The sequence below is a fragment of the Perognathus longimembris genome, chromosome 10 (assembly GCF_023159225.1).
Source record: "Perognathus longimembris pacificus isolate PPM17 chromosome 10, ASM2315922v1, whole genome shotgun sequence".
Classification (NCBI taxonomy): domain Eukaryota; kingdom Metazoa; phylum Chordata; class Mammalia; order Rodentia; family Heteromyidae; genus Perognathus; species Perognathus longimembris.
The window spans coordinates 48,953,242-49,213,207 of NC_063170.1; the positions used below are offsets into that span (position 1 = coordinate 48,953,242).

The 259,966-nt window shown below is 37.9% G+C and overlaps 1 protein-coding gene and 1 non-coding gene across 4 annotated transcripts; both read right to left on the reverse strand.

Annotated features, from left to right (window-relative positions):
• Nucleotides 1-44,148: 44,148 nt before the first annotated feature.
• Cfap20dc (CFAP20 domain containing) lies at nucleotides 44,149-241,640 on the reverse strand. 3 transcript variants are annotated; one of them, XM_048356059.1, is made up of 16 exons: nucleotides 241,321-241,640; nucleotides 238,816-238,905; nucleotides 235,759-235,852; nucleotides 227,739-227,811; nucleotides 168,537-168,651; nucleotides 161,332-161,488; nucleotides 143,414-143,578; nucleotides 127,285-127,421; nucleotides 126,278-126,422; nucleotides 124,652-124,768; nucleotides 123,046-123,168; nucleotides 119,499-119,833; nucleotides 91,441-91,644; nucleotides 80,733-80,794; nucleotides 57,938-58,032; nucleotides 44,149-44,759 (listed from the first exon to the last, which is right to left on the reverse strand). In XM_048356059.1, the coding sequence occupies exons 1-16, from the start codon at nucleotides 241,339-241,341 to the stop codon at nucleotides 44,647-44,649; spliced, it is 2,046 nt and encodes a 681-aa protein (XP_048212016.1). In that variant the 5' UTR covers nucleotides 241,342-241,640; the 3' UTR covers nucleotides 44,149-44,646. The 3 variants fall into 3 exon arrangements, with proteins under 3 accessions (XP_048212016.1, XP_048212015.1, XP_048212018.1); XM_048356058.1 differs by having other exon boundaries at nucleotides 123,046-123,189; XM_048356061.1 differs by lacking the exon at nucleotides 123,046-123,168.
• LOC125358930 lies at nucleotides 151,877-151,983 on the reverse strand. Its single transcript, XR_007212448.1, has one exon. It is a non-coding gene; the product is annotated as a U6 spliceosomal RNA (small nuclear RNA).
• Nucleotides 241,641-259,966: the final 18,326 nt, after the last annotated feature.

Below are 259,966 nucleotides of genomic sequence, written 5' to 3' on the forward strand. Positions count from 1 at the left end.
GACTTCAGCCAGCTGGCAAGTAACACCTTTGCCTTAAGGAGAGTGCAGTCTCTCGTTTAAGGGCATTCACCAGGAACTTGGGCCCACTGGACCAGCTCAAAATCCAAATAACCAGATATGGATGTAAATTAGAAAAAGAAATCCACACTTTTGCATATTCACTTGCCTAGACGCAAGTCTCAGCTTCTGCTGGCACACAGTGGAGGGGATTATATTGAAGGTGCACACGGTAGAGGGGATTATACTGAATGTGTACACAGTGGAGAGGATTATATTGAATGCGTGCATGAAGTGGCAGAGATCTTTGGAGGCCACCTCAGGGTTTGTTTGCCACATTCTCCCCATCGCATCGCCTGTCATGCCTCACAATAGCCATAGCTTTAGCTCTCCAGAAGAATCAGTCAGCGATGCCTATGTCCCCTCAGCATAGGACAATTTATTTTTCCCCTTGTTAAGGTCATTGACCTGCATTATTTTGATATTTATCTAATGCTGACGTTGGACTAGTGGGAGAGGCTACGTGGTGTTCTCGGTGCCAAATGGAGGTTTGTAGTTTTGAGTCAGGTCCTGACTTTCCTATGATGTCTGGAAATCTCAGGATAAAAAAGAGGTGACCCCAACCAAACACCCCAGAGCTGGGAGTGCAGGTCAGAACTGCGGGTTGGCTCTGCCCCCTGATTTCATCTGGGGTGGCCATAGGGATCAGAAGGGACAGGAGGATGATGAGATAGAAAAAGGCGGGCTTAGTATCATGGCTAGATCTCCTTTTTTTTTTTTTTGCCAGTCCTGGGCCTTGAACTCAGGGCCTGAGCACTGTCCCTGGCTTCTTTTTGCTCAAGGCTAGCACTCTGCCACTTGAGCCACAGCGCCACTTCTGGCTGTTTTCTATATATGTGGTGCTGGGGAATCGAACGCAGGGCTTCATGTATACAAGGCAAGAACTCTTGCCACTAGGCCTTATTTCCAGCCCTAGATCTCCTTTGGTGTGAACTCCAGTATCAGGGAGGGAGGGAAGTCTTCATACTATTTTCATAGAGATACCATGAAAAGCCTCATGGTGGTGCCAGGGAAATGATTCCATTTGCTTGTTGTCTTCCTCTCTCCATTTCCCTTCCCCTTCTTTCTCTCTCCCTTCCTTTCTCATTTTTCCCCCTTTCTTTCTTCTCTTCTCTTCTCTTCTCTTCTCTTCTCTTCTCTTCTCTTCTCTTCTCTTCTCTTCTCTTCTCTTCTCTTCTCTTCTCTTCTCTTCTCTTCTCTTCCTGCCTTAGCCTCCTAAAAGCAAAGGTTACAGGCATGCACTACCATGACTGGGTGTTGCTTGAGGTGTGTGTGTGTGTTTGTGTGTGTAGGGACACACGTACTTGCACCAATACTGGGACATGAACCTAGGGCCTTGCAATCTTGCTTGAGTTTTTTGCCATGCTTTCAGTTTGAGTTTTTGTTAGTTAATTGGAGATAAGAGTCTCTTAGACTTTTCTGCCCAGTCAAGCTTCGAACCCGGATCCTTAGATTTCAGCCTCCTGAGTAGCTAGAATTACAGGTATGAGCCCTGGGTGCTCAGCCTGCTTGAGTAAAAACTTCCAACGTAAGGAGGCCTTGTTCTAAAAAAAAAGATGAGTAGATGCCTGTTACCACTCTAACTGCATTAGTGGGGAATTTGCCTCTTTACCTTCAAAACATTTCTTTTAATTTTAAAATTTTATTGTAAAGGTGATGTACAGCGTGGGGTTACAGTTACATGATTCAGGCAATGAGTATATTTCCTTTTGAACAGTGTCACCCCTTCCCACATTCTCTCCCAGGTTTTCCCCTCCTGTTCCCCCCACTGCCCCACCTCAAGTTGTATAGTTCATTTCCAACATAGTGTCTAGTGACTATCATTGCTGAATTGGGTCACCCTTTGTCCCACTATTTCTGCGTTTCCCCTTTCCCTCCCCAAATCAGATAAACTTATATACAAGACAAAGGATACATAAATTTAGAAAATAGTGACAGAAGGGAATTAACCAAAGAAGAAAGGAAAGGGGGAAAAAAGGAACCACAAACAGTACCAAGAAGAAAAAAAGCTCTTGTTTCCATTTCTTGGAGTTCATTTTGATAAGCATAATTTTGATCATTTTATATGATCATATGCACACAGCTATTGAACCCTGTGATCCTCTCCTAGGAATATCCTTTCTTCTCACTGTGTGGATGTTTAGACTGTTGTTTAATTAATCATGTCCAAGTGTTGTTATTTGTCTTTTACTATCCATTTGGGTTTACTTGTAGATTTATAGGCATATTCTAATTATTACAAATGAGGGAAAACATGCAGCCTGTGTCTTTGGGTCTGGCTTACTTCATTTAATATAATTTTTCCAAGTCTTTCCATTTCCTTACGAATGGCTTGCCTCTCTATCAGTCAAGCTTTGGTGTCACTGTGACAAAAATACCTGAGAAAAGTGACTTAAAGGAAGGCAGACTTGATTTTGGCTCATGACTTTAGAGGGCCCAGTCTCTCATGGTGGGGCCACTATGGCAGAGCAGAGCAGTTCACAGCATGGCAGCTAGGAAGCAGAGCAAAGGCAATATAGAAAATACAGGCTAGAACAAGATAGAGGCCCCAAGGTCACATTCCTGTGATTTGTTTCCTAAGTAGGCCCCATCTCCTACCTTTCACTACCTCTCCATAATGCCACCACATTAGTAATTCATCAAGGAATTAATCTATATATTAGGTCAGAGACCTCATGATCTAATTGTCTCTGGAAACACTTGCACAGATATATCCAGAAGTGTGCTTTACTAATCTCCTAGGCCTTTCTTAATTCAGTCAATTTGACAAGACTACCCATTTACGTCCATTTTTTTTTTTTTAAAGCAAATGCGTATTGACTCCCTGGCTATGTGTCAAGCCCTGTGGATTGGGTAATAGGATAGAAACCAAGCTTGCTCTCAGAGCTTCCAGTCTGGCAGGAAGACAAGGAAGAAATGATAACAAATGAACTCCAAGGTGTGAAAAAGTGCTTGGAAGGAAACTGACACTGACAAAAGGGAAAATAATATAGGAAATGCTGCCTTACGTATCATAGTCAGGGAAGTCTTCCAGGGAAAGGACACTGAAGTTGAGAAAGATGAGAAGGCCTCAGCCGCTCTTTCTGGAGTGAGGGAGAGCATTTTAGGAGGATGGTCAAGTTTATGTCAAGTCTAAGACTGGAGAAGTGCTTGGTGGGGCTATAGCATTGTGCATAAGAAGGAAAAAGCATCAGGAGACACATGATATACATTTATTTGGGAGACAGAACTGCAGAGATTTGATGGGTTGGTTTTAGAAGATGAGGGTACAGCAGGCACTTGAAAATACTCTGATTATCATTTGGGAGCTAGGAAGAGCCACTGAGATTGCTTCTGAGAGTCCCCCCAAGTCCCCCAAATTTTCCTTGGGTACAAGCTAATAATAGCATGGGCGAATAGGCTCCTCCTCGTTTCCCCAAAGACATGATTTGTAGCATTTATTAGTTTCTGCACAGCTAATAATCTTGCCATGGCTAACTTGAAGCTGTCAATCAGTTCTCAAGAACCTTGAGTAGTTCATCAGATCTTGTGATCTGTAGGACCCAGCTCTGGAACAGAAACCACTGCAGAGTCTCAGCACATTCCTTTCTCAGGAACCATAGCCAGAAGGTGGCGTTGGCATCTGAAAGCTTCTCTACCTCCTACCTCCCCCCTGCCCCCTCCTCGGGTGACAGCCACAAAGGAAAACACAGCATCACACTGCTAACTGCTCTCAGGGAGCTTGTTTCAAAGGTTTTTAATGACAATTGTCTAATTATATCTTTGGAGCTCGTTCCAGAAAAAGCTGATAGACAAATTAGTGCAATTAATTGGTCTTTATAAACCATTTAGAAAAACTCAGCCTGTCATAAGGAGTCTTAATTGAGAGAGCGCATCTAGTGGAACCTGTTGTGAATGGATAGAGCAGGAAAGACTTGCATGCGGCCCAGGACTGTGGGTTAGGGTTGCCCAGGCCAGCTCTTGATTCGTGCTCCTGAGGGACCTTAGCCTCATTGTACTTCATTTCAGACTATTAACACCTCTCACAAAGCAGTTCCTCCTTGGACATTTCCATTCCCTTGAGGATACTATCCTTATCACAGTCTTTAACCTTAAAACCTTGTAGACAACTTTATCCCAGTCCCTTTCTTGTCTGCCACATACAAATCAGTAGATCGAGATATATTCCATATAATTTTTTTATACCTGGTATCTTTCTTTCTTTCTTTCTTTTTCTTTCTTTCTTTCTTTCTTTCTTTCTTTCTTTCTTTCTTTCTTTCTTTCTTCTTTCTTTCTTTCTTTCTTTCTTTCTTTCTTTCTCTCTCTCTTCTTTCTTTCTTTCTTTCTTTCCTTCCTTCCTTCCTTCTTTCTTTCCTTCTCCCTTCCCTTCTCCCTTCCCTTCCCTTCTCCCTTCCCTTCCCTTCCCTTCCCTTCCCTTCCCTTCCCTTCCCTTCCCTTCCCTTCCCTTCCCTTCCCTCCCTCCCTCCCTTTCTTCCTCCCTTCCTCCCTCCTCCCTCCCTCCCTCCCTCCCTCCCTCCCTCCCTCCCTCCCTCCTCCCTTCCTTCCTTCCTTCCTTCCTTCCTTCCTTCCTTCCTTCCTTCCTTCCTTCCTTCCTTCCTTCCGTCTCTCTCGTGTGTGTGTGTGTGTGTGTGTGTGTGTGTGTGTGTGTGTGTGTGTGTGTGTGTGTGTGGTGTACTGGGGCTTGAACTCAGGACCATGTATTCTTGTTTGGCTTTCTCTGTTTAAGGGTGATACTCTACAACCTGAGGCACACTTCTACTTCCAGCTTTTTGATCATTAACTGGAGATCAGAGTCTTGAGGATTTGTCTGTCTGGGCTGGTTTCAAACCATGATCCTCACATTTCAGCTTCCAGAGTAGCTAGGGTTACAGGTGTGAATCATCAATGCCAGGTCTGATCTCTGCGACTTTACATGCATGTTCATTGTCTCTTGCAGTACTTTGAATCTTTGGCATGTGTCACTTGGTCTATCACCCTTTCTGTCCACTCTCCGAGTCGAGAGAACAGTCCAGGCTCTTTCATGGACATTAGAGGAGCAACTCAAATCAATTATTCCCAGGGCACTGGTCCCTGGAACTTTTGCTCTGCCTAGGGAAGTATTGGGCTCCTGCAAGGCGCCATGTATGTTCTCTCTTACCTGCCTGCTTTCTGTTTTTTTCCTAGAAGACTTGTTCTTTCCTATTGGGTTAGTCAGGATCAGGTCTGTTGTGTGGTGTAATAAACTGACCCCCAGATTTCAGTCATGTAACACAATCATGACTGTGAGGTACAATGTGGACCAGGTGGTTCTTCTCCATTTGGCCATATCTCCTCCAAGGTCATTGCTGTAGAGGCAACGAGGAGGGAGCAGGGACCTCAACCCTAACTGACCCAGCCTTGAAGGGGTGCATCGGCCAGAACTGGTCATGTGGCTCCAAGCTCATCACAAGGGAGGCTGGGTAATACTGTATATAGAAATACATGGAATGCTTGGCATGTGAGCCCTACTGCCAGCACTATGTTGTTCTCTTCTTCTTACCCATTCTGTAGGTCTCTGTGAGAACACCACTTCCTAGGAGAAGCCCTCCCCACTGGGTTCACTTTCATCCTTTGTAGGCCCTATGCATACTGGGTCCTGCCAGCTGCTGACCCCCCTGCCTCAGTGCTGCCATTCCCTCAGGAGATTATGGCATCTTCATAGTCCAGGGCTTAGGAGGCTATTCCTCACTCTGGCAATCAGCAGTCTCTACAAATTTGAAGCCACTCCCATGCTTTTCCCCGTCCTCTCAGATGATCTGGAGTTTGATATTTTATGCATAATGTAATGGACAAGTTCTTGGATTTTGGTTATGGAACTCTGTATCTGATTGTCAAGTTGTCCCAGGATCCTAGGCAAATTGTTTCACTGCTTGGTGCTACAGTTCCCCTAGCTGGCAAATGAGTTCTATTGGGAGTATTTAATTGTAGGGATTTAATGACAAGTACAACTCACTTTTACTTTGATTATAGAATATGGTAAGAACCAATTTTTAAACTTTTTTTTTGTGCTGGCTGGTACAGAGGCTAAAATTCTGTGTCTCACGCTCTTGGTCCAGCTTTCTTATTCATAGCCGGTGCTCTACAGTTTGAGCCACGCCTCTAGTAAAGCATTTTGTTGCTTAATTTGAGATAGAATCTCACAGATATTTGTGCTCCAGCTGGCTTCAAGCCCTGATCCTCAGATCTCAGCTTCTTGAGCAGCTAGGATTTCAAGCATGAGCCATCATTCTCCAGCTTCTTTCTTACCTCTTTAACATATCTGTAATTGGGATGTATCTTACAACTACTGGTAGGAAAGCACTGTGCCATTTTTCAATTATTGGCTTTTTTGAGGGGATAGTACATCATATATAACGTGTTTTAGGTTGTATGACACATGAGTCATTAATAGCAGTTGTTTTTTCCTCTTAAAATGACTTCCTCTTGGGACTAGGAATGTGGCTTAGTGGTAGAGTGCTTGTCTACCATGCATGAAGGCCTGGGTTCAATTCCTCAGTACCACATACACAGAAAAAGCTGGAAGTGGCAAGAGGTAGCCTTGAGCAAAAAGAAGCCAGGGACAGTGCTCAGGTCCGGATTCTCAAGCCTCAGGACTTGCAAAAAAAAAAAAAAAAAAAGACTTCCTCTTCTTCTTTTTTTTTTTTTTTTGGCCAGTCCTGGGCCTTGGACTCAGGGCCTGAGCACTGTCCCTGGCTTCTTCCCGCTCAAGGCTAGCACTCTGCCACTTGAGCTGCAGCGCCCCTTCTGGCCGTTTTCTGTATATGTGGTGCTAGGGAATCGAACCTAGGGCCTCATGTATCCGAGGCAGGCACTCTTGCCACTAGGCTATATCCCCGGCCCCTTCCTCTTCTGATATATTTTCCTCTACAGTCTTTTCAAGTTTTGTGATTAAAATAAGTGCGAAAATTCAAGATCCTCCCATCAGCACCTTATGACAGGGACAGATACATGTGTATCTCCTTATTTATGAGGCCACTTGCCCCATTTCATGCCTATTGCCTCTATTACATTTCTCCCATTGTAAGCCCAACCCAGATTCTGCATTAGACATTTCAAAGAGTTAATTTCCCTAAAATTCATCACATTCAACTTGAAAGGGGCTGGAAATCTGCAGGCAGGCTTTGATGAGCTTTACACAAATCTCCACAGTCTTGGAAAAAGATACTCTTTGTAAGATGAGGACACTGAGCTATAAAGAAGTTTGATAACAGAAAGGCATGCCTTGGCTGGCTTTTTAGTCTTGATCCTCAGATCTCAGCATCCAGAGTAGCTAGGATTATAAGAGTGAGTCACTAGCACCCAGCAAAACTGGAATTAAAAAATAAAAAAAAAACAGAACCCTTTTCTCTTCTATGCTGGACCACAGTTATTTGAACATGACCTCAAAGATCAGGATTAAGGTGGCTCCTGAGTCCATTCGGTTGTACAATGTTCTACTCTGTGTTGGAGCAAAAGAAGTGAGAAACCACTGATGTCCTGATGAACTTCAGGAATTCCACGAATCTATTGGGTGAATTCTTAGACTATTATTTCAGAATTCCATTTTGTTGCAGTTTTCTACCTCACCGAGAGGACTTCCAAATCTTGAGTCAAGAGGATAGACTTTTTTAGGGTGCGGGGGAAATGGGTCTGTGACTCATCTTCCCTCCACATGGGGCTCTGGATATGTCCCTAGGATCAAACCTTTGTGAGATTCCCAAAATCAACAGAGAAGACAGCCCCTTGTAGGAAGAAGCTCAGAGTGGTCGGCCCATCCTTCTGGCTTCATTTCTTATCTTTATCTCTCACTCTTGGCCTCCATCTCTAATCTCATTTTGTCACATTGCATAGGGTCACTGTTTTAAAGACAATGGCTTGGTAGCTTAACTAAGCCCTTATACCTTGATGAGAAATAGTAATCAGAGAACATCAAGTGAGATTTTGTCTTTATCAGAAGGTATATATAACTTGCTCACATCCATCTGAGAATCTTTATCCCCCAGAGACCAGGAGAAATAGTTGAGATCTCAGGGTCTAACTGAATGCTAACAGTCTGTTTGGGCTTAGTATTAATTATTCCCTTTTATTTATCTTGAGCTTTCACTCATCTGCCAATATTTTGGTTTACATCCTCTAAAACTTTTTTTAGTTTTCATTGCTTTGGTGCTAGAAATTGAATGCAGGATTTTCTTGCCTATATATTATGTTTGTATCCAAACTAGTATACTTTGGAGTGGTATCAGTTAGACTGTATGGTCTTTTGCTCTATCATCCTATTAAGTATAATAAAATAATAATGGCAGTAATATTATATAGCCTGCACTGATCTGATTAGCAAGTTGAAGTTGACCTAGTGGATTCATTTGCATTACTCTTGAGACAGTATAACCTAAAAGTTAGGAGTATATGCTTTGGAGTCAGATACCTGAGCCAAATCCCAGACTAGTTTGATTATCTGTCCAGGTAAGTAATTTAACTTTCTTATCAGCTTTTAAGGTGGTAGGAATTAAACAAACTGCCTGATGTATGGTTAGTGATCAAAATACAGCAACTTATTGTATATTGTATAATGATTCCTGCTCCTGTATTACAGATAAGGAATAAAGAACTTCAGAGTTGCCCACAGTCATGTACTTCCACTCCTGGTACTTCTGCGGTATGAGGTTGCGTGGCATTCCTCCACCAGGATGATCATCAATGCATTCTGAGGCCTGAAATCTCTTGCAATGAAAGAGGTCAGTACTCACTAATGTAATGGGGGAATTCTTTCATGTGAACCAAATGTCACATGTTGAACTCAGTTTGTCTCTTTCTGCCGTTGGTCAGTGGTTAGAGTTTGTTTCCTATCTCTTGCCACACTAACCAAAGGTAACCAATGCTTAACCAAGACCAATCTAGTGTACCATGACTGAAAGTGAGTTCTCCACCCTCTCTCTTTGCTTTTCTCTGTCCACACCTGCAAACTGTAAACACTGAAAACAAACATTTGCAAGGAATCTTGTTCAAAGAGTTATAAGGAATACTTATAATCCTTGCCAAATATATATTTCTGACCTAATTTCCTTCTACTGAACACATGTTTTATTGCTAGGTGTACTTTCTTCACACAAAACCCACCTTTGTCAAGACCAGGGCTTATCCTGATTTTCACAAGGCCTTAACTTTCTGCCCTAGGTGCCAGTGCAGGGCTGGGACAGAACTAGGTAGCAGGATATGAGCTGTTTGGACAAGGGGAGGGTTTCATTATGATTTAGAAAGGCTAGACTCTTTTGGAGGGCTGAGAGGCTTTAAAGGCCAGGTGTTCTGGCTGAAAACATTGTGGGAAACTTCCAGACCTTTCATGTTGCCTAGTGAGGAGAGTGACAACGCTCTTGGGCTGTTCCTATCACCTCTCTTCCTCCCTTTGCTGCTGGCCATCTCAGAGGCCCCACACTGAGTTCAAGGTTTCTGACACAAACTCAGTTTATTGTGCATGTTGGCATCTGCCCACCAGGAAAACATAAAGAGCAGGCACCCAAAGTTTGTCATATTCAGATTTCAGATTCCCTGCGGATATTTTCTATAATGAATGCAGCCATTTGCTGCCAGGAGGAGGTTGGCAGGTGACGAGGGCTAGGAGGTATGATGCACACTATTCATGCACCTATTCTTTCCCTGATGGTATAATTAATGGGTCACTTGGTGACTCAGCTTTGCTGTTGTAGTTATCTATTGCTGTGCAGCAGTAGCTTCAGAAGACAATACATATTTATTAACTCTCTTTGTGTATGGCTAGGAACTTAGAGGCAACTTAGTTCTGTAATTCAGGCTCAGAGCCAAAGGGTCTCAAATGAACTTGTAAGTTAAATGTTAGTTGGGGTTCAATCTGAAGATGTTACTAGGGATCTCATGTAACCAGGAAGCCAATCTGGGCTTCCTGTTAATGGAAGGACTCAGTTCTGCATTGGGGTCGCTGTAGATGGCACCTTGGTGTCCCCATGACATGGCATGGCAACAGGCCCCCATAGAGAGAATGATCCAAAGAGAGCAATGTGCAAGCCACAATGTCTTTAAGCCATCAAGTTCATACTTCATCATTTCTGCAGTGTCTGGCAGTGTCACAGGTCAGTCCTCTTTAGAATATGAGAGACATATACTTGGGTGTGGACTTCAAGAGGCAAACGTCACTGGGGGCTGCCTTTGTGTCTCACTACCACACTTGCTGTGCATGTTTTAACAAAAGTTGTCTTGTCACTGGCTACCCCAGGAGTGAAAGACTTCACAGACTTTTTTTTACCAAGGATGGTCTCGGATTTGTAAAAGAATAAAAACATGTCTGCTGTCTTCAGTGTGGATTTTCCCAGGTTTCCCTGATGACTTATTTGTAGGTGATAGAGGCATGTTATGGGTCTCCAAGAAAAAATGAAAGATTATGACAATTCCTTACCAGTTTTGCACATAGAATCTTTTGTTTGCTCCTTTGGGTACATTAAGAGACCTTGAAAAACATTGAGCTAAATCACTCATCAGAGAAGAAAAATTAATTATTTTCACTTTGGAAGCAGATGTTTGGTGTCAGGAAGTGGATTGGCTCAGCCTTTTGTAATGAATTTACTGTAAGAATAGAAGTCATGTTGTAGAAGGAGTGCATGAAATCTCATTGTACGGATGGTTGGGTGTCTATCCTTTTGATTTTCCACTTGGAGAGAGTTCTTCCTCTTCTCTTTCTTCATCCTGGGGGTTGGGGTGCTGTTGATCAGGAGTGTTTCAGCTTTAAGGTGTGCTTTCTCAGGAAGTCTGGATCTCCCAAGGGGATCTGGAGCTAGAACATTCTAAGATGTACCTTCCACTTGTGTGACATGTTTAAAAAACCACCCCCGAACTTTCCCTGTTCCCCATGTGAACCTCATATAAAGCTTCTGGAGTGTTCTCCGCACACAGCATCTGGGCTTCTTCTGTAAGTTATCCAAGAGGGCAAGCAGAAGTCACTTGCATCATTTCTGCAATATTTATTGGTCCCACTGAACATCCCTAGTCATCCCACATCAGGGTGGTAGCGGCCATAAATTCCAGGATGTAAAAATGATTGGGAGAGCACTTGGAAATTGGTTTCCACAAGTGTTAGTGATACATATTCTCAAATGACTAAAGGCACAGCTATTTTCTAGAGACTGTATTGCTCTCTTTCTTAATATAAAAAAAAGCATAATGGAAAAAGCATTCCACAGTCCTGGTTTGTACATTCTTTCAGCAAATGTTTATTGTTTTAACTTTTTAATTTAAGTAGTTGTACAAAGGGGTTTCAATTCAACATGTCACTAACAACTGTTTATTGTGCACCTGTAAAGCCAAGTGGCTTTGGTCCTCTTCCTGTGGGGGCTCTGTAGGGAAAGTACTCCAGAAGCACAAGCAAGAAACAGATAAGGCACAAGTTCTTCCTGCCTTGATTTATAACTAGTCCTGAATATTTGTCATTTGTCCTAATAATTCTTTTAAGTAGAGGCCTTAAGTAATGGCGCCAGTCTAAACACCACTTGTGCCCTTTGTTTGTTTGTTGGATAATGACTTCATTTCATGTGTTCTGGTAAATGGATCGACTGCCCTCTTCCACCTCTCTCTCTGTGCTCATAATTCTTCCTGTTCCCATTTCAGTTGGAGACAGGTGCCCTCCAAACCACACTCCCCACATTTATCAAAGCTAAATGGCTTCCTGCCGCCAGCCCCCATATTTCTAAAAGCAAACTTCTCTTAGGTTACACAGAGAGCCTAACATGAGATGGAAACTTGATTAATATACAATTTATCTCTTCTCTAAGGTTATTTATGTCTCAGTCAGAATTCTCAGTTGCCAGCCAGAAACAGATACTGACCATCCTAAGCAGAAGAGAATTTATCTGTGGGACAGGAGAATTCTCAGAATTGGGAGATGGCTTAAAAATAGTTGATAACAGGGCTTTTGTGATAATGCACCTCACCTGTAATGCTTGAGCTCAACTTGAACCCTTAGCACCCACAGTCTTGGGAATAATATCTACCTGGCTTAGCTAAAGTCAATACTGACTTCACACTCCATGAGTGGGAGGAAGTCAGACCTGGCCTTTTTAGATTACCCTCACCAACCTCTATCCCAAGGAAAAAAAATATCTTTCATGTTTCTTAATTCCCTAAATTGCTCTTGAGTTGTCATTTGTCACCATGCCATTCGAACTGTACCTTTGCATTACTCAATAAGGACTCACTTGCATTTTGGTGCTCAAGATCTACCCAGCAAGACTTCAGTTTTCCATAAGTAAGCTTTGTAAACTGACCAATGCATACAAGAAGTGCTTCTTTTGGATAGGCTGTTCATTCACTAATTTTCTTCAAATGCCATTTATTACAGAAAATTAGATGAATTTAGCGCCAGCAGGAAAATATTGATTGCTGCTGTCTGAATTTTTAATATGAGCATTCAATTTGTAAATTTGTTAATTAGGGCAGCAATGTAGTCTGCCAGCCGGAGTGCTGAGGATTATTGTGACTTTCTCGCCAGCTGTTTTAGGTAATAATTCATTAAAATGAATTTCTTTTTGGGTCCAGTTTTGTGTCTTGTTCTAGCAAGCAGCCCCATTGCATGCTGGGGTGGTGCTTGCCTTTCATGCTTCAGTTCTTTTTTCTCCCCTGGTCCTGGGGCTTGAACTCTGGGCCTGGGCACTGTTCCTGAGCTTCTTTTGCTCAAGACCAGCTAGCATTCTACCACTTGAGTTACAGCACTACATCTAGATTTTTTGAGTAGTTGATTGGAGATAAGAGGCTCATGGACTTTCCTGCCCAGGCTGGCTTCAAACTGTGATCCTCAGATCTCAGCCTCCTGAGTAGCTAGATTACAGGCATGAACCACCACTGCCCAACTCAGTCCTTGATTTTTTTTTTGGCCAGTCCTGGGCTTTGGACTCAGGGCCTGAGCACTGTCCCTGGCTTCTTCCCGCTCAAGGCCAGCACTCTGCCACCTGAGCCACAGTGCCCCTTCTGGCCGTTTTCCATATATGTGGTGCTGGGGAATCGAACCCAGAGCTTCATGTGTAGGACGCAAGCACACTTGCCACTAGGCCATATTCCCAGCCCTCAGTCCTTGCTTTTTAAGCAATCTGCTTGACCTGTTTGATCTGTACATTGCTTCAGGGTCCTATAACTTCTTTCCAAAGAGCATGAAGTTCTAGTTGACTCTAGGGCTTCCAGTTGTCCAAACGTCTGTCCCCCAAAATATAGACTGTGCCTAGTATATAGCAGGAACACAAAAATGACTTGCTAAATATTCAAAAGAATGAGAAAATGAACAGACTGTCTTAAGTTTGTTTGACCTGATATAATAAAATACCATGGCTGTGTAGCTCTGAAACAACAGCAATTTATTGTTCACAGTTCTGGAGGCTAGATCACTGGTTCCTTTTTTCCCTCAGTACTTTTGTGGGAGGGGGTTGGGGGAAGAGGTGTTGAATTCAGGGACTTGGTACTTGCTTAGGCAGGCACTCTACCTTGAAGGCATGCTTCCAGTCCTTCTTTGTACTGGGTATTTTGGGGTAAGGTCATTCACTACTTCCCTGGGCCTAGAACTGGACCAGGATCTGCCTATTTCATTCTTCTGTCATAGCTGGATAATAGGTGTGGGCTACCATACCCAGCTCCTTCCATGAACATAGAGTCTGTCAGATTTCTTTTCCTGTATGAGCTGGCCTGGAATCCTGATCCTCCAGAACTGAGCCTTCCACATAGCTGGCTTGACAGGTGCTTGCCCACTGCAAACCAGTGTTTATGTCCAGGCTGGCCTGGAACCATAATGCTTCTGACCTCAACCTCCCAAGTAGCTAGGATTACAGGTGTGAGTCACTGGTTCCCAGTGACCACTGGATCTTAATAGAGGTGAGTTTTCCCCTCTCCCTCTTTCTTTTTCATTATTGGACTTGGCAATGCCTGGAGATCATTAGATTTTTTTTTTCCAGTCCTAGGATTTGAACTCAGGTCCTGAGTGCTGTCCCTGGCTTCTTTTTGCTCGTGGCTAGCACTCTACACTTGAGCCACAGCACCACTTCCAGCTTTTCCTGTTTATGTGGTGCTGAGGAACCGAACCCAGGTCTTCACACAAGCTAGGCAAGCACTTTACCACTAAGCCACATTCTCAGCCTCCTAGATTTTTTTTTATTATTACTATGGGATCTACTGTGTAGATGCCAGAGATGCAGTTATATACTCTGCAATGCACAGAACAGCCCTTATCCTCAATTAGGATTATTTCACCCCCAATGTTGATAGTGCCAAGCTGGAGAAACTGTAATCCAGTCCCTTAACTGAGAAGCAGAACAGGCCTGTTTTCTAATCACATACTCCTCTCTGTCTCTCTCTCTTCCTTTCCCACCCTCCTTTTCCCCAGTATCACTGTGTAAAGTGAGAGAATTATGATAGAGACTGAAGAGACAGCCTTTTATTTTACCGTAACTCTGCTAACATCTCAGTGCACACAGTGGGCCCCCCTCCCCCTCCCACCCAGGCCACTTGTACTGTGAGATTTAAAATCTGTGAGTTAAACATGTGCTTGGAGTTGCCTTGTAAAACATACTGAATATGATGTGACAAGGTCCTTTCCCAATGTCCTCTTCAGCACCAAATCTTTCAGTAGTAATTCAATTTCAGGAGCTTTCTTCTATTTAAAATAGGTGTGTGATAGCACCCTCGTCCTAAACTATGAAGTACAACCTTGGAGTTAACACTGTATCTTTTATTATCTGGCAATAGATCTTAATATAACATAAACATTAAAGAGCTTCTATGAAGACACTATTGTATTTGGGGTTTTGTTTGTCTTGGAAAATGTAAGATGTTGCATCAAAATGATAATAATCATTTTCACTGGATTTATTTTGGGGCAAATGGATTATTATAATTCTGTGGCAAATTACTTCCCAATAAAATGTTGAAATGCATTTTTTCTCAATGTGTTTGTTCTCTCTCTCCCTCTCTATCTCTCTCTCTCTCTCTCTCTCTCTCTCTCTCTCTCTATCTCTCTCTCTCTCCCAACGTTTGTCTTTTGAAGACAAGCAGATCCTAGACAAATGGGCCAACAGAGCCTGCTGTGTTTTCTTTACTACTTCTGTCTCTAAGAAACATATCCTGGGCTAATGATTAAGCTGTATTAGTATTGGTTGCTTTTCTATTTCTTAGTAGCAGAAAGTTTGTGGAAATATTATTCTGGGACTTCCAGGTTTCCAAAGTTGGCCGTTTCTGCCAAAATCTCAAGTTGAACCTGTTGGCTTGTAATGGCTTCAGTCACTAATGACAGTCCTTCTCATGGCTCTCTTATGAAAACAGTTGAGGATAAACATGATGAGCTGGTGGGCAAGCTTCAAAGGAGCATTGCCATCACCCAGTGCTGTCACCACAGCAGTCATGTCTAAGGGCTGAGTGGTTTCAAGATGTATCCAAGGAGACCCACAGCCTGCAGTTAATGCCTCTGCCCCACCAAAGGCTACTTGTGACCAGCCAGGGGCCAGAAAGTCAGCTTTCTGTGTTCAGAGCACTGGCTGTGGGGCATGTGCAATGAGGGGACCTGGGAAAGCAGAAACAGAGCAGGCTCTTGTCTACGGTCTCTGTCTGTGAGTTCACACTGCATTAACACAGAGGCTGGGTTGCACCTGCAAGATCTAAGATCTTACCTAGGTTACATTTTATTGACAGTTTTAAGCATGCTGTTGATTGCATAGCACAAGTGAACAGAAAGCCAAGGCTCTCCAGAGTCATTTCCTGGGGCACCTCTTACCAGATCAGGAAGCTTCCATCTGGGTATACAGGTGAGGTAGCTATGCCATGCTGCTGGGATTGATTGCCTTGACTATTAGCTATTTCCATCACAAGACTGTGGCATTTTCTAATCCAACAATTATAAAGGTTACATTATGTCTTCCCAGTAGACATACCCCAGAAATGAATTCCACATGTTTGCCATAGCAATCCAGAAGTCTAGGTATATCTTGCCCAAAGCATCCTATATGTAAGGATGGGACTCTCAGTTTTTTGTTTTCTGAGATGTCTGTCACTAGCATGTTCATAAGGGAATCTGATTGGGTACTTATCTTTTCTAAGACATTCCTGGGGGAGGGGACTCAGAGAGCAAGGCTGTGAAAGGAGGGAGAGAAAGAGAGAGGTGGGAGGAGATGGATATGTTTTCCCTCCTCCTCATTCTGGCCTCTCTAAGTGCCATGATTGACTAGTATGTCTTCCATAGACATAGCAGATGTTGGAGAGTAGGATGGCAAATTTGTGCCTCTAAGCATCTCTGACCCAATCTGAACAGCTCCTTTAGGCCTTGAGAAGACAGTGAGACTCAAGTTGAGAACCCCAGAACTCCAGGGCTCTTGTACATCACACTGGTTAACAGTACAGAGACTGCAGTGAACATACCATGTGTTCTTCTCACTAGCAGCCATGTTGCCCCATCTTCTTAGTTTTTTTTTAAATTGTTTTTTAGAAATTCTGAAGGGGAAAGGATTGCCAGTCCCTGGTGGCTCTTGTTCTGGTGTTAGGTGCTGAGCTGAATGCTTGCATTTAGTACTTGATCCAATCTTTGCAGCCTTATGGGGTTGAGCCTATTCTTGTTCCCATTTAACAGAAATGAAGGCCCAGAGAGGCGAGCTTACTGAGGCACATATGTTAACAGTGCAGAGGGGTTAGTGAAACTCACATGCACTCCTCCCCAGGGCATTTGTCATGCATGTGGCTTGATTGGAAAGGCTGCCTTCACCAAGTGGCTTCATTCAGGGGTTCAGTGATCATCTCTAGGCCACCTCCATTTTTGCAGTAAGCAGTATGATTTCCTCAGTGGTCACTTAATCACTTTCTGTACTGGGAATGGCAACTGCTATGTTACCATTATAAGCAAAGTTCTTCAGCAAATGGAAGGAAACACAGAGGAGAAAGGAAGGAGTTGAGAATAAGATTTTACTGTCCCCACACAGTTGCAGCGACACTCGTGGGTTTCTGGCAAACATCCATGTTTGCAGGGCAGCCACTAAACATAGCTACTCCTCCATGAGATCATGTAGTAATTAAAACAGCCTAGCAAAAGCAGAACATGGCCTGGCCTCTTGGCAGGACACTCATGATCCTGGCCCTAGTACCTTTCTTCCCTTCACCACCTTCCTCCTCAGACCTCTGTTTTCCCACCCAAAAGCTCACCCAAAGCAGGCTAGTTAAGTCTAGCTAGCTCCCATCCACCATGCAGCTAGCTAGCTCCCTTCACCACCTTCCTCCTCAGACCTCTGTTTTCCCACCCAAAAGCTCACCCAAAGCAGGCTAGTTAAGTCTAGCTAGCTCCCATCCACCATGCAGCTAGCCATTTGTGAATGTTGAAAATATTAATCTTTGGGTTGTATCTGGGATCTTCTGGCCTTTCCTTTTCAGGGTCTGCCTGTTCTATGGCCAAGCACATTAGGAAAAGAAAGCTGATTGTTTCATCACTACACATGATGAAGTGGTCGTCAGTTCATTTCTCCAGGGCAGATGTTCTGTTGTCAAGGAGACAGAGTGACCTTTGCTCACCCTGTGGATGTGACATATTGTTTCTTTTGGCTTCCCAGAGGGCTTATGGGAGTCGTGTCACAAGGTGCCAAGAGGCTGCAGTCTGCACAAATGGCTCTGGGCAAACTGTCAGCCATGATAAAGGCAGGTCATGCAGAGGCTGGGTATGTCAAGCTGGATAACCATCAGAGTACAAATCACCTCAGCAGGAAGACATAACGTCAGCCACCATAAAGCATCTGACCCGGAAACCACCAGCATGGCTCCAAAGAAGCCTTGCCTGAGGATGACAGTGAGGGAGGGGGAGGTAAAACCTCTATTATTTTCAAAACCTTTCCAGCCTCAGGGACCACACACTCACAAGGAAGCCATTTTCCAGCTCATCAGCTGGATGCTGACCTGTGAGTGACATTGAAACCAGGATTTTTAGACCCTAGGTCCGAAGTCCTGGAGTCCCAAATCTAGCTACTCACCCTCATATGCCAACTAGAGAGACATGGTGAAGGGCAGAGAAAAGAGATGTATTACATGGAAGCCATGGGAAGACAGAACTTCAGTACATCTTCCACTGTCTTTGGGGGCATAGACATTGTCTCCAGGTTAAATATGGAGAAATGGGACAGTGGGTGAGGAGGTTATTCATCGGTCTCACAGTCCCAAGCCACAGGTGTGGCCTGGCTGACCATTATTTCAGTTCCTGTTCCTGGAGGAATTCCAGAGAAATTATCACTTTATTACCAGCACAGAACAGGGACAAGATGGTCTCCTGAATTGTTGGCTGTTTTCTTTAAGATGGTAAGAAGGCACTGCCTGCTTAAGGGGCAGTTTGCTTTCTACATAAGATGCTTATCACTAAGTCTTCTCTTGCCACCTGGAGACCAAGATGGCAAAGAGACTGAAGCAGAGAATAGCTCAGATCAAAGGGCATACACATCAAGTTGGGAGACTTTTATTAACAAAAGGACCCAGCAAAAGCATTCAACTTGCCTGGACATGATCTCATTACACCCAACTAATCCTTCCTTTCCAGAGCATGGGGAAAGCCAGCTTCTAGATTCCCTGAGTTTACAAAGGTAAACCAGGAGTCTTATTTCCTCTGGGGCATGAGAGCTCCTACAACACAGGGTTCAGATTTAGCATTCTCAAAAGCTTGAACTCAGGGCCTGGGCATTGTGCCTGAGCTTCTTGTGCTCAAGGCTAGTGTTCTACTACTTGAGCCATGGCTCTACTTCTGGCTTTTTCTGTGATTAAGTGGAGATAAGAGTCTCACAGACTTTTCTGCTTGGGCTAGCTTTGAACCATGATCCTCAGATCTCAGCCACTACAGTCATGAGCCACTGGCACCCAGCAAAAGCTCGGATTTTTTAAACACTATTTTTCTGATTCCTTCTTTGATGCAAGATTATTCTGCTCTGTCTGTCTATCCTGAGAATTATGGAGACAAAAATTATGTTCCAACTGAGTTCTGGTGTATCTAGAACTAGTCTAGAAGCTACTAGTCTACTTGTTAACCTAGAACTTTAATGTGTACTTCCTTATAAGTGGGGGCTGACTGTATCTTGTGCAGCAGCTTTTGGCACCTGCAGTACACAGTATAGTACTGATGCTTTGTAACATTATTGAAATGAATAAGCATACTGTATACCGGCTCATGAGCTCAAATAGTGCCCTCTACAGATACGGAAGATCCTGTGCTCGGCCTGAAGTCTTCATCCAGAATCCTTCATGCTTCAGGAGTCCTTTGGCTCTGTCTGGTAAAATGATGGCTTGTCTGGCTAGCACAGGGCTTGGACAACCTATTTCCCCCCAACTCTCAAAATTACTTCATTATGTTCCTGCTTTGATAGCTGTGCCTCCCAAGAAGAGAGGGTTTCTTCTGCTTAGATTTCTTCTGCTGGAGACCCAGTTCCAGCTTTCCTGTGTTGTTTTTCTCTAGGTGCCAGTTTTTTTCTAGGTGGCAGTTATGATGACAGGTTATGGGGGAATGATGCAGGTCTCAGTAGAGACCCAGCACTATACAGGCCTTTCCTCTGGCCTTGAACATGCTAAGCAACCTCTGTCGTCAGTCTTTTGTAGCGATTTTTCTCTAGCTGGAAACTTCTCCCAAGAGCTTCTCCTTACTCAGCCTTGACTGGTCCAATGATTCCTTTTACTGGCCACACTGTTTAAGCAGAAGTGCTGTTCTAAGTTCTTCACTAATGTGGTTCCTGTTTTCTTCTCTTTAAGCACATTTTACCCTGGGTGGCTCCACTGGACTTAGTGCCATGGAGATAGAGGCTTTGACTATTATTGGCTCTTGAGACTGCAAGTACCACCCCCCCCCCCCAGAAAAAAGATCCCATAGAGAGCCACCCATGGTGCTGTATGCTTGTCTTCTCAGTACTTGGGAAGCATAGATAGGAGATCATGAGTTCAAGACCAGCCTGAACAACATAGTGAGCTCCTAGCTTAAAATCACCCTCCCTCAAAAAGAAAAAAAACGAAAGGAAAAGGCCAGATACAGAGCAGGCATTGAAGGCCTATTTGTTGAAACGAATAGAAGATTAATTCAGCTGTTCTCTAAGCCTCATTTTCTCCATCTAACATATAGGATTTCTCAGAGGGTGGTCGTGGAGATAGAGGGTTCTTGCATGGATGTCCTTGATCCAAGCTCTTGATAGATAGCGCTAGGCTCTGTGATGAAGGTTCACTTACTGAGGGCTCTTTTAGTGATGATGGGTGGCTAGGTTGAAGATGCCTTTGCAAACAAATTGCTTAAAGGCACATCTTTGCCATTTGCACATTACTGTTATTTTTAAAGCTGGTGCCTGGAGGTATTTGGAAACAATTTATTCGAAGGTATTCTTCTGGTGAGACATTACAGCTCTGACTATAATTTCTCTGTAAAAGTGTATTTCTCTTTAAGCAAAGGGTCATTAAGTTTAACAGTGTCAAAGTGCTCTCCATGTTAATGCAACTTAATTAGGGTGCAAGGTAATATTGAATAGCCCATTCACATTGAGAAATATATTTATGCTTCTCTTTCCTTAGCTTGTCTTGATTTATTCTGCAACACAAAGAAATGCAAATTACAAAGGAGTAAATACTTGCTCCCCAAACCAAAGAAATGGGGACCTGTGTGCCTGGCTGGCATGGAGCAGTACTCAGAGTGGTTAGGTTTTCTCCCCCTCCCTGTTCCCTTCTTTTAACACCAGTCCTCTGGCTTTATCACCTCTTGAGTCAGGAAGGGATTTCCAAGGTGGTGGGAGTGGGATTAACCCCATCTACTCTGGTACTGTGCCCAACACCATGACTGGTGGAGAGGAGGTACTCAGTAACTATGTATCTGTTCCAGCAACTTTTATTAACTTCCTCGTTGGGGCCAGGGATTGCTCAATTGTGTGGGTATGTGGTCTGGGTGTTGGTCTGAGAGTTGGCAGAATTCATCAGAATCAGTTTTTGTCCTCATGGAGTTACAGTTAAGGTGAGGAAATCCATATTAGCTAGTTAAAACATTACAGCAATGACAACGTATGGGTGTTTAATTTGGAGGTCTGATCTAAGTGGAGTTTAGGAAAGTTTCTCAGAAAGAAGTTATGCTTACAGTGCTATCTGAAGGCTAAGCTGAAGAGGGGAAGGAGCAAGCCAGAGCTGAGGACCTGAGGGACAGATGGGAAATCTAGAGCTCACTGGGGCTGGAAGTGGTCATGGTGTTCATGAGGGTCTGGAGGGATGGAAACTCTACCTAACACAGGACTTGAGTGGTGATCACACATGCTATCTAATCTGCTGAACTGATGGAGGTACTTCCCAAAGATCTTTTGTTCTGCTCTCTCAACAGTTTACTTTCAGAGAACCAGGACAGGAATCCACACAGGAGGCCACCAGGCAGTGGCCCTGTGGTTTCTGAGTTTCTTTTTTGTAAAGATTGTGGTAACAGTGGCCCCTCTCCTGTGTGCTATTTGGCAATGCCACCTTGACACAGCCCCCTTGAATGCAGGCTGGTCTGAGTTGTAGCCAGTACTGTACCATTCAGTGGAAGAGAAGTTCTGTCTCTTCTAATACCAGTTCATACAGTGGTGGCCAGACTTTCTTGGTGCATTCAGAAAGAGAATGTTCCAGTTTGGAACATTTGCTACCATAGCAGTAGAGTTCCAAGCCACTTAAGAGGCCACGCTCTAGTCAGTACTCTCCGCTAAAGCCCCAACCTCGTCTTCCCAGCTTGAGCATCAGACACACACAAGAAACTTGCAGATAATTCCAACTGACATTCAGTCACACCCATGTGACTGGAAGTCTCAGACATTGTGAAGATGAGTTAAACTACCCACAGAATCCACCACTTCTTCATGGTTGAGGCCTTTTTTTTTTTGCTGGTCTTAGGGCTTGAACTCTGGTCCTGGATGCTGTGGCTGAGCTTTCTGTGCACAAGGCTATTGCTTTACTACTTGAGCCACAGCTCCACTTCTGGCTTTTCATGGTTAATTGGAGATAAGAATCTCATAAGAGGGGCTGGGGATATGGCCTAGTGGCAAGAGTGCTTGCCTTGTGTACATGAGGCCCTGGGTTCAATTCCCCAGCACCACATATACAGAAAATGGCCAGAAGTGGCACTGTGGCTCAAGTGGCAGAGTGCTGGCCTTGAGCAAAAAAGAAGCCAGGGACAGTGCTCAGGCCCTGAGTCCAAGGCCCAGGACTGGCCAAAAAAAAAAAAAAAGAATCTCATAAGAGTTTTCTTGCCAGAGCTAGCTTCTAATTGTGATCCTCAGATTTCAGCCTTCTGAGTATCTAGTATTACAGGCATGAGCCACTAGTGCCGGGCATGGCTGTGATCTTACCTGTAAGCAGTTGTTCAAAGGGGTTTCAATCCAACATATCTTCTTGTGAGTATGTCTTCTTGGTCAATGTTACCCCTTCCATTGTTTTCCCCCCATCTCTCCCAACCTCATCCATCCCTTCAAGTTACCTCATTCCATTTTTACATACATGCATTGAATATTATGACTGCATTTGCCCACCCTTCCCCTCTTCATTTGTCAGTCCCCTTTCCCCTTGAACCCCCTGCTCTTCTGACAACATGTTTCAGCTTCCTGGTTAAGTTATCAGTTAGTTGTTGTGGTGTTATACCACTTGAGGTTGGGGTATTTATTATGCTAAGATAAATAACCAGAACACAAGTTAAAGGAGCCAGGAAGGCAATTTTGCCAAGGGCAGCACAGGGTGGGGGTAGGAGTCCCCTAGTCTATCAAAAGTCCTTGGACTCCTATGATCAGAGGGGAAGCAATTCCTTTATGATGGCGTAGAAGACTGGAGAAGACATCATCTTACTTCTAAAGCCCACTTCTCTCTTCTGAGGCAGGACTGAGGCAGCGAGGGCCTAGAGAAGCTGCTCTGTCATTGAGAGTTCCTTTCTACCTTTCCCAGGTGTGAGCGTCACGCTCTGGCTGTGATTTTCTGCTCCCTTCCTTATTTAATTGTTATTTTGGGATCAGTTGTTTTAGAAAGATTCCTCCAGCTGATACACACTGCTGGTATTTTGCCAAGAGAAGATAAACAGTCTCAGCTTGCTCGGCAATTGAATTCACTGTGCGCAAAGTGGAGCAGCAGCTGCGTCCTCGCAGAGCCGTCTGCCCTGGAAATCGCTGGGAACGGTCTGATCTAAATTCACCTTTCAAATCCTTACCTCGTTAATGTTGGAAATGTGCAGCTGTGATGTTTGCGACCACAGAATCAAGTTTCCATCACCTTAAAACAATTGAAATCCCTAAGACTTGGTGGGTGAGCCACCGGTCTTGATTGCCTCCATACCAGTAATTGTTCTCTTCAAGCAAAACCTGGTGCTAAGCAAATGCTCACTTTTGTGGTCTTTTAAAAAAATGTCATGAATTCAATTGAAAATTGAAATTTCTCAGCACAATAATAAATGCTTACCAAGTGTTGTTATTTTGCACATCAGGTGGTAAAACCATAACGGAATAAATTGCTTATAGTAAGATATTCTCCCTCTTTAATGTTGAAGCAGCAGATGGACTAATAAATATGCAACACTTCGTAACGACATTGGCAATTTCAGGGAGGTAAAGGTTCACACCAACCAAATGCACAATCATCCCGTATTCTCCTTTTTAATGGAAAAATTTAAGTCATGTGATGTGAGCAGTACTCTACTTCCGATGATTTTACTAGTTTAGCAACATTTACAATGAGAAAGAACCTATCAACTGGCATTCATATTTCCTCTTTGCAAGAACATTTTCTTCTTTTCTTGGCAACTTTTTTGACTTTGAACATGAGGGAGCTTGTTGGGGTCCATCTTCCCCCCTAGATGGAAGGGGCCTGAGGCACCTCCCCCAGCTGGGGAATGCGGCCTTTCCATCCTCCCTACATTGGAATCTGGAGAAACCGGTCCGATAAGAGACCCCCGACCTAGCTGGCAGCCAGCCCCGCCCTGGAGGTCGAGTGACATAGCCCCTTGGAGGTCAAGTGACATAGCCCCTTGGAGGTCAAGTGACATAGCCCCTTGGAGGTCAAGTGACCAGCCCCTTGGAGGTCACCTGACAGCTCGTGGCCTATGGGAATCCTGGCCAACCCCCTTTCCCCCGATCATCTACCATTGCCCCTCTCTCAATAAAGTTAGTTCGCTCTCAGAGGCTAACCCGTGGTCTATGTCCGTTGCTTCCAGAGTAGGATAGCGGTCACATTACCACGCGGGTCGCGCGCCCGCCAGGACGGAGACATCCCCACGTCTCACCCCGACAAAACCTGCAGGCCGAGGGTCGGGGGAGAAGGCGATGAGAGGATAATAAGAGAGAAAGAAGTGAGCACTTGAGCCGGAGCAAAGAGAGCAGTCCCCACAGAGTGGCGCCCCACGTGGTTTGCACGAATCCACGCAAGAAAGCCCGGCTCCCGACCGGCCCTGACGGAAACAGGTTGGAAATCCTGAGACGCGCGATCCTCCCACCCCAGGTAAGAGGATGGGACAAGTCCAGACTCGGCGAAACAATTCGCCCCCTAAGATCCTAAAGTTCACCCTCCAAAACGCAGGGATTAATATCTCAGAGCCCTGCGCCATACAAATTTGGGAGGAATTGACCCACAGGGTCCCGTGGCTAACTGGAGCCAACCCACTCTCATGGGAAATTTGGGACCGACTAGAGCGGGAATTACAAACGGCACGATGGGGAAAACTCCCACTTCGAGCCATTAAGACTCTCAAGGCTTGCCTCTCTTGGGACCCGGGCGGGGAACCCCTGGATTCAGGAGAAGGAAGCCGGAGTTAATTTTGATCTGGAGTGGGCCCCGATGCCTACTCCAAAAAGCCCTGGGACCAAATCTCGTTCGGCACCCAGGAATCCAAGGCAGACAGGAGATGAGCAGAGCAGCCGCAGGCTTGCTACCCCTCCCCCATGTGAGGCTCAGCTTGAATCTATACATATGCAGATTTCGGCAGCCCTGAGCCGCTTTTCTGCGGCGGCGGTGCCCCGCAGCAAAAAAAAAAAAAAAAAGACCGGCCTGGCCACTTTTAAATTCAGAGGCCTTGAAACTACAGATTTTCATGAATCCAGGAGGATGGTTCTTGAGAGAGGCAGGCCGAACGCGCCCTGGACAAAATATCTGCTTTACAGCCTGACTTTTAGATTCCCCACCAACCAAGGCAATAAACAGCCTAAAGCCCCTTGCTGGGCAGTCCCTATTGCCAGAGACAGTAATCATGATATTTGGAAAAAAGTTCCGATTCTTAATTAATACAGGAGCAGATCGGACCATATGCATTTAATTGGACAACATTATTATTGGATCAGTAGATGCCCAAACACTAGATTTTGGCCTATAGCAAGGCCCAAATACTCCTTCAAAGAGGGCTGCGTATAGCCAGTGACAAGGTTCAGAAAGTATACCCCTTCAAGATCTTGGGGGCAGAGCTTAAACTAGACTCTGTATGCCCACTCAAGCCCCAGTTATCCTTCCAGGCAACTTATACTCTGGTGGAGATGCAAAGACTGTTAGGTGAAATTAATTGGCTAAGATCCTGGCTTCAACTGCCTACAGAGGAGCTGTTACCGCTCCATGACTCTTTAAAGGGCAAAGCGCCCACTGATGTTATTACAATAACTCCATCACTCCAAACAGCCTTCCAGAAAATCCAATTGGCCTTAAATAAGGCACAGCTGGCACGCTACAAGCCTAAGTGCCCACTTTGCCTTTGGATCCTCCCTGGATCCGAACTCTCTTCAGCTGCAATTACCCAATCAGGCGAGCCCCTTCAGTGGGTGCACGCATCAGTGGGAGGAGCTCCCAGAGTTTATTCCCAGATGGACCAGCTAGCTGACTTGGTAATTAAGGGCAGGGATACTTCCCTGAGACATTATGGAAGAGATCCTGACGTGCTAACTATTCCCTACCGGTTGTCAGATTTTGAATGGGTCAGGAGAAATAATTCACGTGTGTCTAGTGCCCTGGAGGGCTTTATGGGTAAGATAGATTGCCACTATGGCACTTCAAGATGGGTGACCTCATTTTCCAGGCTACAATGGACACCCCCTGTGCTTTTCTCTACCAAGCCTCTTGTCAAGGCTGCCAATGTCTTTACAGATGGTGGGCGAGCCGGCTCTGCCGTAGTGGTGCGCTCCGCCTCGCCCCCTGCCGGTGGGAAAGATAACACCCATTACTTTGAAGCCGTCACTGGCTCTGCACAGTTTAAAGAGCTGTATGCAGTCGCCTTGGCACTGACCCATGTTAAACAGCCAATGAACTTGTTCTCTGATAGTCTATATGTGGTTAACTTGCTACCCAACCTGGTATGTTCACATATCAAGTTGGATGGAAACCCAATCACTCCTCTGATGATCCAAGTCAGGTCTCTGTTAAAAGAGCGGAGTGAGCCTATCTTTTTACAGCACCTTCGTGGACACCAAGGACTGCCTGGGGACCTGGCACAAGGTAATCGTAGGGCCGACCAGCTGGCCACGGATGGAACCATCATAGCTCTGGCCGTTGTACAACCTCAAAACCTCCAAATGGCCAAAGGGCTTCATGAGCGTACTCACTTAAATTGGAGAGGGTTACATCAGAGATTTCCTTCAATTCCTATAAAAGACTTAAAAAAGATTATAAGGACTTGCAAATCATGTATGCCTTTCGTGCAAGTCCCTCCTTTGCAATCTCCAGGTGTAAATTCAAGAGGTTTAAGACCCAATTTAATTTGGCAGACTGATGTGACCCATTACGCCCCCTTTGGAAGGCTAAAATATATATTTATGTCCATTGACACCTGCTCTGGTGCATGTTGGGCCTCTCTGCATACCGGTGAAAGAGCACGGCATGCTGAAAGCCACCTCTTACAATGTTTTGCTATCCTAGGACTGCCTTTACAGGTTAAAACAGATAATGGACCTTGTTTCACCAGTAAGCCTTTACAGGCATTTTTCCAAATGTGGAACATTAAACATACCACTGGAATACCTTATAACCCAAAGGGTCAAGCCATAATTGAGAGGCATAATAGGACCCTGAAGGATCAATTATTAAAACAAAAAGGGGGGGGAAGCCCCCAGGACCAGCTGAGGACAGCGATGTTTACATTGAATATTTTAAATTTCTCTAAGGACCAACCTCTGTCGGCTTTCCAGAGACACTGGTCAAGCCAAACACCCTACTTAAAAGTGGAGGCCCGGTGGAAGGATTCTCTGACAGGGGCGTGGCGTGGACCCGACCCAATTATCAGCGCAGGAAGGGGATTCGCCTGCGTCTTCCCTACTGGGGAACCGAATCCAATCTGGATACCAGCTAGAGATGTAAAATATTGTCCAACAGAATGACCACCCAAGGGCACCTACCCTTGAGGGATGTCTCCTCTTGTTTCCTTTCAGGAAAGCAAAGACCGAGGTGGAATTTTCTAAGGAGAAACGGGAAAGCCTGCCTGCACCAGCGATGGACCTGGACCCAGTGTCGGCCCTGTTTCTTCCCTGGACCCTGCCTGACGCCCTTTGGAGTACCGTTTGCTGTGGCAGCCTGACCCACAGCCTTGCACAAGGACCAAAGGGAAATTTTGCACGGTTGTCCCTCTCTTTCGCTCCCCCCTTTACTGCTTATCTCAGGGGTCCCCATTGGAGGGAAATAGGAGCTAAAGGACTTGGACACTTTAATGTTTTATTATAAATGTTTATAATAAGTAAGGTATTGGCACCTTGCTGCAATGTTTATTATGAAGTGTTTTACTAACCTCAGTTGTTAAGTTACCAGCATCCTGGCTGCCACATCACCAGGACCTGAACCTGCCCCTCTACCTCACCAGCGGGGGAAGGAAGAGCCACCTGTGCTACCTCGAGCGACACCAGACTGGACCAGAATTCCTGTTTTCCGTGGACTGAACCCGATAAGAGACACTCCATTGCCTTGTGCCTTGTTGTAATTACTCATGTGTTACAATTGCTCATATGTTACAGTTGCTCATGTTTGCATTTGCCTTGTATTACGATTGCTCATGCTTATGTCTGCTTTATGCTCCCATTTACCTTATATCTACATTGAGTCTCTTGTTGTAAGCGATGGGCCAGAGCTGTCTAGGTACCAAGTGGCCTTTAGCCTTTTAGCCATATAAGAACCCCAAGAGGCTCGTCACTCGAACCCTAGGCCCTGCTGCTCAGTAAGGTCCGCCGGCACCGGAAAAAATTATCAGGCTCTCTTTCGAGTGCCAATCCTACTCTCCCCAAGGCCTCTCATCGGGCCCGCCAGCCCGGCAGGAAGGTCAGCCTGAAGAGCTAGGGCGTTAGCCCAAGACGGGTAAGACTCCCCTTGGGGGGGGGCAACCTAAGACATGGCGCGCTCTCGAGTAGGGCGCCTCCTGCTGTTCGAAAAAAAAAAAAAAAAGAAAAAAAAATATAAAAGAGGCAGATGTTGGGGTCCATCTTCCCCCCTAGATGGAAGGGGCCTGAGGCACCTCCCCCAGCTGGGGAATGCGGCCTTTCCATCCTCCCTACATTGGAATCTGGAGAAACCGGTCCGATAAGAGACCCCCGACCTAGCTGGCAGCCAGCCCCGCCCTGGAGGTCGAGTGACATAGCCCCTTGGAGGTCAAGTGACATAGCCCCTTGGAGGTCAAGTGACATAGCCCCTTGGAGGTCAAGTGACCAGCCCCTTGGAGGTCACCTGACAGCTCGTGGCCTATGGGAATCCTGGCCAACCCCCTTTCCCCCGATCATCTACCATTGCCCCTCTCTCAATAAAGTTAGTTCGCTCTCAGAGGCTAACCCGTGGTCTATGTCCGTTGCTTCCAGAGTAGGATAGCGGTCACATTACCACGCGGGTCGCGCGCCCGCCAGGACGGAGACATCCCCACGTCTCACCCCGACAAAACCTGCAGGCCGAGGGTCGGGGGAGAAGGCGATGAGAGGATAATAAGAGAGAAAGAAGTGAGCACTTGAGCCGGAGCAAAGAGAGCAGTCCCCACAGGAGCTTTTAAAAATTTTTTTAAAATTTGAGGCAGAGCAAGTTTCCCTACATAGACCAGGTTGGCCTTGAACTTGCACTCTTCCTGCATCAGGCTGAGTGCTGGGGTTACAGGTGAAAACCACTATGCCTGGCAAATAGGGAGAATTCGTATATCTTTATTGGCAGCTAAGAGGCATTGCTAACACTTCATTGTGTGGTCCCATTTGCTTTTTTGTCTGAGGCAGTGGAGGTGGTGATGATTACAAGGGCAGGTCCTGGGCCTCATTTGGTGTGGTGGTCCTGAGTTTTGTACTTTCCAGGGGCAGTGTAAGTAAAGCCTTCCTCTTAGGGCTAGTTGTGAAGGTTAAGTGATCACAGTAATGCCTGCCTGGAATCGTTTTTTCTTTTTTCCTGTGCCAGTCCTGGGGCTTGAACTCAGGGCTGTCCCATAGCTTTTTTGCTTGAGGCTGGCACTTTATCACTTTATCCACTGCTCTACTTTTGGCTTTTTGATGGTTAAGTCCAGATAAGAGTCTCATGGATTTTCCTGCCGAGGCTGGCTTTGAACTGCAAGTAGCTAGGATTACAGGCATGAGCCCCTAGCCCCTGGCACATGTTCAGTTCTTGATATATTTACTTTTGTTATGATCAAGATAGTGAAGTAGGATAGAATTTAACAAAAAATATTTTGTGTTTGTTTTGTGTGGAAGGACAATACCATCAAAAACGTTAGTGCCGGTGCTGGTTGCTCATGCTTGTAATCATAGCTAGTCCAGGCTGGGACTAGTAGATCTGAGGATTCCAGTTGGAAGTCATCCAGGCAGAAAAGTCCCTGAAACTTGAATTTTCAATTAACCAATAAAAACCCAGAAGCAGAGCTATAGAGCAAGTGAGGCCTGAAGAAGAAAGCCAAGCAAAAGTGTGAGCCCTGAATTCAAGCCCCATTACTGGTACATGAGCATGTGAGTGCATGTGTGTGCATGCGTACACACACATACACTATGCTAGCAACTTTTAATAGAAGTCAGGCACACCTATTTTGGTGTGGCTGCTCTAACATGGATAACATGAATATAGGGTCAGCGCTTATCTGCTGATCTCTAGAAGTGCCATGCCGGGGGCCACTTCAGCCTAGCAGGCTGAGGTTTAGTCCTTATGAAAGGAGGGAGCTCCATGTTGCGGGAGGCCTGGGGGATTCTCAGGGTGGTTTCGTGGGGACAGGCAGGCTTTCCTCTCCCCTACCAGACCTGCATAGGGATAGGGCATCTCCATCACCACATGACCACACCTGTTGGTTCAGGAATACAGGAATCACCAAGGGAAGGAAAGGTTGCCAGGAAGCTGGTGGGGGCCGGGGGCTCAAGTGCCATAAGCAACACACTGAAGAGGTTAGCAGAGCCCATGAGCACTGCTAGAGGAGTCCCAGAAAGAGCTAGGCAGCTTAATCATTTACAAATAATTGTACAAAGGGGTTTTATTATGATGCTTTCATACATTCATATCATGTAGTCGGGCCATATTCACCCCTCCATCACTCTCTCAATCCCCCTCCCCCCTTTTGCAATGGAGTGATTTGGACTGTTTTTGTGTTAAGAGTTGTGGTTAGGGCTGGGAATATGGCCTAGTGGTAGAGTGCTTGCCTCGTATACATGAAGCCCTGGGTTCAATTCCTAAGCACCACATACATAGAAAAAGCCAGATGTGGTGCTGTGGCTCAAGTGGTAGAGTGCTAGCCTTGAGGGAAAAAAAAAAAGCCAAGGACAGTGCTCAGGCCCTGAGTTTAAGGCCCAAGACTGGCAAAAGAAAAAAAAAAGAGTTGTGGTTATTGTTGGGGTTTTCTCAGTCCCCTTCCCACTTCTGCTAGCAACAGATCATATCCTAGCTTCCCTTGTAGCTCAAAGTGAACATGTGAGTAGGCTTAAACAATCAGAGTTGCCCATCCTTTGGTTAACACAAATGGATAGCTTTATCATTCAAGCAAGGCTAGAAGGAGAAGCCACAGTAGAGAGATGATAGGAGCTTATTTGCTGGTCCTGGTGCTTGAACTCAGGGCCTGGGCACTGTCCCTTGTCTGGGTGCCTCTATGTGCTCAAGGCTAGCACTCTACCATTTGAGCCACAGTGCCACTTCCAGCTTTTTCTGAGTGGCTTATTGGAGATAAGAGTCTCACAGACTTTTCTGCCTGGGCTGGCTTTGAACTGTGATCCTCAGATCTCAGCCTCCTGAGTAGTTAGGATCACAGGCATGAGCCACTGGCACCCAACTCTTGTGACATTCCTATCTCCAAAGTGAAACTTAACGTGTTTCAACATTGTGAGGTTTGGTGAAGAATATATAGTTTTAAAGACAACACCTATTAGTTGAAGGGCATTCTCTTGTGTCTGGTTTCTAGAGTACTTGACATAAATAGATGTAGTATTTTATAATTTTTTTCTACTGAATGATCATATGATTTTACTTTTCCTTTTGGATAAGGTAGTATATTTCTGAAATAAAAGTGAGTTCATCATTGTGCTCATGCCTATTTACAAATCGTTCATTTGTTTTCCTATTTTGTTTGGCATTTCTGCATCTATGTTCATGAGAAAGCATAGCCTGTTGTTTTTAGAGCAGTACTCTGGTGAAGGCTTGCTATCAAGATAATGCTGGCCTCAGAGTATAAGTTTTGCAGTGTTATCTCTGTTTCATTTCCTAAAAGAACATGTATAGGATTGGCATTTACTGTTTTTTCTATTTAAAAGAATATTTAGAATAAATAAATGATGACCCACTTGAACCAGATTTTGCTATATTGCCTACATGGGCTTTGACTCACAGTCTTCCTGCCTTCGTTTCTTCAGGCTGGGACTAGTAGTGTATGCCACCATATCCAGCTAGCTTGGAGTTTTCTTCCTGAGGTTTTTAAATGGTCTGTTGTTTTAAAGTGTTGTTCTCAATTGCGATGGGGGTGTCTACGACTGGGAAAAGACTGTGAATGGAGTTGGTTTGGTGAATTCTGTTTACATTAAAAATTAGTTATTTTAGTCTCCACACATGACAAATGCAATGTAACTGGAGCTGTTCATAAATTAATTACCGGTATTTAAAGAAGGCCAATCATCAAACAATCATACTATGACAAGCAGTGTGATATAGCAATAAGATTTAAGTTCAGAGGTGAATGATGGCTATTTTCTCTCACACTGTTGGAGGTCCCTACCCGGGTGCAAGGGCATGTCTTACTCCCCTTGGAGATAATGTGAATCCCTTTCAGGTCATAAGGCCCCGCTCAAATGGCTCTTCTGCTTCTGGCCCAGAGCACAGGACTTAATTATCTAATATGACAAAAAAAGTAACCTGGTTTTATCCTGTTCTGTGAATGGAAGACCAGAGGCTCTCGAGGGGAAAAAGAATACTGATCTTAGGAAAGATGAGTTTCTATAACTTTGCTGTTTCAGATGTGGCTGTTCTTTGGCTAGCTATAGTCTTTATTGTGTAAGTAGTAGGTGATGGTAATGGATTCAAGGGGGCTCAAGTTGATCTTAATATCCCAGAAACCACCTCGGTTCTTTATATTAGTGGTGAAGAGCTGAGTCCTGCAAGGCAGTGATTCTTGATATTTTTCATTCCTCTGAACATGTGACTGTAACTCAAGATAAATGCTTCAGATCCTGTTAAACTCCCACACTATCTGTTGTGCTATGAATTGAAGGACTCATTTCAGAAGTAGAGGGCTGATTATAAACGATCCTTTAGTGCCAACCAAAAAGGTGGTAGCTGAAGATGCCAGGTTACTATAGAAACACCAGGGAAATGGGAAGAGCAGGAAAGATGGTGTGGAGCAGAAATAGATTTTTGGAATGATACCTGCCTGTCATGTCAAACATTTTCCTTTGATTAAATTCATAGGTAATAGGAAGAATACAAATATACAAAAAACCATCCACAAACTTGGAATGTATTTAGGAGAATGTAAAAGTAAGTTCTTCTTGAACTTAAAAATGTAGACTTAAGGGGCTGGGAATATGGCCTAGTGGTAAAGTGCTCGCCTCGTATACATGAAGCCCTGGGTTCGATTCCTTAGCACCACATATATAGAAAAAAGCTGGAAGTGGTGCTGTAGCTCAAGAGGTAGAGTGCTAGCCTTGAGCAGAATGAAGCCAGGGACAGTGCTCAGGCCCTGAGTTCACACCCCAGGACTGGCAACAAAAACAAACCAATCAAAAATGTAGACTTAAGTATAAAGTGCAGTACATACATAGAAAAGTAGTTTTTAAGTTTCTACCGTAGAGCTAGCACCAGAGAAGGAAGCAAGATGCCATAATGAGCATTTCTTCATTAACAAGCAATGTGCCTTTAGTCATCATCAGAACAATTGGCTGAGTGCCACCAAAAGTTAAGCCCTGGCGTTTGATATCATCCACGTTTGTTTAGTTACCTGCATTTCTACTCAGAAAATTCCTGAGCCTATTTGTGCCTCAGCTTAATTTATAAAGTAGATTAATGCTTATCTCAGTAACACTATGAAGACTTCATGAGAAAAGGTATGCACACAGTTCATTGCAATGATTGAGAGTGCAGTGAGAGCTCAATAAATGGTTGTATTGATCATAAGGATGGAGATGGTCTTTTACAACTTGGCTTTCTGGGGTAGACTAGAGCATTGATTAGAGTCATAGTCAAAAGCCTATCCAAATGACTCATTAGGTCGAATTAAAGTAGACAGTCTTTGAGATATAAACTGGTTGCATTTGTCAAATGCAAGTATTTGTCAAGTGCATTAAAAACTATTGAGCTCTGCACATAAGCCTGAAGCAGTGATTGTTATGATGATGCTTGTATTGTTTGTGGCTTGTGGCCATGTGGCAGGGTGACAAAAGAGCCCTGGATGGTCTCGGATTAATCAAGAGATGCTTCAAATGCCTTTTATCATTTGAGGTGGATGAAATAACTTTCTGGAAGCATTAGGAATAATTTATAGAACTCACTATTTTTGAGGCTGATAAGCACATTAAAAAAATATAGCTTGGTATTGGGAATGGAAATTAAGCCTGATAGTAGTGCTGGAATTAGTAGGAGAATAGACAGGAGAAACACTGCTTGTTACTTTAGTGTGCTTGTAACACCCAACCTTGCTGGCAGAAACAGCTCCCAGCAGGCTGTGAATTCCACCACCTCCCAGTTATCTAGTGGAAGGAAAATAGATCTCTCTATGAGCTATTGTAAATAGAAAACCCCAAACTTCCTAACAGGATTTGACTTAATGAAACTAAGTTAAGAGTGGTTTTGTGACTTGATAAATCCTAGCCTAGATAGAATACAGATAGATAGAATACAGTTACCATGTGCTGTCTTACCAGAGAGGGACTCTTGTCTCTGCTTTGTGTAACCTGTGGTTAACTGAAATTTGAAATTATTATGATGTGAGAGAGCACATTCATACGACTTCTATTACAATATACTGCTGAATGGTCCTATTTTTATTGTTTATGTGTGGCTAATTTATGAATTAAACTCCATCAGAATTTATAGATGTATAAGAAAAAGGTAGCATGTACAAGGTTTGGAACTATTCAGTTTTACGTATCTACTGGGGGTCTTGAGATCTACCTCCCAGGATAACGGGTGGCAATGTATTAATTCTAGTAGCTGAAGACAGTGGCTCCCATAATTTTGATTTGCTCAGTGAATTTTCCTTCTTCTATTAATTCAAAGTAGAAACCCAGATATGACAGGCAGAAGAATGAGTGATTTAACTTGAAATGTATACATCATGAACTAAAGAGTGCAAAGCCAAACAGTATTTTCTGTTCTAACAATCATCAACCACATAGGGCTAGCACAAGTCATCAGGATATTACTAGATTGCCCATAGATGCAATCCGTCCAGTGATGCTTAGTTTGCTGATCAAAATTGTTGACTGTCATGAATACCATGTCCTCTTGGAAATGTCCAAACTGCTTATGCTAGCAAAGTCAGGGAAAGGGAATACCAAAATCAAGAGACAAAGGATAAAAAGACAAACTAATGCAACAGCAATACTTACAAGGCTATGTGGTGTAAACCAACTGTATAACTCATGGGGGTGGGAAGGGAAACAGGAAAGGGGAGGAGGGGGAAAATGAGGGAGGAGGTAACAAGTTGGATAAGAAATGTACTCACTCACTGCTTTATGTATGAATTGCAACCTATCTTTTTTGGTTTTTTTTTGGCCAGTCCTGGGGCTTGGACTCAGAGCCTGAGCACTGTCCCTGGCTTCTTTTTGCTCAAGGCTAGCACGCTGCCACTTGAGTCACAGCGCCACTTCTGGCCATTTTGTATATCTGTGGTGCTGGGGAACTGAACCCAGGGCCTCATGTATACGGGGCAAGCACTCTTGCCACTAGGCCATATCCCCAGCCCCGCAAACTATCTTTATATCACTTTAACAAAAAATAAATGAAAGAAAAAAGAGAAGGAAAGAAGAGAAATGAGTAGGTGTGACTATTAGATCTCAGCCTTGGCTATACAACAGGATCATTTAGGGGAGCTTTTAAATATCATGCTGCTCAGTTCACAGCCTAGGCTTAAGGAAGGAGATAATCTGTATAGGTAAAACCTAAGAAATAACATTTTTGTAGAGTCCTGTTAGATGCAATGTGCAGTCACTATTGAGAACCTCTATATTAAACTGAAAATAACAACTGGCCAAATATGGGAAGAAATTCCCTAAATGATAAAAGAAATGCTATAGGATGGTAGAAAGTACCATTGACAATGTATTGAAGAAGATTATAGCAGAAAGCTCTGAACATATCCCTTTTCTTTTTATCTGGGCTTTGAAGCATGAGTGGATTTTGAAACTTGGCTAAAATGGAGCAAGTTTTAGGGCTAGAGGCTGGTTCAAGCACCAGTAAAAACAGCAAGAAATAAACAAATGAAAAAACAAACCTATTTAAAAATATTCTTGAGAGTATCTTATCTAACATAACTATTCTGACATAGATGCCTAGATGAATTTTATTTTCTTCTTTTTTGTTGCATTTTAGAATTATTTGGATACCAAAAGTTTAAGACAAGGACTGGTGTGTGTGTGTGTGTGTGTGTGTGTGTGTGTGTGTGTGTGTGTACATGTGCAGATATTCTGCTTACTAAAATTAGCCTGAAATTGGGCTGTGGATTATGGTTCAGTGATATAGCTACTACATAGCAAGTATAAGGCCCTGAGTTCAAATAAAATAGCAAATAAAAATGAAAAAACAAAACAAAACCAAACAACCCATTAGCCCATGATACATACAGTTACTGTCATCAATAAAAAAACTTAAAGTGGCACATATATACAATGGAATTCTATGTTTCCATCAGATTTGTAAGAATTTGTAAGAAAATGGAGAGACTTGGAAAAAACTATACTAAGTGAAGTATGCCAGACCCAAAGAAACATAGGTTGCAAGATTTCCCTCATTTGTAGTAACTGAATGTGCCTATAAATCTACAGGTGAACACAATGGATGGTAAAAGACAAAAAATCAAACTTGGATGTGATAAGGTAAGCAGGACTCTAAACATTCACACAGTGAGACCAAAGGAGGATATTCTTAGGAGGATAATAAAGGCTCAATAACTATGTACATATGGCCATATAAAATGATGTTTATCTAAATGAACTCCAAGGAATGGAAACAAGAGGGTTTATTTTTGTTATTTTGCTTTTTGTTTTAGTTGTTTTTTCTCCTTTGTCACTGTTTTTGATTTCTGCATTTTTTATCTTGTGAGTAAGTTAGACTGTTTTGGGGCGGGCAAGGGGAGCATAGAAATGGGACAAAGGGTGAATTAAATCAGCAGTGATACTTATCAGACACTATGTTGAAAATGAACTATACAACTCATAGGGAAGGGGGGTCAGAAGGGAAAAACTGGGAGAAAACAAGGTAAGAGGTGACACTATTCAAAAAGAAATGTACTCATAACCTGACTTATGTTACCCTCTGCACATTACTTTACAATAAAAATAAAGTAAAAATGTCCTTCCCTGCAAACAAACAAAAAGCCCAAAAAGAACTTAAGATGAAAAAGGAAGCCCTTTAAAAAGTCAACCCAGTATAATTGACTGAAGTGTGTAAGTTTCTGGGGTTTTTAATGTCTTGAAGCACTTTTGCAATGGTAGTGTGGTATGAATGTCCCCTAAATCTGAGTAGACTTGGCTTGTGATTACTGTGGGACCTTTAAGAGGTGGGGTTTTAGTGGGACCTCTTTAGGTCAAGTGGGGCCATTCCTTTCAACATAGTCATCAGGGTTGTGAAAGCCTGGATTTGGTCCTGTTTTCTGTCAGTTCTGGGTGTGGGATGTAATTACTTGCTTAGTGCTTTTGACATTGTGATCCTTGCTTTCAAGTGGTGTAGATAAGAGATAGGCCTCACCAGTGTAGACAATGGGTCATTTGGACTTTGAATCTCCAAAACTGTGTGCTAAATATATCCCTTCTTCATCATATAAGTGGCTTATATCAGATATTTTGTCCTTCAAGCCCCAGGACTGGCCAAAAACAAAAACAAAAACAAACCAATGTCGGAGCCTCCGAGGACCCCTTCTCCTCACTTCTCTGGAGGAGATGCTCAAATGTTGGGGTCTCTAGGACCCCTTCCCCCACTATCTCCCGGGGAAATGCCTGAACCTCGATTCTATGGAAGAAGCTCCGCCCTACCCCTCACACCGGCAGAAGGAGTGAGGCGTGTCCTTACCAGACAGCTCTAAGCTGAAGTGGGATGCCGAAATCCCTTCCTCGGCTCCCCATAATGTGTCAGGAGCCGCAGGACAAAGATAACGGGGAGACGGTTGGATGGTTGAATGAGTCTCCAAGGATTTAATTGGGAGGGGGGTTTATATAGCGGTAATGGAGGGAATGGGAAGGACTTGGGCCATTGGCTAAGCCGGGCTGCCCATCAGGTGATGTCATGAAACTTCCTTTGTGGGCTGGACAATCCCTATCATGGTGGCACGCACATGTCTGCCTCCTCCAGGGGCAGGGTCTTCTCTTCTGGTTGAGGCCGGAAGGTGGGAGGGACTCGCTGTTACACTGTCCCAGGGCTGGGGGAAGGGCAGCGCCTCGCTCTTGGCACCCTTCTCCCACCAAGGCCAAAACTGAGTCCCCAACAAACCAACAACAACAAAAAAACCCCTCCTAAACCCCTCCTGATGTAAAGTTGACTAATACAGAAGGAAAAGCAAATAGTGAACTTCTGATTGGTTTTCTTTTTAAGATAATCTTGCTTTAGGAAGATCTCAAGCAAAACTGGGCCAAGTTTAATCCTATCACATGATTCCCTTATAGATTGTTATAACTCCATCATTAGTAACAGTTATTTAGAATGACATATGATCAGAAGTTAACAAAGAATATTTTATCCTTCCAGACTCAGGTTAAATACAGATAACTTTCAACTATTAAGATCCTAAGGACACTCTTTTCCCAATGTCTAAGAGAAGTTTTCACTGTAGCAAATTAGAGATAATTTTTCCTGATCTACAGATTAAAATATCGACAATAATTATTACTATTAGGAGCAATTGTATGTTTAAATCTTGCCAAGTTCAGCATAAACACTGACAATGATAAGTTAGGCTGATAAAAACCAATCAATACTATATCCCACATTTCACTTCTGTAATGCTTCACTGAATTACAGGTGATTAACTACAGAAGAATATGTCAGCAGTAAAAATTAGTGTTATCTGTGGCTCATGTTTACTGGTAATTTAATTCTTATAAGTCAAATTATTTTGACTTAATGTGACTGTAAATTATATTATAGTCACACAAACCAGAACCAGAATATTCATTAAGATGTAAAGCTCCAATATTCATGATGAACCTTCACTTAGATTTATTCTTTGTAATGAGTTAACCGTACTACTTATACAAACTTAAAAGATTGTATCAAAAATATGAGAAAAAAATTTTCTATATGAGAAAATCAAAGCCCTAGTATTCAGGCTTCAACATGCCTTTTTTTTTTTTTGGAGAAAAGTGAGTCTGAAGAATAATCTTAGTACAACCTGATTAGAGATCTGCGAAATATATTGGCAAAGTAAGACTGTAAGGGAAAAAAAGGCAGAATACCCCAACTCCTACTCAATATACACGACTCATCCACCAGCAAACTACAGAGCAAGCTAATTGGAGGACATTTCTGTGAGTTCCTGGGGGGGAGGGGGAGGAGTCAGAACTCCGGGGCTCTAGACAAGGGAAGGCCTTGGGGACACTTCTTAGCACTTCGGTGGGTGGATAAGATTCTGAGATGCTTCACGGGAAAAGTGTTCTGTAGACAAATACATTTGAGAAGTGCTGCAGCTTGCAGTTTTCCCTTGGAAACTTCTTGGGTATGTTCATTTATTAAAGGCAACAAAGCTTTAAGAGGTACTGGTGGCTTATGCCTGCAACCCCAGATACTCAGGGCATGAGAACCAGAGGATCATAGTTCATAGGTCCAGGGCAGGGGAGTCCCTGAGACTCCATCTTCAAAATAATAAGCAAACACCAAGACTAGGGACATGGATCAAGCAGTGGAGTTTCAGAAAATAAAACAAAAAAGAAGAGCCACTGAAACCCTCACCGGCAAAGATGAATGACCATTCCACTTCTCCAGTACTTTCCAACTTGGACAAGACATAGCTTGTTCTCCACTCCCACCGCGTTTATGAATAGGCATTGGAAGTCTTGTTTCTTGGAACACATGATGGACAATGCTGAATCTGAGGTACAAAGGCTGACAATTTAGGAAAGAAAGAATTGGCACAGAGAGAAGAGAAGGAAATGCTCAAGGTCCTAGCAGCATGCTCTTTGAAGTGTCTGGAATGTCCATCTGAGTCTGTCATTGAAATTCTCACCTTAATTTCCCCACAGTGGGCAAAGAATTGGCCCAGACGTGAGGAATTAAGGATTCCATTTTGCTCTCTGCAACTGAGTGCCTTTGGAAAATTAGCTTCCCAATCTGAATCTCATTTTTCTCAATTGTAAAGTCCGAGGATTGAAAGAAATGGTCTTGATTGTCCTTTCTAGGTCCAATTAGATGATTCCATCTCAACTATTATACTGGGAGAAAAAGAGAAAATAGGATTTGCTTGACAAGAATTCTTTTTATTGCCTAGCTTTCCTGGAATGCAAAAATGAATGATGTATGAAATAGAAATCCTGTTATACAACCATACATGGTTTAGTAATTCTTAATTTTCATTATTTCCCCAGCTTTGATTACAGATTAAGAGTCATTGGCTGTGACACAGAATAAACGAAGTTTTGCTGCCATATTTTCTGCCATCCCAAAGCTTTAAAAATAGAACAGTCCCAGAAACTTGGAGCAACTAGATCATTAATTAAAACCACAGGGCAATTTAAAAATTAGTTCTTTTAATTAATTGTCCTTGGGACTTCACATTCTGTGACTATACACTGCTTTTAGTTATTAAACACAGTTTGTACTTAAAAAAAAAAAAAGATGTGGTTAAAACAGATGTTAAAAAAGATGTGGTTGAGCTGGGAATATGGCCTAGTGGTAAAGTACTCGCCTTGTATACATGAAGCCCTGGGTTCGATTCCTCAGCACCACATATAGAGAAAAAAGCCGGAAGTGGTGCTGTGGCTCAAGAGGTAGAGTGCTGCTAGCCTTGAGCAAAAAGAAGCCAGGGACAGTGTTCAGGCCTTGAGTCCACGCCCCAGGACTGGCAACAAAAACAAAACAAAACAAACAAGCAAAAAAGATGTGGTTAAATAAAGCCAGTCTAAAACTATGGAGAAATACAACAGAATGTAGTATTTTGCAAAAGTGTCTATGTATTTTGCATAAGTTAGCTTTTTCCTTTAATGGGACACAAAAATTAGTTGAGAGAGAAAACTTAGAATTCCCAAGGAAACAAAATCATTGATCTAATACCACATATTGCTGACCATTACTTTTCACAGTTCCTATTAATTGGGCTCTGTAAAAATAATAATTTATAGACTGATGATCGAAAGTCATTTGCAAGTGGCATCTTGAGTATACAAAATAAGAAACTGAGTCAGTTTGAAAACCGATCAGCTTGTCTTAAAATGTTTTTCCATATTGAGCCAATCTATTTTTCCATTTGTAGTGGTCAGTTCCAGATATAAATGCTATGCATTTGATTAGAAATAGAAATTAAGGTCTTGAAAATAGAAACTATTAATATAGATTATTTCCCATAGGTATACATAGTTTTAAGCAAAAATACTGTCTTCTCATGATGTCAGATCCAACCTATAATAAATAGGGTTCTCCACCTTGACTGCAATTCTCAACCTTGATTTGCCAGGGGAGGTTTAAAAAATTCTCGAAGTCCAGGGTGCACTTAAGACCTGTCAAAACCAGTTCTGTGGGGGCAGGATGGAGGTGTCATTTTCTTAGAGATCATAATATGTAGCCAAAGTTGAAAAACAACGACTACACATAGACTAGTCAATGACTTTCCAATTAGGCTAGCTGCACTGTTTTGGTTTAAAAGTGGCAGTGTAGCCAGGTGCCCGTGGCTTACACCTATAGTCCTAAATACTTGGAGGGCTGAGGGCTGAGCATCACAGTTCAAAGGCAGCCAGGGCAGGAAAGTCTGTGAGACTCTGGTCTCCAAATAATTACCACAAAACCTCAGTGGTAGAAGCATTAGTTTTGAGTACAAAAGCTCAGGGACAGCACCCAGGCTTTAAGTTCCAGCCGAAGAACTGGCATCAACCGCCCCTACCTCCTCAAGAGGTGGCAATATAAAGTACATCTATTCCTTTCTGTAGAAAACTGCTCAGCAGAAATAACTAGCATAGGTTTAGGCTAGTCACAGCAGAGGATCACAAGAGCCTAATAGCTATGCCCCTATGAATGCATAAGATGATGCTAAGTGAAATGAGCTCCATGTTATGGAAATGACTGTTATATCACTGTTGTAATTACTGTCAACATGCCATGTGAAACCATAGCTTCTATTGTTGATGATCCTCTTGTATCCCCTTCCTGGGGTTGTACTCGCACTATCACTGTATCTTATCTGAGTACACTGGATACTGTATATACTGGTATTAGAACTAGGGAAGTGAAAGGGATTATAAAAATTGACAGACAAAGGATAAAAAGACAAATGGCTCCCAAAGCAATACTTGCAAAGCCATTTGGTGTAAACCGACTGAACAACTCATGAGGGGAGAGGGGAAAGGGGGGAATGAGGGAGGAGGTAACAAAAAGTACAGGAAATGTACCCAAGGCCTAATGTATGAAACTGTAACCCCTCTGTACATCACCTTGACAATAAATAAGAAAAAATTGTTATTCTTACAGGAAAAAAAAAGAAATAAAGGTACCTGTTTCAAACTGCAAACAAAATGTAGAAAGTGGCTAACTTTTATGTAAAAAGTACCTCTGGAATGTCTACTCAGTTCACGAGGAACTTTTTGTCTCCCTTCTTTCCTTGCTCACAGAGAGGGTCCTGGTGGCTATTAGATCAAACTAGGCTAATTGCAACCCCAACTCCAGTACTTCTGAATTGAAATTGAGTTGGTATGACTCCTCCCTCCCCAGCCAAGAGTGTTCACCCAGTCAGGAGCTATGCAGCAGACGGAAGTCTGTTGAAAGGGCACCACATGTGTGTTAGGTGGGTGTGTTAATATTAACCTGAGTATTAATATTTCTAAGTGGTTGGATATATGGGCTGTGGAGTAGTTGAGTGTTCTGGCAGGAGGCCCAAGTAGCTGACAAAGTTATAAGGAACGAGAGAGAGAGGCAGAGAGAAGACAGCAAGATCACTCAGAGATGTGGAGCAGAAAACACTTCTAGCCTCCCAGGGTAGACAGTTTTTGCTTGTCTAGCATCTGGCTGAACATTGTCAGCAGCACCATTTTCTACTTCAGGGGCTCTCTCACCATTCTGTACAGTCCTGGGGATACAAGAGAAGTTGGCCTACTAAGTTCTTGCATTTGAGGCAGAAAAATGTGGCACAGGAATTGGTGACCATCGATCATCGTGAGAAACTATGAGCTGCTGCTCCAGGGATCCCTGGTGCTGCCCTGATTCCTGGGGCATCCGGGGCCTTGTTGTTCTGGCTCTTTCAATTCTGGGATGAAGGATGTCTGTGCTTACAACTCAAGAATCTAAATAGAATTTGTTATCATCACTGGGGTCCTAGCTCAAATCCATCTATAGGCCTGGTAGCAATCTGCACTGGGGTCCACTGTGTACCCTTAAGTTTTTTGCACAAAACAGCTCAAGGTATTTTTGATATTAATGAGTCTTAACTAACACAGATTTAGCTGGCTTCTCTATTTAAGGGGATGGTCCTGAGACTGTTTAAAGCAGAACAAGGCCTTCCTATCTGACTCTAGCCTTCAAGGTCATCATCAAGAAAACCCAACACTTAGCATTCTGCATGCATTGTGAAGCTTCCTTTGTGGATTTTCATTTTGTAAGTATGAAGATCTTGGAAAGAAATTCATAACCAAGGTATATTTTGAGAAGAATAGGATTAAAAGCTTATCAAATATAAACATGGCTCTACATAATGTATGATCCTTTGAACAGGAGCCCAAATCTACTCATGAAAGTAAAAGCTATTATTTCCTCTATCAGGCAACATTAAATGAAATTATAGTACTACCATCAAATTCAACTGTACACGAATAATTTTTCATTTCCTATGGTACTTTTCTTTATTAAAAATCTTTATTAAATAACAAAATATGCCTACTAATACAATAAGCACTTCCTCGAGCTCAATATTAATGACTTGGCACACAATTCAAGGCTGTCTCCACGAATGTAGGAAACACAGGACTTATGCCTTGTGATGCAGCCAACAGACTTGCACTGATATAACTGTAAAGACAAAAGAAAGCCTTCCAGGTTTATATAGGCCCAAGTCACAGGAGCGGTAAAGTATGCAGGGTGTTCAAATGGTGAGTTCTTGTCAAATCTGGATTCACAGAGCTGGATTATTAGAACTCCAAGATAATTGGTAAATGATTAAAAAGGAGAAAAAAGTTCAATGCAGAAGTAGCGCAAGTGATTAACAATGCTGTGATCTTTGCACACTCTGAACTAAAATGAAATGGAAACAATGGGGTCAGTGCCAATAAAATGCGATCCAAAAGTATGATGGGTTTGTTTTCTAAGTGTCTATCAGTAAGGAATAGTCTGGAAAAGACTGTGGGTAAATAGAAAGAGGCAGTTTAAAAGGTGATCTTTTGACTATCATACTTTATTTTTAATATAAATACGTCATAAAACTAATAGTACCAGACATCTTTTAAACAAGAATACATTTTTCTGTAGTATATCAAGCCATCATTTGATTAACACTGCAAAAAAATTTGAATGAGTAACTCTTAATTTGTTTATATAAAAAATTGAAATAAAACTTGTAAGATGAGAATAAACAAAATAAGAACCGATTCAATGTCCTAAAAGTCCTAAAATCTTGTCTCTGTGTTCCTTCACAATTTCAAAAATCATACACATCTACAGAAAGAATGCAGGTATTCTTAACATTGAACATTATTTACTAAACAACTTCACTTCTCTTCATGAATTTTGATTCCTTGGGCCAAAACCTAGCCAAAACACAAGCTGTGGTTCCTCTTCAACAAATTTCTAGCCGCTGTTCTGTACTGACCGAGTGGCTACTCTTGGCCCTGGAGGGCGAGATCATACCAACTCGTAGTATTTCCCAGTTTGGGGGTCAAAGTAACAGTTTAGACAAGGGTCGTACAACAGAGTCAACACTTCCTCGTCCTCTTCCACACTCAGATCTTCTTCACCTGTGGGGAGGGGGAACCACAGACACATTAGCTGCAGACCTGGCCTGGGTTCCTAAATGCCACATGAAGAAAGGCAACAGGAGGGATTGCTCTCTCCCCTGTGGGAGCTCTGAGCTGAGAAGGAGGAATGTTGTGGAGATGGTGACACACCATAAGGGCAGGGGAAGATCCAGAAGAAGTGACAGTGACCCAAAGGGCTAGCTTGCTTCACAATCAGGACAACAATGGGGACTTTTTTTTTTTTTTTTGCTTTCATAAAAGCGTATGAAAGAAGGCAGGCACAGGGCCAAAAGACTTAACAGTTATGTTCATTAGGATTAGGGAAATGAGAAGGATTCAAAATTAATTATCAGTTCTAAACGTGCACATGGTCCAGAGCTATAGGTAATTCAATAAAGCACAGATTCAATGACAAAATGGAAAACTAGTCTTCATTCCCGCATCCCCCAAAGGCTGCCAAACAAATACAAATAAAGATCATGTCATAGACAGATATATGATATGTAAAGGCGAGAACACATTTGGAAAACTGCATGTCATGCCATCTATAGTTTCAGTGGTAGGGATGGTCTGTGTTTGCTGGGAACATAAACATGGTCTGGTTTTTCTTGAGATGGTGATTTAGGCAGATTGGATGATGAGAATACTCACTACCTAAGTAATGAACAGTTTCAGTAAATGACATGAAATTCAAAGCAATGTTTGAGGATTGGCAATATAGCTCAGTGGGAAAACAATCTCTTAACAAGGCCTTAAGTCTCATCCCTAACTCTACAAAAAGAAACCTTTTTTTAAAAAACAACCAAAAAAACCCAACCAAGGTGCTTCCTGAGCTACCTGATGTTCCTAGGATTATGTACCTCGGTATTTGGAAGTGAATTCTTCAGAAAGTCTATGTAGTAGGAATTCAGGGGCTGAGATCCTGACCTCTAAGCCAGAGAGAAGAACAGTAGAGGAAAGGTAAAAGGGGCAATTAGCAAAACACTCCCTCCTAAAGGAAGTCTATATCTTGAGTCCAAGGACCAGTTCCCAAGGGCTTGGGTAGTAGGCATAAAACAAGGCACTTCAAGTAATGTAGGCTCAGCAAAACTGTTTATGAAAAGTGTGGATGAAAGTCTCTGTTCTAAGCAGGCAGGGCATAGGACTTTCATTCCAGTACTCAGGAAGCTGAAGCAGAATCCTAGGTTTGAGATTAGTTTGGATTATGACAAGACCGTGCTCAAAAACCAAAAACCCATGAATGATCTTAAACTTCCCTGCTCTGAGTAATGGAAGGTGACAGTGACTGGATTCCATTTTACCTGGTGCTTGGTCATCATTAGGACATTGACAGACTAGAAATAGGTTCAAGAATGTGACCAGATAGTGAGGATTTGAAACCAAACTATAGCCATCCTTCTTGCAATGATTGGAACATATTCAACGTGATCTTTCCAGGAGCCAGGCATTGAGCTAGGTGTTGGGGATATAGTGATTTTAAGACACAGATCTTGTACTCAAGGGGTGTGTACTGAAGTGGGGCAATGTGTAATCAGGGGAGTCACATTTCCTGGGAGGTGGAGTTTAAAACAGGTGCCTTGCTTGCTGTTATTTTACTGGCAGAACCTTGATGGCTCAGCACTGCTCACACACGAGCTCGCTGGGCACTGAGGGGCCTGCGGAAGAGGCAGGTGTTACTGTCCCTCTCTTACAGATGAGGGATCTAATCGCAAGATGAGACGGCTCATACAAAGTTGCCTGGTGAATTCAATGCAGTGTTAGGCGACAAACTCAGGTTTCAGTGTCTTTTGTAATGTTATATATAAAAAAATGAATTAAGAAGCATTAATCTGAGCTGGCTGGGGTGCTTTGGGTTCGTACATAATAAGCAAGCAGAAGACTATCTCAACATGAACAGTGAAACAAAACAGCTCAATAAGAAGCTGTCAAGCTAAGCTCTAGCTTAGGGACTGCCACTTTAACCAATCACATATATCTCTTGGCCTAGCTGTCAAACATGTCTCATAAAAGTTTCCTCTCGGTCCCCCTTTTAGTGGCGCCCCATCACGGTGGTCTGGCGATAAGTGATTCATGAGTTGTGTGCTCCAATAAGCTCTTTAAAATCTTAATGCACCTCAAATTATCTTTTGACACCATGCCTGATGGTTTTGTGAAGGGAGTGGTATAACACATTTAATTGGGAGCTATTACATTAAAAGATCTTAAACATAGCAAAGAGTAGAAAAAAGTGCCCTACATAGTCAAATATCAGATTTGGAAACAAAGGAAATTTAATTTTCCTTGTATCAGAAACGACTGGTCAGCATGACCTAGTCCACACGAATGAGCAGAGGCAAAGAGCTCATTAAGCCAAAATAAACTGGGCTAATATTTTTAACTCCATAGAAGAGAAAGCCTGGGAAAAGTGACAGCAGCCCTTCTTCCTTCAAGTACAATGGGTAACGTATGAGAAGTTAGGAAGAGTCTCCCAAGAAGTAGAACTGACCAGCAAACAGGATATATTCTGTACAGACTGTGAAGCCGGGACGGGGACAACCACTGACATAATTTTGTAGACAAACCTGCACAGGACAAGGAGCCAGATCCCAGTGATCTCTCCGTGCATTTGATGAGCTCCTGTGCCCTTAGCTATGATGGTTTATATCCTTGAAGTATGACAGGATCACGATGGATTAATCGCGTTGCTGACCCGAGCACCTGGCACAGTTTCTAATTAAGATCAGGAAGTCAGAGAAGAAAGTTTGTTTTTCCTTTCTTTCCTTTCATTGCTCTAGGAGTGGTCCCTGAGGCCCGCTTTCTATACTTCTTCCTCTAAGTGGAGAGGCTGGAAATTGCTTTCCAAATGTTCAGTCCATCTTAGAGATGACTGACCTCCTTTGGGGCCCCTTTGCACATCAAAGGAGACCGTGCATGTTCTTTACTTTCAAATATTAACTCCATCATCCTTTAATGTTTGACTGCTTCAGAGAATGGAAAGACTTCAGTTCATCAATAAATCTACTGTGTGCTCCCAATGTGACAGAGGTAGTCATGGCCATTTTGGATGAGAACTATCCATACACAAAAGAAAAGCAGCCACTAAAGATTAACAAGTGGTGAAATGGGGAGTCCACACTGCAGAGGTGCTGAGAGCAACTGCAGGCCCAGGCTCTGGCATGCCTGGGGACAAATGGGAGCTCCGTTGTGTGCCGCTTGTACGACTTCAGGTTAATTTGCCTCAGTGGACTTAGATTTCCTTATTTATGAACAATGCTTGCTTTATAGGGTTTTGTGGATATTTAAACTGAACCTTGAGATAGGCATAGCACAGAGGTGGGTCAATAAATGATAGTTCCTGTTACTATAAAAGCTAGTACTACAAATAAAATCATGGAGAATAAGCTGTAATGTAATAACTCAAAACAGCCAGAAGTACTGCCTACAAGTATGATTTGGGAAAGACTTTTTTCAGGCATGTGGCATGACAAATGTAGACAAAGTCCAGGGTGGGGTCCAAATCCCACGTTTGCCACATCGATGCTGTTGGACACTGTGGGAATTCACTGCTCGGAGCTTCTGTTTCCTGTATGTAAGTCAGGTGATTAATAGCAGCTGTCATAGATCTAAATGGGGTTAAGTAAGGTAATCTTCATCACACTGTTAGCACCCAGGAAAACAATTACAATAATCATCATGGAAAGTGTAGGCTATCCAAGATAGCTATAGAGTAGTATATTCATTTACAAATGATTCCCTTTTCCTGATTATTTGTTTGATTTATTTTGTTTTACTACCAAAAGAAAAAAAAAAGTAGAAGTGGATTTGAATGAACTCAAAAGCCCCCAGCTACTTTTATGTAGAATACTATGATGACTGTGTGTGTGTGTGTGTGTGTGTGTGTGTGTGTGTCTGTGCTAGTACTGGGCACTGCCCTTCAGTTTTTTTATTTTTTATTTAAGGGTGGCATTTTATCACTTGAGCCTTTTAGTGGTTAATTGGTGATAAAAGTCTCACAGACATTCTTACCTGGATGATATCCTCAAATCTCAGCCTCCTGAGTCTGGCAGTGGGTTTTTAAAAAAATGGTACTGGGGTTTGAACTTAAGAGTCTCACACTTGCTAAGCAAGTGCTCTATCACTTGACCTACTCCACCAGCCTATGAATTCCTCTTACAATACAGTCCTTAGACGGATGTGTGTGTGTGTGTATACATATACACCCACACATATATCCTTAGACCAATGTGATATATTCTTCAAGAAGTATGACTAATTTTTTACATCAGGTAGAATCATTGTTTAAATCGCTGGTAAATGATTGCAAGTCATTTTCTCTCAGGGATCTGCTATTGGATTTCCTGTCTTTATTCCATCAACATTTGGACAAACTAACCTCTAGCACATAAGAAATAGCACTATATACTTGTTTTGCATATTCAGTGCTTTTGCAAAAATACACATAAAATTTAAGCTGGTGCTAGTAAATGAGAAAACCTGCTGCATTTTCCAACCAGTCAGAAATCTTTCAAGATAAAAATAACCATTCTAATAGGCCCTGGGTCATTATCACCCAACTTTGCAAAGGGGTCAAGGTAAATCCAACTCATTAGTAGCGGTTCTGCTACACAATGCATACAAACTGGAACAGTGACTGCTGTATAAATGCATCTGTTCCAGTGCATATCACTACAGAGCCCGAACTTCATATACTGTAACCACAGGACTAAGATAGGTTCTCTGGGTGTTGGAACCAAAACTTTAAATGGATGGATTTAAAAACTACCAGCAATGACATTTGTACAAAAATTGGGTGAGATTGTATATAATTTTACATTGAGATAAGTACTTTAAACATACATAAAAGGTTTTGTTTTCATTGTAACTTAATTTTCAAAGGCTCCAACTTACATCATTTTGCCAGTGCAGTCCCTACATAATGAAATTATAATATCATTAAGCAATTACCACTATGATGTCAAGCATTGGATATGTTTTGAAAGGCAATTATCCTGCATGGGTATGGGGTAATTTTCAATTATATTCTTGGATAGTGCAGAATTTGTTTTTGCTCAAAATGCTAAATTGCTCTTTTTAAAGACTGGCTACAGAAGCTCTAAGAGGACAAATTAACAAATAAAATCATTTTCGGCTACCAGGCTAAGAGCATCTGTACGGGGGTCCAAATTGCATTTTTACTCTTCTCCACATCAAAAAGCCATTCCTGGTGAAATAAAATTACCTTTCAGATGCTAATCCATTTACAAACTTTCAGCCTCATCCCCTTTGAAATTGGTTAACAGCAATAAAGAAGAAAATCCAACAGAGCCAGACCAAATGGAGCAATACTGCCTGTTCCTCCCTTCATATCAGCTTGAGTAAATTACCTCTCTGGTTCACCTTTGAGAGCCAATTAATTGAAATGTTTAATTATCTGTATTTATTGCATTTTAACTGTGGATAATTAAAAAAAACCTGATATGTGCAAAGCTAAATCTTCAAGTTTGAAAAGAAGCCATGTAGCACCAGTTTATCAGAGTTTAAAAAAAAATCTCTGAATCAAGACAACTGTACTTGATTTTCAATTTTCTGATGCTGCCATCTAGGACTTTTTTTTCCTAAAGTTAATGCATTTTCTCTCTCATATAGATTTTGAGAACCGATTGACTGTATTTTTATATGCATACTAATCCACTATTGTTTAAACAATTCACTGGTGAGGGATCACTGTGCAGAGCCCTCAGCCTGAAGATCGATAAAGAGGACATATAAGATTCAGCTGAGGACTAGATGCTTGAAAATCAGGCCCCAGAATCCCTAATCAGAGGGCAAAATGAACTTGCACTTAAATCTGGAAGGTCCACCACGAAATGCTGAATTTTGGACCTCAGTAAATGCACGTCTTCAGATAGGAGAAAAATTACAAACCAGGGGAAAAAAAAACCCAAACTAGAACTGAAGAAAAGATACTTTCTTCTAGTGGAAAGCTATATTGTTTCTGGAAGGCAAATAACATGTCTGTGATTACAGTTTGGGGGCCATTGGGAAATAAGAACCTTGTGCAAAAACTAGAGGCTATATTTCATTTGGAAGATGTCATTTTAAGGGTCATGTCGAGGGTTTGGGTGGTTAATTAGGGGTTCTTGCAATTTCACTCCCTCCAGGTAGTCTATACTTTCAAACGTGCAGTGATTCCAATGTGGTACTGACAGTGTGTGGTTTGCAGCTCTGATCTCATTTTGTCACCTGTGAAGGAAGGTTCCTAGCCAAGCTACGGGGCTCAGAAGACTTACAGGGGCGAACAGTCCGATTTGGTGCAAGGTGCCAACATTGAGAAAATGAAAATGCATCTCAAGTCTATCAAGGAACGCTGGGCCCATGTTCTGGGCCAGGACCTTTTTTGGATTGTCTGTGGTTCCTGGAGGTGGGGGTAGGATGGGTTTAGAATGGGGAAGAGAGAGCCTCAGGCACAAGCAATGTGCTGGTTTGCATTTCTCTGGGAGAGGTCATTTCTAGTGTCCCTGAAATGAAGTCCTTTCTACTTAAGGGCAGCTTTGTTGATTTCCTCCTCTCCCATCACTTTCTCTGTAGAGAAGAGACCTATGGAGTCAGAATAGCTATAGTATCTCTTTCTCCTGAATGTAAAAAGAGAACAAAAGGTAACTAGATGCCTTCAGGGGAAGGAAGACGGAAGACTCACTGCATTCAACAATGGCCTAAAGATTATGAACCACTTTATAAACTAAGAGTCTAAGTGGGAATGCCAGGGGTCTACATAAAGTGCTTAGCAGAGTCCGTGTTAATCAGAAAGCTTATTAGAATCACAGTGAACATTGCAGTCACATGGTTCTTATTAATCTGAGTGGGAATTCTCTGATCATGTTGCAGTGTTGGATGAAGGGGTGTCAACTCTCTTTCAGGTAGCCCTATGGAAGGATCCTTCTTCACACTCTGTGGGTCTGTGACTCAAGCTGGTAATGTGGGGAAAATACATTACCTCATGCTCATGCTAGGCAGTGTTGGAAGAAACTGTCACGGGGTAAAGCACAGAAAACTCCATACAATGACAGGCATACAGCAGTGCCTCATCATTCATCATTGTTAGCTTTTATTATTAGTTTGACATCACAATATTGATCTTATAAGAATTGGTCATCTTCTTTGCATTTCTTTTTGCCAGTCCTGGGGCTTGAACTCAGGGCCTAAGTATTGTCACTGGCTTCTTTTTGCTCAAGGCTAGCACTCTACCTTTTGAGCCACAGTGCTACTTCTGGCTTTTTTTTTTTTTTTTTTTACATATGTAGTGCTGAGGAATCGAATCCAGGGCTTCCTGTCTATGAGGCAAGCACTCTGCCATTAGGCCATAGTCCCAGCCCTCTTTTTTTTTTTTGAGACAGTCTTGCTATATAACCTAGGCTGGGCTTGAACTTGCAATCTTTTTGCCTCTGATTTCTGAGTGCGGGCATTACAGGTGTATACCACCACACCTGGATTTGCTTTGCAACTTCAATAAATCTTTGAGGTACAAAGATGATCAAAACAATAGCTCAAATCATCCTCAAGTCTTCCATGGGCCCAAAACCCATTCAACTCTTCAAATATTAAGGGGTTTTGCTATGCTACCATGTTGGACTTTAGGACCAAAGATGCTTAATGAAGCAAGACTTTTGGACTTTTTTTTTTGTCAGTCTGTGGGGCTTGAACTCAGGGCCTGAGTGCTGTCCTTGAGCTTTTTTTTTGTTCAAGGATAGCACTCTACCAATTAAGCCACGGGTTCCCTTTCCTGATTTTTTAGTTGTTAGTTGGGAGGTAAAAGTCTCAAAGATTTTCCTGCCTGGGCTGGCTTTGAACCTTGATACACAGATCTCAGCCTCCTGAGTAGCTAGAATTACAGGTGTAAGCCACCAGTGCCTGGCTTATTTTTAGACAGTTTTAGGCAAATGCCAGGAAATTATGTAACTGTAAATAGAATGACCATGAAAAGACCCTTCTATTGGAGAGAACAACTGCCAGACACCCCTTTCTTGAGCTTGCTATGAGGACTCATGAGACTTCTGTAAATTCTTTATTAGTAATTTGACTATTACACCTAAAAAAAGAAGCAATCACTGCCTGCTTATATATTCTGTGAAACTGATTGCTGTTCATAAAGGAATATCCTGTGTGGCACTGTCATAAAGACTGTACTAGAATATTATTTTATGAGACTCGTGCTCCTCCAAAACTGCTTTGGATTGTCTTTCTTACTCAAAATCTATGTGAACCACAAGAGAGGTCTACAGGCTGAAGAGAGAGGTCATTATTATTCTATTTCGGAGCTGGTAGGTATGAATAATTTAAGGGTCATATCGGTAAAGGAACAAATGTCAAAAACAAATTGACAACTATTCTTTGAGCAAAGTATGGTTCATTTTCAAAAGGTCAGCTTGGTAGTTTCCTTGAGTAAGTTCTGAAATCTTCACTTCCCATTTTTACATTTCGCACAAGCTCCAGGAAAACACATTTTTAGTAAGTGTTAAGGGCACCCTTGGCTTGCAGTAATTGATATTCAGCAAGTGTATTACAGCCCAGGAGGAACTGTGAAGAGCTGGCAGTTTCTCCATCCAGTTGGGTAGCAGGGATCAGAGTGCGACAACGTTCCTGCCGGCTGCTCTGCTCACTTAAAAGTGGCATTTACACTTGAGACACTCTGCCTAAGCAGAAATTGGCTAGGACACAAACTCTGATTGTATAAAGTAGGGCTAGAACCTCTGGCTCAAGGGCCAGATGTAACTCATGCACTTTCTTTTGTATGGCCTGAGAAAGTTTTCTAGAATTTTGCATTGGTCAGGCCATCTTTCTCTGCTGTTAAAATGAAGTCCCACTTCCAGCTTGCACCAATGCATTTTTGGTCTCTATCTGTGATAGAGATAAGATGGTTCACTGAATGAATCTCTTCACCAATCTAAGTGAATTATGTGGAAGTTAATAATAGTACTCATTGCTTGTAGTCTGTGGTAAGAACTGACCTGCACATGTGGGCCCAGACAGAACACAGGGAGGGAGAATTAATGTTAGCTTTGTTTTATTTTGAGACAGGGTCTCAGTATGTAAGCCCGGAACTTACAATCTTCTTGTCTTATCCTCCTGAAGGCTGGAATTGTAGATGTGTGCCACCATGCCCAGTGTAGCTATTATCTTTATCCTAAAACTGAAAGTGGGTGATCTGCTTTCCCTTTGAATTAGCCCATACAAATCATGCTCACAAACCAGTGAAATGTCCCATTCTTATTTGAACACTGACTGGACATTTGACCTTGGGCAAGTCACCTAACTCTTTGAGCAAACTGAGGACACTAGTGTTTGCAACTGGTTCATCAGAAGCCCAAGGCAGAATCCTTAGATCTTAACTCCTCCTTTAGCCAGAGTAGCTCAGCTTTTATCTCTAGTATATTAAGATTTCATTTGAAAGATCCTAACATATGGTAAAATTATGCATATAAATGAAGTTTATGAACTGCTGCCTCACATCATCTTTAATTTTTTAATTGCTAGAAATGTATGAGCTTAAGCCCAATACCGTCATGTTTGGACTCTAGAAATATGCCAACTGTATCACCATGATGGGGGAAATCAAAGGTGAGATGTCTGTGATCTTCCCTACCATTTTTTTTTCCTATGGTTGGTGTAAGAGATAGCCAGTTAAATAACATTCCTTACCATCCTTCCTTTCCTTTCTCCCCTCTTATTTTCTCCTAATGAGAATTTAGAGATTCTAATACATGCCAGCAGCTGCATCAGGACAAGGGATCCAAGGGCAAGCAAACTGATCTGTTTCTGCTCTTAAACTAAGGGAGGAAGACAAGAAACCAGTAGAAACAAACAACCCCCGCCCCAAACCCAAGATCGACAACCTGTGAAGAGTCTTGAGGGAAATGCTAGAAGGTAAAATGAGAAGATAGAGTAGGTGTTCTGAGCAACTTAGGTGAGGCTCTGTGGGAAGCCTAGTGGAAGGAGACGGCTACATGCAAGGACTTGGGCTGGGTAGAACCATGGCCCAATGACTGGGCTTTGTTCAGCCACCCACCCTTTGGCTGTGGCTGCCATCTTGAAAACTATGGCTATCATTCCTAATAAGCAGCAATGTCCAGGGCTGAAATGGTAACAGCTGGTGTCTGTCTGTTGGTCTCTCCTTAAGAGCTAGGCATTTAGCACTTGAGGAAAATACCTACAGAAAAGTATGATTTTTCAATCACTAGTTTTATTTATTCTTTTTTGAGAAGGTAATCTATTAACTTGGTTCAAAACTCAGAATATAAAAATATAGTTGTTACGCTATGGGGCCAGGCTGCTTGAGTTCAAATCCTAGTTCTGCCTTTGTACTTGTGGGACTTAAAAACTCTGTGCCTCAGTTTCCTCAGCTGTAACACAGGTATACCTGAGAACACATACAGGGTTATTCTCATAGTGATGTGAGGAGGGATAAATGTAACAGTCTCTGGCATATAGTAAATGCTAAATGAATGGTGCAATGCAACAGAAACTTTAAGGAAGAGTTACAAACTTCCAAGAACTGCACCTCCTTTTCTTTTTTAATAAGAACTGGAAATATAAGCCATTATTTTGTTTTACAAATGCTTTATAGGGATGGATGGAAACCCTATCTCAGTATGTGAGAGCCTGAAAAGCCGAGCTGTGAGAAAGGATTGGGAGTTTTGGAAGGCTTTCTTGCAACATATTCTCAGAACACTGAGAGTTTCCTGGAAAGGGCAATCAGGAATTCAGATTTCTATCCCGGGTGTGGGGGTAGACTAAGGTTTACACAAGTTGTAAACTGTTTACATTTTAGCTCCCATTCCCAAGAAAAGGAGGAACTCTACCACTTGTATACAAAATATTGCCACATGTTGATATTTATACCTTACTTTCTGCTTGAATTTCCCTATACAAAACAAATAAAAACCTTGGTTAATGGAACCTTGGGATCTGAAGCTGGAGGTACCCCAAAGCCCCTGGTACCTCAAACCTCAGTTCCACCGGGCCCATTGGTCCAGTTTCCCTTACTACCTTGTTTCTGGTCCATGGGTTAAGGGGCACGTGGCTGGTTGCAACATCAGTGTATAGGCCAGTACTTAATGGTGCTAGGCTGGGTAAAAGTACACGAGTACTATGCATGGTTAACCAAATAGGAAATAGTTTTTGATAGTATGAAGTAACTACAAACCATCCAAGCACGTGAGAAGAGGGGAAGGGGCCAGATGAAAAAACTAAGGGTGATAGGCAGAAGGGGCTTCTGATCTGATTAACACTGGCCAGCACATTTCCAAGTACTCTGAATTTAATTTGTTCTCAGAGGAAGTTCTGTTTACCTTCAACATAATGGAGTTCCTGCTGCCAGAACTGAGCTGTGACATGGAGACTTTAAGATATTCTTCCAGCCACTTATTACTAATATATATCTTGAATGCCTTTGCTCAAGGACCACACTCTCAGTTCCTGTGGCCTACTTAGCACACTTAACATATTATTTGTTCCTTCACAGCAAGGTCTCCTCCTGACAGTCAAGATTCTATTTTTCTGTCATAAGTAATTACAAATGTATACCTCTACAAAGATTCCCAATTTGAGAAGCATAATCTATTTCACACAGTAAATCACAGAGACATCTCCATCCCTTAGGTGACCAAAATGTACAGCTTGGATGTATGAGCTCTCACTTGGAACTTCCATACCTGAAGAAAAATGGGGAGGCTCCACTTTCCTCCTTGGAACAATTCAGAAAAAACAAAACAAAAACCACCACCACCACCAAAAAAACCCTCCAAACCCAATAATCTGGCCCTTCTGTTGGACCAATTTATATTGGTTCTACTTTCATATTTTTTTAAAAAAGCTTTAGGTATGGTGCTTTTGTCTTCAAAATTCAACCTACAACATTGTCTCACTGAATTCTGCTGAGGTTATCTGTCATTCCAATTATGCACTTGACATCATCCCTGAGACTCCCCTCTCAGCCCCTCTGTTTTCACCAAAGATTCTTTAGTGTTCTTCCACCTTGTATCCTGACAGGAAGCAAGTCCCCTCCTTATAACCAGAAGCTAACTCCAACTTCATGGCTCTTGCCCACAAAGGGGGGTGCCAGGATCACTTTCCTTACTGCTTCCTTCTGGTGCTGACATTGCTAATACCTAGTGTAGCAAGGTGACAGCTTCACTTCAATGAAAAAGCTGTGTCTCTGCATTAAGGAAGCTGTGTACAGGCATGTGTCACTTAGCAATGAGGACATGTTCTGAGAACTGCAATGTTTGCCAGTTTTGTTGTGGTTTGGGTATCACAGTGGGGCTTGCTACTTATGGAAACTTAGAGGCTATACCTCAGTCTCCTGATGTGGCTGGCCTCTTACACAGAAAATGGGATGTACAAGTCGAGTCTGCTGTTGGTGTGGCACGGCATACTGTTTAACAGTAAACTTTTCTGTTTTGGAAGTAGGAGTACATTCTAAAATAATGACAAAAGTATAGCAGTGACAGTCATGTATTATCATCATGTGTTATGGGCTGTACATAATTACATGGTAATGTGCTTTCTTGTCACTGGCAGACAGCTCTGTTTATAACAGCATTACCACACACATAAGCAATGCAGGGCAGTGTGATACTACAATGGCTATGCCATCACTAGGAAATTCTCAGCTCCAATAAAAGCCCATGGGATAATTGTCATATACGGTGTTGACTGAAATATCATGTGGGGGTGCGGCTATATCTCAGTGATGTTGAAGGGTTGGCTGTGCTTTATAATCATTCCAACAAGTAGAATCTGGTAGGCACTATTCTAAGAGCTCATACAGTAAAGCATAATTAATACCTCGTTGAATCTTCATATGAAAGTAGCAGATGGGCACTATCTAGTGTTAGTATTATTTTACAAAGGCAGTTACTGAAAGTCCTAGAGGTTCACACTGAAGGTCACTGATACCAAAGCCAGGCATTTATGCCTTAGATAATATTTTGCCCTAGGATGAATCAACTGTAGAACAGTAGCAATTTCTCTGTATTCGATGTTGGGAAAAAAACACACCACTCTAAAAAAATGAGTCATAGGTTATCTCATTTTAGACATATAAACCTAAATGATGAACATTTAATGAAGACAGTGGTTTATTTTCTCTATTTAGAGCATTGTTTTTGTGTTTTTATGCATAGCATTTTTCATATTCCCACCTTGAGCACTCAGACTTCCAGAGGAATCCGGATGCTGCTCTGCTGACTGTTGGCCGGGAGGAACAATTGGTGGGCTCAACATGTTTAACCAGTCCCTAAAGAGAAAGTAAAACAAATGAACAGTATTGTAATTCCTTACATAGCTTTTGTTTTCCCTGCAATCTTACTTCTCTTCCTGAAGCTTCCACAGAGAAATATTTCTTTATCCACCTGGACACCCCTTCAAGAAGTCTAGATAGTAATACTCCATCTTGTAAATTGTTAATATGGAGATCAGTCACGTAACTAGCCAGTTGTTTGGTAAATATATTAAGTGATACTGTTTCTAAGTTTATTATTATTACCAGTAAATAGTAGCACCATTTTTTTCTTACCTAAAAAGTTATTTCAATAACTCATAAGAACTGTAGTAGAGTCAGTGTTCCTTATGTTCTTTGGGTAAGAAAGTCTGATAGTGTCCCATGTTACGTGCATGGATGTCAACGTTCCCCATGTAACTGCAATCAGGGGTCATTCTTGGAGTTGCCATGGGACTGCCACAGATGCTTGGGGTGGGATGAATCATATCCACTGTGGGCTGTAGAGCCACAGAAGGCAACAGAGGGGGAGAGGATTCTTGGGCCTCAAGAAACTTACTAATGAAAAGTTCTCCTTCAAGCCCATTCTGCATTCTCTGCTCAAATTTCTGCCTGCTCTGATATCTTTACTCTCCTTTCTTCTCTTCATTTCCATTCTCTTGTTCCCTTTCTGGGGATAAGGTTGGTGACTTCCAAAGTCATAAGTCACTGTGTGCTCTACTTCTGATCTGTAAACTTGCTCTCCTGAGCTTCTTAGGTGTAAGAGGGAGGGCAGAGTAATGTACAGAATTTTCCAGTATGAATTGTTTCTTCATGGATACTAGCACCTGTAATTGTTTACCTCTTTTTTCTTGACAAGACCATGTCCTAATGACTAAATAAGTTCTTCCTAAGTTTCTGTATTTCCTATTCTTTATCTACAATGAAATATATTCCTAATCAAGAGCCAAGCACACAAGCTCTCAAGACCAAGCCAGGCCCCAAGTTTCTAAAAGTAAGAATTTGGCTAAGTCACTTAATATTACTATCCTTCATCTACAAAAGGAAAGATAATAATACTTCACAGTCTGGTTGTCAGGATTAAGTGGATGTCAAACATTTGGCATGGAGCTGGATACACAGTTATCTTTCAATACATTTCAGCTATGGCACCATTATCAATGAAGATCATTGGTAATTACCTTGACCTTACCAACAATGACCAACTTTTGTGAGAATTATACCAGTAAAGCACCAAATGACTGACTACCAGTTCATACAGCTGAGCTTTTCCTTGCAAGCCACATTTGTCAGTATAAAAAGTACTTCACTGTAAAAATGACTCCATTCCTATTTATAATATTTTTGAGACTTCATTCACTGTTCACCACAGCCATCACTAGATTATGGCTGGTGAAGTGAGGGGTGAGCATGCTGTGTAATTGAATTTCATCATAATACATGAAGGGCAGCAGAAAGGACTTGTCACTGACTTACTTCCAAGCTAATAGGGCATTTTCTGATAAGTACCTTTTATTTCATCCATTTAATTAGAGCAGGCCAAAAAATTCCCACATTACAGAAAATTACGAGGTCATATACAAATTACCAGCCAGTGACCTCATCACTCAATAAAAGAGGAAAAAAAATGCTATCATCTGATGACAGCTCAGCTATAGCCCAGGAACTTTGCATCATGGCAGAAGATGTGCCTAACTCTCTTGGTTCACAGACTGAGGGAGTTACAGGTGGCTATGGTTGTGAACATGTCATGAAAAGCAAGATATTTACTTTTCAGGCCAATGATTTTGTTAGTGTTATTCCTTCTCAACAGTTACTACGGAGAGAACTGGTTTCTTTTTTTTTTTCTTGTGATCAAAAAATAATCTCAGATTTATAGAGAAGTGGCAAGATTTCAAAGACCTTCTGTATGTCCTTCATCAAGATTCCAATTTCACCATATTTGTTAGCAATCATCAAGTGTTGTTAACTATTGTTGACATTGTATAGTCTGAAAAGTAATCTAAATGTTTACATTTTAAGTGGTTTCTTCCCTTCTTGCTGATTTCTATTTAAAAATAGTTGAGTACATAAAACACTAATGATTTAAAAGTTAAAAATACACAGAAAGGTATATCCAGGTAAGAGTCATGTCATTTTATCTCTTTCTGTCTAAACCTCCAACCCCATCCTCTCTATCTGTTGTTCTACCATGTGGATTTATCATGATTTTCTTCTACTACTGCCCTATTTGGACATGTTTTCTAATACTTAGACTTATTTGGTTATTCTTCATGAGATAAATCTGAATTTTAATTACCTCTAATCATACTATTCTGGCTTCATGTAGTTCTTATATGAACCTATGGATCAATTGATTGAACTAGATCTTCTCAAACAAGATCTGAAAAGGAAAGGCAGTATTCCACTGAAGATGGAGCTAAGAGGAGTTAAACTTTGATGGTGACCACATTTCCTGTAATATGAAGGAAACTAGTTTAAAGAGAAAACAAACGACCTTGCAGTCTGGATTCTGGGGGAAGGCAATAGTACAGCCAGGGAATGAACTGGGCAACTGTGGAAATGTGAGATGAAATAAGGTAGGGGTTTGGTTTAGCACAAGAAGAATCTGAGTCCTTAGTAGCTGCTTCATTTGAACATGTGCCAGCACTATTTAGATATCTATTACTAAGTCCTAGCCTTAGTTCTCAAATGTGTTGATGTATTTCTGAAGCCATTGTCAGCATCCTAGTCCATTCCTCTAGCATCTACTCCTTACTCTTTTATTTATTTATTTATTTTTTGGCCAGTCCTGGGCCTTGGACTCAGGGCCTGAGCACTGTCCCTGGCTTTTTCCTGCTCAAGGCTAGCACTCTGCCACCTGAGCCATAGCGCCCCTTCTGGCCGTTTTCCATATATGTGGTGCTGGGGAATCGAACCGAGAGCTTCATGTGTAGGAGGCAAGCACTCTTGCCACTAGGCCATATTCCCAGCCCCCTTACTCTTTTCTAATCCAGAGTGAGCTTTAGGTAAAAATCTCAAGTGTTGGTTTAAAGCTTTACACGGCCAGGTCTTTAATATGATTCCAGCCCATTTTTCTACCTTCCTCTCACCGTTACCACATACTATCCTCAGGCTTCAAAGGGAAAGACACATCCTTAGTCTCTTTCCTTACAATGCTCTAGTTTACTTTAGCCTTCAGTTTTCATTTCATCTGTTATTTCCAAGATGTGTTGCTTAAGTTCTTAGGTCTATCAGTGGGATACCCTAGCAGGGAAAACCTGGCATACTAAAGATAAGATGATTTGAGAAAGATTAAGAAAGGACTCATTAGGAAGGTGAGGAAGGTATAGGAAAAGCACAAAGGATAATACAGACTACCAGAGTGGTTGCCTCTTCTAGGCTTTAAGGGATAAGGAAAGAGTGATGATCAGAATCCAAAAAGCAAAAGATGTGGAGGGTCTCTTTGAAAGAAGCTGAGATTTTGGGGCCAAGGTTTGCAGTGGGCCTGGGTTACAGTCTTAAACCTTGGGAACATGGGAAAAGTAACCCTAACTTCCTTCTTTGTTCTCTCATTTCCATTGGCTGAAGCCCATCAGAAGCAGAAAGCAATGGAGTTCATGATATGGTTATATTCCCACTACCTTCTGTGGGGGCAAAGAGCAGGATGCAGAAGGTGGGAGGATAGACCTGCAGAGCTGAAATAATATATCTGGATGAAAGCCCTTGTGATTTCTGGACAGTCATCTTGGTGTGTAATTATCCACTTAGCTGTGTGATTGAGTCATGTATACCCTTCTACCAAATCTAAGCCCAGAGAGCAGACAGTCTTGTCTGTCTTCTTTAAGTATTAGATTCTCAATTTTTGCTGAATGAATGAATAATTGCAGGAAAGCCAGAGCTACAAGAGAATGACATGTAAATGAGAGCCAGATTGGACACTTGATAACATTCTCTGAAGAAGACCCTATAAGAAGACAGTTAGGAGAACAAGCTTTGAGAGCAACAGGAGGAACAAGAAATCTGAAAAGGCAAATAGTTGAGGATGCCATGGGAATTATGCTTGCTAAAAATTTCTCCTCCTCCCCTACTAAAAGTGCTCCCAGTACATGTCTACATTATGGTGACACCTATAGTGGACTCACATTTCTTTTAAGGCAAAAGTTGGGAAAGATAGGCATAAACAAGTACAGAATTTTCATCTCACATGAATCCAGGTTTGGAGACATATAGGAAGCACTCATACAAATGGGAAATCATTCTCCTAGCCTCTATACAATTATTTCTCCTGCCCATATCTTTTGTCAGAAAATCTATAAAGCAAAGAGGTTCCAGCTCCCAGCAAATGCTCTATGCCCTAAGAAATCCACAAAAAAGCATTATCTTCTTTATACTCATTTAAATATGCTTTATGTGTTTTCTGCAGAACTGAATATCTTTCTGGCTTGACAGTATTTCCCCTTGGGTTAAGAAAATATTGATGACATAGTATCATAGGATCATTTTCTAGACATTGCCCCATTAGATATGGCAGATAATTCAACTCTGGGGACACAAATCCAGGCATCAGACATCCAATTCAACTATAACACATGAACACTAATATCTACTAGAGACAGCATGGAAGACAGTTTTCCTTCTGTATTCTGTTACCAGCTCTTTTACAACTTTAAATTTAATGTATGTTTCCCTGTACTGTTGCAGACTTAAAGCTGAATATTTTAGAATAAGACAAGACATAGTTCCTGCCCTTGAACAATTTCACCTTATTGGAATAGACAGTTGGATCAACACTCATAAGAGAGTAAAGATAAGTGTTAATTAGGAATTAGTCCAGGGAACACTGAGACATGGGAGACTAGTTCAAGGAAGGCTGACTAGCAAAAGTCAAGAAAGGGTTATTCCTAAAGGATGAGAATGTGGCAGCAAGACAAAGAAATGACACACATACTCCATAGTAGAAAGGTGTAAGGGAGCTTGGGTACTTAAGGCAGTGTGAAATGATGATGGGAACTGGTGCATATATGCATTTAAGGAGTCAGTTGTTGAAAAAAGCTAGGCAAGCAGATTGTGACTAGGAGGCTCTGGAGGCCCTGGAGATTTATTGAAAGGATTTAAGCCAGAAGAATCAGTTCTCAAGTGATTAAACTGTGAGTAAGACTTAGTTGGGGCACTATATACTCTGTAAGACTATTAAGTGGTAAAAGTCCTGATATCTATTGTTTTGAGCAAGTGGTTCCTCTGCTAGAAATTTATTATAAACACATACTTTTCCAACTCACAAAGATATGTGAGAGAGGATGTTTATTACAACACTATCTACAATAATAAAAGATTGGAAACCACCTAAATGTCCATTCACAGAAAGTAGACTGAATAAATTATATCTAAATGGTGACATAACATTCTAGAAGTTAATAAAAAGTGTGGTCTGTCTATATGTGCAAATTCAGAAAGATGCACAAGATCTATTCAGGAAAAATGTATAAGTGGTCTGTGAAACAGAATGAGTTTATCCTTTTTATGTTAAAATGTATATAAAACATATTTTCAAATTTTTAATACATGCACAGGAAACTTGTGAAGAATGTCCAAGAACTTTTTAGCTATTATCACATCTGCCAGTAGAAAAGTGGGGGTGGAGGGTACAAAGTATAAGATTTTGTTTTTACTTTGTAGTTTTTGACAGTGATTGAATATTTTGCTTTTGCACTACAGTTACTATTTGTTTTGGTGCTGGGGATGAAACTCAGGTCTTGCACATGGTAGGTAAGTGCCCTACCACTTGGGCTATACCCCGGCCCTAGGTACTTTATTTTCTAAAGGTAGAATCTCTTCCTTCAGAAGCTCGTAATAGAATAAGCTGTACAAGACTTCCAAAGCACATTTTAGAAATATCTAAAAATCAGTGTTTTAGGTGAAAAGTGATTACTGGCCATAGGTGCTAGACTGGTCCCTCAACCAATGGGGGTGGGGGAGAAAGGAAAATAGGTTGTCTTCTTCAATGTCAATGTACTATCTAAGCTGAGCCTAGTAGTCTTCTCCACTGGAGAGATGACCACCATGATGAAGGCTGATTATTTGGGGTCTTTACTAATTCCAGAAGTAATAGTCAAATTTTCATTTGCATGAATAACAGTTGCTTTATCTATATGTATGACTAAAGAAAAAAAGTGGGTTGATTAAAAAAAAACATACATCTTTAAGAAACTAGTTATTGAAAGAAAATGAACTTTCCAACGTTTGGTATGACAACTCAGTGACACAACTTGATAAGAATTGTTGCTGTGGGAAATTAGAAGACAACTTTCTCCTTTACCACAGAGAAGAAACTGGGCTAAACTTCTTTGTGTAAGAAGACATTTAATATCTTTCAGTGTGCTTTTCAAAAGACCTTCTGTGCTGCCCGCCCCCCCCCCCCCCTTCCTTAGTTGCTGGAGGACAAAAGGTCTCAGCCTCAGGGAAAACTAGGCAGTGACTCACTTCTCCTTTACCTTTCAAAAGAGGAATCATTTCAGGATAAAAATTCTCAAGGAAGTCAGTTTATCTCCTCAAAACAGAAAAACCTAATCAAGCATTGTCTGATTAATTAGAGACACTTGAAAAAAAATGCTATCAAGGCCTACAGCTGTAATCAACTTAATCAACATGCAAAGAGCCAATCTATGGTTTCCTTGATTAACAAAGCAGAATGTTAAACAGGGAAATTCGACATTGTAGAGCCATTCACTAAAGCTGCAAATTGAGAATTTTCCTTAAATATTTAAAGTCAGGTCAGGATGAAGTAAAAAAATCTTTTATATTGGATTTCTTATGATGGATACCATGGATGTGGACACTTCAATTCTTTCCTTTGATAATTAGAAAAGAGCAAGTTACATTTAAGTAGTAGAAATGAATAGCAACTTTGAAGGCTCCAAGAAGACACACACAAAGTCAACTCTTGCTGTACAATGTAACACAGTAAATTCACCACAAGGTACTAGTTATTATTATTTGAAACGATAGAAAATGATTCACTGTCAAGCTACTTTATATAGCACAATTTTATGAGTTCTAAGACAACTGCATGTTAAGTGCTTTGTAACTGAGTCATTAGCAAATCAAGAGTGGAAAACTTTGCAGTCTTTTCTAACTTTAACCAGAGAATAATTGCCTTAAAATCAGAATACAAAATAAAATTATCCAAACCTTTCTGTGAAATGATGACACTTAATGGGGCAGGAAGAGTAGGTGGGGTTTAGCTTAATGCTTTAATTTCGCTTTTTGGGCTTTTGTAAAGAATAACTACAGGGTATCATTTTCATCATTAAATGTGTCAGATTATTAGATACCATATTTGTGTGCTGATTTCCATTTTCTTTTCAAAGTATAGTTATGCTTTTATGTTCAGTAGTCAACTAAAACAATGATATGCTAAAAAGAAGCTTTTGTGAAGTGATTGACAATTTAATTTCCTCCCAGTACTGGCTGGTTGCACAAGAAAATAAAGAACTGGAGAAAGTTGACAGGATATACAGTTGACTAGATTTATTTCACAGCATTTGCAGGGTGTGTTGTTACATTCAGTTAATAAAAAATATTGTGATAGAACATTGATGTGGATGATAAACGGACTTTTAAAGACAGACATGGTGGTAGAATGCTGTTTTTAAAACATCTGGGAGGAAATAATCAGAAGTCTTGTTGTGTGGACCATTCTTGTGAGTAAAATGAGCTTTCCAGGGAGGACAGTAATTCTTTCTAGTCGCCAGGTTTATGTCATCATAATTATTCAGCATACTCCAGATGTTTTATTCAACGTAAACACAGTCCTCATTGTATAGAAAGCTTACATGCTGAGTTTTCTAAAAGGTACATGGACATGGAGATACTGCAGAATCTGAAAGAGCACACTGTATCAAAGTAAAAATGACCAGAAAAGTGACCATCACCAGGGTCACGAGAGAAGTTTCTCTCGTTCCATTTCCCCAGTCATTACTTTCTCTTTTCTACATTGGCCACCCAGATGGTGACAATCCAGATGAGTTTGTTGGTTGTTGATCATTAGGTGAACGGAATCAGCCAATTGGGATTCCTCAGCTGTCCATCTTCTTTCCTGTACCTTATATTTGCAAAATGGATCCCTGCTTTTGAGTGTTAAGTAGCATTCTGTTGTGTGACTATATCATCCCCCCTCACCCCAATATTGAAAGATAATGGGCAAATAATGGGTCATCTCAGTTTGCTGCTATCATGGATGTATTTATGTAGTAAGGAAAAACTTTCCTCTTTTTACTTGGGTTCAGTGGTTCAGGGTCTGCAAATCAACTGCCAGGAGACAGACTATCAGAAGACTATCTTTACAGCACATCTGGGAGTTGCTCAAGTTGGAGTTGTTCCTTTATCTCTGATAAAGGTTGATTTACTAACTTGAGAATGGCAGGGGTTTTCTGGGATTCCATGGGAAAGTTCAGAAGGTTTTGATGCTAATGGAATGTCTGTGTTCACACTGCTTGCCAGGTTCACAGGAAACTCTGTGATGAATGGCAGCTGTATTTGGAAAGGCTCTGTCAGGTAAGAGAGATTCAGATCAGATATCTGCATTTTCTATAGCACAAACACTTTTACGGTAATATAATCTTAATATACATTCTGAATGCTGGAGTTGTTTCTCAGTTTCTATGACTCTGGAAGTACATAGGTATGCTTTCTCCTAATCATATACCATATATCATACACAAGGGCAGAGTATATTCAGCTTGTATAGAAGCTGCCTAGACCTTTGTGGCCTCCTATCAGTTTATATTGCTGCAGTACCAGTGTGCTTCAGTCATTCCATATCCTCACCCAAACTGGTATTCTACATCTTAGTCATTGTGATGGGGGGGCGGGCAGTGGACTGTTCTTATCCTTTTTAAAATTTTTGTGCCAGACTTGGGGCTTGAACTCTGGGCCAGAGTGTTGTCCCTGAGCTTTTGTGCTCAAGGCTAGTGCACTACCACTTAAGACACAACTCCATTTCCAGCTTTTTTTGGTAGGTAATTGGAGGTAAGAGTCTCATGGATTTTCCTGTCCCAGCTGGCCTTGAACTGTACTCCTCAGATCTCAGCCTCCTAAGAGTGAGGATTACAGGCTTGAGCTACCAACATATATAAGGAAGTAAAAAAAAAAATCACACTATCTTATTTTAGTTTTATAAGGGAGAGTTTTTCTTTTTTTAAACAGGGCAGGAGTCTTTATGAGCCATGCGGCAACTACACTCCACTCTCTGAGGGAGGGTTTTCTTATGGCATTTCCATATATATATGCAGTGTATCCTGATCAAACTCACTCCTCTGTCTCCTTTTTACCTTCACCCTTTGCTCCCCTCCTCCCACTGGTAGCCCCATTCCTCAGCAGAGCCTGTTTTATTTTTTTGTCATTTACATATATTGCATTATTTGCACCAGGGATTTCACCATGGTAGTTCAGACAGGCATATATTATATTTTAATAAAATATTTCTCTACTGCTTTCTCTTAGTTTGCATTTCCCTGATGTTTAATGAGTCTACACATATTTTCATGTATCTTCCAGTCTTTTGGATGTCATTTTTTGTGAAATGACCTATTCAAGTATCTTGGCTATTTTTCCTTTCTTTTGGGTTGCTTCTTTTTTTCTTTCTTCCTGACTTGTGGTTCTTTATGTATACTGATGTGAGCCTTTCTTTCTATTTATGTTTCCTGAGTAGCTGAGATGACAAGAATATATAACTGTGTCCAGCTCTTTATTTTAAGTTGAGATGGGTTTTCTAGAACTTTTTGCCTGGGCAGGTCTTGAATTGCAACCCTCTGAATCTCAGCCTCCCAAGTATGGGAGGTATCAGCAACTGCACCTAATTTTACTACATCTGAATTTATATAGATATGTCAGAAAGTACACTCAGAGTTGATATAGCTGAATATATCAATATATTCCTTTTTGGCTAGTGAAATTTGAGGCCTAAGTCTTTTCCTACCCCTGATGATTATTTTTCACTGTTCTCGAATTTTGTTGTTCTATGTGCTAGTTATTAGTGGCTACTGAGCTTGACACGGTTGTAATTTAAAACACTATCGTATTTTAAGGACTTAGGATTGAAAAACAAGTGTAAAAGTATCTTGGGAATATCTTTTTAGTTATAGAGACTAAGATAACCATAGAAACTACATTAAGCTGAAAACAGGTAAAAATTAATTTTTATCATAATTTCCCTCATCTGACTAAAGCAGAACCTATGAGATGCTACTTCTACCCCCACTGGATATATCCAGTTAGAGGGGAAATGACCTTTATTTAGTACCTGGACATCTGAAGGAATTGCATAACATCTTTATCATAACCTTCTATCCTTTCCCATTGAAGCCCTATCTTGCCTTGCTTATTAAGCTGCTATGTAAACATTTACCCTAGCTGGTTGGAGAGTAACTCCTTACAGAATACACCTGTATACATAAACTATTCCTCCTGTTTATTTGTCTGTGTCCAATTAATTCACAGAGCCTGATCACCCCCAAATTGATAGAGAAAACTTAGGTGGTGGAAAACTTTTCCTCCCAATAATTACATGTTGAAATGATAATATCTTGTACATGCTGGGTTAGGTTAAATATGTTATTAAATTCTATTTTACTTGTCCTTTTACTTTTAAGTGAGGTTAGGGAATTAAAAATTATATATATGTGACTTCCATTCTATCCTGAATCAGAGAAGAACAGCTTTATGGGAGGCATTCTTCTGTAGATGTGATTCCTTTGTTTCTGGTGAGAAATTATGATACAGTATGCTGGAATTAAAAATCTATCTTTTAATTCCCTAGCTCACTCTTTTAAATTGGTGAACTATTTTGGAAGTTACTACTCTGGTCCAAATCTCCATGGGCATTGACTTCCAAAGTTTGTCCCCTATACTCATGCAATACTGAAGGCTGAGGCCCTTGGTGCCTGGTTTTGGAAGTAGTCCAATCTGCAAGGCTGCCTCTTTTTGCTTTGTCTCTTGGATCAAAGTTGCACAAGTTCTCATTGCCTTGGAAGCTCTCAGTGGCTTCAATCAAATAATTTTCTTTTTTTTTTTTGTCTGCCTTTTCTGGTTGTTCGGAGGGTAAGTTCAGTGTGGAAACAAACAAGTCTACCATTGCAAGGGGCAGAAATCACATTAATTGAAAAATCTATATACCCCCCATCATTGAATGTTACAGGATTCTGAGCACTGCTGATGTTGACAACAGGGTCAGGGCTGTACAGAAGCAGCAGTGCTGATCCCAATTCAATAAGGCAAAGTTTTACGGAAGAGGCAAGAAGACCATTAGATTAGAAGGTATAGCAAAATGCAAATTCCAAGCTTAGAGAGTATCCTGTAAGGCGGAGAATAGCTTCTTGGACAATCTTCCCCAATTAAATATGAATGGAAATTGTAGTTCAGAGAAGAAAAATAGGTTATAAGTCACATCTTGATTGACAGTACCACCTGGAGTAAGTTATGGAGAAGTATTTTATGTTTATATTGGCACTTAGTAGGCAAGGGGATTGTGACTCACCAGCAATGTCTGCTATGGACAAAGGTCAGGGGATGACTACAAAAAGATGTGAATCATGTCTCAGAAATAATGTTAGTGACTGAGTTACTGTCTACCATATGTAGGAGAACACTGGACTATTTTGTCATATTCTCCAGGATCTCTGATTCCTTTAAACTGTGCTTTCTTTGTGGGAAAACTTATTCTTAATATCCTTATCATTTTCTATTGCTTAATGAAAATGCATGTACAAAACTCATTACATGTATTATTTCCATCCCTGCAATAAATTTTATGTAGCAAAATGCAATTCCTACTGTTAGATAACTAAACTGAGGTTTGGAGAAGTTAAGTAATTTTCTAAGATTTTTATAAAACTCAGAACTGTGACTACAGAATCTGCTTTTTTTTTTTTTTTTCGGTTGTTCCTGGGCCTTGAACTTTGGCACTGAGCACTATCCTTAAGCTTCTTTTGCTGAAGGATAGCATTCTACCACTTGAGCTACAGCAACACTTCCAGCCTTTTAAAAATTTTTTTTTGTGATTAATTGGAGATAAGAGACTCACAGACTTTCCTGCCTGGGCTGCCTTTGAACCACAATCCTTAGATTTCAGCTTCCTGAGTAGTTAGGATTACAGGCATAATCCACCAAGAATCTGCTTTTGACCAATGAATTACATATTCCTAAAAACCATTTAAATTACTCAAGTGGTAAGCCATTTTGCGTCTAACTTATTGGCTAGAGCTAGTTGGGTTGTTTGGTTCCCTCTAAGAACTTTTGGTATGATCCAAATGTGTGCTTGGAATCTGGGGAACTGGGAGTGTTTGGCAAATAGTATTAATAACTGCTACAGATCATGACTATTCAAGCAAGCCAGAAATGTTCAAATAAGTTTTGCTATATGCATTTCAGAATTTCTAGCAAGAGTAATACTGACTACCTCCTTACATTAGCTTGCTTACTTACCCCAAGTTGCAAGCATTAATGTTAGAAGAGAAAAAATGTATAAAACATGCTGAATTTTCTATGTCTTCACTGTATTTGTAAAATACAACCTGAACTATAATCATGTCGAGGATTCAAAAGCCTTGGGTATGCCATAGTAGAACATTTGCACTTAGGTTAGCTACAAGTATTTAGAATGTAAGTAATTATGTAAGGCCATCATTGGGCACACTGAAAGAAATTAATATGAAATGACTCAAGTCTTTCTTAAGTTGTTTTTTGAATGTGAAGCTATTAGAATATAATAAACAACTTAAAGGAATCACAGAAATTTTATTCTAAAAATTCTTGGCAATGCAAATCCATTCTTGTCAAATGAACTAAAAGTATGATATTCATATCTCAAATTTATAGATGTAAGAATATAAATTTCTTCAAAATTTTGTTTTCTCAACTATTTGCAATACAAACCCAAACAAATAATTTATCTTCTTGTTATGATTCAGAGTACTTGATTAAAATGTGACCTACTTTTATCCACTATCTGTGGAAATATAGTAGGGTTAGTCATAAATACTCCATATTATCAACTACCAAATTAAAAAACACTGTCAATGAAAACAAATCAGTAGTATTTTTTAAGCATTTCATTGAAAACAGGTATTAGGAGATGATTTCTTGTTGAGACTGAGAATCCCAAAGAAAAACTACATGGAGCTTTAGCACACTTAAAACATAATTAACACTAGTGTTACCTATGCTACTTTAGGAAAGAAGTGATTTTAAAAGCCAGTCATGTTTCCTGTAAGGATAGAACTAAGGTATTTTTAATGGTGCCGTTTCCTAATTTAAAAGCAACATATCTTAATAGAGAGTAGCCTCAAATGTCTTTAAGGTCAAACCAGAAATATGTTGATAATTTGAAAAATGCAAGCCAAGTGCTTTATTATATTATGCTAGCAGAATGTTATTGTATTTTAAAAATATCATTAAATCAGCACAAACCTACACTTACCATTTCCTGCCCATTTTTCACACAGAGCTGCCTTCTGACTATGAGTAATCTGTTAATCTGCTCTTGGCCTCACAATCTGTCAAAGTGACAGATTCATTCCTTCCCTAATACATAAGATCTTCATTTACTGTTGCCTGGCTGTAACTTTCTTTTTTGCTAGCACTGAAATGTGGAAATTCACAAGCAAATTTAGAGAATGTCACATGAGTATTATTTCTCACTTCCTCCATTATTCTTGGAGGAGAAAGTAAAACTTTCCTGGACTCCCATTGTGAATGAATAGTATTTCCAGAAGCCAGTTTCTGGTTTCAGTAAAAGTGCTATTAAAGAGGTTGGAAAGTGCAGATCTCACCAACTCAAAACAGTGGCTGTCATGGGATTTTCTTTGAGTTCTAGTGGCTAGTGAATGGATTCTTACCTTTCACTCTCAATCCTTTGTGCAAAGAAAAAGATCATTTAGTAGTTTAAGGATGAATTGCTCTCATAAAAGATGAAAGCTTCATTAACATAAACACAATTGCTTAATTGAAAGTAATACTGTGATTTCATTTAAGCTGAGATTTTCATTTTTATCCTGAGGTTGAGTGACCTCAGGCCAAGCCAGACCTCAGGAGTTTTGGTTCACTGTCACTTGGGTAATACAAATGGTTCTGCTTAGAAATGATTAGATCAGTATAAAATGTTTTACTTTTCCTTTCTTCTTTTTTATTAAGTAAAACAAATGCAGGAACAAAAATCATGAGCATATATGAAATTATAGCTTTCTTATTATTGTATTCCACAAGAGATTAACAAAGTGTATCAACTAAAAAAAATCACCATATGGATTCATGTATTATGCAAATGTCCATATAATAATTCAAAGGTCACTATGGTTAATCTGCAAAATGAAAGCAAAGAAGTTGCTTATAGCAAAATATGAGAAATACTAATCAGTCTGTTTCAAAATGATTATGTATATAATATATATGGTATATTTACATCTTTATGGCATCTTTATACTGTCTATATGATACATAATTTTCCCCATTAGTACATCCAATATTTTTGTCCTGATCACCAGTTGCATCTGATTTAATGGATAGTGGGAGGTAAAGAGTCAATAGAACAATAAGGTTTGGGTTAATTCAATCAAATCAGCTAGAACTTGTTTGTCTTTTTGAGGTGGAGTCATTTTAAAGAAGCTGTACATTTGGCTTATACGGTATTCATGATACGGAGTGGGTTTTTATGTGGTAATGAACAGCATAATATGAAGCTATAAATGCTGGCAAACATAATATATTGCTAAAATGAAAAATCATGTTCTAACTTTAATCAATTTCAAAATATAATGTTTTTCATATTAACCTGAGAAACATAAAAGGAATCTAAGAAATAACCAATTGCTAACAAAAGTAGAGTTGGCACATGGGCACAGGTTGGCGAAGGCTGTGAATTTCCCTTTACTAAGCACAGTATTGTTTCCCTCCTGCTAAATCATCACTATTTGTCTACACTATTGCCTGAGTGACAGAGTGTAGACCTGGTTCTGCCAGAAGGCCACAGACTCACTGGTGGCACATCCAAGTCACTTAGTGGGGACTTCAGATATACTAAACATTGTTGAAGGTAGGAGCTGTAGCATATTTTAAATCCTTTTGTGCCCTTAAGGCTTTTTGTTTAAACATCAGGAAGCTCTTCTGCACTGGATCATGAAATGAATGGTCCAACAGTGAGTCTAGGGATGTGACTAGCTGTGGCTCTTTGACATTATTCATGGTTTTCCATTTTTTATGTCCATGTCATTCTCCAGGATCTTGTTCTATGTTCCCTTCCTCTCTGCCTGCCCATCCCTGGGCAGAATGCAGATGAATGTTTAAATCCAGAATTAACATTTCCACTTTCTACAGATTCTGATTACTCTAGAAGGGGAAGGTGAATCTTGTAATTAAAAGCTGAAATTACACAATGATAGAATGGTAAATGATTGCTTTGGTAATTAGCTCCTTTACAGCAGATTGTGAACCACAGGTGATCGAGTTTCACCATCTAGATGGGCAGCAATATCTGGGGAGGCTTGAATAATCTTAGGAACCCAAGCTGCTAGTTAGGCATGCCAAGCTTTCTTCTAGAATCTGTCATTTCAGATGTGGAAACTGGGGAGGTGGGGGTAGGAAGATGCAGTCTGTGGTTCTGCAACTCTCAAGGAGATGGGTTTCATGAATTTTCAATGTCAGAAAACAAGACAATAACTACAATATTGGTTATTGTTTTCCTAGTCTTAGTGTATATAGTGCAAACACTGTAAGACAGACCAGGTGAACGTCGAAGATCCAGTAGCCCATGAGAGACCAGGTCATAGTGATGGCAGGCATCTCAACTGAGGGCAATGGAGAGTGGTGTTGCCTGGAGCTCAGGCAGGCAGGCAGGGGAATGAACAGTGAAGCAAAGGTAAAGATATCTTGCAAGATGGACACCAAGTCTTCCACCATAATGGCTGGTTAGGGCCTGGGATAGGCTGAGGGGCAGGTATACAATCTGACTAAACTTGCTCAGGTATAAGAATGGATCAGAACCAAGACTGAAAGGGGGCTGGGCAGATCAGCAAGTGGCAAGGGCAGAGGAGGAAGGAGAAGTGATGGGATAGGGCACTGCCAGAGGCAACTCTGTCCATTTACATGGTTAGTTGGTGGGTCCCCTGTAGCCCAGGGATAACGGTTCCTTTGGTGCCTTCTGAAGTCATGTGAGGCGGGGGTCTTGGGTTAAGAGTGGTTAGAGGGGAAAAGCAGATGATTTGGGAAATTAAGTTTGCTATGTGGTGTAACTAAAGCTTCTTTGGGGCAGGGCTGGAGAAGTAGAAAAGGGTTCAGGTGTTTTGAAAATATTTTAATAATGAATCAGGTGGATTCAAGCCTTCTTTATGAGTAGGAAGGGCACAAAGTTACTTGAATTTAAGAGAGCAGCAGGTTAAGGCTCTTGCCTTTGTCTCTGTATATGTCATATATACACATAGTATGTATATACACATATCTATCTATCCATTGATCCATCAGTCTGTCTGTCCATCCATCCATCTGTCCATCCATCCGTCCATCCATCCATCCATCCACACAAACCTTTTCCTTCTTTTCTCACTTCCCTATCTATATTCTGTCAGCTGGTGAGAGTTGATGTGGCAACTCAAGTGGATGTCTTCAAGTGGTACGCTGACTTCATGAAATAGATATGAACAGACTAATACCGACAAGCAATTTCCAGTAAAAACACAGCGATTAAATTATGACAAACTATCTTTTTAAAGGTTTAAAATGATATATTTACCAGAGACTTACGATTATGGCTAACTTCCAATGGATATTTTAAAAACAATTCCTGGAAAAGGTTTTACTTATTAAAATAGGAATAGGTCCAGGTACCCTCAAGAAAGGAAAGAATTGCAGTGTACATGGGCTCCAGCTAGCAGCTCATCACACAGAGATGTAGCTCATGCAGAGAGATAGGACATTTGCTTTTGTGAGGCTAGTTCCAGTGATTTTTAACACACAGTTCTTGAGTGTTTGCTGCGTGTAGGGCACTCTTTGAGAGCTAGGATTACAGTGAAACAGAGATAAGGTTCCAGCTTATGCATTTTACATTCTAGCATCCAGGCAGAAGGGGTGTGCATAAAACAAAGAAAATATCAGACTGTGGAGTACAATGGTCAAAATCATCAAGACAGTGTAATGAAGGTGATTGTGGGCCATCTCTGACCAGATAGTGTATCTGAGTAGGTAAGAGGAAGCAGTTATGTAACTATCTATGGTAAGAACTCCAGGCAGATCTCCTGAGTTAGAACAAGCCTGAAGTGTTTGAGGAAAAGAGAAGATCATGCTATTTGATGGATAGATACATAGTGATTTGAAATAGTCTGAGAAGTGAGCTTAGGAATTAGATTTAAGCTTTGTTGTAATAACAGCCTCTTATTAAAACATAACTCTGGTTGTAAACAAGGCATTATCACTGTCTTCCTATTTTTCAGACAAAGAAAGGGCAATTCTTGACAAAATAGACTGAAATTTAACTGGTTACTATTGAAGATGAAAATTTTCGGTAGTGTCTATGTATACACACACTGTCCTTTACCCCCTCCCTCACCTCGATCTTCTCTCAACTTGAATGCTGATGGAAGCTGGGTATAGTGGTCCATGCCTGTAATCCTGGCTACTGAGGAGGTAGAGATTGGGAGAATCACAGTTTGAGGACAGATTGGGCAAAAAAGTTAGTGAGATCCATCTCAACAAATAAGCTGGAGTAGGAGGGGGTCATCCCTATGGTACTAGCTACAAGGAGCTATGATCTGTAGCTGGCCCTGAGGAAAAAGGCAAGACCCTATCTGAAAAATAACTAAAAGCACAATGGACTCAAGTGGTAGATCACCTGCCTAGCAAGCATGAGGTCCTGAGTTCAAACCCTGGAATGAAAAATCTGATGGAGTGCCTATTCTTGCCAGATAACAATATAGGAACATAGATTCAGCTTCCCATCTCTGTGACTAGTTGTTAAAATTAACAACTTCAACAGAGGAAAGGTTTGCTTCAGCTCACAGTTTCAGAGGTTTCAGTCCATGGTTGCTTGCCTCTTGCTTTGGGCCTGTGGTGACAAAGTGAGTTATGGTAGGAACTCCTGGGAGGCCTATTCAACTATGGCAGCCAGGAAACAATGAGAGGAGGAATCTGCAATCTCTGTATCCTCTTGATGAGCTAATTTCCTCCTACTAGGCCCACTTCATAAAGGTTTTATCCCTTCCCTGAAGCAGTACAGGGGCCAGGTCTTCAACACCTGGGCCTTTGGGCTCTGAATGTGGAGAATCAGGGCCCTCAAACAAACAGGTATGGATTTGTGGGACTGGGATTATAGAATGAGGTCCTACTCAGAAGACTGGCATCTGAGGATTGTCCATTGGGGCAAGAAAGTTAGGGAGCCTCTTATGTCCAATTAAACACTAAAAAAGGGTCAGGGACAGAACCCAGGTCCTGAGTTCAAGCCCCAAGCTCAGCATAAAAAATGAGGTCCTGATAAAAAGATATGATAAAAATAAAAATCAATACCTTTGGTTGTACAGGCAAGGCATCAAAATACATTGTAAATGATCAGTTAGCAAGAATCATACATACTACATTTAGAGGAATGAAATGTTGGCTTAGTTAAGGAAAAGTTCTAGTGTGCTTTTGTCTCAAGGAAGAAATCCAACTTGTTCAAAAATGACCCAAATTAGTCATTAGAATAGCAACATCAAATATGAAGGTTATACATTTCATTTGTCTCTACATCTTTTCTCTTTGGTGATAGAAGAAGCTTAAGCACCTGAAAAGAAGCCTATTGAGAGTCTTGATAACCGGAGAGAAAGGAAAATGAAGCCACTGTGACTGGTCTGAGTAGCATGCAGGTTACAAAGACAGCCAGCTTGCCTCAGTCAGGTTGGCTGAGCCAGTGGGAACTTGAGGTCACTGGTTATTAATCATTTGTCAGCGTCTGCAGGCTTTATCAGATAATTATAGTCATAAGTATGTTTATATCACCCAAACATGTGGCAATGATGCAGAGGATATAGGCCTTGACACAATCTGCCATGACATTTAAGGAAACTAGAGATAAGTGATAAATCATAAAGCAAACCCTTTGCAAAACCATGCCATTCACTACTGCTTGGAGATTCTAAAATTATTTGCTATAAAATTATTATTATGCTATTCCTTTTTTTGTTTCCATAGACATTTATTTGGAACTTTACAAAGTCTTTGACGATATTTATTCCTCACCTTAATTTTTCATTTGCAATGAAAAAAACTGGTTATCAGTGAAATCCATGTGAACAGACAACTAGGACATAATCACAACTTATTTTCTAAAACTTATTTCTGAGCAAAAATATTTTGTGCTGTTCTGAAGAATACCTAAACACATAAAAGATGTGCCAAAGGGACAGCTCTAACCCCACAAACTAATAGATGGCATTTTCAAATAAATGACTCAAGGCTGCAAATGGAATCCATTTTGCTCTGTTTGCAGCATGCAAGTTTACATGCTAGGAAACATTTCTCAACATGAATGAACTGTGAAATTGTTTCCTCCTACCCTCCACTCCTCTAAAGCGTATTAGATTAGGTTAGCCATTTCTGTACCATGTCCTCAAGGCTGTCAGTGCCCCAAGAGGTAGCACCAGTAGACTGGGAGGCAGCGGGCCCCAGCATCTGAGATGCTGCCTAAATAACAGTGTGCTAGCAACATATAATGAGAAACAACACCCCCTGCCCAACAATTGTGGGAAAATGGCTTTCTCGCAAGGCTAGATATGCCAGGGATTGTGATGAAGTGAACCATATATATTTCAATTCCTAGACTGTAATCTTTTCAGGAAAATGATTACCATTGCATCCCACCTTGCTCCACTGTCAAGCACTGCCCTGTGAGTATAAGTAAATGGCGTTATTGTGAAGAAAACAGTGTATGAATTCATGCAGTGTTTTATGTATTTTCAACTGAGAGCTAACTCTAAGCCTAGATTTATCTGCCCAGTACATTGTACAGTATCTTTATTTAATCCTGCATATACAAAATGATGAAGATAATGAAAATCTTTTCAGAGCAAAATGTAAATGAAAGACTTCAGGGACATTTTGTTCTTTTACAGTAATAAAATGAGTTGAAAATTGACTCTCTAAATATGTATATATGTGGCACATGAGTACATGTAATTTAAGAACCCTAGATTCTTCATTTTTTTTGGATCAGATGCAGGTATTTCACTGAAGTAAATGCAGTAATTCACTTGCCAGAGGACATGTCTTGCTGTCTTCTTAGTGGACATGTGCACCCATGCCTCCTCCATTACTGCTGTGTTGCCATTACTCATACTACAACTACCTGTTTTTCAGGTATTAAATTCTGGATAGGAAGACTTCCCAGAGCCTTTGTATATACAAGTTCCTATATAGGATTCACATTAGATCAATTTGTTTATCCAACAGGATGTATTTAGAGGCATGTCTTTTTCATATTAATTATCAGGGTCCTTTAACTTTAGTTTTTAATGTAAAATTATAGAGTTCTATAATGTGGGATATAAAGCATGGTGTATTATTTGCAAGAAATATATTAAATATAACTCTTAAGAAGAACCATAGTATTGAATTACACATATTATATGATTTAATTTATCCCATTTTATATAATGATAAATGATGATCTCAGAATTTTATCATCTCTGCATTTATGGCCCAACAATGCCTTTTTGTTAATTCTCCAAGCTGCTGAGAAATGGAGCCTGAAGCTAAGGCATATAGGTGGCAGTTTTCTGCAGTTATATAACACTTTTCTAGGAATCTGAGGATAACTCAATAGCAAATAAGGTTGATCACATTTTGTCTTGCATTACAGTTTGTCCTTTTAATTTCATTATATAAAAATACAAATCACTACAAATCACTTTCTTTTTTATTTAATTAATTTATTAATTGAACACAAACAAATAACTTTCTATTAAGAATATGAACATTTAATTGCTTTCATAAAATATATCTGTTCTATTATAAAATTTCTTACATTCTTTTTGATATCTTAGGGTATTAACTTGTAAAATATATATTGAAAGTCATATACTACCATATCTAAAATTCATTTATTTATTTGCCTATCTAATATTTATGAAGAATGTTTTTGGAACAGCCCAGTGAGATAAAAATATGTAGTATCACCTTCCGGTCATGGGATTGTTTTATCTAAGTGAAACCTATATGAATCTCCATAAAAGTAACAGAATCATAAAATTTGAGTTCACTTCATAGAGCATATCATTCGGGTTCTTTCTTTTACAAAACATGTTGATGTACACCTATTGAAATGCCATCTAGAAGTTGAGAGACTTGCTTCGATCATTACTATATTAGAACAGAATTCAGATGAGGATTAGGGCCACTATTTCCTTTTATTGAAGGCATAGTTTCATTTTCTAACACATTATCACTCTCATTTGGTGGGACTAAATATTCTGAATTTACTATAATTCAGAATTGACCAAAGTTGGGTTTCCAGTTACTTTGAAGGCTACTCAAATATAGAAAGAAATCTGTCAGACAAATCTAGATGAGCTGCAAGGTTCAAAGTGACAAGATATGGTTTTAAGAATGTTAAGATACCTTTCTATATATAAAAAGAAAGGGAAGGCTCATAGTTTCAGAGGGTTCATGGTGGTTTGGCCCCATGCACTTCATTCTAGTAACTAAAACTCAAGATAAATCAACTTTCCACTAAATTGTTAGTATGTAGCAGAGATTAAGTGACATTAAATGGACAAACTAGTTTATATAGCTATATAATAGAAAGCTTTAATAAACTATATATGTGAATATATTAAGACTTAAATTCAGATTTGCTTATTCCCAATCTACTTAAAATCACAAGTTTTTTTTTCCCTTGTAAATTGACAAATGATTCAGATGCCATTGATTTTTTAAAAATAATTTTGAGATTTCTGGAAGAGAATGGCCACTTGAATTTATATTAGTTGTCTTGATAAATTTAAAGGCATGTATAATATTTAGGACAAAAATGTTCATAATATCAGATACCTATTAAAATGAATTATTTGTACAAATGAAATAAATTAACAGTTCACCATGTACTGAACTGAGAACTTTTCATACAGTAGCCCATTTGAATGTCCTTAAAAATACCTGCTATGAAGTGATTATTTTGCCTGAATTTCTTCGTGTTAAATGTCTTGCTCAAAACACCCCAGCTGGGGACCAATACTGCACAGTTTGAATAAGAAAAATGGATGAATCTGCTGGTGGCTCATGCCTATAATACTAGCTAGAAGGCTGACATTTGGTGGATAGCATTTTGGGGTCATCCTGGGAGGGAAAATTTGCTAGACACCATCTTCAAAATAACCAGCAAGATGCTGGTCTAGACATAGGGCTCAAGTTGTAGAGTAGGGACATTTGAATGACTATGAGGCCCTGAGGTCATGAGTTCAAACCTTGGAATCAACAGGAAAGAAAGGAAGGAAGGATGGAGAAAGAGGGGGGTGGGTGGGAGGGAGGGAATGCATAGGGAGAGAGGGAAGGAAAGAAGGAAGAGAAAGAGAGAGAGATAAAGAAAGTAAGAAAGAAAGAAAAAAGGATAAATTAAGACTTCAAAAGCTCCTTGACACTTTTGGATATCAGTTTCATAAAACCAAGGACAAAACACAGCTTTCTAAACATGTTTTTAGAAATTTTAGATTATTAGTGACCCTTACCGAGGGTTAGAAGGAGAAGGTGGATTCATTTCTTTCTGATAGTGGCGACCCTGGTTGACAGGCTGTAAAAGACAAAACATGCAAAATATCAATTAGAACAACTCTTAATATGGATGTTCACGTGCATTTTCAGTTCTGTAATGCTTTTCTGAGACACAGGCCACAAAAAGGGTCTGGATTTATTTTACCGATCAGGTAAAGGCTCTTGGGAATCCAGTAAGTAGCAGAGTAGAATAAGGAACACAGGTTATTTAAATGGCCAACAATCACTGGGCTCAACTGCATTTATGATGGAATTAAAGGTCATGTGTTAGAATCCTCCATTTTGTAGAATTATTATTTTTTTTGCCAGTCCTGGGGCTTGGACTCTGGGCCTGAGCACTGTCCCTGGCTAGCACTCTGCCACTTGAGCCACAGTGCCACTTCTGGCCATTTTCTGTATATGTGGTGCTGGTGAGTTGAACCCAGGGCTTCATGTATATGAGGCAAGCACTCTTGCCACTAGGCCATATCCCCAGCCCCTTGTTGAATTCTTATGCCATAAAAAATGGTTGAAGTTGGGTGCTGGTAGCTCATGCTTGTAATCCTAATGACTCAGGAGGCTGAGATTTAAGGATAATGGTTCAAAGCCAGCCTGGGAAAGAAAGTCTATGAAATTCTTCAATTAACCACCAAAAAGCTAGGAGTGGAGCTGTGGCTCAAGTGGCAGACCAACATCCCTGAACAAAAAAGCTAGTTGACAGCAACCTAGTCGAGTTGAAGCCCCAGCACAGGCACAAAAACAAATAAGCCCCAATGATATTTCTAGACAGAACAAAATAAAACAAGATACCTTGTAGAACCAATACTGCCTTATGAGCACGAGTAATAATGCACAGGCTTAGAGACACTGAAAATATTTTTATGTTTCACTGCTAGTAAGTGTCCAAGATACTTTGAACTGCCATTAATGAAAATGAAATATGAAAATCCTAAGTCAAGGTGGTCATTTTTTCCCAAGTGAACAATAAAGATCTAAGCAGTGATTGGTAAGCTGAGAAAATAGATGCCAACACCTAACAAGAATGTGATATCTCAACTTTTCCTTCAATAAGAAAACTTTTATTTTTATAACAGCTAAAAAACTGCACCCTATATATTGTTAAACTCTGCCTGTAATGGAACTTGATTTTTTTTCTCCTTTGTTCTACAAATGGAGAAAATTCTGTTAATATAAATTCTCTTTTGAATATCAACACTAAGTATTTTCCTCATAGCAGTATAATTCTCTTTTTTTTTTTTTTTTTTTTTTGGCCACTCCTGGGCCTTGGACTCAGGGCCTGAGCATTGTCCCTGGCTTCTTTTTGCTCAAGGCTAGCACTCTGCCACTTGAGCCACAGCACCACTTCTGGCCATTTTCTGTATATGTGGTGCTGGGGAATCGAACCCAGGGCCTCATGTATATGAGGCAGGCACTCTTGCCACTAGGCCATATCCCAGCCCCGTATAATTCTCTTTTTAGCATTGTTTTTTTTTTTTTCTTTTCCAGTCCTGGGCCTTGGACCAGGGCCTGAGCACTGTCCCTGGCTTCTCTTTGCTCAAGGCTAGCACTCTGCCACTTGAGCCACAGCACCACTTCTGGCCGTTTTCTATATATGTGGTGCTGGGGAATTGAACCCAGGGCTTCATGTATACGAGTCAAGCACTCTTGCCACTAGGCCATATTCCCAGCCACCATTCTGGTTTTTATTACATGTTGGAACTTGGTACAATTTCAAAAACTTTGGTCCATTAAAAAAATTAACAAAATGTTACTTCCCTACTCAAAGGAGTTAAAAGACTTTGTCACTCATAATAACGTGGCCCACAGTTTTTACCCCAACCATAGAAAATGGTGTGGCAATGATACCTGTATAGAAAAATATCCATATGCCTTACTTCCCACATTTTCCTTATTTTAATAGGTCTTAAAGTATTAATGACACAGGTGATGGAATTCTTCAGAGTAACCTGTCTCCCTCTATGAATAATCTCTTAGAAGTGATCCTTTAATTTAAATCAAATATCCCGTCTGATAATCACAGTCAGTTAGGCTGACTACCTGTGATGCACCATGAATTTAAATGTATTCAGATACTTTGGTAATTGAACCAATATCAATGCATCACCATTTCAGTAATAAGAAACAACAGCTGGGGAACAGTGGAAGGAAAAACATGTCATAAGGCATATTTGATCTCACTAGAGAAATAAGACTTGCAGCAATTTGAAAGTGAAATTTACTTCTATGATTTAGGCTTTATTATTTCACAGAAAAAAAAAGAAATTAGCAAGCGGAGGGCCTTATAGGTTTTCTAGATCAACTCACACTGGTGAAGAAATATTCCCGGTAATAAAGTCATTGGTATTCATTCAGTATTTCAGCTATATGCAGGCCTCTAGTGAATGGACTTCTGCCTATTTATTTTCAGAGACATTTCCATAATTCTCTAAGAATCATAGTCCTGTTATTCAGCCAAAGGTCCATTTCTTAATTTTATTCTGCTAATTCTATTTGTACTTATTCCAAATTCCTATTCCAAATGACTTACTGTATCCCTTGGAAAATGGCTACAGTGTTGGACTCAGTTCTCACTTTAGACTCCACTGAGATGACCCTGTCCATCTTTGCTCATGTTTATATAAAACAGATTCAGCAATGCAATGAAGAAAAGCTCTACACGTCAGTGAAAATTCACATCCAGAGTGATTTTTTAAGTTACTACTTAAAAAAAAATTGTCAAGGTGATGTACAGAGGGATTACAGTTCCAGTAAGGTAGTGAGTACATTTCTTGTCAAACTTGTTACCTCCTCCCTCATTTTTTCCCACTTGCCCTCCTCCCCAAACTCCCCCCTCAGGCTGTATAGTTGGTTTACTGCATATTGTAAGTATTGCTGTTGCATTGGTTTGCCCTTTACCCTTTGTCTCACTACTTTGATGTTTTCCTTCCCTTCCCTTCCCTTCCCTTCCCTTCCCTTCCCTTCCCTTCATTCCCTGATTCAGACAAACATACACAATACCAAGGGTATCAAAATCAAATACAATGATAACAGGGGCTAAACCATAAGGAAGATAAACAAAAGAAGAAATAATTCCACATAGTGCTTAGAAAAAAACAACAATGATAAACTGCTTGTTTCTATAACTTGGAGTCCATTCACTTAGCTTCTTCTTTTTTTTTTTTTCTCAAATTTTTATTGTCAAACTGATGTACAGAGAGGTTACAGTATCATACGTTGGGCATTGGATACATTTCTTGTACTGTTTGTTACCTTGTCCCTCATGCCCCCCTCCCTCACTTAGCTTCTTCTTATATGTTCATATGTACATAGCTATTGAGCTACTGTGATAATCTGCTTATTATCCTAGACATGTACTAATTATTACCAACGAGGAAAACCATGGAGTTATGTTTCTTTGGGTCTGGCTCACGTCACTTAGTATGATGTTTTTCCAAGTCATTCCATTTCCTTACAAATGTGGCAATGTCATTATATTGTTGCTATAAATGTGATATACAGAGGGGTTACCATTTCATAAGTCAGGTAATGAGTACATTTCTTTTTGGGCAACATCACCCCTTCCTGTGCTTTCAGAGTGATTCGTATGTGCTACAAAACAAAAATATCTAATGGAAGGTTCTCAAAGTAATAAAACTGTTAACATAGAAGGTGGATGAATGATTGGTTCTATGAAGCCAGATGTCCTCACCAACACATGGATATTGATAGGGTTCAGGACATGGTACCCTAAAATGGCACTTCAACAGCATGGTCACTCCCACATTCCTTTGCTCTTTGCACTGCAGTTCCTAAGACCTTTGTATGAGAGGTGCCCTCTCCACACCCAGAAGAAAGGAACATTCTGCCTCTGAAAACTGTTTCAGAGAAGCAATTGAAACAAGGGCCCTGCTAAGTCCCCCCTCCCGCCCCAGGTTATTTCCATTAGCTCAAATCCCCTTTGTCTCATCATGGTTCTCCAGGACTTTCCACACCCAGCCAAACCTAGCATAAAAATACACGTTTAACTATACCTTTGAGTCGTCACTATTTACAAAGAAGGCTTATGCATCACAAAAAGCTTAAGATGAAATAAATTAGTATGCTTTTCTGTTATTACTGTCTTTTGTTATAGAGACCACAGCCATGAACCCAAAATGGGTAGGGAAAATATAACTTTTCTTCCCATACTCTGTTTCTGCATTTGCAGTAAATCTACTTTTAGGTAGGCAACATCCTTTGACAGCAGCAGTAAAAGAAAAATTAAAAAAAAAATGAGCTTCAGTCATATGTGGAGGATGCCACAAACAGATACAAAGAGATGGCTACCAATATCTACAAGTAACTATGACAAGAATAATTAACATCAGTAAATGATATTTCTTCAGCAGTTACTATACATGCTATATAAACTCCATAAACTCTATAAACTCCAACAGCACCATGTAACAGAATAGGACACTCAGAGTAGGCATTGTATCCCTTATGTAGTGGAGCCAGAATTGGAACACATTCAGTATTATTCCTCATCCTACTCTCTTAACTAGTACTTAATCCAAAGTGACAATTCATGCAGTGTTGAATACAAAGGCTCTGGATGATGACTGTGACAAAATCGATGGAGTTTATGGCAGGAATAAAAGGTGGCTCTGAAATAAATACATCTGAAATATATAAGACTACTCTCTACTATAAATTAAATCCATCTGATTTAATTCTGACTTGTCAGTATATGTTTAAAGTTAGTAAAGCTAAGATTTTCTGCACTGTTAAATTCAGGACAAATGGAAAATATAGTCGTACTCTGAATAGGTAAAGTTTATTTGGTGGGGTGATTTTCATAGTCATCAAACACGGAATAATTTGGACATTTCAGTATTCTCTTGACAGCACAGATAGTACACTGACCCTGAGTTCATTTTCTGTATATCTTTTCTATAGTTGTAAAAGTGTATTTTCTCATATGATTTAGCACAATCAACAACTTACTTTTTAGCTTGTTAAAAAATCTTCTACCCAAAGAGAGTTGAGAAGTTAATAAATCTGTAGATGAGAAGGAATTAAAACCTATCAATTCTAAAGCACCTGAATGGCCAGTAAATAATGTTTTGGAGCCGTAAGAATCATGCAAAAATGCCAATATGATCTTGAGTTAAAAAAAAATACAATGCCTAGAAATGTGGGACCTTCCTTTTGGTGGTGCTGTTGCTATGCAGTAGTGCTAGGAAAGCAGCACTCATAAAATTTTCCCACTGAATGTAAGACAGTGCTTTTCTATGACCACACTGCTAGAAATGTTGGAGTGAGGAGAGAACTGAAGGCTAAATAAAAGAACAAGAAATAAGATGATCCTGTTAAGTTAAAAGGTAAAGACAATATTTTAATGTTGTTATATAAAATCTATGAAAATGGCAATAATGTAGTAAGGTAAATCAAGACTATAAATAACTTGTCTGAGAATCTCACTATATGTTTGTAATTTTATTAAATGTATCTTGCATCAATTTTTCCTCCAAATGTTCTCTTTAACACGCCATGTTAGATGGATGTCTGAGATGAACATTTTAATTTTTTTTCTTTTTCCAAATTGGGAAGACTTATGTGTTTGGTGTTAAGACTATGGTTTGGGAATCCTTGACTTGAAGAAATAATAGCTTTGGGGTATTCATTCACATCTGCATGTTTGGCATGCTTTTCTTGAATCTAAGTTTTTGGAGGGTCAAGACAATGATGAAATAAAATAGTTGATCTGTAAGGCTCTGTGATGGCCAGTCTGGATGCCAATGTTTAAGCTCATATTGAAATAAGCACAAAAGCATCTCTGCCTACCCCTACAGTCCTCTACAGCTATAAAACGGGAAAAGTCCTAGAAATCGTTTCCAATCACTTAGTGGCTCTTTGGAGGAGAACAATTTGTAGTCAGCGTGTGCACTTACCCTGCAGCAGGGGCCTCAGGCTCTTGCACCCACGCACTCACTCAGGTCACACAGTGGCAACATGAAGAGGTCCTTTTATTAACCCCATTATTTGCAGGTGATGCCCGAAAATGGCAGAGGTGGGATTTGGGCCCAGGTGGAATTTATATTCTTTTGGTAATCACCTGAAGCTGTATCCACTACTAGCTGTTCCTTAAGATCACACACACACACAGACACACACAGACACACACAGACACACACATACACACACACACACACACCCCAATTGTATTGTCAATCAAAGTCACTTAAAAATTCATTATAACTAACTCCTAGCTTCCCTTACCAAGACTGTCTACAGTCCTGTTTTTGAATGTCTCATGAGGGCTACTCCTAACAGAAACCTTCGAAAACTGATTACTTGTAGCCTGGTTTCCACAGAAATTGTAAAGCATTGTTTTAATTGAATTTTGTTCTAAGTTAGAAACTTTGAAAAATTTGTCTTCCAAAGGCCAATGAATTTCTCAGTAGGCTTGATTTATTTAGCATGAGATGCCTACAAAAGGCAATTTGCTATGAGAAATATGGTTACACTTAATTATACTTTACGATGACTAATTTATTATATCTGGATACATTTTAAACAGTATATATTATTCTAAACTATATAGATGCTGAGGAGAGCAGCTAAGGCATCAGAGCTCACTGTAAACACAACAGATTTTGCTGAAGACTTTAGTTCACTTGGTGTCAGCTTACTAATTTTAGACTGTAATGCGTGTGAACTTACCAGGTAAAGCTATTACACTGAATGCTATCTGCTGACTAGATCTTCCCTCCCTCCCCTCTCCCTTCCTTCCCCTTTCCTCTTCCCTTCCCTCTCTCTCCTATTACTCATCAGGCCTTGGAGATTTTTCCTCCAGGTATACACTTAACATTCACTTATCAGATTTTGAATATAAAACATGTTCTACACTATTCAAGATTTTAAAGGAAAACAAGGGTCATGTTTATTCTGGAGTTTTGGAAAAAAATTGACATAATTTGTGTGTTGTTGATTTAATAGAGTCTGAGAGAAAATTGTGTACTTGACAGTGAGGACTGGAAAAGGGCCACAGAGGTGTTGGAGCTGTTTGAGGGGCAATCAGGGGCAAGGTATTGGGATATGCACAGACTGTATTTAAGAAATTACAACTAGGATGAAAGCATGGAATGAAAGGTAAGGATCAATGAGAGATGAAGTACAAATGAAGGCAGGTCTAAATTATGGAGATCATGGTGCCAAACTAAAGAGTCAATGGGAGCCACTGAAAGCCTTTATGGGGGGGGGAGATCAGATCACAAATCTGAATATTAGTTATCATATCAATGATAACTAAGCTTTATTTATTAATTGCTTATTAAGTTCCAGATACACGTGCAGTGGTTTGCAAGGTCATAGCTTAGATTGGAACTGTGACACTCTGGCTTCCGAGAAGAGGCTCCCAGCCACCAGGCTATGGTGCCTGGGGTGGGGGCATAGAGACAGGAGGGACTACTGAAAGAATTTAAATGAAAAAAAATAACCACCATGGCTATATTAAGAAGTGAAAAGAGAGGAGTCTCAGGATTTGGAGCCCAGTTGGACATGGGGGATCAAAGTGTGGAAGGAGAGATCCCTTCTAGCTTCTGGGTCAAGGGCCAGGGTGAGATACTTGTGCAATTCACTGAGATATAAGAAGAGTAGGTTATCATTGTGATAAGATTTTCAGTTCTTTAGTTTCTCCTATCACTTTCTTTGTACAGTTTCTGAACAGAGCTGGATGAACTCATAGAAACACCGTGGTGATGCCTGCAAATTGCTCTATTTAAACTCTATATGAGCTCAGGATACAGAGTTCATTAAGGAATGTGATTTCCTATTTGTTGATAGCTCCAGTATTAGAATAAATTGAAATGGATGCCATAACAAACATATCTTATGAATACCAAAAGTAGGATTTTTCAATATTTTCTGTCTCAAAAATAGACTTTTCAATTTCTCATTTAGTTGAATAGAAGGGTTATTAAGTTCATTACTAACAGTGTTATTTTTGCTACAGTGGAGTAGTTGTCATGCAGGAGACTTTAGTGCTTGCCAGAACAGGACAGTGATGAGAACATGGTATCCAGGGCAACCAAGAGTTCAGACTTCTCAGTCCATAAATAAACATTCCTCAGCTTGCCCTCTGTAATGCTGGTCTCTGAGCTGCTTCATGGTAGAACGTGCTCCACCAGGAGGCCACTATTCTCTTTCTTACTTGTGGGTTAAATGAGGGTGGAAGAACAGTGTATACAAAAGGCAATATTTCATTCAAAATCTGCTGGCAACAAAAATCTGCAAGTGACTTAAAATTACTTTGGCTAACAAGTATGCTCTGGAGCCAGGGTAACCCGAATATAGATATTTTTCTGGGTAGATGGAGACTCATGTGGCATTATGCATGTTTGATAACTGTATTTAATGGAAGCACAATTGAGGCAAGAAAAACCTGGGGGAAGAGCAGGTGGGAACAGAACACACTAATTAGAAACTGCTGTCATTTTTTCCTTTCACATCTTCATGGAGCCAATTAGAATTCTTCCTTCATGAGGACTTGTAAATTCTCTGCAGATCACAGAAATCACACCTTCCACTAGAAGTGTGTAGTATCTATTTGACAACGGAGTTATATATCAAGAAGTCACCATATCATGGAGGCTAGGAGCTCAGGCTTAGGAGAAGGGCTAAACTAATACTGACTTGCTTGGGAGTTTCAATATTCTCCTCTGGAAATGGAAACTGTTTTGGTGGCACTAGAAGGAATAGATTAAGGTTACATGTGTGATAGTAAGTATTGGAGACCACTAGGTATCTCCAAGACTTCCAAGATTTACAAAGATGTTGGAGCTCCAGAAAACGTTGACTTTAATTTGCAAAAGTAAATTGCAGAATTAATGATTACTTATTCTGTATGTAAAGCATAACATCCTCTGTGAACCGTACTTCAACTTAATGCTTATGATATAGTTATATATGAACATGGATCGATTAAATGATTTAAGAAAGTTATGTTTTCTTTAAATTCTTAAAGAGATATACTTATTGTTGAATGAAAAACATATTTTAATGTGCTTGATATAGTGAACATGAGATTATAGTTTGGATCTGGCAAGCCTCCCAAAGGATCATGTGTTGAAAGCTTGGTCCTCAGTTTGTGACCCTTTTGGGGGATTATAGAAACTTTAATAGTTGGGCCTCCTAATTAGGAAGTGGAAGTAAGTAAGGGGTATCCCCTTGAGGGAGGACATTTTGACCGACTGCCACCCTTTCCTCGGTCTCATTCTACCATAAATTCCCTGCTGTGATCTTCTGTCTCACCGCAGGCCTAAAGTGAAGGGTACAAGTGACCATGGACTGAAATAATGAACCAAAGTAAACCTTTCTCCTTTTTAGCTGTTTTTCTCAGTTATTTCATCACAGTAATAGAAAGCTGACAAACACTTGGCTTTTATGTAAACATTCTTTGGGTGTATAGATATTTTAAGATGGCTCTAAATGGTTAAGAACATGGTAGCTCTCATTACTATTATAGCATTTAAAAATGATGAACTGGATATTGATGTTTATGATTTATTTGTCCAAGTAAGCCTTAAGATCTTTGAGGAAAACATTGTAGAAAATGGATTGAATCAAAACGTTGTGCTGGGATCCACCTCTGAGCTGATGTAGAAATTTAGGCCCAGGATTCTAGTCTGTTCACTTAAAAAACAGGAAGACTAAGACCTGTTCCAACTCTCTGCTGGGCTATGGTGATGGCAATGGCCATACTTAATGTGCTTCAAACCATGTCAACATAAAGGAATGAAAACTTTGGTAACAAGCACAGTGCCTGCCAAGACTCCTCAGACATAGGGAGACATCAGCCAATAAATACCTAGTGACTTCTACAGAAGGTTCCCTTCCAGCTTCATATCAAAGCAATACTTATTGTGTATTTATAATCTCTTCCCTTTTGTCTATTTAATGGATGCTTATTTAACAAATCTCAGGTCTCCTCTGTTTGTCAGGGGTTGGGATAGGACTAGGAATACAATTAAACACTCAACATCTACAGTGAAACTATTCTTTCTTCTTTAAGTGTATGGTTTTATACATTGCTATGATTTCAGTGTATCCCTAAAGTAGTTTTGTTCAGAAGTTCAGCTGCCAATTGAATAGTGTTAAACGAGGTGATTAGGTTGCGGGACTGCCTTCATGAAGCATTTAATTCCATGACTGCGGAAGAGGGTTAGTTATTATGAGGATGGATTCCTGAAAAAAATAGATGAATTCAGCTTCCTTCTACTGGCACCTGAACTTGCTCTTCCTCATCCCCTTTCTCACTTTCTTCAATGGAGTTATGTAGAATGAAGGTCCTTGCCACATATAGGCCCTTCAACTTTGGACTTCAGATCTAGAACTGGAACTTTTCTTTTTCCTTATGTTTATATATAATCTAGTCTCATGTATTATGTTAGAGTTGCAAAGAAGAGAGTAAGATGGTCGACTCTACTATGCATACTTTCTGATAGTAAGTAAATACAATATAAGAAAAGACAATGGCAGCACCTAGTTTTTGCCCCCAGCTTTAAAACATTATTTTGGAAAGAGTTCTAAGTATTTCTTGCAGTGATTGTTCTCATTTTAACTCCACTTTTCCAAGTCAAAGCTAGACTTTGAAAACTTGCTCCTTTGAAAATACATGGACTGAATGCAAAGCACAGTACTCACAGGTGGTAGGCAGGAGTTCCAGGTGGTCGTGTCATCACTGCTGGTACTGATGCTGACATTACAATTGTCAACCTGGGATGCACTGAGACCATGGGGTGCCCCAGTGTCTTCCAGTTCTTCATTCTGTTGCCGCCGTAGGCTTGCCAGCATCTGCAACTCAGATTCACTCATCTGGCTGGGCTGATAGTTTCTCCAGTTGTACTCCTGAACAAGAGAGAGGAAAATGACAGAACAAAGGTGCACTTTGCTTAAAGGGTCTTTCTTAATTTTTTATAGGTTACCAACAAATGATTCTCCTTAACCTTAACCATTATAATGGTTCCCTCACTGACACAAGCCAGAATCCTTTACAGATCTTCAAGAAATGCCTACCCAAATCTGCCTCACCTTTTCCTCTTGCTCTTGATAGGCTAGCCACATTATGCTTTCACTTCCTCAAAAACACGGGAGTCGTGTCTGCCTTAGTTCCTGTGTACATGCTAGTACTCTCTAAATCTGCTAACTGGTAGGCATCCTTTAGGTCCCGGGTGATGTGTCCTCTCCTCAAGGAAGCCTCTTTTTGACAGTGACCAATGGGGTCAGCTCCTTTTTTTCAGGTGCTTTCATGAGTTTAAACAATTTCATTTTTAATATCTCTATATGTTTACCATCATAGGTCTAACTTTAAGATACAGGGTCTAGGGTTGTTTTAAATCTGTGAATTCCCACTCTGCAGGTATGGAAAGCTGACTCCCTATTACCTATCAGAACTTTGTAATAAAATTAAAGCCAGCAAATTTACCACGCAAATTTTTTTTTTTTTTTTTTTGGCCAGTCCTGGGGCTTGGACTCAGGGCCTGAGCACTGTCCCTGGCTTCTTCTTGCTCAAGGCTAGCACTCTGCCACTTGAGCCACAGCGCCACTTCTGGCCATTTTCTGTATATGTGGTGCTGGGGAATCGAACCCAGGGCCACATGTATAGGAGGCAAGCACTCTTGCCACTAGGCCATATCCCCAGCCTACCACGCAAATAAGTCTGAAACATTTTTTATAAACGTAACTTCTAAGATATATTATTTTCTTATTGTAAACATGAACTTAAAAAGGATATATTCTTTAAATATGTTAGCATTGTGTTGATCCTATGTCATACATTCTTGGAGAGAAGAAATCATGTTTGCTGTAACTAGAGGAACTTCTCCAGAAGGAATTTTCTTCCGTTTCCAATAAATTAGAACTCAGTAGATAGACTAAGAATATAATGAAAATGTGTATTTTTTCCCGTAAAAATGTTTATTTTTAGCATTTATTACAGCTGCACTTGAGTCAGTTTCTGGAGTTCACAGGTAGGCTGTGAACTCTGCACAGGTGAGCATCATGACTTCCTTAACTCCTCCTTTATTTCATGTCTGGTGCTTAGTAGGTGCTCAACATATATATATATGTATATATATATATTTATATTTATATAATTATTTTTTCTTTTCCTTTGTGCTGATCCTGGGGCTTAAACTCAGGGCCTGGGTGTTGTTCCTGAGTACTTCCACTCAGGGCTAGCACTCAAATACTTGAGTCACTGCTCTACTTCTGGGTTTTTAGTGAACTAGAGGTAAGTGTCTCATGGACTTTCCAGTCCAGGCTGGCTTTGAACCATGATCCTCAGATCTCTGCCTCCTTAGTAGTTAGGATTATAGATATGAACCACCAGCATCTGGCTCAACTAATATTTGTGTTGTTTTATTGTTTTTGTGGGGCTGAGGTTTGAATTCAGGACCTTGCACTTGATACACAGGTGTTCTACCTCAGAGCCTATACTTCAGTGCAACCATTATTTATGACTTACTAAAAACATAAAAATTCAAAGAAGATGTTTGTTTTGTTTTTTGTTTTTTGCCAGTCCTGGGGCTTGAACTAAGGGCCTGAGCACTGTCCCTGGCTTCCTTTTGCTCAAGGCTAGTACTCTACCACTTGAGCCACAGTGCCACTTCTGGCTTTTTCTATATATGTGGTGCTGAGGAATCAAACCCAGGGCTTCATGTATATGAGGTGAGCACTTTGCCACTAGGCCATTTTCCCAGCCCAATGTAGATTTTTAAAACAGAAAAAACATTTCCTATTAAAAAAAGCACAAAAGAGAATTAGTGATTTGAGCACTATTGAACACGAACAACAAATATATTCAAATTATGGTAATATTGATAATGTCTTCCATCATTAAAAGCTGTTGATTGAAATTTGGAGGCACATAGGAAACATGTAAGGTCTGAAAGTCAGAAAGGCCTCAGAGCTAGAATAAACATCTCCAATGTAGAATACAGTCAAGAATTCAATGTATAACCTGGTAAAATTAAGAAGAGTGAGGGAAAAGGTGAGTTGGGGAGGGATGGGTGAGAACATTGAAAAGAATGACATTGATCAAGATGCGTTGTACTCATAAACTGCTTTGTTAAATGGCAATTTCTTTGGATAAATACTTAAAGATAACATAAAAAAGGAATACTACTACAGATCTTTAGAGTCTAGTATAAATATCAGCTTAATGTATAGGGCAAGAATTGCGATGTGAAAGCTTGAAAACATTTTATTTCATTCCTCTTTGGATCAGATCAGATTTGAGAGGAAGTACTAGTTTGGATACTGCTAAAATGTCAGCACTGCATTTGAGCAGTGTGATTTACACCCAGCACTGGCATGTAACTTAAAACAGTTTTACAAATCTCTTGTACATTTGGAACTAATGGTATTAGAGCAAAAGAGATCTTCTCCAGGAGATAGTAGAATTGTTATTTATTCAAATCCTCTACACTTACTTTCTCGAAGAGCCCTTTGAGGTAGTTTCTGCTTTGTCTTGCCTCCCATCCTCCTCCACTCCCCCATAAGATGTCAAAAGAAAATGTAATTTTGAAAAGAGTTCTCGGAGGCCCTAAGACATTAAACATTTTTTAAATAAAGCATTACCATCACCATAATTTGAGGTTTTTAAAAGCTTATTATCTAATAATGTGATGGGGAGACTTTCTGGGAAAGTGCCAATGGAACTTCAATGAAATCCTTGTGTTTATGGCTCCAGAGCTTGGCACCTAAAGAGGCGAGACAACTTCAAGGAATCATGAGTGTTTAATACACTTTGAGGTAAGAAGAAGAACAAATTTATATTCTAAAGAAAAAACACTAGAAAAAGGAAATGAGAGATATGTTAAATTCACAAGAAGTGGTTGAGAGAATAAATACAGGGAAAGCTGTTCACCATCCTTGTTATTAGAGAAATACAACTAAACCCCAAGAGGTCGAAGGTGGCATTTGGTAGTAATTTTAAATTGTCAGCAGTGGTCTTAGTGGCCTTTGAAAGGACTCTCTTCACCAATGGCATTACTGAAGTAGGGGCTGAGAAGTAGCTGGCTGGCCTCTTACAATCATTTGACATGATGGAAATATGACAGATTGAGTCATTAATTTATTGCACAAATACTTACTCTATCCCATGTCAGGTCCTGTTCATGCTAAGTTTGCACAGAACTCTATATTTCCATGATTTCATCTCCTACAATAGTAAAATGTATTCTGACAACATTGTGGAAGGAACAGCCAAAATGCACAGAGAGAAGCACATGACTTTCTCCAGAGAAATTGGTGGCAGAGGCAGATAATTAACTTAGTTCTCCAAGTCATTTCTGATTTGCAATCTCTTAAGCCACTTTAAAAATCACCAGAAAGGCTAAATCATTTATTAGGGGTGTTTTTAAAAATAGAAGCTTGAAATAAAGTCTTCACATTAAAGTGGACTCCAGCAAAAGATGTTACCTGACTAAACTACACAACTGCTGAGAGACAATGATTCTAACATTAATGGAATCACAATGTTATATATATATCCAGGTTGCATCTCAAAATATCATGGTACAAAAGAAGGGAGATATTAATAATCAGATCTGTAGCTGGCTGCCGGTGGCTCATGCTTTTATTGCTAGCTACTCAGGAAGCTGAGATCTGAGGATCTAGGCTCAAAGCCAGCTTGAGTAGCAAAGTCTGTGAGACTTTAATCTCTAGTTAACCAGCAAAAAAAAAAATCACTCAAAAGTGATTTTGTGGAGGTGTGGTTCAAGATCTCCAGCCTTGAGGGAAAAAGCTAAGGGAGAATGTCTTGGTCCTAAGTTCAAGCCCTAGTACCAACAGTGGGAGGAAGGCTATATAATTTGGCTGTGCTCAGTATCCCAGGTAAGACCCTTACTTACTAAGCCAGTCCAGTCATTCATTTTCATCAACTTTTCCTTAAATATTATTAGGTGCCTGAGACAGTGAGGTTACAATGGCAGTCAAATGCAGCCCTTGTTCTGGTAGGCCTTACCATTAGAAGGGCAAATGACAGGCATGAAGAAATGATTATGCATAAGGTAGAAGCCTAATATTATTAATCCCACAAAATCTTGATAATGATAAAAAAGAAAACATATAACTTGAGCAAAAAATATAAACTACAACAAACAGAACTCATATTTTAAGCTGATGACCTTTGCATAATCACTGTTCCCGATTCTAGGATACAGAGCTTAAAGAATCAAATATCAACCTTTAGTGTTTTGTGAACCTTGAAAAGACCCAGTTCTCCTAAAATGAGATGAGCCCAGGTTAAGTTCACAGTGATTGTATGGAGAAAGATGAACCAGGCCATGAAATAAGGTCAGACCAAGAACCTCACTCTACTCTTTCAAGATGAGAGAGAAATAGACCTAGGAGAAAATTGTAACTTTTTCTTTTCTTGTCCTGGAGCTAATAAAATCATCCAGACTCCCAGAATCAGGCTTACACTTAGACAGTGCCTGATTACACAGCACAGAAGATATCACGTTGCAAAAATGTTTAGTGCAAGGTCTATCAACTTATCGCTGTCTCTGCATTCTTTTAAGTTATACTGATTAACTTAGCAAAAAGTGTTAGTTATTTTACAGAGGATAATGGCTGTTAGGACATAATACATATGACAGCAAAGAGAAAGGATATATACAAAGGGTCTGAAATTCTAGAAAAGAGAGAGGTCACTTTTTGTTAGATAAGGCTTTGTGAAGAAGATGGTATCAACACTGGGCATTTAAGAAGAGAAATAGTGTAGCATATTCCAGCCCACCGGACAAGAAAAGCAGAAGGTAAGCCAGAAGTAGGTAGCTTCTTGTTAATAAAAAAAAATTAAATTGGCAACAAAGTAATACTTCTATTCTTTCAAAAATAAAATCAGTATAACTGATCCAAATCAACAGGAATAAAAATACATGTAATACAATTTTAACAGAATGGCTTCCTCTTTTCTATCCAAGTCTTATCAAAAGTCTAAGATCTATTAAAAGATATATTCTTAATATATCACAAATAAAACTACCAACATGCCCAGTAAAGCAGATGAAAAAGTAGGGTTAATTCACATTGTGAAACATTATACAGCAATGAGTGACCTATTGAATCTCATCATCAAAATGCTAAGTTGGAGGAGCCACACATATAAGAGTATATAGTGGTAAAAATAATACCAGGGATGGAGTAGTTGTGGAGGAATAGTAAGTATCAGGAAGAGGTAGAAACAAGGCTTCTAGGTTGTAGGTATTCTTTCTTGATTTGAATGGCTGTTACATGGTTTTGTCCAGTTTATGTAAATATATCAAGCATATGCTTATGTGTACTTCTCCATGACCAATAAAAACAAAGACATCTAAGGTTGAAAAAAGATTTCTAGAAACTTGGTGCTGATGGCTCACACCTGTAATCAGTTACTTGGGAGGCTGAGATAGAGAGGATTACAGTTCAAGACCAACCTGGACAGAGAAGTTTGCAAGACTCCTTTTCATGTGGATGTGGCGGGGCAAGTCTGTTATCCTTGCAACATCAGGAAGTCTGACAGGTGGCTCTCACCTAGGCATATGTCCAGACATATATGTCCAGAAGTGAGACCTTACTTTAAAAATACCAAAAAACAGGGCTGGAAATAAGGCTCAGCATGAAGAGAGTCAGCCTATTTAGTGAGAGGCCTTGAGTTCAGACTCAAAGAAAATAACCTTTGGCAACTCTGTCTTGTAGTTCAATTTTTTTTTTTTTTGTAAATGTCGCTAGGAGAGTCAGAGTCAGGAAATTGTTGAAATAACAATTCAGCAATTTTATAGTTGTAATTAGAAAGTTTGGGAGGTTTTTTGGACCCTTAAAGAATACCAAGAAAAGTATAAAAGTCAAATTTTCAAAGCTAATTTTAAGTTTTAATTGACATTCTAATCTGAAGTTCAATCTCCTTTCTATTTCTATTTGCAGACAATGTTTAATCTCTACTTTGACATTTTAAATAATAGCTGTTAGTAAGTTAGCGTTCAGGTCATCTCACCAGCTGGCATTCCTAAAAATTTGTTTCTAATTTCTAATCTATGAACCTCCCATAAGAGTTTTCCCTGACTCATGGGGGACAAGGGTTCACTAATGGGAAGAATGATGAGAAGACAGGAGCTACAAACATGAACTATATGTAATACATAGTTGGCCACCCAGGACATTCACAATTTATGGTAGCTTTCAGCATTTGCTTCACCAGGCAAAGGGGTAAATTAAAATTTAAAGACAAAGCCACAGACCTACTTGAAAAATTTTGCTAAATGTAAGGGATACTATGTCAAGTCACATAAATCAGAAGCCAGACCATTTGAAGGAACTGTCTGGTCAGAGTGTAGATCATGTTTTATGTCAATGGGATTAATAAGGGACCTAGGCACAACCAGAGCCAATACTTTAAATATCGGTGACAAATCTTTCAGCATGTATGCTAGACACATTTGACAACCCTTGACTGAATCCATACTTCACTATACACATAAATCATTTAAAAGGTCTTAGGTAGAGAATTATTAGATAATTAAACTCAAATTTAATTTCTTGTAAGCGAATAGATAACTTTCAATCCCATACATGTGCCATTTTTTGGTGGAGGAGAAAGAGCATGAAAGGAATTTATTTTTCACTTTATATCTTCTCACATTATGTATTAGTATCAATTAGCTGTATAAGGATGTTTCATTGTGACATGCTCTTATCTACATATTAGACTAATCACTTCACTTTTCCTTATATCCCTTTCTCTCTTCCAAGTCATTCTCGATAAGCTCACTGTTCCATTTTCACAGGTGTACATGAAGTATTTTTGATCAGATTTGTCCTTTTCCAGTATCTCCATTTGCCCTCTCCCTTCTTTCACTAATACCCAAAGCCTGGACAGAACCAGATTTACATTCTAGCCATTATTTTATATTCAAATGAAAAGAATTTTACAAAGTTCTTTAGATCAATTTGTTGTATTTGCATAGAATGCCCTGCTAATGCATGGCTTCAATAGACATGTACTTCCATACATCTTACCTTGATAGCATGCTAATTTTTAGAAACAATTCATTGACATAAATAACAACTCTTCTTATTAAAATGCTTAATTTTCTAGCACCTATCTTTTGACAGAGAGGTGCTTCCTGAATTTAACAACCGGTGTATCTCAGAAGGAATCTAGTAAAGTAAGCTGACCAGGTCTCATATTATACCCAAGGGTATGCCACCTTCAAGGCAACAGTAGCTTAGGGGACAAGTGAAGTCTAGTAGCTATTCATAAATGATAATTTAAAATACTGTGTAAAGAACCTGGAGGAAAACAGTGACTGAGACTGTAGAAATGAAAACAGCAGGGGGAAGTAAATGGAAGTTTCTGGAATGGGAAAGTGATCATTTTAACTTGGTTTAATCTGTTTTAGAACAAGAAAAGTCTGTAATAACAATACAAATGTTATCATGTATGTACTTTTGTGCGCCAAAAATACTCAAAAGCTTCAAGTAACAGATCATTATTCTTTGTTATTGTTCCTTCATTGAAGGACGTGGTTCACTTTGCATGGTGATTAACTTTTCTAACCGAAACTCTTGTTTGAGCCTGCTTTGTCACTTAGATGTAAGCAAGATGAAGCCTTCTTTTCTTTATCAAATAGAATAGTGGAGCTTAACTGAAGATGTGAAGATGAGATGGAGATAATAAAGCACAGAATATCCTGTGGAGTGCCCAGCATATGGGAGGTGTTCCAAACCATTAAGAATTCTAAGTGAAAGTCTTCATACCTCAGAGTGTTTAGGAAACGCTGCTAACCTAGTGCTTCTTATGTAAATAGTAGGAAAATGGGAAGTATGAGTTGATGCCACTTAAAGTTAGGAAAACTAAGCCATCAGAGAAGAAAAATTTCTTCAACAGACATCTGAGGAATAGGATGTAAGCTTAGTATCATAGAATGTTGGAGAACTAACAGGAAAACATTACCGTGTGTTTGGCTAAACACTGCATCCATTGGTATCGGCTCACACTTCTGTTTGTCCCTTCATTTTGTCAAATTATCCTACCTACAATTTCTTCAACTTCTGAAAATTGCATACTGAGTTGCTCAGAAAGAGAGGCAGCGAAATGACCTAATGATTTCAGTTATTCTACAATTTAGGCTATAATTCCACTTTTTGTTATTTTAACATATTTATATAGAGCATTTTGCTTTTGTCTATAACTAAATGAGATACTGGATGCAAAGAAAAGTGAGGAAACAAAACCATCTGGGGAAAAAGCCAGGCACTGGTGGCTCATACTAGTGATCCTAGCTACTCAGGAGGCTGAGATCTAAGAATTGTGGTACAAAGCCAGCCTGAGCAAGAAAGTCTGAGATTTTTAGCTTCAGGAAACTCAAAAAAAGCTATGTGATGCTGTGGCTCAAGTGATAGAGTGCTAGCCTTGAGCACAAAGAAGCTCAGAGACAGCTCAGACTCAAGAGTTCAAGTCCTAGGACTGTAAAAAAGCAAAGCAAAGCAAAGTAAAGCAAAGCAAAGCAAAACTAAACAAACAAAAAACCAAACCCAGAAATAGAGCTATGGCTCAAGTGGTAGAGTGCTAGCCTTGAGAAAAGAGCCCAACGATAACACCCATGCCTTAAATTCAAGCCCCAGGATCCACACAAAAAAAGGAGGGGAGAGCAGAAGGAGAGGGGAGAGCAGAAGGAAAGGGAAGGGTGGGGGGTGGAGGTTAGGAGCAAGTTCTACCTGGGAAATTTCTATGCTCAATTCAACTACTTATGCTGAATGTTACCTCACCAAATTCTCTAATTTCACATTATTGCCAATAATACATGGAAATATAAACTGAGATAATGACCTTGTCTTTTCAGGGATAAGGTACTACTACAGTTTTGACAAAAAAAATTAATGGGTAGGAGTGTCCAATTTATCAAATGAAATATTTTTCCTGTGGTTAGCGTTAAGGGTTAGGAAATGCTACTAGTTTTGCCCAAATCCAGTTCCTTCTGTCAGTTATGGAGCCATGCATTTGCAATTTAGCTCCGAGAATGAGGCAGGCACATGGAGGGAGATCTTTAAGGGAATGATCAAATACTATTCCTGCTTCTGAATCTTTTTTTTTTTTTATTCTCTTCAGGGTATCCCTAAGAAAAAACAGATCTGTTACCCAGCAGAAGGGATTTATTAATCCATTCTACATTACCATATTGTTCAAATGCAGAGTGCACAAAGCATACTGCCATATAACAACCAATTACTGAATAGTATTTAATTTTTGAGATTTTTATGAATTTGAAAATATTTTATTTGTTTTAGAATAGTAGGTATTCTGGTGTATATTTCTAACTACCAGTTGTTAGGTAATTAGAACATATCCTTCCTTGGAGTATAATCCCTGGGATTATAGACTAGGTATGATTTCATTTAATAGTCAAAACAACCTGGCAGAATGAGTGTTATTTTCCCCAAGCTTATAGATGAGGTTGCTGAAGCAATGAGAAGTTAGTAGAAGTCTGGATGTAAGTAGGTCTGTCTGACTGCTGGCGCTCTGAGCCACCATGTCCATGGCTCCACTTCCCAGTTTGGAGGGATGAAATGTAGCTAGTCTTTATGGAAGGCTCTTTATCCGGTTGCCCTATGGCAGCCTGAGACCAGTGTGTGCTTGCAACAGAAGTACCAAAGGAGGAGCTGCCCTTAAGTAAGCCTGCTCATTTGAGCCAGGGCAATGAATGCATGTAATATGCAGGGTAATGGGAACTTGACACAGGTGTTTGGAAACAATGCAGTATTGTTGCAGTGGACACAAGAGAGGGGTCAGAAAGATAAGAATTCCTTAAACAATAGAGTGTTGTTGGAAAAACAGCTGCAAGTGGCATACTCAAGTGGCAAATTCAAAGAGAGACAGATGGCTTCTCTCTGTATAAAGTGTTATACACCTAGAACATTGAGAATTTTATATAAATAGAATAATTCTTTTAAAATTCTAGAGAAATTTACCAATTCATTTTCCTCTATATTAGTAGAGCACAAATTGAAAACTTTACTACTTAAAAAAATACCATGATTGATATCTTATTGACATCCCTAACTACAAACTGGACTCAATTACATCTGGTGGGCAGTGAAATAAATCCTTCAACTTTACCCAAAATATCTTGACACTTAAATTGAAATTTTTTCCATATTTTACTATGGTCTAAAATATCTTTAAAAGTATCTTTCTATAATTCAGTTTTGATATTAAAAAGTACAGATTAAAGTTGAAAATTAAACTGGGCGCCAGTGGCTCACACCTGTAATCCTAGCTACTGAGGAGGTTGGGATCTAAGGATCATGGTTTGAAGCCAGTCTGGTCAGTAAAGTCCAGAAGACCACCCCCCATGTCCAATAAACTACTCAGAAAAGGCTGGAAGTGGCACTGTGGCTCGAGTAGTAGAGCGCTAGACTTGAGCAGAAGAAGCTTAAGGACAATGCCCAGGCCCTGAGTTCAAGCTCCAGGAAAAACGTTATATGACTCATTATAATTCCTTTCCTATAAAAGTTATTTTTCTTTTCCTAAAGAGAATTTCCAAATTTTAATTAGTATCTTATTAGCCTATTTTGTCTGTCTCATGAAAAAAATCAACCATTCTTTAGAAAACTCAAACTTTTCTTTTTTTTTAGAACAGGCGAGGACTACACAGCTTCTATCTCTTTGTTTAGAGATGCAGTTAATGACATGTGTAGATTTAAAATGATTCATTCATAACTGTTTGAATGCAGTTATATGTGCAGAAAAGTTTAATTACTAGCTATCTACATGGTTGCAATATTACCCAGAAGACTGTACTTCTTTCTTAATTAAAAATATTTGAACTTAATAATAGAGAACTCTATTAAAACATGAATAAAACATTACAAGGAACTTTACCAAGCAGTTAGCAAATCAATTTCAATAAGTATTTCTTAAGACTTACTTGTTCCTTTCCATCACAGGGAATTAGACAGTTCTGTATCTCTTTTTGTAAAAGCTTTTGCATCTCCTTTGACAAAATGTTGCTTCACATTGACACTGTGAGAATGGTTTTCAATGGGAAATCTACTTACAATTCCTGATTGCAGTGTCTTGATAGCTAAGGTCCTCCTGCTGTCCTTCACAGCTCATGATGCAGATAGATTTGTTTGCCATATGCTCCCTAGTATTGTCACCCAGGATCCCCACCACAGACCCAGAGTAAGGTTCTTTTTTTTTTTTTTTTGCCAGTCCTGGGCCTTGGACTCAGGGCCTGAGCACTGTCCCTGGCTTCTCTTTGCTCAAGGCTAGCACTCTGCCACTTGAGCCACAGCGCCACTTCTGGCCATTTTCTGTATATGTGGTGCTGGGGAATTGAACCCAGGGCTTCATGTATATGAGGCAAGCTCTCTTGCCACTAGGCCATATCCCCAGCCCCCAGAGTAAGGTTCTGCCTGATGTTGGACAAGAATTTCTAGAACTGTAACTACTTCATTATCTGATCTGTTTTTACAAGTTCCAATCACAGAAGTTGTTCGCAAGTGCACCTGTTTTCTACTCCCCATAGACTATTAGTCCTACATTGGCCACTTTTCTTCATCTTCAGTCTGAATTATCAGTATAACATCTCATTCCATTCCTGCTCTGTTGCATCCATCTTGACACAGCCAGAGAAAATTTGCTAAGGGTAAATCAGACTACATATATTGCTGCCTAACTTAAAATCCTCTACACATTTGCCATTGCACTTGAAATACAGGCCACATTCCTTATCACAGCCCCCTGGGCCTTTCATGACCTCAGTCTTTTGCACCTCTTTTCTTTATCTCATCATTTATTCTCCCGTAGACCACATGGCTCAGCTACATAGGTCCTTTACTCTTCAAAGATGTCCATTTCAGGAGCACTGTCTCCAGCTGTTCCTGTTGCCTGAAAGCACTGCTCCCAGGTTATCCAAATCTCCGGCTTCTCTTCTCTTTAAACTTAACATCTGAGTTCAAATGTAAACTACACAGATGGTAACTGAAGTGTCCACTATTCTGCTCATTTCTGTCACTTGGTCACATCATTCTATTTCTTTCTTTCCATACTCTTATCACAGATTATTTTGTGTACTTGTTTATTGTGTGTTTCCTAATAGACACAGGCTCCTGAGCAGAGAGGCCTTATCTAACTTGGTCAGTGATATATCTTCAACACTTAGAAGAATGTCAGTCTTATAGGCACTCAATAGAAAAAGAGATGCTCTTATTATCCAGAAGGAAAGACACAGAGCTGTATCTCATCACCTAGAGATCATTTATTTTAGAAGCTCAGCTTAGATGGAAGAGCCCTCAACACCCAACACGTCAGTGTTTCAAATACTCAAACTAAAATGCTTGTCAGTAATGGAAATTCCAGGCTTGCATTCATATTAACATTAGCGGTACATCTAGTACCAAGATGCTTTTCTAACTTTTCTTTTGGCATTGGGGACATATTATGACTAAATTCATATGGTCTGTGATACAGTCCATTCAATAGGAAAGCATGATAGTTAAAATGAAAAATCTATGAAATAAGAGAAGAATTTCCACTAAACATAGCATCATGTTTTGAGGCAATAAAGCAAGAAAAAATAAGTCACCCAGAGTGGAAAAGAAGTAAAACTACCTCTGTTAGCAATGACATGATCATAAGTATAGGAAATCAAAAGAAATTCACAGGAAGTAATAATCAATACAACAATGTTTCAAGATATAAAACCAATATATAAACATCATTTATATTTCTATATACTAGCAAAGACCAAATCAAAATGGGACAAAGAAAACACTTCTATTCACAGTAGCATCAAAAAGAATACTAGGAATACTTAGGACTGGATTTAAGGAAAGCAGCACAAAATCTGTAGGCTGAAAATGATGAAGCATTGCTGAAATAACTTTAAAAAGACTTAACTATGGCTTAAAAAGGCTTAATAGTAGTACTAAAATGGTAATATTTCCCAAATATGATCTGCATATTTAATGTAATCCTATTTAAGTCAGCTTTCCATCACTATAATGATATATCTGAGGTAACTTTTACTTGGCCCACAGTTTTGGAGGTTTCAGTTAAAGATCAGGTAAACCCACTGATTTGGGCCAGTGGTGGATGGCAACTGCAAGTAGCACAGGGTGGAACAAAGATATTTACATCAAGGGCCAGGAAGTGAGAGAAGGAGAAAGAGGAAGGGCTGAGGCCACACAATCCTCTGAAAGGGCATTCCTTCAATGACGTAAGGACCTTCCAAAGGCTCTGTCTACCTCTTAGATGTCCTCAGCACATTCCAACAGCCCCACTTAGGCACCAAGACTTTAACACAGAATTTTTTTTGGTAGATATTTACCAAATACATGGCAAATCCCTGCCAAAACCCCAGATGCCTTTCCTTTTTCTTTTTTGTTTCTTCCAGACATTGACAGGCTAATCCTCAAATTTATATAAAGATGTAAAGGACTCAGTACATCAAAAACATTGAGGAAACACAGAACAAAGTTGTAGAATTTATACTTCTTGATTTCAAAGCTTATTACAGAGTTACAGATATCAAGATAGTATGTTCTGACAAGAGAGAAGGCAATTTTTTTTTAAACAACCTCTTACAGGTCTGATCAACTAATGGGGGAAAGAAGAGCTTGCCCTCTCCAACGGTTCAGTATCCATTAACAAAAAGATGTTGGCAGATACCTATCTCATAGTATACACAAAAAATTAATGCAGTATAGATCATAGAACCAAATATGTGAGTTACAACTATAAAAGTCTTAGAAAAAAACTCAGGAATAAATCTTTGTGTCATTGGATTGGGCAATAACTTGTCAGATACAATACAATGCACAACAAATGAAGAAAATATAATCTTGTCTTCATCTAACCAGAAAACTTTTGTGCTTCAAAGGACACCATAAACACAGCCTATTAAAAATAAAATATTTGGGGGGAGGGAGGGGGGCATGAGGGACAAGGTAACAAACAGTACAAGAAATGTATCCAATGCCTAACATATGAAACTGTAACCTCTCTGTACATCAGTTTGATAATAAAAATTTGAAAAAAAATGATAATAAAAAAATTTAAAACAATTAAAAAAAATAAAATATTTGGGGATTATATATCTGACAAGAAATTTTAACCTAAATTATAGTAAGAAATCTTACAAATAACTAATAAAAAGGCAATCTAGTAAAAAAAAAGACAAAGCATTTAATAGGCACCAATCCAAAAGAGAAATACAAATAGCTAACAAGCACATGAAGTGAGGCTCAACACCATTAGGTAGAGAAATGAAACTCAAAAATCACAGTGAGTTACTGTTTCATTACCCCTAGCCTAACTTAAGTGCAAAAGACAGAAACTGGGACCCTATACATTTCTGGTGGGAATGTGGAATGGTACAGCCCCACTGGAAGATAATTTCTCAAAAGTCAAAAGTAGAGTTTCACACAACCTAATTCTTCTAAGTATATATTCAAGAACATTGAAGACATGTTCACATGAATACTTGCTAATGGATGTTCATAACAATCTCAAAGTAGAAGCAATCCAAATATCCATCAAGTGATAAATCAACAAGAAATATGACATACCTAATACAATGGATTCAAGCATGTAAAGGAATCAAGTACTACAATATGCCTCGACTTCCAAAGCATTATGTTAAGTAAGTCAGATACATAGGCTAAATATTGTATGATTTCATTATATGAAACATCTAGAATAATTAGATTCAGAGACAAAAAGTAGACTGGTGATTGCTAGGAGTCTGGAGGAGAAGAGACTGTTATTTGGGTAGAATTTCTTTGGGGATGATAAAAATGACCTAAAAATTAGACAGTGATGATAGTTGCACAATTCTGTTAACATATTAAACACCTTTGTGCTGTATATAATAAAAATGATGTATTTTATATTATGTAAAAATAATGTCAAAAAATAGTTTAAAAACTCATCACTATGACTCTTTGGGATCTGGAGGAATCCTCTCGTGTAGTTAGTAGCTCACAGCATTCTTTGAAGAAGCTCATTTTCCCAGATTCTTAGCTGTAGACACTAAGTAAATGAAATGCTAATCATTAGAACCTGTTCACTATGAGCATGAACTTCCTTTGTAAAAAATGTCTCTCTGGAAGAACACTCCATTCTTGTGATTTCACTCTCAAGTGAGGCAAGATTGTTTCATGCATTCAGTAATTTTATATCCTAATAAATGAAGATGGTCAAATTTGCAAATGTGACTGCAGATCACGGCGAATATGTGGGTTGTTACAGATAAAATTTTATTAGTCTGAGTTTTGATACATAAGGCACACTTCTCTGCACAGAAGGGAAGCAGTGCATATTTGCCTTTATTCATCACCAAAGAAAAGGGTCTTGTCCATGGCACTCCTTGAAAGCTGTTGTTCTGACTCAGTCTTCTCAGCTATAAAATGGAATAGCAATTTATTACAGGGTTGCTGCAAGATATGTTGGACTTAAGCTTTGTAATATACAATGAACAAGTATAAAAAATGTCTTCTGAAATAATCCAAATGGTTTCTGGAAACTGTTAACCTAAGAGCCTCATAAATCAATAGAACAAAGTGGGAGAAACTTCCTAGTTTTCCTTCCAAACTGTAGTTTAGGTTTTTTTTTTTTTTTTTTTGTACTTTTGTTATGCAGCACTATGTTGTAGATGGTGTACTTTGCTAAGTGGCCAGGTACTTCCAGCTCATCTGTGTTCAGAAACTCCAAGCTTATTATTATTATTTTTGTGTGTGCTGTGGTTCTATTTTAACTAAAAAATAAGAAAATAGAAAACAAACAACTTTTTGGATATTAAGGATGACAGACTCTCAAATGGGTGATGGTAAGGAAATTTTTTTGAAAAACTGATCAAGTTGCTTCCTAAAAGACTCCCTTTAGTTCCATTCTTGGCACCTGGTATTGGCTTCAGTTAAGGGATGTAATATTGTAGACTAGTTTATAAGGGTAGCTCATTAGTATACTAGCTACTGAGTACAACCAAATGATACATAAAAAAATCCTAATAGCAAAAGTAATCCTGAGGTGCAATGCTAGAAGATATAGCATAGGGCATTGTACTGGCACAAAAACAGAGAATGGATAATAGTGAAAGACACTTGTTGGTGACTCAGTTTTGGCCTTAATGGGGGAAGGGCGACAAGAGCTCCCTAGAAGCTGCCCTTCCCCCAGCCCTGGGACAGTGTAAAAAGCTAGCCCCTCCCACCTTCCCGCCTCAACCGGAAGACCCCACTCCTGGGGGAGGCAAGCATGTGCGTGCCACCATGATAGGGGTTGTCCAGCCCACAAAGGAAGTTTCATGACATCACCTGATGGACACGGTCTTTAGCCTATGACTGGCCCTTTGGCCAGTCCCCGCCCCCCGCCTTTCCCGCCATTACCGCTATATAAACCCCCTCCCAATTAAATCCTGTGAGACCCCATTCAACCATCAAGGCGTCTCCCTGATGTCTTTCCCGCCGCTGCTCCTGACACGTGAGGGGACCTGGGGGAGGGGAGGCATCGGCAACCTTTCCTCAATTTAGTGTAATCCATGAGGGTAACGCCTTTGCCTTCTGCTGGCTGAAGACAAGGCCGAGTGCTCTTTCATAGTTTCTGGGCTTCAGGCATTTCCCCGGGAGATAGGGGAAAAGGGATCCTTCAGGTTCCAACAGACACTATGTATAATAGGAATTTTGTTGACAAAGGAATTTCACTGGAAGTTGTACCTACGAGGATGGAGATGGATGATAAAAGAAGGAGCATGTAGAGGAGGTCAATCTGACTAAAGTATAATATATGTGTATAGAATACAATGGTGATACCCTTTTGTACAATTAATATACATTAAAAATGATGAATGAAATGACAAGCAAGTAAAGCAGGTTCTGTTGGGGAATAGGAAGGAACAACAGAGAGGCTGAATAAGGATGAACATTGGTCAAAGTGCTTTATATGAATGTGTATAAAAAGAAGAATGAAAGCTATTAAATTGTTTTAAGAAGAGACAGGAAAAATAATAGCAAAGGAGAAGATGAGTTTATATACATATTATGTATGGAAATACTACAAAGAAAGCCTCTTTATGCAATTCTTACGCACAATAAAAAAAGGAACACAAATATCAGCTTTCTCTTTGGATAGTTCTTGAAGAGACCCCCCACTTCCATAACACATGTTTACACAACATTGGTGTTTGCCTATGGGTAGTGATTTTAGAGTCATACAATCCAGGTTTAAGTGGTGCCTTGTCAATTAAGTAGCAGTTATGATCCTTGAGCAAGCTGTGCAACCTATCGAGCAGCAGTTCCTGTATATAAAATAATGGGCATTAAAAGTGCCTATTACTTGAGTTTTTTGTGACAACTGAAGTTTTTCACAGAGTAGAATTTGGTACAGTGACTGGCAAATTTAAACATTCAAGAGATATTAACAATTACTATTTTATCAGTAAGAGTGTATGTGTCCATTATCTGTGTTAGGTAACAAGGGTCTAAGTTACTTTTTAAGTAACTTCTACATTTTTTTTGGTGCCAGGACTGGGGCGTGAATTCAGGCCGTGTGCTTTCACTTAGCTTTTTCACTCAAGACTGGTACTCTACCACTGGAGCAATAGCTCCACTTCTGGCTTTTGGTTGATGAACTGGAGATAAGTCCCAAGGATTTATCTGCTGGTGATCCTCAGATCACACTGTCTTCAAGTAGCTAGGATTATAGGCATGAGTCATCAATGCTCCACTAAGTAACATACATTTTATGTGATTGAATCAAAGCTTTACATTATAACACATATATAGACTATTTCAGCTACAACACATAGTCTTTTATGTCTAAAAAAAGCGGAATGTAAGTGTCATTTATTCTGCATTACCTCATTTGTTCTTTATTTTCCAAGAGAAGCTTATGGGGGAGCTGAATGAATAAAAGTACTAATGCAGGAAAAAAAAATTCAATCTGATGGACATGAATGCAGCCATCAAACTAGCCTAGGGACTTATTCGATGACACTGCTTTACTGTTAACCTTCATTCATATCATTTATTATTTGGGGAACTGCTGCACAGAGACTAGAAAAGTGAATAGAATAATGATGTTTTTATGGCTCCTAATGTAGATTGTTATTGAAAATCTGTCAATTTTACTGGCAAGCTTTTGGCTCAAAAATAAGATCTTCATTTATAATTTGCAAGCAGTGATAACTAAAATTATAGGAAGTAACTGGGAAATAAAAAATAACTATTATGATGAAAACTACATAATTATCTTTCTCATTAAAAACAGGAGGCATTCCATTATCCTTGGGATGTGAAATATACTCTTTAACAGCTGCTGTTACTGAACTAAAACACATCTGAATGGGAAGGAAAATACATTACCAATCATGTATATGATGAAAAATGAACAGATGCAAGGTACAGAAGATCAGATGGAAGTACTGCCTACATATGTGATGACAGAAAAGTCACTTTTAGACACTTCAGGGGCAGGTCTCAAATCCTCCCTCCCTCCCTCTAGATTAGGGATGTTTTCCTTTCTGAAGCTGCCACTTGATGGGCTGGTAGGAACCCTTGCTCTGATAAGGGGATCTGGAACTTTCTGGAAAGATCTGCTCCTTTTACTGGGTAGAAAGGCCTAGGGTAGGCAACAACTAATTTGTGATGATTTATCTGTGAGGATGCTTCCAGAGATGATTGACATGTAGGTCAAGGACTGAGTTGGAAGATCCCCGCCCCCGCAATGCCTGTCCAGTGAATTATCAAAAGCACTGCCCAGTTTGCAGGATAGCGGAACAAAAAGCAGAAGTGGGAGGCTGTTGGCCTTTTACTGTTGTTATAACCTTTGGACAGATCCTTAGTCCTTTCAATGTGGAATTTCTCTTTAGGCAGCTTCTAGTCCTTCAGGCTTGGAATGGGGATACATCATTGGTTCCTCTTGTTCTGAGGCTTTCAGATTTTTGGATGAGCTACTGTTTTCCCTAGCTCCACAACATTCAGTTGGCCACCGTGAGACTATCCAGCTTGTGATCATATAAGTCAATTTAATAAATCTCCTCTTATATATACATGTTATAGGTCTATTCCTCTACAACATCCTACTAACACCTCATTTGAAAAGTCATTTCTATTTACTTCACCAAGGAGTAATACTGGCTTTTGTAAAGATATTTCCTAGATACTGTCTATTTTGTCCACATTGCAATTTTCTCCAGCATGTTCTCTACTGTTGGCCGATTTTACTGAGTCATTGGGTCTGAAGAACCTTGGATGCTAACTATGATTACCCTGCATTAGGGAACAGATTGAAAAACAATTTAACCATAATGCATGGTGAATAGGACACTGAACAAACAAGTTCATTAAAAATTCATATGTTCAGTGAGACAAATGTATACATATATTTTACTTTAATATGTAAAGAAAAATATGAACAACTAAAAATAATGGTCTAATAAGTGATAGTAAAATAATCATTTGCTGAGATACCCTGCTATCTGGTCTGGATAAAGCATTTATACTTAAAAAAAAATCCCTAGTAAAAAGAGAACAGTTAAGAAAGAGTTACTCATATTCATTTCAAAAGACTTATAAACTAGGATCCATAGGAAACTATCTGAAGCAACTAAAAATCGCATACTTTGACTTCCTGATTGGCTAACTCTATGGAAAGAGAAAGAACTATAATTTATGGCACTTAGCTTATTTACATGAGGAGATGATATTCTAAATATTAGTAGTCTAGCCTTATTGTCAGCCAGTTTAAAAGCAATAGATAATGAATCACGTTTTATAAGTATTTTTCTTACATAAAAATCTTGATTTTAGAAATTTAGAAAGTATATTTAGAAAGAAATTATACAAATTCAGAAAGTATATTTTTCTATGAAATATGAACCTCCTCTTAAATACAATTGCATGGAAAGCTGAAAGGGAAAGATAGAAGAATCGTCTTTTTTGTAAGTATATAGTTCTGTGATTACCAATAGAAAATTTAAGTTAACAATTTTAAGACCTGAGAAACGAGGAATTACATAAAATTCTCCTTGCAAGTAAATAATGGAAAAAAGAAATGTGGTATTTATTCTAATGCCATAAAATAATACATTTTATGTCATAAATTTTTATGCTATACACTAATATATTGAAGGAATAACTGTGAGCATTGTGTGTACTTATGGTAATTGTTTTCAGTTTGACTTGCTTATTTAAAAATAAAAGAAATGAGTATTAAATGATAAACCTAGGTCAGTAGAAGTGGTAAAAGCAGAATATAGTTTTAAAACAATGTTTGATGCCTGACAAGGTATATTTTAGCATTCAATTTTAGTAAGCTTTTCCTCTAACCACCATTTAAAGCCACACAGAACTAAATCATTTATGACCAAAGTTTGGCATTTTAAAACAAGATTGTTGGGTGAATGGCTGGACTGTGAATCTCTTCCTGAATGTCTGCCCTTAGACACACTGAACAAAAACAGCATGCCTCAGGAGAAAAGCACGTGTAAAGGTGAGAGTCTGCTCTAGGTTGAGCATAGGATGAGGGAGAGATTTATCTGAGCTCTTACTTGGAGGTGGTCGTGTTATGTCTTTCTTCCTTTCTTGCTTTTAATGGGCAAGTCTTGCAAACACTAATCACTGCAGATGTGGAGGATACAATGGTATACTGGTACATAATCCTGCTATCTGGGGATTGCATGGAAGATGGGCAGTTCTCATGTAAGAACTCCATAATGACATGGGAAAATACCAAAATGACACAAAATAGATGGCATGGGCATGAGTTTGTGACTATTTTCTATGCATATCCTGATGATCTGTAGAGACAGGAGAAAGGGAAGAGGAGGCAAACTAGGAGATGAAGGCACTGTTATTAGGAGAAGGCACTGTTATTAGGAATGCTGAAGTGCTGGTGTTAAGGAAATGATGATGGCACAGCCAAACTGATCTGAGCTTTCAAATGGGTACATCAATGACAGCGAATGTCACACTAATAACTCTATAACTCTCTTATATGGGGTCTAGGGATCTAATGCTACTTAGTTATGATGATTAGGTATGAATATTTCTGTCACTGCAATACTTGGAACTTGGCTGTAAGCAAGGACAGGACAATCCTTTCTTTTGTAAGCTGCTTACTGAGGCAAGCTCATCCTTCACCACTTGGATGTTCACATAGTTATGGCAGAAAGACTGTCAGACACATAAAAATGCCCAATATAAATCACTAGGGAATAAGTACAAGTGATTCTTGCAATTTCTTTTCCACAAAGGTACTAAAAGAATCAAAGATTAATCTTCTTGAGATAAGGCAAACAGAAAGTGCAGCAAGCAACTGCTAAATTTTAACAGTAAGAAAGTATTGGTAGACTAGTAGAGATATTTTTACAATTTATTTTGATTATGGGACACAGCTATCTCTTCAGCTTGTTAAATTTTCTGTAATGTTATAAGCAACCAGCAGTGGGATTTCTGTGATCAAAAAACCCTCTACGCCTTCATTTTCATAATAAAAATTAGGCTAGGGATGTAGCAAAGCAGCAGAGTGCTTGTCTGGTATGCACAAAGCTCTAGGTTCTATCCCCAGCACTTCAAAAATATATTTAGTAGATGACACAGTGGGACTCTGGAGCAGTAAACATTTATTCAATACATATTTATTAGGCTCCTGCTACGTGCATGGCATATTGCAGGCATAACAGAAGTTACAAGGCAAGAAGGACATGCACAGTTCAAGGGTACTAAGTTACAGGTAGACAACAGCAAGAAGTCTGGTGTGCTGTTGCACTAAAGGGTAACTACAGATCATAATAATGTACTATGCATTTCAAAAAATGAAAAGAAAGCATTTAAAAAGGTTTTACTGTAAAGATAATAAGTTTGAACATATGCTTAGTCTGATAAACATTAAACAACATATACATGTATTGAAATAGCGCCTCATTAATATGTGTAATTTTAATGTTTTACTATACGATTAAAATTAATTTTAAAAAGCTAAATGGCAGAGGATATACTGACAAAGGTAATACTATCATAAATTAGAAAGGGGTAAAAGCTTTACAATTTTAAGGGTTTCAGATATCCTTTTGGAGAAACTAAGAGGAGTATGTGGAAAAACAGATGTCTGCGACATCATTTAGAATAGCCCATAAAAAACAATTTGTTTGAAGTCTATTTTTCTACCCATGGTACATTCTTTCCTCCAGTTATTTACTTGGGTGAAAATGTTTCTGTTCTCCAAGTATCTACATAGACATTCACCTCACATTTTTCTTACGCTATATCCTGTTTTAGAGATGAGCTGGGAGGAGGATGGATGTATTTAGATAGCTTGGTGAGTGAGCATTTTTCCATGACAATATGTTTCCATGATATTTTAAGTATATGGAAAGGACAAGTAACTGGGGAATCTACACAGGGTCCAAACATGTGTATCCTGGCTGCTCACAACCATGGACTGATTAATCTCCAATTCAGAAAGAGGACCTGTGATTACTAAGAAAGGTAAGAAAGTCCAAATTTAACTAATATTTTAATTTTAGTTGGGTTAGCTTTTATTTTAGACAGGAAATAGAAAACAAAAAGTTTTATGATATAACTAAGGGTCGAGCACTAGGAACACCTTACTCTTTTCTTCAGCAATGTCTTTGCCTCTTTTATAAGGCATAGATGTTGTCTATTGATTTCACACATGTCATTTATTTGGGGTTAACATGCTTTTGGATTAATTTCTTTCTAGACAAATTATCCACATTTGTTACATGCATGAAAAGTTAGTTTACTATGATCTGATTGAAAAATCACCACTTTTTCCCTTTTGCTTTATCATTAAGCTACTGAAAACAATCGAATGTCATTTGTCAGAGTGGCGAAGAAGTTGTCATGCCATTTTCACATTCCAATCATCTGCTCATCTGGTTCTCAGAAGAACAAATGCAAAATGCTTTTGATTTAATTTGATTTTTTTTAAACCCCAAATCTCTCGAACCATTTGTCTTCTGGGCGCAGAAACATTTGTTTGTTAAATATTCAATCATGCCCCAGTGCCAGGAACATCAATAGAGCTTGCCTGATTAACCGTAGCACAGCATATGTATGCTCAAGATGAGAATGATTTCCCCAAGGAGCATGCACTTCCTCTACTCAACTCTATTTCTTAGAAGGACATGCAGATGGGCATTTGGACAATCATTTCTGGATGTACAAAATGATTGCTCTTGCTGAGTTGTAATTTTGAAAAGATAATTTTAATGATTCTTGAGGACCACCTACTTAGAGCAGATGGGACCCAGGCTCTTTGTAACACCACTAATGCTGTACGAGTCAGGATAGAACACTTTGTTAATGTGGATGATATTTACTTATATTTCAAATATATTTTTAATTCAGTCCACCAGTCTTCTATGACATTCTTGAAAGTTCTGTAATAAAATACATCTATAATCTTCCAAACATAACTTTTGGTGGCAGTTCTGAATTTGTCTTTGAGCAGTTTTTACTTGTACCCAAAAACGGTTAATAGCACCTTTTAATTGGACACTAGCAAGCAACAGAGATAGAACAGATAAACCTACATTTGTTGATTAATGAGGACAGTTATTTGCATAAATTATGACTAAAAACAATCATAGCATAATAAAAAATTAATTTCTTCTTTGGTGCTAAAAGGACTGACCATTCAAATGTGTATTAATGTAACTTAGATGTCTTCATGACAACTATCCCCATGAAGTACTTCTGTTTTGGAGATATTATAGCAAACTGTGAAAGGAATACAGTTTTCTCTGGGTGACTGAAAATGATAGTACTATCTTATAATATGTTTTTGCCAGTTTGTAAATAAATGAAATAAGAGGGTGGCAGTTTTAAAGAAGTAACTAACCCGATGATGACTGATAGTAAAAGTGCACTTTGTAAACATCTTTATCTGTAACCAATGGTACACTACAGAGAAATGAGACAAAATAGAGATGTCTAATGTAGGATAGAAATATGATTATTTGGGGGAAAAGGATTAGAGTCTTTTAATTGCTCAAGATGAATTCCATTTCTCAATAAGTTAGGTTTTATGCTCTTATAACTGACAACATTTAAAGATTTCTTGCAAAAATTCTTGTCCACAACCAATATCAGCAAGATGTCATTTAGCAAAAAATGGTAAAATATTAGTTTCTAGGTAGACTAGGGTTTTATAATCTTCCTCACCTGCTTATAACAAGGCAAAGCCAAATCAGAGAAACTTGGGCCTTGTTTACACAAAAGAGCTTCATTATTATAGACGTACAGATGTGATGTATAGCCTAAATATTAAATTTGCCTAGAAGGCTATATTTCTAATCTCTAAAATATAGGAATAAAAATGCAAGGTAATGTTAAAAAATAGTTCTATCTTTGCCAACATATATGATGGCATTTAACTTTGTAAAGGCTACCCCAATATATAAGTAACCACATTTGGATTAAATATCCTTTCTATTCTCTGTACATACATGTGTGATACAGAAATTCAAAATAATTACTTGAGTATGGGAAGGTGAGCACATTATAGTTTAATCCAGAAATACAGTATTATCAGAAAAAGATGCAAAGTGAAATAAAATAAAATAAAAAATGAAATAAAATGAAAACTATTGAGTGCTAAAAATACCTTGAAAACACCAGTAAAGGACTAACACGGGCCTTTTAATCTGTTCTCGGTATGTTTGTCCTTGGTAAACCAGATGGCAGAAAGATATTCAAGCTTTCTGGCTAATCTGAATGTGATAGGTAGTCAGACCACATAATTTGTGTTCACATATGAATAATATTGTAACTGGATTATTATACAAGACAAGTTGCATGGCCTTGGGAACATTTTCTTTAGAATGTTATACAAGAGCTTTTGGGAAAAAATGATGACAGCACTGTATTTCTAGGAAAAATTAAATCACTAGATAATAAAAATACTAATAATAGCTATTGCAAATTTCAAATCAGATACATATGTTGGGAGCCATGTTAGAGATAATGCCAAAATACCAAACAAACAGTAATAGTAGCACACTTCTGTTTCTTTAAGATTCGGTGGCAGTATGAAAGGCACTAAGTTTTAATAGCTTTCCTAAGATAATCCATTTCGTATGGTAGTTTTGATTTTATAGCTTGTCATGATATATTTCTATAATGTGTTTTTCAAATGAGAAACACAACTTGAAAATTGTACCAACATGTATGTAGCACAGTATGGGAAATAAAATGTAAGCTAGCAGAAAGTGAGACAAGAGAAACCACAAATATTCATACTCTTGAGGCTCCTCAAATTATTTCTGATGGGAATCATTAGCAACTTAAATTACAAAGACAGTTTATCATTGAAAGCTTAATTAGCCTTTACTACTATGTATACTCCTATAATAATAACATAATTTCATTTTATTTAGTTTTAATGCTACTAAATTCATTTAATTTCTTTAAAAAATACTCAGTAGTCTAACACCAAAATCTTTTAATTACAAGTTATAAACTTTAAGCACAATAAGTAATCTAATTATACTTATTTGCCCACTATTATTTATAATATTACATGTTTTCCTTAACTCTAATTATGTTACTCTAATTATGTAACATTCTAAAATTAACTTCTTAACTTTAATTATGTTACTCTAATGATCTAATGGTAAGGATATTTCAATAAACTAAATAGATGTTTTTTCCTTTGGACTATATGCAAATATTACATAAATATGTATTTAATATTTCCTTGTTTTTACAGTCAATAAGCAGATGAAATTTTCCTACAGGAAAATAAATGAATTGACCCTCCCAAGATGCCCTTCACCCCCCACCGAAAAAAAGATGCAGAAAACCTATCAGGTAAAGAAGTGATATACTAAATTGAACTTGTTTAAATATAGTAAAGCATTTTTGTTCATTCTATTTTTGTATACTGGTTTGTATCTTGTTCTCCCCTAAAACTTAAAAATACAGCAAAATTTCTCATCTTATCTCCCTGGAGGCCACTCTGAACAGGCTTTCACTAAAGGTAGTATAAACAAGAGCTAATGTTACTGGTCACATCAATAGACAAGATACAGAGGTGAGGGGAGCAAGCTGCTACACAGTGAGAGTTTGGGTAATGCTTAGTAACACATTTGTTTTCAGTTTTCATGTAGTTGGTTTAAGTACATGGCTACATAATAAACACCGAAGGAGATCAGAGGTAGAATAGCTACCAACAAAAGAAAGCACATAAAATAATAACAAACTAAATAACTATTCAGATCTGGTATTGTTCCTTTTCTCAGGAAGCTCTACTGCTGCTTCTATTGCATATTCTTCACATATATGAGACAGTAAGTTCCCCACATGGTGTTATTTGAAGTGTAGTTCTCCATATTTCCCAGAGAACTATCATTTCCCATCTGCCAGGATTAGAGTTGGGTTAGGTAAAAAAGATGATGCTGTGTGCACATGGGAAGAGGATGCACTTGTCCTATCAATAAATTGGTTTGATATCAATTGGTTAGATCAGCCAACTTATACTGTAGAAGAATTGATGATTGGGATGAGGACAAGTAGATGCCTAAGATAACTGTTCAGTCTTATAGTCTTTCTGACTTATTTTTAAAGGTGAAATGGACAAATGTGTCCAACAACATTTATACACGTTTGTGCACTAATTTGTGTATAAAGGGGTGTGCAGTGGGTGGTATTTGGTATTACTTACTACTAGTTTCAGCACATTCAGAAGAAAGAATATGGTGAAAAAGAATACTATGCTGAAGAAACTCATTAAAAGTTACAAACCCCATACTTTCTGCCTAAACAATCCCAGCATGTGCTCAACGGGCTTTGAGGGTAGGAGCCATGTATTTAGTCCATATCCTACCATCCAAAGGGGATTCCTAAGAATTATTTCAAAAGCTTTGTAAGCATAAATAAAGATAGCTTCCCTCATGATTTATATAACTTCTCCATAAAATGATTTATACATTTTTATTAAATAATAACTTTGTATTTTGATTTTAAAATTTTTCAGTAAATTTGAGTGACATTAAGAATAAGACTAGAGAAATTTCATACATGAAGTCATTTCACATGGGGATAAGGTTGGCACAACGTATTAGGTTTTCGACAAAGTATTTTCAAACTATATTCAGTTTGATTTTCAACAAGTCTTTTAAGAAAACTTTCTATGAATTTACTAGTTTATAACATATTTATATTCTAAGTAATTCCAAACATAACACCTTGTATAAGGCAAGTCCTGGTACTAATTCCTGATTCATTATTTAAACTTTAATTGGCACAACTCTTGAAATTCTGGGACCATATGGAAAATAATGAATCCTAATAGGTCTAAGGTGAAAGATGGCAGGGAAATGAGGAAGCCAGAAAACTGTCAACTCAGAACGCTTAGCAAATGCAACACGATTTCCCCAGAGATCTAACTGGTCTTGCTAACATATACCTAAATTGTAAATTATTTTTCATCCTAGAAGATAAAGATTAAAATAAAAAAAACTAAAAACAACCCTAAAGCTGGTTTCCATAATTAAAAATGAAATTGCTGTTAATAATAAAAAGGCAGTAATAGAGTTGCCATAACAACCTGATGCAACTGTTAACTGACAGCAATCTGCTGTGTTTTTATAAATAGCACTTCTCCTCTTACATTTCAACTAGTTTTAGTGCTTATTGGAGCTAATGGAACAATTGTGACTTAAGACTGCTTTACTCATCAAGCAGAGTACCTCTTCGCTGCTGTCACCACCATAGAAATCATCCTCCAGTTGGGTGTCTGTCCTCATCATACTGTTATCCTCTTTTAGGTCCAAAATAAAGGGGCACTCCTCTGGAGACATATTCTGAGTCTTCCCATGAGGTGCTGATCGTGGCCTAGATGAAAATGTGAAAATGTCTTTAGGAACCATCTGGCTTTCATCTGCCTGTTGGTCAGGTTCGCTGTTCTTGATGGCTTCTGGCCACACGTGTGGAGTGATGCAGGAGTCATCATCCAGAAGCTGAGACTGACTGCTGAATGCTGAATGGGGAGTGTGATCCTCATTTTCAGGAAATACCCACTCATCTGGTATTTGGAGAAGATGACAAAAAATTAGAGTAGTGTTCCATAAAATTGTCATTTTAGGCAGATAGTTAGGTTCAAATTTCTTGTTGAAACCAATTTCTGAAATAAGACAGAAGCCAAGGAAGACAATTTATCCACCATCTTGTAGTCTGCTAAACACTTAACCCACAGTTCAGTGCCCATAGCTACAGGCAACTCATTTTCACATCCTCTCCATTTGAGTTGAAACACTAGCCAGGAAATTTCTCAGTCTGGATTAATTATCACCTGTCCTGCAGCAAGTTCTTTATTTTACAAACTCATTAATTTGACATTGCAGAGTGGGGGAGGAATATTCCAGAGCTTAAAATTTTGAATTACCAGTAAGTTCTTACTGCAGGAGGACATGGTCCAGTACTTAACAAGCTTCTTTAAACAAAATATCTGGTCATTGTTTGGATTACAAATGATGAAAGAGAAAAGCCACAGGAAGATGACAGTCTATTTCTCTCCATTTTCCTGGATGAAATAAGACAATTCACAGACTAAATTGAGTAGACATTTCACTAATATTAGCATTGTTAATCTAAGTGGTGGCTTCCGCTTGCTGAAATTTGCTTTTATGTTTAGTTTGTGGGAGAATGTTTTGACACAGAAAATCTTTTTCCATATTTTTAAAAACAAGTTGCCTACTGCTGAGAGAGGTATTTGATTGACTATTAAGAAATTTTAATCTTTTATATGATATTGAGATAGGTTTTATAACACCATGATCCAAATTTTGTTGGCAGCACAATCCTTATAATAAATAGCATTAAAAAGCATACTTATTTTCTTCTTTAGAATGACAGTGGGGAAAAAACTGAGCATTTTCTGAATTTATTCTATCTTTCTTGAAATGTACTTTTTCACTGCATTATTTCAGTGGTAAAAATCTTGATAGATGCCAGTGACTCTAGCTAAGGAGGCTTAGATTTGAGATTCTTGATTAGAAGCCAGAAGAGAAGGAAGAGCAGTCTAAACTATATCTCCAATTAACCAGCAAAATGCTGGACTAAAAGTGTGGCTCAAGTGGTAGAGCATGAGCTGTGAGTGAAAAGCTGAGCAAGAGAAAGAGACCCCAAGTTCAAACCCTGGTACTGGCACATACAGAAAAAATTTCTTGTAAGCAACTTGTCTATAGAACCATACTATGAACATGGTCCTTTAAACCTGACTGACTGTAGTTACAATAAAAGATACTTAACTGTTTTCTCTTAGCTGTTTTTATACAAGCTGAATCATAGTAGGCACACTTGTAAAGTTGTGTAGTTTAGAGATTTTCATCTCTGAAAGGCTGTCGTAAAAAAAGATACAAAAGCGATACTTGCAAAACTGTTTGGTGTAAATGAACTGAACAACTCATGGGGGGGAAAGGGAAAGGGGGAGGGGGGAGGGGAGAATGAGGGAGGAAGTAACAATCAGTACAAGAAACGTCCTAATGTATGAAAGTGCAACCTCTCTGTACACCTCAGTTTGACAATAAAAATTTAATTAAAAAAAAAAGATACAAAGACAGACCTAAGATTTCCCAACTCCAAAAACCCTATACTACAAAAGCAAAAATCAAAATAAAAGTTTTTTTTTTTGTGGGGGGGAGCATGCCAGTGCCGGGGCTTGGGCACTGTCCCTTGGTATATTATATTTTGTTCAAGGCTGACACTCTACCACTTGAGCCACAGCTCCACTTTCACTTCTGTTTCTTTGGTGGTTAACTGGCGATAAGAGTCTCATGGACTTTCTTGCCCTGGCTGGCTTCAAACCTTGATCCTACTGTGATCAAACAGTCATTAGCTAAAAAAGTAATATTAAAAAGTAATAATAAAAGTAATATTTTGGCACAACTACAAAATATCTCACAATTAATCAGTTTTGTGTTGAGACAAGATCGTACTGTATAGCTCAGAATGGCCTTGAACCTGCAATATACTCACTAAGTTTAGGTCCTCCTGTTACTTCTTTCTTACTGGTGTGTAGCACCATGCCTGGCCCTGGATTTATTTCTTAATTTAAGGATGTCATTACTAACCTTGACTAGCTTGTACACTGGGTGATAGACAGTTTTTAGAGGAAATTGATAAAGGCAGGACTCCCCTAATTTCAAAGAAAGAGTCTGTTGGTATTTGACCAGTAACAGGCTGAATCTATTTAATGTCATCACCTTCTCTGAGAGTATGTAATAAGTCCTGAGTCAGTGTAACTATGGGCAAGTAAAAGGAATAAGTTCACAGAGTGCTTCTGTTTTGGACAGAAAATCCTGTCTTGTGTTGTTAGGCACAGAGTAGGCACTTTGTAAACAGTACAGAAGTGCAAATGTTAAAAAAGGCCAATGTGTTGTGTTATGTGCATGGAAATGTGAAGGTAATTGGAGGAAAACATGCTGGGAATGCTTATTAGGCAATTAAGCAATATTTATGACCTTTCGCCAAATATTTCATTAACTGTCAAAAAGTCACAGCAAAACGGGTTTTTTTTTTTAAACACCAAAGTAACTCATTATCTCACTACTACCACAAGTTTTTTGGAATTTGTACTTTTACCTCAAGTATTTCCATATCAATTGTAATGAATAATTTGGTGTGTTTTCTTAGGAAAATATGTAAATTACTGTGTAATCACAATATTGCAGCAAACAAGATAAATGCAAGAATGATCACCTAAACATCTAATTAGTTTCTCTACACAGTTAGATTTATGCTAAGACACTAATTGCATCTAACATTTTAATGAAGGTTTCAACATTGCATAAATAAGACTGACAAACTACAAACAATTTTCATTTATTTTCCTTTTTTCTCTTGCTCAGAAACAATTTGCCATTGTAAAAGCAGCACACACCTGCTAGGCAAGATATGTTGATGGGCTCAGCGTTCTTGGCTCCAACCACCTCCATTTCTAAAAAGGATGGAGAAATGCAACAATAGATGATTTTTGGGGACTGTGACAGTATCATGGGAAGACTTCAAAGTTTTAAACTTTCATGGTGAATGGCACAACTCGGGCCTAATAACTTGAAAGAAAAAATGCTTTCATTCATACAAGTCTTAAATGAAATTGAGTTTCTTTTTTTTTTTTTAATAGGAGATTAACAAAAGATGACCCATTTCAGCCAATGGCTGCCTCAAGATTTTTCATACTGACTGGAATTAAACTATTTAGTGTGATTATACGGTATTAACAGTTAAAATGCCAACCTGAGAGATCAGCAGACTGGGGTCCTGGAATATTGAGTTCTTTTTTCTCTGCTTTTTCTTGGGTCACAGTGGTGAGGGTAGGTGCTGCTTCATCTCCATTCCTATTATCTCCCGAAGAACCACCTACATTCGAATAAGTTACTTCTTTTGATATTTATAAAAAGTAATTTTTGAAGAACAATAGAAATTTGATAAAGTTTTCATTTTTATTATGTGAACACAAATGAAAGTAACACATAATTCATTAATTGTTTTTAGTAGAAAATTTTAGGAGGTTCATCCTAAAATTCTTTGATATCTGCACAGGGACATTTTAGATTTAACTTCTACAATATGTAATAAAAAAGAATTACAAACCTCAAACTATATTTAAAGGGCCTTATTCTTTCTTGGATTCCATATATGATGGAGTAATTGACAAATTAAAGTTCTTACAAAATATGATTTTTAAAAAAGTTGTTATTGTAGAGGCGAGATACAGAAGGGTGACAGTTACATGAATCAGGTAATGAGTACAATTCTTTTTTGAACCATGTTTCCCCTTCCTTTGCTCTCTCCAGTTCAAAGTATGAGTTTCAAACCAAGCTCTTTTTTTAGTTCCTTAAGAAAATGAATTTAGGCATTCTTTGAGAATTAGATTTTCTATCTACACTTTTATAAAACTAGCATAAAATTGGGGCTGGGGATATAGCCTAGTGGCAAGAGTGCCTGCCTCGGATACACGAGGCCCTAGGTTCGATTCCCCAGCACCACATATACAGAAAACGGCCAGAAGCGGCGCTGTGGCTCAAGTGGCAGAGTGCTAGCCTTGAGCGGGAAGAAGCCAGGGACAGTGCTCAGGCCCTGAGTCCAAGGCCCAGGACTGGCCAAAAAAAAAAAAAAAAAACTAGCATAAAATTTAGAAGGCTGAATCTCAGCCAACCCAAGAATTCTACGTGTTTGAGAAATCATGCTAACAGATGTATATATGGTATCCTTTGGGCTGGTTTCAGGATCGATTAATTTATATATATATATATATAATTTATATATGTATACATATACATGTATATATACATATATACACACACACAAATCTACACAAACATACCTCAAATTCACTATTTAAAAGAATAGTCAACTCCATTAATGCTTAACTAGTCGCAGAGTTTAAATTTTAACACATATTGTTATCATATGGCAAAGAATCCAAAGGGAGAGACTGAAAATGTTAAGTGGTAATATGAAGGGAGCTTCATTTCAAAAGAAAGGACGTAAATGAAATCTGAAAAATTATAATAAAGTTCAATTTTAGTGATCTGCAGGCAAGAACTTCCTATATTATATTTGGGTCATTTTTTAAAGAAAACAATAAGCTTTATTCAGCCTTGGAGAGTAAAGCAGGGAGTCCTTTATTTCTGTGGTATCATCGATTTAATCAGAAAATCTCAGTTAGGGCTCTAGAGCAATTCTTTTGCAGAAAATTTGATTTTCATAATCCCTGTAGAACAGACATTTATATTTTAAATGAATCAGTTCATAATCCTTTGAAATTTACAGCCTGCCAAGAGATTCCATTGCCCCAAATAATACACAGATATAAGATAGTATTAAAATGGTGCCATACCACAGGGTGTCTCTGTCTGTTGTCTGCTGGTGCTTTTTAACCAGAATCTTCTTCGGTTATTAGGCTTATCAGTTGCTGGTTCTTGAGGGGGATGTGGATGCATAATAGGTAGATTGGCTGGTTCATTTTCATATCAAAGAACAAAAGCCAGAACAGAAACAACTATGTCACTTGAAATAATTCAGTAAATATAATTATCACTACAACGGGAATACTCATCTATCATTCTGACAAAATATGAGGTGATATCAAAACCATAACTTAATCCTTCACAGAAAAGAGGTAGTTATTTTAATTCCAGTTATAAGGATTTTGTTTTAGGCTTTCAAAGTTATTGATGAGTTTCATTTGTTTAATAAAATGTTTACAGAGAGCTAAGAAACTTGATGTTAATCATACAAACTGATATACTAAAAATGAAAAAAAAAATGAAAGTGACAATTTTTCCTTTAAAAGAGAAAAGTGTGACTAAATATATTTTCAGTAAGACCTTAGAGAATAGTTGTCCAAAGAAGTCTGGATAAATGTTCTTAAATATAACTTAATCTTAAGTAATCACAGCAGCTTTTAATATTCAATCATTCATTTCTTAGAGCAATATAATACACTTAACTGTTTTCTCTCTAAATCGTCACAATGACTCCTTGAGGCAACTATTAGTTAGTATTACTCTAAGAGACAACCTAAAATATGCTTTTCCTGAGCTCTGTGAATCAACTACAAGTTCCCCAACTTTGTACCTGTGCCCCAAAAGTTTAGATTCAGTGATAAGCATCTTGTGTGGCAGGCAGACTGCCTCAAAAATGGGCAATGCCTTCTTGGTATCTTAAAAAAAAAAAGACAGCCAAAAATTCAGATCACTACCAGGCAACCAGTACCAGAGAAATGCTATGCACATTTTAAAAGTGAAGAAACAAACTTTGAGTGTGGAAGAGATGTGATCAAGGCTGCACAGATAGTGAGAGAGTTGGGACTAGATAAGTATGCATTCATTTGCTTGTAAAAGTTTTACACTCTGTGGGGGGATACTGTCTTTAAAAATGATTAGTAATTTCTAAATCAAGTAAAATAAATTCAAATTTGCCATTTTTAACAAGTTGCTAGTTAGAGTAAGAAGGCTAGAATGATTTGCAGAGAATTGTAAGTTTTGGATTCCAGTCTTAAGCCTTTCTAATGATTACAAACTACAAATCATATTGACTCTTCATTAGACTGGAACTCTCATGGTATAAAACAGGACAAAGTTTTTTCTTACCCACAGGGCTGAAAGAGAAAATAAAGAGCACTTTACCAATTGAAAATGAAATTTAACAAATAAAACTTAAAATGCACATGAACTTTCCCCAAACATAGTGATGATGCTCAATTATTTTACTTCTGCATCATTATCACAATGTAGAAACATATAATAATATAGTAAACTGAAATAATCAAGTAAACAGAATGATAGATTCCAGAAGATAATGTACATATAAAAATTCTAGATGTATTTGTATTTCCACCATTATTAAATGGTAATTCCCCAGACTTAAGATGTATAAACAAGACATCTAACAAGATATCTAACAAGAACCATTTCTCACCATTTTCACAAACTCTCAGTCTTTCTGCAAGATTCTTTCTTACCATGAATAGGTATACTCTGCTTTATTTGGCGAATATTTTCTTTATCTCCTTGCTCCTCAGACATTTCTGCACTGGTCACAACACACTTCTCTACTGTAGGTTGCTGGCATGATTGGCTACTTTTGGATCCAACAGATCTTAATGTCTAGAGGGAAAAATAAATAAATATGACAACTAAAAAATAATTACATTTATTTCCTGCAGAACTTTTGTGGAGAAAAATGAACAAATAGTGAGAAAAAACCTCGAAGAAATAAGGTTAAAAAAATGATAGAAAGAGAAATTATTGTAGGATAATAGAAATACAAGGAGAAAAACAGAAGAAAATAGAAGACAAGTAAGTCTCCTAGACACATAAATGAAAATATGCTTACTTGCTACACACCATCTCAAGTAGGAGTTGAATTAAGAATCACTGTAGGGGCTGGGAATATGGCCTAGTGGCAAGAGTGTGTGCCTTGTATACATGAGGCCCTGGGTTCGATTCCTCAGCACCACATATACAGAAAATGGCCAGAAGTGGCGCTGTGGCTCAAGTGGCAGAGTGCTAGCCTTGAGCAAAAAAGAAGCCAGGGACAGTGCTCAGGCCCTGAGTTCACCGCCTAGGACTGGCCAAAAAAAAAAAAAAAGAATCACTGTATATATCAGAAATTCTCAAGGGACAAGAAAAAGATATGACATCCAAGAATCTGTTCATTTTATAGTGTCTGATACTTCTCTAATTCATTTTTTAGAGGGAAATGTAAAGCACATAAGCATAGAAAATGTGCTTATGTATATTTGTAAGTTTTTTGAATATATAATGTATAAATAATGCATATAATACAGTATATAATGAAAATAGGTGAAAATGTTAATATTGTTTATGTGACAAAAATAGTTTTGATGTCTTTTAAAATACAAACTTTCTGTTTCAAGTTGATTCTCTTCTCTTTTCTCCAGACCTTATGCCTCACCCCTGACCTTACAACTCATTCTTGGATAAACTCTTCAAACTTCCTTCTTACCTCACTGGATAGTCTCATGTGATTCCTTCTGCCAGACAGTGGGGGCGGCCCAAGAACTTTAGATCCAAAAGCAATGTGACACACATCTTGGTTTTTACTGTTCCGGATAGTACCTGCTCCTCTATTGATAAACTGGTCTGTTTAAAGGACAGTATTAGTTCATTAAAGAGTATAATGACAAATGCCATGTTACAACACTTGTGTAAGTAGTCTAAGTAGCCCATGATCCGAATCACCACCCACCTTTACCTTCAACACTTATTAAAAATGCATAATCTCATCAGATTAAGATATTTTTAACAAGGTTGGGGAGAGGGCCACAAAAGTTAAAAAAACACAAAGCCTCTATATAATATCCAGGGTACCAAAATCAGTTACAGTGACATTGGGGGTTAAACCATGGGAAAGAAAAAGAAAAAGGGCATAATTTCACATATTTATGTTGAAAATAACAACAGTGATAACTTGTTTTCATAACTTGGAGTTCATTTCAAAGGGAAAGGGAATAGGAATATCAAATTCAAGGGACAAAGGATTAAAAGGCAAACCAAGGCAACAGCAATACTTACAAAACTATACAGTGTAAACCAACTGCACAACTCCAGGAGGGGAGGGAAAAAAGGAGGGGGGATGAGGCAGGAGGTAAAAAGTTGGATAAGAAATGTATGCACTGCCCTATGCATGAAACTGTAACTCTGACAATAAAGAAATGAAAAAAAAAAACACCCACAACTCTATAGTTTTCTCAATATGGAGACCCATTACTACAAACATTTTCCTTCAAAACAAAGGAAAATAGAGAAGCTACTAAAAGTATATCTTATTTTCTCTTTAAGGAAATAAGTTAAAGAATAAAGTTAAATAAGTTAAAAAATAAGTCAACTTAACTAAATATTTAATTGGATACCTTCTCAGGCAGTTACTAGAGGCTGTCAGTAGCACAAAATGGGTAAGACTGATTGCCTTCAAATGATATGGAGGAGGTAATAAGACAGTTCACAGAGCAGCAGCAGAATAAATGGGCCTTGAGTAACTGTAAAACACTGAGTGAGAGATAAAGGAGCACTAAGCAGCATAAAGAGCCTGAGCAGAGAAAAGAGAAAGGAGAAGGGAGCTAGCTTTGCTTGGGGAGGAAAGAGAGGGGAGGTCAGCTGGAAAGAGAGGCTGGGATCACACTGATTGCCTATCCTAAATTTGCTGTGAAACGGGTGAGTCTTTGAAGGTTTTAGGGTGCAAAAGCAAGTACATCATCTCCAGGATAATGCAGGTGTGTGCATCACACCTTCTAAGCACACAGCTAAATCATTTCTCAGCTGCCTCCACAGGAATCTGGGCTACAGGGCTCAGGTCAGGTCAATGGAATATTAGAAGCTACTTCCTGGCTCCTAAGATCTTCTACATAACCCCCATGCTCTCTTTGCTCACCACTTGACAAGGTGCTGAGAGTCTTTGTAGTACCATTAGGTTTCCAGAGAAGCCCTTAGATGTAGGAAGCTGGGCATCTGATCACAAGGAAGGAACTCTGGATTGAACTAGATGAGAGGGGCTTTCTCACCATGATTAGCCTCTTATAGGTGGTAGACCAAGGTGATGGCCTTTTATACTGGCTGCTAACTGGAAACCAGTATATACCACATTTTGCATTTTAATATTCATTTGCATCATAATATTCACAGTTTGAATATTAAAATGTCTGAGGAAGTCCACATTGCCATCCAGTTCCTGGACTTATATGAGTGACTGGCCACATCTGTTCTTACCTACTACCATGAAACAATTTGTTTAGCTAGCTAGTTGAACTCATAGCCTCTACCACTGAACTGTAATAGATACTGTTGAAGTGGCTTTTTTTTGCTATAGTTTTGAAGTTGTTCAAACAGAAGTTTGAGTAGATATTGTGGTTACTGTAAGTTAAACTCAGCTAGCAGGTGACTCCCTAATGTATATCTCTAATTTTCTTCTTTTCTGAGCTTCACTGCTTATATCCACTACACTTTGTCAGCTCTTCTCTGCTATCTCAAAAACACTTCAAACTAGCAACCTAGCCTAATTAATAGCACCAGTTCATCCACTATGAGCAGTCAAAACTTAAGTGTCAAGTTTGACATTTCTATCCTCTGCCTATCTGGTCCATGCCCACTTCTATCTATCTTCCACCAGGGCCACTATCCAAGTGGCCATGATGCTTCTCCCAGATGATCATAAAAACTCAAGGATTAACCATGTCTGCTCTGGTGCTCTGTCCCATTCTTCCTCCAAAATGTAGGCTGAGAGGTCGTGTACAAACACAAGTATAGTTGTATCATTTTTCTTTCTTCACTTAAAGCTATTCAATGGCTTCTCTGCTGCTCAAAGGATTAAGAAGAAAGCCCTTCATACTGCCTATAAAATCTATTCTGACATATCCTCTTATCTCACTCTGCTCATTTTCTGTTATTTCAACAGACAAGCTTTGTCATCAGTGACTATACATGCTGTTCTCCAGGGTAAGGAGGCACAGTGTTTCCCTTCTGACATTTTAAACTGAGTTAACTTCACTTATTGGACAACTCTTTCCGGACCTTCTTCATTCAGGTTACCCCAGCCCAGATACTTCTATAAGCTTTCCTTCATATCACAGAACGTTTTGGGATTGCACTTGTACATATCTCTATTGCATCCTCTGATTAATGTGTACTTCTACTGGCCTGTTTCACCCTGAACTAACCAGTATCTAGCCCAAGGCTTGTTAGAGAGTGAGGACATAATAAAATTGTGCTGAACCAAATGACAGTCATTAAATGAGGGAGAATGCAAGTTGGATGAAATGATTCTAGTATTTCCAAATATTATTGGAATTGCATTTTAAGAAAAACCCACATGGGGGTTTTAAGTGTAAGTCAAGGAGGAAGACTGGAGAAGGCTGTAGGACTCCAGTATGTGAAAGTTCAGAGAAAAAGGTCAATGGCATACCTGAGTTGTGAGTCTCAGGGTAGTATTGCTATAGCACCACAATCTGATGACTGTTCAGGTCACATCTGCAACTTCCTAACTTTATCAAATAGACTTCACTATGTGTATTTCTGTAACCCCCCCTACCCTGCCCCTAGCCATTTATGAAATGTCCATTTGAATCAACAAAACAATATTAGTTTCTTAGTATTGATAATACAAAGACATTTTAGTTTATTTGGTAAATTCTATTACGGGCACCATTTGTATTTTTTATTATTTGGGGGAAAAAAACCTCTATAGGGCTGGTAGCATGGCTCAGCTGGTAGAGCACTAGCCAACGACTGGAAGCATCAAGTGCTGAGTTTGAGTCCCAGTCTCAGACACCACTGCTCCTACCCCCACACCCCCTCCAAAAAAAAAGAAGAAAAAAATATGAATTCTTTAAAAAAATTCCCTAGTGTGGACTTTCGCAGAAAGAAAAGATTACTAGGGGTACTAAAGGGCTATATGTGTCATGATGTGGTCTTACAGAAGAACTGTGGACTAGTATAGTCTTTAGAACCTGATACAGGTTAGCTACCTGTGTTCAAATATTTCAGAAGAGGATTTCTTGGATGGGTTTCCCTCTCCATATGCTTTATCTAAAAGAAAGCTTCTCCCAATTAAGTTCTTTGAGTAAAAGACTATTTATTTGGTAATGTATTTGGCTATCTGCTTAACACAGCTTAGCATATGGTAGGCGGCAATGGCTAAACTTCACCAAAATTATGGATAGAATGCAAGATTATTAAGGAAGTTTCGTCCTGTGCCAAGGAACCCAAGTGTTTCTCCTACTCCTTCTTGTAGTGTTTTCAGGGTATCTGTTTTTATTTTGAGGTGTTTGATCCATTTGGAGTTGATTTTGGTGCAGGGTGATATATAAGGATCTAGTTTTAGTTTGTTGCAGGTGTTGAACCAGTTTTGCCAGCACCATTTGTTAAAGAGGCTATCTGTCTTCTATCCTATTTTTTTAGGTCCTTTATCAAAGATTAAGTAGGCATAACTCTGCGGGTTCACTTCTGGGTCTTCAGTTCTGTTCCATTGGTCTTCAGGCCTGTTCCTGATCAATATCAAGCTGTTTTTTTAAATTACTATAGCTTTATAATACAGCTTGAAGTTGGATATTGTAATTCCTCAAGCACTGTTCTTTCTGCTTAGGATTGTTTTTGCTATTCTGGGTCTTTTATTGTTCCATATGAATTTCTGGATTGCTTGCTTTATTTCATTACAAAATGGTGTTGGGATATTAATGGGTATTGCATTGAATTTGTAGATAGCCTTTGGCAATATTGCCATTTTGACAATATTAATCCTCCCAATCCAGGAGCAAAACACCTGGGCTCCTTGCAACAGGACGAAACTTCCTTAATAAAGGCCCAGAAATGCTACAAATTAAAGAAAAGTTGGACAAATGGGACTGCAGAGATTCTGCAGGGCAAAGTACATAGCTCGCAAGATAAACAGAAAGCCCACAGATTGGGAAAAGATCATTACCAGCCATACAACGGACAAAGGCCTCATATCTAAAATATATGCAGAACTAAAAAAATTACATTCCTCCAAAACAAAACCACAAAGAACCAACAGCCCCCTCAACAAGTCAGCTAAAGACTTAAAAAGAGACTTCTCTGATGAGGAAATGAGAATGGCCAAGAGTCATATGAAAAAGTGCTCTACATCACTGGCCATAAAAGAAATGTAAATCAAAACAACATTGAGATTCCACCTTACCCCAGTAAGAATGTCATATATCAAGAAAACTAACAATAACAAATGTTGGAGGGGATATGGCCAAAAGGGAGCCCTACTTCATTGTTGGGGGGAAATGTATACTTGTTCAGGCACTCTGCAAAGTGCTATGGAGATTCCTCAGAAGGCTAAACATAGAGCTCCCCTATGACCCAGCAGCCCCACTTTTGGGCATCTACCCAAAAGACCACAAACAAGAACACACTAAAGCCACCAGCACAAAATGTTCATCGCAGCACAATTTGTCATAGCTAAAATATGGAACCAACCCAGATGCCTCTCAGTAGACGAATGGATCAGGAAAATGTGGTAATATACACAATGGAATTTTATGCCTCTATCAGAAAGAATGACATTGCCCCATTCATAAGGAAATGTTAGAACTTGGAAAAAAGTATACTAAGTGAAGTGAGCCAGACCCAAAGAAACATGGACTCTATGGTTTCCCTCATAGGGAATAATTAGTACAGGTTTAGGCTAGTCACAGTAGAGGATCACAAGAGCCTAATAGTTATGCCCCTATGAATGCATAAGTTGATGCTAAGTGAAATGAACTCCATGTTATGGAAACGACTGTTACATCACTATTGTAATCACTTTCAACATGCGATGTGAAACCGTAGCTTCTATTGTTGATGATCCTCTTGTGTCCCCTTCCTGTGGTTGTACCTGCACTATCACTGTATCTTATCTGAGTACACTGGAAACTGTATATACTGGTATTAGAACTAGGGAAGTGAAAGGGACTATCAAAATCGAGAGACCTTCCTGTGGTTGTATCTACAGTATCTCTGTATCTTATCTGAGTATATTGGAAACCGGGTATACTGGTATTAGAACCAGGAAATTGGAGGGGAATACCAAAATCGAGAGACACAGGGTAAAAAATGACAAACAACTACAAAAGCAATACTTACAAACTGTTTGGTGAAAATAAACTGAACAACTGAACAACTCATGGTGGGGAGGGGGAAGGGAAAGAGGGAGGGGAAAGGGGGGAATGAGGGACGAGGTAACCAACAGTACAAGAAATGTATCCAATGCCTAATGTATGCAACTGTAACCTCTCTGTAATTCAGTTTGATATATATATATATATATATATATATATATATATATATAAAGGATAAAAAGATAAATGACTCCAAAAGCAATACTTGCAAAACCATTTGGTGTAAACCAACTGAACAACTCATGGGGGGGAGGGAAAGGGGGAGGGGGAGGGGGGAATGAGGGAGGAGGTAACAAACAGTACAAGAAATGTACCCAAGGCCTAACGTATGAAAATGTAACCTCTCTGTACATCAATTTGACAATAAAATAAAAAAATTAAAAGCAATCTGAAACCTTAAAAAAAAAGAAGGAAAAACTAAAAGGAAGATTATAGCCTGGCACCAGAGGCTGATGCCTGTAATCCTAGCTGCTCAGGAAGCTGAGATTTGAGCATCATGGTTTGAAGCCAGCCAGGCTTCAGGAAAGTCTGTGGGAATTTTATCCGCAATTAACCATCTAAAAGCCAGAAGTAGCACTGTGGCTCAAGCAGTAGAGTGAGAACCTCGTGCAAAAATAGCTCGGGCATAGTGCCCAGGCCCTGAGTGCAAGTCCAAGAACGAACACACACACACACACACACACACACACACACACACACACACAGAGAGAGAGAGAGAGAGAGAGAGACTAAACCTGATGTTATTCCCTAAATCACTGAAAACTAAACATTTCTCTATCTTTTATAAGAGGATTTCTGTACATAAGATTTCTTTAAAGAATCATCCACCTCAGTGCATTTAAGTTTTAGTTTATTTTAAATCAATTTTTGTTATAGTTCCCCCTACCCCCCAAAAAACCCCAAAGTATACAAACTTGCTACTATTTAGGATCTCTTTAATTAATAGACTTCTTTAAGCTTGTTATTACATTTAACACATCAATTTCTAAAGCCTGGTTCACTTGAATAATTCTATTTATAATCATATTAATTATCACAATTATCTCCATAAAACATAATAAACTATGTATTAAGGTTTATTACAATAGGTTCCTAATTAAAATCCACAAGGAAAAGTAATAGATCTTTGGTTCCTAAAATAAAAAGTGGAAGAGACAGTTTCTATAATGAGAAAAATCTTAATAAAAGAAAACTACAAGCAGAAATGCGTGCCTTTGAAATTCTAAAAGGAGGTCTTTTGAGAATTGATATCAATATGCATAGAAAAGGTTAAACATCAAGATTAGATTAAAGTAATGCTGTAGGCATTTCATTTTCTTGAGTTTGTGGAAAATGAACTTGGTGTAGGTCAGCGATGTTACCATTAATTACTTTGCTATTTTACTGAGGGGTACATGCCTTTGTACTTGATTGTAAAACCTGAGGGTCTACTCTCTAATTGTCTTTTAGAAAAATAAACATTCATTTTTGTCTCAAGATACAATGTTCTAATTATTATAGCCATTTAAGTTTTCAGGGTTTTCAAAGCTTAATCAGAAAGACCTGCTGAATTTTCAACTCTAATCACTGAGGGGGTCATGCTCAAGACTTAGATCTATCATCTACGAGTCACATCAGAATTAAAGCTGACATCAAGGTCCAAGTTTTGAATTGGATTAATTTTTATTGTAGCACATTGCATTATAGAGAATGTATAAAAAACACAGAAAAGCATAGCAATATTATTCTAGATGAAGCACTTGATTCTAAGCCTCACCTTCCTCTGTAAGATTGAGATAATAATGAGTTTTAAGTCATAGCATATTTTTGCTAGATTACATGAAATAAACGCGTTACATGTGTAATGCTGTGCCTAGTAGGTAGTAAATGTTCAGTAAATAGGTCATTAACACCTTTCATCTTGAATAGTAATTAACAGCATACAAGGGCTATTCATAGTTGATTATTCCTTTCACCTTACATTCTTTCTGCAGTGTCTGGACATTTACCCTGGCAGGCACTTAACAAGGTAGGAAACAAGTAGATTGCTACCTTCTCCAAGGTCCTTATAATCTCATGGGGTGATGGATGACAAGTGCATAATTAAGAAGTAACCCTTAAAAAAAATCAAAACTGGGGTAAAAGCTATGAAGGAACACCCCAGAGGGTTATATGTGTATTTAACAGGTTGGTATCTAGTCTTTGGTGTCAGGAAAATTACATTCGACTTGAGACCTACAATATGATGGAGATGATCATACACATTGGGTGTCTATGCAACTTCTACACACACACACACACACACACACACACACACACACACACACATCCCAATATTTGTGATAGCATCCATTCCACGTCTGCAGAAGAATCTAAGTTCACCAGATTTGTTCACACTTAGAACTGGGGCTCAGAATCCACATGTCCCAGTATCTCATTGTGCTGCCTTCATTATCACAAGTGATTCTGCCTTCTGTGGGCTAGGAAGGCATTACAGAAGAGTCTTCCACATGAAATATTTATTTTAATGTAGTTTTATAAAGCCATTTAACTAACAACTTTTATTTTTCTATCTGCAAATGAGTATTAGTGATTGTAGACAGGCACAAAAATTTATTGAATACAATATTTCAGTACTAAGGACTAATGGGGCTCATACAAAATGCAGTATTTTGAAGTTTTTCTACAAAGGGAAGAAAAGCCAGGGGTTGGCAAAGCAGGGGAAATTGAGGTGATTTCATCCCTGGGCAAGTAACCCATACATAAGAAGGAATATGTGGAATGTGGGGATACAATGGCTAATTTGAGAGTGTATACCCAATGCAAGGAATTTTCATTAAAGTATTTTTATGACTGTTGGGGGACTGTCAGTCTGAAAATTCAGTAAGTATGACAGAAGGAAGAGCAGAGTGGTAAATGCAAAAGCTTTCAAGAAAGGTTTTGGGTGATTACAGTTGGTCTTCAACTGGGGCAAACAATTAAAACCATTATTTAGCCTCATCTCATAAGTAAAAATATATTCAAGATATTTTTGAAAGGCAAGAAAATAACAACTCATTCTCCACTAACCTGGAGTAGAGCCTTAGTGTGAAAAATGCCATTTGTATATAAAGTTAGAATATGTTGACAAGATAAAAAGTAAAATTGCACAGGATATTACCTTTCTTCACAAGCTATTAATTTATGAAAAATTTAAAATTAGCCTAGTTTTTTTGTTCCTTAAGAAGCAAAGAATTCTTTTTCTAAAGGAAAGTGTTTCATTATTTCAATAATTTCCATTCTGAAGAATGAGCACAGCTTGTTTATAGGCTTCAGTAGGTAATTTCCATCATTTGGGTTTGGAAATAGAGTTGTTTCCTGTAAAATGCCTAGACTTCTTGCATCAATGATGTTTCAAACTACCAGTGAGAGACTGCTTAAAGGGAGCCAATAGTTAAAATGCATCTCTGAAACTAGTCTTCCTGGTTATATATTAGTTCTACCACTCACTAAGTCTCCATTTTCTAGAACTCATTTCCTCATCTACAGCATGATAGTTGTGATGGTATCTCTCCACGAAAGGTGTAAGGTAGGGTTAAATGGAATAGCTATGTAATGGGTTGTTAAGTGCTCAGAACATAGGGAAAATTCAACATTATCTCTGATAATGACCGTGATGCTTCATTGCTAAATATAATATTCTTATCTGTCATATCATTTTGTTAGCAAATTTGTTCATTTATTTGATTATTTAAATCAGTAAAATGTTTAACTGTGCTCCTGGTAAGTTTTAAGTACTTAGCAAGGTGTTAGGAATGTAACTATAAATTGGATCACGGAAGTTTCAAGAAGTATATTCCAATGGGAGAGATAAAAACAAGAAAACAAACAAGAAAATGACTAATATTAAAATAGTGTACTGAAAGTGAAGACAGGGTGATGTGGTTGTTAGAGTCACTGATGTCACTGATGACTAAAGCCATATATATGAATATGGATCTTAAAAGTCACAGTTAAAGTATTTAAAAAATAATATTGATATAGTATAGAGAACATATATACACACATATATCCTTTTATATATTTCTTTACTCCATAAATGAAATACTTACTATTTCATTATATATAAACAGATTTTATTTTGCCAGTAATTCTAGATTTCCTTCCAAATGTGTGCATATAATATATATAATATATATATTTATAAACTTTTTTTCAACATACATTGTTCTCTTTATCTCTCATACATGTTTTGCTATTATTGAGACGAGGTCTCAATATGTAGCTCTGGCTGGCTTTAAACTTGTGATTTTTCTGATTCTGTTTTCTCAGTGCTCAGATAAAAGGTATGTACCACCAAGCCTGGCTGCGAGTAGATGTTTTAAATGAAAGTAGTGACATTAAGCGGAGAATTATATTTTAATTTTATAGCAAATCTTAGAACTTTAAAAAACACAGGAAATATAAAGAAACTAGAAATGCCCAGTAATTGTTTTAACACATCCTTGACATAGTGAATATAATTAGAAAATTAAAGTTTTCTAACATAGAAAGATATGACATAACAAAGTGAAAAATTTACTTCCTTGCCACTTCCCCCTTTGGTTCCTGTTTGCAAAGTTAATTAAAGTTTCTTGTGTTTCCTCAAAAATTCTTATTTACTAGTATCAATTGGATCATACTGATGCAGCATTCTAGGGCCAATTTTTCACTGGCTAACATGGTTCTAATCATCACAGGTAGAGCCAGTCATTCATGTACAGCTGTATGATACCTTTTTGCATGGTTATCAAATCAATTCCCTACTGTACACAAATACTTTGTCTTTATGTTGTTATTACAAGCAATGCTGTCATAAACATCTGAAGGAAAAATGTAAGGCTGTTATTAGTTCTGTAAGAGTAGTATGATTACCAAGCTGATTAAATGCTTTTTTCATAATTAACATTATGCTTTATATTACTAACAATTTTCAGTATTTGGTAGAAATTTCACAGAAAAAAACCAAAATTTACTCTGTAAGTGGTTTGTGTTATCTGTGTTATAATGGATTTCAGAGATATTGATCAATATCCATCCTAAATTCTTTCACGCTTAAAAGTTTTTCAATGAAGGAATGTGACTAGTTACATATTATTTTTATTGGAGATAGAGGAAGAGGATATATAATTCAAATGTATGAGGTGACTTGATGGTGAATTACTATGTAACATTGGAACTAAAATTGTGAAAACTCCTTGAAAAAACCAGCAACCCTAAAACAAGGGTTTAAAAAAGTCAAAAGAGGGGCTGGGGATATGGCCTAGTGGCAAGAGTGCCTGCCTCATATACATGAGGCCCTGGGTTCGATTCCCCAGCACCACATATACAGAAAATGGCCAGAAGTGGCGCTGTGGCTCAAGTGGCAGAGTGCTAGCCTTGAGCAAAAAGAGGCCAGGGACAGTGCTCAGGCCCTGAGTCCAAGCCCCAGGACTGGCAAAAAAACAAAAACAAAAACAAAAAAGTCAAAAGAAATTACACAATGTCTTAGTCTTCCTTCCCGTCATTCCTTCCTTTTTTTGGGGGGGGGGGGGGGCAGTCCTGGGGCTTGAAATCAGAGCCTGGACACTGTCTCTGAGCTTCTTTTGCTCAAGGCTAGCACTCTACCACTTGAGCCACAGCACCACTTCTAGCTTTTTCTGTTTATGTGGTACTGAGGAATCCAACCCAGGGTTTCATGCATGCTAGGCAAGCACCCTGCCACTAAGCCACATTCCCAGTTCTAGTTTTTTTTATTTTTATTTTTATTGTCAAACTGAGGTACAAAGACGTTCACTTTCATACATTAGGCATTGGATACATTTCTTGTACGCACTGTTTGTTACCTCCTCCCTCATTCCCCCCTCCCCCTACCCCTTCCCCCATGAGTTGTTCAGTTCATTTATACCAAACAGTTTCGCAAGTATTGCTTTTGTAGTCGTTTGTCTTTTTTTACCCTGTGTCTCTCGATTTTGGTATTCCCTTTCTATTTTTTCCAAAGTTTGAATCTAATTCCTTTTCCTTTTAGGTTCTCTTGTTTCATATTAGATTTTGTTCCTTGGCTTGAATCTTTCATGATATGGAATCCAAAGAAGAAATTCTAGTATGGGTTTAAATAGTGCCAAAGATTTTGCTGATTATTCCAAGATTTCAAGTAGATGTGTTATTTTACTCATTTGTAATTGTGCTGGAAGTTGGAGATGTCAACTCTTTTTATTTAGAAAATCAGTGATAATCTAGTAAGATAGTTGTTGTGAATGAAGGGCACTCAGGAAACCTGTCTTTTAATTTTTTTCTTTCTAATTTTTAAGTAAATTAAAACTTTGATTTATGCTTAGTGGACCACTGCATTTGGTCATTAGTGGCTCAATGCTCCACTTCAATAACTAGACCTGATCCTTTGGTTCAATTAAACTGGGGTTCTATTAGCGAAAATAATTCCTCAGCTGAGCAACAATCCTAACTATTGTGCATTGGGAAATGACAAAGCAAACAGCGGGAAATGTGGCTTTTTAAAACCATTGGCTTTTTGGAAATACAAGTATTTTATTAATGCCATTTATTAATGTCAATGCTCTTGATCAAGGTATATGACATTCCATGAAACATACTCCAAAAGAGTTTTAAGGCTTCCTTTCTTGGCCTTTGTGAAAGTGCTAGAAAACATCCGTAGGAAATGCTACTTCTTTCTCTCCAGGCCTCATTGGGATCTCTCAATATGTGCATTTATAATAAAATATCAAAATTTACATGAGCACTGCACAGTCAGTTATAAGAACACAGTTATTTTCTCATGCAATTCAAATTTCCTCATGGGGAGTCTACTCATTAGACACCCAAACAGATAGTTTAAATAATGAAATATCTCCTGACTTACCTATGATTAAAAACTACTGTTCTTGGGCATATTCAAATAAATACATATTACATATGAAACAATAATCATTATTACATTCATTATTAGTAAGCTAAGAAGAGCACAAATATCAAATCAGCAAGTGAAAAGTGTTTGTACAATGAGAACCATAATGTGCAGTGTATATTCATGTAATCTTAGCTGTCATAAGCATGCAGCTTGAGATGTACAATCATAAGCCCTGTCCTTACAAATGAATACAAATATAATTGGGAGTCACTATAAAGAAGAAGTATGCTACAGATGGCAGTTATTAATTTTCTATGTATATAACAAGTTAACTACTGGGAGCTGATTTATGTAATTTTCAAAACAGATACTAATATCTTGTAAGTTGGATTCTAATATAGCCTGTGAAAATGTTTGTTTGATTATAACACTGAATTAATGATAAAAATGAGTATTTATCTAAATTTCTCTTTTACCTGATACATTTCAAGCATCCTTGAACTTATAAACAAAACAAGGTATTTGAATATAAGCTTGCACTGGCATTTAAAGACATTAGTTCCTAATACATTAAGCAAGTGGAATAGAGAACAAAAGGAAATTTACAATCGTAGTTATCTGATGTGTTTTGCAGCTTAGTTTTGTCTGTTCTGAAAGCTATCACAGTACATGATATAGAAGTATTTGTTCTTGAATAGGCCAACTAATTTCAGCCTTAAGGAAGATCTTTAAGATTATTTCATCTTTACATATATATTTTCAAAGGCTCTTTTGTGAACACAGGTTGTATATGCCCTTTTTCCTGTAAATAGAGTATATAATAAATATACAAATTTTCACTTCACGGTCATCAATGCCTTCATTGTCATAAAAAAGTTCTACATAAAGTTGGTTAACTGTGACACAGGTGAAAGTATATGAGAACTGTTCATTACACATTCTCCTTTTCTGCAAGTTTGGAAATGGGAAAACAAGGATTAGAAGTATAGTGTCTATTTATATGTAGTCTTCCAGGATTACACTGAGAAAGTGACAACATAGACCCAATTCTCTAGGAATATACAATTTTGGATATCTATTACTGATGAGGACTGACATATAAAAAGTACCGTGAGGATAAATAAACATGGGATAAATACAGATAATCAGATGAGTTCATTTTTTAGCTCATACCATCAATGCCTATTTATTTTTTGTTTGTTTGTTAATTTCTACTTTGACCTTAGTCAAGCTCTGATCACTCATACACATCTGTTACCTAAGAATCCACTAGTCCTGCCTCGGTTTTGCCTGCAGTTTTTCTCAAGGTCACTACTTTCAAAGTCTTTGCTAGTCTTAGACCCTATGCCTAGATTGCTGCAAAGACATCTTAGTTATGCATCTTAATCTCCTATTTAACTTAGTTTCAAAATTCACCATGAATCCTGCTGTCAAATTCAACTTTTTAGAAGTTTACATCTTTCTGCTTGAAGAATGTGAGGCATATTCTAATAATGTTTTCCTAACAGCTTTTGTGTCCACTTGGTCCGTTCCTCCGGTTAATCTCATGGCCACCGACTCCTACATTTCACTGTTTCCTTACCTTGACTCAGCCTTCTGGGCACCTTCCATAAATCTTATACTTATTATAAATACTTGTTTACATAAATATTGACTTCCAAGGTCTATTTATTTTTCCACAATGCCCTATGACTTCCATTTTTTCCCTTCTCTGAATTACTTCTGTGTTTGTGTCATTCTGTACCATAAGACCTTTGTGGGACTGAGTAGTTCTCAATGTTGACTGTGAAGAATCACTATAGGAATTAAAAAACCAAAAATCAAACCAAAACCAACCAAATTAAATCAGAATCTCTGAGAACTGCAGATATCAGAAAAATATTTTTCTATTCAATAGTTTTTAAATGTCTCCAGTGATTCTAACACGACAAAGTGAAGTAATATCAGATTTCTTGATTTGTAATTACTGGTCAGTCATTTGGTCAACAGTTATTCTATTCCATAGACAGAACACTGGTACCTTTGGCATGTTTCTTTTTTTGGGGGGGGGGGTTGGTTCCCAGAGTATTTTTTTTCAAAACTTTTTAGACAATAAATGTACTTTTTTGTTGGCCATGGGGCTTGAACTCAGGGCCTGGGCAATATATATTCTCTGAGCTTCTTTTTTGCTCAGAGTTTTAGAGCTCTACCACTGTGAGCCACAGTGCTACTTCCAGTATTCTGATGGTTAAATGAAGATAAGAGTCTCATGGACTTTCCTGCCTGGGCTGGCTTCGAACCACAATCCTCAATCTCAACCTCCTGAGTGCCTAAGTTTACAGGTGTGAGTCACTGGAGCCTGGCTTAGACAATATATATATTTTTAATAATTACTTATTTATTGTCAAAGTGATGTACAGAGGGGTTACAGTTTCATACGTAAGGCCGTGGGTACATGTTTTGTACTATTTGTTACCTCCTCCCTCATTCCCCCACCCCTTTTCCCTCTCCCCCATGAGCTGTTCAGTTGGTTTACAACAAATGGTTTTTTTTTTTTTTGGCCAGTCCTGGGGCCTGGACTTGGACTGGGGCTTGGACTCAGAGCCTGAGCACTGTCCCTGGCTTCTTTTTGCTCAAGGCTAGCACTCTGCCACTTGAGCCACAGCGCCACTTCTGGCCATTTTCTGTATATGTGGTGCTGGGGAATCGAACCCAGGGCCTCATGTATATGAGGCAGGCACTCTTGCCACTAGGCCATGTCCCCAGCCCCTACAACAAATGGTTTTGCAAGTATTGCTTTTGGAGTCATTTGTCTTTTTATCTGTTGTCTCTTGATTTTGATATTTCCTTTCACTTCCCTAGTCCTAATATCAGTATGTACAGTATCCAGGGTACTCAGATGAGATACAGTGATAGCATGGGGACAACCACAGAAAGGGGATACAAGAGGATCATCAACAAAAGAAGCTATGGTTTCACATGGCATGTTGAAAGTGCTATAACACTCGTTTCCATAACACAGAGTTCATTTCACTTAGCATCATCATATGTGTTCATAAGGGTATAGCTATTGGGCTCTTGTGATCAATATTTTTAAATTAAGGAATGTACCATACACATTCAGATGCCCATTCTTTTTGGAAAAAGAAAAGTCAGATCTAGTGAAATCAGGCTTGCATTCTTGCAAGGCAACACTGGCTAAAACTGAACTGTAGTTACTACCCATTAGAGAATGAACTTCTGGTTGGCTGTAGTCCCTTGTACCCCCTACAGCTCCCTCTCAGGGGCAAAGTATTAATTACCATTTATTGAATCATTTTATTAGTTTAAAGTTTTGCTGCCAAGTACTTCTCTGAAAGCAAATCTCATCTCTCTCAACTTCTGCTCCAACAGGTGAGCTCACTTTTGAAGTATAAAGTGCCTTCTTTATGTCATGGTAAAGAACTCAGCCCAATGTATTCTAAATCCTCCTATCTTCAGTAGTGATATGAGACTGCAGCCTCTGGCCTGGTATACAGCAAGTTCTGTGCTAACAATACACAAGTGTGAAGTGCAGTGACATCTTTGGAGGAAGCACACTTCATTGGGAAGTGTAAACATATAATGCTTATCAATTTATTTGCTTCAGTGCATACCTGATTCTGCTGCTTTCAGAGGATGACCTCCAAATTTTATTTCTGTTTGGCGGAGTTTAGTCATGTTCAGCAGCTGTGTGACATGTGGAACATCTGTTGTGAGTTGGCAACTTCGTGGAATAATGTCTGTGGGTTCATCTGTTGGAAAGGGAACGCCATGTATAGCTGGAAATAAAGACAAACATTCATTCCCAAACTGTTAGCCATTTCTGCCAAATGAACATACCCTATAAATGAAACCAATCAAAGTAAAATATTTTAGAGTGTGACTCTAGATGACTTACTCAACCCTTCTGCCTTGATTTTCATACCTGTAAAGTGAGTATGGTAATTTTATTGCTTACTTCCAAGTGTCTATAGGAAGGATTAAATGAGATAAAGCATGGCATATGAAGCAAGTTCACAGAGCTGTGTAATAAATGAAAGAATTCATTGAAAATACTTTATATTCATTTTTCAATAACAGAAGTGTGACTTCAGAGAACTGGTTAGTTGTCTTCAATTCAGATTTCTGGGAAAATACCAGCTCATTTACAGGAGAGCAACAAGTACAATGACATTATTGATCAATCTAAGTTTTCACAACCATTATATGAATAATATAATATAGGGTCCTGCTACATACATCCCAGGATAGCGGAAAATCTTCTTCCTTCAGTCTTCTGAAGTACTGAGTACTGAGATTACAGGGTATGCACCTTCCACCTTGCTCACTTTTTTAACCTTTTACTTTGAGAAAATCTTAGTATTATGAAAAAGTTTACAAATTGTACAGTTTCCTTTTATACCCTTTATTTTTTAATGCTAGCATCTTACTTTGGAATATTTTCAAGAAATTGTTTATTATATTTAAAATACATTTAATTTTAATTTCACTCATAATTATGTGGATATTTTAATTAAATCTATTTTATTTTTAGCAATTCTTCTACTTCACTATTAGTGTGCTTTTATCTTGCTTATTTGTACGGACCTCTTTTATAGAAAATATGTTAAGTGTTATTTGTAGCAAGTGGGATTAGAACTTGGCATCAATATTACAGAAAGAAATATTACTACGATTATGCATCAAAAGCCTTAACATTTTTACAGCATTTTAGTAATTTCATATTGTGCAGAAATTTATGTTTGTAAATGTGTCTTACTGCTTGGATAAAAGTAGAAGTTAGATGAAAATAATAGATAAAAAACTATTAGTGGGGCTGAAGATATGGCCTAGTGGCAAGAGTGCCTGCCTCATATACATGAGGCCCTGGGTTCGATTCCCCAGCACCACATATACAGAAAATGACCAGAAGTGGCGCTGTGGCTCAGGTGGCAGAATGCTCGCCTTGCGCAAAAAGAAGCCAGGGACAGTGCTCAGGCCCAGAGTCCAAGCCCCAAGACTGGCCAAAAAACCAAAAACAACAACAACAAAAAAAACAAAAAAACTATTAGTGGTAGAAAGTGAATATGAAAGATGGACACAACAGCCAAGATTACAAAGGAAAGATACCAAAATGTAACTAGGTGGTTAGCTTAATCACAGTTTGTATAGTTCAATTTTAGAGTTAAAATGTCTACTTTTAGAATCTAGTGGAAAATTAATGAGTAAATGTATCAGCAATAAAAATTCAACCCATCACCCTTCAAAAGCCATCTTAGATTGGAATAAACTATCACCACTTTCCCCAAAATCATATATCAGAAGAGGCTTTTTTTGCATACTCCGAGACACTGAATGTTCCTAATTAGATTCTAATGTCCTGATCATGAAATGGGAAAAGAATCACTTAGCTATAAAATGAAATAGTCAACATCAATGTAATGGTTTCTTGCTTCTAATGCTTTCATCATTTAAGTTTTCACTAGGCTTACAAATTTTAGTTTTCAGGTGTTCTTTGTCTATCCATCCTTTGTCATTCACATTTTGAAAATCAACATGAAGCAACTGCATAAATGAACTCGCAAAGTAGAAAACATTTGGAAAAACAAAATGGATATATCATTTCAAATTGCATGGGCAAATTTTTTAATACTAGCCGGAACTGGATTAAACACCATTGCTAAGTCTTCATTTTTCTTCTATGTTCACTGCTCAGCTATATAGTCAAAAGTACTCTTGTCTATTTTATTTGGGCATCACCACTTTTTCCACAGACAGTAACATACCAAGCTGTTAATCAGATGCTAACTTGCACTGTTCTTTCAGATAAGTTCTATTTTGTGGCAGGGTCTACATATGGAAACAGACAGGTTACTGTCTGGATAATGACACAGTCTTATCTAAACCGTATTTGCTAATACATCTAAAAACATGCAATGTCTTTTGGAATGATCAGTTTAGAATGTCAAGATATTCATTAGAAAAGGCTATGAAAAAGTTCACTATTTGGTGTCATGTTGCATCCAAACCAAACCAGATGGTGAGGTTTTTTTTTTTAATGTCTTTGATACTATTATGAAATTATGTATTGTTAGAATGTTTGAGTGACTTTGCAACTCTATTTGCCTTTCTTTGTCCATTATCACAGGAACTGTTGTATGTGTGTTTATATCTCTGATGGGAATCTTGCTAGCTTTAAAAATTAAGCCATCCTGTGTTTAAAAAAACACATAGATTCCTCTTGTAAGTTACTGAAGCTGATCAGAAGCTTTGACAAAGTAGCAGGGTATAAAATTAACTCACAAAAACCAATAGCCTTTCTGTATGCCAACAAGAAGCGTGAGTCAGAAATCAGGAAAGTAACTCCATTTGTAATAGCCTCAAAAAAAAAACAACAAAAAAACAAAAAACCCCACAACTACTTTGGAATTAACCAAAGATGTGGAGAATTTCTATGATGAAAACTTTAAAACCTAGAAAAAGGAACTTAAAGCAGATTTAAGGAAATGAAAAAACCTTCCATGCTCCTGGGTTGGAAGGATTAAAACATGAAAATAGCAATACTGACCAAAGCTATCAACAAATTTAATGCAATACCTATCAAAATCCCGACAACATTCTTCAATGATATAGAAGAAGCAATCCAAAAATTCGTATCGAATAATAGAAGACCCCCAGTAGCAAAATCAACCGCTAACAGAAAGAACAGTGTTGGAGGAATAGCAATACCAAACTTCAAACTTGTACAAAGAAGTAGTAATAAAAAAAACTTGGTACTGGCACAAGAACAGGTCTGAGGACCAATGGAATAGAATAGAAGACCTAGAAATGAACCCACAGACTTGTAGCGATCTAATTTTTGATAAGGCAGCAAAAAACAGAGGATGGAAGAAAAACAGCCTCTTCAACAAATGGTGCTGGCAGAATTGGCTATAAATGTGCAGAAAACCTGAAGTTAGATCCTCAGATATCACCTGGTACCAGAATTAATTTCAAATGGATCAAAGAACTCAATTTAAGACCACATGCCCCAAAAGTATTACAAGAAAGGGATAAGGGCTTCACTAAGGCACAGGGTGAAACTTCCTAAGTAGATTTCCAGAATCACAACAAATCAAAGAAAGACTAGATAAATGGGATTGCATCAAACTGAAGAGTTTCTGCATGACAAAGGACATAGCTAAGAAGATAAGCAGAAAGCCCACAGAATGGGGGAAGATCTTCACTAGGTATGCATCAGACAAGGGCCTCATATCTTAAATATACTCAGAGCTAAAAAAATTGACCCCCCTCCCAATAAAACAAATTCTCAAAGAAACAACAACCCAATTAATAAATGGGCTAAAGACTTAAAGAGAGAATTCTTGGAAGAAGAATGAAGGAGCAGTAAGAATGGCCAAGAATTGAAGAAATACTCAACATCTCTGGCAGTAAAAGAAATGCAAATCAAGACGACATTGAGCTTCCATCTCACTCAGTTAGAATGGCCATTATCAAGAAAATTAACAATAACAGATGCTGATGGGGACATGGCCAAAAAGGAATGCTACTGCACTGTTGGTAGGAATGTAAATTCCTTCAACCACCCTGGAAAGCAGTATGGAGGTTCCTCAAAAGAATAAATATAGATCATCCCTCTGACCCAGGAATCCCATTCCTGGGCATTTATCCAACAGAAAACAAACCAGGCCACACTAAAGCTACCAGCAAAACCATGTTCATTGCAGCAATGTTTACCATAGTTAAGATATGGAATCAACTCAGATGCCCCTCAGTGGATGACTGGATCAAGAAAATATGGTATATATACATAATGGAATTCTATGCTTCCACCATAATGAATGGCACTGCCCCATTCATAAGGAAATAGACTTGGAAAAATATTAAGCAAAGTAAGCAAGACCCAAAGAAACATAGGTTGCATGTCTTCCCTCATTTGTGCCTATAAATCTACAAGCAAACCCAATGGATAGTTAAAGACAAACAATTACACTTGGTCATGATTAAACAGGACTCTAAACATTCACAGAGATCAAAACAGTATATTCTTAGAGGATCACAAGGGTTCAATAACTATAATCACATAAACTAATGCTTATTGAAATGAACTCCAAGAGGTGAAAATAAGAGTTTTTTTAATTTTACTTTTTGTGGTTCTTTTTTGTTGTTGTTTGTTTTTCTCCCTTTTATTGCTGTTTTTTATTTCTGTACCTATTGTCTTCCATATAAGTTTATCTGATGTGGGGTGGGAAAAGGGAAGCACAGAATAGGTGAGACAAATGGTAAAGTAATTCAGGAGTGATACTAGACATTATGTTGGAAATGAACTATATGATCTGAGGGAGAAGTGGGTCTGTAGGGAAAAAATTGGGACAGAGTGAGGGAGAGGGTCCTACTGTTCAAAAAGAAATGTACTCAATATCTGACTTATCTAACTAATCCCTCTATAAATCACTTTTACAATAAAAATTTTAAAAATTAAGTCATTTATTTGAATGCATATGGAAAGTACTTTATGCATTAGATCATTACCCCTACTTTATTTATAGACAATGCTTTAATTTATGGCATCTCTTCATAGAGTTTAAATAAAGAGTATTGTATGATAGTTTGGGGGTCCCAAACTTATCTACATTCATCTTACTTATCTGGTGCAGATCCTAGCACAGTGCCTATTTGGAATCAATATTTACCTTTTGTAAAAACAAGTCATTGCCAAAATAAAATCTGTTTATTTTCATTTGATCATTCATTTGCCATATCACTACCCATTATCTCTAGGCCTGACATGGATTAGTCTCTGTCCTTATAGGGTTTCCTGAAAGTACAGCAAATTAATAAGAAGCAAGTATTATAGAGCAGGCTGGCCCTGTTTATATTCCTTCTCATCATATAATAACCATGGACTTTGGCATGGAAATATGTTCACTGTGTCTTTCTCTTCTTAACTGTAGTATACAGATATGAAAATAAAACTTCCTTCGTAGCAATACTGTAATGATTAAGTGAGGTTTAAGTAATTATTACTATACATGAGGGAATAAGAATAGTTCCCAATACATAGAGTGGTATATATTTCCTATTAATAATATCAAATGTCTAATACTTTATCAATTTAACAGTGATGAAAACCCACTATATTTTCATTTGGGTTTTTGATGAAAAGTACTGTATTCCCAAACGATACATCTAAAGTTAGCTTGTTTTCAATGGATTATGCCCTTAGAGCCTCTTCCCACCCCCGTCCCCAGGCTCGAACTCAGAGCCTAGGCACTGTCCTTGAGCTTCTTTTGCTCAAGGCTAGCACTCTATTACTGAGTCACAGTGCCACTTCCAGCCTTTTCTATTTATGTGGTGCTGAGGAACTGAACCCAGGGCTTCATGTGTGCTAGGAAAGCATTCTATCTCTAAGCCACATTCCCAGCCCCTTTAGAGCTTAAGAAATACTTTTATTAGCATAAATTAATCATACCAAGTGGATTTATTGTGATAATTCACAACATGCATATAATGTATTTTAATGAGATTTACTACAGCTCTACTATTCTTCATTCAATCTTCTCCTTCCTTCATTTTAAGTTTTTGGTGAGTTTCATTAAGCCTTAAGCTATTTTCATAAATATATTGGATGTACTTCCATAAAATCCACACACATTCTCTCCTTCTTCCCTCTGCCCGCTAAATCCTGCCCTTCCATGGTCCCCCTCTTAGTCATGTCAGGTGTTTTTCTTTTAGGTCTGGATTAAGCATGAGTAAAACATGATATTTATCCTTTTGAGCTAGGCATATATTTCCCTTAACTTTATGATCTCCACTTCCATCATTTTCCTTGAAATAACATAATTTCATTCTTTATGAATTAGTACTACTTTGTCTCATTTTCTTTATCCAATCACTAGTTGTTGGGCACCTCGGCTGGTTTGACTATGTAAATAGAGGTATTGTAAATGTGTGAAGGTATCTTTCTTATATGCATATTTACATTCACTTGGATATATGCCAAGAGTGCTATAGCAAGTTCAGGTAGTAGTTGTATTTTTAGGTTTTTTTTTTTTTTGAGGAAATTCTGTTCTGATTTTCATAGAAGGTGTACTAATTTACAGTCCAACCCATCCTCTCCAGGATTTGCTACTGTTTTCTTGATGATAGCCACTCTGACTGGAGTGAGACAGAATCTCAGTACCATTTTGTTTTGGTTTTTTGCCAGTGCTGGGGCTTGAACTCAGGGCCTGAGCACTGTCCCTGTGGCTTCTTTTTGCTCAAGTCTAGCACTCTACCACTTGAGCCACAGCACCACTTCCGGCTCTCAGTATCATTTTGATTTGCATTTCCTTTATAGCTAAAGATGTTGAACATTTCTTTATATACTTATTACTCTTTTATACAACTGCCTTTCAAAACTGTTTAATCTACTTCCCCATTAATTAATTGAATTATTATTGAGTTATCTGTTCTTTTGGTGTTTATTTTGAGCTATTTATAGATCTTGGATATTAATCCTTTGTCAGATGATTCTCTCCATTCTGTCGGTTATCTCTTATTTCTGGAAATTGTTCATTTGATGTGCAGAAAATGTTTAGTTTGCTACAGTCCCCTTGTCAATCCTTGGTCTTATTTGCTGAGCTGAAGTTCTTGTTCAGCAAGTTACCTTTATCTTCCAGTGTTTTCCCTATGCTCTCATGTATGAGTTTCAATGTCACAGAGCTCTTTAGAGCTTTCTGAAGTCATTTATTGAGGAGAAATTTACATTAGCACTAAAACTAACCATTTTAAAGCAAAATACCCAGTGGCATTGAGAGCATTCACAATATTATGCACTTGCCACCCTATCTTCTTTCAAAACATTCCAGAGCATGCCCCCATATGCATTAAGAAGTTCCCCTGTCCCCCTCCCCCGTTTTCTTAGTCTGGTAATCCAAATCCAGGTTCTGTCTCTATGGACTTGTCTATGCTGGACATTTCATATAAATGAAACCATACACTATATGACCCTTCGTATGTGTCTGTTTAGTGTTAACACTGTAGGGTTCATCCACACTAAAACATGAATCTATACTTTATTCTATGTCTGAATGCTATTCTATTGTTAGACATATGACACTATTCTGTTTATTTATTCATTTGTTAATAAATAGTTGGGGCTGTTTCCATATTTTGGCTACTGGGGATGGTCCTGCTAGAATCATATATACACGTATTTATTTGATTACCTGTTTTTCCATCCTTTGGGGGTATTTAAGAGTGGAATTACAGCATTATATGGTAATTCTGTTTCCTTTTTTGAAATTGATAGAAAAGTTTATTAGGAAAAGAACATATTTTTAATAGACTAAGAACAGGTCATCTCTAGGGTAAGAATGCAATTATTTTTACACCAAGTACAAGTATTTGGAGCATTAAATATGTCCCCAGTGCCCTGTTTCTTGGTTAGGGAAGTTAACTAAATTACTTTGGACCTCTAGAGCATCATTTAGTGTCCTGAGTAAATTAAAGATCTATTGTTCCAGGAAATATATGTTGATCCATCTTAGTCTGGAATGAAGTCTTTCAATAATCCATGGAGTACTAAAAATAAAATCATCTTGGACGGATCACACTGTTTTACCTACTAGTTGAAATACTCTGTGTTTCTACTACTACTGTATACCAGTAATATTCAGGGTTCTAATTTCTCCACATCCTTGCTAACACTTATTTCCAGTACAAAAAAGTGACAGCCACTCTAGCCAGTTGAAATGATACTTGGTGGTATTTTTAATTTTCATTTCCCTAATTATTTAAGCATCTTTTCATTATGTTGTTGGGTTGTAGGAGTTCTTTTTATGTGTTAGAATATATCATATAAATATATATGAAAATATTAGCAAATTTTTCTCCCATTTTACAGATTGCTTCATTTTCTTTTTTAAAAAAATATTTATTGTCAAAGTGATGTGCAGAGGGGTTACAGTTTCATATATAATGCAGTGGGTACATTTCTTGTATAACTTCTTACCTCCTCCCTCATTTCCTCCCCTCCCTGTCCCCCTTTCCCTCTCTACCCCATGAGTTGTTCAGTTGGTTTATACCAAATGGTTTTGTAAGTATTGATTTTGGAAAAAAATATGGAATGCTTCACGAATTTGCATGTCATCCTTGCACAGGGGCCATGCTAATCTTCTCTTCATCGTTCCAATTTTAGAAGCGAGCACTTGTTTCATTTTCTTGATCATGGTTTTTGATGCAGTAAAGTTTTTAACTTTGATGAAGTCTAACACATATTTTGTTAAAGTTACTATAGTGCTTTTTTGGTGTCATGTCTATGAATATTATAAAATCAAAGTCTGAAGATTTATCTCTTTTTTCCTTAGATTTTATGGTTTCAGCTCTTCTATTTGTTTTGAGTTAATATAATGAATACATGACTGCAGTAAGGATCTAACTTTATTCTTTTGTATGTGAATACAAAGTTGTTGTAAATTTGTTGAAGAGATTATCTTCTCTATGTTATGACAATTACTTGGCTTATATGTCAATAAACTGAGCATTTAGATCCCAGGCCCAAAGTCCAGGTGTTCCACATTGGCCACTTGCCCTCATTAGCCAAACAGACATGGAAAAGTGCAGAGAAACATTTATTATATGGTAGCCATGGGAAGACATTTTCAGCCTCCTCAGAGGTACAGACAGGTTAAGTAGGCCTCAGGTTAAAGGCACAGGTATGGCCTGTTAGATCATTATTTTAGTCCCTGTCTCTGGAGGAATTCTAGGGAATTTGTTATTGCTTTAACACTGGAATGGGAACAGGGAAAAGTTGCCCGGAAGGTGGTCTCCTAAGGTTGTAGATGTGTTTTTAGGCAGGCATTTTGCTACTTGAACCATGCTCCCTACCCTGGCTATGTTTAAATATGGCATTACTTGTTGGAGGGGAAGTTTGCCTCTTGCCACAAGATAATTATTGGTGATTCCCTATTCTTCTGAAGCTTAAAGTGGTTGTAAAGTGACCACAGCCAGGGCATAGCCCAGATCAAAAAGAATAGATGCAAACTGAAGGGGCGGGAGGTTAATGTCTAGCTTTTTGTTAATGTACAAGCCATTGCAAAACCATTTTTGAAGTTACCTCTTGCAGTATAAAATTGTTTTAAATACTGTAGCTTTACATTAAGTTTTGAAATGAGAATTTCCCAGTTTATGTTCAAGATTGTTCTGTTTAGGTTCCTTTACAATTCCACCTGAATGTGATATCAGTTCTTCCTTTTTAAAACTATTTTTTTGTGAAGAAAGCCACTTTGAAAAAAATTTAATAGAGATCTTAATGGAATTTGTAGTTACCTTAGGTAATGTTGGTATCTTAATAATATTGGTTCATGAATATGGGCTATTTTTCCATTTACTTCAGTCTGCTTTACCTCTTTTATAAAAATTGTTATTATAAAGGTGATGTACAGAGAGGTTACAGCTACGTAAGTCAGGTAATGAGTATATTTCTTTTTGAACAGTGTCACCTGTTCCCTTGTTTTCTCCCAGTTTTTCCCTCTCAATCTCCTCTCCCTGCTTTAACACTTTTTAGGAATATATTATAGTTTTTAGTATATAGTCTTTAGTATCATTGGTTAAGTGGAAATAGTTTTTATTATTTTTTATAATGTTTAACCATATACAATAGATTTCTTCAGAATAAAACTGTGAGTCTTGAAATACAGATATTCATGACCCATTTTTGTGGGATCTATTGACTCCTGGGCATTTACAGTGAGATGATACCCCTTCTTGGACTAGGGTAGTTTGTTATCAATGGGAACTTTAAATGCAACTTGACTTTGTAAGAAGTGAATATGCAACCTTAAACTGATCATATTTTAATACAAGGATGCACTCATCTGACCTGGAAATGAAAAGAAAGGTGAGGAATATTTAACATAGTAGTATTAAATATAAATGTTGCTATTACTAAATACTTTAAAAACTAAACCATTCTGTTTCTTTTTTTTTTTTTTTTTTTTTGCCAGTCCTGGGGCTTGGACTCCGGGCCTGAGCACTGTCCCTGGCTTCTTTTTGCTCAAGGCCAGCACTCTGCCACTTGAGCCACAGCGCCACTTCTGGCCATTTTCTGTATATGTGGTGCTGGGGAATCGAACCCAGGGCCTCATGTATATGAGGCAGGCACTCCTTCCACTAGGCCATATCCCCAGCCCCGACCATTCTGTTTCTTGAGGAAAGTAAATTGGTGTTCTGCTGTGGATAGATCAAAAGTGTTTCTCTGAATTTCACTTTGTGTGACTTTAGTGTAAGATATTTCAATTCCATGGGCCTAATATTCTTAAGCCCCTCTTACTTCAGTGAATCTACTAAGGCTAGATGTGGTAGTTTTAGATTGTTTTGAAGCCATTAAACAAAGTAATTACTTCACATTTCTCAACACTCAACAAAAAATTATTGAGGCGACAATGAATGAATAATTGAATAAATAGCCAACTTCTAGTTCACTAATTCATCAAACATTTACAACAGGTACAAGAATACCAAGTAGAGATATGCTAAGAGATAAAACTAATGTAGAAACTTGGTTTATGCCTTCAAAGTGTTCTCAGTATGGAATTATAACTTTGTCTTCTTCTTGCACTTTTGAACATAGTACATTTATTCTTTACTACTGATACTTTTGAACTGAACTGTAAAATCAGGAGATCTATAAAATTATCATTGCTCTGACATAAATCTATACTTAATGGATCATTTGCTTTTTGCCTTCTCTCCTTTTTCAGGTTTTTATCTAATTATCTGCACATACATACCCTGATTTTTATTTTAAACATGGAATGGTATGAGTTAATTAATAATTCAATCATACAAATACTTAAAAATGGCAGTCTTTGTCTCCTCAGGGGTGATAAACGTAATAATCTAAATTGAATAGGCATGCTTTATTACTTTTCTAGCATAAGACGTCTTCTGGGCAAGTAAAAACTGGTTAATTTCTTGTTGCAAGTTTCCAATAACTCATTTTCTATTATATCCTATGGTGTAAATAGAAAAAGCAAAGAATAAGGTAAAAGGTCCTACCTTGAGTGAGATTAAGAACTTCTAAAATGAAAAGGCAGCAGTTTATATAAGCTCAGAGTAATAAAAAACAGCTCACTTAAGTATTTCATACATTATTTTAACATCAAATCCCAGTAAGAAATACGTGAAGTTTTCTATGATAAATATCTCCAAATTGTGGCTACTATGTCTTTGCAGAGGAAAAGTAACTCCTCCTTTAATAAGAAAGACAAAAGGACAACTCTTACTTCTTATAATACAGACATCTTAAACACAGCCAGTCACCAAATCTGGTATTCTGATTCCATGACATCTTTTGTATCTTTCTTAAAAAACAAAAAACAAATAAAACCCAACTCCACTCTCTTCTACCATCCCATGATAGGTAGCATACTAAGGTAATTAAAGCCCTGTTGGTGGGTGAAATTCTGGTTTTAATAAGTAACATTTGTATGACATTGGTAACATTTGAGTTCCTTGTTCCTCAGCTTCCTAGCCTATGAAATAAGGATAATAGCAACATCCATTTTCACTTGTAATGGGTCTACAACAATGCCTAGATTTAATCAAGAGTTAAGGCTGAAATCATTACCAGCATTAACTATCATTAACACACTATTATTACCACCTCAACCTCTACCACCATCAATCATCATTATCATGTATATACTGTCACAACCTTGGATCAAGGATACTCAATTTTCCCTATACTATGTTATTTTTGTTGTTGTTGTTGTTGTTATTGTCATTTGTATAGTTGCCTTCTTTAGGACCTCTTGGGTTGTTAACTTTTGTAGTGCCTGTGATTACACACAGCATTCTGAGAAGAATCATGTTCTACATTTTCATGTCATCCAAAGTTTACATAACACATTATTACAACTTCTACCTTGCCATGTATCATACTGAACTTCATTTTCCTTGAACATGTCAGTTCCTTCATGCCATGCTCTCTTCTGTGCACCTTTCCTCTATTTTCCTCTCTCCTTCCTCCTTCCCTCCCTTTTTCCCTCTCCCAGTCTTTCTCTCTCTCAAACACACAGACACAGACACATTCACACACTTAGACACATATACACACACACTCAAGCATGCACCAACTCTTCTTCCTGAAATGATTTCTCTTTTTATTGCCTCATTTTGCCTTCAAGATGAAGTTTTGAAAGTTAGTTTTCTGGGTTAGTATATCTAAAAGTCATGTACAGGCATATATTGATCTAGAAATAATTTTCACTAGTCTACAGTAAAAATGCTTCATTCTGAAATTATGGCCTTTACTGTTTTTCGTGTGTGTGTGTGTGTGTGTGTGTGTGTGTGTGTGTTTAACTATCATTTCATTTAATGAACAGAATAATTGTGGGTTTTCTTGTTATATTTTAAGCTGATTTGGTGAAGCCAAATGTTGGCAGCTTTATGGTGATCTTCAAGTTCTATCTGTCTGTCTATCTCTCTCTCTCTCTATCTATCTACCTACCTACCTACCTACCTACCTACCTACCTACCTACCTATCTATCTATCTGGCAGAAGATTGAACTTAGTGCCTCAAACATGGTAGGCAAGACTCCTTTAATTTTTCTTAACTTGACCTGCCTGGGAAATACAAGTGCTCACCAAACATTTTTCCCCAATAAGGGATGCCAAATTTTTTTCCACTGTTAATTTAATCCCACAGTGAAATCATCGCCAGGTATTATAATAGGCCTTTACATGTAAGTTTCCTTGCAAGGCTTGAGCTTCTTAAAATGGACTGTGTGATCCCAGAAGACAGACAAAGGTTTGCCATTTACATGTTGCATTACAATTCATATATTTTCACATGTATTTTAAATTATATATATATTTCTTATCTTGAAGAATTTTTACAAAGTGGCTTCCATTCAGCATCTTTTCATATATATATGTATATATATATATGTTTGTCTTCACAATGATGGTGATGGAACAAAACACAAGACACACATAAACCCACAAAGTTGGCATGGACTCTGAAAACATTAATCTGTGTTTTTGGCTTGACAATACCCATTTCACATACATGTCTTCACTAAGAATAAACTAACAATATTCTTTTCTAATTACAGCACAGTTATTATCCCCATTTTGCTGAGGAAACTGAACCAGAAAAACACAGTGAGTACATGTAAGTGCTACAAACTAACCTTAGACATACATAGCATATAATCCATGTTACCCTGAGTTAAGCCATTCAGTATGTGATTCTGTATATGTTTGGCAGAGTGAGCTTATGGCAACTCCCTTTACTGTCTGTCCACTTAATTTTTCTGTAAGCCTAAAAAGTGTAAGAACGAAGTCCTAAATAAAACTTGTGTATGTCCAAGCCACATGATATATTATGACATTTCCTATGCAGCTTTTTGCATTCTTGGAGTTGATCACTGATTTGTTTTTTCATGGTTATCCCACATTCTAATATGATCTTCTCCCAAACTCCCCATTAGTACTGTAAAATCATCATTACTTTTATCTCTATTCTCAAACACATCATACTCTGTCAGATACATGCATTTTCCTTGAGACTTCCCTCCTGAAAGCCTCTTTTTGTTTGCTAAACTCTGGACTCAACTTGTGTTCTGCAGGAACTCTCCACGCCATCCATCACATTCCATTAATTATAATTCTGGAAATTCCCTTTGCATTTTTTTGTTTTGTTAAATTGCTTTTGCTTCTAAAAGAACATATATTCCCTTTGATTTTCTTTTGAGTGAATTATTTCTTGGCTCTCATCTAGTTCTTTTTCCTAATCAACTTTTTTGTTGCAGTGGAGAATATCTTCCAGATCTTTTCTGAGTAAGGACATCACATATTTTTTTTAGGTCTTGTATCTTCAGTCTGCATTGGTAGAATTCTAGGTTGAAAATAATTTTACATAGACTTTTGAAGGTACAATTTCACCTAATGTTATTATGAAATGATATTATTATTATCTCATTCCCAAACCTCTGTATATGAATTGTTTTTAAAAAATTCTAGATGCTTAAAGAATTTTCTTTTTAACCTTCCATTTTTGAAATTTCACAATGATAAGACTTTTGTATGGAGTGTTATGGGATATTTATGATAAGCTATATCAGTTTGAAAATATCTTTACATCAGTTTAGGAAAATCTAATATTCTTTTGTTTTCTCTGGTCTCTGATCTTGGAATCCCATATTACTTTAATGGTGGGCTTGAGAGACTAATTTTACTACCAACATCTCTATCATAGTTTCAGTCTTTTAGGCTTCTCTATTTTACTTTTTAGTTCTATGTCTATGCAGGAAAAAATATCTTGAGCCTAAAAATATCTCTATGGGTTCCAAAACAAAATATCCAACATTCATTCAGAACTTCAGCAGACCAAAAGACAAGAATAGACAATAGGAATAAACCTATAGGAGATTGATTTACTGAAATGATGAGCTATAAGTTACAACTTTGATTAATATTGTTGGGGATTTAGTTTGGCCTTGAAGGGGGAAGGGTGACGAGAGCTCCCGAGATGAGACGCTGCCCTTCCCCCAGCCCTGGGACAGTGTGGAAGGTAGTCACTCCCACCTTCCGGCTTCAACCAGAAGAGAAGCAAAGCAGCCCCCGCCTCTCGGCTCAGCCACGTGTGTGTAATGGTGGAGACCCGGTCCTTGGGGGGCTGTGGTCTCCACCCATAGAGGAAGTTCTGTGACATCACCTGATGGACAGTCCTTTAGCCAATCATTAAGATCCAGTAGCCCCTCTCCTCTGTGGGCCTCTGGGGATATAAACTGTTAGCCCCTCCCTTGAATAAACCAGAATGTCCCTGAGGCTTTCTCCGGGACACCCACACGCCTGTGTCTTCCTTGGCTGGCGGGCATGGGGGTCTCCCGACTATGTGTCACCAGATGCTACCCGTGGACTCCACTATCGTAGTTATTTCCCTACTGGCCAGGGGGATGTGAGAGGGCGGTAGAGGACCACACATGGAAGAGGCAGAGAAGCCCAGGACCCCCCCCCCCACGTGGATGGGGGGTAAAGCGAAGCCTGGCATAATATAACTGAGAAATTTTAAAATAAGATGGAGAATTTCATCTTAGGAATGGACACTACATAAAATAAAATTTGGAAATCAAAAAAGTATTCTAACTATAGGATAATAGAATATACGATCATTTAGTTCCTAGATACTCCAAAAATTCTTACACAGATGCCCCAAGAAAAATGTAGAGGATCTTTCTAGTAGAATTATTTGTAGCAACCTAAAAAGATCTGTTCAAAATTAAATCTGTCCACATAATTGTTTGTAATTGTTTTGTATATCAACACAGATGAATCTCATAAGCAATTGTTTTGTGAAATAATATATATATAAAAGTATACATACTATATGATTCAACTTCCACAAAGGTAAAAAAATAAGTAAAATTAATCTGATAGAAGTAAGGATAGAGGTTACTTTTCAGGAGAGGGGAGAGGGTCATGACTAGTAGGGGACATAAACAAGGCCTATAGGATATATATATATATATATATATATGTATATATATATATTTCTATTTTTGACTTGCGTGTTGCTTATACAAACATGTTCACTTTGTGTTAATTCCTCAAACTGTAACTTGCAATTTGTGCATACTCTATATTTATATTAAAAGTTTCTATCAATTAAGATATATTTTAATGAAGTATTTGTTGAAGTAAGGCATGAACAAATTATTTTATAGATGTAGTATCTGTCATTAACTGGGAAAAATTCCCTTCCATATCTATTTTCTTTTTTTTCCCCTACGAGTATTGGCATTTATTAGGGACCTGATAAACTTGAGTTCAGAAATTCTCTGGTTCAGTTTCTCCAGAGAAAAAATTTTCTGCTCTCTAGTTATACAGAATTAGAGATGAAACTTGGAGTCCTATAAGTAAACTAAACTTAATTTTAACCTCTATTATTCTGGCCATGTTCCTTACCATATGGGGGCTACAACTTTATAAACTCTTGGCATAGTTTTCTGTAAGCCTGAAGGATTTAGCTTTCTTTGCTCTTCTAAGTCACTCCTCAAGTCTATGAAACTTATCATTACCTTTGGATGATGTTGCCTCATCTTCTATAGTTTTCATCCTGATTTTTTATTCCTATATCATAATTTTAGTGGGATTAAGGAAGGATCAGAGATTAAAATGTCTATGTAACTTGCTATATTTGATTTACCTTTTCTTTATAGTTATATTGATTAGGTTATAAAATCTACCCACCAATGATGTAGACTATAGATATTCCTGTACATTTTGAAGCTTTTTATTAGCTGAATTCTCTTTTTTGAATGATTTTTTCACTTTTACTAATATCTTGGAATCCTACTATGATAGAGGACTCCGTGGACTGATTTCTAATGGACTAATTTTGAATAGTGTTAATATTTCCATCATACTTATCTTTTATGCTTATTAACTTAATTTTTTTGGTTCTATGTCTATAGAGGAATAAGATACAATGCAGAGTCTTGAAATAGTTCTATAGTTTCTGATAATATCTAACATCAAACTTAGGGAGAGTCTGAGTACTGGTGGTACATCCCTATAATCTTAGCTAGTTAAGGCTGAGATATGAAGAACTGGGATTCAAAGCCAGCTGAGACAGAAAAGTTTGTGAGCCTCCCTTTACTAGCCTCTCTAGCAGTAAATACCTAGGTTTAATAGATCAGGCAAAGTCATGTCAGACTTCATTAAGAAGCATGAAGAAGTTGATGTCCACTTCTGATGAAGGTGTCAAGGAAGTACACATCCAGTGTTCAGGGATGCTATAAATAGAAATTCTGGAACCTATAAGTGGCAATGTGGCTTTTGGAGTCTGCATAGTTGCAACAGATAAGTGGAAAGGGATGTTATCCCAAGAACAGTTTTGTGGTGAAGATGAATTTTTTCTTGGTTGTATATTTCTGTGTGTGTGTATGTGTGTGTGTGTGTCTGTGTGTCTGCATGTGTGTGTCTGCATGTGTGCTGGTGCTGAAACTCAGGGCCTGGATGTTGTCTCTGAGCTTTTTTGCTTAAGGCCAGTGCTCTACTACTAGACCAACAGCTTCCAGCTTTTGGGTGGTTAACTGGAGATAATAGCTTCATGGACTTTCCAGTCTAGGCTGGCTTCAGAATACAATCCTCAGATCTCAGCCTCTTGAGTAGCTAGGACTATAGATGCAAGCTCCTGGCACCCGGCTTTGGTTGTAGATTTTAAGCCTGATTTAAGAGAGCCCTAGATGAAGTAAGTTATCTTTTCTCATTCAACCACCTAGGATTCTGTTATTTACTACTAAAAATCCTAAATCAGAGGTTATGTTTTGATAAAAGAAAAACAAAACGAAACCCACAAACGAAGACTTGAACACATTTCTGAGAGTCAGCTTTAGTAAAAACAAACACGAAATCTAGGATTGAAGAAATTTGTGAACAAATTTTTCGAGCAGACTTAAAAAAATCAAATCAAATTGTTCCCATGCTCCTGTACGCTCCCAAAAGCATAACTAATGTTAAACATATCAGGGAATTTAGAAATCTTGACTGCAAACATACCATCTTTATCAGCAGTGTCTTGAGGCTTTGATTTTAAGGTGAAGATCTTCCGTAACTTACAGTTTGCAGAAACAATAATCCCATCCAATGACTGGAAAACTGCTCCCTTGAATATTTCACTGGTGAATGCAACCAAGTCAATACACAGATTGCACCACTGAGAGAGAGAAAAGCAAAAAGAGTATGTAGCTACCTTTTATAATCACATACAAAATCACATGCAAAAACAATCCAAAATTGAGGCAGTTTTCTAGATCAACTAGCCCCAAACCAATTTTCCTCTATCCTTAGCTTAAACTTAAAAAATGCTTTGATGTTTTCTCCCCAGAAACTGTCATAATATAAACTATACACTGGCCATCTGGCTACAGAGTTCTCATTACAAGACAAGGTTAAGACAGCTTTGGGAAATAATTCTGTATTTGTAGACACTATGCTGGTTGGAAGCTAATTGCAGGTGCTTTAGATCACTTAAGTCTTGAAAATCAGGGATAAGTAGCCAATTGTTCCTTTGAGGGGACTAATTTCATCACAATTAGCCACTTAGGCTTGATATTAAAAAAGGCATGGATGAAATTAGAGGCTTGTTTAAATGGTAGCCAATGCTGTCTACTTAAAACTAATTAACCTACTATACAGAAATAGATTGTTCTAAAGAATTTATAATTATGCCTTGTATTTGCCAGGTTTAAAGTGTTCTTGAAGGGACCAATTTCTGCCCATTAAACAATTAGATCTCTTAATACTTCATCAAATGAATCTCAAAATGACTTGAGTTAAAAGAAAAGGAAATACTCCTGTGGTGGGAAATGACACCTTTAACACTGTAGGAGAAAAGTAGGATAAGAATTTTTTAAATTAAAACAAAACTAGTATTAAAATTCATGTTTCTCTTAAATAGCAGCCTCTACCATTATTTGTCTAAAAGGTCACATAAGTCTATTATGTAATTTTTTTAAGGCAAATCTTTCCTATGAAGAAATGTCAATTTTAATATAGAGGTGAGCCTGTCGTTTCCACAGCAGAAAAGTGAGAGTTTACAGTAAACTACTGACTTATATTTTGAGAACGTTTCAACAGTAAAACTATATTCCCAGGCCACAAGGATACCAATGGTCTCTTTGGGAGTAAAGATCTTGGAGTAAGCAGAGGCAGAAAGCAGGATTGAGTATCATGTAGTTATCAGGAGGATGGTGGGGGTGGGGAGTGATACACATTTTGTGAGACAGGCCAGTGGGCGAGGTTTGAAAGACATGGAGGATCAGGAAGAAAACCTGGTATTCCATAGGGCAGATGTCTCCATGGTCCTTGGAAGAAGAATATTCAAAGACTGAGCACTCTGAAGTTTGATTAAGCTTGGAACAGGAAATGTTCTTGAGGAGGTCTGTGAGGGAAAGGGTGAGGCTGAAAAATAAAGAACTTGGAGATACAGAAAGACTGAGTCTCTGTCAGCCTTCTAAGCATCAAGTGAGAAGCGTTGGCTAGAAATGGAGATGAAAAATGAAATATAAAGAACAAATGCCATAGGGTAGAATGCCATGGCTTGGTGAAATCAGATTATAGGGTATGGAAGTGTTGGGCTTTTGCCCAACAATAAAATATTATTATGTTAACATGACTGTTGGTTTATAAATCTAGTTTCTCACCCTAAAAGACTGACATCATACTCCAATCCCAATTATTCCCTTAGGTTTTCCCATCAGTAAGTTCCTTTATTCTTCACCTCCATACACTAAGTACTTATTCATGTTTAAAGGTGACAGATACTGGTACCTGCTTGTACTTTTTAATCAAAGGAGGATCTATGATTTTTTTCTCCCAACATTTCTGCCTATTGATACTCAAGTTAATAAATGTATAACTTCAATAAGTAATAAGTGTGTAGTTTCAATAGTCTCTATATTCCAGACTTTATTTTTATAAGCATTCCCTAGGATTGAACCTGTTGTTTAACATATCCAGTGAATCTTTCATTTCATATTTTGCATTTTTTGGTTCTGTAATGCTGATTTCATAAGATTATTTTTATTGAGGGTTTGCATTCATATTTTCCTTTAAATTCTTGAATATATTTATAATGTTTGGTTTAAATCCTGTGCTTCCTCATCTTGTTGTGCCTGGGTCTGTTTCTTTGTCTCATGGCTAGCAAGTCATATTTTATTTTCTTTCTCTTTTTGATAGTAGTGGGGTTTGAACTCAGTGCCTCACACTTGCTGGGCAGTTGTCCTACCACTTAAGCCACTCTTCCTAGCCCTTAGTTTTCAGACAGGATCTCAAATTTTTTCCTGTGTAACTCCAGACCTTAATCCTCTTAGTCTCTATGTTGTGCAGATGGGATAACAGATATATACCACCATACTCAGCTCACTCAAAGTCATGTTTTCTCATTTTGAATATTCTGGGTGAACACTATGAGTGCTAATGTTGTTGAGCTTTGGACACTGGGGTTTGAATTCAGGGCCTTGCTTGCATTTGCTATTGCTGGGAAGATACTCTACCATTAAAGCCATTTGGCTTTAGATATTCATGGCATAGTGTTTTACATTCATGACAGAGTTGGCCTACACTGTGATCCTACTTTCACTTTCTTTGTAGAAAAGATGATAGGCATATGCCATCACGTCCAGATACTGGCTGAGATGGGGTCTCCCTAACCCTCTCCTCTACCACATGCTGGCTTCAAAACATAATTTTCCTTATCTCTGTAGCTGCGATTATAGGTATGAGCCACCACACCCAGTCCTGTTTTCTTTCTTGAAAGTCTTAAATATTGTTCCATCAGGAAAATTAAAGTTGTTTGCAATGATTTCCAACCCAATTAACGAAGTCCGGCATTTTCCTTTAGCAGCAGTGGTGTTTACCACAGCCCACTACCAGCGATATTTCACACATGTGCCTTTTTTTTTTTTTTTTTTTTTTGCCAGTACTGGGCCTTGGACTCAGGGCCTGAGCACTGTTCCTGGCTTCTTCCCGCTCAATGCTAGCACTTTGCCACCTGAGCCACAGCGCCCCTTCTGGCCGTTTTCCATATATGTGGTGCTGGGGAATCGAACAGAGAGCTTCATGTGTAGGAGGCAAGCACTCTTGCCACTAGGCCATATTCCCAGCCACACATGTGCCTTTCTTGTAACATTATAATCCCCATCAGGAGAAAGACCATGTTTTAGATTCTTCAAAGCCAACAGTATCTTGCTTGGGCATATGATTTAAAAACAGGATGATCCTAAAGCTGGCTGAACAGCCTCTTTTCAAACTTCTTTTGAACTAGTTGTGGCTATGTAAGCATCCCAAACAAGAAGAGGAAGGTACAAGACAATTCTCCCTTCCTCAGATACCTCCAACACCCATGTTAGATGGACAGATAAGTAGAAAAAATGATATTTAGAAATGACATTCACATAGATAAGATGGAACATTCATAAACCCTCAAAGAAGTACCACAAATATTGTAATGAATTCTAAGCTAGAAATGTCTCTATTAAGAGACATTCTGTGATTGTAGCTAATATGTATCTCTAAATGCCCTTACATTTGACAAATCTGCCTCCTTCATTCTCGTTCAGTGATACTGAAGAAATTAAATACTGTTAAACTCTTAAATTTCCAAATCATTGGCCATATAGAAAACATCATGATCTTTGATAAGATTCCAGGGTGTAATAAAAACTATAAAATATACCATCAGTCATGGTTCAAAAAAGCAACTTCTAAAGAGTATTTTACCCATTTAAATGAATAGTAAAAGTTACTAAAAGGTTTGGCACTGTAATTTACCATATGACATTATCATATCTCTAATGAATAATTTACTCTAAATGACATCTTGAACTTTCTTATTCAAATAAAATTAAATTTATTGTATATTAATCCATACTTTGGTAGACAGCTGTGATGTTCATCTGACACCATTGGTAGGTATCTAAAGTTTTATTAAGATATTCAGTGAGGTCTGACTAAGTAGGCACTTCTTTTGTTTAACTGACAGTTCTTAATTTAAAAAAAACACTGTACCACTAAAAACTGAAGTTAAATGTATAAATTTTTATAGTTGTTAGGGTAAATGTTCATAATAAAATAGTATAAAATAATTTTGAAAGGTTAATATTTAAGAGTAATTACAAGAGAAAGTAGATAACATATACATATTCCCATTGGCATGGTTGTAAGAATATTAGCTTGTTGCCTATCTAAAATACATAGCTAAAGAATCAAGGAAAGAGGACTCTTGGCAGATACCTTCTAAATCAGGGGTTGCAAACTAAACACTTAGAGAAGCTATTCACGTAAATTAACTGAGTGAAGCAGGGTGATCTGGGTCTACCTGCACTTCTTAAGAGTGGAGAGGATTCAAGTTCACAAAGAATGTTCAACTCCCTTAAAAGTATGCAGTTACCATTCAGCTAAAGCCAATGGCTTGTTGGGCTAGAAATCAGGCTCCTTGCAAATCTGAGGTTTTCCAAAGAAGTCAGAAATCAGGAATAGTCTGCAATCTCCTGATTTATAAATGTTAGCTAAAGTGTTCTTAGAATGCTGCTTTGAGATTTACTACTAAAATATCCACATTTCTGAAGGACAGAAAAAAGTGAAGAATGCACTGAGAAAAGTAGAAAACTAGTGCCAACGATCACACTGACACCTGATCACCTGTGGCACAGTGATCACATATGGCACCTGGATGGGGGAGAGGTTGGGCCCTTCTACTGATCTTTGTAGAAAATACCTAAAAAAAGAGCAATCAGCTTTAATTTAATAGGGCTGGCTGTGGATAGCATATATCCAAAGTGGAAAGGAAGGACCCTCTGCTACCATGTATACTTGCTAGATTGGGAAAGAAAACGAGAGCAAGTCTTTCTTAATACGTATTTGAATACTCCTGAACATTTGTGGAATTACCAAGCATATTTAGGAAGCTTATGTAATTTGGCTATGAAAACTTAACATTTTATCTCCTATGTTAGGATTCATGTGAAGACCTGTGAATATATTCAACATTTAGAGAGTACTTCCTATATGCCATATATTGATACGAACTGGAGACCAAAGCAGAATATTACAATCTTGTAGTCTAATGGGGGAGACAGGCAACTAAGTAAGTGATGAAGTGTAGGGTGGAGAAGTATTACAAGAATAGTAAAACTGTGAATGGCAATGACAAGCTGTTCCCCAAATAGCTAATCTGCAGAAAGTATGTGACATAGGGTTTCCTGGACTAAGCAACATTTAAAGAGCAAATGGCAGTTATAGTCCTAACTTAGTTTGTACCCCATGCCAGACGCTTTCCTACAAAGCCTTACATTTATTAAGTCAGATATCACCCTCCCCCAGAAACCTTGATGGGGAACACACTTCATTATCTGCACTTCAGAGATGAGGAATATAAGCACAGGAATTATTACAGAAGCATGTGTCAGAACTCAGATTCTACATTCTCAACCATGTTATATAATTTACATGTTATATATTTAACAAAAAACAGTTTCAAAGCTAGGCTCTTTGTTGTTACTTTCATAATATGTATCATATACATGAGACAGTTTTATTTATATATGACTGTACATTTGTGACATTGCTTCATATTCATTCCTCTGCCACTACCACCTATTCTTCACTAATTTAATCTGGACAATGATCTCCTCACCTTCATTTTCTATACTTTCAAATAATAATAGATTATCATTAACAAAATAATCTACCCAAAGTACAGAACCAATTATGTATTCCTTCCTGAATTCAAAAGCTTTCATGGGTTCTTCTCTATCACAGTGGTTCCCAAAGAGTGGAACATGCACCATTTGTCAAATGACTGGAGTAGCATTATATAACTCTGGAACATAGAATACAAATTTCCCTTTATCAGTTTCCTTTCAGTCTTTCTAACTGTGCCAGGGAAAAAGCTTTCACATGTATCTGATTTTTGTTGAACTCTTTTTAATGAAAAAAAAGTCACACGACAGAGCCTTCAACACAGTGTCATCATGGGTAGCTACATAGTACAATGCTGTTGTTTGAGCTAGGGAAGGAATCCAAAGCCTTGCACATACTAGGCAAGTACTCTACCATTGAGCTACCCTTCCAGCCTCACTCTTTTCTTTTTAGTATATTTATATTTTATTTTTGGAAAGTCATATTAACTTTCCATTTACAAAAGTGATATAAAGCTTTCTTTTAAAATAAATTTAAGCAATTTAAATAAATTTGCTGTTTTTGTTTTCTTCTTGCCTTGTTTGTTCATTTTTATGTCTTTGGGAGTGTAAGAGGGGAGCACAGAAATGGAGGAACAAAGAGTGAACAAATGCAGCAATGGTACTCACTGGATGCTAGGTTGAAAATGAACTATACAACTTGTGGGTCAGATGGGAGGGAAAAACGGAGAGAGCAAGGGAAGGGGTGACATTGTTCAAAAGGAAATGCACTCTTTGCCTCACTTATGTAACTGTAACCCCTCTGTTTTTAGCATTTTCAAATAAAAATAAAAACAATGAAAGTTATTCCTGAAAAATATAAATAAATTTAAGCAACAAAGTGAGTTACTTAAAAGGAATGAATTAAATACGTACTAGAAGTGATGGTGTAGAAATGGATGTCAAAGTAATAAAGGTTTGTCAGCTGAACCAGGACCTTTACAGGTTACACAACAAGCCCCAAATCTCCAATCTCTATCAAGTTTTTATATTGTATGACTGGTGTTTTTAAATCTGGTAACAATGGTTTCTCATTCTTTTTTTGTTTTTCTTTGCCAGTCCTGGGGTTTGGGAATCAGGGCCTCAGCATTGTCCCTCTTCCTTTTGCTCAAGGCTAGCACTCTATTTTTTGAGCCACTTCCAGTTTTTTCTGTGTATGTGGTGCTAAGGGATTGAACCCAGGGCTTCATGTATGCTAGGCAAACACTCTACTGCTAAGCCACATTCTTCTTTCTGCAGTCTGCATGTGCTTTCTTTTGTCCCACTTTCTTGCTTGGCTTCCCATTCCTTCCTGTGAAATCTCATAGTCCTTTCCTGTCCACACTAAGTGCTAATTTCAGAGTCCCAGTAGCACCTTCTTTCTCCACTGTGCTTTCTATAGTGCCATTATAATATCCTCTCACCTAGTAGATTTCAAGGGAGAGGAAGGAAGGGCACTTAGCCATGTGCCTCGCTCACAAAGTAGGCCCACATTATTAATACTTACTGAATTGAACAATTTAGGCAACATTCTACGATACTTACAATTTTGCGCTTGATCATGAAGAGTGGGATTTTTGCATGAAGAGGGGTTGAAGACAGTTCCTTATGGACTGTTGATAAATACAATCTTCTTTTGATATTCCTTAAATCAGTAATTCTGACAAAAAAGAGAAAAATTCCTATCAATTTAATTACCACTTCTTTGGATAATCATCAAAATGATCTAATTTATTATACAGACCCTGTCCAACAGGGTGTTTGAATACACAATTTAAAAATTGCCATTTTCTTTGAAGAGTAATAAAATTTCTTCCTTAAATTCAAAGTGCTCACAAGGCAGAATGTATAAATTTACTTAATATGCTAATTTATTTCTGTACTCTACACTAGATTTCCATAGTTCTCCAGCCTATGAGAAAAATTCAATTTGTATGAACTGAGAAACTGCTAGCCTTTAATAACCAGGCCTGTTCCAGGCCCTTAAGCTTATGTTATCTTGGGACATACTGTCACCTACTAAATAGGAAAACATTATGGGTTTCTTTCCCTAAAATGCACCTGTCATTTTATATAGGCTCTTAGTCTTCTTAGAGACAGGCACAAAACACTGACTGTCGGTTTCACTTCCTAAGCACATATCTTCCAACTAGAATTATAATACACAAGTTTATTGCTCACTATTCAGGTCAACCTGCAGTGATACCAAGGACACTGAATTTGAACATCTTTAATAGATTTAGACCACAGCCATGATCACAAAGATTAGGTTTGCTTCAAACTGATAAAGGCTCATTTTTATATTCTGCTTCTTTTAGGTCTCAGAGGTAACAGAGCAAGCTGAAAATCTCCAAATCTGTTTCAGGCTGTCGTAGTACAGAATTAATGCAGCTGGAAAAACCCTTTTTCTCTGAGAATAAGTAGCATTTTGTCCTCATGTTTAGAAACTGTTTAGATATACTACAGTGCTAATTTTCTATAATTAACAATGCCCTAAGGAGTCACTTAATTAAATCTCACTGTCAATATTTATAATATAATTGACTATTTAAAAAATCAACATAGCCCTTTCTGTAGCCCATCTTGGCCTCCTCCTCCCCACTTCTATTCTCATTATTTCCTACATATCTTTTCATGGAAAATCAATCATCAAATAGTGTTAAGAATTAATAGAGTAAAAAAATTGGTGAGATGACTTCAGGGTATACTGCAATCTAAAATTTTACCCCCCCCACTATTAATAATCATAAATTCACTTAAAAAGCAAGAAATCCTTTCACCTACCCCATCATATCTAAGGCTTGAAACACAAAAGTACCAATGAGGGAAACAATGGAATCTATGTTTCTTTGGGTTTGGCTCACTTCCCTTAATATGATTTTTCCCAAGTCTTTCCATTTCCTTACAAATGGGGCAATGCCATTCTTTCTGATGGAGGCATAGAATTAGATTGTGTATATATACCACATTTTCTTGATCCATTCATTTACTGAGGGGCACCTGGATTCGTTTCATATTTTAGCTATGGTAAATAATGCTACAATGAACATGGTTGTGGTGGTAGCTTTAGTATGACCTTGTTTGTGATCTTTTGGGTAAATGGCCAGAAGTGGGGTTTCTGGGTCATAGGGGAGCTCTATGCTTAGTCTTTTGAGGAACCTATATACTGCTTTCTAGAGTGGTCAAACAAGTCTAGTCCTAGCAGAGGATCACAATAGCTCTATAGCTATGTACATATGATCATATAAGATGATGCTAAGTAAAATGAGCTTCAAGATATGAAAATGAGGTTTTTTGTTATTTTTAATGTACTATGTGAAATTCTTTCTTTTTTTCTTTCATTTTTCTTTCCTATGGTTTATCCCCTGTTGTCAATGTATTTAATTTTGGTACCCTGGGTATTGTATATATGTTTAACTGAATTAGAGAAGGAAAGGGGAACAACAAAATGGTGAGACAAAGGATAAAGAGAAAACCAATGCAACAGCAATACTCACAAGACAATATGTTGGAAATTAACTGTACAACTTTGGGGGGGGGTTGGGAGGGAGGAAGCTGAGAAAAAATGAGGGAAGGGGTAACGAGTTTGACAAGAAATGTACTTACTACCTTATGTATGTAACTGTAACCCCCTGTATATCACCTTGACAATAAAATTAAATTAAAAAAACACAAAAGTATCTACACCATGACAGTATTATGCTTGGATATATAAGTAAACACAATACTTCATTTCAACATATGTATATGTGCTAGGTCTGCATGTACAATGTACATGAACAATGTGCTAGGTGTGCACAGATAGTTTACTAATGAAGTGTAGGATGAAACACACGTAAAAATATATTGTTATTAGGGATGATATTAGGTATTGTTTATAGAAAGTGCTAATTAAGGAGAAGAGCAGGATATAGTGCCTCAAGCCTATAATCCTAAGTGTGGGAGGCAAGCCTGGCCTTGGAGTGTATGCTGCTGCACTAAGGGACATGGCATGACAGCACACTGCATGCCTAATACCATGCAGAACACCACTGTGTGTTGTTTGCCCCGGGTCACGAGCTCCTCAACGACAGGTACCACCATACCCTCCTCATTCTTGAGAACTGAGCTAAAGAACCTGGTAAACAACTTAATCTTTAAGGTAATAAGTTATATTGGGTTGCTAGGGTGAGTAGGGTATTGTAATTAGTTGAAAAAAATGTATATTGGCTGCTGTGCTTCTGCAATAAAGTAGACTTGCTTGCTCCTTAAGACCTGTCTCTGATGTCGTGATTCGGTTGCCCTTATCCCCCAAGGACCACCTCCAAGGAAGGAACAACACCTAGGTACTTGAATGGCAGAGACTGAGATACCATAGTACAACGCTAGTCCAGGCAAAAAATGTGAGACTGTATCTCAGCCAACAACTGGGTGTGGTGGCATGTGCCTATCACCCCAGATACAGGGAAGGACAATATGTAGACATGATGACATATGCCTGTTATTCTAGCCACCCAGAGAAAAAACATGTAAGAAGATCACAGTCCAGAAGTTGGTTTAGGCATAAAGCAAGACTCTAACTAAAAAAATAACCAACACATGAATATTCAAGTATAGTGTCTATTTGGCTAGTGTGAGGCCCTGAATTCAATCCCTAGTACTGAAAAAGAAAGTTCTGACTAGTGCATGGAAATTAAGCAAAAAAAGGAAGTATACTAGCCAAAGACTTATCTGGGACCTGATGCTATCAAAAGGTTTTTTGCGTATAGGAATGAAACTACATAATTTTATTTAATAATTTAAGACTGAACCCCAAGCAGAATAATGTTTAAGTCATATAACTGTCACATAACTGGCCAATGGGACTATAAAAACATTCATTCATCCATTCACATTCATACTGAGCTATGAAATATTTCTTGGAATATTCCAGTGATATAATGATAAAGATAAAGTCTCCTGAGTATTTATTTTAGAGGAAAAAAAGCAGGTGAAAAAACACAAAGAGACAATATATAAAAGGTTAAAACTAGAAGGTACCAAGAAATGATCTACTTTACACAGTACTGATGGTAATATTTATACCAGATAAGGAACATGACAGAGAGAAGGACAAAAGCCAAATCTTGAAAGTCGTTTATACCAAAGTAAGAATTGTTCACAATTGGAAGTGAGCACAGGGCCCACATTCTTCCTTTCATGATTAAGATATATTATAAAAAGATGGTCTTGCTTCATTACTGGAATAAAATTTGTACAAATTTAGTGTTCATTTAAATACAGATAATATGTAATATGCATATGATACACTACATACTTTATATATTGGAAGTATACCCAGGTTTACTATCTGGGTTTACTAGAGTAAACCCAGGGCCTTGTGTATGCTAAGCAGGTACTCTGCTGTGCCATACCTCCAACCCCTTATATTCATTATTTTCTTAGTGGTATTGTCCTGGTGCTTGAACTCAGAGCTTGGTTGCTGTCCAAAGGCTTTTTGTGCTCAAGCTAGTGCTCTACCACTTGAACCACAGTACCACTTTCAGCTTTTTGGGGGAATAACTGGAGACAAGAGACTCACTAACTTTCCTGCTTGGGCTGGCTTCAAACCACAATCCTCAGGGATAGGATTACAAGCACGAGCCACAGGCACCCAGCTTTAACTTTTAATTTGAAACTAAATTCCAACTTAAAGAAAATTATCAAGCACTGCACATAAAAGAATTCTATGCACTTTATATTCATGTATGGGGATACATGAAATCAGTTTGCCATTACTTACACTTGTGCTTTCCATATTCTTAAAAAAAAAATCCTCAAGGGCACGGTACTGGCATTTCCTGGGCTGTGGTAAGGACTCTGTGGTGGAGGGCATGACAATGTCAAAAGACTATATAGGAGAAAGAGATTAATTTCCAGCGAAGAAGCTAGAAGACAATCCATGAATTGGGCTCTTGTAACTTACTTTTGCAAGTGCTAACAGTCTCACAAGATCTACCTTAATCCTTTCTGAAGGTAGCACCTCAATACTCTAAGGACCTCCCATTAGGTGTCATCACTTAAAGGTCCATGCAATGTCCCAAATCAAACTATGTTCTAATGATAGCAACCATATGTGTATATATGTACATATATATGTAAATATATACATATACAGCCATTATACGTGTGTATACATACGTATATACATATTTGTGTGAAAGAGATCCTCGCATGCTCACATACACAGACACTATTATATGTATGTATGTATGTATGTATGTATGTATGTGTGTATGTATGTATAAACACAAACATACATGTTTGATGATCTATTTTTGGACTTTCTATTGATATATTTTTCAGTGATTCATTTATTCTTTCTTATACCAATAATACACTATTTTGATAAGTAAAGAAACTTCAATTTTATTTTGTTCAAGATTTATTTAGACTTTACTTTTCCATATAGATTTTAGAATCCATTCATCATTTCCTATTTAAAAGTCTTTGAGAGTTTATTGGCTGTGTTAAATTGAGTCTAAAGATCAATTTTAGGAGAACAATATTGAACCTTCCAATCCACTAACATGATATGTATCTCCATTTATTTAGGCCTTATCTAATTTTGCAAATACTGTTAGAGTTTGCATGCTAGAAAGCTTATATATCTTTTGTTAAATTATATCTAAGTATTTTGTTTTATTACACAATTGAAAATGAATTTTCTAACTTAATTTCTGGGACATTTGCTACTAGTATATAGAAATACAATTGATTTTTATATACAGATCTTGTTTCTTGTGACCTTGCTTAATTCAATCATGAGTTCCAGTAGCTGTTACATATATTCTGAGAATTTTCTATATAAACAATCATGTCCTTGCTGACCGAAAGGCTGCTTTACTTCTTCCTTTTCTGTCTTTATGTCTTTCATTTATTTTTTCTTGCATTACTGCACTAGTGCTAGGTCCTTGAACATATACTAAATAGAAGTGATGAGAGTAGACAGCCCTTGCCTTGTTCCTGGATAACTGATGAAATATGACCTTCCTACATCCCTACTAAAGATAATATCACACTTAGGTTTCTACAATCAGCTGAGACTGTTCTTTTATATTCAGTTCTATGTCTACTTTTTCAGAGTTTCTTTAAAATCAAGAAAGGGTACAGAATTTTTCCATATGCTTTTTCTGCAGTGATAATCTTACTGTTTTTTTTCCCACTTGTATTATTGTAGAATTATCTAGGTGATTTTCAAATGTGATATATTCAGTTGACCCCATAAAATGATTTGGGAATGTTGGGTGCCAGTGGCTCATGCCTATAATCCTAGCTACTTAGAAGGCTGAGATCTAAGGATCATGGTTCAAAGCCATCCCAGGCAAGAGAGTCTGTAAGACTCATCTCCACTAAACTACCAAGAAAGCTGGAAGTGGAGTTGTGGCTCAAGTGGTAGAGCCCTAGCCTTGAGCAAAAGAAGCTCAGGGAAGTGCTCAGGCTCTGAGTTCAAGTACCAGGACCAAGATCACCACCCAAAAATTATTTGAGAATGTTTTATTCTCTTTGTAGAAAATGCTTTGTTTAAAAAAGTGCTAATTCATTAAAAATGTTAATAGAACTCACCAGTGTCTGAAATTTATGAGCAAAGACTTTTAAAATTTTACTTTATTGTAAAGGTGATGTACAGAGGGGTTACAGTTACATAAGTAAAGTAACGAGTACATTTCCTGTTGAACAATGTTACTGCCACCCTCCTTTTCTCCCACTTTCCCTTTTCCCCTGGCTCCCCTCCCTCCTAAGTTGTAAAGTTCATTTCCAACAGAGCATCTTGTGTTTCACTGCTGCATTGGATTACCCTTTGTCCTCTGTCTCATCATTTTGTTATTCTCCTTCCCTTCCCCAAATCAGATAAATAATATATATATATATATATATATATATATATATATATATATATATATATATATATATATATATGACACAGGGCTACCAAAACCCAAAACTGTGACAATAGGGATAAACCAAAGGAATAAAAACCAAAGAAAGAAAATTCACACACTACATTAAAAAAAAAAACCCAAACTTTTTTGTTTCCATATGTTGGAGTTCATTTCAATTAGCACCATTTTATATGGTCATATGTACATAGCTACTGATTAATTGTGATCCTCTGCCAGAACTATTGTAGACATATTCTAACGATTGCAAATGAGGGAAACCATGGAGTTTATGTGTCTTTGGTTCTGATTTACTTAATATAAGTGTGGAAAGACTTTTGCTTACAGATACAATTTCTTTAATGGACATAATTTATTAGGTTAATTTTTTCAAAGCAACAACTTGGCTGTGTAAAAATTCTGTACTGTTTATTTTTTCATTTTATTGGTTCTTGATTTATATCGATCATTTCCTTTCTTCTACTTATTTTAGGTTAAATTTGTTCTTTGTTCTTGCATTAGCTTCTTAAGGTGAAAGGTTTGATAATTTATTTTAAGCCCATCTAATCTGGACCTTTAAAATTATAAATTTAATTCTATGTACAAATTAGTTTCTTCCCACAAATTCTGATAAGCAGTGCTTTAATTTTAATTAAATCTGAAATCTTTTTTTTACTATATCTTAAGAGTTCTACTTTGAATCCTGGGTTACTTAGAAACACGCTACTTAAATTCCAGAAATTAATGTCTTTTCTACATGTTACATTGTTACCAACTTTAATTCTATGATTGTCAGAGAATATATTTTGAAGTTTCCTTTAAAAAAATCAACTAGTAAAACTTATTGAATATCTCCTTTAGAAATTCTTTTGGCTCCATTCTGAAGTCCAGTTTTCCAAAAAGTCACAAATCTGTGCCTTCCAACCATCATCCCAAATGAAGGCTTTTCTGAAAGGATTATTTTGCAGCTAGTAAGACTGGGGTGTAATCTGTCACAGTGCACTAATTTATCTAAAGAAAAACTTTTACCAAGTATCAAAACTAATTCCAGTATCTACTTTCTGAACCACATGTTTCCTTTTTTTTTTTAAGTTGAGTAGTAATTATAAATGCAGACTAGGTTGATTTTTCCTCCTGGGAAGAAAGTATTTAATAGCTGATGACTGAAACTCCTCCTCTACAGTGTGTTGGCTCGACATGGCTTATATTTGCATTTTGTGTGTGAATGTGATGATTCTTTTCTATTGATAAATTCTCCCTTCATATTTGTAAATAGGCTATGATGTGAAAAGTAAGAAGAGATTTGATTGTATGATTGTAGAAAAGGATGAGAAATGGGAGGGCAACATCTAAACCCCTATGATTAACCAGAACGTGGGCAGCAGTTTGACCAAATTATTGCATTTATTCTTCCCAACAACTCTTTGAAACAGGACTTGCCTCTTACCAATATAATGATAACATTCAGAGGTCTTAAGAAACTTGGTCAAGGCTGCATAGCTAGTAAGTGGCACAGCCAGGAAGTCTCCAGACTGAAAAAAGTCAAGAGGAATAATGGCAAATTATAAGTCTATTGAACAATTCCAGAAGTTAGTAACTGCCTGTGGGGCTTGAGTTCATGACCTGGGCACTGAATTGAGCTTTACTTGTTCAAGGCTAGTGCTCTACCACGTAGAGCCACATCGCCACTTGTGGTTTTTTTTGGTTGTTAATTGGAGATTATAATCTCACAGACTTTCCTGCCTGGGCTGGCTTTGAACCACAATCTTCAGATCTCAGCCTCTTGAAAAGTTAGGATTATATCTGTGAGCCACCAGGGCCCAGCAGCAGTTAGGTGTTTTTGAAAGATTACATACTTACAAGGAAGAAAAAGGAGAGCAGCAGGACTGTAATTAATTTACCAGAAGACACATTCTAGAAAAAAATGACCAGCAAAGCTCCTTATAAACACAACTGACTTCCTGACAAACACCCTAATGGTATTTATGAGAGGAAAAAAAATTTAATGGAATGCTTTTTGTACAACATATTCTGATCTGTCTAGAACTGCTTACGGCAAACAAACTAGAATCCATGAGCTTATGGAGTCATGGCTGCCTAGAATATATCATATAACCTATAAATGTATAAAATGACTCAAATAGCTATCTTTGGATAAGTGATACTCCCTCTGGTATTGCTTGGAGAACTCATCTGTTAAATCTGAGTTGAAGTACATTTAAAAAGAACTGGAGAGCTGCAATAGCATTTCCAGATCTTTCTCTGCTTCAAAATTTATATCCTTAGCCAGCGCCAGTAGCTCATGCTTTTGATCCTAGCTACTAAGGAGGCTGAGATCTGAGGATCACAGTTTGAAGCCAGCCTGTGCAGGAAAGTCCATGAGACTCTTATCTTTAATTAATCACCACCAAAAAGCTGGAAGTGGACTTATGCCTCAAGTGGTAGAGTACTAGCCTCGAGTGATAAAGCTAAGGGACAGCTCTTAGGCCGAGTTCAAGTCCTAGTACCGGCACAAAAAAACTGTATCATTGGACTTATTAATAAAACTCAGTACTAGGCTAAGATGCCCTATTCTCATGATTCTCTTTGGCAATCCAATTTTTTGAAACTGTATGATACTGCCTCCTTAAGAAGCAGGCCTTCAATAATAGAGCCTGAGGTAAGGAAGTAGGTGTGAGTAGTCTGAGAGCTGATTCCAAGAAAACAATAAAAGTGTATACAACTAGTGATAATTCTGTTTCATCAGGACTTCTGGAAACATATACATATATCCCACAGGACTAACCAAGTGAAGTGACTGACTGAAGTGTAGAAGGTGGGAGCACCTAAGTCGTTGACTCCCAATTCCCAAAGGGTAAGGGCTGAAGCCCCAATTCCCCAACATATCCTTGTGTGAAATGGGTTCTCAGAGCACCAAAGAAGTTCCTAAAGTGCACTGGAACAAGTTTGTACCAAATTGCCCAGTGTACCTGCAACTGACAGCAGAGGTGGGTCTAGATCAAGCAACATTTTTTTTTCTTTATTGTCAAAATGAAGTACAGAGGGGTTACAGCTTCATATGTAAGGCAGTGAGTACATTTCTTATCCAGGTTTTGGGGATTTGAATCCTGGCTTCATCACATCAGCTATATGATACTGTGCCTCAGTTTCTTCATCTATAAAATGTGGAAAATAATAATGACCCAGAGGACTGGTTTAAGAACTGAATTAGTGAATAGCTGAAAACATAATTAGCAGAGGCCTGACACACAGGAAGCCTCCTAAGTGCCAACTTTCATCAACCTGGGTAGCTGTGAATTATTTAGTGAACTCTGGATTTTTTTGACTTTCGATTTTCTTTCTTTTTTCTTTTTCCAGTCCTAGGGCTTAAACTCTGAGCACTGTCCCTGGCTTCCTTTTGCTCAAGGCTAGCACTCTTACCACTTGAGCCACAGCACCACTTCCAGCTTTTTCTGTTTATGTGGTACTGGGGAATCACGCCAGGTAAGCACTTTAGCGCTACGTCACATTCCCAGCCCCGACTTTTAATTTTCTAATAACTAAAACTTGAGTAGCTAATACATGGCCACAAAATCATCTACTGATGGCACAGCCTTTATATTGGAAAGCAGAAGTGGGTGGGATTATAGACCATGACATGTTTCATTGTGCTGCATTGAGTCTTGGTTAAAACAAGGGCAGCAGTGTGGGCATCAAGTAGGATGGTAGCTATACTACATTTATGCTGCCAGTGTGTAACCTTCTCAAGGGCTGAGTCCTGGTTTATCATGTGTTTCTCGCAGAACAGGGTTTAAAGGTTTGCAATTAATTAGGAAATAGTGATAAGTTGTCTTTTTGGAAATTCTACTGAAGTTATGTATTTGACTATTGACTGAAAACCTTATATATTTACTCATTGCTAAACATGGAAGTAGACACTGGGGATACCACAGAGAATAAAACAAACTTCCCATCCTCATGAAGCAACTATTCTGTTGGAGAAATTAGTAATAAGATAGTAACAAGATAAGTAATAGATATGGAATGCTCGCTGCTAGTAAGGGCTGTAAAGAAAGCTAAAACTCACAAGACAATAGAGAGTGTTGGGATGGAAGGCATTATTTGAGAAGCTGTAATTAAGGAAGGTCTCTCACAGAAGACAGTGTTTGCATGGAGTTGAATAAGATAAAAGTTAGGAGCCACGCATACATCTAGAGGAAGAGAATTCCGGGAGAGAATAATTCAGAAAATTATGTGAAACCTCACAAAAAAAGATTTGGTCTTGAGCTATTTACAGTAGATCTGTCAATTTGATCCTAAGTATCTACTAGGAGAGTGGGGCCCCTGGGCTGTTAAACTCAATAGGAACCATACAATAGGTGCATAGCATGAGCGTCATCATCACATAGGTCAGGATGTGCTTCACACAAAATAGTTCTCAGTTAAATCTAGCCTTTATGGCTCTAATGCCCAGAAGAATCTCCAAATGATCATGTGCCCAAGCTTGAGACACAGTTGTTAGGACTAGGTCATGCAAATGGCAACAGAGGCTTATTCTACTGTCTTTGCAAAAATAAATATGCAAACCTTCCTCATAATCAAGGATAGTTGGTTACAGAGGAAAACAAAAATCATGTGCTAAGCTTAAATGGTTCTCAAAGCAAGCTGAGTTGCTACTTAAAAAAATTAAAATTAGTCGTTTGTGAGAGAAAGAAAATAAATGCATATGTGTGACTACTTAAAAGCTTCATTACACTTCTATGCTTTTTGGCGGAACAATTTAGTTGCTCTACAGAAGGCTGCTTGTAAAACAGCTTTTCCCTCTTAATGCTGGCTTGACTTTCACCATCTAAAATCTCTTGTGACCTAACAAAAAGGAAAAAGATAAGCCACACTAGCTGTCCTCCTTTTATACATAAAAATGCATTTTTAAAACCCACATATAAGTTAGCATATTGCATATTGTTATATCCATAAGTGGGCAGCATTCATAGCTAAGGGTCAGCAATGGGATAGAAAACATAATGAGACCATGTTGAGAAAAAATGGGACAGTCAACAGGAAAATCAACCTCATTTATAATAATATTCTAGTGATCAGCAGGTGGATAACTTCTAGCTATGGTCATTAACAACATTCATTTCTAACTTAACATCTACATTTGCAAACCACTTTAAAGTAAAATTACTTTTTAATTCAATTTTCTTCAATTTGCCTTTATATCTTTATCTTTGATCGACAGTTTTTCCCCCCACAACACAACCTCAGTGAGAATTTGATTCTATGGTAGCAACCATCCATAGTGTACATAAACTCATCTATCCAGATTATCTATTCACTTTTACTTTCTATGTCCAATCATTTACAACCATTTGTGAGTATTCACTTTGGGTTAGAATGAACTTGCAAAATTGATGTCAGACTTCTGATGATTGAATTCATTTATTCTAATCACTTGTTCTTGAAGCCAAAATTAGTTTTCTTTTTCTTTATCCTAACCTAAAACTTGCCAAATTTAAATGTATATTTTCAATAATTACAAGAAACTACTGAGAGTGCAAAATAATATATTTTAAACACATTCTGTTTAGCCATATAATATGGCTATTGAATGAAATTTAAAGGAAAACAGTAGGTGGTTCCATGGCCTTCCTTATAACATTCATTCGGAGGCTTTACAATTACAAGGAATAGTATACCATTTATATTTTGTGGCGCTTTTTTTTTTTTTTTTTGGCCAGTCCTGGGGCTTGGACTGTGGGCCTGAGCACTGTCCCTGGCTTCTTTTTGCTCAAGGCTAGCACTCTGCCACTTGAGCCACAGCGCCACTTCTGGCCATTTTCTGTATATGTGGTGCTGGGGAATCGAACCCAGGGCCTCATGTATATGAGGCAGGCACTCTTGCCACTAGGCCATATCCCCAGCCCCTTTGTGGCGCTTTTTGATCCCTTCTACTAAAGTTTAAATCTGTTGAAGATTCTCTTGTTCTTATTAAAAAGGAGTAGCAATCCTGCTTTCATATGCTGCTTATTAAAACAAAAGGTAGATCCTTTCCTTAGTTATTAGTCTTTTTTTTTTTTTTTTTTTGCCAGTCCTAGGCCTTGGACTCAGGGCCTGAGCACTGTCCCTGGCTTCTTTTTGCTCAAGGCTAGCACTCTGCCACTTGAGCCACAGCGCCACATCTGGCCGTTTTCTATATATGTGGTACTGAGGAATCGAACCCAGGGCTTCATATATACGAGGTGAGCACTCTACCACTAGGCCATATTCCCAGCCCCTTAGTTATTAGTCTTTATAATGCATATAGTACACATATGGTTTTAAGTAACCTATGTTCTTGGAACTTTCTCTGAGAATTATTTGATTCCTCTTTTTAAAAAAACACACTGAGGGCTGGGGATATGGCCTAGTGGCAAGAGAGCTTGCCTCGTATACATGAGGCCCTGGGTTCAATTCCCCAGCACCACATGTACAGAAAATGGCCAGAAGTGGCGCTGTGGCTCAAGTGGCAGAGTGCTAGCCTTGAGCAAAAGGAAGCCAGGGACAGTGCTCAGGCCCTGAGTTCAAGGTCCAGGACTGGCCAAAAAAACAAACAAACACACACACTGAGGTATAATTTGAAATTTAAAAATGTTAGCTAAACAACTATCGCCAGGATCCAGTTGTAGAATATTGCTATCATCTTAAAAAGGTCTCCTACTCTTGCACACAGATAATCCTTGCTCAAATCTGCAGTCCCAGACAATCACTAATCCAGTTTTGGTCTCTAAATATTGGTCTCTTCCAGAATTTCATGTGTTTGAAATAAAACTTTTAAAAAGAATTTGCATCTGGCTTTGTTCCCTTAATGTTTTAGAGATACATTCATGTTATAGAAAATAACATGACTTTTCTACTGTAGAACAGCATTATAATACAAGGACATTCCACATTTTGTTTACTCTTTCAGCAGATGGAGCTGTAGATTCCTCTCAGGTTTCACATCTGAATAATGCGATAGGAACATCCATGATCAACTGGTTGTGTATATACTTTTCATACAACTTCACTGTTTTGCATTCCACCAGCAAAAATTAAGAATTTCAATTTATTCACATCTTGATCAATACTTGATATTGTCCACATTGTTTATTATAGCCATTTGAGTATGAGACATTATCTCATTATTCCTTTATTTAGCCTCTCCCTAATGATATAAAATGCTGAAAGTAGTATCATGTGCTTTGTAACCATTCATGCACCTCCTTTGTGAAACATCTTTTCAACTGTTTTTGTCAAGTTGTAAATTTGGTGATGTGTTTTCTTAATACTGAATTATGAGTTCTTGTAAAATTTTGTCAATAAGAATTTATCATACATATAATTGTCAAATGTTTAACAATTTTATAATTTGTCCTTACCTAAAAAACCTTTACAAGTATAAAATTTTTTATAAAGTCCAGTTTATCATATTTTTCTTTTTATTGATAGTGTTTTAGTATTTGTATTTATAAACTGATTTTCTAAACCAGGGCTATGAAGATTTTCTGTATATTCTTTTTATGATTTTCACTAACTTTTACATTTACATCTAAAATCTGTTTGGTTTTACTTTTGCATATGTTCTGAAGTAAGGGTCTAAATTGATTATTTTTGTGTCCATTGTGGGGCTTGAACTCAGGGCTGAGCCCTGTCCCTGAGCATTTTGCTCAAGTCTAGCACTCCACTATTTGAGCTACAGCTCTACTTCTGGCTTTTTTTGTGATTAATTGGAAATAAGAGTCTCATGGACTTTTCTGCCCAGGGTTGGCTTTGAACCACAAAATTTTCAGATCTCAGCCTCCTGAGTAACTAGGATTATAGGCATGAGCCACTGGTGCCCAGCTATGTAAATCAATTACTATACATATGAATATCCAAATGCCTCAGCATCACTTATTGTAAAAATTATTCTTTTATCCATTTAAACTGCCTTAGCACATGTCAATAAACCTAAGGGTTCATTTCTTGACTCTATGGTGCTGTACTGATTTGTGTGTCCTCTTCATACCATAGCACACTGCTTGAGCTTATAATAAAATTTTTCAATCAGTAAGTGCAAGCACTGCACTTTTATTCTTTCACAAAATTATGTTTTTTTACTTTTGGATTTCCATATAAATCTCGAATCAGATCACCTATTTCTACAAGAACAGCATCAAGAGCAATAATAAGTACTCACTGGGATTTTTCCTACCTAAGAAAGCCTAGTGAATTTAATGGAGAATTATTATCTTAACAATATGACTCTGCTGGAATATCCATTTATTTAGATCTTTAACTCACAAAAATATGTTAGAAAATTCCTTTGGGATTAATTCCAAATTTTCTTGTTATAGGTATGGATTATTTTAATACTTAGTATTAGCCTAAAATAGAAGACTTCAAATCCATAAGCACAAAACAATGACTAAAACTAAATGACTAAATGACTAAAATATTTGGAATAAAATACGTGAAGGTATCATTTTAAAAAATAATGCTAAAATAAGATTCACAGTTATCTGAGACTTCCAAACAGGCATCATGCAACATTTTGCAGTGACCATGAGGGAAGTACAGATAGGGTCGTTCTTCTAGGGCCATAGCCATGTGGGGAATCAATAGACTATCCTTCGAGGTAAGAGCACAACAATTTACTTATAGTGGGTTATTGAGTGCTTAGTTCAATATGAGAGGACATTTTGTCAATAACCTCCTAATGGATGCTATACATGACAGTTCAATGCTACAATATACAAACTGGAAAGCCATCTAATAAAATCTATATGTCCCTGGAGCCAGAAGATGATCATTTATAGAGAACCTAAAGAAAAGCATCAAGAAATGTCTTATTGCAGGCCCCAATGACTGTCATGGTTATTATAGATTACATTAGTAGAAATACACTGGTTCCATTTTATACATTCCTTCATTTTATAATACTCTAGCAAATGAAAGGTGAAATTAAACAGCTTTTATTTTTACTTGAACTAGGCTGGAAGATTATAAACGTAAACACATTTTCCAATTAAGTTAGACAATATGCAAAACTTACCATCTGAGAAAAATCTTATTGGCTTAAAATAAGCTTGAGAAATGGAGGTAAATTAACTCATTCAGTCCTATAGTCAGTTCCTAAATTTCTACTACAAGGGTTAAGTGTTTATAAGATGTATCTTTATGCCACTGATTAACACTGGGAGCATGATTAAACTGTGTGTTCAAATAGCTTGTAAGGATCTTTAAGTGCTAGGAGCTCTTTGACTCTTGTGTCCTTAAAAAAAGAAATTTTCTTAGAACCATGTCCACTTCTACTCTATTATTATTTTTTGGTATTATCTTATATCATCTATACAGTGGGCGATTTTATCATTATCTGTCCACACATTAACAGTGTATCCCAATCAACCTACTTCTACCCTACTTTAAATGTTATCTATATGTTGATGAGTCAGTCTATATCCTCCAGTCCCCAGTCATCTGTTGACCTCCAAACTGCTTACTTGAATCTTTCCCTGGATATTTCAGATGTTTCAAATAAACCACAACAATTTTTTTTAATGTTAATTCTCTACCCTCACTGCCTCCCTCTAGCTCGCGTCAGAGACCTGAGTCATTCTTGGTTTCTACTTCTCTAATAGTCTATCAATTCTATGTTGAATCCATTCATTTCTCTATTTCCTATGCTGTCAGAGTGGTCCAGGTATCATAGTTCCCTCCCTGTATAGCTCCTATCTGGTTTCTGTGTTCCTATTTTTATTTCCTTTCCCTCCAATCTCTAGCCTCAAGAGCATCCAGAGTAACCACCGTAAGTGGGCATCAGATTAGTCTGTCATATTTCAGGGGCTTTCCACTGTCCTGAGAATGCAATCTAAATTCTTAGTTCACAAGGTCTTTAAGTTGTCTGGCTATACTCAACAGGCCGTATTCTCTACAGTTTAGGTCTAAAAAGAACAGAAGTCCCCTCACATGGCTGAGATGAAGAGATTATCATGAAATGATTTGTTGCAGAAGTTAAGACAGATTTGTGAAAAACAAAGATGAACAGTTACTCCTCCCCTCCCAAAATAACACTGGGTAGCTAATTAACTATTCCCAGGTCTACATGGGCAAGAAAAGGAATTAAGAGTCAGAGCAATTGTGTCCTTGTGGGATGGATCACCTACAGGAAGTCTAAAACAGAGAAAAAGGAGGAAGAAATAGCCTACTTTCTTCCTATTGTCTGATCTGTTACTAGTATTTCTCATTGGCTGGGAAGCCTAAGGAAATTAGAAGCCTGAGGTCAAATGAGTTAGAACTAAAATGAGTTGGATATGGGGTGGCATGGAGGGGGTGCCTCCCAAGACACAGAGCAAGTGAGAAGGCAGTGAACAGAACTGGGGGATTGTAGGAGGAAGATTAACCAGTATATATGCCAATCCCAGGCATGTCTTTGTTCCTCCTTTTTACTGCTCTCAGTTTCATACTTAGTGTGTTCTTACAACAAGAATTCACACAAGCTTGTACTTTCTGTCATATCTTCTGTCTTCCACTCATATTGCATGCCTAACTCTTCATGTCCTTTGAAATCTTAATCTGGACATTTTTTAAATTAAGAATTATCTAGGGGCTGGGAATGTGACTTAGCGGTAGAGTGCTTGCCTGGCATGCATGAAGCCCTAGGTTTGATTCCTCAGCACCAAATAAACAGAAAAATCCAGAAGTGGTGCTGTGGCTTAAGAGGTAGAGTGCTTAGCCTTGAGCAAAAAGAAGCCAGGGACAGTGCTCAGGCCCTGAGTCCAAGCTCCAGGACTGAGAAAAAAAATTTAGTTAGAACCTCCTTGGTTAGTCTTTTGCCTGTTTCCTTCAGAGCACCTGCCATAATTTGAAGCTAATGTATTTACTTGTTTTTTTGCCTTCTCCCCCAGCATATGAGGACAGTGACAATCTGTTTCGCAAATGCTTCCCACATAGTAGGTACTCAATAAAGGTTAACTGAATGAACATTGGGAAAATTATGTAGTAAAATCATTAAGACTTTGTCTACTGACAATATTTTAACAGAAACGTGTATGAAATCTACACTGAGGAGCATTTAAGGAAACTCGATCTTTATTTTGTTCTAAATAGCATGCTTGTAGCTAGGAAAAGAAATATTTATGTAAAGTAAAACTCTGCCCTGATAGATGGTCCATTTCTTGTTTACTTAAAGTACAATGTGTATTGTGGCACCACTGATCTAAGACTGAATAACTGATTCATTTAAAAGCAAGGTTGATGCTCATTTCTTTTACTGCTGTTTCTATAGCAATAGCATAAAATCACTAGTTTTGGTCTGTGATGTTCTTGGTTCTAGAATATTAGTCATTTTGACATCTTGTTTCTTTTTCTTTTTTTAAATTGAAAAATGGAAATAAAGGAATATGAAGCACTTTTAAGTGTAGGAATATTTGGCTGTAAATAGCATTTTTAGATAAGAGATAGCAATTGCAACGCAGTCTTCAGTGGTGACAATACTTTCATATGACTATATTTAAAAACCTAAGTGCTTGTCGCACGTACTCTGAAAGAGCAACATCAAGTGATATTAATCTCAAAGTACTGGGACCCTCACTGTGAATGACAAGGGCCTATTTGCTTTTGCAAAAATAATCTGTAAAAACCAACCTTTGCCTTCATTTGTATACCACCTATTGTGTGTGTGTGTGTGTGTGTGTGTGTGTGTGTGTGGTGTGTGTGTGCGTGTGTGTGTGTGTGTGTGTGTGAGAGAGAGAGAGAGAGAGAGAGAGAGTATTGGCGCTTGAACTCAGGGCCTGGAAACTGTTTCTCACATTTTTCACTCGAGGGTGGGCCTCAACCACTTGAAATACATCCATTTTTTGGGGTGGTAAATTGCAGATATGAGTCTCTTGGACTTTCTTGCTTGAGCTGGCTTCAAACTATAATCCTCTCATCTCAACCTCCAGAGGAGTGAAGATACAGGCATGAGCCACCAGCACCTAGCATCCACCTATATTTTAGTATAATTATGTTTATAATGAGCAATCTCTCCTTAAGATCTATGCCACAATGTGCATCTCAACATCTAAGGACACTCAGAAGTTGAGAACAAGGTTTTACTGTCAGACTGCTTACGCACAAAACATGCAAACTACTCTGGCTGTAGTACTTTAGGCAAGGCTCTCTCTTCCCAATTACCTACTAACTGCCATAGTTCAGATGCTGAATGTCTTTTAGAGGTCCAAGTACTAAACACATGCTCTCTGGGAAGGTGCTACTGGAGATTGGAATCTTTGAGAAGAAGGGCTTAATGGAAGGTCCTTAGTTCATTTGTGGACATTCTCTGGGAAGGGACTGTGAGAAATATCACTTTCTCTTTTCTTCAGGATTTGCTTCCTGGCTTGTGACATGACTTGATCCTATGTGCTTCTAGCATGGTATACTCCTTTCTAAGAGGGCTAGAGTCAAGGGGTTGCCTGATCTTGAACTTAAATCTCTAAAACTATAAGCTAAACAAAGATTTTCTCTGTACAAGTTAATTACTGCAGGTATTTTGATGTAGCAATGTGAAGCTGACTAATACATTGATCAAGTTTTGTTCACAATCAATGAGAACTACATATTGATCCAAAGGCTTGGGTATATTCACAGCGTGTAAGAAATACACTACCTTTGCTAACCCAACTTGTCTTTTTGTACAAAAAGACAATGGTTCTGAATCTGACAAGAATGAAATTCAGGTTCTGAATTTCTATAAAAGAATATCAACTCTGCTTTCACACTGGTACCTCAAGTATATTGATCCTTCCTTAAGCAATAGTACCAAGTTTCAGCACTCTAAGCACTTGTCAAAATATGCAACTTTAAAGTGACTGAATCTGGCATTTGCCAAAGAGTTGCTTGAGATGTCTGATATTCTGAGACCTACTAGACTCCTCAAATAAATGCCTTCACAAAGTTGAGATTTAATGTTTTGTCCTCGGTTTTTCTCTTTTCTTTTTTTATGGAGAATCAATATAAGAAAAATCCATTTGAAGAAAACTTTTATAAAAATCATATCCTGGGCAGTAAATTGGTTTCATCTTAAGTTCCCATGTCAAATGATTGGTAGTGATTGTCTGGAGAGCTCTGTTAAGGACTGCAAGGTTGCTACTATCGATTAGCAGTATCTGCCAGGGACATGGGTGAAGAAGTGTGGTGACTTTGTGAGGCAGTTAGACATCTAGCATCAAATAGCTGAAAGCATGATATGTTACACAATGTATTATGTCTTGTGTAAGGCTAGCCAAATGTGGGGCGCCATGTGTAGTTCAGTGACATGGGCCTCTCACCACCAAGCACTGGTCTTGTAAACATGTATCCCCTTTGTCTGAGTTGTCTTCCTCCCATAGTCATGTCACCTTCAGAACCTGAATATAAGACTATCCTAAAATTAACAAAATTAACTCACAAAGAACTAGATTAAAAAACAAGATGTTTCTCAAATCAAAGCAAGAGGAGTAGGATAAGGAAACCTAGTACAACCTAGATAATATACATGAAAGCTAGTAGTATTAGACATATGCAAATGAAAAAGAGCTTCTGAACAAAATGAAGAGAGCTAAAGAAGGGGGGAGGAAATAATGTATGAAGAGAAATGTTCTGACCATGGGCCATTAGGATAATCATGGTACTTCAGACAGCTCAAAATGATAAATCATTATATTGTGTTTTAAAGAATTCTTTTCCAGAACCATTTTACTGATATTAAATTGTTTAAGTGGCCATCTGTGGAGCAATGTGGCAACTGGGTGCGTTTTATGGACCAGTCTGGAATATCCACTAAAATAGCTACACCTGTTACATGGAAGCTATTTGTAACACTCCTTTGCCAATCATAAATCTTGTTAATGCCACTTTCTTCTCATTTTAATTCTGTAGATTACTTAAACCAGAGGGAATGTGGGTATACTAAATTGTTTCCAATTTAACAATGAAAATACCTTTTTGAAGCACAATCATATGGTATTTACATACAAGTTTTGGACTTTATGGTTTAGTTTTAAACTTTTCCTTTTGTAAAGTTTTTAAAAAAAAAGTCAGAGCAAAACACTATAATTGATAAGCATAAAAGAGATCCTCTTTCTTTTTGTTTGTGGTTCTAGGGGTTTGAATTTGGGACCTTACTCTTCCTAGGCAGGAGCTCTAGCATTTGAGCCAAGCCTCCAGCCCTATTATTGCACAAAAAGTGATCTCACTTTTTGCCTGGAGTGGTGTATGGACTGTAATCCTTGGACTTTATAGTTCTACCTATAGTTGAGTTGCCAGGCACCCACTTTCTTTCTTGGCATATTAATCTTTCTCGGTTCAGGAAATCTGGAACTTTGATTCTCTCAGTCTCAGCCTCGTACATATTTGAGATATGAGGCTCACTGTTTCTAGCTATTGACTGAAAAATGGGTATCATGAACTACTTTTGCCTGGGCTGTCTTTGGTTGATGATATTCCTCATCTCAGCCTCTTAAGTAGCCAGGATTACAGGTGTGAACCACTGCACGTAGCGAGACTATCCTTATTCTACTCAAAGACTGGCTTATTGGAAATAAAGTATCAAATCCTCAATCATCCAAGTTTAATTATAATCACTATACTACACTAAAATCAAAGTAATTTTAAATATCAGTAATAATAATAACAACAAATACATCTGGGGCTTACTCTGTACCAGGCACTGTTCTAAGTACGTAATTGATATGATTTAATCCTCTATAGGATGTGCTCTCATGTTAGCCCTGTTTTATGGGTAGGTGTAACGTATCTTGGCAGTCCTAAGCAGGAATCAAAAATCCAGGCAGTATGGCCCTATATTTGATATAACCTCTCTTCAACCTAGACTAGAAATTCTAAATTTAACATGTGTGAGGCATGATTTTTGAGATGGTTTTGGTCTATTTTTGAACACTGTAAGTGTATCTCAGTGTTCCTTTGGCTCATTAGAGTTTAAGAGTAAAATGAAAAGAATGTGAATTTGGCTGAATTAAGAAAAGGGAGAATCCAGTTGTCAGAACAAGTCAGTGTCAGCAATTTATCCTATTACAATCAAATCTTCACTACTTACACAAAACCAGTCTTTTGCAAAGCCCAAAAGAATTTCACCTCCAATAGACCACTAATTGTTACCAGCTTTATGTTTCTGAAACACTCTATTTGTCAGAACATTCCCCAAGTGGTCACTTTATAAAACTAGGAACCAGATTAGTCAAGGAGGGTACAGCTTCTGAACTAGTTTTGGAATAATTCTCTACCTTACTCCCACTGCCCCATCCAAGCTCCTGTCAACTTCAGCAGACTCTGAACACATGGTTAAGCAGAAATGTCACACTGCAGATAGATGTAGCCTAATGGCATGGAAAGAGATGCCAAACCATTTCCAACTTCAGAGGGACTGGTTTTGCAAAATTTAATTAGCTTACAGTGAGAAGTAATTTGAAGCTTCAAATTACAGTTATTTAGAGACTCCTGAATTGCTTGTCATTTCACTTCATGAAACTACAATGTGAGGCTGAGTTCCATGGGAACAAATGATTAGAATTTAAAAAAAGAAAAAGAATTTTTAAAAAGTAGGTGGTAAAAAAAACAGTCTGGAGTGAGTGAGATATCCCTATGAGATAGCACCATAGGTGTGATGCTGGGCTTCTTTTAGGATTTTGTGTGTGTGTGTGTGTGTGTGTGTGTGTGTGTGTGTGTGTGTGAGAGATGGTACTGGAGTTTGAATTCAGGGCCTTACACTTGCTTAAACAAGCCATCTATCATTTGAGACACACTTATTATTAATTATTCTTTCAGAAAGGGTCTTGTGTTTTTACCTGGGCTGGCCTCAGGCTGCAATCTTATGTAGCTGTATTAACCTAATAATTTATTGACTGAGATGGTTATGTATGTATATGTGTGTGTGTGGGGGGGTGTATTTCACTTTTTCCCTAAGCTGGTCTTGAACCATATCCTGCCAATTTTAGCCTCCCAGGTATCTAGGATTACAGACGTGAGCCACTATGGTTGGCTTTTTGGATTCCTTAGAGCCTGTTTTCTCCCCTATAAATCATATCTTATGAAATTTTGAGAGTCAACAAGCTTGGTAAGGTTCTTGGCTCAATAGATTTTGGCTTATCACTTTTCTTTTTCTCTATCTATACTAACTGAATAAATTCTTCAAGAGTCCCTATTTCTGAAATCTCTTTTCCCCTTGCTGTCCCATCTTGACCTGATTAGCCACACAAGCCTATTCACTGTTCCAAGTTTTCTTCTCAGTAACTTAATAAGCCTTCAGAAAAATGACCACCAGGGCTGGGGATATAGCCTAGTGGCAAGAGTGCCTGCCTCATAGACACGAGGCCCTAGGTTCGATTCCCCAGCACCACATATACAGAAAACGGCCAGAAGCGGCGCTATGGCTCAAGTGGCAGAGTGCTAGCCTTGAGCGGGAAGAAGCCAGGGACGGTGCTCAGGCCCTGAGTCCAAGGCCCAGGACTGGCAAAAAAAAAAAAAAAAGAAAGAAAAATGACCACCAATGCTGTCTTCTAATTTATAAAAATCATGAGTCCTGGTATGGCAAGATAACACTAACCTGTGCCTATTTCTCCAGATTTGTCTATAATCACTTCTCCACTCATTCCTTACTCATATACTGAAATCTGGTGGCAGATGGCCTTTACACATTTTCCCTTTCATCCAAAAATGGCTTCTTTACCTTTTGTGACCTTTTACTTGTTCTATCAAACTTTTTAGAAATAACCTCTATTCTATCAATGCATTTCTAGAAGGGCAAAGCCTGGAAGTGCATTTGCTCCATAGTACTAAATAGTCACTTCTATTAGAATTCTCTCCTTGCATTCTACTTTGTCTATCCATTCATCTGACTGTGAACTCCTATAGGAAGGAAAAGTATCTTTTTTGTATCGATAGGGTATTAAATAGTCTTTGGCATCTTATATGGTAATCTTGAACAGATATTGACTATCAGGAATGTTTAGAATGTCTACACAGTTTTTCTAATTACTCCAATTGTACCCCATTCAGCCTATTAGGTGTAATCTATGAATACATTATTAAATTAGTTCAGGAAATAGACCATATTAGCAATAAAAAGATAATATTACATTGTATAGATACAGTAAAGAACAAATATTAACTAGATACACTCATATTGATGGTATTAAGTGCCTATACATTTAACTAGAAACTTCTATAACTGCTATTCGGTTTGAATTAAAGTAAAACTTTTCTAGCACACATTATTATAACTGATTGAGGAAATACAAAACCTGAAAATAGCTACAATAATTAAAGACAGTATCAGTGGTTAAAAATCTGTCTAATAGGGGCTGGGGATATGGCCTAGTGGCAAGAGAGCTTGCCTCGTATACATGAGGCCCTGGGTTCGATTCCCCAGCACCACATATACAGAAAACGGCCAGAAGTGGCGCTGTGGCTCAAGTGACAGAGTGCTAGCCTTAAGCAAAAGGAAGCCAGGGACAGTGCTCAGGCCCTGAGTCCAAGGCCCAGGACTGGCCAAAAAAAAAAAAAAAAAATCTGTCTAATAAAAAGTGCCAGGTTCAGATGTTTTAGAGACAAATTATGTAGAACTTTGGAGGAACCCAATACAAATTATTTTATTTTTATTGTTACTGCACAGGTGATATACAGAGGGGTTACAGTTACATGAAAAATAGTAATCTTCCCAATATAATTTATCAAATGATCATAAACCTTATACAAAGGTAAAGGATGATAAATTAATCTAGTTAGTGAGTATATGCATCTAAAATCCTACACAAAAGATAGAAGACTGAATCAATACATTAAAATACCATATATGAAGACATGAATGGCTATTTCTATAATGAAATGATATTTAAGTATGAGTATTGTGTAATGCAATCTACAACTTTAACAATTTAAAAAGAAAAATATGATCAATTCAACAAATGTTGAAATTTAATCTCCATGAGTAAAAATTAGCCTTATCAAATTAGGGAAGGAATCACTATATGAGTGAGTTATATATTTAAACCCTGTCAAGACTGGACTACAATAATAAATAGTTCCCAAATCTCATCTTAACATTACATGAAAAGGCTCTTTTGTGTTCATGTTCCATGAGGGAAACAGGAGGTACCACTATTCTAGTAACTCAAGGCCCCAGGCTGGTACCTTCTTCCACAATCAGTGGAAATTTGCCTACGAATTGACATATATCACCTATCTCATCTTTACTGATTAAAACATATCATGTTCTGCGATGTTCCCATCTCAACTGTGAGAAACAAATTTCTTCTCTTTATAAACTTACTGGCACGTGGTATTTTGTTATAACAGTATAAAATGGACTAAGAATATTCCTATACTTTCTTGGACCTACATTTTACAAATGTAAAATATTTAGTGATCATCTCTAAATTTTCTTCAACATTTAGTCTTTTTCCTAAATTATTTCATTTTAGAAATACTTTCCATTTTAGTAATTAAAAAAAATTGCAAATGAAAGCCTGAAACCCAAATAGTAACTTGTCAAAAAGAATGTCAATACCATGGTTCCAAGTGTTGTTAAGAATCTTTTGTTAGGAGTTACAGTAAACTTTTAGAGCAATCTTCATTCCTAAGATACTTGCCATATTTACTTTTTCTTAAATCTTTTTGTTAACTAAGATAACAGGACTGGTCAAAAAAAAGTCTTTCATGACTCAATTCAATCAAAAGTTAAAATTCAACTGGTTGATGGTGGCTCATGCCACAATCCAGAGGATCATGGTTTAAAGATATAGGGGGAAGAAAATCTGAGAAATGTCCAAAATAATCAGTAAAAAGATGGTCCAGATACTCAAGTGGTAGAGGGCTGGCAGCTCCAGTGCAAGGTCCTGAGTCCAAATGCCTGGGACCAGCAAAAGAAAAAATGTGGTAGACATTTTTCTTTTGTTGGCTAACTAAAATCAGTACTAGTTTAGAACATCTAGTTGATGATCTATATATATGAAAAGAATCTAGGTCATTCTATCCTAACTGGCTCTACCTCTGCAATACTAATAGCATAACTAGTAAAAGAAGCAAATACATATAAGATGGCAAGGGAGCCAATGTACTGAGAAAGAACATGCTGTTTTTAGAATTGTTGCTAATTATGATTACATTTTAAATTCTTCCTAGAGTTTCACTAGATACAGCATTACTCATCTCCTGTCTTTAAGACGTATTCAGAATCACAGAAGTTTGTAAAGAGGACACAAAAGTAGTTCATGACTAAAGTTTTTTAGATTCATTAATGAGCTTTTCTAAATCTTTCCACTCTACTCAAGAAAAATAAAATTGTGCAATACAAATAAAAATCTGTAAAATGAACTTGCAAATAAAAAGGTCTGACTTACATGCTTTACAAGATAGCAAATTAACTTTTATAGTTCATATGAATATTAATAGCTGGATTTTTGATTAAAGAAAGATTTTAACATCAGTGCTTACCACATACAACTCCCTTTTGATAAGAGCAAAAAATGAGCCACTTTAAAAAAAATTCTTAGCAAAGCACAAGACAAATCATTAGATATAAGCAGAAATGACAAGAATTATGACCACTGAGAAATGTGGCAGTTGATTTTCAAAACTACTTAATCCCACAGATAAAGTATAAAAATTACAGCCAATGAAAGCAATTTGTATAAAGAAGATCCCAATGGATTGAAATGCATGACAGGTAGTTGTAGTATACTGATGTATACAATAAAGCCAAGAGCACAGGAAAACATTCTGTGCTCTGACAATGCCTAAGAAACAGAGCTACAGCCCTGACCAACCCTCAGACAGATCCTGGGAGGATGAAGTAGTTGATGAAGAATTTAAAAAATCAATAAGATAGATACACTAGCAATGTAAAGTAAAGTTAAAAGGCCTGCAAACACTGTGTCTTATTGCAGAAAAGATAGTAGCTTCTGCTATGAAGATGTGAAATATAGCTAGAATTCTGGTCAACTACTTCTTCACAAGAGTAATTAATATTTAGCTATAGTTGATTTTATATGTGTATATAAAAGCTGTTGGATTTGCCCGTCCACTATTAGATATAAACAGCTGGAGAAAAGACACTGCATGTACCATTTCTGAGGACTCTTTGTAATTCCTGGTATGAAGTACTGCACAGAATAAACAAGAGCTTTCCCACCTGCCTGGGTGTTCAACTCAGTTCTTTTATATGGCTTCCCCTTCTGGTCATTTGGGTCTCTGTTCAAATGTCACATCCTTAGAAGCTCTTATCCTCACTGTTCTTCCTAAAGAGATCTTTCTCTGTACTTCTTTATTACTTCATATGTTTGCTTCTTCGGGTTGCTATTTTTTTTTTCTTTAACCTTCATTCTTTCCTGCCTCCTTAGTATTACAGAAATGGATTTTTATCTGCCTGATCACTGAAAATATTCTCAGAAACAAGAGTGGCAATAATAAATGTTTTAATATATTTGTTAAATATAAAGTACATTAAATATGTTTTTAAGTTTATAAACATAAACAAATGAATTGATGAACAAATCTCTTTTCAAAAGAAGGCATTGATAGTTTTTACTATGTGGTCTAAATATATAAAGTGTAACGGTGACTCACATTTACAACAATCTATAGTCACTCCTGTAAAAACCAAATATCCATCAATTTTCCCAGAAGAAGTACTAACAGTTAACCTTAAAGAATAGAATGCACTCTACTGACAGTAGCATATCACTAATACAGAACTGTTAATGATAGTACATTACGGACAACTTAAAAAACTTGATGCTATACAACACCAAGCATGTTGATTTGAGTGTTTTGAAGGCTCAGTATCATAATTTAAGCTCAGGTACTAACAATAACGTCTTTGTGATTATGTGATTATTATTCAGCCAGATGTAGAGGGCTCACACCTATAATCACAGCTACTTACGATGAGATCTGAGGTTCTCTGTTCCAAGCCAGTATGGACAAACACACTCTCAACACACATATCTTTAATTAACCAGCAAAAAGCTAGAAGTGGAGGTGTGGCTCAAGTTGTGAGCAGAAAAGGCCCAGAGAGTGCCAGGCCCTAGGTTCATGCCCCAGAGCAGTGCATGCAGATATGTCTCCCTCCAGATTTCTTCACTTGTGACCTCTGACTGAAGCTCGGTTTATAGGACAAGCTAAATGTGAAAATGAATGATATATATATATATATATTCACAGAATATTAAATGTTTGTGAGTTTTCAAACCTCTTACAATATTAATACTGGACAAGTGAGCCACATTTATCTCAAGCCATATTCTTGATTTAGATTCCTTTCATGGTCAGTGTTTGCATAATAAAACAATGCCTTAAAAGTGAATCAAGTTTTAAATAATTATAGGTTTTGAAACATTGAAACATCTAGAATTTTCAAGTAGGTTCTGAATATTATTGATTTTTGTAACATTATCACTGGTACTAAATGATGTAATACTGGGTCAGCCCTATTAAGTTATCATTGTTATATTCATTTCACCAATAAGGGACCTGGTACACAGAGATTAAATGATATGCCAGAAAATAGCAATGCTTACGTTCAAACTCTGGCATTTTGTGTCATGTGTATGCTATCAATCACCAGTTTATTGAGTCCTATTCTAAGATGTCTCTGTGCAAATGTGATGTTACCAGAATATAACTACTTAATTACCAAAACAGTCAGTGTTCAAAACTTAGACACCAACTTGACACTGCCACACATCCGAATATGTGGTCATTTGACTCATCTTGTTGGACAAGTACAGAGAGGTAGGGGTGTTCAAAGGTACATGGTGAATGTCATATGGTACAAGTATGGAATAGTCTATATTGAATGACATATTGGTCAAAAAATAGGACTTTAAAAGAATTAAGTATTAGAAAAACAAAATGAAAAGCAAAATCCCACTTGAGACTTAGAGTGATTTGATAACATTTGATCTAAACTAAACTCATTAGAATATACAGAAGATTCTTTCTTTTTTTTTCAAATTTTTATTATCAAACTGATGTACAGAGAGGTTACAGTTTCATACGTTAGGCACTGGATATATTTCTTGTACTGTTTGTAACCTTGTCCCTTATACCCCCCTCCTTCCTCCCCCTTTCCCTTTCCCCCCCTGAGGTGTTCAGTTCACTTACACCAAACAGTTTTGCAAGTATTGCTTTTGTAGTTGTTTGTCTTTTTTTTTACCCTGTGTCTCTCAATTTTGGTATTTCCTTTTCAATTTCCTACTTCTAATACCAGTATACACAGTTTCCAATATACTCAGAAAAGATTACAGAGATAGTGTAGGTACAACCACAGGAAGGTGATACAAGAACATCATCAATAATAGAAGCTACAGATACAGATGGGACGTTGAAAGTAGTTACAACTGTGATATAACAATCGTTTCCATAACATGGAGTTCATTTCACTTAGCATCATCTTATGTGTTCATAAGGGTATAGCTATTGGGCTCTTGTGATGCTCTGCTATGACTTGCCTAAACCTGTACTAATTATTCCCAATAAGGGAGACCATAGAGTCCATATTTCTTTGGGTCTGGCTCACTTCACTTAGTATAATTTTTTCCAAGTCCTTCCATTTCCTTACAAATGGGGCAATGTCATTCTTTCTGATAGAGGCATAAAATTCCATTGTGTATATGTACCCCATTTTCCTGATCCATTCATCTACTGAGGGGCATCTGGGTTGGTTCCAGATTCTAGCTATGACAAATTGTGCTGCGATGAACATTGTTGTGCTGGTGGCTTTAGTGTGATTATGTTTGTGGTCTTTTGGATAGATACCCAAAAGTTTGGATGCTGGGTCATAGGGGAGTTCTATATTTAGCAGAAGATTCTTTCTTATCTCACATGAGAAAGAGCACTATGAATATCACTTTTTACCTGTCCTCATCACACAAAAAATACACAAATATTATAGTATTTATTTAAAGCATTGATAAATTTAGCACATTATTTTAATATGTGCTAAACATTATATAAGGGAATTTCAGCATGAAATATATAAATAACATGGTATCATTCCCATATGAAAATATATAAACACCCACCCAGAACATGAAGATTTTCAGTTTCTGTCCAAAAAAGACAGCCTCTTTATAAGAGACCAAATATAATAAAAAAAAATTTTAACTTATAAGACACTTCCTACTACTACCACTCGGAATCAACAACCTTCTAATTGATTCTAACTCCTTGTTTTGGCTTTATAATGATTTGGAAATTGATTCATATCAAAGAGAAACCATAAAGGAAGAAAACTTGGGAATATTTTCCATCTGATTGAGGAAATAAAAAAATATGTTTAAGCTTCTAAGCTTCTTTGTACATCCTGACCATGGTTAAGAAATTTTTTGCTAAAGTCTGTAAACTCTGAAGCAAAGTCCTTGCACAGCATTATTGACTGAAATGTAGAAAACAGTTTACCCCCAATTCTGGGCTTAAAATACTGTAGGACTTCTAAGGTGTCTTTTCTAGTAATATTCATAGTAAATATCTAAGAATATCACATTGGCGTCCACCATCTTTTCTCTTTTTGCTTTTTTCATTTTTACAAATCTGTCTTCTTAGGTAACTGCAGAGCACAAGCAATCCTGTGCATGCTCTCTCTCTCTTCTCTCTCTTACACGCTTGCACACACACACACATGCACACAAAATCACAGCCTAATTTACACACAATTCCAAATCAATGGACTTTGCCTTTCTTTGTCATGCAGTGTTCTAACTTACAGGCCCTTTCCTGCCTGCTTCTACAATTCATTACAGATGGCTGAGGCCGGAAGTATGATGGCTAGATAAGTGGGGCATTACTTGATCTTCTATCATTTTGATAAGAATTCTATGAGGCAGAGAAAAAGCATATGCCATTATCCTTGTGTTTTTCTTAAAAAAAAAAAAAAGAAAGAAACTGCAGCACCCAAAGAAAGTTAAGTAACTTGCCCAAGGCACCAAACAAATTAGTGTCAGAGAATTCAGGTCTTTAAAATCAGAGCTCTTCTCATCAAATGCAAAACAGCCTTCCCCCTTCTCCAGTCTTTCCCATACATATTTTATCCAAATGTTATTATATATCTAAACTATGCTTTGTGTGTATGCATTTCTAGACACTTCAACCAAATCATCAAATTATAATTTCCTATTATGTTTTCTTTGAAATGTCAGCTTTTGAAATGATACCATAAATCTTTCAAACATGAAATTAGAGGGAAAAGGAGAGAAAAGATGATTGGAAACAAAATATAAGAATAACTCCAATGACTTTGGGTAAAGAACTAAAAGATTAAAACAACAACAACAATCCCCTGGTAGGGGAAAAAAGTCCTTTATGATAGTTTTACCTCTGTATGCAGTAGGTGGAGCTATGGTACTATTCGTCAGGATTACAGCCAGGCCATATATTTGAAAAAAAGTAACAACCCAATTTGCTCTTAGGATATCCATTTTCTTTTTCATTTTCAAATGGCCCTTTTCTGTTTTTAAAACCTTTTTTTTTCCTTCCTGCCCTGAGAACCTTTCTGCTGCCCTACCTACATCCCCTTTTTTTCTGGAATGACAGAGAGTTGCCACCTTCACAGCACATCCTTATGATTCCATTTCAAGGAGGATTTTAGGAGACACAGCTGGACAAAGCAGCCTGCCTCCCTCTGTGCCATCACTCCAAAGACTTCCCTTGTAATCTACCAACTATATGTTTTAGACCGAAATCAGGACTCTTGCATCTGAAAACTTCCAGAATTACTATGAACAAATGCCTTCATGTTTTCAATTATTTCCCACAGAAATCATTGTCCATAATCTACACACACTATTGGTAAAAATACAAGACCAACAAAATTTGTTTGAAAAACATGGAATGAGGACATTTCTAAAAAGTAGATTAAAAATTAATTTTGAGTAATAAAATATTAATTTTGAATATTTAGGAATAAAAAAAGTTCATCTTTAAATAGTAACCAGTGTCTACTATTTCTGTAATGGTTAATTTTTTTGTATCAACTTGATTAGTTTGAAGGATGCCTAAAAGACTTGGTTACACATTATCCTAGATGTATCTGTGAATTTTTTGATAAGATTAATTCTTGAATCTGAAGGTTAAGTAAGGCAGATTGCCTCCCAAATATGGGTGGACCTCATCCAACCCACTGGAAGCATGACCAGACAAAACCATAGAACACAGTCAATTTGATCTCACTGCCTGACTGCATTTAAGCTATCAGTCTTCTTCTGCCTGGGGACATGGACCTAGATTGGACCTTATGTTGCTGGCTTTCCTAGTACTTGGACCTTTGGGCTCAGACTCAACTACATTAGCTCTCCTGACTCTCCCTCTTGTTTTGTACACATCAGTCTCCAATATGAGCCAATTCTACAACAAATATCACACATGCACATGCATACACCAAAAATATACAATTGGTTCTGTTTCTCTGATGTTCCTGGATATAAGTAGAGCAAAAAAAATATCATATCAATCCTTTCTAGATACCACCAAATTTGGGCTTTCTTGTTAACAAAGTGAATCAGTTCCTAACCTATTTCTATACCTAAATCTCACCTGTAAAAATAAGTGCTCAGTTTTTTATATTTGATAGTATTACAATATGCTACTAAAGTGGAAAAAGAAAATGAGGACAGCACTTCTCTTTCTGCTATCTGGAAAAGTCAATCCTATACTTCACATAGTAACCCCATGACTGTCTTTCAGGAGGAGGGGAGGCATTGCTACATAGCCTGGACTGGCCTCTAACTCTCCATATTCGTGCTTTATCCCTCTAAATTCTGTGATTATAGATAGGTATGTGCTATCACCCCAAGTCATATCCCTCTCTTTATTTATTCTACTTATCAGAAAACTATTCAGAGCTTTTACCAAAAGTTGTAGCTTACTATAACTTTTAAGATACAGAAATATTGCAAACAAGTATAGTCTACATGTATGTATGACACATATAACTTCAAATCCATGAAATTTGCTAAGCAGGAAATTTATTTTCCTTGAAAAATCCTTTTAAATAGAGAGCTATCTACTTATCCTATACCTGGAAAACAATAAATGTGGTTTGTGAACTCTTTGTTACTAATCTGAGAAGGTGTCAACACGGCTAGAGTCCAAATATTAATCAGCTTTATCACCAAGCACACATTGCAGTTTTTCAAAGCAAGAATCTTTCAAAGAAGCGGTACTATATTATGCTGTGGTCCAACTTCCTTATCTTATTGTGATGGCTACTTTGAACAGCATTGTTCTAGACAATTTTAGGTGCTCTCTTGTTATTTTTGTTGCTTATAACATTTATTGAATTCTTATTTTATGACCACCTGTACTAACTCATTTAATCATCACATAAACCTTGTGAAATAAGTACTATTATTATCTTCACCATAGAGATAAGAACAGTTGAACCCCAAAGGACAGTGAGTGTTGGCTCTAGAGTAGGCACTGACTATTTCACTATACTTCCTTTCTTGAAAGTTGAGTCTTCATGGAAATCTGAGGGGGATGCTATTGCATTCATCTCAACAGGTGAGTGATGATGCTTTAAGACAGTGAGCTTCCCAAAGAGACAGAGGATGTACCTAGTTTATCCTGTCTATTATCTCTGGCAATTTCTAATTATGTCCTGAAGTTTACAGGCATTATGGATAAATGCAAAAGTATGAAATATGGTCTCTGTTTTCATTGTAATATGGAGGTCAGATCTGGCCAGCGCCATCATTGGCTGTTGAGGGGTGTCAAATTGACTCCATCTCAGATTAGTTAAAGAGAGCAGAAGCCGACTGCATCTTCATTAAGATCTCCCCCACCCTGTTCAGGGAAGTTCCCCTTCTCTGTGATAAGATTGTGTAAACTGCTTGACCACCTGAGTTGTGGAAGGTTCAAGGAACGTTCAAGGTTAAACCTGTGCCCTCCCATGAGTAGATGTATCCACCTGTATCATGTGAGCCCCACCAAATCCATGCACCAATTCTAACTAGAATGATGGATTGGTTCAAACAGTTACTGTGAGACAGACTGTAACTCCATTGGCCACCTGCCTGTGACCTAGCATGCTCTGTAAGTGTTGTAACCCGATTGGCCACCTGTGTGTGGCAGGTTTGACTATGTGATGTTTGCCTTTATAACCAGGCATGAAAGGCCGCATGTGGTCGCAGTTTCAGCTCCCAAGTCTGGGCTGCAACCCTGGCCAGTTGGTTCGTTTTATACTTCCCCAATAAATCCATCCTTTTATCATCTTTTTTGCTGGAGACTGAGTGGTGGATTCTAGGAGGAATCAGGAATCCCCTCCCTTGGGGGGATGACTCCATTACATTGATGAAGTTCATATATTCATGGAAGAAAACCTACCAAAGGATCAAAATACCAGGCAGGAAGGCTTGGGAGAGTACAAATAGAGGGCATTGCAATCTTTTAAAACATACCCTAAACTCCTAAGCCTCAAAAGTGGTAAGGTCTAGCCACATAGCATTGCAAGTGCCCATATATTGCACACTATCATTTGTACGGTAATGAAATGGAGAAGGCCAAATAAAAAAATCTCAGTAGTTAACACTGATGTCCACAACAGATACCCTGTAGGGTCTAGTTGTGCCTTGGGGAGAAGAAATGGAGGTCCAACAATGAGTTATATAGGCAAGTTTCCACAAAAGTGAAGGATAGAATAGTATATACATTCAGCTCTTCAATCTAGGGACCAATATTTTTGGAGTCCAAATAATACCCAGTCAGATGGTCTTCAAAGGGTTGGCATCTTCATTACTTGAATAAAGTACGCAAAGCACTAGCCCAAACTTGAAGGGCATTGTAAGGAAACTCACTAATTGAATAATCTGCATGGGTGGTAAAAACTATACAGTGGCATGGATGATATGAGCAAAAACTGCAAGTCTTTAATAATTAGGAAATATTACAGACATGACTCTCAGTTTTCAGTTATTTGACTGTTATCTGAAGGTATTCATTTTGTGCATTATAACAATCTAGTTGCTTCTCTCATGTGTACAAGATCCCCACCCCCTTTCTCCCCAAGACATATAATGGATCAATGAAGGGCAAGTATGCACTATAGTTCTGTAGAGACTGAATGGGAATCTCTATTAACCAGAAAAAAAACAAACACAAAACTTTAGTGCTCAATGATCTTATGTAACCTAATCTATTAGATTCGGCAACTAAGTATATTTGACAAATTAGCAAGTCATTTGTTACTTTTATAGTTGGATTGTATTTATTGTAGAATCATTTATCTTTCTACAGCAATAGTCAGGTATATGCCAAGCAAGATCCTTGCTGGTATCGCCATCTAAGATCCAAGTTGGGAATATCAGATACAGTGTTGATAGTGGCTATAAATCTACACAGACAGATGAAATCTCAATTTACTGAAGCAAAAATCTGAAGACATCTGTTATCTATTTTCCAGAGATGACAAGTAAATGGAACTGATTTATTTAAATAAGTGATGAACAATGTCTGATGATAGTAAAGAATTAGTCAATCCGTATTTTACTACTGTAAAGCATTACAGGAGAGGTTGGAAACTAACCCGCAAGAAGAAAGCAGAGAAGACTAATAAAATAGAACATGGTATCTACAACAGGAAGGAGGTTTTCTAATTTCACTTTCATTTCTTCCAATTACTAAGGGCTCTTTTCAAAATTGCTTTTACTTAAACTAAATACAGAAGCAGCTCACTGAGCAGGCACAGTGAATTAACTAACATTCTCCCTTTGTTAAATATACCTACTTCTGCGGCCTCTGGCTATTCCCACCTAACAAAGGTCCTGAGATAGCTGCATTACAGGGCTTCAGCTCTCAATACTTCCAAGTAGAACAAGCCTAAGAATGTGATGGTGTCCTAGTTTCAAGACAAGAGCTCAAGTTACAAAGAGAAAGAACATAAATTCTAAGACCAGAGGTCTTTGTCTTGTTTACTGACATAACTTTTATTTTTCTTTTTTTTGCCAGTCCTAAGGCTTGAACTCAGGGCCTGGATGCTGTCTCAGAGGTTTTGTGCTCAAGGCTAGCACTCTACCACTTTGAGCCAGAGTTCCACTTCTAGCTTTTTGGTAGTTAATTGGAGATAAGAGTCTCACAGATTTTCCTGCCCAGGCTGCCTATACACTATAATCCTAAAAATCTCAGCCTCCTGAGTAGTTAGAATTACAGGCATGTGTCACCAAGTATGAGCAAACTGATGTAACTTAATAATCTGGATCAGCCTCTGATGTATAGCAGATGTTCAGTATACATGTACTAAACAAGAGAGATGTGTGTGTGTATATAGCATCCAGCAACCAGAATCAGCAACAGGAAGATAGCTTTTCCAGCTTCAATCCTAGATATTTCCTGGAAGCATGTAAAGAAAAATTAGAGTGACAACTAAGATGTTTTATAAAAGTAAAAAGTGCTCTGATCATATAAAATAATATTTATGGAAATGGAAACAAGAGGTTTTTTTCCTTCGTTATTGTTTGTTGTCTTTTCTGTTTGTTGTTTTTGCTCATTTATCTATCTTTGGAAGGGTTAGGACAGCACAGAAATGGAGAGACAAAGGGTAAACAAATGCAGAAGTGGTACTCACTAGACACTATATTGAAAATGAACTATAAAACTTGTGGATAGGGATGAGAGGGAAAAACTGGAAGAGAGCAAGGAAAGAGGTGATCTTGTCCAAAAAGAAATGTACTCACTACCTCACTTATCTAACTGTAACCTCTCTGCAATCCTTTATAACAATAATTTTTTTTTAAACAACAAAGCCATACATAGTGCCAGGTACAAAATCACAGGGCTTGGGAAGCTGATGCAGGAGGATCACAAGTTCAATGCCAGTTTGGGCTATATTACAGAAAGACATTGTCATATACACATATATTTAACATACACATACATATACATATACACACATATATGTAACATATAAACACATATATGTAAAGTATCATACTATTATTATTAATAGTAATTATTGTAGTAAAGTTGATAAAGCTCCTAGCATCTAGATACATGGCTGCTATAATGGAAAATGTTTCTGAAATAGTCAAGAAATACCTGGCTTTACCTAGACTGAATACTAAAGCTCTATGTTCCAAATTTTCCTCTAAGATTTGAGTAGGAAGTTGTATACATCTGAAATTTTTTCCTTACAACTCTTTTAAACTTGGAAGATGCCAGCTTAAAACATACAAATTTTTATTCTCTTAAAGTCTACTTAAATGCAAAAAAATGAAATTTTAAAAATCAGAATATCTGGCAAACACTGGGCTCACTTTCCTACTTGGCACCAGTCAGCTGATACTAAATAGAATGTGATAACTCTTTAACTATAACAAGAGCCCTCCAGTCTTTAGTAGTTTCTGTTTCCTCAGCATAGACTTGAATGAACATATGTGTAGACAAAATATCCACTAAGAACCAAGCCTAGCCACATCCATGGCTCAAGCATATTTACTCAGCCAAGCCAGTCAAAATCAGCCACCAATTTGCCCCACAGATATAAAAGAAATAAGATATAAGACTATTAAACTGCTAAATTTTGGAAGAATTTGTTTTGTGGAATACACTAGCAGATACAGACAAGTTTCAGCCACCTTACACCTCATGTTCTGCAATAAATGTTGAAGACTGACACATACTTAAAGTATATCTTGGATGAATATTTCTGTCTTACATTTTTTTGTGTGAGTAAAGCTTTCCATTTCTTTAAAAAATATATTTTAGATAATCTAAACTGATTTAAAATAAGTGATAACACTTTGTTTAATCTCATCAATGTATTTCTAGAAAGACAATAGCTGTCATAGAATTATCATTAGCTCTAATTGTCATGAAAGTTTCAATACATTAGTGTAATTAAATGTTTTCACCATATGATTCTTAATCTTCTTTAGTGGTCAATAGAGACTACATTATTTGTGAACTAATCAAATTTAAGTATTGATTACTCTCCATTTGAGATTTAGTGAGGTTTAAAAGACAATATGAGTAGTAAATCCTCATTTGTAAAACACCCTTGATATATAGGATTAGATGAAAACAAATTTAGTTTTCCATGAGAAAAATATTATTTCTTTAGGAAACTGAATATATTTCCCTCTACATATATAAAAGTACTTTTTGTTAATTTGTGGATATAAGAAGAAAGGGAATAATTCATGAAATAGACTTGTTCATCAATGAATAATGCTTTTAGAATGTCCATATTTCTACCTGTTTTGCTATATGTGTGATGCTTTGTATATATTTATATTATGTATATGTCAATGGATGTAGAAACAGATGATTAGATATGAGAGAGGGAGGGGTTTAGTGTATTGATTGTAAAAGACTGTTGCGCTCAGACTGCTGCTCTCAATCCTAAAACTATCTTAAAAACTATAAAATCATAATAAAAAAAACCCTCATCAGGGCACAAGAAAGACATAAATGAAACCCATTATGAAAAAGGAGAGACCAATAGCTGTTCTTGTGTTTAGCAGGGCAGAAGAAAGACAAGAAATTAGGTATGGGAAGTGGCGCAGTGGCTCAAGTGGTAGAGTGCTAGCCTTGAGCACAAAGAGTCCCAAGGACAGCGCTCAGGTCCTGAAGTTCAAGTCCCAGGACTGGCAAAAATAAATAACTAAATATTTTTTAAAAAAGAAATTAGGCATGGACAGAATAAGAAGAGGCTAGCCTAACTTGTATATGCACTAAAGAATTTGCACATGTAGCTGAGAAGCCAATACTATAAGGCAAGTCTAAACTTGTTGGTTAACTTCTTGTGGGTCTTCAGGTGTTGGGAATAATAAATATTTAGAACAGGAGGTAGATAGGTAAGTCATCTGAGGCACTCTGGGATTTGAACTACTAGAAGCTAGAAGGTTGAGAGAGAGGAAAAGACCTCTCCACAGAAGTTCCTGCCTTCACAGAACACAGGGTAACCGCACAGGGTAGCCTTCCTTAGTAGTCTTAAGTCAGGAAGACTTAAGAGGAAGAACAGACTACCCGGAATTCAGACCTCTAGGAGCAGGGTGGAGAATACAGAGAACTGCTTTGTTGACCTACATAGAAGAAAAAGATGCCTGGTTTGAACAGCTGGCTATACATTTGGAAATCTGCTAAATTTTACTTATAGTCAGAGTTCAAGGCCTTCTGAAGGGAACAACCTGACCTTGCCCTCAAAAGATTTGAAGTCAGTAATGAACTGCATCAAACTAAAGCTACAATAAAGCCAAGACCCAGCTGAGCCATGGAGTAAATCCTTGTCCACTGGACTAAGATAGGAACGGGCATGCTCCTTTCCGGAGGCAAGTGGTTTTTACTTCATGTTTTATTTTTCTTTATTCAGTCAGTTTCTGTATCTGTATGATTCAACCAACTGTGGACTGCAATATTTGAGGCTGTACTGAAAACATAAGACGTTATTTCCCAACTGTCCACTAACCAATACATTTTAAAAAATTTTACATTTTGTGCAAGTTGAGATGTCTTAAAGTATATGGGAAGATGTGTATGGGTGAAATGAAAATGTTGCATCATTTTACAGAAGACTTAAGTATCTACAGGTTTTGGTATTTGCAAGAAATCCTGGAACCAGGATCCCCTATGAATACTGAGGAGAAACTGTACACAATGTGTGATATGTAATCCCAAAACACATAGAAGCAGGCCAACGACTATAAGGGGTGAATGAAAGGAGATGCAGAAATGATCCAGTTGGAATTATTTACTGGGTAATTGGTGATTATCATTTAATCAGGAACAGCCTTTTCTTCATTGGGATACATTTTAAAAAACAGATAAGTAGTTCTATTCAATGAAAGGTAGAGTATAAATCTGTATCTTCTTCTTGGAAAAATTTAGTATTTACCCCCTTCCAAACACTGACTTAGATACTGGAGCTGACAAAGTATAGCTCATCTTTTCATTCATGGATATCATAATCTACTGGGAAAGACAGACCTGTAAACAACTAAGAAACCCAATAAATGCTATGTCAGAAGCATGAAAAGAATGCTTTGAAAGATGAGGCAGTTGAAATAGTCATTAATTCAATGTGGAAGAGTCTGCTTCTGAGGAAAAGACACTTTGACTTAGTTTTGAAGACTCAGTGAGATTTCAAATGGAGCTGAGGGAATGGCCAAGGTGTAAAAGGAGAAGCAATCATGTGAATTAAAGTATGGGATGGTGTCAGGATCCTACCCATAGTTCAGCAGTCTTAGCATGGGGCTGAGGGAATATTCTGAGGGAAAGAAGAGGAGAGGCAGTAGATGTGTTTGGTCAAGACAAATGAAGCCAGAATGGAAGATTTTGAGCATCAAAGATCATAAAAAGCTTTCAAACAGGGAAAGAATAAAACCAGGCTTACATTTTTGGGAATTAGTTCTTGAAATTAACATTTCATTGTAATTGTCTATAAACTGGTCTCTTACAGATTATAAACTTAATGGCAAGATGACAGGAACTGATTGAGAAAAAAGAATTCTTAAAAATTAAAAGAGAAATAAGATTTAAGATGTGAGATATTTTTAAATCCCTGACCTTTCTCTATGTTTACAATTTTCATAACTAAAGGTGTTCATTACTATTATTATATTTATAAATAATGAAGTTTACTAAGAAAGAAAGTTACAATTTATTCCTACATCAGAACACAAGTAAAAGTTGTTTTTTTACACAACTCCAAAGTAGAAAATGTTTTAAAACAATGTATAATTTCAGGAAAGCAAGAATGTGTTGGACTACAGGTACTGCTAACAAATAAAAGCTTAAAGAATGAGATTTCCTTATCCATGTCTAGGGGTAGGCAGTTCAAAGCAGGTTAGTGGCTTTTTTATTACCATCAAGGTCCCAGGTTTTGTCTCCACGGTTCTAATATGCCATCCGTTTGTTTTGGATTTATGCTGCAATTCTTTGCATTATCACATTTCAAGAAAAAAAAGAAGAGGAAAAGAGCAAAGCACCATAGAACACTGGACTACAGGGATAGTAGTCTAGTCTGTCTCATTTGCAAAGCTTTCTATGTAATCCTACCCAGAAAATTCCACTTGTGTTGTAAAGGCCAAAAGTGGGTTATGTCATGATTTCTAGCTATGAGAGAATGTAGAAAGGAAAGGAAGTTTATTTTGATGAGTTCATGACTTTCTCAAAATTCTATTTTAGAGGAAGAGAAGGAAAATGGATATCCAAAAGCAATGAGTAGTGTATGCTATGGAAAGTAACCTAAAATTCTGTCCAACGTTTTTGTGAGAGCTACTAAGAGACACATGCTGCTGAGAACTCTGCATGCCTTTAAATTTTCTCTTTGGGAGTCAGCTCACTTATGCTAAAAACATAGGCTTAGATCCATGTCTTTGACTTGAAAGGAAATCCCCAGTGTATTATAATTTGAAGAGTAAGTTAAAAACAGAGTAATATTGAAAATTTACCTAAACCATACATACAAAAAGGCTCTTAAAAATCACTCCAAATGTTGGCACTTTATAACATATATCAACTATCAGTGAGAATATGCACACTTGTTACAATTCCAAGTAGCAGAAGTACCAACACCTGCCCATATTCACTATCCTAGATGCTTACCAGGAGTGGTACAAAAAGCCAGCTGCTATTTTCCTTCCTGACCAAATATTTAGCTATTTTTTTTGTTATTGCAAAGAGGTAACAAAATTCACAGAAGTAAGCATTTAACAATTGGCTACTATATTTATGACAGATGGTTCCATTTACTATTAGTCACAGTCTTCCTACAGTTTAACTATAAAGACCAAAAATGTTACATAAATTATAGGTTCAGTAAGGTGATAAGAATTTTATCAAATTATTTTAAATATTTGCCAGCGGTATGGACTCAGTGATGTACAGGAGGATAATACTGAATTCACTGTTTTCTACTTCTTGCCACTAAACAATGTATCAGCTTGCTTTTCTACTGAAATTGCACAAAACAGATAGGACAGCTAATTTAAACAGTTGTTTGCACATTCAATATTTATAACACAAATCTTGCATGACTGACTGGAAGCAGTGAGTTAGATGGTTTAGCTCAGCTGCTGCCTGGAGTGATGGATGGCCTCGAAGAATTTCTTGTTCACTGACCAGATCAATCACATAACAGAATGTAAAAAAAAAATCAGCCTTAAACTAGATTCTCAACATTTCCATCTGCATGTAAAACTGTTACAGGAAGAATTGTGTCATAAAACATAATGTGAAGCTACTTGGAAATAATAAAAATCCACCAAGATGATGTAGAATGCAAATAAAAGAGATAAGGTGAGTGAATGATAGTCTACTTTTTAACTGAATATTAACTGAAACTTTATGACATCTATAATCCAAAAAGTGATGTCAATTCAAGTGATATTTGGATGGAATTCAGACTCTCAAAAGAGAGTTAGCGCCAGGCGTGGATGGCTTATGGCTGTGATCCTAGTTACTCAGGAGGCTGAGATCTGCATGGATGGCTTACGGCTGTGATCCTAGTTACTCAGGAGGCTGAGATCTGAGGATTGAGGTTTAAAGCCAGCCTGGGCAGGAAAGTCTGTGATGAAACTCTTATCTCTAATTAACCACCAGAAAACTGGAAGTGGTGCTGTGGTAGAGTGCTAGCCTTGAGCGGAAGAGCTCAGGGACAGTGAATGCCCAGGCCCAGAGTTCAAGCCCCACGAGAACAGGAGAAAAAAAAAAAAAGAGGCAGAAGTTTGCATATCATTGCAAGGCTTGTAAATATTTTGGGAAGTAGTAAAACTTAAATTAATTTCATTTAATTTAAATTAATTAAACAAAAAGGTAATGTGGCAATTATTATACACTATTACTCTTAATTATTTCAATGGTGAACCTGAAAAAGACTGTTAAGGAGTGAATGGTAACCTGTTCCAAGTTACAGTAATTGATTACCAGTGGCTAACACCAAACATCTTTATCAGTAGTAGCAGGCAGCAGTGGTACATAAGAAACCATTCCTCAGTGGTATGTGGGGACAGATTTGACTGATTCATTTGTAAGACTCCACCTATCTCCTCACTGAGTAATATCATGTTGGACGCTTGAAACCAACTATGGTAACAGTCCTTCATGGAAACCAGAAAAGGGAGGGAAAAGAAAGGGAGGATGAGAAGGAACTACAAAATGTCATGAATACAAGAGAAAAAAGAAGGAAAGGGGAGGAGAAAGGATGTGAAGAAGCAAGAGAGCACAGTGGGCTCCTGGAAACAGCACCTCTATTCCTCCTACAGCAGCTTACTCACATGCACCTCAGAGAACTAGTTGTATTTCCTGAAAAGTCCTGCAAAAAGTCTATATACGGTGTCAGGATAGAGAGTTAGAAGAGGCCTTACCTACATTCAGACCTCTGTCTAAAAAATGCTGGACATGTGATGGTCTATTCTCAGAGCTAAACCATGGATGGAGCTCTAGTGCTGAGAACAGCAACTTCTGTTCCTTATCCAATATATACTTCAGAAGCCAGATGTTAAAGTTTCTTACTGAAGTAATGGGTGAGGAATACCTGATCTTGTTTCTATATGTAAACAGTACCACTGTACAGGGGCCAGATGCTGGCAGGAAGACTGACTTTGGGTTCTGGCTGCCTCATAGCTTTCCAGGAATTCCCTATGGCAGGAGTTCTCAAATTCCTAGTGCATCAGCACCAACTGGAAGACTTGTTCAAATGTGGGTTTCTAGGCCTTTCCTCATTTATTGTTTCAGTCTGTGTCCTGAGAATTTTGCAGATTTAACAAATTCCAGGATTGCTGCTGCTTCAGGTGCTAGAGACTACACTTTGAGAAGCACTGCCTTAGTAAAAAATTTTTTAAAAGAAAAACTTAGAAAAAGTAAAAATGCAATTCTTAGGACCTTATTAGTTAGCATTTAGCAGAATTCAAGTGAGAGAAAATTGGTTAATAATAAGGGGCTGGAGTGCTAAGAGATGAAAGGCATCATGGGCTAGTTTTTCCCACTCACAACAATGACCTGGCTTGGTTGTAGTACCCATGAATGTTTCTCTAGTAACTAACTTCTGTTTCTCTGAAATCTTACCTGCAGGGCTAAGCCTTCTGAAACCATCCGTACACTAATGAACACAACTCAGTGGAATACAGACATGTTCAGTATAAATGTCTGACCCAAACTAACACAATCACATTCTCTGGTTAGATTTTTTGTTTTAATTGCCTGGTGGACTTGAAAATGAAGGAGAAATACAACAAAAGGTGAGGAAAGAAGAAAGTGCTCAGTTTTCCCACTGCTAGCTACCACTCCCAACTACCCCCCAATACACCTACATTTAGTCACCTCATGTTTTCATTCACCTCTGTGGCTTAATCCAGTGAAATGTGACCAAGTGAACCTAGCCCCTCTCTACTTCCTCACAGGGCCTCTGACACCAGGGATCTACATTGCTCATTCACATACTTCAATGTTTTCCCACAGTGCCTAGCCAAGGTGGCAAAGGAACAAAAACACCTGTATCTGTTTCTTTTTATTAGATGTTAATTTTTATTCTTCTATTTTTTAAATGGCAAGCACAAACAACATTGTATCTACTTGTTATTAGGAGTAGCAGGACAGTATGCCAAAAGTTAAACTGATATCTAACTGAAGGTGACTCAATAAAATGTATTAGTTCACCTAACTGGAAGTCAAAGATCTTTGGAATTCATTGACTTAATTGGTTTAGAGGCTAATCAATGATCCAGTTTCTTTGCATTTTTTTACCTTCTTGTAACTCGTATTGGCTTTATTCTCTCAGTCACAGATGACTTCCACCTGCAAGTAGGGGCCTCCAAGTTCAGCATCCCAAATTCCAGTCCTCTAAAATTCACCCAAATTGTTCATGGGCCTAATAGAATAAATGTGAGTAAATAAATGGAAATGTAATAATTGACCTGTTTACAAAAGACCATTCCAGGAGCTATTTTATTAGACACACATGGTAAGGGAGAGAGACTCAGACAAAATTTAGATAATTTTAGGAAGAGGAAAACATGGCTAGGTATGGTAGGCAGACAACCAACAAATGTTTGTTCTTACATGTGTCACTACAAAATAACTTTATTCACTTTACTTTGAAGTCATTATAGTAATAAATGGCTCAATAAATGTCATTATGTTAAAATAGTACGTAAAAAGTTAATGAGGAACAAGATATTTTACATAGGCTCACATGATATCCCTACAAATGACTTACTAATTTTAAAGTTGATAGATACTATTTTAAGCAAGTGGTCAAAGTTAACATTACTTAAAACCACCAGCTGTCTCCTTATAAACTATACTGAGGACATACCAATTGCATAATATTCCTGCCAAAGATGTATACATAAATCTAATCATAAGCAAACATCAGACAAACTCAGTTAAGGAACATTCTAACAACAACAAAAAACTCTGACCTGTACTTTTCTAAAAATGTCATTGATGCAAAACATAGCCTGGGAAGCCATTCCAAATCAATAGAGACTAAATGGAAACATATATATGTATGTGTGTATGTGTATAGTGTATATATAGTGAGTATATATGTGCATATACAGTGTATATATGTACATATATATAGTGTATTCTTAGACCAAGAACATAATTGCTATGAAAGACAGTATGTTGACACCATATAAATAAGCATCAGTACCATTTTGGAAACAGTATATTTTAAGTATATGTGAGTGAATGTCTTCATCCTTTGTAAGGGGATATGAAGTCTGGAACTTACTCTCAAATAGTTTGAGGGGAAAATGTGTGAACATGAGCACACACACAAGCACAACATGCATGTACACACAGAGCAAAAGTAACAGTGGCAAAAATGTCAACAACTGATTACTATGAATGAAAGGTATTTTTACCTTTAAGCTTGAAGTTATTATAAATTTTAGAATTATGCTACAAATTTCATCAAAGCATGAGGTTATTATTAGGTTTCATAAGGGCAAAAATGGTGACAATAAATCATACTGTTAACTTGTTTACATTGAAACTTGGTTGGTTATTCTGGTGGAAACTGATATATCTTGGCCTATTGATTCCTTTTCTCCTGGGCACACAGCTACATTCCCAGCTTCTAAGTACTGTTACAGGTGATACATAAATTCTGGATAGGAGAATGAAACCCCAAACACCTTCCCCATATATTCTCTTCTCCTGTATGCTGGCAGGAAGATAAAAGTATCCTAGGTCCATAGGTGACTATAGGGGAATAAATCCCCTACCCTGGATATGCTATAGATTACAATAGAAACAAAAAAAAATGCAACTTTACTGTATTAAGCCACTGACATAAGAAGATTCTGTTACAGCAGTTAGCCTACCTGACTAATAAGGCTACCCAATATATAAAACAGATTAACAGAAAAGGGACACTTAAAGAAAGTGCATAAAGTGAGGGTGTTATGTTTTTGCTTTCAGGAAAAACTTTCTAACAATAGTTTTCAAAATGTGGCTATAGGATTCAAAGTCTGGGGAACACTGAGGGTCAGGCCAAGTAATTTAATTAAAAATTTTTAATTTTGACACATGTAAGAAGATGGTTAGTGTAACATGTCCATTTGTGTCCAGTGTATTTTGATCAGTCACCCTTTCCATCATTCTCCTTCATACCCTCTACCCCGTCCCTATCCAAGTCATAGTAAGTTTCCCACTTCCTTTGTCACACATGGACATTACTATGACTGTATTTATTCCTCCTTGCCTTTTCCATTGGTCCAGACCCTCTCACTAGACCCCAATTAAACTAAGTATCAGCTTCCTGATACTTACTTTGTGAAATGGTCTGTTACTAGTTCAGAGTTTACTCCATGAAGTTTCACTCCTGCATGTATTATACTTTAATCAACTTGATCATGTATATGTGCATATGCCTCTATGTGTTGTATTTTAAATCCAAGATTAACATGAGAGAAAACATGAGCTCTTTGCTTTCTGGGCCTGGCTTGCTTTACTCAAAATGATATTTTTCCCCCAAATCCATCCATTTCCCAGTAGGTGACACGTTTCTCCTTGATAGCTAACTAGAATTCTTTTGTATACATTATATTGCATTTTTGGTCCATTTGTCCTAATAGTTCTACAGTGTTAAGTGTCCTTTGCAATCTCATTATCGTAGAATATAGAGGAATATTTTTCAAGTATTTCCTTATGTTTTCCTCTAGACATTTCAGACTTTTAGCTCTTACATTAAGGTCTTCGATTTATCTTGATTAATCTTTGTGTACAGTGTGAGAATAAACAAAGGTGTAATCTGCATTTAGATACTCAGTTTTCCCAGTATCACTTGGTGAAAAAGAAATTCTTTTTCTAATGTATGCTTTAAAACACCATTGACAGGAAAGAGCTGGCCATGTTAGGCATATTTGGAGGCCCTCTGTTCAGTTCATTGGTTTATGTTTCTGTTAGCATAATACTTTAATGATTATGATTCTGTAGTATGTCTGATATCAGCTACAGAGTTGTTCTTTTTGTTCAAGATTTGCATGTTGATTTTGTATCTTGCTTTCACTGGATTTCCTTATTAGTTCTAAGAGACTTCTGAGTTGAATCTTTTGATTTTTTCTTTGTAATTTACGCAAATAACTTTCATTTTATTGTATCATTAATAGTACAAAGTGTGCACTGTGATAATTCTATAGATATGTACTGTGTGCTTTGAACAAGTTCTTCCCCTCTATAACATTTCCTTGACTCCTCCTCTCTTCTCTCCCTATTTTTCAGACAGAATTTGGTGGTTTCACTATGCTATCTTCATCCACACAATTACCATGTATATTATATATAACTATATATAGTATATACAGTACATATATATGCATATATAGGTTCTTGAAACCTCTTTATTGCTTAGTCTCTGATCCTTTCTCTTTCCCCATCTTTCCTTCTTTCCCTCTGAGAGTTGCTCTTTTATATTCATGTCTTATTAGAGGCAGAAGCAGTAGCATTTTGGGTATATATTCCACAAATGAGCAAAAATGTGATATTTGGCTTTTAAAGCCTGGTTTATCTTGCTTGATATGATTATCTCTAGTTCCCTGAAAATGGCATAATTTCATTCTAGTTTTAATTAAAGTAGTCTTTGGGGAGTTCTATTATAAGGTAAAGTTATTATCTAAGAACCAAGTGTGGTATTCCACAGCTTTGTTCCAGCATTGAAAATATTTACTTGGGTACATACTCAAACGGTACATGACCATTCTGACAAAATTCAAGAAAAATTCTCCTCTTCTTACCTACATTTTCTTGCATTCCCTCATTCTTTGATAAACTTATCATCCTGCCATAGAAGTAAAGCTATGAGAAATTCATTTACGTATATATGGCCTGACAAGTAAAAAGGTAAATTACGACCCCAGCATTAGTTTTTCAAAAACAAAGTGTGGAGAAAGTAAAGATGAATACTTTCCAAATTTTGTTCATTTTCTTTCTTACTCAATTTTTTCCTCATCCTTTTCTAATTAAGGCAACATACTGAGTATATCAACACATTTTAATTTCGTATAATACAATATAAAGGCTTTATTAAGGACTCATCATACACACATAATTCTCAGAGCTATAGGGACTATAGTGAATAATTATAGGTCCTAACCTCAAAATAATCCTATAAGCAAACATGAGACACTGGGGAATTAGAGACTATGACTAGAGGACAAAGGAAGTATTCATGAAGGACAAGCATTTGGTTTTGGCTTTATAAAGAATGATTAACGTTATAAAAAGTGGAGAGATGGTACTGGTTTGGACAAAAAAAAACAACACAAAAAAAACAGCCAATGTCATGGAAAGAGGTGCTCAGCACCAGTAGTGGCCAGTAGGAGGACTAGGAATTAGTTATGGAGGAAGAAGTGCCTGAGATGAAATCTAGAAAAGCCTAGGGTGTGATACAATATCCGAATTTGGGGGGAATACTTGGATAAAGCAGTTTTCTTTTGTCTTTTTTTCCCATGGTTTTACCCCTGATACCACTGTAACTGGTTTTAGTACCTTGGATATTGTATATGCGTGTATTGGAACTAGGAAAGGGAAGGGAATATCAAAATTGTGAGACAAAGGATAAAAACACAAAACAATGCAACAGCAATACTTAAAAAACTATATGGTGTAAACCAACTATATTACTCACGGTGGGGAAAAAAATGGGGAGGGTGAAAGGCAGGGAGAAATGAGGGAGGAGGTAACAAGCTGGATAAGAAAAGTACACACTGCCTTACATATGAAACTGTAACCCCTCTGTACATCACTTTGACAATAAAGAAATGAATAAATTTTTAAAATTCAGATAGCAATAATTTAAAAAGTAAAGCCACATTTTAGAATACCTTGAAACACAGAATATAAACATGATTAAGATTTGCAATGTCAATTTAACCAGCTATTAGCCAATTTTATTTTATTTTATTTTTTATTTTTATAGGTGTTTTTCTTTCTTATTTATTGTCAAAGTGATGTACAGAGAGGTTACAGTTTCATATGTTAGGCCTTGGGTACATTTCTTGTACTGTTTGTTCCCTCCTCTCTTATTCCCCCCTCCCCCCTCCCCTTATCCCTCTCCCCCCATGAGCTGTTCAGTTGGTTTACACCAAATGGTTTTGCAAGTACTGTTTTTGTAGTCATTTGTCTTTTTATCCTTTGTCTCTAGATTTTGATATTCTCTTTCACTTCCCTAGTTCTAATATCAGTATATACAGTATCCAGTGTACTCAGATGTGATACAGTGATAGTGCAGGTACAACCACAGGAAGGGATACAAGAGGATCATCAACAATTGCAGCTATGGTTTCACATAGCATGTTGAAAGTAATTACAACAATGATATAACAGTCGTTTCCATAACATGTCAGTTAGCATCATCTTATGCATTCATAAGGGCATAGCTATTAGGCTCTTGTGATCCTCTGCTGTGACTAGCCTAAACTCGGGTGCTAATTATTCCCTATGAGGGAGACCACAGAGTCCATTTTTCCCTGGGTCTGGCTCACTTCACTTAGTATAATTTTTTCCAAGTTCTTCCATTTCCTTACGAATGGGGCAATGCCATTCTTTCTGATAGAGGCATAAAAATTCATTGTGTATATGTACCACATTTTCCTGATCCATTCGTCTACTGAGGGGCATCTGGGTTGGTTCTATATTTTAGCTATGACAAATTGTGCTGCGATGAACATTGATGTGCTGGTGGCTTTAGTGTGTTCTTGTTGTGGTCTTATGGGTAGATGCCCAAGAGTGGGGCTGCTAGTTCATAGGGGAGCTCTATGTTTAGCCTTCTGAGGAATCTCCATACTACTTTCCAGAGTGGCTGAACCAGTTTACTTTCCCACCAACATGAAGTAGGGTTCCCTTTTGGCCACATCCCTTCCAACATTTGTTATTGTTAGTTTTCTTTTTTTTTTGGCCAGTCCTGGGCCCTGGACCCAGGGCCCGAGCACTGTCCCTGGCTTCTTCCCGCTCAAGGCCAGCACTCTGCCACTTGAGCCACAGTGCCGATTCTGGCCGTTTTCTGTATATGTGGTGCTGGGGAATCGAACCTAGGGCCTCGTGTAGCCTAGGCAGGCACTCTTGCCACTAGGCTATATCCCCAGCCCCTAGTTTTCTTGATAATGGACATTCTTACTGGGGTTAGGTGGAATCTCAATGTTGTTTTGATTTGCATTTCTTTTATGGCCAGTGATGTAGGGCACTTTTTCATATGTCTCTTGGCCTTTCTCATTTTCTCATCAGAGAAGTCTCTTTTTAAGTCTTTAGCCCGCTTGTTGAGGGGGCTGTTGGCTCTTTGCGGTTTTGTTTTGGAGGAATGTAATTTTTTTAGTTCTGCATATATTTTAGATATGAGGCCTTTGTCTGTTGTATGGCCTGTGAAGATCTTCTCCCAATCTGTGAGCTTTCAATTTTAAAGAGAAGATTCTAAATCATATCAGTGGGTTTTAACTTTTTGATGAAGCAATGGCATCCGGTAACATAAATATGTTTACCCTAAAATGTACATAAATTGAAATTCTGTTATATTTTCATGTAACAGAAATGATGCAGACCCAAATAAATAAAGCAATGGGTTAATTTTACAACTTTCTAGCTAGCTCCAAGTCTCATACCAGTTCTAAATACCAGTATTATAATCTTAACCAATTTTGAACCACAAATATCATACACTTTCTTCCTTCCAAAAATATACTATAGCAAATTTTTAAACTGACTTAAGAGTATAACAATGCAAATAAGTGAAACAAGAAAACTAGCATTTACTGATGTGCTTTGTGTCAGATATTACACCAAGTCTCTCAAATAATCTAAATCCAATTAACTCTGCTGCCATTTATTGTTAACACTTGGGCAAATGGCTTTTATACGTGGGGTTTAGAAATTTAAAGGTCAACAATAGAGTCATTGGAATCGTGATGCCTAGACCTTGAAAATCTTATAGTCTAGGTGGAGATAAAGAGTTGGTTGTGGAGATAATTAATTAGACTACTGTGCACTAAATGGTATGGACATATATTACTGTTAGTGCAGATATATTTACTACATTTATTTCAACATATTTCCATGAATTCAAATAAAGATTCTAAAATATTTTTAATCTCTACACTAAAGAAATCTGCAAATTTAGGAACAGAAAAAATTTACAAAAACCAAGAACATTAGTGATACTATTGTTCCTTTATAGAAAGTCAACTCATACTTATTATTGGCCAATTTGATCAAAGCCAAATGAGTTTGCTGATATATTATAAATGCTAGTAAGGATTCCCAAATACTTTAATAGTTTAAGAATGCTCCATTAATTAATATTTTATAAGATACTATCTGCTTTATAAATTAGTCTTATAGATCCCATAACAAACATACACTATTTTGTACATCTAACATCATTTTGAATAAATAAAATAATTACCATAATAAAAATTTTAAACAGTGAAAAGGACTGAGAACCAAACCAGAGAAGATATATATTTCTCTGGACCAAAAATAATATAATAAAAGTGAGCTACCTATGATGACAGTGAAGTAACATGAAAGAGTATTTGGAAGGCCTGTGTCTTGTTATAAGTCATGTTAACTCACCCCTTTTAGAGAAGATGAAAAAGTAGCAAAGGACTATTCATGATGTTCTAAGTAACTCAATGTCCACCAACTTTTTCTTACTATTAACAGATGAAGTATCCTCTCTGTGGCTCTAAACTTGGTTTTGTCACCTGTCACTCCTTCATACTAATACTCTGACACTAAGAGTTCCTGCAGTTGTCTTTTTAAAAGATCACTGACATGTACACTCAGGCAATACAAGTCAACTCTCTCTTTCTGATTTATGCTAATCAACTCTTTACTGATAGAAAAACCTAACTGAGTCTATAGTTACACAAGTTCCTGAGGAAGAGCTGCTTTTCCAACTCTCTTCTGGGAATTTCATACATACACCCAACTTGTCTTAAAATGTCCCAGAAAAACAATTTATAAAAATTAAATGTCACTCTACTCTTACCTACAGAGATGTAAAAACTAACTCAACATTTACTGAATGAATATGTTAATACCTAATAAGTAGGTATTGCCAGGTGCCAGTAGCTCATACCTATAAGCCTAGCTACTTAACAGGCTGAGATCTGAAGATCATGGTTTGAATCCAGCCCAAGCAGACAAACCTGAGAGACTCTTATTTCAAATTAATCACCATAAGCTAGAAATGGAGAGGGAGCTCAAGTGGTAGCCTGCTAGCCTTCAGCACAAAAGCTCATGGACAGTGCCCATATCCTGAGTTCAATCCTCAGGACTGTGTCTCCCCCTCTCTCCCCCACCTCCCACCCAACACACAGAAGTATTGACATCATCATCTTGCACACATGAGAATGTGAAACTCAAAGTCTTTTGAAACTTTTCCAGAATCACTATATGAATAAATGGCAAAACTAGTGACTCCCAAGCCTATAATAACTGTTTACTGCACAATGGTTAAACAAATGCATGGTCTTTTATTATAGGTTTTACACAGTAAAAACACTTTAAAATACTGGTATGTGTGCGATTTTCCTTTGACTGATATTTTACTTCAGCTTTGAACATGTATCTAGGTTATCTAAAAAAAAAATACTGTAAAAAACAATTTAGAAAAGTAAACTGAACCAAACTAAGATTAAAAAAATGACTTTTTAAAAGACATATGTTTAACAAATAAAGCATTTGGCATCTGATTTATATACCTGCCACATGTGTTATCTAAACTGTCTACATAAACCCTATTTTAAGACATGCAAATTTAATATATTGGAATGTTAGTATGCAAAGTATCTTAAAGAGCTCTCTCTACTAATGCATGTAACAAAGTACACTGATTATGCAAGTACATTTAATTAGATATAATTAAAATAATGAGATTTAAATACTGATGATTTCAAAGAGAAAAAAATAGAAGGTGGAATTCAACATGAGATGCATTCAAAATGGTAATGAAACTTGCAATGTCATTGCCCTTTTTGTATCCGATAGTTCTAGTTTAAAAAGCACTAGTACTGGCCATTTTCACTCAGTTTAAAACATAATTTAGAGATATACTCACTTGACAACATAAAAAATTCCACTGGAAAAAAAAGATTTCATTGACTAATACTGTAATAATAACTTGTGTTTATATAGCACCTCTTTTACAAATAACTTCAGGGCTCAATAGGGACCATTATTTTTCTCAAAAGAAGACACCAAAATGACCAGAATTTTCACAGAAAGGACACAATTTCAAGAGCCCACACAAAGGTCATTCTGACCTAAAAGTATCAAATTTAGGTATTCTCTCCACTCTGGTGTCTTTAACAAGACTGAAGAAGAGAGTAGACCAATGAAACTGAAGTTTAAAGTTTGAAGAGCCTGCTGAGAGCACTGATGGTGAGGCAAAAGCAAATTCAATAGGGTAAAAGGGCCTGAAACGTCCATTAAATGTATTTTCGGACTCCTTTTTATAGCTAACTGGTAGCAATATAGAAAAGGTGATCTAACAATACCTTTTACTAAATTACCTTCAAGGTAAATATTTGTTTGGTGTTCTAATTTTCTAAAATACAGAGATGGAAAATGAAGCCTTGAGGTTTAAATGATCCTAAACTTTCTAGAATTTCTTAGGAAAAAAAAAAGCAAACATTGTCTTCAATCTACTTTGTCAACTAGCAAGAGTTCACATTACCATTTACTAATGAGGAACTCAGTGTGGGTAGCACAAAGGAAACAAAAAACACTCTGGAATGAGTATCATAAATCCTAGACTGAATTCCAGTTTGAAATTGTTAAGTTCCATGCACATAAAAATTTAAACTCAGACTACTGAAATGCAGAGATCACAAAGGATCTATTAACATTTGGTGCATTTTTAGAGCTCACTCTTTTTGAAAGGAGTTTGTTTGCTTCATACCTTTTTATCAGCTTCCAAATACGAGCAGAGCTCTAACTAGCTAAGGACTCAACATGTGAGGCCTTGCAGCAATAATATTCTCTAGGACCCACAGGCTAAGAATCCCTGACCTCTCTGAACAGCACATCATGTCTACCACACAGGCTTTCATCATGCTTTCAACCTACATATTGGAAAAAGCATAGCTGAGCAGAGTGAAAATGAGAAAAATAATGTCACTTCACCAGAGATATAAAAGTAAAAAGTGGTTCTCAGAATTCATTGAGATAATGACAAAATCAGGATAGAGAAAGGAACTAATACAGCTCAACAATACTTGGTAAAATGAATACAATCCCTGTCAAAAACATAATATTCCAAAATCATTTAGTATGATTGGCAGTATCAAATACAGAGAAATGGATTTCTATTTCAAGATGCAGCTGGTTCTTTTCCAAGAGTACAGGTTTAGGGGGTTCCTCCTGCATACCAGCTGCCTGCCCACAGGCTCTCAAATACCTACCAACCCCACACAGGGGACCTGCTAGCCTCCCTTGCCTTCATTATGCCGTGTGGAAGATAACAAAAAAATGAAAGAATCTTTAAAAACATGTTTATTTGACCATTTATCTTCAAGTCAAACACAGATGCACTGATATACTTTGGAAAAGAAATCTACAAGGAATAGTAGAAAATAAGCAAGTCATCATGACTTTTATAAAAACCAAGAGTCTTGTGTGTTCATGTCTCAACACTGAGAGATAAAAAGGATTCTGTTACTTCACTGCTAAATATGTTAGTACAGCAAACACTCTCCTTGTTAACTTGCGACATAGAATGTGTTTGAGTTATTTTTGGCAAGCTCATGAAGCCAAGAATCCATCTTACACACAGATGTAAGATTTTGTTTTGTTTTTTTTTTGGCCAGTCCTGGGCCTTGGACTCAGGGCCTGAGCACCATCCCTGGCTTCTTTTTGCTCAAGGCTAGCGCTCTGCCACCTGAGCCACAGCGCCCCTTCTGGCCGTTTTCCATATATGTGGTGCTGGGGAATCGAACCGAGAGCTTCATGTGTAGGAGGCAAGCACTCTTGCCTCTAGGCCATATTCCCAGCCCAGATGTAAGATTTTGAATAATACAAAATTTAAATGTTAAAAATCAGTAAAAAAAGGTGAAGTTGTTTCTTAGTTTTCATTAAAACAAATTAATATGAGTATTATTACATTGAAAACACAAAATACAAAAAAATAGACAAGTAAACTCTCAGGCATTTATCTCTCAAAAGAGTAAAGATACATATATCAGAATGAAAAATTTTTCTTTCCGGGAACTCTGATGGTAAAACTGAAGAAGATGTAAAAGACTTAGCACTTGCATCTTATACCAAGATCCAAATAAAACATTGCTACAAATGTATGATGTGTATGTATGGAGAGAAAATGAACATTTATCAGTAAGGGAGCATGGTATGGTTGTACATAGCATAGATTTCTAGGTTGAGAGCTGAATCCTAGCTTGAAGAGTTACATCTGTAAGCTCTGGCAAATTCTTTAAGCTTTCTAGACTTCAGTTTCTTTAGTGACAAAGTAGGTCATCACTTTATTATACAGCTTGTTCTGAGGATTAATTGAGCCAAAACAATTAAAATACTTAAAATAATCCAATTCCTTGATACAGCACAAATGCTTAAAATTTTTAGATGTTATGACTAAATATTAATTTTCTCATTTAGTGTTTGTAATTTGGACACTGGACACCATTGTTTAGTGACATGTTAGTACTCTCATCTCATAGGTGAGGCAAGTAATCTTCCCAAGACCCAAAGAGGTAAAGCCAAAATTTGACTGCAGATCGGCCCATGCTCCTCTGTCTATCTCACACTTCATATGCTCCCCACAGAACATGTCATCCTAACACTTATCAGAATGTACATTGGTCTTACATCGTGAGAGTACACTGTATAAGGACAGAGATGTAGGTGCTGCCATTCATTATTCCACCCTCATCCTCCCCATTCATCCAAATGTCAGAGTTTGTTCTATGCCAGGCATTGTGTTCAAGTCTGGAATATCATGCTGAGTCAAATTAGGATCTCTGTCATCATGGCACTCAAAAGGATACCTCAAAGGTACATAATTTAAAATGAAGGAAAGGATCAGGGTTCTAGAAAGTACCATGAAATAAACCTCATTTGGCTGGAGGGAGGAAGGTCAAAGGGGTCTTTTGCAAGAAGGAGCACTTTAGAGTAGGTGTTAGTGAGACAAAGACACAGGGGCAAGAATTAATTGAGTACAGGCGCTGGCTTTTGAGGAAGAGAAAGAGCCATGAGGCTGGGGAAAGCCAGTGTGTCTGACAAATTGTGAGCTGACAGCCAAGGATATGAGATGAGAAGAGATGAGAGACCAGACTCTACAGGAGATTTTAGGAGTTTATCCTCAATTCAGTGGGAATGCCAGGTTTGTTTTAGAAAGGTCACCCTATTGCAGACATTAACTAAGAATCCAGAAGTCCAATGTAAAGGTGAAACAGTTAATCAGGAGAACTTGTGATGGTGTTTTGGAACTAGAAGAGTAAGAGTGAGCAAGGGATATGTGTTCAGATTTAAGATTTTCAATCCTTCCCATCTACCATGCTGCTTGACGAATAACAGGATCTCAGTAACATTCACTGTATGAATCAGAGTGATTCTTCAAGCAGAGCTGTTGCTGGCTCCATGGCATCCATGAACCCACATGTATAACCTCCTCCTGAGCAGTGTAATCATCCAGTGGGCCTGAGAGACATAGGAAGAGGCTGAGGAAATGATTACTAAATTCATAAACCAGCTGGCAAGGCTCCACTTATGAAAACCTCTTGATGTATAAAATGAACCTTTGTGAAACAAAATGCCTCTCCCACTCTGACAATGGAGATTTTAGAAGCCAGATATTTTTTCTTTCTGCTATGTGACTTTCCAAGCTTGTTAGAGACATGTATTATTTAAAATAGCCTAGAGCTATGCTGCTAGAAACACAGTGAAACAACTAAAGGTGCTGAAAGAAAGCCCTTCCATTTAAGAAAAAAAAAAGCTATGGTTTGAGAATCCATACTCATCAACTCATCATTCTAGTTTCCTTTGGTGAAAACAGTCTCTGTTCTTCCTAAAATAGTAAAATACTCTGACTAATATATTTTCTTATAATTCTTATCTGATAAATTCACAAGGTCAGGACAGAGGATAAGAGAATATCTTTTCTATGTTATTACTTTGTTTCAACCTTTTTGTTCAGAAGACACTTATTTTGCAAAAACTAGAACAACATTTGGAAAATGTAAATGTTTGTCCATGTGGGTCTGAAAATATATGGCAACACTGCAATCAGTGATTATAATGAAATGTTATCAAGATTGGATCATTAATCCCAACACTTCTGTAGACATTTTCCCATCTTTAATATGCCAAGAGCATGAGTAACAGGGGAACAAAGAGGTAGTCAAGTTTATTACATATCAACTGTCTTACTTGGACGAAGTTAAACTTTGCTGACTCTCAGTAACTAAAACTTTGACATTAAAGTAGTTAAAATAGTAGATTGCCTAACCTATGGTGATTAAACTCAAGTATTTGAGGGTACAAATAAGCTTAATTTTTCACCAAATAGAGATCTCATTGGCAAAATTCAGCCACTCTTCCTGTGCACCGTTCATCTGAAGACAAACTAGCAGTCTCTCCACAATTCCTGAGGAAGCTCAAAGGACAGGTGATAGAACACAAGAAAAAAGGGAACTAAACTGGATTTCTATGTAAGCAGCCCTAGAAGCTTAAAATATAATTTGCCTTGTTCCATTTCGGAAACCACTTTCTCTGCACTGAAAATAAAGCTTTATGCGGTACTCTTTGTACCTTTAGAATGTCTTTGGAGTCTTGGAAATGCTTTTTCTGCAGAACCAGAAAGGGGTCCGTAAGAGCATCAAATAATGCCTTGGTCTTCTTACTCTAAGACCTATTTTAAAGAATCTTAATGACTATGATAGATGATAAAAGAAGACCTTAGAGGTTTAAGGAGTTTTAACGTTGAATAAAGCAAAGATATAAATTGTTCCATCTTTCCTTTATCATCCAAGAAAATAAGCTTCAATCTTATTAGATAAATTCTATAAATTAACAATATTCAAACAAAATTAACAGTATTCAAGCAAATGAATAATACCTCAGTTTATATAAACCAAACAATAGCTAATCATTTATTACATACTCATTAGGAAAGGTTCTTTTGTCTTTTTTTAGTTTGCACCAGTAAAACTAGTTACAAAATTATTTCCATTAGTAAGAAAGTCATTTATTGCAGCATGGAAGATAAAAGACTTAAATCTTGTATAGTTATTAGTTATAAAGAAAAGTTAGAAAATAGTCTACTTTAAATATAATTGCTAATTTAAAGTATACAAGGTAATGATATTTTAGATATTATTCTACTTAATTTTAGGTGAATCCATAAATCAAATATTATTTTCATTCACAGCATCATCTTTATCATCTCGCATAACAGAATAGCTCAAATGAGTAAAAGCCGTACATTTTTATTTTTGCTAAGTAATCTAGCAAGGCTATTTAGAATTACCATATTCCAAGCTGTCTATGCAAACAGAAGAGGAAACAATGTATCTAAACTATTGTCAATATTAGTAAAATGAAATATTTCAATCAGTTTTAAGCTAATCATAGTTGTGAGACACAAACAGGGTAAAACACATTAGTCTTTTCATGAACCTAAATCTCAACCTTAGAATGCTATATTTCTCCACATTACAAACCACTGACAAAATCATAATTTACCTTTGATATTTCTTTCTTTTATTTATTTTTTTTCTGTCAGTTGTGGGGCTTGTACTCAGGGCTGAGTACTGTCCCTGAACTGTTTTACTCAAGGCTAGTGCTCCACCACTTTGAGCCAAAGCACCACTTCTGATTTTCTGGTGGTTAATTGGAAATAAGAGTCTCACAGACTTTCCTGCCTGGGCGGGCTTTGAACTGTGATCCTCGGATCTCAGCCTCCTGAGTAACTAGGATTATAGGCGTGAGCCACCAGCACCCAGCTTAATATTTCTTAAAAAGATAAAATTTAAGGGGCTTGGAATGTGGCTTAGCAGTAGAGTGCTTGCCTAGCATTCATGAAGCCCTGGGTTTGATTCCTCAGCACCAATAAACAGAAAAAGCTGTTAGTGGCGCTGAACAGGTAGAATGCTAGCCTTGAACAAAAAGAAGCCAGGGACAGTGCTCAGGCCCTGACTCCCAAGTCCCAGGACTGGCAAAAAAAAAAAAAAAAAAAAAGATAAAATTTGCTTTCTTTCCTTAGAGAAATGCCTAGTAGAGTGACTTTAAGAAACAGGATTAAATTTGTTTAATTATTTTGTGTCAACTTGATAAGTCACTGCTATTTAATGCAAAAACTGCCACTTGTGATTAATAACTTTTGGTATTGTTTCCATTGATCAAATGTCTAATACATATAAAACATTCAATGAAGTTCTTTAGAACTTACAGCAATTCAGTGGAGAAGTCCTGTCCCAGGGGTACGTAAATTTGAAGCACAAGAAACCTCTGTATCAGTCCCACTACAATGAAAGGGAGGAAATATATATGCAAATGTTGAAACCACTTATATGTGAACATAAACAAACACAATCGCTTGCCATCAACAAGCTGAAGCTTTTAGCATTTCAAAAATATATGTACCTGTAGCAACACTATCCATGACTTACAACCTCATTATGAAAGTAAAAAGCATTAATGAAAGTCACATCAAATGCTAGCAGCAAATTTTGCCTTTTAAAGCCCCATCTGTGGCCTTAGTGAAATTTTTATGAAAATTTTAAAAATAGTAATTTTTATTTACAATTTTTACTAAGCTTCAAGAGAATATACACATAAAACTGTACACAACGGAGACATATAAAATTGAACTATAGATTCTCATCAAGGTGACCATAAAAGCATGTGGCAATTATTTTTTTCAGTGGCAGTTTTAACTGTTCTAAACAACTTAGTAAAGAGCAATAGATCAAAAAAAATTCTGACAACAACTACTGAGGGTTTCATGAGCCATATCTAGTTCATATGGTTTTAAATATATCCACATTGAATGACTGGAGCAACATTTATCTTCTTTTGTATAAATTTAACACTTTAATTTGTCATCACCAAGTAAGAAATGATAGCTCTTATTTCCTACTACTAGTCTCATCTGCATTAAAACATTCAAAGAAAATCATCCTCCGTGGTACTTTGGATAGCTCCAATCTACAACTGCTTTAAAAAAAAAAAAATCAATTGATTTAATAGAACCTGTCCAAACCCACTCACTTGTGCCTTTCCTCAGGTTCTGAACTTTTGCTTGATATCTCAATTATGATGCTCTTATGAGATGCTTTAGTATCATAGTTCATAAAACATGCAATTTAAGAATGTTTTCCCCTCATGTGTAAGAAACAGATACCTTGATTTTATCTGTGAACCTTCTATAAAGTCAATAGTACAAGACAACAGGTAGCTAAAAGACTTCAAAGAAGGCAACTGGTCTAAAACGATGCTGTTTTCTATTCTGGCTTAGTAATCTTAACAAAGAATTATTATAACAGTACTAATACACTGGAATTGGTGCTGGTGGCTCACATCTAAAATCCTAGCTACTCAGGAGACTGAGATCTGAGGATCGTGGTTTGAAGCCAGTCCAGGCAGTTAAGTCCCTATAAGATTCATAGGTCCAATTAACCACTGGAAAAAAAACTGGAAGTGGGGCTGTGGCTCAAAGTGGGAGAATGCTAGCCTTGAGTAAAAGAGCTCAGCCCAGGCCTGGGTGCTATCTCTGAGTTCAAGCCCCACAACTGACACACACACAAAAAGTATCACTACATATATGGTAGTATATAAAAAGGCTTTCTGTCTTATAATTACTTTTTTTTATTTTTGGTCAGTCATGGGGCTTGAATTCTGGGCCTGGGTGCTATCCCTGAGCTCTTCAGCTCAAGGCTAATGCTCTACCACTTGTGCCACAGAACCACTTTTGGCTTATCATTCCCATGGTAAATTGCTTGTGCAACGTTTCAGAGAAACAGCTGCTGTTTAACCCAAAGTTAGTCTCTAAACAATAAACATTTGGTCAAATATGCTAACAATAGTTTAATCAAAAAATATCACTGAAAAGGAGTAAGCTTGTATTTGATCCTCAGAGCCAACAATAGAGTCGGCAATAAAACAGAAATAGAAGCTAGTAGGCTCTGACCCTAGAAAATTCTATAGGAATCTGACCCTAACTATGAGGAAATAGTGAGGCAATGAGAGTTATGCTCAACAAACCAGAGCCAGATACTCAAATGAGGCCACCTTAAATAAGCCATCATTAATCTCTCCCATCTTGTACTGATTGGTCCTGTGGTGTTCAGCAATGGCACAATGGCTTTAGTAAACAGAGCTAAAAGAGCATCAGAGTAAATAAAATCAGTCTTTTAAAAAAAGGTTTCTAATTTATGCCACAACCTCACTGAATCAGCACTGTTCCCTTCAAACACAAAGAACTTCACTTACAGGGCATTTTTGTATCAACATTTTTAGAAATGAAAAATCTCAACCCTCACAAAAAGAGCTGTATAATTCACCTTTCTCACTTATAGGAGCCCTAGTTTCCAAAAGGTTTCACTTCTAAGATTAAAAAGAAGTATAATGACACCATATGGTGATGATCTAACAGAGAAAAAAAGTACTTTCATAACATTTGACACATAGCTCCTGTATGCCAGTAACACTAAACAAACTTTACAGTAATATCTGTTCCAGTGGCCTAGTAAATTTAAACAGACTTCAGGGATACCTTATATTTAAAATAATGTAAAACTACTGTTAAGTCAAAAATGCCCATGAAATACATAAAGATTTAGTCTTTCCTGAAGCATTCAAGCTTGTGCAGCTTTGTAATCTGTTGAATGAGACAAATGCCTGCTTCTTTTAAAGCTCAGGCTGTGGTAGCTTTTTTTCCCTCCTCCCATTCCTGGGGACTGAACTCAAGGTCTAAGTGTATCCCTGAGCATTCTGCTCAAGGCTAGCACTACCACTTGAGCAACACCACACTTCGGATTTGCTTTTGGTTTTTCTGGTGGTTAACTAAAGAGTCTATTGGACTTTCCTGACCAGGAAAACTTCAAACTGCAATCCTCAGATCTCATCCTCCTGAGTAGTTAGGATTAGAAGCATGGGCCACCAGTCCCCAGTCCTGTTTGCTTGTGAATATTTTGAAATATAACTAATTAAGTACCACTAGATTTTTAAACAGTGGTTTTATGCTTGTTTTGTTAAAGCAAATGATAGATTGTACACCTCACATATATTTTATAAGGATTGCATTATTCAAAGAGTTGGAATGAAAGCACAGTAGAGCCATCTTTCACAAGTGCCTTCCGGAGCCATAACAGAAGTTATTCCATGGTTCCTATCATACCCCTGGCACAAAAATCATACTAAAGCATATTTTTTCCGTCTCAACTCACCAAACAAGAATTACTTATGCCTTCATTATGGACTATTCAATCCCTTAGAAAAGTTAGTAAACTGTCTCAGCCCTTTGATTGTTTCCATTCTATGAAACTAGTCTTATAGTTTAGATTTAACATCCTAGGATAATATGTACAGATTAAATTAGCCCCATCATTTAGCAACTATTATCGAGCACCTACTGTGCAAAACAAAATTCTCTGTTGAAGTTTTTGCGGTAAAAAAGACAAATTGGCCTCTGTCCTTAGGAACCTTTATTCTAGGTCCATAGAAGAGAGAGTCAAGGTTCTATGGTAGCATATACTACAGGGAAGAAAATGATAAGTGAAGAAATAACATTGGAGTTCAGCTGGGAGGGATAAGCAGGAATTGATTGGGCAAGGAGTTATAGGTGTAGGAAAGAGACACAAATGTTGAAGGCAAAGGAAATACTCCATCTTGTGATAGGAAAGGACACAGTAGATGGAATGAACATTAAAAAGTTTAATAGGTGGTTAAAAGATATAGAAGAGGAAAAAGCACAGGAATCCAATCATATGGAGTCCTGAAGATCATGTGAAGAACATAGATCACTCTAAAATCAATGGGAAGCCACTCAGAAATGCATTTGTTTATGAGATATAGCCTTACTTGGGCACTACTGTGTTTCAGGCATTGTTCTTGGTGAACCAACTGACTTAAATTATTTCTGCCGTTGGGGCTTACTTTCCATTGATGAGAAAAAAATAAATGAACCTAATAACTGCACAGCATGTTAAATGGTGATTTAGGTACTGTGAGTGGGGTATAGAAATGAATAAAAAGGAGAAGGAATATGACATACAGGTTGTAACAAGTATGGATCAAGCGAGGTTCGTTGAGAAGGTGATATTTTAGTAAAAGGCTGGAAGAAGAGGACAGGTAAGCCTGTTGGTCTTTGAAGAGAGAAAGCTAGACAGAGGGTATGACATGCACAGGTGCTAAAATGATAGGGTGTCAGTCTGAGTTTCAAAATAGCAATGAGTCCTGTATGGCTGGAGTATAGTAAACAAGAGAAAAAGAATGATAGGAGATAAGACAAAATGTTAAGAAGTTATCAAGTACTTCATAGTCCTATACACACTATACATGTTTATTCTTTTACTCTGTGAGAGGTGAGGCATTTTCAACACAGGTGTAACATGACTTACATAGTTTGTCAAATTTAAAAATAGTGCTCTGGCTGCTAATTTGACAACACACTGTAGGGAGGCCGACTCAAAAGCAGGGAGACAATTTAGAATACAAGTGCAGTAATATAAATGAGATGGTGATGGTTTGGACTGGTAATAATATCCCTGGAGGAGGCAAGAAATAGATTCTCAATCTTTTAAAAAAAATACTGCCAATGATGACAAGATCTTCCTGATGGAATAATTTTTAAAAATTAAGGGCTGGGAATATGGCCTAGTGGCAGAGTGCTCACCTCATATACATGAAGCCCTGGGTTCGATTCCTTAGCACCACATATAGAAAAAGCCAGAAGTGGCACTGTGGCTCAAGTGGCAGAGTGCTAGCCTTGAGCAAAAAGAAGCCAGGGACAGTGCTCAGGCCCTGAGTTCAAGCCCCAGGACAGTCAAAAAGCAAAACAAAAACAAATAAAAAAAAGCAAAAATTAAGAAAAGCAGAGGCTTATTTAATTAATTAAGAGTTTGGGGGCTGAGCAACTGAAAAGACAAGCTGCCAACAACCAAAATGAGGTTACAGGAGCAGCAAGAATTTCTAGGAGCCAAGGCTAAGAGTTAGGCTTTTGATATACTACATTTAAACTACAGAAAATGACATGTCTTGAGTTCAAAAAGTGGCTTTCAATTAACATTTCTAAATTACGGTCAATTACCATTATATATTCCTATTTTAAGAGTAAATATACACTTAACACAAATTTGACATTATGTGGTTCATGTGTATTTGTGACTGTACAGATATATCAGAAGACTAAGCAGTTGATATTTAAGTTTGCAGTTGAGAAGTTTGAGCTGGAATTATAAGCTGAATTGAGGAAGTAAATTCACAAGCTTGATGCCAATAACCATGGGAGTAAATGTAAGTTGAAGGGCAAAGACAATCCGGGGGGTTTGCAACATTAACTTGGGTTGGTGAGAAGAGAAAGAACCACTAAAGGAGACTAAGAACGAGCAGTGTTATGGACCGAAAGGCTGAAGATTGAGCATCCTGGAAGATAGATAAGGAAAATGAACTTGGATGGTGTCTGCTTTTTCAAAAGCTGCTGATAAGTGAAGTATGATGAGAACAGACAACTGGGCTACTAGATTCAGGAACACAGAGATCACTAGTGCTTTGATAAGAGTCTTTTAGTAGAATGGTAAGATGAGGGCCATGGAAGAGTTTCAAGCAGAGAACGTCATGATTTAAAGAATACCAAGCACCAAAGTGGGGCATGTGGCAGCCTAGGGGAAACTTGTGAAGATGACCTAATTCTTCAGAGTGCTGAAAACTGAAATCACCTAACTCCTCAAGGATGCCATTTGATTAAGAGGCCAGAACAAACAATGGCTTCAAAGGGGAGAGAAGGGTGAGAATGTTGAAAGGAGTGACACTGATCAAAATATTTTATATTCATAGACTGCTTTGTTAAATGGCAACTCCTTTGTACAACTACTTAAATGATTAAAAAAAAAAAGACCCTGCCTAACAACAACAAACAAAAATCCTCAAACAGAAGGTCTTGAAGGCAGCCTTGGAAATGACAGATGTTTACATGTGACAGAGATGCTTTTCATATATGACAGAGTCCATGATGGAGAACAGCAGGGACTTAGTTAACTGGCAAATAATTCACTCAAGCCTCATCATCATGGCCAAATGGTTATAATTAGAAATTAGAACTCAAATGTCATAGTTTCTTACTGTGATAAGTTTGACAAACCTACTGAACATCAACTGTGTGCCAGACACGAAGTTAGGAGTACAAAGAAGATTCATGATCCCTGCTGTGAAGTACATAATCTAGTAACTGATATTGCAAGTTGTTTATTTGATAAAACATACAAAAATTTATTTGAAAACTTGATATATTTAGAAATCTTCAAATGTAAGTTAATTTGGAAATACTACAATTTATAGCCACACATATTTTCATTATTAATCTTTCTTCTGAAATACCTAATATTGTTAGAAACACACATGAGGTTCATAATGTCAAGTTTGCATAAGTAAGGTATATGTTTACTTGTAAAATAGGAATACATAATGCTAACTAATTTAGAAATGCTAATTGAAAGCCACTTTTCTATTCAAGACATGCCATTTAATTTAAATTTAACCATATCAACATCACCCAGAAGGTCATTTTATAAGTAAAAATAACTATGAATTTCTGTTATTGAAAGTCCCAAGTAACTATCTCAGAGACACTAGTGCAAGGCAGGCTATGAAACCTGTTTCATTTATTTCAGTGCAGCATGTGCTACCAAAAAGCCGGATTCATTTTTAATTGCAAGGCACTGTGCAAGAAATACATTAAAAGATTCTTGTTTCTTCCAATGGAAAGCCATCATCCTTTTCACTTAAAGGTAATTATAACACATTAAGCTTGATTTCTGAGGGAAAAACCCTTAGACAAGATTAGGAAGGGAAGAGTTTATATTTAATCATTTTGCCTTTGGTGGAGCCAAATAAGAAAGTTATTAGAAATGATTGGTGTTTACCACCTACATGAATATTTGCACAGATGCTGAGGGCATTAAACAGAAATACAGGTAAGTTTTATCAGTCCAACAATAAGAAAATTCCAAATTAGAACAGTCATGTTCCTGCAAAATCAGTGCATTGAAATAAGTCAATATTTTGACTTTTTCCCTAGTCTGTCTTTATACTGTGCTCCTCCTATATCTACTTCCTAAGTAGTTAGGAGTACAAATAACATGTATAGTATTTTTTATACATTTTCCCTCATAAATCAATTTCCTCTAACTTATGAACTTCTAGATATTTTAATACTTAGTCTTTGTGTATGTGTATATATATATGTATATATAATCACAGTATATGTAATCTGTGTGTATATATGTACATATATCTATATAGATCTCTATAGATAGATACACACACACACACACACAGTCTTAGCATATATAATCTCAGCCTGCTGAGTAACTAGAATTATAGGTATGAGCCCCCAGGTCCTGGTTAAATGTTTTTTTTAATAAGACCTAATGTAGTGTTTGGCACACAATTACTTTTGACATTATATTAAAAAAAAGGTGGTAAACCAATCAATAGCGATACTCACAAGACAATATGTTAGAAATTAACTGTACAATTTGGGGCAGCAGGTTGGGAGGAGGGAAAGTAGGAGAAAACTGAGGGAGTGGGTAACAAATATGACAAGAAATGTACTCACTACCTTACATATGTAACTATAACCCCTCTATAAATCATCTTGACAATAAAAATTTTTTTTTAATTTTCTGGGTGTTGGTGCCTATTTTCCCAGCTACACAGGAGACTGAGATCTGAGGACTGCCGTTCAAAAACAGCTTAGGCAGAAAAGGCTGTGAGCCTTATTTCTAATAAACTACTCAGAAAAAGCTTGAATTGGCACTGAGGCTCAGAGTGGTAGCATGCTAGCCTAGATTAGGGATAGAACCCAAGCACTGAGTTTAAACCATAGGACCCTGCACCCCCTCCACACAAAAAAGTCATGGCCAGGCACCAGTGCCTCATGCCTCTAACCCAGAGCTACTTAGGTTTGAAGTCAGCCTGGGCAGGAAAAGCCATGAGACTCTTACCTCCAACTGACCACCTAAAACCAGAAGTGGAACCTGACTCAAAGTGGTAGAGCACTATCCTTGAACAACAAAGCTCAAAGACAGTGCCCAATCTTGAGTTCAAGTGCCAAGACTAGACCAAAATAAAGTCAGATTATTTCACATCAACATATGCCAGTGAAAGTCAAACTAATATGCCTGCTCACAAGTTATAAAGGGATAACTTTATCAAATGTTAAATTTCAATATGAAAAAAATCTTACTTACAGATTTGCTTATTCTCCTTTGGTAATTGAATTTTGTTTGTTTGGCTGCTACCTTCCAGGACAAACACAAAACTTTTAACTTCTTTATCAAACTCCTAAGGAACAAAATGAAAACAGTGGTAACTGAAGCATATTTTATTTGTCTTCTTTTATAACACTGGAACTGCAAACTTACAGGAAAAAAAGTCTCATATTCAAATGAATTCAAAGTAGACTAAGGCCTTGATGATATTCTTATCCTAGGACCTTCTTGGAATTGGAATATGAAAGCCACTCTAAGCTACTTGCCAAATTCCCTTCTATATGAGCACATCTTTCTTGAAAAATAATAAAGTTTTCCAACTTCAGGAATTGCAAGTCACTAATTTATAATGTCTACAGTTTAGCTTCTTACTATATCTTTTTACTTATTTTGTTTTTGAGATAGGATCTCACTAACTTTGTCCAGTCTGGTCTGGAACTAATAATCTAATTTCCTTTTCATATTAAAATGATAAGTACATTAAGATGCAAAGAATTAAGTAACAAATAAACATAGTAAACCCATCACAGTATCATCTTCATGTATTTGAAAAGAACATACATGCTTGTTCATTCTTTGCATTCTTTGTAGAATGCCCTTTATTCCATTGACACACAATTGGTCATATGCTTAAAACTTTTTCAAGAGCTTATCAAAATCTTTACATGGTTATAAACCACTGAATACTTCAATTCTAGCCCTGCTTTTCAAACATCATCTCCCACTTTACTCTTTCCCTCGTTCTCTTTCTTTAGCCTCAATGGTTGTCTTTCAAGTTTCTTGAAAATTCTAAGCTCTCTTCGGATACAAGGGTTCTTCATAAGCTATTCCTTTTTCCCGAAAGGTTCTTCTGTCTACCAGCCCCACTGGGTACCTTGCTGACTCATGGAACTCAAATGGCACTTCCTCAAGAAAGCCCTTCTTGTTTTATGTGCTGAATATTCAGTGTACCATTTATCTCATTCGTAGCAGCAGCTTTGCAATTATAGGTTTCTCATCTCTATGTCTTATTTATTTTTATTTATTTATTTTTTTTTGGCCAGTCCTGGGCCTTGGACTCAGGGACTGAGCACTGTCCCTGGCTTCCTTTTGCTCAAGGCTAGCACTCTGCCACTTGAGCTACAGAGCCACTTCTGGCCATTTTCTGTATATGTGGTGCTGGGGAATCAAACCCAGGGCCTCATGTATACGAACGAGGCAAGCTCTCTTGCCACTAGGCCATATCCCCAGCCCTCATCTCTATGTCTTAGATTTCTAGCCTATCAGATGGGAATACAGATAACTCTCCCACAAGGTTACCATTTTGATTATACAACATTCCACAACATATGTAATGTGCTTAATGTTATACTTGGCAAAAAGCAAATGGTCAATTAATAGTAACTCCAAATTAATCCATAAAATAAGACCCAGGAAGGCATTTATTTACTGGTTATACAATAGAGAAGAGGAAGAGAAAAGATCAGGGATGGAACAGGTTTTTATATGGGATGGGTACTGCTTTGCATATGTAGTAGTGGGTTAAAAAAAATAGCTTGTAGTGAATGAAGAGGGTAGCCTTGTCCAGAGTGTGGGTTGACGATGAGAGTCTGGAGCTTGATGGCTGGAAAATGGAAGATAATGGAGAAATGATCACTTTGGAAACTAAGACAACAGTAAAATTCTTTGGGATATTCAGGGTAGACATACAGCATTAACAATCTGAAAGCTGTGGATATTTTCTCCAAAGGTACTGAGGAGCCAGATATAGGCAAAGAAAGGACTGTGAATACAGAAAGAACTAGCTTGGCAGGTCAAATGAAAGGGCGAGGAGCAGAGGCACTCAGTGTCCCGACTAGAAAATCATTGAAATACGCCTTGGTTTTAAAATTAGGGGGGAGAGAATGACAGTTAAGCACAAGAAAAAAATAATAAAGGAAACTAAACACAATGGGAAAGTAGAGGGGGGGCTGAAAGGTCTCAATGAGACTGAAGAATAAACCCACTGATAAAAAACTGAACAAGCTATCTTAAGAAACAAAGTCTTGAGTCAGACAAAGAAGTCTTCTTGCTTCACTTAGTAATGTCATAATTCCTACAGTTTGTAGTGATAAGGTCTAGGGTGTGACCATGAGCATGATGCTATGACAGAATGGAAGAAGTCATTAAAAATGAAGATATCAAACTGGGCACCAGTGGTTCTCACCTGTAATCTTAGCTACTTGGGAGGCTGAGATTGGGAAGTCAGAGATTTGAAGCCAACCTGGGCATACCTGTGAGACACTTATCAACAGCTGGTGGCATTGGTGTGTGCGTGTCACCTGACTATGTGGGAGGCTGAGATTGAGAGGATGGGTAGAAAAGCCTATGAGACTCTGTCTGAATGAAAGAAGCTGGCATGGCAGTGTATGCCTGTCACTCTAGGTATGGAAGGAAGCAAAAATGGGAGTATGGTTCAGGCCAGGGCAGTGAGACCTTATCTTAAAAATAATCAATGCAAACACTTTCACTTGCCAAGTGCAAGGCCCAGAGTTCAAACCTCAGGCACTAAGGGGGTGGGGGGAATCAATAAACTGAGACGCCTAGGGCTTTGAGAGATTTTCCTTACTGAAAAATAAACCTAAAATGATACAGCAATATCAAGAAAGGGTATGAGGGGCTGGGGATATGGCCTAGTGGCAAGAGTGCTTGCCTCTTATACATGAGGCCCTGGGTTTGATTCCCCAGCACCACATACACAGAAAATAGCCAGAAGTGGCGCTGTGGCCCAAGTGGCAGAGTGCTAGCCTTGAGCAAGAAGAAGCCAGGGACAGTGCTCAGGCCCTGAGTCCAAGCCCCAGGACTGGCAAAAAAAAAAAAAGGTATGAGCTCTGTGCCAAAGTCTTATATAATGGAGGACTGGTATCTAGAAGGGCTGCAGTCAGCAATGTCACAAAAGGATTTTGGAAGGAAAGATCAAGAAAAACAGTTCTGAACCCCAGTCATGGCCTTTTTACTAAAACTTTCCCTCACACAAATCTTCCCAGGATTTAGGTAGCTCTGACTTACAACACTTACTTTCCAAATCACAGATGGGCTACCAAGGATCTTCCATTTTGCTCCAGGATTTTTCCCCTGAGCACTAAAGATTTCAACAAATGCACCTCCCTAGAAAATAAAAATAAGGTATTTGAAGTGAAATTTAATGCTAAGAATGAAACAATATCCACCACATAGTGTGAAACCAGTGTTCTGAGCATCTGTGAGTTAAGTCGGTCTAAGAAACATTATCCCTCTTATTGTGCCTGCTTTATACCTTGATTGTATCTAAGCTACAACTATTCCGATTTGAGGTCACTTTGGATTAATGGTTTATGAAACTTATTTTTAAATTACATTAAAAATTAGATAAATTATGCCATATAAACATTATGCACACAGATCATGCTTGTAAAACATCTTTTGCAACCTAGAGTTTAAATTAAATTCTGAAACTAAGCCAATAATTCAGATCATTATCTGTGAAATACAATCTTCCTAGTTATACTGTCCATGGCTCCAAAACAGGTTTTTTTAACTCCCTGACTTGGAAGTTACTTAATTTCTCAGATTTCCATTTGTAAATGGGTATTAGGTTATCTATTTATGTTAGTAAACATAAATCATCAAGTACAGTACTGGAGATATAGCCAATAGAGCTTAATCGGACCATCAAAGATTATTCATGGAACAAAAGGAAAAATTAAGTTATTTAGTACTTATCAATAAAAATGACTATAAAGGATTTGAGGGGAGATTTTTATTTTGAGCATTAGCACAAGATCTCTTTTTTATTAATGCAAATCAATTTAGTAATGCTTAAGAAAAATAATACTGTCTACAAAAGGAGCCATTTATATACAGAGGTTACTTGTTCCCTGATGTAAACCTGGGAACACAGGAAAACAGGCTTATGTAAAGGTACTAGAGATATTACTAAATGTCCACATGCTTTAATTATAAAAACAGGAGAGATAAATGATTGCCCCTGAGTAGGAATTTAGTGCATATACTGAGATCCATTAAAGATCAATGTGGTTTGAGTTGCAAGTATCATGAGAAGAAATCAGTCTCATTTTCGTAAAGAATTTCCAATGTTTCATCTTGTTCTTTGTAATATAAAGATACTTTCACTTCTGAGTCTTAACACCTAATCACTTGAAGTTTTGACATTTAATTTCTTCTTCCCTGAGCAGTATCATGCAAAATCATATACTGGATAGAATTACTATAGCTTCTAAGAGCAGGTCATATTTCACTGTGAATTTTGAATTTGAGACAACTGGGTTTTTAAAAGAGAAAACCCTTCATACTTGGTGAAATAGCAAATGTTGTCTCCCTGATTCTTTTTCCCTTCCCCATGTTAGAATTCTAAGTTTCTCCCAGAAGCTATATGTGATTTCACATTATACCTTATCTACATGAAGGGAGATAACCCCTAATTTTTAACTCATATAATGATTTTTTAAAAACTGAGATGGAAGAGAATCTTATAACATGCTGAGCATAGGTAGTATTTGGCGAAAAAACAGAAGCAACAACGAGGTGGAAAGGTGGGGGACTGTTTTGTACAATGACAAAGGTCCTAACAAGCAGGTGGAAGATGGTAAGGAGACTGTAAATAAGGACTGTCATCCCAGGATGAGGTGAGGAGGCCAGGACAGGGGGCTATCACCAAGGAAGAGCAGCAAGAGAGCTGCATGGTTCGCTGAGGAGGGCAGGAATTGCAGGGAGACACTCTAACACCAGGAAGCAAGGTTCCTCCTTTGCCTCCAGGACAAAGAAGCACTCAAAGAAGTGGTTTTAATGTGGGAGTTCTGAGTTGTTAGATCTGGACTGGAAAGGGGGGGTCAGGAAACCTGTACTTTTCAAGTATCCCAAAGTGACACTAATGTAAGACTCAACTATTGTGATTAGGGTAAAAAATAACAGCACAGAGCCAAAGTGCTTATTTCCATTCTGGGTTTAATCCACTGAAGTTTTCATTCTCTCCCCCAATCAGTCAGACAAACAAGGGTGTATTGATGGCAAGGACCCGAGGTGCTTGTTAAAATTCAAGATTATCTATGCCTTTCTGCTCTCAAACACTGTGACTGACCCAGGTGAGGGTCTGGAGCAAGGTTTAAGACCTGTATTTAAAAAATATTTAATTTGATTGTTATTATTAAAAAGTTGTACAAAGGGGTTACCATTTCATAAGTCGGGCAATTGAGTACATAGATCTCTTTGGGGGGGGGGGGGACAATGCCACCCCTTCATCATTTTAATCAGAATCTACCATCTGCTTTGAGAAACATGCCGTTGGAGTGTACCAAAAGCCATGTCATATGCCTAGACCTCGGTTGCTTTTGTTGTTGTTTTTAATTTTGGGGTTCATTCCTTTTCATCCCTCCCCCCAGGCCTACCCCTTAATTCCCTGTCACCCCAGCCCCACCGCGGCCCTATGACTGGAGGTGCTGGGGACTTTATCCTTCACCCAGCTCACGAGCTACCTCACCCCGGAGGAGAATGCTACAGACAGCTGGGAGCGCAGTTTCGGGTTACCTGGTACTCATTTTTGAACATTCCCGCTGGGGGGCCCAGGACTCGGGGGAGACACAGAGTCCAGAGCTTCCCGCGAGTGGCGTGACCCTGGTAGCTGGAAGCGGCGGGCAAGCGAAGAGCCTCGCGCGCTCCACACCGATCCGATTCCGTCAGACTCTTCACAGTCCCCTGGTCAGCTCCACTGCGAGCTGCTGACCCACAGCATCACCATCGCGGCCACCGACTCCGGGGTGCCGGGGTTTGGTGAGGGAGCCTGGGCCTGGGCGGGCTCAGGGCGGTCCTCCGGGAAGTGAGATCGCCCCGTAACCTACGTGACAGGGATGCGCCGCCGCACCCGACAGCAGCCCGCGCGCCCAGAAAAGGCGGGAGGCCAGCGTCCGTCCTGCCCTGGAGTCCCACCGGAAGAGGGCGGGGCCCGCGACATTCTGGACGCTCCCATTGGTTCCCACCAGGTCCTTGCGCATTGCGTAGCCCAGGCTACGCAGCGAGTGCCGTTGCCCTGACAACGGAGAAGCTCTACATAAAGATGGGCCTGGAGGAGCCATGACTGGACCTAGTCTTGGGTAGTAACCAGTGTGAGCCGCAAAGCTGAGATCTAGTTTTAAGGGCTACCCACCCAGGTTCCAGACTTTTCTGGTTTGACTGTCACGTCGACATAACTCGTTTTTGATTAGGTGGCTTTTAGTTCTCAGGTTCCCAAACTTGGTTGAAGTGGTAATTATTCGGTACCATTTTTCTATGGACTCTCTATAGTTCAAGTTTAAGGTATGGGTTAGCCCTCTTGCAGATACTAATTTTTCTGAATGTCATTTGTGGCTTGGTATCATTCTGCTTCATCCAGAAGCCTCAAATATTTATTGTCCCTATCACAGGTCAAACACTGTCATATATATGATGGAGAAATGATATCCAGGCTTACTCTTCAGGGCTAAGAGGAGATAAAAGAACATTTTAATATCGAGGTGGGAGTATCACAGATATGAACTGCATTACAATGTCTTAAATCTAGATATCCTAAGTTTTTTAGAGTTTGAACCTGGTATAGTTGCTTACCACCAATTTTTTTCCTCCCAAAGCTATGTGTTAGAGGCTTTGGAAATTATGATCAATAGATACGGTCTCTGTCTTACAAGACTTATGTACAGGAAATATTTATCCATTCTCTCATTTAAGCCTCTAGTTCCACTTCCTGGTATGTGTGGCCTTTTGTACAATCATCTCTTACAGACTGACATTTAATGAACGCAATATGATGAAATTGTTGAGATTAGCTTACAAAAAGATTATAATGGGGTTGGGAATATGGCCTAGTGTGCTTGCCTCCTACACATGAAGCTCTCGGTTAGATTCCCCAGCACCACATATATGGAAAACGGCCAGAAGGGGCGCTGTGGCTCAGGTGGCAGAGTGCTAGCCTTGAGCGGGAAGAAGCCAGGGATGGTGCTCAGGCCCTGAGTCCAAGGCCCAGAACTGGCCAAAAATAAAATAAAATAAAATAAAATAAAATAAAAAATAAAAAAATTATAATGTCTATTTGCTGTTTTTCTTCCTTCTTTCCTTCTTCCCGCTCCCCTAATTTTTCTTGCCATTCCTTCCTTGTTTTCTTGGCCTTCATTTTCAGGGAAACAAGATGCTGTGTCAGGGGTGGCCCCACTAAGAGGCCTACATGAGAATAAACTGTTGTCCCTCTCAAAAACAGTCAGTGAAGACCTGAAGCCTGTTAATAGCCAGCTCACATGAGTGGCCTGAAAAAGAATCCATCCCCAATCAAACCTTGATATGACTCCATCCTTGGTCAATGCTTAGATTGCAATCCTAACCTTAAGCTACTACACACACCTAAGTTACACCTTAATTTCAAACACACAGATATTTTGAAATAAATATTTATTGTAACCTTTTAAGTTTGGGTATAATTTTTATGTAGTAGTAAAAACTAATATACTCCTCACATACCCAGACTTACTTATTTATCTGAATCTCAAGTATATTCATCTTTCCTACACTATAGTCCATGGTCTGATTTACATATGAGCTTCTTTTTTCTAATTCTGCACATTGTAGTCTTAGTCATGTTTATGAAAGCCCCATCCATTCAGACTAGTCCCCTGAATCTAAACCTTTGAAAATTATAGAACCTGTTGGATTCTGTAATACCTAACTTTCTTACAAGATCATCTTTCTTACCAATTTCATTCTGCATTACGAATCATCTTTCATTTGAAGCACATTGAAAGTTTAAGCTCTTCATCATCACTATGTTCCCTTCCACATGAGACCTTTGTAGTTTCCTTTGCATGTATTATTTCTTCTTACCTTTTTTCCTTGGTTAAGTGCTCTTGTCCTATAAATATTGAGGTTTGATTGGGGAGATCCCTATCTCAGAGAAGCCTTTATGATCTCTCAAAGGTCATTTTGGGGGACTTCACAAGTTCCTTTAAGTAAGTTCTCATAGTATCTTAGCATTAAGATTATTAAAGTCATTATTTAAAATTTACATGTCATTTTCATGTTGGATTGGACTGTAGGTTGCAAGACATATCTATTTTGTTCACTATTGAATCCCTAGTGCCTGGTCTACTAGTTTAGCCTTGTACCTGATATAATAAATAGTTATTGGGTGAGTGAAGGAAAAGGCAACCAATGCATAGATTTTTTACAAGGCAATTGCATTGAGAAAAGCAAATCAGTTGAAAACTCCTTAAGGTAAAAAGACAACAACCTCAATATCTTATGGGAATTTTTGTGGCAAAGTTAAAAATGATTAATCACTGGCTATCAGTAAATGTTGTAACTCACGTGGTTTTGCTTCTTACCACGCCTTTATGCATTTTAGGACTGGAAGGAAATAATATACAATGTCCTCACTTTGTAAAGATGAAATAATACCCCCAAATTGAGTGTCTTTTCCTAATCCTCCTAGCTCCTAATAGGTCTAAGAGACTTACAGTTTTATTTTCATTGGCAAGTTGGCAGAGGGACTCTTTAGGCAATGGGTAAATCTGAAAGCTTCTCAACTCAAATCAACAGTATTAGTGGGGTTAACATCCCTTCACACTGACTGTGACCTTACAAATAAAAAAGCCATGTGTTTTAACAATAAAAACACAAACTCAGAGACAGGAGAAGATCCAGTCTTATAGTAGCAATCACTTTTGTTCAGTTTGGATAAAGTCTAACTATGAATCAAAATTTGAATTTGACTATGACTTCAAGAATGTCTGCCAGAATTTGGGGTTGAGGGGAGGAGAGAAGCCAGTCTACCCAAATAACTTGGCTTAAACCAAATTATGTTCATTTTAAAGACAGTGGAACTGTATCTTTAATTGCAATAATTTTTAAGAAGTCAGTACATTTTGTAATTGCATTAAATTGCTTAACTTAATTTGACAACATTAAGAATTAGTCACTTTGCAAGCTTCAAAGTGCTTTCTTTGTTCTACAAAGAAAGTAATTTAGTGATATATTAATATTATTAAAGAATATTGGGTAGTATTTAAAGTGGAAAAGACTTTAAACAGCTCTCAAAAGGTGACAGAATCTCTGCTCTGGTGTATGTTAGTGTAATCATTCAGTTTATATAGTGTGGTTATTAATTTGATAAGAAATACTTTCTTTTGAAATAAGAATGTACTGTGTTGACCACAAAATAGTTGTAGGTTATGTTTTGGCAGCAGTTCATAATTGAATTCTTTATCATAAGAAAAAAATAAACCACTAGTTTTATCATCAGAATTTATTCTACTTCATACAGACTTAGAAATATTTTATACTTGGATTATCTAGATTTATTCCACAATGTAGAATAACTTCATTAATTATAATCACACTGAGTTTATAGAAGAACTTTCAAACTGTGGTTGCTTGTTTTAAATTATTGCTGAGAAAAATTAGTCATAACCAAACTGTCCATTTTATCATTGTTTTGAGAGAAGTTAGGTCTTCTTTTTCAAGAGGGTCTAATATGGGCATGCTTTACTGTTTGTAGGTTTTCCTCTCAAATTGTTTTCTCTCCTCCCTCAACTTTGACATTATATTCTGTGTTTTTAACAAGTACTTTAAAAAAGCATGCTGAAATTTGAAAATCCCCAATGTATTTATGACCTGAAGGTTTTCTCAGGAAAACAAAACAAAAAGACATCAATGTATTTGAGGAGTTGGATATGAAAACTTTTCTAAATAAAGTAGTTTTACGTAGAAAACATTTTGGTTTAAAAAAATGAACACATTTTCACAACCCATCTTTGAGAAGATTAAACTAACTGAAAGACTATAATTGAATGAAAATCAGCCAGTGGAATGTCTATGAGGCCTCAGAGATGGAAATACATGAGGCTTTTTGACGCTGTAGCACAGTCTAAATTCAGATCCTAGATCCCTTTAAAGATGGTGGTATCTAGTTTCAGCATGTTGTATGTTCACTGGGAAATGATATGAAGGCTTTTCCAAAGCTACATTACTGCGAAATGTCATGTTTCCTACCTAATTAATCAGTGAGTCTGTAAGGATTGTATGACTTTCTATTAGCTAAAATTCCCAATAATCATACTGATAGAATTTTCTAGAACTTTTTCTTTGACCTTTACCTCTGTAGAGAGAAGACTTATATAATTGGCTGTGGAGACAGGCCAGAAAGTACTAGAGTATTTTGTTTCTCTTATATGCTGTTTTTTTTTTTCTGGGCTTTTATTTTAATGGACTAGGGCTTTCACTCAGGGCCTCACATTGACTCTTGTTGGGCTTTTGATTTTGGTTCATAGCTGGCACTCTACCACTTGAGCCACACCTCCAGCTCCAGCTTTTTGCTGGTTAATTGGAAGTACGACTCTTGTGGATTTGTTTTCCTGGCAGGCCTCAAACATCAACCCTTAGTCCTCAGCCTCCAGAGTAACTAGGATTATAGGCATGAGCTAATGTCAACCAACTCTTCTTATGCTGTTGTCCCAAGCCTATGCATCTTACTTAAAAGGTTGACATTTTCCTCTTGCTTGTTTCCAGTGTTCTATAATCATACATCTTGCTATGCAGCAATGCATCTGTTGTTCTGATTCTTCTTTGTGGAGGAACAGTGATGGCTCTGTCTAGCCATCTTGTGCTATAGAAGTACTTTTTAATATCAGGCATATCTAAAGCATCTGCTAGCCATATTTCTATGTTATATTGGTGAATCTACTACTTTTACCTGATGCAATTTTGTATCCCATCATATTGAACCAGAGATTTAGGGTCTGTTAAAATATTCTAATACAATCCCTAGATGAAGGAAATTGATGTTTGACCACAGCCTTCAGTGCCTCCTCCTCCATCTACCCAATGATTGGATTTTTTTTTTGCCAGTCCTGGGTCTTAAACTCAGGGCCTGGGCACTGTCCCTGAGCCTCTCTGAGCTCAAGGCTAGCACTCTACAACTTGAGCCACAGTACCACATCTGCGATGGTTAGATTTTTGAATATCCTTCAGTTTCATAAACTAGCACTTCTTACTTGAATCTAGAACTTGTCTGCTGGCTTTTCTTCCTCATACCCTCCAATTAGAAGTATTTCTATAGGAACACTTCGTTCTTCCAATCATAGAGAACTTGACAACTAATGGATGCTGGGTACCGTGTTAGCTGTGGAAGCCACAGTCAGCACTTCAGTTTAGTTTTTGTGTTCTTTCCAGTTAAATGAGCTGAATTTAACTGAGAACTTACTTTGTATAAAGTCCTAATTTCAGCTCCTTGTTTTCATTCATTCTTGTGGTCCATTAATCCCAAGAGATAGATACGAATTTAATCTCTTTTATAAATCAGTGCATAGAGAGAATAAGTTAACTTGCTAAAAGTCATAAAATATCATGCTAAAGTGAGAAAAATGGGATTTCCTAAAAAGTGCCTAGAGAAGTATAAATTAGGCTTTCTTGAAGGAAGTGACACATCTTGTAGAATAAATTAAATCTGTGGATGTGGCTATGAACTTAGATGAGCACAAGGAATAAAAGATGTGGCATTGGTATATAATATGCTAAGATATCAAAATCATCTGTCTTTTTGGCTACTGCTGTCATCAGCTATCTGTTTTATGCATCTAAAGTGCAAATAGGGTTATTTTTAAGTATCTTGTACTTCAAATAGAAGGAATTCAAAGGGATGTTGTTTTTGCTATATCTGTTGAAGCCTGTGCTAGGAAATGCACAGGTGTTGGTACAGCCCTCCCTGGCAACATCAGTTCTTGCCAGTCCTACTTTTTCTCAGCTGGTATGACAGTTACATAGTAAAAGCAGAAGGCTACAAATAATCTTTCAAGTGGATAATCATGGAGAATGCGTTCAGCTAAATTAAAATTAATAGTGTCTATGTGTTGATAATAAAATGGTTGTGTTGAAAACAGGCTGAGACTTCTACAGAATAAAAATTCAATCCCTGTGTAATATTGCTTAGGGAAACTGCTACTCTCCTGATATGGGACTCAAATTAGGTTACTTAACACTGAATTGTCTCTCTACATCTTTGTTCTAGTTGTTTATCCTCTTCATTAGTTAATTTTGACTTTTTTTTCAATCCTTCTTCCTTCCCCAATATCTCTTCTAATTTATTTAAGGCTAAAATGTTAATATTAAATAGAAAAATACTAATATGATAAAGGAATTTATTTTTTGCATTCATGCTGCTTAGGAAATCATTCACTACTTGAAGAGAAAGCAATCCTAGAATCATTAGAACCAGTATTGGAATTATGGTTTTCTTTAAAACTATAATATAGCCCTAAGTAAACTTTTCACTATATAAGAACATCTAGACATTGTTTCAAATAATGTTTACCTAATAGAATATGACAATTACACATTTGATTTTGATTTGGGGTTGGAATATACCAATAACTATTTTACTAATGCCCTAAAAATCACATTCTTTTGTTGCCATATTCAACAGAAATGCAGATTGCTATAGGAAGGCTGACTCCTATTTTGCTTCACATAGTTGCTATTAGTTGTGGCATACTGAAAGTTGAATGGGCTTAATTTAGAACATTCTTTGTTGTATGAAAAATATTCACTGTGTGATATCAAAAACAGTTTGTATAAAATAAACCCAAAGGATGAATTTTGGCTTTTTAATCTAGAACAAATTATTTTAATTTGTGAATGCATACAAATATGAATAAATGTAATATGTAATCTTCATGTATTATCATGTAATTTTAAACTGAGTATTGGGAATTGCAAGTTCTCTTGTTGAAAATTAAAGCAATAGCATCATTTATTGAGATGTTGGAACTTTTCAAAACTTTAAGTAGGAAGGATGATTCTAATTTATGTTGACTTAGAATTCATGTAGATTTGTCTTAGACATAAGTAAGAATATATCACAGTTTGTATTTTTACTTATTTTTTGTAAACTTGTGCCTCTCTCTACTAGGGCTTCAGCTCTTGTGCTGAAGGGCTTCTTCAGGGCTTGTGCTCTCACTCAGCTTTATTGCTTATGGCTAGCATTCTACCAGTTGAGCCACACCTCTTGATGTTTTTACTCTTTAACTGAAGTGGAGTCTCACAGACCTTTTCTGCTCTGAGGCTCCTGAACATTTCACATTATAGGTGTGAAACCTACTAGCACCCAGATTAGGTCTTTTTTTTTTAAGAAGTCTTTTATCTAATTTTTAGATTATGGAATTGAGTCTAATTAAGGAAACAAAGTGTTCATTTGTATGTGATGGCCTCATTTATATGTTATGGCCTCCTGCGTATCTCAAAACCCAAAAGACTAGTAATGATTGTAATTATCATTTTAGTCAACTATGCTGTAGAAACAACACCTCCAAACTTCAGAAGCTTAAAAATGGTTTTATTTCCTTATCTTATACCATTTGTTACAGTATTTAACTGCAGCTCTTTTTGATGTTATCATCATTCTGGGACCTTTGCTGTGAGCCCAGACCCTACATGGGAATTGCCACTCTCAAGAAAATAATGCTATTATATTCTACTATATGTCAACATCACCTCTGAACAGTTTCTTTTACATACAAAATATGCTGATTCTCTATTCAGAAACTCTACAAGGTATAAACTCCAGAGAAATAAAAACACATGTCCACACAAAAACGTATATCTAAATATCTACAGCAGTATTAATCATGTCAAGAACAAAGGGAGAACATACAAATGTTTTGTAATATTTTAATGAGATTTAAATTTACATTTATATAGAATGGAATAGCATTCCACCATAAAAATAATGAAGTATTGATACATTATGAACCTTGATAAGTGAAAAAGGTACATACGAAAGGCCATATAATGTATGCTTCTTTTTATATGAATGCATAGAATAGGCGAAATATAAAGACAAAATTGAAATTTCTAGTTTTTATGGACTTAGGGAAAAGGAAGATGGCAATGTCAATGGGAAGAAAGTTTTAGGGTAGTTATTGAGAGGGTAATGGTTGCACAACTATGAATCTACTGAGAACTATTATCATACAGTTTAAAGAGTGAATTTTATTATATGAATTATATATCAATATAAAACAAAAAGTGAAGAGCTATGTGTGCAAATAAAATGCCCCCAAAATATATTTCTTTGCAATGACAAATTACAGAATAGAAAATATGTTTCTATTCAAAATAATGGCCAAATGAATAAATGACTCCTGGAGTAAAATTAAACAAAAAAATATGATTTTACACTTGAATTTATTTAAAAAATGTTGATCCTAAATAAGATCTAAGTAAATGGAAATACATTCTATAGAATACAGGCAAGAATGCATTGTATATGCCACAGAATTGAGAAAAATAAGGGGATTGGGTCAAAGGGATGGGGGTGAAGATATTGAAGAGATGACACAGATCAAGATGCATTGTATACATAAACTGCTTTTTATGGAAAAAATTCAACACATAACATAAAAATTAAGAAAAGTGAGGGAAGGGTCAGGATAGAAAGGGTGGGTGACATTGATACTGATATGTTGAAAGGATGACATTCATCAAGAGGCACTGTAAACTGCTTTGTTGAATGGCAACTCCTTTCTACAACTACTTAAAAGATAACAAAAATATTGTAAAAAATTAGTCTAGGAAGTGGAGTTGTGGCTCAAGTGGTAGGATGTTAGCCTTGAGCAAAAGGCTAAGGGACAAGTGCCCAGGCCCTGACTTCAAGCCTTAGTACCAACACACACACACACACACACACACACACACACACACACACACACACATCACAGCCTTAAATGTTTGATGAAATGCTGAAGCATTTAGAATACAATATAGGAGAAATTCTTTGAGTCATTGGATTAGGCAGAGATTTCATGTATCTAAAGAATAGCCCATAAAATAAAGGGCTACTTGCACCTCATCAAATTAAAATGTGCACTTCAAGCTCCTACTAAGAAAATAAAAATACACACAAAAGACTGAGAGAAAATAAGTATCTAATAAAAATTGGTCTCGAGATGTGAACTGACATTTTAGCTAAGAAGATGCAAGAAGAGCACAGGAAAAGATCCTCAGCATCATTAGTCATTAGAGCAAAAGCAAAACCACAATGAGACACCATTTCACATCCACTAGAATAGCTGTAATAAGCTAGTCACAAGTGTATGAGGATAGAGCAGAAAAGCAGCATTTATACAGTGATGCTGGAAATGTAAAATGCTATAGCCACTTTCATAAATAGTTTGGATATTTCTCAAAAAAGCAAAGTATAAAACTACCATAGAAGCCAACAAGATGATGGCTCTGTACCCTCACACTGCTGAGGAGACATTTCTAGATATCTACTCGAGAAATAGACTCAATTCCACATAACAACTTACAGAGAAGCATTATTATGGCCCCAAACTGAAAACCTAAATGTCCCTTGACTAGATATATCCAAAATGCAGTATATTTATTAAATGGAACATTTTTTTTTCATCTAGGTGCTGGTGGCTTAGCTGCTCAGGAGGCTGAGAACTGTGGGTTGTGATTCGAAGCCAGCTCAGGCCGGAAAGTCCAAGAGAATCTCATCTCCAATTAACTACAAAAAATAAAAAGAAGCCAGAAATACAGCTGTGGCTCAAGTGCTACTAGCCTTAAGTATATAAGCTCAGGGACAGTGCCCTAGGCCCTTAGTTCATGCCCCAGAACTGGCACCCACACACATAAAAGATTGAACATGGTTCATCAACTCAAACTACTTACACCTTTGAAGTGAGTTATATGTTGTATATTTGTGAAAACATACTGTCGGATTCCGTTTATATGATATGTCCAGAAGAGATAGAAAGCAGTATACTACTTACTTGGATCTAGAGGTAGGAATATGGACTAAGTGTACATGGGTATCAAGAATCTTTTGGAGAGATGAAAAGTCCTAAGCCAATTTATGGTGGTGTTGGCATTACTCAATAAACTTGCTAAATATTTAAAAAAATTGTATCCTTGAGAAAGTGATGCTGTGGTTCAAGAGGTAGAGTGCAAGCATTGAGCCTAAAAGCTGAGGGACAGAGCCCAGGCCTAGAGTTCAAGCCCCACAACCAACCAAAAAAGTTGTATCCTTGAAACCCTGGTGATTCATGCCTATAGTCCTAGCTACTCAGGAGGCTGAGATCTGGGGATCATGCCTCTAAGCCGGCTCTGACAGGAAAGTCCATGAAACTCCTATCTCTTAAACACTAAAAATTTTTTAAAAAGTGGATATTGGAGCTGTGGCTCAAGTGGTAGAATGCTAGCCTTAAGCACAAAAATTCACAGACAGTGTTCAGTCCCTGAGTTCAAGCACCACGTCTGGCACAAAAATATAAAAAATAAGTTATATCATTGAAATAGGCAATATACTAAACCCAGCAAGGTGAGGATATAATACTTGAAATAATTCTCTGGTTTTGCTATCAATTTAGAAGGATAACAACAGAGATAACCAACTAATTAAATCTTTTCTCTTGATTATATCTATTTTTGGTGGCCATATTCCTTGATGGTCCAAGACTTTCTATTTGAGAAAAATAAATGCAGATTGAGGCTTATACTATCTAAGTATATTGAAAAATAGAAGAAAAATGCTGTAAGGGCCTCAGTTTATTCCTTAAAAATGTCACCATCCTCTACCAATTTCTAAATTTCTTGGGTCTTCTTCATATTGGTAGCTTCTTTATAATTCACATCATTTAATGTGACTGTTGGTGACTCAAAATGTTTTCTACTAAGATTATTTTCCAGTATCCAGATATTGTTTCCATTTAGTTTATAGTAAAGTTTTGTGTTCTCAAAATTGAAGTATTTTTACTGTTCAATAAGCTTCTAGAGATAACTATTTTAAAACAATGTCTCATGTTTCTGTATTGAAAATTAGCTTGGATATTTATTAGTATATAAGAATATTACTTCTTATTCTGGTCTTTTTTTAGCTAAAGACAAGAGCCATCTACTAGCTATTCTTACTTACTCATTCATGAAGGTAAGCATTCATTCAGTATTTATTGAACATTTTTTTGAACTTAGCAGTAAGCTAGATTCTAGGAACATATCAGTGAACTCCACATGAGAGAAAAATAAACAAGCAAGGTAATTTTACAAGATAGGAAGTGATGTGAGAAACAGTGGCCAAGGGACCTCTCATCCACAGGCTGATGAAAAAAGACTCTGTGGGAAGGTGACATGAGCTTCAAGCTCACAGGTGAAAGGAAACTATTCATGCAAGAACCTGGGGAGAACACTTTTCTGGCCAAAAGAATATAAAAAGAAACAAGACTGTAGGAGAGACCGTAGCTGCAGTGTTCCTGCAAATATAGCAGAAGCGTAATGTTGGAGCACTGTAGTTCATGAACATAGGGTGTTTTGTAGATGATAGAAATAGGTTTTTTTTTTTAGCATAATTGGAATAGAAAAGTTGTTTAAGCAGAAGGGTATTGTTTTTAAGCAGGGGAGGGGGGTCAACAACTGAGTTTGTATTTTAGAAAGTCTGTCTATAATGGAAAGTAGAATGGGACAGGGGATAAAGTTAACAGGGGATGTAGACCAACTGAATGGTACTCGTCCTCTTAGGAAGAAAGAAAAGTAGTATCTTCCTGTGTTAATACAGGAACACAGTAGTAGCAACTGGGATAGAACCAATGAATAGATTTCAGATTGGTTAAATAGTCAGTAGTACTTTGTAATGGTTTCAAGCTGGGGGTTTGAGATCAAAGAACTCAAATAGGACTTTTAGATGTTTAATCTCAAGGACTAATGAAGATAATAGCATAATTTACTAAGGACAGGGGAGATTAGAAGTAACAAGTTTGAGAAGAGAAAAAAAATCAAATGTTCTTCTGTTTTGAACAGGTCAAATTCAGCACCCAAAGGAGTCATTATAGTAGAATATCAAGTAGCCAATTGCCAGTGTCTCTTACCTGTATTCTGAGCTACTCAAGAGGCTGAGATCTTGAGGACTGTGGTTCAAAGCCATCCCCAGCAGAAAAGTTGGTGAGGCTCTTGTCTCTAAACAAAAAGCTGAAAGTGGAGATGTTGCTCAAGTGATGGAACATCAGCTTTGAGCACAAAAGCTCTGGGACAGTTCCCAGGCCCTGAGTTCAAGACCCAGTATTGGCACAGAAGTAGGAAGTCATGTATTTAAATCTAGGACTTAGAGAAAAGATTAGGAATAAGTACATATGTTTGAAGATTACTAGCATTAGGTCATATTGAAATCCATAATTTTGTTCTCTGGATCATATTACCTAAGGAGAGAAAATGGCTTAGCTGTAAATTCTAGGGTTTACAAAAAAAGGCCACTGGAAGAAAAGCAGAGGAAGCCAGTTTGGTGTGTGGTGTGTGGTGTGGCGTGTGTGTGTGTGTGTGTGTGTGTGTGTGTGTGTGCCAGTACGAGGTCTTAAACTCAGAGTTGGGGCACTCTCCCTTTTCTTTCGCTCCCTTTGTTTTTGTTTGCTCAATAGTAGCACTCTATCACTTGAGCTACACCAACACTGCCATCTTTTTTGGTGGTGAATTGGAGCTAAGAGTCTCAATGGATTTTCATGCTTGGGGTGGCTTCAACCTCAGTCCTCAGATCTCAATCTTTTTTTTTTTTTTTTTTTGGCCAGTCCTGGCCCTTGGACTCAGGGCCTGAGCACTTTCCCTGGCTTCTTCCCGCTCAAGGCTAGCACTCCGCCACTTGAGCCACAGCGCCGCTTCTGGCCGTTTTTCTGTATATGTGGTGCTGGGGAATCGAACCTAGGGCCTCATGTATCCGAGGCAGGCACTCTTGCCACTAGGCTATCTCCCCAGCCCTCAGATCTCAATCTTTTGAGGCTGGGATTACATACATGACCACCAGTACCTGGCTTCCAAATTTTGAATTAAGTGAAACAAAAATTATTCAGAGCTTTATAATAAAATTTATATAAAAGCTCTATATTTAGCCCAGTGTGTTTGCACATCATTGTCAACTTTCATAAATCTGACCAGTGGCAAGACTTGATCAGCAATTGATAACAGACCAGAGGGCTGACTAGAAATGATTCTTTCATACATACTAATAGAGAACAGTTTAGAAGAGTAAGCAAATGAACAAAGGCTTTGCTTCTTTCAAAAATTCTAAGTTTTTTCATGATAGACTTTTTGCAATAATTTAAGTACTTTTAAGATGTGTGACTATATTATTTATCTTGATCATAGGGAGTCTTTTGGAGGACATCCTTTGACATCTTGTACCTACAAATGAGAGCAGTTGGTTTACTTCGTCCTAATGGTGTTTCTGGACTCAGTGCAAGTATTGCTGTATTTTAAAAAAGAAGCCTACGTTCTGGATTTTGTTGTGAAACAGCATATTTTAAGTATGTTGATTAGTTCCTCAAAGAAACACGATGTTGGCCAAACAAAGCATTAGAACTTCTACCATAAAGCATATTAGCATAATGAGAGGCTTATAGAACTGGCCATCAGAAAAAAAGTTTTTCTGACCTTAACCCTAAAAAAAATTTATTTTAGGTTCTGAGCCTCATTATTTAAATAATAAAAGGGAGGGTTAAAAAAGTGTAATATAGAGTAAACTTGCTCAATGTATATCTGTGTTATAAATATCACAGTGAAGTCACTGTATAAAATTAATTTATGCTAATAACATTTTGTGTTTAAAAAGTAAACTTCCATTATCCAGCATTAGAATTTTGTGGGATGCTACCATTAGCGAAATCCAATGGATCATGAGTATGTTACATTAAACAATATGTTACTGATAATTAAGCATTTTTTCTAATAAAGCTTTATTTATTTATTTAATATTTTTTCTTTATTGTCAAAATTAAGCATTTTTAACTTACAAAAATCATGGAATTCATGAGGCTCAACCTGATAGGTTTGTTTTTTTCAATCTGTTGAGCTTCAGAAGCATGATGAGCCAGGTAGTGAGGTCCTGATCCCTTTTAAGGTCTGTAAAAAAAAAACCAAACAAATAAAAACAAAAACCAAAAATGTTCTTGTGTGTTGGATAATACAAAAAGGAAATTGGCCAGAAGGCTCTAGCCAGATGACAGGAACCAATGGGATCCAGCTCATGACTTGACTTTTTTCTTGTTAGAGCAGCAGGTAATTTGATCTGAGCTTTTGTTCCCAGGGACTCTCACCTGGTACATGCCTCCAAGAAGTTCATAGGCTCATAGGTCCACTTATGGGTTCTGATGGATCTGAGTGATTTATATGTATGAGGAACTTAATTAAGCCTTCTATATTTTCATAGCAACATAACTTTGAGATAAACAGCTTACATTCAAGTCAAAAAGAATTGAGCCTCTTCCAACACAATCCACATTTTTTTTTTACCCAAGAAAGGTAACTGAGTTTAGCATTAACCAAGCATAAAATGGAACTATTCACCAACTTCTTCTAATCTGAGTGCAAACCACTCACGCATACCAGGTGTAGGGTATTTACAATGATTATCTCATTAGTTTAAAGTGGGCCTTATAGTAAGCCACAAGGTAATTTTTCCCTAATCTCTTAGGTAATTAATTCTAAGCTACAGCTAATACATACAATCCAGATGTACATTGATTCCAGACTGGCTTGTATGCAAGTCCTAAACCATTTGCTTCACTGCAATACGTGGTGCTTATGCATGGTCATAAACATTGAAAGCACATAGAATGTTCTCCTACATATTAAGATAATAGAATTAAGATTGAATTCAAGAAATATGTGTTCAATACACATTTGTTGACGATGTATAAATATGTATTAGATGTTTACTATGCGCATGATATTATTATATCAGGATGTAAAAATCCCTGATGTAACAGAGAAGTATAAAAGTACTGGAAAAGGTGTCCTATTTCATTAAAAATACCCAAGTTAAAAATGAGAGTACAGTAGGTCTTCCAAAAAAGCCAAAAGTAGAGAAAGAGCCCTATCATATATAATCTGGAATTGGGGTTTTCTCTGGCACATGGTTATTGTTGTGCATTGCAAGTCATGTAGTGATACAGTGGTTTTAAGAGAACCACTGGTTTTGTGTTTGGTACCCCATGTCTTGTATATACATTTATCTGATTTGGAGAAGGGAAGGGGAATAACAAAATGGTGAGACAAAGGACAAAGGGTGAACCAATGCACAGCAATACTCACAAGATACTATGTTGGAAATGAACTTTACAACTTGTGGGGGTAGGGGAGGGAGGAAAGGAGGGAAATAGAAAAAAGGAGGGAGAGGGTAAAAACGTTCAACAAGAAATGTACTCATTAGTTTACTTATGTAACTGTAACGCCTCTGTACATAACCCTTACAATAAAAAAGAGAACACTAAAAACAGGATGGATCAGTATTAAAATTTTACAGTTCAAAGAGTAAACCATCTCTTAGATTAAATAACTTATATAAAAGGCCTTAATTGTTCTTCAATACAATAATAGAAAGGTGGAAGGAAAATGAGAAAGTTCTCCATGAAGGATATTAGATGAAAAAAACAAACACAGATAGAGTCTAACTAGGAAAGAGTTTGTGTAGAGTTGAGAGGATGTAGTGGACATGTTCATTTTTCTTGGGCATCCTTCAGGGGTAGAATTGTTGAATCAGCTGCTAATTGTAAGGTCCACCCCAGGGAGGACCCATGCAGATGCCGCTACCTGTTTAAGTCTGTGCTCAGTACCTGTTTACCTAGGTAACTGGCACATCTGGAGGCAGTTAACACCTCCTTCTCTGAGGCCACATTCAATCCACCTGGCCAAATCTTCCACATTTCCCTATATAATTGATTCAACAGGAGTCCCAGCTCTCTTTCCTTTTCTCTTTCTCTCTCTTTCCTTCCCCTCTGGCTCCCATGCCTCCATCTTTTGGGGCTGGCAGTTTGCTCTTCCCCCAATAAGCTCCTTTCTGCTTGAATCATGTGGCCAATTTCCTTTCTGGTGAACCTTACATCTGGTCCTGTGATTTGGAAGGGGGCAGAGTCAGGGGTCGCTGGATCCCCTCCTCCCTTTTCTCTTGTGAGGATTAATCCACCTCCTTGACTGCCCCTCTTTGGACCCAGAGCTGCCAAAAGCCGGAGGAAACGCACCTCAGACTTCTCACCTTTACCATTGCTGGCTACGAATCTACCATACCATTTCCTCTCTATGTCTGGTGAATGACTCCCATACAGAGGTCCTTTGTTTGTCTGACTATGCCAGAGGGACCTCTAATCCCTTTTTGCCAGCCTGTTCTCACTTCAGGGATGCCTGAATCGAGAATTTGACTCTACATCCTTGTGGACCCCCCATCTACCTCCTTATGGATACCCCCCCCTCCCACCTCTACATCCTTATTGGTCTCCTATGTCCTCACCAGACTACTCCATAAAGTCAAAATGCCTCATAAACTAGAAAATTAGTCTCAATGGCCCAACCTTTTGGCTTGTGCCCTTGAGAGTGCAACACAGGCTGGGTTTCAGGCCCCCCCCCACCACACACACTCTAGGTTCCCTCTCAAAGGCTAGCCATTCTGGGATTGGTCTACTCCACAAGGTAAAGGGAAAAATGGTTAGAGAACTGACAAGTAATTTGTGAACAGCTCTTTAATAAGGTCCAGCCCCTGCCTCCCGAGACTTCTTCCAGGCTTCATTCATGGACTGGCATCTACCACTATGCTTACCTTCTCCCCAGAGGGGCCACATCTCTGCCTTTTACCCCTAATGTTGGTGCCCCCTGCAGCAGGAAGTAGCCAGAGAGTCAGCACCCTTTTTCATAATTATTAAAAGTCCAGAATGTAAGGTCCACCCCCCGGGAGGTCTCCATGCAGATGCCCCCCACCTGCTTAAGTCTGCACCCAGTACCTGTGTTACCTAGGTAATTGGCACACCTGGAGGCAGTTACCTCCCTTCCTCTGAGGTTACATCCAATCCACCTAGCCATATCTCCCACCTTTCCCTATATAATCTGGCTCAACACGAGTCTCTGCTCTCTTTCCCTCTTTCTCTCTTTTTCTCTTCTTCCTTCCCCTCTGGCTTCTCATGCCTCCATCTTGTGTGAGCTGGCAGTTTGCTCTCCCCTCAATAAACTCCTTTCTGCCTGAACCTTGTGGCAAGATTCCTTTCCTGTAAACCTTACAGTAACTATATATTCAGTAACACAATATCCAAGTAATTATTTAAAATAATCTCAACCCCCTGGCACATAATCTCCTTCCACATCATACCAGGGTCACAAATAGAATATAATAAATAGGTTAGGTCTGAACTTGGGTTTAAAAGATATCACTCATTTTATTATTATTTTTTTTTGTCCAGTCCTGGGCCTTGGACTCAGGGGGCCTGAGCACTGTCCCTGGCTTTTCCTGCTCAAGGCTACCACTCCCCGCCACTTGAGCCACAGCGCCGCTTCTGGCCATTTTCTGTATATGTGGTGCTGGGGAATCGAACCTAGGGCCTCGTGTATCCGAGGCAGGCACTCTTGCCACTAGGCTATATCCCCAGCCCAATATCACTCATTTTAGAGAAAGTCAGGTTCTATGTCATGAGACTCTCAGGAAGCTCTAAAGATGCCTTCATGGTGAGTTATCAGATTTCCAGTCAAAAACCAAAAAGGAACTGGGGACTATAGTCATGAGCATTAGCTTGAAAGTGGTTCTGCCAGCTCATCTTCCCACCTTTTGATTCCTTATTTCTTAGATATGACATAATATATTCCTGTAGTTTTGAGGCATAAAGTGTTGGGCTAATTTGTTGGGCAGCAGACTATTACAATGAGCACACAAATCCGGCCAATCCCAGGTAGACTTGTAAAACTTCAAATCCAACCTGCAGTGCAGCCAAGGTGTAGGCATGTGTTATAAAATCCACTAAGTATATTCTATGATCTTGGTTTGGATATGATGTGCCCCTCCCCTGCCAATGCTCATGTGTTGAAGTCTTATTCTACAGCCCAGTAGTGCCATAGACAAGTGATTGGATCATGAGGGCCCTAACTTCATTTGTGGACCCATCTGTTGATATTTTTATAGTCAACAGGCTATTAGAAGATAGGGTGCACTTGGAGGAAGTAGGTACTCTGAGGCATGCCTTTGAAGGGTAAATGTTGTAATCTACCTACCCTATTTCTCTTCACTACCATGAGGTGTGCAACACTCTTCTGACATGTCCTTTACTGTTTTGTCTACCCAAGTCCAGAAATGAGGGGGACAAATAACCATAGTCTAGATCTCTACAACCACGATTCAAAACAAATCAGCAGTAAAGTCCACCAT

Coding starts and splice junctions, on each gene's coding strand:
- Cfap20dc (XM_048356058.1), bottom strand. CDS start 241,341: ATGTTCAAAAATGAGTACCAG. Junction 123,190..124,651: donor ACAGACAGAGACACCCTGTG/GTATGGCACCAT, acceptor AAATATCAAAAG/AAGTAACTTATTCGAATGTA. Junction 119,834..123,045: donor CCAGTCTGCTGATCTCTCAG/GTTGGCATTTTA, acceptor TCCAAATACCAG/ATGAGTGGGTATTTCCTGAA.